The sequence below is a fragment of the Gavia stellata genome, chromosome 24 (genome assembly GCF_030936135.1).
Source record: "Gavia stellata isolate bGavSte3 chromosome 24, bGavSte3.hap2, whole genome shotgun sequence".
Lineage (NCBI taxonomy): Eukaryota > Metazoa > Chordata > Aves > Gaviiformes > Gaviidae > Gavia > Gavia stellata.
Window position 1 is genome coordinate 3,408,220 of NC_082617.1, and position 277,400 is coordinate 3,685,619.

Genomic DNA, 277,400 nt, shown 5'->3' on the forward strand with positions numbered 1-277,400 from the left:
TGCCTTCCACTGTGATGCTGTTGTGGCTGGTGCTAAGGAGCAGTTGGGTGGCACTGCTGGGAGGGTGACAGTCCGGCAGTGGTGTGAGGGCCTGGCAGGACCTGGGTGAGGTGAGATTTAACTCCTGTAGTGCCAAGAAGGGGGTGAAGTGGCCCAGACTCTGGGTAAGGAGAGCGGGGTTAAACGCAGAGGACCCGGACAGCTCTCACAGGAGAGTTGGGGTCCCTCGCTCACCCCAAAATGCCAGAGCAGGAGGCTGCTCTGTTCCCATCACCCTGTGGGAGGAGGGTCAGGTGCCCCGCTGGGGAAGGCAGCAGGCTGGGGGACAGCTTTGGGAGTAAAGCGCCCCAAAAAACACTTGCAGCAACTTTTATTTGGGGGGGGGGGGGTGAGTCTCCTTTACCTGTGGAGGCCAAACCAGCACGTGGGGGGTCAGTAACCCCTGCAGCACCCGGTTGAGGTACAAGCCTGTGTGTGTGTGTCTGTGTGTGACCCCGTGCAGCTCTGCACACGGCGGGGGGGATCCCCCCCAAGCCCTGCAGCGGCGGGGGGCGTTGGAAGTGCGTCTGATTTGGGGGGAGGCTGTGGGGGGGGGCATTAACCCCTGCACCACCGGGCCTGCGGGAGCACGGGTTAACCCTCGCAGAGCTGCCTGTGGGGAAGGGGGCGGAGGGAAGGGGGTGCCCCCCCCCCCCCCCCGCAGGGTGCGGGGGTCTCCGCAGCGCCGGGCGGGCCGGGGCGGAGCGGGGCGGGGGCGGGGGCGGCGGGGCCGTGCCTGCCCCGGCGGCGGGGCCGGGCCGGGATGCGGCGGGGCCGGGGCCGGGCGCACGATGCGCTGCGGGGCGCTGGCGCTGGCGCTGCTCTGCGTCCTGCCCCTCTGCCCGGCGGGGCCGGAGCCCCCCGAGCCGGGCTCCGGGCTGCTCGCAGGTAGGAGCGCAGCGCGGCGGCGGGACGGCACCCCCGCACCGGGGGGGGGGAGGCTGGGAGCGGCCCCGCGGGAGAAGGGGGGCCGGGGTGGCAGCGGGGCCGGGGTGCTCGGCGCGGCGGTCCCCGCTAGGATGCACTGTTAGCCCAGGGCTGCAGCCCCGCGCACGGCCGGGTGCCCGCCGGGGGGGGGGGAGCGCGGCTCGGGGCGCCTGCGGCCCCCGCCGGCAGCCGGGGCTCTGCGGGGCGCGGCGGGGGTCGGCGGGGTCGGGGGGTTCCCCCTGGTGTCCCGGCATCCCGGGGACACGCTTGCTTTGGGGGCTGAAAGGCTTCCCCCCCCCCCCCCCCCGCGAATGGCATCCCCCGTGGCACCGGGCGGGGGGGGTGGGGGGCTGGCGGGGAAGGTCTCTCTTTGGGGGGGTCTCAGCGTGGCATAAGGGTCTCGGTGGCAGGGCCACCGCTGGAGCGGGACGTGGTGTCCCTCTCCCTGCAGGAACAGAGCAGCCAGACTAGCTGGGATTTGTGCGTGGCTTCTCTGATGTATGATACACATGATGTATGATCTCCAGATGTGTGCCACAACTGGAGCGCTTCTCCTACCTGGGGCACTGCAGCATGCCCCCATGTCCCTCGTCTCTCCCCTCTGCAGCTGGTCACCGAGTGTCTGTCCTGAAACTTTTCACAAAACTTCTGGGAACGCTGAGTCCTGTCCCTCCCCGTGGCAGGAGCCCCTGGCCGGCTCCCACCTGGGACGGACACAGCAGGGTGCCCTATAAAACGGGGCGCAGGGTGCCCTATAAAACGGGGCAGGGTGCCCTATAAAACGGGGCGCAGGGCTGGGTTGCCTCATGAAAACTCCAAGCAATCCATTTCCACAGTTTGGTCCATGGGGCTGTGACTTTTCGCTGGGAAGTGATGGGCTATGCGGGGGATGCCGAATACTTTAATAAAGTGACGATAAAAAAGGATGTTTATTTTGAAGGAAGCGCTGACTGGTTCTAAGACACGCGTTGCTGCGTTTGCATTGTGCTAACACGTATGGGTCCCAGTCAGAGGCGGTGACCCCACGCTCCCGTTCACTGCGCAAACCCCTGCCCAAAAACATGCGTGTTTGAGTATGCCAGAGCCTTCAATACAGCCGCATCGGTGAGAACATGTTTCTGAGAGGGAAACTGTTGATTTATCTCAGTAGAGCTTAACTCCATTTGAACCTTGGCTCGGAAACAAGGCTGGAGCGATGCAGTTCATAGCCTGGGAAACTGAGCTGGGAATTGCATTCCAGGGGCTGGAACTGGAGCAAAATCCAAGTGGGGATAAGGTGCAGAAGATTGGGGAACCTGGGAGGTGATAACTCCAGTGAGGGTATTGGGCCGTGCGGGGAGGAAGGGAGACGGCAGAGAGGGGCGTCTGCAGCCCAATATTTCCCTGGGCACAGCAGGGAAGGGAAGAGGTGGAAGTGCGAGTTGGCTGTAGCAGCATTAGGAAGCTTGGTGGTCATTATATGTTTTTATTTCCTGTGGGTCACAGGGCAGCCCTGAGGAGGATTTGAGTGCTCATCATCCAGGTGGCTTTACCCTTTGATCACTGCTGCCTGGGCTGGTAAAGGTCACGAGCTCAGGCAGGTTTTCAAGTGTTATTATAGACCCCGCCAGTGAATGGGGCACAGTCCTCCAAATGTGTGGGTTTCTCAGGCGTAAAACAAGACAGGTCTTTGGGGTTGAGGCTCTTGTTCTTCAGCCAGTCCCTACTGATGGTGCAGTTCTGCTCCGAGGAAGGGCTGTGCAGCACAGCTGCAATAAATATCCTCAAGGAGAGGGATGGGGAGTTAGGAGCAGCCAGCTGCAGAGCTTGGCTGGCCTTCCCGACCTTGGAGCTGGGCTTGGCTTTGCGAGCTGGAGCAGTGACCCATGGCACTCCTGCGGCTGGCTGGGTGCTTCACGCACTGAGCCCGAGTCAAGCGGGGAATAATTGAAGCGAGGAGCGAGTGCCAGAGGGGAGGAGAGCAGCTAATGACTTCAGCCGGGAGTTGGTGTTCAAAGCTGGTGGGACCTTGTTGAGGTTGCGCGTTCCCTCTGCTCCGTGCAGTGGCAGGGGAGAGGGCATGGGCAGCATTTGTGGCACCTTAGGGCTGGAAGGAAGTCAGGATCAGTTTCTTAGATGGATCCATTGGGAAATTAGGATCCGTATCTTCTTTCCGCACTCCAGCTCAGTCAGGATGAGGTGATTTGTTGATGCCTCCTGGTTCTCTGCTTGGGTTGGGGTAGCAAGCAGTCTGTATTTCTGCAGTATCGCTGTCACAGGGGTGGCACCAGCTCCTCCCTCGTGTCAGGTTGGAAGAGTGGTTTGCATGGCTCATGCTTGGGAGAGGTCCGTTTCCAAGTTCACAAGCCCTGGGCTGTAAAAGCAGGAGGTGAATCCGTCTGGGAGGGAAACTGGGCTGTTGCCGTTTGTTGTGTTTGTAGCTGTTACCGAAAGGATGCTCGCTGATGATCTCAGGAGGGCCGAGGATGCCAGAAATAGGTGGGAATTGACTCCAGCGTGCTGGGAATGGGAATGCCTGGTGTCCTGTCCTCAGTGAGCACTGCTCCCTCGGAGCACACCCAGGCCCTTTAAGCAAACAGTGTTTGCACTGAACCAAATCCGAACCTTGAGCCCCAATCCACACATCACCCGGAGCAGCAAGCCAGCCTGGAAATGGTGGAGAGGCTGATTTTTAGGGGAGCATTATAAGGCAGCGGGTGGGAGCTGATCTCCCTGTGATCACTGCTGCTGCAGAGGTGTGTGTAAGCTGGCGTGCACGGCGCGTTGTGCGGGGTGGGCAAAGCCCCAGGTGCCTCCTTCCCAAGGCTGAGTTATTGAACTTGCACCTATTTTTCGCGGTTTGAGCGGTAACGATTCCTGAGTGAGACCCCTCGCAGTGCTGTGGGTCTGTGATGGTGGGGGAAAGGTGGCATTTCTCTGAATTTGGGGTGATGCCGGGTTGCACAAGCCCTGGCTGCCTCTGAACATCACCCCTCCATGTCCACGGTGCCCAGACGTCCCGGCACCAGTGAGCACAGCACGGGTGTTTCTGGGGCTGTGCTGAGCTCTCCTCACCCTTTAGGGAATGCTCTGGTTAAGAAGGAGGGGAAAGTGGGAAACCACCTTGGTGTAGTGGGAGTCCAGCAGCTCCAGGGCTCCTGGGAGCTGGTTTTTTCCCCTGTAAAGTGCAATAACTATAACTGCAAACACAAAATCCCCAAACCAACTCAGAAAAATCCCGTCTGGGGACGTGACCCAAAAATGAATGTGCACGAACAATTTGCCATTAATTAAAGCTCAGAGTCACCCAATTAAAATCTGCTTAATTAAGGGATGAGTGGCATCTGAAAGTGCAACGCTTGGCTCCTGCAGATGGTATTTCTTGCTCGAGGGTTGGTGAAAGTAGTCTTTCAGTAAATTATCCTCCTGGAGGTCTGGTACTCTGAACTGTCGAATACGGTGCTGTGCAGCAGGGCTCCTCAGATCTGGTGTCTTATGCTATCAGGTGCTTGTAATTAGGATGTGTACGTGGACTTTGTAAACTAAGCATTTAACCTAATGTATATGTGCAAAATCATACATAAATTGCGATGCGTTAGTACTGTTTGTGTATGTATGGTAGCATATGTTTTATATGATATAGATGACATTTGTGTGTGCGCGTGTGTATATATAAAGCTTACAAAGTGATGGCAATCTTAACTAGTTTGCAAGTCAAATTGCTTAAAAATCCAGAAATACCAGATTTGGACTCTTCGTGTCATCTCCATTTGACCCTCCAGTGCATCGATGTTACTATGGAGTCCTCAATTAGGCAATTATATGGTATTATTTTTTTTTTTTTCCCCTCACAAGACCCTAAATTGTGCATTTAAAGTGGCGTAAATACCGGGGTCACTGCCTCTGTCCCCATCACAGAGAGCATCTGTGCAGCCTTCCCCTGTGGCTGTTTGCCCCAGTGAAGGCAGAGAACGAACGATTAAAACTTCAGGGCTTGCAGGAGTTACGAGAGCCCCCAGCAAAGGGACAGAGCCCTCCAGTATATTTGTACAATGCAGCTTTTATCTCAGAAATCCTTCGTGTGCTCCTCTTAGCCGAGGTTTTCTGCACTGGCGGATGGAGGGCAGAGCCAGCCCGGGTTTGGTGTGCTGGGGGTCCATTTGAAGGTCCTCGAAGGATGGATGCGGCATTGCCGCAGGGCTGCGCTGCTGCCCAGGGTGGGTTTGATGGCCAGCCGGGGGTCAGGCTGCTCTGCTCCCCCACAAAAAAAAAGAACCAAAACCTGGAGATCTTGGCGCAGTGATTTCTGCACCAGGACCTGAAGGAACGCATTTGGTTTCCTACATGATGTAAAGATGTCCCGTCGTAGCGTGACGACTTGGAGCGATGGCGAAGTTGGCACGTTCCCGGGTGGGCTGCAGCGAGCGATTGCCCTCACAGATGAAAAACACCCCCCTCATAAGTCCAAGTTTGCTGAGTATCAGTTTTCAGCCGTTATCTGCTGGATGAAAGAGTCCTTTTCCATCCTAAAATGCTCTGGTTCCTTTGTCCGGGAATTGGGAGGAGGTGGGTAGAGGCAGGAGCCCGTGCTGCTTTCCCTTGGACAAATGCCGTCACTTGCACTTGATAACTTTTGGTTGCTTGGTTATGTCCCCACTTGCACCGAACTCAGAGCAGTGAGGTGCCTCCTTGCTTGGGTGCTTTGGGAACCCCAGCCTGGATGTGGCCCCAATTTCCTCTGACGCGTCTGGAGGAGAAGGCACTGACCCGGGACATGACACTGCATTTTGGGATGTGGCATGCACTGGATGTTTTCACACTGCCCCCCCAAAAATGCTGCCATCCCACCTGCCACCTCTTTCTTCCCGAGGTGATGGGAGACACATGATGCTTACGGCAAAGCCGTAAGGGACGGGGACACTGGGGTGCAGGGACGCTGGGGTGTGTGTGCACGCCCAGAGCTGGTACCGCTCCTGGGGCTGCCGTATCCAGACAGCTGCTGTGATGATGCTTTTTGCTGCGGTGTTTAACTTTGTCGAACTTGAGCTCTTTGGATTGAAAAGTCTTTCTGTTATACATCTGCCTCATGCTGAATTATTTGAAAAATTTCAGCCAAAACTGTCCAGCAGTTCCCAGGATCCCTGTCTTCAGCGTGTATTTGTATTCCTGTAAGCTGAAGCGCAGACTTGAAGTTTGGCAGCATCCCCATGAGAAATCCTGCCAGATTAGACCAAGTTATAAAATCTCAAACCTTTCCATGAGCCATGGGCCGTACAGAGCCTCGTTTCCTAAAAGCTCTCTCTCCCTGTTGATTTTTTTTTTAAGTGCCCACTCTCTCTGTGCCAGCAGGTCCGGATCCTGCCCTGGGCCGGCTCCGGCTGTCGGCAGCCACGTCCACACGCGTGCCACCGTGCAGAGCAAATAAGGACCGGGGTGCTCCTGCCTGCCCTGCAACCAGGGATGCTAGCGCTGCTTGCACCTCTATTTTTTTGCATGTAATAGGTGGAAATCATTATATTTAAATTCTAGAGTGCTGGGAAAGGGTTTCAAGGGTGGGTGAGTGCCTTTCCTTAGGGGAAGATTTTTCTAGAGGAGAAGCGTATTGGATAGCCTGCATGCTGCATGTTTACGTTCATATAAACTTACCAGGGAGTTGAGCTAGGTGATAGATGCATTGCGCCCGCGGAAAAATAAACGGTTTGAACTGGGCCGTGCACTGTTACACCTAAATGGGTGCCTGCCCTTCTTGAAACACTGAGAGAAGCCTCGCTGCTCTCCCAGGCACAGCCTGGTGCCGGCAAGCAGCTCCAGCTCCCGGCGCTCAAGCCCAAGCTAAGCCAGGCTGGTTTGAGGTTTGGCTCCAGTGAGGTGGAGGGGTCTCGGGGGGGGACACAGGGTTTGGTGTGAGAAGAAGCTCGGGGTGGCTGTCCTGTCCCCTCGCCTCAGGGCAGACTCCCAAAATTCTCCTAATTTCTTGGAGGGGCAGCCGCCATCTGCTTCTGGTTGAGGTCCCGGCTGCGCCGTGGGGGCTGACGTAATGTCGTTCCACCCCCGGGCGAGGAAGCCAGAGCTCTTTGTGTACATTCAGTATGTGCTATATATATACATAACATTAATCTTTGCTCTCGCAAGCCTTGTAGTCATTGCGGGGCCATGGGGCTGGTGTTAAGCCTGTGTGGGCAAGGGATGCTGGCTGTGGTACCACTGTCGGTAGCTGTGAATGGTTACAGCTCAACCTCCGAGGAGAGGAGCCCGCTCCCCGCATCGCTGCGGCGTAGGGGATCGTTTGTTCCTCTGGGGTTTTGTTTTGTTTGAGGCTTCTTTGGGAAGGAAAGCCCAGGAGCCCCTTTGGAGAGGTGGCAGATATCAGGTGGCTCATGGGGGCTCTTGGGTGCTGGGGGCTCGGTCCCCGTGGCCCCAGCTGGGTGCAGGCTCGGGGCTCAGCTCCGCGGGGCGCAGGGAAGGAGCCCTCCTCCGCGGGGATGCTCTGGCGTCTGGGAGGGGCTGCGCTGGTGCGGCAGCTCTTGCCCAGGCAGGCGGGGAAAGGGTCTCTCCCTGCTCCTGCTTGTCGACCCCAGCAGCGTTTTGGGGGACAGACATGAGCACAGAAACCTCATTTCTTTCAGCTAAAACAGAGAGCGGAAGGCTGTTCACCCCAACCTACCACTGCATGGCAAGATTACGATTTCTTTTTTGTGCTTTGCTCCCTATTGTTAAACAAACCAGGCTGGCAAGGCTGGGCCTGTCCCCTGCCTTCACATCGCAGAGTGAGCGTGGGAGAGCTCAGCGCGAGGCCGAGCATCCTCGGCTCTGCCGGCGGCACCGTGGGGTGTGGCGGCGCGGTGAGACCCGGTGCTGCCGTGGGCTCCGCTTCGCCAGGGGCAGACGGTGACGATGGCAGAGGGAAGTGCTTCCTGCTTGCCAGCTGGTGGCAAAGGGACTCCTTGTCCCCGTAGCCCCTTCATTGTGCAAAGGCTTCATTCAACTTGCAGCCCCTGTGACAGAGCAGTCAGCTGAGAAGCTTTGTTCTCTTGTGGCCATCAATTAAGAAAAAAACCTCGCTAAGACTTAAGCACCCTCCTCCCCTGCCTTTCCCACTCCAAGAACTCAAGAGAGCAACACAGTGACAAAAATCAGCTTCTGTTTCGGGCATGTCAACCTTGACAGTGTGTCTGTGTCCCACAATGATGGCAATTAGTGCAGCACTAATTACCCACGTGGAACTTTGCCTAGCTCTCCCATCCCTCCCGGCAGTGTAATTCCTGCGGGGTTAAAGGCCACCTCAGGTCACATCGCGCTGATCCCAGTGCCGCTGGGGACAAGGGTGCCCGGGCGCGCGGCCGGGTGCTGGCGGGGTAGATGGGAGGCAGGCAGCGGGACGGAGGGACGCAGCAGCCCCTCGCCCTGCGGCTGCGAGTCTCTTTGTCTCGTCGGATTTGCCGCAGTGGTTTCATAGACGAGTTGCAGTGGCTCTGCGGGAAGGAGCGCCAGGATTTGCTGTGATAAGGTGGATTTCTTTTCCCTGATTTCTTTTCCCTCTCCTCCCTGCCTGTGGCGCCTGCTGGGGGACAGCGTTTCTGGGAGGGGGCAAGGAGACCCGAGGTGACGTGATGGCTTTCCAGGAGCAAAGCTGCCTCCGGCACTTCCCCTTCCCTGCTCACTCCCAGCAGCCCCGATGCCCTCTGTGGGCAACCCTCTGGGATGCTGCAGGATGCAGATGCAGCATGGGCAGCGCTGCCCCTCCTCGGGTGGCTGCAGGGCATTGCCACACCAGGGTGCTCAGCAGCCTGACAACCCCCCCATCAAACCACAGAGTCATAGAACAACCCGGGTTGGAAGGGACCTCAAAAGATCATCTGGTCCAACCTTTTGTGGGTCAGGGAGCTTAGATGAGATTGTCTAGCACCCTGTCCAACTGCATCTTGAAAACCTCCAGTGATGGGGACTCCACCACATCCCTGGGGAGGTTGTTCCAGTGATTGATTGTTCTCACTGTAAAAAAAATTCTTTCTTGTATCAAGATGAAACCTGTCCTGGTGCAACTTGTACCTGTTGCCCCTTGTCTTCTCTGTGTGACTCCTCATGAAGAAAGAGCCTCCGTCCGCTTCGTAGCTGCCCTTTAAGTAGTGGAATACTGTGATAAGGTCCCCTCGAGCCGTCTCCAGGGAGGACAGATCTAACTCCTTCAGTCGTTCCTCACGGGGCAGGTTCTGCAGCCCTTTGATCATCTTCTGCCTCCCCTCCCATCCGCTGCTTGGTGGCCAGGGTGATGTCCCCCGCCACAGCCTGCTGAGGCCATCGCCTTGTTGCAAGCCCTAAAATTTGGCTCGGTTCCTCCTCCAAAGCTCATGGGAGCTGCAACGGGGAATTCTTGCTGTAGGATTTCTGGCTGGGAAAAGCAAATGGGGAGCTGCGTGTGGAGTCCCCCCTCCTGGCTTTCCACAGGGGTCCGCTCCCGGGAGGGGAGGGTAATGGGGTGGTTAATTGATGAGGTTTCAGCCGGGGCTGGGCTGCTCGGGGTTTTGGGAGGGTTTCCGAGGCTGTTCAGCCGAGCCGTGCAGAGCGCTGGGGGGGAGTAGTTGTTCTGGCTGGTTCCGAATTACCGTGGGCATCGTGTGAGCGGCGATGGCTGCGCCAAAATCATTCTTCACACAAGGGTCCTTTTCGATGCTTGCAGGCTGTCAAGTCTCTCTGTCAGTGTTGCCAGTCCAAAACGTTTGAAGAGTTTGTCAAGGGACCCAATATTTATTTCCTGAGTATCGAGACGCAGATACACACTTCTGTGCTTACTTCCACAGGAAGCAGGGTCATAAATCCTCTTTTTAGAGCAGAAGAGGAGTTTCTGCCTAATTCCCACTAGTCCCAGAACTGGGGCTCAGGGAAAGCTCCAGCTATTGTGCCAGCATTCACCGGGCAGTACACACCAGCTCGCTTGAGCTGCTGTAACTTTATGGAAGAACCAAGCGCGTTAAAGCCTTCACCAAGCAGTTAATCTGCAGAAGACTTTCTCAGAATCTTAACACTGGCATTAGCACAAATACCCCTCTGTTAACGTTGCATCATCCTTCCCTGAGCAGGTTCATCCTTGGACGCTTCTCCTCCAGGTCCCTCTCAGCATCCACGATGAGGAGCAGAAAGTGATTGCCCCTTTCCAGACACATATGGTTTTCTTTTTAGACTTACCAAGCTCCGTCTCCTTTTTTTTTTTTTTAATTAAGAAAGGGAAGGTGTTGGTGCAGACCGTGCAGCTTTGCGGCTCCCCAGGCAGAGGGAGGCAGCCGGGGTTTTCTAGAGGCACGATGCCCTTTGGGATGTGGGAGGTACCTGAAAATGGGAAAGATGCTTGCACTGGGCTGTATCTGAAAAGTGCCTGTGCTGATCCGAGTGTGCACGGCATCCCCATGGCAGCTCAGCCTGCGAGGGCATTGCTGCTCTTTTTTTTTTTTTTTTTTTTTTGACACAGTCAAGTTCTTCATAAATTAGTTAATTATTTGAAAGATGGGAGTGATTAGTAAACAAATTGGCAGAAAACAGAGATGTTTTGGAAAGGGAATCTAGCCCCAAACATCAGAGCTAGCTGGAAACATTTTCCCCCACGTCTTTCCAGTGTGTTTTCAACACGCAAATGCACTTTCTGCAGTTGAGATGCTGAGATTTTTCTACATAAATCTTTCCCTTAGAAAAATATGTAGCTTTTCCATTGAGAAAACAGAAGTAGAATATTTCACTGCAGGCCAGTTCAACCCCAGTAAACCCACTCCCAGCTTGCGGAGGTCACTGTACAGCCCAGGCGGTATCAAATCGCCTCTCCCGGGGGGTTGCCGTCCCCTGCTCTGCTTCTCCCTCGCTATCTGGGTTGAGCAGGGTGAGTGGGGAGAAGAGTGGGTCCATTGATCCTGGGAACTAACACAGCTCCACAAGGCGATGAAGGTCAATACTGAGCTCGCTCCAAATGAAATATGATGGTCCATTTCCACAGATCTCATTCAAATTGTTTCACTTGGGAAGACTGGCAGAATTTCTTCTTTTTGATCCAAAATGCCTCAGTGAACTGCCTGGCTATTTTAAAACATCCCGTTCATTTTTTGCCAGCAGGTTTTCTCTGCTCCGAGACAAGACAGACGGGGCAGGGGTATTTCAGTGTCTGATCGCAACAGGGCATCGAGGCAAGGGTGGAAATGCCGGTGTCTCCCCGAGGCTGGGATTTCTCATATTTGCTGCAGTTTGTTGAGCATCGGGGGCTCGTGCCAGGCTGGGGAGGGCTGAGCCTTCGCTGGCCGCAGCTGTCCCGAAGGGTGAGCTTTGAAATAGTGCTGCAGCCGCTTGTGTAAGGTGCTTCACGTCTTTCCCTGGCCAATCTCGCTACACCAGGGAGATGAGCTGGAGGAGGCAGCCGTGAGCATGAGCACCCAGAGAACAGAGGATGGCCGCAGGCGTTTGAGGCTGGGGGCGGCAGCGGCATTTTTGCGTCTGCTCCTTTTCTTATGGAAACACTTGTCCATAGGCCAAAACTTACCCCGAGAGCCATCGGGGCAGGGTAGCAAGGAGCGGATGAGCAGATCTGGTGCTGGCGATGAGTGGCAGCAACGCATCTGATGGAAACGAAGGGCCAAACCTCCTGTAGCTCGTGTAACTCTCACAGCTTCTGGCACCCCTTTGGGAAGTTAATGTGGGTGCTTTGTCCCAGGGTGGTGTGAATCTTTCCATGTGCACATGGCCTTTTTCCCCCTGCTTTTAGGAGCCCCGTAATCTGCGTTTACGTTCGCTTGAGAGCTCCGCTGTGTGGTGGGGACCCAGCACTGGGGATGGGACCTGCTGCTGCAACACCGGCGGTGCCTTGGTGTGTTTAATGGCTCCATGTGGGAGGTGTGCAGAGTTCATCCCCTCCTAAACCTGCTGCGGGGAAATCACAGGGGTTGGGCACAGGTCAAACAGGTTTAGCTCAGGGAAAACAGTTGATTTTTCTTGCTTTCACCAGAGTGCGAGTGAAGGTTAAATTTATCTTTTTTTTCTTTTTGGTCTCTTAAATACATTCAAATAGCAGTTTCTATTTTCTTAAAGGAAAAAAAAAAACATGCTTCAGAAAGGTAATTAACTTCTATTTGTTGAAAGCTGAGTGCCCTCACAACTAGTATTATGCAGAGATACGCTTCCCCGCTTGCAGAAGATGGATGTGTTCTAAGTTGATACATTTAGATGAAACATAAAATATTTCCATCGGGACTCGGAGAAATAGGAGAAGCAGGTAGGTAATATATTGCAGAGACATCTTAAAGCACTTCAGAGCCCCAAACTCATCCATGACAGATGCAGGGATAATCTCTCCTGCTGCTCCACGGCAGGCAGCTGCGGAGGAGGATGCAGCTGATGTTTATCGCAGCAGCCGGTCCCAACCGTTTCGAGCTGGCAATGAAAACCGGGAGAGCGTGGGGGGGCTGAGGGGAGGATGGTTTAGTGGCCGAGAAAGGCCCAGGATCTTTCACACCAGCTTGTCTGGGTGGTTTTGATGGGAGAGGCTAGTCCAGTATCCCTGCCTTTTTTTTTGGGTGGGAAAGGGCTGGTTGCGAGATGCCGACGTGGAGAGCACCTGGGAGCAGATGGCCGGGGCCGAGCTAAGGAGCGAGCGGATACCGAGCGCTCTCCCCATGCGAGAGCTCGCTGGTGGAGGGGCTCCGCGCACGAGCGCAATAACTGCCTTTATGATGGGTGATTCCCAGGAAATGAAACATCTGGAGCCCTTCAAAGCCGGACCTAACCGGGAAGCAGTGGGATGGGGTGGCCGTGACACAGAGCAGGGCTGGGGCTCCCTGATCTCTTGCTTTGCCGTGGCCCTGCGCTAGCTGCTGCTCCTCTGCCTGTGGTTTCCATCTGTAAAGCAGGGAGTGATGCTAGACAGATGCACGCTTTTACTCCTGTAATGGCTCTGAGCTGAGATCTCTTTGCAAGACAAAATGCAGCCAGGCAGCAGATTATGTTCCATTAGCTCCTCTCTCTCTCTCTTTTTTTTTAAACCTGCTAGACATGATGTTTTGAAGTAGTGCTGTTATTTTGCCAGCTTGCTGTGTCTTATGCTTACCCATTCCCTCTCCCTACCCCGTGAGTGCCAATGTTTATGCCATTGCAGTTTCAGCAGAGCGCTCTGGGTTATCACAGAGAGAAGCGGGAGTCGATGGGCTCGCTGGGAGCAGATCCCACCAGCTGGGAAAGAATGCCATGTTGCAGCACAGGAGCTGAGGACGACACGACTCGTCCCTGAAAGGTGTAAATCGGAAGAGATATTCGAAGTAACCCCAGGCACGAGGACCATAGAGGCGTAGGATGGGGAAGGGGGGGGAGGAGAATTTATTGGGGTATTCGCTATGTGTACAACACCACGCGGGACCCAGACCTGACGTGTTCTGGGGCATTTCTATGCCTCTGTACTAACAATTAAGTGTGTGTATACTTAAGACAGAGTATGGGTATATACTACAGGTTAAGTATGGCTGTTCAGAGTGAAAAAGGCAAATTTTATTATTATTTTTTCTGCTTTCCTGTTGCTGAGCCTTTGTTTCTAAGCCACATTTTCAACGGCAGCTTCCATTGGGCATGGGGAATGCTTGATTAAAGAGGCAGGTCAAACGAGTTGCCATCCAACGAAGGCATCTGCCGCAGAGGAGTGAAACCTTTAGTTTGACAGAGTTGCATTATTAATACTTTTCTGAAGTCCTTGAATGGATCAATTAAACAGCTGGGTTTTCCCTGTGGAAATGCTGGTCTTTGTTTTGGCAGGCGGGGATGTACCAGGGCTGAGTGAGATGTTCTGTAATGAGAGCTATTAAAAGGTCATTAGCGATGCAGAGGGGTTTTAAAGTTGGATCTCGCTTTCTGGCAGCGAGCTTTGCGTGAGCAGATTTTAAACAACTCCTGTGCTCTTTTTTTTTTTTTTTTCCTCTTACTGGCGCATTTTGAATGTTGTAATTTTGAGGGTGGCAAACTGAAAGATTTGGGTGAGGGAAGTGAGAGCAGACAGAGGACCCAGTCTCCATCGTGCCACGCGTTCCTCCTCGCCCTCGCCAGTGACTGGAGGACGCGGGGTGCGGCGTTGAAAGCGAGCTGCAAAGAAAGAGGGAGAAGGAGAGAAAAGCGGGGGATGCACACTCTGTATGTAGAGTTTGAGTGACTTAAAGGACAGCTTTTTGGCCGGCTGGCCTCACTGTCCTGCATCACTTGGAAACTCCTGCCTGTGCCTGCATCCAGCCAGCTCCTCGGTGCCTCTCTGATGTTTTCCCCACGGATTCTCTAACGGAGGTTTGACCACAGCTAGAGATGACCGTGGCACAGAGATTTCGCAGGAACTCAGTGGCTGCGATCAGCTGATTGCAGGGTCTCGCTTTCCTCCAGGGCAGGGCGGTTGGTGTAGGGACCTTCGTTCCCGTTCCCGGCAGCACGTGAAGAGGTTTGTTTTCATTTCACAAAGATTGTGTTTCTGCCTTGGGGCCTCAGAGCAAACCCGGGCAACCAAGCCCCAAGCTCCCTACCACAACCTAAATGAAAAACTGTGCAATTTGTTCCTGTTTCATGTCAATAACTGTGAAGTTTTGTACTCATGTGGGAGGAGAGAAGGGTCCGAGTTCCTCGCACAGGAGTGTTTGAGCAAGACTTCAGCCTGGGGCAGATTGCGGGTCCCATGCTGAGCGCTCCCATGCTCCATAGGCAGCAAAAAAAGGCAGCTGGAAATTACCCCCAGCCTTCCCGCTGATGTGCTCCATTGCAGGGACAAAAGCAACGCAGGTCACACCTGCCTCAGACCTGCTCCTGGGGCTGGTGCGGAGGAGGAAAGCGCTCTTTCCCACTTCCCCGTGGGAAATGCATGAGGGTGAGCGTGTATTTAATCCCCCAAAGCCACAGTTCATAGCCAGGTGCTTTCTAGTTGCCATACAGTTTGCACCAGCTCTTGGCATCAAATCCCTTGGGGCTGAAGTCAGCTTCGATGGCTGTAAATCGGATGCTGCCATTGCCAGGCGGGTCAGCGCTTGCCGCTGCTCCCTCCGGCTGGCTTGAACCTGGGCGAGAGGTGGGGGGTCCCGGGCTGGCTGCCCACCCCTCACCTGCTCCCAGCCCCCAGGGAGAGCCGCTTACCCCGGCTTGCTGAGGATGAACCAAAGCGGTGCCCGTCTCCCCGTGCTCCTGTGGCTCGTGGGAAGCAAAAGTCATTCTGCTCGGACTAGGCAGGTCTTGCAAAACCACGTACCGTGCTTTAATGGCAGAGCTCCATGATGTTTCTCTCCTTTGCAGGGTAAGCCTTTAAGCTGCTAAACTTGCCTTGAGCGAAAACTTCTTTTGGTGGGTCTGTCTAAGGAGGAGACTAGGCGCCTGCCCGGGGTAGGCAGTTTTCTGAATCCTTATTAATAGGTTCATTTTATAATGCTTTGCTCGTGGTTTTCCTCTCCAAATGAGTGGACTTTTGGGAATCCTATACCTTCTGCAGTAAAAGCGCTGTTAATTTTCCTCCACAGCTCTCCTGGTTTTAATTGTAACCTCCCACGTTCTCTCTAACAACCCATATGTTGATTGTATATGTTATTTAATTCACTGCTGGCCTACCTCAAGGTTGGGTTGTGGTAGAGTTTCAGTTGCTGGGAGGACTTTAAATCCAGATGAGATGTTTTTTCTAAAGGGAAAGATGTTTTTCCTTAATTAAGCTGGAGATCTCCTTTGGCATATTCTTTGTAGGACACCAGATCACAGTGAGGTTTTTTTTGCTGGCTTGAAAATGCATAAATAGGAGCAGATCCCATGTTCAGTGACGAGTCTCATATCATTTGATGGATGCTGGTTGAGCAAAAGTGACCCAAAATTAAATTAAAGCAGAAAAAAATGCTGTGCCTCACTGTTTATCTCAGGCACGCTTGCTTTAGAAGGTAGTGCTTAGAAGTCATATCTTTGGTTCTTGTGGTTTAATGATTTAGATTTTATATTTTTCTGTCTTAAATATAGAAGGCAGTCGTGGTTCTAGGTGGGCAGGGTGTGACTGTGCCCCAGAAGCACTACTGGTATTACCGGGGTAGCTGCTTGCTGCTCTCTGGAAGAGCTGGGCTGGTGAGAAATCAAGTTTTATGGCTGCTGAGATATTGCAAGTCTGTTTAACACCACATGCAGCGGCAGGAGGTGTATCGCCCACATGCAGGAGTGGGAGATTGTCATAGTGTAATCCACGTTGGGAGAGACTTCTGGAGATCATGGAGTGCAGCCCCTGCTCGAAGCAGGTCCATCTGGGTGGAGGCCATTGAAAGGGCCACCTGGAGGTGACTGCTGCTGGGTGACCGTTTTCCTGCAGAGGCATGAGTGGTATTTCCAAAACTGTTCCTTTGTGTCTGGGCTCTTATTTCTGATATGTGCAGTCTGGTTTAGTTTAACTTCGTCTTGAGCCTTGGAAAGAAGCGTCTGGGGTTACGTCAGAGAGTGCCGCTTTCTCCTTTCAAGTACAAGGAGCCAACTGACACTCAAATGGGCAAGGGGAAGGGGAGACAGGGCTGACACACTCCAGGAGGTCCCAGGGTATGGAGGGAGCTCCAAGCCTTGTCAATGTGCAAATTGCAACACCAAATGCAGTATTTCATTCCCACAAAGAAGGGAAGGAGGAGGGGGGAACATTGATGGCTGGAGGCTGATCCTAAATGGGGTGGTGGTAGCTCTCTCGGAGGTATTAAAGCAATGCAGGAAGGAGCATCCCCGGCTGTCCCGGCATGTTGTGCTGCTCTGTCTCCTCCCCAGCCCTTCCTTTCAGCTGAGGGACCCCCATGCCTTGCAGCTTCCTGCCTCTCCTGAGCCAAACATGTGCAAACGTGACCGTGAATCCCACCCTGGATGGTTTTTACACACACAGGCTGGTATTTCCTCCCAGCTCCCTCTCCCCCTTGCACGGCCCCTTCACAGAGAACGGAGGCAGGCATCGCTTGTGACCTTGACCTCTGAACCTCTCCTCCCCTCCTCCCAAAATGCGAAGCATCTGGCAGGCATGTGCTGCCTGGCTCCTTGGTGGGGCTGGTGGAGCCGCAGTGATGTTACACAGGCTGTGGCTTGTCTCCGGGCTCCCTTGCCCCGCTCACTCTTTTGGGATGTGTTTGCTCTGCAGCCCCGGCGTGGTGCCTGCTCCTGGTATGGTGGCTGGTGGTGGGGAGACCCTGCCTCTAAAAGTGATCCCCAAGAAGAGGGGTGGCCCATGCATCCCTCCTCCTTTCACGTTGCTCAGGAGAAGTTTCCTCCAGTGAAAGGGTTTGGTGGCTGCATTGGAAGTTATCAAGGAGTTACCATCACAGGGCAAGGAGTGATCCGGAATGACTCCAGCCTGTGAAGAGTGACCCAGATCTCCTGTTGGTTCCTGTGTACTCCTGGCTCCCAGCCAGGGAGCTCAACGGGAGCTCTTTTTAGGGGCCATTTCGAAGAGGGAACCAGCTAGTTCCCGTTAATCTCTTCCTGATGCCTCCAGCATCCATGATGTTATGTGGTCTGAGCTTCAGACCACCACAAAGATAGCCAGATGTCTTGTCCTCTGGCTGTGGTGTGGTCCTCTCCTGCCAACACGTGGGGCAGGGGAGAAAAGGTTTTCCCTCTTCCATGGGTGGTTCTGGGGTATTGGGGATGATTCATCCATCCACAGAGCCAGGAGGTCCTTGAGATGCTTCCCATGGCCAGTGCTGGCCGAGGGGCAGCTGGGAGCTGAGGCACCCCTACGCTCTGTAGCATGGAAGCGTTGAGGCAGTGGCGGTGCTTTGGGCAGAGAGAGGTCGGATTGGGATCTCAGCAGTTGCTGTGAGCTGGGGGGGTCTCCCCGGGGCTGTTCCTTGCCCACAACCACTCTCTGGAGGTGTCTCTGCAGGGGAAGGTGATGTGTTTCTCTCTAAGATGGTTCGCTGCAGACGTGAGTTCCCACATCTTGCATCCGTGGGGCCAGCCTGTGAGTGCCTTTGCTTCTGTCAAAGAGGAGGTCTTGGGGCTGGGCAGGAGTGAGCGGAGACCGGCACGGGCGCTGCTGCAGGCATGGCCAGACCAGCGTGGTCGTAGTATTGCAGGGAGAGGGAAGCTCTCATCAGGGCTGGGATGTGGTGGATGGACAACGGCTTCCTCCTGGACGTGGAGATGGGCTGGATGGTTTTCTGGATGAGATAATAAACTCCTGGCTTAAAAAAAATAAATAATGAAGTCTTAAAAGAATAAATAAAAATCACCCCAGAACCTTTCAGTTCAACTTTTGGTGCCTGAACCATTAGCAGTCAGGTTTTCCAAACTTTTCTGTACAGCTGTGAGGCTCAGGAAGGTTAATTAAAGAGAGACTCGGAGCTGTTCATGAGTCCAGCAGCTGGAGCACTAAGTCTTTGTCTGCGTCAACAAGTAGTCTGCTCTACCAAAAGCAGATCTGCAGAGCAGGTCCAAGGCCACTGTGCCCACTCTATACGGGCTCTGTGGGTTTCACCTTGGACTGGTCTTGGATTTTTAGCCCACGGGATACTCTCCAGGTTGGAGAACACTAAATGTCCTCCACAGCAGTTCTTCTGGCTTAGTGTCACCACTAAGTGTCACACTTAGTGTCACTCAGCTGCAGTGTAAGCTAAAGCACAAAGTGGGGACGGTTGGGGCGTTCACCCTGAAATGCCTCCCTGATCCTAATTAAAATAACTTGTGCGTTGTTTTTTTTTTTTATTTGCTACGTTTATTTTCCCCCTTCAGAAACAGTTTGCAGGAGCATGCTGTGAACACATCTCTGCAGCAGCTCGGTAGAGTATGGACTAACGTTGTCCCAAGGGAGCCCTTTTCAGCCTTCCTCTCTGAAGGAGACAGGAATTGTGGAGGTCCTCACTGCACACTCGTGTCTTTAAAGAGGTGCAAGGATGGTGGAGCTAATTTTCAAGCAACCTCTCGTAATCTGTATTAAGATTTGCTCCCAACTTGTGAATCGTAAATGACAGAGAGGCCCCTGGCCCTGGGCTCCTTCCCGCGTGTGACTGTGACTCACGGCGCGGTGGCAGACGTGCTCTGGCTTGTAGGCGTTCTCTGTGCTTGTGGAGTACACGTGCAGCACATGCACGTCTCCCTGAGCAGTGGAATAACTCCTTCGCTCAAACCTGGCTGCAGCATCGCGGTGCCCACCCGGCTGGTGCTGGCCGTGGGGAGCCCCATCCCCGGGCTGAGCCTCCCCGAGCGCTCCCCCAGGCTCTCTCCACCCAGCAAGATGCGAGAAAATGAACCCCGCTCCTTTTCACAGCGCACAGTTGATTTTCCCTGCTTTAACCTCCCTGAATGTGTTTTTTGTTTCATTTTTATATTTCTTTCAGGCTTTTACTGGAATTCCCACTGGGCCCAGGCTATGCGGGTAGGGGATGCTGATTGGAAACAGAATAGGACTGGAAGTAACTGAGATAAATGACCTGATAAAACAGCCAGAGCCTGGCTGATGTGCAGAACCAGCGTGGGACTGTCCTTGCCCCTTCCTCTCTGCTTGGAGAGGGCTTGAGCCAGCCAGGAACCAGCCCACTCCTATTAATTGTTCCTCTTTTTTTTTTTTTGTCGCTCTCTTTCTTAATACCAGTGTACAAACATTGCTGCGGAGCAGGGGTTAATGCAGTTCAAGCCCTGGCTCGTAAGCAGCCTGAAGAAGGCCACTCTATTTGTTGGGGTTGTGCATGGGTTGGCACGACGAGGTCTTGGTCCATTACTGCTGCTTTACACTCGTGCTTATAGAGGAGAGTTGACTGCCAAGAGGAAAGGGATGGGTATCAAGGTTTTCCACAGCATAAAGGGATGCACGTTGCTCTACTTGGATAAATGAGTAGATTTTTTCCTTCTTATCTCAAACCTGAAAGTGGGTTAAGTGCGTAGGAGAGCAGTTGTCTTTTTTTGAAGCCTGTAACATCAACAGTTGCCATATCAAAGACAGCGCAAGAACTGCTTGCTTAAAGCACGGTGCAATAATCAGGAGATTACTGACATCTCCGGGTGATGGTTGCTGTTGCATTGCCCTGGATTTGTCGCTTTTGTAGCTCCTTCTGCAGTTGAGCAGAGCAAAGCTTCATCTGTAGCTCCTCAAGGAAATCCACACCCCAACCAGGGTTTTTCTTTAGCTCAGTTGACAATTTGCTGCTGAACACCATGACACGGGGCTCCCTAGACCTCGACCAGGACTGGCGGTCGTGTCTCCTTCCCCGCGCCCTTCCTCTGTGGTTTTCTGTAGAAAAGGAACTGCCCGTTGCTCCATCTCCAGGAGGGATTAGCATCCACAGAGCTGCCCAGGCTGGCGGATCCCTTCTCCAGTGACAGCCCATCTCTTGTAGGTCCTGATTGCATTTCAGTATGCGGTCATGGCTGTATACAGTCCGTCTCACCATACCTTAAGGTGGTGATGACAGGAGGGTAGGGCCAGCTCTTGAAACGTGGGAATCAAATATTTTAGGGAGAAGAGGTATTTGAGCCTGGCTGTCCCACACTTTAAGGCAATGTCCTGGTCTCTGGGTCGGGGCAGGGAGGGAACGACTCCATTGACTTTGTAGGTCTGTGATTTGGCCCTCTGTTTTTCAGATTTTATGGTGAATGAATATAATTATGTATTTGGTGCTGAGCTGATTCCTTAAAGTATTTGTTTTGCTGGAGGTTTAGTGGGAAAGGTACAGCAGTTCAGTCCAATTCCACTTTTTTTTTTTGTTTGTTTCACTTCCAAACTAGAAAAAAAAGAAGGAAAGTCACTTCTTCATGTAGTCCTGCTGCTCACGGAGCACTGAAGTGTGCCGCAAAGGCTGGAAGCACTGCAGCGAGCCCAGCATGAGCGACTGCTGCAGCGATCTCTAGGACATTTAATCTGATGACTTGAAAACAAACTCACCACAGTTAGTTTGAAGGAGCCCTGGGAGAGTTGTGCTCACAGCAATCTGCACGTTGCTTGGTGAATAAATCTAGCAGGTATTGCTGGAGTTAGACAGGAAAGTAATGTTCTCTCTGCCCTTAGGAAATACAGGTGTGGAGAGCGAAAGCAACCGTCCTGCGGTGTCTGCAGCAGCACACCAGCCTCAGAGAAGTATTTGTTGTAGCTCTGTAGAGTTGCTCCTTATTAGGGATATTTTTGGGAGAGCCTAGAGGAGCAGAGCTGTGCTGTGGCAAGGGGTTGTCCATGTCTAAGGAGCTCACAAGTGAGATGTGGAGAGGATTTTTGGAAGTGTAGGGGATTTAGGTCCAGTGGGATCTCAGTTTCTTAAATCCTCTCCTCCCTTGGGACCATGCTCTCTGCAAAGGCACTGTTGCCAGATTGTTTGGCTGCTTGTACCTGGGCTGGACATCTGTTCTGGGGAGATTTGGGCTTCCTCAGCACATGCCTGCAAAGAAGAAGTGGTGGAGCCCAGGGTTAGGAGAGGGGGGGTTGCCTCTCCCAAGTCAGCTGCGGATGCTGGACACTGACCTGGCCCAGGAGCTGTGCAAAGGTGGGGGATTGCCTGTCCCACAGGGACGCTGTGCGGGTGCCGGAGGGTGTCCTGCCACCCCAGCTCCTCCACACAGTGCCTTGACAGCTCTGCCAGTGTAGATGGGTTCAGCAGACTGCCCTGACCAGCCCTGTTCCAGCAACAAACCTCTTCCCTCCCTATCTCCCTTCCTCACCCTGCTCCCAGTTTTCCCGCAAAGGCTGGTCCATATTGAGCTTCGCTGCTGCCAGCTCCAGCTTGCCGAGGATGGGCATCTCTTCAGCAGCTTGCAAAGCCCAGACCCTTTGGAGGGTCACTCCCAGGAACCATGTAAAACCCCCGGTCTGCAATTTGTTGTGGCTATCTTACTTGCTGGCAGTAAGATGCAAGACCAGGTGGCAAGGATTGCTTTTCACAAGCTGGGAATGTTTTAAAGTCTTGGAAAGAGAAACCTTGAAACCTTCCACCAGCAGGATTTCTTCCATTGTGATATTGGATACAGTATGTGGCTTAAAAAATAATTCCTGGCAATTTTGGAGCAGTATGTGATAGACTGTTGTAGTTTAGCAAGACCTTCTTTGTCAGTCTGGGAAGTCAGCTCGTGGGTCTAGCTTTTCTTCATCATTACACAGAGGTGGCAGGGCAGTAGTGTAAGGCACTGCTCACTTCAGTGACACTGGAGAGATACCAGGGTGGGTTGTGGGTGAGGCTCATACTAGAGGAGTTCTGGTGTCTTCCAACCTGTGTGTGTCTAGAAAGATGGCAATTTGAGTGGTCCTCCTCACCACTCCAGAGTACGTTGTCCTAAAGGTGATCTGCAAGCGAGGTGGAATAGAGATGCAGCAAAGTATTTGCCACACAGGTCCTCAGACACAGTGCTGAGGCACTAAAACAGAAGATACAACTACATAGAGGAAAAATATACTTGGCGATGTTCTTCAGGTTGGCTGCTTCAAGGTAATGGAACGGTGAAGTTGAGGGAGGGCGGGCTTGGGGATCTGCTTTGACGGACCACGATGGACTTGGTGGTGCCTGAAGCTGAGCTGGTAGTAGAGAGGTGTCTCGGTGACCTAGTGCATGTGGTGAGGAAGGGGGTGGACAGAGCCGGGCTTGGGAAACTGGGTCTAATCAGGTGAATGATTTCAATTTGGGAAGTGGGAGTGAAATTCAAAACCATTAAAACAGTTGCTTTTGCTGTGTTTTGCAAAGGAAGTTTTGTTTTGTTTTGGTTTGGTTTTGTTGGTTTTGTTTTGGTTTTTGTAAATGTCCTGACAGCTCAGGGTATTAAAAACAAAATTTCACTTTCAGTTTCAAAACAGCTGTCTGTGTGTGTTTCAGTTAACTAAAGTTAACTTGCACTGAATAAAAGAAAATAAGAAAGAGGTAACTCCTCCACAGACAGAGATGAAACCCTTCATTTCTAGGCTGACTCAAAATGACTCATTTTCCTTCTCTTTTTTTTTTTTTTACTCAAATATTGGGAAAGTTTTCTGTTTGACACTGATTTCTTTCCAGCAATTTTGTTTAACCCTGAGACCTCCCCCACATCCCAAATCTGGCATTTTCTCAGTGTCATCTGTTCAGAGAAGCGGAGCACCTCTAATGAATGTGTTTTCCCTCCTTCAAAGGCAGCGGGAGGAAGAAGAGCACTTTTTTTTGCAAGGCAGATACATCCTTGCTGTTAAAAGAAGACTTGTCAGCTCTGTATCTGGGGGCTCTCCCAAAATCTGCACTGTTATCTGAGATGGGCTGTGCAGAGGCAGCATACATGGGTGAGCGTGTGTGACCTTTGCCTTTCTCAGCTTTACTTGTGATGAATAATAAAGGCTTGAAACCTGTTTTTTGGTGGGAGAAGAGAGATGTTTCCTCTGGGTTCTTCTTCATAAGAAACTCTGGGTTTGCTCCCTGGGAAATTCTCTAGGTTACTAAAGAAACGGAGAGAAAGGAAAACTTAATTTGAGCTGGGAAGTGATTATTAGTGGGTAGGATGCTCCAATGCAGCCTTGGAAGTAGAAGATACAGGAGTGGGCACAAACCAGCCTTTGGGCACGGAGGAAGAGGATTTTGAACCCTGGGGACAAAACAGGGGTGGAGATCTCTACATCCAGCAATGGGCTTTCGCATAAAGGCTGACCATGGTAGAGCACGTGCCCATGTGCTGAGCGTGTCCTACTTGGGACATCCATAAATGATGTTACAGGAGGCTTCTTCAGTCCCAGCGGAGCATCTGTGCCCATCCTCACCCAAGCTTGCCGCCTGCAGAGCCTCCTCTGCCCAGGATCCGGCCACGGCGAGCCAGGGCTCAGCCTCGGACCGGGGGGGGCCGTGGTGGATGAAAGTCTGCCGAGGGAGCGCTGAGAGGGTCAGCCCCTCCCAGGGGGTGGTGAAGTGGTGCCTCCAGCACAGTTTGGGGTTTGACAGCTTCTCTCCATGGGAAGGAAATCCTGGTTTATGTTTATTTGCCCGGAGCTTTCTGAGCTGCGGTTCAAGCATTATGGGCTGAACCTGAACCCATGAGGCTTTGGTGAAATGAGACTTTACAAGAAGAGGACATCTTTTTGCTTGGGGGGTCTCAGGGTCCCTGTCCTCGATGCCTGGGAAAGCAGCAGCTCATGGCATCGAGCAGCTTGTTGTGAAACTTGAAGGCTCACAGGCACCAAAGACACTTGGAGTGTAAAAATACCTGTGGAGGGGGAGAGGTGGGAGGTGAGTAGCTCTGCGAAACACCAAGCGTAAAGAACTTGGAGGAGCATTCAGGAGTTGAGTGAAGGTTGAAACCGCAACAATTCAATAGTTTGTGCAGGAAAATTGGCAGCCACGAGCGTGGAATGAATCACAAATGTGCACATGTTTTGCCTAAGGTGAAAATCAGAGTGCTTTTTGGCTGTGAAATGTCAGCTTGTTAGTCTGGGAAACACTCATTTTTAATCTTTTCTTTATTCTTGTGAGCTGTGTTGAAGGGAGCATGAGGGGAAGGTCGGGACTGCTGCTCCTACCCCGCTCTGCCCCAGGCTGCGCTGTTGCCGGTGCATGAGCTCTTGTGCTTCTTCTCTCTCTCATTCCTGCTCCGTTTCTGCAGATCCCCCGGGACAGACGATGCGTGGTAGCTAGATACAACCTCCAGAACATTGTTCCCTATCAAATGAATATTAACGCCCGGTCAGAGCCTGAGCACTGGCCCTTGCAGCAGCATATCTAAAAGCGCAGGAAGGCGAAACAGATCCCTGCAAAGCGTTGTGCACTTCATTTGCCTGCAGTGGAAAACTTTCCCTTTAATTAAGTACACTGGTACTAATTTCGGTTTGGGCATTAGTCATACGCTGAGTAACAGGAACTGGTAGAGGCATTTCAAGGCGCAGTGGCAAAGATCAGCTCAGGCAGGTCCAGGTCCCACAGCCCGGGGCTGTGGCAGGCGTGGGCGCACGGGAGCAGCATCTGTCTGTCCCCTCTCCCTCGGCATGGAACCCTTGCTACTTTGCAGGGAATGCCAGTATCTCCAAAGCGATTAATTGCAGCACGAAGTGGCTGTATTTTAGCTAAGGTAAACCATGTGCTGACCCATAGCCATTCTTTTCCAGGGGAACATTGGCCGTGCTGAATGAAGGCATGGCTAGGAACGAGTTTCCCTGGGTTAGGATGGGTTTGGACAGAGGTAAGAGGTTTGCCACACACTTGTGCAATAGGAAGTCTCACGCATTAGACCCCAAGCTTTTGAGAAAAACAGACAGGAGTTGCCTTTCCCTGCCAGCAGTCGGGACTTCGAGTCTCCAACAAACTCCTGTGAAACATCCCCGCTCCCTTCGCTGCCAGGCGGGTGGCTGGTGGAGCCTGGCAGGCAGCAGACCGTGTCCGGGAGCCCGGACATGGCTGGGGCCCTGGCTCTCCGCCCGCCGTGCTTGGCACAGCCCGGGAGCATGTCCCTGGCAGCCTTGTGTCCGGCCCCGTGTCCCCTGCGTGTCCCCTGGCTTTTGCCCTCAAGCTGTCTTCCCCGAGTGCCAACTTCTCTCCAAAGCCAAGCCCGCGGATCGGGCAGCGCTGGTGTGCATCCAGCCTCGTGAATGTAACTGTCATGTTTGCCCTGTGCTTTCGGGACCATTGATTACTCCGGGGTGATGGTTTCAAGGTTTTCTCTGCAGACTGGCATGCTGGAAATACAGCTTTAAACATGAAAGCAGATGTCCTCCTCCTGCCCCATGAGGGGCTTCTGGCTGGGGCACGATCTATCATCACGAGCGCCGCAGCCTTTTGTTCACCACAAAGAAGTTTGTTGCAAAGTCTCTGCAGTTCGCAACCCTCGTCACCCCTGAATTTGTGAATGCGTACAAGTCAAAACGGATTTGAGTGTGAGTTTGCCAGCTGCGTGCGTGTGTACGCCTGTGATGGGGCTGGAGGGCCATCAGCAGCCAGCTGCCTGCGACTGCGCGGCACGAGGCCAAGGGCACGGCAAATTGCGGGTGGCATCTTTGCCCACCCTCCAGCTCCTCTTGCAGGGATGTGATAACAAGGTATTCCCTAGGCGGGTGAGGTGGGAGTGACCTGAGCCAGACCTCTACAGTTGCATTGTATGATTTCTCCCTGAGTGAAGTCATTGACTCTTATCAAGCTTGGAAAATTAACCTATCTGACTCCCTTGCCTTCCCCCAGCCAATTAGTCTTCTGGGCCACTGCAGGGAGGTTGATAAAACATGTTTGTCATGAATACGCTGAGACCCAGCAGAGGAAGAGGGTTGCTATTGCCAGGGCTTGATGTTAGGAGCAGAGCAGGCAGCTCTGCAAAAGCCCTGCGAGCACGCGGAAGGTGAAAGCTTTGGAAAGATGCTTTTGGGATATCTCTGGCTTGTGTGGAGGTTGCCCTTCTGCCAACACCTCTCTAGCTCTGCCGAAGACTCCTGCCCCTCAGGTCTGCCAGCAGCAGAGTTTGAGAGGTGCAAATCAGCCAGGTTAGGGAAAACTCACTCTTGACTTTTTTGGCTGCAATGAAGAAAATAGCAATCAGTTTGGTCAATGGAAGGACTGAATTGTAGGGCTGCTGGGGTAAAAAGCTGCAGCATTGATTGCTTTAGCTGGGGTGTAAGAGATTCCTGCTTGGCACACGAGGTCTTGAGGGAGCAGGGAGGATGGTCACAGGAGAAGACAGGCAAGAGTTTCCAGGGCAAGCTAATTCTCCGATCCTTCCCTTCAACTAGGATGTGTACAGCCTACTTACCTCAACACACGTATCCTCACGGTGCCTCCCAACATTAGCTCTGCTTCATTTCTCCACCTGTACAAAGGAAGATCAATTTACCCACGATCGTGTGGAAATGGAAATGAAAACCTGGGCAACACGCTGAATCATCAGGGCGAGCCACTACAGAGGTAGATCGCTTGAGCAGAGCAGGTTATGAAGCAGCATCTCTTTGGATGTATTGTGTTCAGTTGTCATTTTTCTTGGGGATCTCAGTCAGCAAGGACGCGTGTGTACAGGTGGGGACAGCACAAGCCCTGCTCCCGCATGGATGGTGTGCGGATGCTCATTGGCACAGGCTGCACGGGTTTAAGTTAACCTGAGACTCCTTTCTGTGCCAGCTGAGCAGATTTGCTGTTGCTCCCTCCAGTTGTGACCACTACCAGAAATGAAGGTGCGCTTGCGGGTGCCATTGTCTGACCCGACGGGGCAGCTCCCGTGCTTGAACTTAAGGTCCCCTGAGTCTGAAGACACAAAGGACCCTTCACTGCTTTACTGCTGCTACTTTCCCGCAGTTTTTTGGTACTTTGATTATAACTTGGAAAGCAGGAGTCGCAGAGATCCTGAGCCAACGTGAGCTTTTCCGCGGTGTGACAGATGGCTGCTGGCACACAATCAGACTCAGTTTCTGGTTGCTTTTCACCAGTGACTAACATCTGGGCGTATCGCCTTAGATCTGGCTTGCCTCACACATCACCAATGAGATCAGGTTTAAGCTTCAGTTTTTCAGCCTTGGATGACTTTATACATACAGTTTAAAACCACTGTTAGACTAAGCCAAATGAACCAATTCATCACTAATGGAAGGAGCAGGAGCAGGGGAGTTTGGAGGAAGGGTTTGGTTTTGGGGTGCACCAAGCCCTTATTTGCTGAAATGAGAGAAATTCCCAGGATGGGCTCCCTGGGCATATGTATTTTTATTTTGTCAGGCTGTAATCTCTCCCAGATGTGTATGTCTGCAGCAGAAGATAATACTAACCCGACCATTTCCCTTGTTACTCAAGACACTTTCAACATTGTTGAAATAATAGCTCGAGCTGAAGCTCTGCCAGACTTTAAAATAACTTGTCTAAGACAATGGGAGGTTAAGCTGGAGAAACATTCGTGAAGATCAACTTGTAATGGAGAAGGGGACCGAGATATTTCAAAAGTAGATATTTCCCATCAAACCGCTGCTTCATTCCCAAACTCTGAAATTGCATTTCCTTCTGTAAGAAATCTTTCTGCCTTACTCACCTCTATCTCTTCATTTCAGTTCTGTGGCTTCTGGTTTATATTTTGCTGATCACCCCACCGTTTGGTGAAGAAAGGGGAGTTAGGAGCTAAACCAAACCCTTCCACCTCCTTCCCTTCCTACCACTGCTTAGAGAGCATAGCCCGCAGAGGGGCTGCTTGTGTGCTGCCGTGCCACAGCTAGCTTTCCTACCCTACGATGTGTTGCTGAGATTTTAAAAATGCATCCCATTCTGCCCGAGGAGGAGTTTAAGACTTCACAAAACATCATGAAAGCTCAAAAGGGAGAGAAAGAAAGCAGTGTGTGCCCAGGGATCTCTTGGGCAGCCCCGCCAGCTGAGCAGAAGTATCCTCCGGTGCTCCCCAGGACAGGAGAGACTTGAGCTCAAGTCTTTGCCAAGGGCTGCTAACACGGACGCTGCCTTTGGCTCAGCAGATCCTTATGCTGCAGGGAGCTGGGAGGAAGCAGCGGGAAAGAGTCGCGCTCTTCCTGCCCTTTTCCTCTCCTCTCCTGCAAGCGTCTGCTCTCGGAGCCAGGGATGGGGGCTGGAGGGACCTCCTTGTAGTCCTGACCTTGAAGTCTGTCAAATCCAGACAAGCGTTGGCCATGGGAGCTTGGGGGGGGCGGGGTGGGGTTTGCACACCAACATGCGTGTTCTCTCCATCAGCAAGGGAGGGAGCTGAAAATCAGGGGTACAAACTCTGGCTGTGCCGTGGGCTGCCCCGCTTGGTGCTGGCCATCCCACCCAGAGGAGGTTTTCACAATCATCCCTTCATTACTTTTCTCTGGTGGCTTTGAGTGTATTTATGTGTGTGTCTTCCAACCCTATAAAACAAAACAACAGAGAGGGAGGCTCTTGGAAAGCTGGTGCTGGAAACAAGCCCCAGGAGCATGATAGTTTGCAGAATTTGCTATTAATTTACTTTGACAATGGAGCAACAAAGAGAAGCTTTTTTACTAGCAACAGTGAGGGCCAATGTGTTTGGGACTTGTCCCTACTCAGTGTCACACAAGTTTTACTAGTATGTTTTTTAGTTGTTTTTAAATTAATCCCACAGAATCCTCTGTATAGGCGTTGGAGACCAATTCCAATCTGGTTTATGCTGATTCACTGTATTTCAGTAATTAAATTTAATTGCTGTGAGGCAGACTTGAACAGAGTGAAGAGTGGCTGTGCGGGGATTTGCACAGGTTTAAATGAAATCCATTTAAAAATACCCCTCTAGCTAAACCTGTTAAGCCCTGAATATAGATAAAAAGTCAGTTTCACAGAGTTTTGGCTTGAGTAAAGTGAGGGTTTGAGCTCACCGCAATAGTGTTTGCTGTCAGCGCGGCAGGAGGGGACAGGACATGCAGAGAAAGGAGGAACTGGGGAGGGTACGTGGAGAACAGGGGATAGGAGACACACCAGGGTGTGCGTGTGGCCTGGGGGGTGAGGGGTGTGCAAGGCTGGGGGGAAGTGTAGCACCCCAGAGCATTTCCATAGAGACCAGGAGCTTTGGGTTGAGGTTAACTCTCTCAGTTGCTCAGGAAGGAGATGGTTGAGGAGCACTGCAGGATCTCTCAGTACATGTCTTGGGAAGGTTAGAAGTGGCTTCTTTTTTGTTTTCTTATAAAACAACCCAAAACCAAACCAACCTGAGTGAGGCCACCAGATCCTGCAGAGCAGCTAGCCGTTGTGAGCTTTCCTCCCAGCCCTTCTCAGTGCCTGCTTCAAAAGGACTGCCTGCTTCGGACTCTCGTTTCTCAGCTGTCAGGATATTGATTTGCTCCATGTTTGCAAAGCCTTTCCCTGTCCCCACGAGGGCAAGAAACATACTCTTTCAGTTAATGGGATGAGATTTTCATGCCGTCTCATGGCTTGGGGCAGTTGGGATTTGCAGAGAGAAGACCCAATGAGGATGGTGAAGCTGAGGGCTGAAATGCCTGCCAAGCCCACTTCCCCACTCCTGTGGCCACTCTGGTTTCATCATCCCCGTTGTGGGTTTAGCAGCTCTTAAACTCTTTGCTTTCCTGCTCCCATTGCTCTTCTCCCGAAAGCTCTTTCGCAGGCTCTCTTCTTTTTCTGCCACTTGGCCTACTTTTTCTTGTAGCCAGCGTATCCTTATTTGGGGTCATCCTTGACTTCCAGCAGCCCTTCCTCCTCCCCAGGCTTTGTCCCCAAAAGCCCCATCCCCATCCCGGCAGAGCCCCCCGTGCTGGGCCCGTACAAAGGAGCGGGAGCACGCCTGCAGATCTGCGTAATGAGCTTGAAAAGAAGCCTGTGCTCCAATTTTTCCTGTCTAAACAATGTGTACGGCTAGCTCTTTCTTCTGAAAAGGTTTCGCTTCCCTGAAATTTTCTGTCCTCTCTGTGGGTGGGTGGTTGCATTCACTTTTCCACTAATAGGTACAACGTTCTCCGTGAGAAATGTGCTTTTTCTTTTTCTTCCTGCTTTGGCTCTGTCCCCTTCAACTTGCAGCCACTGGGTCAAAACCAAATTATCTCTGCTCTCCAGAGCAGGGAGGTGAAGGTTGAATTGCTGTTGCATAACCCTTTGGATGCGGGTCCGTCACTGTGAGCTGTGTGCACTTCGGCTTAAACCTTGTCTTGTGTGGCTTATGGTGTTGCCCTTAAGAAGAAATTATTAGGTGACAAGGGAAATGGGAACCGTAGGAAACAAACGTGGCGCAGGAGGTGACACGGATGGCTGCCATGGATGTTATTTATGTTACAAGCAATGCTAGGATAGAAGGAGAAGCAGGAAGAGCTGCTGGAGGGTTGACGTTCTGCAAACACAACACTACCTAGGTGTCCTTGACCTCATCCACCCAATGTGCAGAGTCATCAGGCGGGTCCAAACAAATATGAAGCTGCCGTCTTGGGTTCTCTTGGTCCAGAGAAGGTCAGGCACAACCTCCAAGCCCGAGAACGTCTTTCAAGAGGCAAAGGGTGGAGGAGTGTGAGCCGTCAAAAGGGGAGTGGAGGAGCATCGGTGTTTTGGGAGGGCTGTCTTGTCTTGAATGCTTGGCTATGGACCATGCCTGTGCTAATGTGGTGGTGTCAGTGGTGTGAGGTGCCAGGAAACCCTTGCCCCAATATAAAGTCCTCTTTTTCCATCACTTAATGCAGAGAGCCTTTATTATTAAATTCTAGCTGTGATGTACAAGCCTCTCTGATTCAGAGTTTGAAGCGCATGGCCTGTGATCCTAAGCAGACTTCTGGCAGGACATTTTCATAGGCACTTGGAAATTAGAGGGAGAAAAGACTCGTTAGGTCATATGCTCCGTTCCCCAGCCAGAAAGCACCGAGGCTGTCCTCTGGGGTTGTCCCCAGGGCTTGTCCAGCCCAGTTACTTCAGGTCCCAACGAGTGGTGCCGCACCCAGGGGAAGTGACTCAGACTTATAGACCCTGTTATGAGCTCTCCCAGGGCTCCAGTTATGTTTTATGTTGTTTAATATCCTTCCCTTTTCCCTCATTTCCCTCCTTTGGGGAGAATGTAAAGCTGAGTATAAGCTTCACACGTGCACACAAGCCAGAGGAAAGCACAGATGGTCACTTTTCTGTATCTGCAACCTGGGGTGCCCCCCCAAGGAACACCTTCCTCTGGGATGCAGCCCCTGGGATGGGATGGGATGGGATGGGATGGGATGGGATGGGATGGGATGGGATGGGATGGGGTGGTGGAGGACCACTGCTGAACCCTATCTGGTCCCTGAGAGCACTAATGGGCCTTAACAGCCCTGACCAGCCTCACCTGGGACCTCCACCCACACCCTCACCCAGGAGCCCCATTTAAGCTCAGCCTTGTGCTCTTAGCTCTTTTTTGAGCTGTTGTGTAGGGTGCTTGCCTCCAGCTCTGCCTCTGGCTTTGCCTCCTGGATGGACCATGGACCTATGCTGGATGTAGCTAGTTTCCTGGTAGGACCCCTTGTATGTTTGTCTCCTGTCCCGTATTTGTCTTGGTCCCTTGGGTGGACTTTGCGCCCATGCTGTAGACTTGTTTCCAGACTGGCTTCTCCCTGTCCCTCCCTTTGCACTTGACTGTGCTCCGTGGGGGACTCCAGACCTGGTTCATGGCTAGCCTTGCCTGGGGCTGCCTGTGGACCCTGTTACCAGTGGTTGGCTCTGCCTGTTGTGTTTGCCACCCTTGGGACTGTGCCTGTTGGCGAGGCACTGCCTGCACTGGGGTCCCCCAGCTCCTGGCTTGCCAGCCCCTGGGGAGCAGCTGGCCCTTGGTTCTCCTGCCACCTTCCCTCTCCGCTGTTCAGGCTGGGCTGGTGGGTGCCTGTACACCAGGCGTGTTCCCAGTTGGCCTTGCAGGGTAACAAAAAACCCTCTCTGCAAGGTTCCCTGCCTGCCCACCCTCCTCCTTGGAGGATGGATTTACCTTTGGGGTTGTCCTCTGGGTCCCCATTCTGACCAGGGTATTGTCCGTGTTTCCTGTTTCCCCTCTCATTCCTTGGGAATTTTGGCCCCACACAGAGTTAAGGCTGACGAGGGCAGTAAAACCCTGTATTGAAAATATGGAGCTTATGGTCTGATGCAGGTACAAAGTCTCCAACACCAAAGAGTGCAGACCCCTCTGCCTTCATCTCTCCTTTATCCTAGAAATTCCCGTGCTTTTTGTGTGCTTAATATTTGAGCTGGAATTTGTTTATAACTTCTCAGAGTGGTGGGGGTAAAGTCTTTAATCCCTCTTTCTGTGTGTTTTTCTAAGCTGCTTCATTTTGAAAAAGGGATGCATAAATTTTTTTGGATTTCCTTTTTAATCTTTTTATAAAGGAAACAAATGAGAACTCATAGGTTTTTAAATAACCACCTTTTAAAGTGCACCAGTGTGCTCAGACCAAGGCAGTGGAGGCAATGATGGTCCAGGGCATGCTGCTGATAATCACAGAATGCATCTCCACTTGCTGAGCTTTGCAAGACTTTGCTGGTTTTCTCCTCCAGCCCGAGCTTAGGATTGCTGGGATATCTGTACTAAAGTGTATGGTCAGTCTGGCGGTTTCTGGGCTCCTGGAGGCAGAGACCTCCTGATACAACACCAAGCACTGCAATGGGTTCATGGCGTGTGATTCAACAGCTCCATGCTGTATCTCTAATGGCTTTTTATAGGTGTCCCCCTTTGCACTGACTGCTCTGCTCCCCATCCTTGGAAGCATTTCTCCCAAAACGTGCTTGGCACCCTGATGACCGCTGGTTAACTTCAGCTTGGGATGCTGCATTCTTGGCTCTGGCTCCACTGGCCAGTGCTTGTCCTTGCTGTGGTTGGCCCGTGCACAAGTCTCCCTGGCACTGGGCCGCCTGGGAAGATTCCTGCCCTGCTTTAGGAGCCCGGAGGCAAGCTGAATTTGGCAGCAGCTGTTGAACTCCAGGAATCTTCTTTCCAGCGTAGAAATAGCCCTTCTGCAGGCTTTTGGTTTGAGGTTGAATAGCAAAGATGTCGGTTTGGCATGCTGAATGTGCGCCGTGGGCAGTCTTGGCTGGCTTTTCTGCCAGGAAGAACACAAGTCCAGAGCTCTACGCCAACACAGCTGGGCTGTGAGCACAGCTTGGTGCGAGCCCTGCCTCTGGGTCCTGGGCAGCATTGCCTCCAGGGTGGAGATGGGAGCATGCTGGTGGTGAAGGTTGCTCAGTGGTGGTAGAATGAGTGTTTGTGAGCAGAGCTGCTCACTGATGGCCGCTGGAAGGAGATGGGGAAGCCTGGCTGTGAGGCACGGCAGTGGGGTGAATGCCTGTGGGAATAAGGCACCTGAGACCTAGGAAAGCCGAAAGCTCTTGAGGAAGCATGATTTTTTAAAAGGAAACCTAGAATTACTGTATCTGATGTATGGTCTGTCCTGTCCCTGACTCTGGCTGCTGCAGTGACTGCACTCACTGCATCCTCAGCACTCACCTGCCTGGGATTAATCTGCTCCCAGGAAGGCTGTGACCCTGATCTCTGATAGCTGGTGACTCAGACCCTGCAGCTGAGAGTTGCTTCCATGGGTAATCTGTGTCCTTGAAGTAGTGGGTCTGCTCCCAGAGGTTAAGGCAAAGAGAAAATCAACCTGCTTTGAAATTTAAAGTAAATCTGTGATGTTCTTGTAACAACCGGATACCCAGCAGTGTCAGGACGGGGAGTTGGCCCTTGATTAGTCCTGGGGAGAAGTTGCGTGCAAAAGCTTTGGTGTTGAGGCTGGTTGAGTGTTAAATGTGGTGTCATAAACAGCCTCACTGTGCATCAGCTTCTGCCCCACGATGAGAGAGCGGTGCCATGAGCCACAGCTACTGCAGCAAGATGCTCCTTAAAGTGTCTGTAGTAGATCGATCCCATCTGATGCTTTGCTGGCTCCTGCAGCATGGATTTCTGCTGCAAGCATTTCTGAGGAAAGCACCAACCACGTGCTTAACTTTAACCCTATGTGTGCATGGTGTCATGGACTATGATTTTAACTTGCAGCACATCCTCAAGTTGTGTGTTAAGGCCATACTCTGCCCAGGAAGACTTCATCTCAGCATGTTATTTCTAGTACTAAGTCCCCAGCTGCAGCTTGCGTAGGAAGGCCCTTCACCTGATAGCATCCACTGAATTCACACTTGTCTGCCTGTAATCACCAGCAAAGCTGATGGATGATGAGGGCTGCAGCCCCTGCAGATGGAGCACGGAGGTCTTGGCATGTCCATTGGTGTCGGCAGCTGGGAAATAGCCTCCCAAAACTGCTTGGGAATGAGAAGGGACAAACATCCCTGATATTTTTTCCCCTCTGACAGCTGTGTTTGGTCCCAGATTTATTCCCCATGCTGTGTGTGTGCATTACTTGTAACACGGATAAACTCTGCTGAATTGGCACTGTTTCAGGGTTTACAACCACTGAAGTCTCCGAGGGGCTCAGCCCTGCACCCTCTCTGCCTTGGTACCATTTTTGCAATGTTCCCGCTGGCAAAGGCTGTTGCACTCTCGTGTTGCTGAGCTGAGAGTTGCCTGGGAGCATGTCAATGCTGTGACCATGTGGGGAGCTGGAGAAACACCCGATGAAACCTCAAGTCACCACGAATGGCCACGTCTCCTGCAGGACCACATTGCCTCCCCTCCTCCCAGCACAGGGCTCTTTCCCTTACAAAATATTCTAAGGAGATGATGGCAGCACTGCTATGTTAATGTCTGAAGTGGATCAAAGCAGCTTTCTGCTCAATTGACTTGTTATTTTCCAGAGCAGTGGATCTATACGGTGCGTATATCTCCTGTCAGGCTGCAGCATGCCTGAGGCTGTTCATCTGCCCTCAAATAAATCTCGCACCTCAGCAACAATGGGAATTAGAGTGAATAGAGAGGCTGGATGCCTCCTGAGTGATGGCAGATGCTAGTGCAGATGGTACTGGCAGGATTCCGGTGGATAAGTCAAGTGGGATTGTCCAGGCCCTCTCAGTAAGGAGGCTGTGGGTCTGGAGTGATCCAGACCCCTCCTGCAAGGCTGGGGCCATGGGGTACTGCCCTGCGTCTGTCCCTTGTCCCCACTCCTTGCAGGTGGCAGGGTTATTGCCACACTGCCCAGGAGCAGGGATGAGAAGAAAGGAGGGACCTGGTTGTAGATACCTCAGAGGTAGAAAAAGTGCGTCTGGGTAGAGCCAGATGTCTGCAATTTTTTTTCCTAATGGAGGGGAATGAGAAACCTTGTGGTTTTAAATGAATTTTTGTTCGGGTATTTCTGTAGTTGAATGATTCTTTAGTTAACGAATGAATTTGGAAAGGGAATGTCTCTGTTCACCATGGGAGTTAAAAGCTCCTCATGAGACTGGAGTGATGGTGCTGCCAAATAGCCCACACCAGGGGCTCTCACCCAGTTCAAACTATCTTGCACGTTGACAGCATAGTTCTGAAAGTGGGCTTTTTACCTGCTGGGAAGGGATTATTGCATGATGCACGGCTCCCGATGGAGCTCCTGACCTTGTCATAGCGATGAACCCTGCTTTGGGCAGAGGGGAGTGCCGCTGTGGTCTGGTCAGGACACCTGCCTCAGTGAGGGACACAACTTCATCCTGCTCCTTGGTTCAAGAACGAAGGGAGCAGAGACCTGTAGTGAAGGTGTCTCAGCTACTGAGCATCTCTTTCTTCTCCCTCAATGCAGATGAAGTGAACTTGCTGGACAAAATTACTTCCCATGCGCAGGACCTCAGCAATATTTCCTTCGGCTATGATGAAGCCAACTGCAGCATCCTGGAGATCGGGCAGTACGCTACCCTCAACATCCCTACGAGGGAGGCGTTTGGGGACAGGTGGGCTGCCTGCAGGGGGTGGGGTTGGGGTGGTGGTGCTCAAAATCACCTCATGCATGCTTGTTGGTTTGAGGGGTTACTTTAAGACCCCATTCCCTAATGACAAGAAGATAACACATCCACTCTGTGCTCCTATGAGCTCAGTGCTTCTTTCCTTTCTTCCATCTCTTGGTCATGTGCAGGGAAAACGCATTGGCACAGTGCTTGACTGACCATTTCCAGGAATGTGTTTTCTTGGTGTTCCCACTGGGAAGACCTCTCTGCTCCAGCACAGAACTGGAGAGAGCAAGAGAGACAGCACAGCCATATCCATCAGCACTGCTTGATGCCAAGGCACTGGTCTGTGGAGGCATAGACCAGGTTGGACCTTTGCCATACTTGATACGGGGCTGTGGCTCACTGTGGACAAAGACACTGGACATGGTGAGAGAAGGCAGCACTGAAGAGCTGCTTGGAATGGGTTACCATCCAATCTCAGCAGTGGGCAGGGCAGGAGTCCCACGGAAAATCATGTGCTCATAAGCATGTGCTGAGATTACACCTGAGAGGTGCATTATGGTTATGTGGGCAATGCTAATTTTGGCCTGGCTGCTCCTTTCTGAGTACCTGACCTTACAAACTGAATGACTGTTTGCTTTTGGTTTTTTATTTTTTGTTCTCACTGAGTTCATTTGTACTGTGACTTGTTTTTTTTCCCCCTAAGAGGGCAGTTCATGGTGATTCAGCAGCTGCTGCAGGGTGCCATGAGTTGCTTCTTTCTGCTAGGTTTGCAGATGAGCTGAGTGTGCTGATGAAGCTCAGGTACTCGCTGAAGGAGGACACCAGCCTAGTGACCATCCTTAGCCATCGGAGCCACGTGCTCTTCCAGATCAGGATTAACCCATATGGCTTGGTCTTTGTCACCACAAGGAGGAGACACTATGAGTAAGTTCCAGCTCAGGTGCTCTTTTCTGCCTTTTCATGCTTCCTTTTCTACTCCCAAGGCCAGAGTTAAGGTTTCCCACTATGGGCTTTGAGCAGAGCTGCTCTGACCCCACCTCAGCTGAATCAAGATCATGTCCCCCCACCTGGGTGATGGTCCCTCAGACCTGGTGGTGTGACAGCACAGGTAGTCACTGCTTAACTCCACTCTCTCAAAATGATGCAGATCTGAAGAACAAAGCAAAGAACAAAAAGGTTCAAATACCTGGGGATAAATCAAGTGGGGAGAGACACAAGTACCAGTAATTGCCCAGATGCCTCAAGAGGTTGTAATGTGCCCAAATCCATTGGATAGAAATAGCATTCCCATGCTGGAAGGGAAGTGATGGTGCTTACTTGTGATGATAAGGTAGACTTGATTTCTCTTGTACTGTCCTTAGCATCTGCCCTAAGGATGGATACATGAGGGACCCTGGGAGCTGGTAAGGGTGAAGCCTAGTCCTGCGTAAGGTGTGGGACCTAAGTTTCATGTTGTGCCTCTTCCCTTCCCCCTCCGGGGCATGCAGGTTCCCAGTTTCCCTTCTTGGCGATGGGCACTGGCACCAAGTTGCTCTCAGCATCTCCTTGGAGAGGCTGGAGTTGCACGTGGACTGTCGGCTGGTGGACAGGGTGAGCTGGTCCAATTACTTTGGGATGGGAGTGAACACCGAAGGGCTGATCATCGTCGGAGGCCTGATCGAGTCCTTTGAGATCCCCTTTAAGGTGAGACCTGGGCAGACCTCGCAGGGCTGTGTTTGAGGACGTGGTCTGCTCTAGCTGCATGAAGTGAGGTTGCAACTCCCTCTGAAGGAATCCATTGCCTTCTTTTCCTAAAACACACCATTTATTTTCATGGTTGGGGAGGGTGACTTTGCAAAGGCTTTGAATTGTGCAAAGTGCTTTCTTTTGGGTCAGGGCAACACCAGTGCTAGCAGTCAGGTCAGCAGTAGAGACGTCTAGATTAGACTTACACTCATCTTCTCTTGTTGACCATGACTTCTACCATGTATAGAAGTCATCTGTGCGGTCGGCATGCAAAGCATTTGGTTGGGGAGCTGGTCCTACATGCGTGTTGAACATAAAGTCCCTGCTTTGAGGACTTCACAGGCAAAGGATTCCCAGTGGGTCAAAGTGAGGTGATGGTGGAGTTGCAAGCCTTTTGCTGCCTGCAGACACACAGAGGTCAGCCTGTCAAGGGGTCTCTTTTGGTACTGCCCCTGCACCAGGGGAGTGCTCGGGCCAGGCCAGGGACAGATGCTGTCTTGGGGATGAATAGCAAGGGCCTGATCCTGCAGTGTGCTTAGCACTTCTTGAATCCTCCCTGTTATTTAACTCAAGAACAGCTTGTGCATTGCTGGCTCTTATCCTTTGTTCCCAGGATCTTTGCAACCAGCTCTTGAAGGTGGGGAGTGAGTTTTGATTGCCTAAACTGTCCTGTAAAGAAGTCTCTGGCTGTGAGAGGCTGGAGATCCCCCAGACCTTTCCCTCTCCTCTTGAGGAAAAGCATGGGTAAACTGTGGTTTCTGTGTCTCTTCCTGCCCAGGGTGCTCTACAGCAACTGACCTTCGTGATGGGAGACCCGGCAGCCGCCGCCGAGCACTGCCGCAGCTACAACTCAACCTGCACACGCTCCTTCAACCTCAACCGCTTTGGTTCCCCGCGGGAGCTTTCACCAGCCCGGCCAGAGGTGTGGCTGAGGGCAGCTGACAAATTTTGAGGTTGCTGGCCCAAGCTCCTCTTTGGTGTAACACTATTCAAATGGAAGGAGGGAGTTAATGCAGCCTGGAAGTGCTTGGGTCTCCTGTTTGAGTTGAGATGCAAGGAGATGATGGTGGCCAGCACATGGGGCGGTGGTTCTTTCACCATCTAAACCCTCCCTTCAAGTTGTGTAAATGGGTTTAGTGCAAAGGGAGAATGAGTTAGAGGGAGAGTTTCTGAGCCAAAGAAAGCCTGGGTGTGTGTATGACTGTATGTGCTCATGTGTTTAACACAGGGAAGTTTTGAGTAGCTGTTGAGTAATGTTGCAGCTGGAGCTTTGCTTTTGGGAGCGGGTGAAAGCTGTACTTGGGAATCGTACATTAATTTGAAATTCTTGCTCACTCGTTCCCAGCAAGATTGCTGCATTTTGCACCCTTTGATGCATCATCCTTTCAAAGGTTGTCTTCTCTGTTTTGTCAGCATTGCTGCAAAATAGAAGTTTTGTGGGTTTTCCTTTTATTACAATGTTCAGCAATTTTTCAAGAAAGACATCTGTGCCAAAAAGCCCAGATCATGTAATAAATCCCCAGAGACATGAAGCACCCAGGCTTTCCCCAGGAGCTGGAGTTGGCCCAGGGAGACACCTCATCTCTCTAGGCCAAGTATCTAGAAGGGCTTTGTAGCTGCCTGGAGAAGGCTTGCTGAAGAGGCAAGTGCCTAATGTCAGCGCTTGGCACAAACCTCCCATGTGTAACAGCCTTTGCTGATCATCTAGTGAGGAGCTGGGAGAGATGCTGGGAAAGGGCAGTGTCAGAAGAGGGAACTGGGTTTGGGATGGGACATCTGCCCTGTCTGGGTCCTGCCCAATGTTTCCTTCCTGTGGGGTCCTGGTGCTAGCGTGCCCAGGCAGCGAAGAGGGAGCGGTGACACCCAGCTGGTGCTGCTGCCCCTGCCTCTCCCTGCTCCTGGAGCAGCCCTGCAGCAACTGCTCCATTCCCCAGGATGGGCTGCATCAGTTTCTGTATTTATTATTTTAAGAGGAGGATTTTAGGAAAAGCCCTGATCATAAGGGATTAACTAGGAGCTGGCTTTGCCAGGGAGTAAATGCGGAGAAGGCTGAGTGTGTAATGCAGAGCAGGTCACGCTGGTGGGCTGCCTGCTCTAAGGGAGATGGGTGTGCCTGAGTTCCAGCAGATGTAACCCGTGGTCATCCCCAAAATGATACCTGGCATTTCCCATGCTGACAGCCCTTTAGGTACTGGCTGTAGCTCCATGAAATAAGTTGGACTTACTCCCTAGAGCTAAGAAATAAGGGCAAATCTCTCATTTAAAAGCTGCAAGTTGTGTCCTCTGAGCCCGTAAGGTGATGGGCTCTTCTTAACCTGCTTTTAATATCTGTATTATCCTGTGCTCTGTAGGCCTGGAGCACTCACCTGAGTGGCTCCAGTGGCTTACCCAGCAGGGAGAAGGTTTTATATTAAGCATCAGCAAGTGGGAACCTATGGGATAATTCTGCCCTACATCACATGGGTTCCCATCCCTTGCTGGCCCTCCTTTGGGCTGATTAGCTTCAAAAACAAAACAAAAGAAACTGCAAAAACCACCCAAAGATGAGAGGTTTAATCAAAAGCTGTTCCCTCGTGTTGCTCTGAATGACTGGTTCCCAGTGTGCATTCCCTGGATGCTTCCCATGCTGTCGGAGGCAGTGCGCTCTTCAATCCCGGAGCCAACAATAACCACACGCTGAAGTCAGTGCAGGTCCTTGGGCAGTGATATTTTTCCTCTGTTTCTCTCCAACTGTCTAGGTGCCAGGAGGAACCAATGAAATCCGGGACTCATCTGCTCAGGTATGACTCTCCTGCGTTGCTGCAGGAGGTGCGTGCAGGGAATGTCCCTCCCTGTGTCCCTCTGGTATGTCTCACCACCTCAATGTCTCCTGCAGAAACCAGTCACTCTAGTGAGCAATCGGGTAAAAAGCCAAAATACCCAGGCAAGGCTACAAATTACGATTTTCTTTCTTGTGATGTCTCTCTTCAATGGTTCGGCTGTAACTTGACATGTGTCAGAGCTGGTGGAGGCCAAGATGAGCTTAGGTGACCTTCCTGAGCCGTTTGCCTTGAGCCCGAGAGGGGTGGCTTGATGAAGGTGGTGATGAGATGGGTCAGACCGCTGCATGCGCAGAGGTGTTTGTGGATCTGCCTGTGAGCCTGGCTGCAGCTGGATATCCCTGGAGGGAAGGAAGCGGTGAGGTTAGGGTTAGCAGGGCAGCAGGTCTCTGCATGGTACAGGAAGAAGCGGGAGGCTGGATGCTTCTGCCCACGCATGGGATGTGAACGTCTGCCTGGGAAAGACTTGCTGCTGCTTCTCGTTGAGGAGGTGGGAAGGGCTGAAGCTCTGCAGTGGAAGGAGGCAGTTGTGATTCAGGGGGTCGCAGGGTGTCGTGCTTCCTCGGCACGGCTCCCTGGGGAGCCTGGCTGTGGAAGAGGGGCTGCTGCTCCCGAGTCCCACGGGTGCTCGTGGTGCTGGGGCTGTGGGCTGCCTCGTCCCCATCGGGGCTGCTCTGTCCCAGAGGAGCTTGGAGCGCGTCGACAGCTCAGAGCTCTGAGTACGTCGGGGCAGGTGAGCAATCGCTCTGAGCAAGGCAGGCTGCAAGTCCTTTCTGTTTCTGCTTTATTTGGGATTTCTAGCCAAGGTTTGTTGTTTGAGTTCATGCAAACACACATCCTGAGGGGGAAACCTGCCAGCAAATGTAACTAGAGATTTGTGTGTGTGTGACTGAGCAGTACAGAGTCCTTTCTGATTTCCCCTCACCCTCCCAGGCATGGCCCTTAACCGTTTGGGGATGATCTCTGTTCCCCTGCCTGGCTTAAACTGTCCGGTTCCACCTTCCTAACTCCTTTGTGCAAACTATGCTTCCCGCATGGCCATGTGGCCTCTTGCAGCTGGGTTCATACTGTGTGCTCCAGGCTTCAATCACGGCTTACAGGTGAGCATACTGCTGGTTTGCTGATGAGGGTGCTCATGGGTTGGGTTTGTAAAGGTGGTAATGAACTGAGATGGCAAAATCACTCTTCCTGAGCATGTCTGAAAGGTGGTCTCTGCCTCCCTGCAATTAGTCCTCAAGTCCTGATGGATCCCGTTTAGGATGTGCCCCCCCCATCTGATGCTCCTTTGCCACTCGGCTTTGCTGGCAGCGGTTCTCCCAGAGGCTGGTGTGAATTGGTGCGATGTTGCCATAATAAGAAAAGTGGTGAAATTCATAGGTCTACAGGGGAAGACTAATGACATTCTGGATTTGGGACAAGTTTATTTTTCGAGCACTTAATCAGGACCAGAGACGCCTCGGGATCTTTGACGTTTGGATTTATTGAAAGAAAAAAATGCAGTACTAATGTGCTACAGTTTGCAAATAATGAAGAGCAGATCAGCTCTGCTGCAGGGATGATCCAAAGCTATACTTCGTAGTTACACTTTCTGGGCCTTTGTTCATTTAGAAGTAAATTAGTATATTGGTGAATTTCTTAATTGCTAATTAGAGCTAAATAATTATGGAGGGCTAGGGTGATGGTGGATGAAGGCAATAGATTAGATTATACCTGAATTGCAGTCTACTCCTTTTGTGATTATTTTTTTTGAGGGGTAGATTGTAATTTGAGTAGTCTTCGAGCGATGGATGGTATTGAGCTGCTTCTCCTACCTTTTGTTTTCTCTCTGTCTGCCTGTACTAAACATGAGCAAGAGGGCTGAGTTGATTACTAAACTGAATGGCTTTTTCCAAAGCAATTTAATTTGGGATCCTAAAGTCATTCAACCAGAAGTCAAATAAAGCTCAAATCCCACTGGTTTCCAAAGAGGCAAAATTTTGCAGGTTGAATTATCTGGGCAGTTCAAGCTACTTGTGAGATTTCTCCTTGATTTAAAAATGCTGTGAGAGCTCTATGAAAATGCTCGGTTTGTTCACGGCGTGTCTGTTCTTTCACGCTCAGATTTGTTATTGGACAAAACTGGTGTTGCAATCACTCATTCAGTCTCATTCAATCCTAAAACTGCTGGTAGCTCCTTAAATAGTAACAGCTCAGTAGTAGTCCGACGCGGTCACTGTGCGTACAAATACGGCATCTCAGCAGCAGGGACTGCTTGTTCCTTTTCCTCACCACTATCTTTCGTCTTCAAAAGTAAAAAAAACCCAAGGCAGGTCTCTTTATTACCATCTGAGCACTTCTGCAAGGACTTAAAACTTTCAGCCTGGACTCTGCTGTTAGAGCTTGGCGAGAGTCTTACTTTGCAGTGTTGCATCTTTCCAGTTAGCGGGTGGCCTGATTCCACGGTGATGGGCTGGGAGGAATGCCTGAGCAGGTTTTGGGCTGTCCTTCAGCCTGAAAGGAAAATCGTGGAGTGAGGCTTGTATCACTGGTTCTAGCTTTATGGTGTGTGTCAGCTGGCAGCCGGGGAGCTCCTTGCAAGTGATTTTTTCGGAAACACTTCCAGGGAGCAGGAGGCCAAATGAACCAGAGTGGCCTGGGCAAGTGCTCGTCTCTGCTCCTGATTTTGCACATGCATAAGCAGGAGGAGATGCTCCTGTGTGGCATGATTCATGCGTCTGTATTTCTGCTGGGTCAGGCAATGCTTGGTGGCAGCAGAGAATATGGAGCAAAATGAGCTTGGACATTACTATGACCTGGATGGCACAAAAGATATTTTTTGTGAGGTTTTGCTGTTTGTTACCAAGTCTGAGTCTTAACTAAAATTTGTTTTTTAGTTGAGGTTTTCAAATATTCAATACACAGAGTAAAAGATTTTACTTTACAGGACTTTCTTGCTAGTTTTCGATCATACCAAGAAACGTTGCAGTTGAACAAAGCAAATCACAATGTGGTGCTCTTGATGATTAAGAAGAAATTCAAATGGAGAGAAAAGGAAAAAAACCTTGGGTTTTTATGTCAAAAAAATGCTGACTCTACTTAAACTAGGAGGAAGGTTCATCTTAAAGATAATTTTTGAAAGCAGTTAATGGAGATTTAGTTGCTACTTTCTTGCTAGCACCTTTGATTGCTTAATGCCAAAGTACTACCAGAGCATCTTTCCTTTAAAATCAGAGCAGTCTGAAGCCTGTGTAAATCAGGAGACATACATGTTCTGGGTGTTGGTCTCTAAAATACCTGGCACAAACTTGGTCTGTCCTGCCTAATAGAGACAAGCTCTCATGGGGAAACTGCCAGTCCTCTACCCCACTGGTTCCCTTGGCCTTTCACGCTGCCGGCTCCTTGGATAACCTGGGCTAATACCAAATATCCCTGTGGATTTGTAGCGAAGGTTGATGGGGGAAGTCTAACAGCTTGAGCCTGGCAATATCTCCGCTGCTCTCAGGCATTATCTTGAGATGGTGGTTCTCGTTTCTGACAGCTCTAATATCTCAGCTGTCTGAAGACCTCTGAAACTGGTTTCTTGGGTAGGATAAGGTGTCTGGATTATTTATTGCACCTCAAATCTACTGTCTGATAAATGTAGTGAAAGGAGTATGTTGATCTGAACCGCAGTGTTTTTTAACCACCACCCCATGTCAAAGAAATAAAGTGCTATTCCATCTAACCAAGCCACGAGTCATCTTCTAGTGAGAGCTGCAGCTACTGTTCAACCTTTTATGACCTGACCTCCTGCCTGGGTTTGGTTTTTCTGCCCTTGCTGACTTTTATGGCTTGCCATATGCCAGCAGTATTGCAGCGAGGGCTTGGCTTGGTCGGCATCTTCTCTGCTCCTGCTTGAGCAACTTCACGGGGCATTGCACTTCCCACCAGTGTCTCGTGTCCTCACATGGACCTCCAAAACCAAATCATTTATCTTTAGTATTTAGGCTAACAACGTATTCACTTCCCAAATCCAGCACTGGGGTGCCATATATGAACCTAGTGAGCAAAAAATGCTGCCCTTAGTTGCCCAGAGCAGTGATGTGGGGGATCACTGGGCTGAGCTATTCCAGTTTTGATTGAGCAAATGTCTCCTGCACACAAGATCCTGCACTTCTGGCCCAAAGCACCCGGAGAAGGCCAGGGTGATGTCTCAGCTGAGGTCTGCTGCCCTGTGCACCTCTCCGAGGAAGCCAGGGCCAGTGCAGAGCGGAGGGAGGCTGTGCTGAGCACCAGAAGGGGTTTCTCTTCCCCAGAGTCCTGCTGTGGATGCTGCAGATCCGAAGGTATAATTATGTCTGACCTGATCTACTGCTGAACACAGCCTGTAGGATTTGCTGGCAATTATTCCTCCTCTAAATCAGTGCAGCTTGCCTAGCAAGGAGTCCAGTCTTCATTTTCAACTTTCCCATGACTGAGCCTCTTCCAGGGGCTTGATGCTAGAATGTGCTGGAAAAAATAGTTCAGAATTGCCTTTCTCTGATCTTGAGCTTGTAAATCATATTGTACCTTTATCTGTTGGCTAGAAGAGGCTTCTATTAACAAAAACGTGTTTCCTGAGAGAAGATGCTAAGCTTTGAAATACATTTTACCTAGCCTGACCTAGCTGAAAACTAGGGCAGCATGTTATGCTAGTTGTCTAGGCTCCCATAGACAGATGTATTCTGAGCTGGGTTTTAACCTGTTTGCCACTTAGGAAGTCAGATGAGTTTTTAGACCATGGTATCAAGCCCCGCTAACTGAAAAGCCCTACAGAAGTCTAGGATCATTAACATCAACACTGTTATCTTTGTCAACAAAACACTCTTAATCTCCTCAGGCAAGATACCAAGTTAGTTACGTGGCAACTCTTTCCAAAACCATGACATTAATTACATTATCTGTGGTTTCTTTATTAATGAGCCCCATATCAGTTGCTCTGTTATTTTGCTTGGGCTCAGCTTCGGGGAAGAGGTCTGTAATTACTCAAGGCCTCCTGTTTGCCTTTTTTTTGCATATTGGCACAACATAAAGCCTTTTCCCAGTCCCCTGGAGCTTCCCCAGCTTTCTGAGCCAAACTGAAAAATCGGTGCTCGTGTTTAGGAGAGCCTGCTATTTTAACGGGTTTTAGTTTGAATTATCAGGATGGGATTGAGAAACCCCCCTCCTCCTTGTTGCTTCTGGAATGGAAAGTATTTCGTTGTCATCTGGTTATGTCATCTGGCTGTGTCCAAACGTGGACAGAATTGTGGCTTCTCCGGCTCTGTCTTCCCATGCTGCTGCTGGCGGATCGGCCGCTTCCACGTGGCGGGGGGCCACGCTGGGAACCCCGTGCTGCAACGAGGGATGGCCGGGTCAGAGGTTTCTCCTGTCTTTATTTTCTTTGTCCAAGTCAATTTTCTACAAATCATAGACTCTGCATTGCTTATCACATGCCAATGCCTTTTTTCTTCTATCATCCCTAATGGCTGCTTTCAATTTGTGCTCATTCCCCACTTCCCATATCTAATTTCTGGGGGTTTTAAACCCGCATGCCTTCTGCCTCAACTCTCATGCTTTTGGACAACTCCAGAGCTGTTTAAAGCCGTTCCCAATTTGTCTTTCTCAGCTGGTTCTTTTTGAAATTTGTCCTATTTAAAGGAGCAAGCATGTATGCTATTGATTTTGGCTTTTTGTTCTGTTTACTCAGAACCAATATAATTCAGTTGTGATTACTTGTGCCTAAGAGACCAGTAACTTTCAGCTTAGAGACCCCTTTCCCCTGAGCTCACCAGATGAGAGTTTCCAGTATAGACCTTTCCCATGCTGGATGTTAAAGTTAAATTAAAAAAAAAGCTTGTCTGCAATGTGTAGGAATTCAATGCTGTGTTAGTGCAGGCTGCCAGGGCCGGACCCTGGCTTCCCGCTGGGACTTGGCATCCCATCTGGTGTGTGTCCTATGGATTTGTTCTGTACTGGCTTCACCTATTGAATACCTGAATGCTTCAGCTCCTGCCCCTGCAGTGCCTCACAGCTGTGGTTAATAAGATCTGGGCATCTGGTAAAAATAACATTTAAACCTGTTGTGTTAGAGAAGTGAGGACAGAGCTCAGGCTGTAAGCCCTGGCTTCCCACCATACTCTTCCTCACCTGATGCCATCTGCCAGTTGTGCCTAGATGTCTTATTCACAGGTGACCTGCCTTTGAAGAACGGGCTTTTAAATCTTGGGCTTTGCAGAGTTGTTTTCACAAGGCAGGGTCTCCCTTTGTTCTCTGCCTGTCAAATGATTTCTGGCTAATGATGCCCATGCGTTTCATGGGCTTTAACATCCAGCCCCCGCGATGCCCTGTGGAGCAGAGGGGTGCTGATATCTTTCATTAATTTCCCTCTTTAAGATGTACAGAGTGAGATCACTAAGGTCTCTTAAAAGCAGCTGTAGCTGAAACTTTTCAATACTGTGGTTTCATTTGTGGCAAAATGTGTTTTAAGGAAGTTAGCACTTGGATCAAAAGTGGCAAAATCTTTGGTTGAAGGGAGAAATAAAGGTCGTGCTGGAAAAGTGAAGTACTTTGATTTTTTTTTTTTTACCATTAAAGCTGTATTTCAAGACTGTTTTTAATCAGAGAACCCCCAAAGCAACAAGAATGTAACACCAAAACCACACTACTTTGCCATTTAATTTTTGGAAGAAAAAAATAACTTCTGATTTCAACTCATAAAGAAATGGCTGTAGTTTTTACCCCCCTTGTTTACCCCCCTTTACCTTGCTCCCCTTGAGGGAGCTGCTGTCCCATCTGGGTGACAGTCACCCAGGTGGTTATGTATCTCTGCTGATGTTTGTCCTGCTCTTAGGGGCTTCCTTGGGCTGTATAAATGAGGAACAGGGCTTTCAAAGCTCTCTCCAAAGGGGTTCCTCAGACTTTGCAGGAGACCTTGGCAGCAGGGCTTCCTCTGCGGTGTCGAGCACTGGTCACACCGCCACGGCTGGGCAGGGGTGACCTTGGTGGTGCTCATGTGCACCTGCATGGATGCAGGCTCCAAACCTCAAGCAAACCCTCCTTCCAGCTAGATGAGGCTGGGGTGGGGTGGAGGCCTGGCTTATAGGGTGGCAGGTGATGTCAAAGCAGGCTTGGTTGCATCAGGGACCCGATTTTATCATGCCTTCAGGCAAGCTTTTACAAGCACATGCCAGCATCTTGGGGGGAGAGCGTGAGGTTGTCTGCTACTGGTGGTGCGTAATGGGGTGAAGAGAGGCTGGGTATTAAGCAAAATTTCTTTACTGAGAGAGCGGTGAAGCATTGGAAGAGGCTGCCCAGGGAGGTGGTGGAGTCACCATCGCTGGAGGTGTTCAAGGAACGTGTGGATGTGGCACTGGGGGACATGGTTTAATGGGCATGGTGGGGTTGGGTTGATGGTTGGACTTGATGATCTTACAGGTCTTTTCCAACCTTAATGATTCTGTGAGGGTGTTTAGAAACCTCCCCTCTGGTTTCCTGAGTGGAGTGATGACTCCGCTGATTTATTCTAATGGATTTGATGGGACCGTTGCAGCCTTTTTGCCTGGGACTTCAAGGTGCATCTAGGCATCAGGTGGCTTCCCTTTTTTTTAGCAATTTAACAGCAAAATTAAAAAACTCCTGTTTGACAGCCCATTGAGTTTAAGAGCTTTCTTGCTACAGTCGTTCACGTGGCAGCCTGTGGAAACCTGAGCCCAGTCTCCATGGCAGCAGCCAGTGCTGCAGATGAGAAAATGTCCTGACAAACCTGCCAGCACCCCCTGGCCGGTGGGCCCTGGGGACCAGGGCGGGCCACTGCTCACCCCGGAGATGCTCTTTGTGCTGTGAACACCAGGATATTTTGCCTTGGTGTGCTTGTTTTAGAGATGGATGCACACGGCTTGCTCTGCACCTGACCTCTTCTGCATGCGAGCAGGGACGGTGAAGTCACCCAGCGAGGTTTTTCCTCTTGCTGTAGCGGCTTGCGTCTTGAACTTGTCTGTCCTTGTCCTTTGTGAAACCGGTGAATCCCTGCAGTGGGAAAGCCTTGAGCTGCTCCTGCCCTCTGCACCTTCCCCAGCTCCCTGGGCCAGCGCACACTTTTGATCTAGTGCCCAAATCCTCCCTTTTATGGCTCTCTTGGGAGCTTTTATTTCCTTGACTGACTGTTAATTATTAGCAAAGACCTTGGCTAGAAGGAAGCTCCAGGTGAGAGCGGGGCTGTTGTGAAGCCAATGGGTCTCCTGCAACCCTGGGTCTTGGTGGGCTCAGCTGGAGCTGCCTGCCCTGCTTGGGGGTTTGGGTTGGGACATGGCGATGATGTCCATGGTCTCCAGGATGGAGCTTGGAAGTGGAAGGCCCCTATTTTCCCCAAAAAGATGTCAATGCCTAATTAAATGAAGGGAGAAAAAGCCTGTTGTAGAGTTTCCTGCCTCTTTGGGTGGCTTGGGTGCTGTGAGCCTGCAGCAGATCCTGGTACCCGGGTCACAGCAGCCTGGGGCAGGGCTCAGCACCATGTTTTGTTCCATCTTGAATGAAATACTTTCACATCCAGATTGAAAAGCCCTTTCTTAACGTCCTGCTTTGCTGCAGGTCTTTTCATGGATGAAAAGTTGGGTTACAAAATAAAAAGCCAAGAAATTTTCTGTGGGGGTGGCTGAAGAGGTCCTCTGCACCCGGACTACGAAATAGGACTAGAAATAGCAAAGCCAAAGCTAACCAGGAATGAGTCAATTTTTAAAACTATTTTAATTGGAACTTACAAATAGGCCAAGTCCCTGCCCCCACCGGCTCTCATTTCTTGTTGGATTTACTATGTGCCAAATCCAAAATTGAATCACGCAGCTGGGATTGCAGAGGGTTTAATTACTGTGTGTGGCTGCAGGAAGAGGCTCGTGGAGGAGCATCTAATGTCTGGTCCTCACCTCTGAGCCTCCTTTGTGCCAGGAGGAGGATGGGGAGGTAAATGAGCACCCTCCGCCTCCCCCTGAGATGAGTTTTCAGCCCCTTTCATATTTCAGATGCTCTTCTCCAGCCTCCCAGCTGTTGGAGTTGGAGCCTTACAAAAAATGTTAAGAGTATTTGCTGGGCAGATATTGGAGTGGGTGGTATGGAGCTGCTACCAGTTTTGCCGTGGTTTGCTAACAAATTATGCAGCCTGTGGACTGCATTGTGCAGGGAGGAGAGTGAGCTCGTGGCTGCTAATTGGAGTGCATTAAGAGGAGCAATTAGCATCTTGGACTACCCAGAAACTCCTCCTGGACAAGCCATAGGAGCTGGGTGCTGGGAAGATGGACAGCGGTGGTATCTGCGGCCAAGCATGAGCTTTTGTGGGTCTGTGAGTAGAGCTGAGGGCACCTCGTCTGTGAGTCTGCAGAGTCTCCAGGTCTGCCCCGGGCCCGATGGTTCCCTTCCCGAAATGGCTGTAGGGCTCCTTGCTGGGGGGCGGCTGGGGTGGGCAGGGGATCAGCCCCACAGTTCTGTGCTGGGCTGAGGAGGGTGAACCAGCTGCTTGCAGGTCCCTCTGGTTCCCCTTTGGCTCCTCTCGCACCCTCTGTGGGAAGGTTACCTTGCAGGGAATGCGGTTGCTCATAATTAATGGCTGAACTGTTTTTAAGATGTACAAACGATGGAGTTGACTTTTAGCCAGAACACTTTTTCTGCAGCTCTCTATTTGATTTCTTGCCCGAACGGACTTTGTAAAATAAACTAGGGGTTTTTTTAATGGTATTAGTTTAAAAAAAAAAAAAAGTGCTCTTTTAAAGTCTGTGTGTTACAGCTCTTTACTGACCACCGCCAGCTCACAGTCATCCTGCTTAAACAGAAACAGGACCACAAACCAAGTTCGTTAAAGCTAATGGTAGGGGGGCTCTTAACTGGATTTGAAATCTGGCTTACATGTTACACTGAAGGAGCCTGCGAAGGGTTTTACCCTCGTGTAATTGAATCCATGGATTCTGATACATTTGAGAAGACTAATTTAATTCAGGGCGCTGATGAATATCGGCAGGCAGACATGGGATGGTCTCCGCGTCAGCTGGGCAACGTGTGGCTGTGTAGGGGCTAGCCTGGATGAATAGTGTCTGCTTTTAATACAAACTGTTGTTAATCCCTTGGGGCTCCCTCTCCCTGACGGTCGGTAGTGCTGTATGGCAAGGAAAAAGGCAAGAAATGCCCATGCTGTGTGCGAAGGGGTTATGACATGGAGATGCAGGGAGAAAGCCCGTTGTAGCGAGGGCAGGTTTCTGCCTTTCCTCAACTCTAGTTTCACAGCCCTGTTTTGCCTTGGACCCAAGTGTAAGGAGAGGGAAGGCATATACCTGATAAGGTGCATGGTGGGAAAGGACCGAAGGATCCTGCCTCGTCCTTCTGGGAGCTCGTACTGCTGTGGGGACTGCAAGTCCCACCTCGCAGTGGGTAGAGCTGATGCCTTGGCAGCTCTGTCCTTGCCCCCTCTGTGTGTTGCATGGCTTCAACCCCTATTCCAGCAGCTTTGAGGTTCAAAAAATGCCTGAACAGTTGATGAGCAGATCTCTCTGGTTTTCTTGAGATTTGGATCTTACCTCTATGAGAAAGGTTGTAGGGTTTGTGAGTTTGTGGTGGGGTTAGAGGAGAACGGGGCTGGCAGGGACTGTGCTGCTTTGTTCTCTGGGCTGCGTCGATGCTATTGCAAGGGAGGAATGCTCTTTCCTTGGTTATTTTCTAACATTTGTGGACAGCTTAAGCTAAAACACAGGACCTTCTGCTGGAAAGGTGCTATGTTCCAGGCGGAGTTTCTGATTAGCTGATGCTGATCTAAGGGCAGCAGGGAAAGGGCTCGTCCAGCCCCGAGGTCCTGTTCCCCACAGTCCCCCGCTCAGCACTGTGCTCTGTGAACCACAGGGCAGGTCAGTGCAGCTCCCTGATCTGCCTGAAAACTACTGTAGCACCACAAAAAAAATTCAGCGCAATTCTTCTAACGCGGCGCAAAGCGCGTCCACGGGGTGAGCTTTGCCCAGCTTGTGAGTGCTTCCTCGGACCCACCGCCACCAGCAGCTTCCCAGGCTCCCGTGTCGCTGAGCAGAGAGCACGGGCTGGCCCGGATGCTCGGGCGAGGGCAGGGACATGCCAGCTGGCCGTACTCAAGAGCTTGCCGTAATGCTCCAGGTCCAGCCTGCCTGTGCTGCAGATGAGCAGCGCTGGCTGCTTCCCTGCTCTCCTGGTTTGCAGCCTGATTTCCCTCCACCTCGAAGGCAGCAAAGCCGCTGTGATTTAATTGGCAGCATGCTTTCATTTTTTTTTTCCAAGCTCTGCAGGCTCGTTCATTGCACATAAGCGTTTCTCTCGATGAAAACAGCTTCATGGCAACCTGTCCCCTTCAGGTGCTTTGCTCTGATGACTTTGTGCAGGGCTTTTGCTGCTTACTTTCCTCAACCTCCTTGAATTTTACCCAGATGCTGGGTGCCGTTTAGGAAACACAGTCTTTATCTTCCTTTGCTCTTCAGGACTGCGATGGTAACGAGCTCGCCTGACGCTTGAACTGCGGGCTGGGTAGTGCCCAAGGGAAAATCTGAGAGCATCTAATTGCTAAAGCCAGCTAAAGGGAGTTGGCTGGAGATGAATTAGGGTTGTCTTTTCCTTTTCTAAATCACTTCTCCCTTCTTTCCTGTTTTATGTGTTTTACCCTTCAGTTGCATCCAGTGGTTTTTCCAGTCTGCAGGGCAGGACCACGGGTCCTCGTTAGAGGTCTCTGGGGAAAGAGGGGCTGGCTGGTCACCTCTGGTCTTTGCTTTCTCACTTGCCATCTCTTGTTTCCTTTTGCTTTTTGTCTTTTCTGCCTTATCCCAACCTCTCTCAACTTTTACTCCTTGGTGCCAGGTTGTCACTTGCCTGCTTAACACCTACGCTAGACATCATTCTTAAAAATATGGCTGGTGATGCCATTTGGGGCATAAAAATCCTGGTGATAAATGAATGCCGGTCCTTTGGCTTGGGACATAGCGCTGGCTGGAGGAGCAGAGTAACACCGACACATCAACATTGCCATTGCCTCTCCCTTTGGGGGGGTCAAGTCTCTGTCTGCAAGTGGGGTAACAAATTTGTGCAAAGGACTGAGGAAGTGGGAATATTCCTGTTTTTCCAAAAACCTCTATGCTCAGAGACTGTCTTGGCACAGAAAAATATTGTCTTTTGGGGTGAGTATTATGGCTTCAAGGGGAGTCAGGGGTGGTTGCCCCCAAGCCCCTCTCAGTTGCAGCTGCAGGGATTAGAGAGCACCAGGAGTCAGATAACGTGAGGCCTGGATGTGACCCAGGGTGGGTTCCTCTAGTACCTACACATAGTCTTACAGAATAACAGTATCATTAAGATTGGGAGAGACCTGTAAGATCATCAAGTCAAACCATCACCCCAACCCCACCATGCCCATTAAACCACGTCCCGCAGTGCCATGTCCACATGTTCCTTGAACCCCTCCATTGATGGTGACTCCACCACTTCCCTGGGCAGCCTGTTCCAATGCTTCACTGCTCTCTCAGTAAAGACTTTTTTCCTAATATCCAGCCTGAACCTCCCCTGGCGCAACTTGAGGCCATTTCCTCTTGTCCTATCACTTCTCACTTGGGAGAAGAGACCAGCACCCACGTCCCCACAACCCCCTTTCAGGTTATTGTAGAGAGCGATATGTCCCTTCTGTATTTATCTACTGCAATGTTAGAGGGACCAATGCACATGGGTGCGTTATGGGCCTGGCCGCCCCGCTCCTGCGGGCGTGCGGATGGAGATGCTCTGTGGAGGTGTCCAGAGGTTGTATCTGTGGCTGGTATCAGCAGTAGTTTTTGGCACTGCTAGTTTTCCAGGAGGATGCTGATTTTCCCTGGTTAGAACTTCTTGTGGGGAAAGTCGATTTGGGGTAGGTTTTGGAAGCAAAAAAAGGTTGTCAAAATACTTCATTTCTGATATTTAAGAAAAAACAGCAACACATTTTTTTATGATTTGAGATGGGGTTTAGCTTATAAAAACGCTTGTACATGAAATCTTGAAATCTAAATTAGAAGAAATTATATATAATAAACAAAGACAGGACCCCCCAAAAAAGGTTTTCACAGTTGAGAGCAAAGCATTCCAGCTGTTTTTAAAAGAAACTCTTCAAACTTGACATTTGAAAATTGAAAATGTTCACTTTTCCTCCCCACTTGGGATGGGAAGAGTTTGGAAATCTCCAATCTGATGGTGTGGCACCCAACAGCAGAGCAAAGGCTTCAGCAGCTCCTGCTGCCTTTGGAGCCCCTCTGCCTCCCAGGGCCCTCCAGAAGTGGGGCTTGGCCGGAGCTGGCTCCCCTGACCCACCCATACCATTGGGTCTGTACCTGCAGAATCACCAGTTCTGGCAGTGAAATTGTTGGTTTTTCTACTTGCTGTTGATGCAAATCCAACTTGGCGCTCCCAAGTGAGCATGTACCTGGGGTCCGTGGTGCAGAGCAGAATCAGAACCAAGAGATGGGTTCAATCAAAAGAAGATAGGATGGGAAAGACGATGGGAAGGGTGCTCCATATTTCTCTGCTCCCCTTCTGCAGCCCCGCAAGGCAAGCATGAGCCTGCATCTCCCTCTAGTGACTTCTCGCAGACTCTCTCTTCATCGGCTGCGTGGCACCAGCACCAAGGACCCACCAGCCAGGGCTGAGGTCCCACCAGCTCTTCTTGATGCTATGTGCCGCGTTGTCCGTGCCCCGTGGAGCTCAGCGGGAGCGCAGAGCAAGCTCTGGGCGGGGGGTGGTGGGCATGCGGGGCTGATGGAAATGTGGCCAGTTGTGCCAGGAGAGGCGAAGGTCCTTCACACCCACCTGCCAAGCCAACCCTGGGTCTTTGCGCGTGTGGCTCAGTGCGCAAGCCCAGTCTGAGACACTTGTACTGGTGCTGGATGTAAAACCAGTGTACGGTTTAGATACAGGTAAACTCTTTAAAGTTTAACTCTCACGTTCAGCGCTTTTGTCTTGAGCGTAGATATTTCTATCAGGATTGCTGTTTTCCTCCATCCATGTTTGGTGCCCGGGCTCCGCTGGTGGTTGTAGAGCTGAAGGAGCCGTTGCGACCTGCACTGTCCTGCAGGAACCATTTAGCGTGGCAGCTGAAGACAGAGCAAGTCCCTGGCAAGCCATTGCCTTAAATTAATTTGCCACAAGCGTCCAGGAGGCTCCACCTGGGCTTGTGTCTGTCTTCCCTTCCCAACCCTTGGAGGTTTGCCAGGAGTGCTACTGCTGCTTGGCTGGGGAGAGATGTGTGGTGGGGGCTGCAAGCTCCTGTACCATTCCCCCAAGACCACCAGGAGCCTCGAAATATGCAGAAGCAGCAAAATTAAAGGCTGAAGGGGCAGACTGATCCCTGGTGTAACTCTATGCATTTGCTTTAATTGTTTCAGTAATTGCTCTCAAGCTTGGATTTCTACCATTAAGTTATGGGTGCCCCTCCAGCAGAGAAAATTGGCGGGGGGGATCATTGCAGTGGGACTGCGAGAAGGAGGTTTGTGTTAGTGTGGTCCACGCCGAGAACTGGCCTGTGTCCCTTGTGGAGGGTGCGTTGTGTTTTGTAGGTGGCTGAACTGACCTGCCCATCACCGATGAGCTTCCCCAGAGCTCGGGGGCTCCTGCCTGGAGCTCGCAAGCCCTGGGCTACCTTGTGTCCCCCGGCAGCATTCATGTCTGTGGGAAATTAAGAAGCACAAAGTGTGGTGATCAGGGAGAGGGGGGGAAAGTGAAAATGTCAAATTTCATTTTTTTTCCTTCTTTCTTTTCAGGACTCCAGACCCACTGATTCAGATTTGACCTTGGGGCCACCTTGGACATGGGAGGACGCCCAGGAGACCCTCAACCCCCAGCCTGATGGGAACGCCCTGACTTCACTCTCTGCTACTGAGATGCAGTCAGCTGAGGAGGAGGAGGGCAGCCTTTCCATTGAGGATGAAGGCTTTGAGCTGTTGAACTCCACCTATAACAAAATCACTGGCCCTGGCAGGCCAGGGCTCAGCAGGAGCAGCCCGTCAGTCGCTGGTAGCTCTGGTGAGTGCATAGTCGTGGTTTCTTCCATCTCTCCTGTGCACTGTCACGGTGCCCGGGTACCTGATGGTGCTTTTATCTGCCCAGGACCCTCCACCAAAACGCACAGAGCAGCCAAGAAGGAGCGTGCCTCTGACCCTCGGGAGGAGAACGTCACTACAGAGAAGCTGACGGGCGATGTGGGTACGCGGCGACGGCTCTTGCCCGGCAAACCCGGCGATGCCATCACTGACCTGGACGTGCCTGCTACCTTTGCCAAGGTCTCCCCATCGGCACGTCAGGCAGCTGCCCCCAAAGGAAGCGTGCCCAAAAGTCCCCTGGGGACGGGGACAGCGGCGAGTGTCCCGGAGCATCCTCCGGTAGCAGCCAGCCCTGCTGTCCCACGGCTCGGGGACAGAACTGCCCACCCGAGACGCCCCATCTCGCCGTGGGCACATGGGCAGCAGGGTAACATGAAGCCGGGACCACCGGGGCTGCCGGGACCACCGGGGCTGCCGGTAAGTGGGCAGGGGTGATGGCTGCTGGAGGGGAGGGATGAGTAGTGGAGCATCTTCCCCTCCAGAGTGGGTGGTGGGCACAGGCTGCTGAGCTGTGGTGCCAGCACCTGGCTGTGGGAAACGGGGCAGGGAAACCTCTTCCACGCAGGCAGCATGGGGCTGTGCACCAGCCTGGCCCTGTGAGAAGGTTTTTTGATGTCCCTGAAGAAACTTCACTGGCAACTAGAGAGGAGAAGATGATTCCCTTATCCCCCCTGCCCTGGAGATGGTCTCAAGTCATTTAACCACCTTGTCGATTTTGATTTCACCCTGGTCCTGCCCAGAGGCAGGCTGAGGCGCTCAGCCTGGGGCCAAGCCTTCTCCTCCAGCCCCTGTCCCTGCAGCAAACCCCAGGCGTCAGCCCGCAGCCCCCACTGGCATCACTGTCCTTTGCTTATCTACCACTGCGACACCCCAAAAGTGGTGGTGGTGGTTCAAAGCAGAGCATTGAATTTGTCTTGACGTAAGTTTTGATTTTTTTTTCACGTTATTTCTCTATTGTAGTAGGCAAAAAAGGGAAATTTTAAAAAATTGGTAAACTTAGAATAGGTAAATCCTTAGAGAAGTTATCAGTCTTAGTTGAGAAGTAGCTGAAAAAAATATTTTTACATATTTTCCCACACTTATTTCTTCTTCCAGAATGATTTCCCTAATTTGCTTAGATTTTCTTAATGATTCCTCCAGAAAATTGCATTTCATTTACCTAGTGCCACTGCCAGAAGTGACCATGGGCACCTTCTCCTCCCCCCTGGGCAGGCACCCATGTGAAAGCCGTCCAGGATGCCCTGAGCTCGGGGCTGCCCTTGGGGTTCATCTGGATGCTGCAGGGCAAGTCTCCACGCATGGCTGGTTTTACGGCTGTGTTTGAGGGACCTGGCACTAAACTCGTCATCGATGAGCTAGGCTTCATAGGATAACGGTTAAATTTAGGACTGCTAGCTTCCCCTTTCGGGCCATCTCCTTGCTGCTGCAGCTATTGCCTGCAAAAATAGAAGAAAATAGCAAAAGGAACAGATGCTGAAGGATGAAAAAAATCCCGGGAGTGGAGGCATTTGACAGCCGTGTTGTCAGCCGGCAGGAGGGGAGGCAGCGCGGGGAGGGGACCCAGCCAGGAGGGAATTGCTTTTTCCTTCTGTAGAAAGCATTGAGATGGGTTTGTTCTTGGTCGTGAGCATCCTGGGTGGAAACACAGGTACAAGCAGCTCCATCCTGGCACTAGGAGTTTGGGTTTGAGATGCTGGCGCAAGCAGATGTAGGCTTGAAGCCCTGCAGCGGCACGTACCGTGCATGGTTAGAGCTGTTATTTTAGCTGACATTATGTGCCGAGCCTGGCAGCCTTTCCTGATATTTTGTTACTGCTCCCCAGGGCTGAGGGCAGGCGGGCTCTGGTCTTGCTGCTGGTCCCCAAAGGTCCTCCTGCCTCCTTGGGTCTCTGTCCCACCAAGCCCCTTTGGCCATCCTGAGCCATGGGGATTCTGGGCACGTAGAGCCTGTTTTGGGGCTGCTGCCCAGCCCAGGCACCCTGAATTCATACCCACACGCCTTGCTGCTGCCATGCCCCGTGCTCGTGGTGATGCCAGCAAAGGTGTGATGGATGTTTTGGGTGTCTAAATGTGTCCTGTGGAAGGGAAATCAAAGAATCGGTGCCTTTGCCTTGGAAAACTTCATTAAAAGGAATTTGGGGATTTTCCTTTGGGGATGGGACTTTGCTTTACCTCTGGTTTTGGTGGTGATGATATGCACTGGGCTTGCGGCTCATCCTCTTACTGCATCACCCCCCTTTGCAGCCAGGACCTGGGCACAAGGCAGGGTGGGTGTCTGAAGGTGACATCTCTTGTTATCCTTAGAGAAAAGGTTTGGAAATAATGGGAGTTTATTATCAACCTTTTCACTTGTGGGGTTTCTCCTCCTCCTTTTCCACTGGCGGTGTCTATCAGGGAAATCAGTGGGGCACAGACCTCCAGCCCTGCCCCACCACACGATGGGTCTTCTCCCTCGGTGCAGATTCGTGTACGTCTGGTTTGCCACCCACAGAGATTTGTATGCCTTTGCAAAAACACTTTGAGTAGCTGTTCCAGTCGGGAGGTGTGGATGGAGGTTTATTTATCATCCTGCCAAGTCCTGATTGTGCCCTAATGCTGTTCAGGGCATTTATGGACTGTAGACTCTGGAGACCGCATGCCCTTAGCTCCCATCCCAGTCATCATCCACTGTAAAGGCATTGGAGATCGGTGGGGAAAAAAACCAACATGTTGTGAGAAGTGGAAAGTGTTTCTTACTTTAGAAGCTGCTGATTTTTGTGATCTTGCTAATCCTTGCAGGGATTTCGTTGTGTTGCCAGTATTCAAAAGCTCCTTGGCTTTCACAGACAGTGTTTCATGGGGTTCCCAGCTGTCGGTAGGTCCCCATAGGCTTTTCTTTTTCTGTTTTGGTTTCTGTTACTCAAACTCGGCACTGGCTGGTTAGGAGCAGAGATGTGGTTTCTATTCGTAGGCTTAAACTGAATCCTGCTGGAGGCATCTGGTGTCAGGGATGGCATGAACTCAGGCAACAGGCAGAGGCAAAGCCTTCTCCGTGCTTTCCTCCCAGGAGCCACCCGCTGTTCCGCAGCACCCAGGGCTGCAGCCGTCGCGGGAGGAGGGCTGGTGCTGCGGAGCGGTGCTGGGTGCAGTTTGCAGGGCAAAACACTTGCTGTCTTCTGGATGAGATCCCTTGGATTGATTTTCATTTTTCTCTCCCAAAATGTTACAGCCGTTGAGTTCGTTGTTCCTGGTGCTCTGAATTGTTCTTTTTGTTTTGCACAAAATGGCATCAGATTGGGAGCTGCTTAAGGGAGAGAAATAGATGCCATCAAATTTCAGGTGGTGCTGTCATGCCCGTGGCTCGGTTCTGTCCCTCCACCGTGCACTAGGACTGCACGTGTTGGCTTTGCAACGTTGGCATTTATGCTGGGGGTGGTTGTGGCCAGCACCTGGGGAGGAGCAAGAGGAGGAACGGCTCTTTGGCCATCTCAGAGAGGGTCCTGATACATTTAAGTGTCCTCGGTGGAGCACCGTGACCCACCGATGACCGTGTTGGAGGAAGGGTTCATTGGGCGCCCCATCGGCTGCTGGCGTAGCTCAGCTGTGGACCTACGGCAGCGGGCGTCCACGCAGGGGATAAGCTAGAGGCTGCACCCAGAAGAAGTGACTCAACCCTATAGCTCTTTTGAGGGGGATCAGCGGCAGGCAGGACTTATTGAAGGACCTAATTTATATCTGCGCCCAGGGCGGAGAGGATGAGCCTGTCCCCAGGCACCTTGCAACAGGCATGTGGTGCTCAACAGTAAAATCCTGGTGACTCCAAACGGGGTACCTTCCTGCAGAAGTGGTCTCTCAGCAGCATGCATCCAGCTCCTTAAAGGAAGGGTGCTGGGTGGATAAATAGAGGGGCTGCCTGGCACTGGGAAGGGTCCCTGCCCATTCTGGTGCATGTTTTAATATTGGGTACAATGGGCAGGAATTGCTTTATTTTACCCCCTTCAGCAATGGGGGATGTGGCAGTGTTAGGTTTACGCTTTAGAGTCTCTTAAGGTCTTTTCCATCCTAAATGAGTCTATGATTCTAATACCCAAGGTTTGAAAATCAGACCAGAGTTGCCAGCGTCACTGCCGCTGCGTGTGCCATTTGGCACGAACATGTTCCGTACATGAACCGAGATCAGGGGGCACGGCCCCCAGCCCCCGGGGAGGGGGAACTGAGCCACGGAGCCCCATGGGCTTCAGATCTGGGCACTTTAAGCGATCAAAGTCCCTTTGATGAAGCATCCCTCAGTGCCAAAGCTGTTTCTGGACATGCAGTTTGGCCTTTTTACCCATCCCCTCGGCACAAGGCAGCGAAGTCGGGGCTGCCTCAGTGGTTGCAGGGATGCAGCCGTGTCTGCGCTGGGGTGGTGTTAATTCAGTGTGGATACCCAGGCTTGCTACCGGGCTCGGACAAGGCTGTTTGCAAGCTCAGAACAAAAAGCAGCTGTAATTGAAGCCATCGGAGCTGCAGCTCTGCAGCAGACACGCACGTAGGCACTGTGCTGCAGCCCGGCGTGTTATCAGTCTCTGATGACATCTTCCAGGTAGATTTCTTTCATCAAGAAAAGCCGGATCTCCCATCTGACTCTGTTTCTGTCCGGACAGATGCTTCGGTAAGCCCTGAAGTGGGGTCACCGCTTGACCAAAACGTGCACTTTTGACTAGAGATGGGCTAGATCAGATCTCCCACAAGTTAGAAGCCACAGATCACTGAATCACTAAGGTTGGAAAAGACCTGTAAGATCATCAAGTCCAACCGTCACCCCAACCCCACCATGCCCACTAAACCGTGTCCCGCAGTGCCACGTCCACATGTTTCTTGAACACCTCCAGGGATGGTGACTCCACCACCTCCCTGGGCAGCCTGTTCCAATGCTTCACCACTCTCTCAGGAAAGAAATTTTTCCTAATATCCAGCCTAAACCTCCCCTGGAGCAACTTAAGGCCGTTTCCTCTTGTCCTATCACTTGTCACTTGGGAGAAGAGACCAGCACCCACGTCCCCACAACCCCCTTTCAGGCAGTTGTAGAGAGCAATGAGGTCTCCCCTCAGCCTCCTCTTCTCCAGACTGAACAACCCCAGCTCCCTCAGCTGCTCCTCATCAGACTTGTGCTCCAGACCCCTCACCAGCTCCGTCGCCCTTCTCTGGACACGCTCCAGCACCTCAATGTCCTTCTTGGAGTGAGGGGCCCAAAACTGAACACAGCATTCGAGGTGCAGCCTCACCAGTGCCAAGTACAACGTTCACATCCTCATGCCAACTACTGTTTGAGTGTGTGGCTGTGATCCAGCTGTATGGGACTTTTTTCTAACACGCTGCCTTTCCTCACCAGGTATCAGTAAATGCGCTCCTGCTCCCCGGCCATATGGTCTGCGGCGTTTCTGCGATGGATGCCGCAGGATTACGCCGCTCAGCTGGCCGAGCAGAGCTGGTTTCTGATGCCAGGGCAGGCGAGTGGGAAGGGAGCAGCATAAAATAGGGTGCACTTTCCACCCCACCGGTCTTTGGGGTGTTTCTCTGAGACTTGGTGCTGCTGGTTTGCTCTGAATCAGCCGTTTCTGTTCCTGCATCCCTGGGGCCAGGATGGCCCTGGCCGTGGCACTGGTCACCCAGCCACCGTACAACATCCCCTGGTTGTGGGAGGTCCCCCTTTGGGGTGACACAGCTCTCCTCCTTTGCCTTTCAGGGCTGTCCTGGGAGACGTGGACTGGTGGGACCCAAAGGAGATAAAGTGAGTATCCATGTAAACACGGGAAGGTATGGGATGGGGTGTAGGGTCCGGGGCAAATACTACAGATGGTTTGGGTTGGTTTGAGTGTTTTTCATCAAGAGGGCAGTGTGAGCTTCTGAAGCTGCAGTCTGGTGGCTGGAAGAGGAAAGAACTATTTTTACAGGGTATTTTAAGCCCAGGCTGAGGACTGAGCTGACTGTCTGGACAAACTGCTGTCTTTCCTCTGGGCCACTTAATGGCTCTGCAGAGGTGGCCGAGCAGGGAGATGAAGCAGCTTTAGCTCAGGTCACCCGGAGGAGGGATGCTGGTGTGTCCCAAAGTCCAACCCCATGCTATATCCACCAACCCACCTCGGAGGGGCATCCGTCCTCCAGCACCGCGTTGGTCAGACCCACGGCTGCCTTTCCCACCCCAGGAACCCAGTGCATGGCACAGCTCAGTCTCCTGCTGCACACAGCATTGCCTAGTGCACTGACGGATGCTTGGAGATGCTCTGGATTAAGGGTGGTGCCTCAGTTTCCCCATCCGTAAAACAGCGAGAGTGCTTCTAACCACCTTTGCGCAGCAGTTTCCACCTTTCCCAAGCTGTAAAGGGGCAAACTCGTTGCCCCACGAGTCATGCCACTTCTGTGTACATTAGCTTCAATACCTGTGGCATTTAGATGGGTCTGGGCGCATGCACATGCACACGAAGCTCATTCCTTTTGCTTTCCCTGTTGTCAGGGTTATTTAGATCTTAAGAGCTGGTTTGAACCCAGGAATTATTAATGTGCCTAGACACAGACTCTGCTCAGAGGCTGACTTGAGTCAGAGTCTGGTGTCCAGCCTGTGTTGACTGTTAAACCCCTGACTGGTTTTAAGGAGCTGCCCTTGTCTTCCTAGGGGTACCCTGGAGCCATGGGGCGGACAGGTCCCCCGGGGGACCCGGGTCCTGTGGGCATCCCTGGTGTCCCCACCATCGTCCTCTGGAGGAACTCCAGGGAGGACTGGCAGATGTTCACAGTGAGTTATGGCCGTGGTGGGCGAGCGCTCGGGGAGCTCCACGTACACCTCCCCATCAGCTCCCATGCAGGCGCCTCTCCGCTCTGCTGCGATGAGAGCTGGGAGGAAGGGTTCGCAATGGTTTGAGATTCCTAATCTGTTGGGTGGGAGGACAGAGGTGGGGTAGGCAGACGGGGCAGAGGGAGGATGCCAAGGAAGGAGGTGCTCGCAAGACCCATCACAGGCACACGGTGCGAGACCAGACTAAATAGGGATAGGAGAGAGCAAGCTGGAAGCGTTGGCTGGAAGAAGCCTGCAGTGCCAGAGCGCATCTCCATGCCTGTGCCAAGGCAATCGCCTTCCTCCCGGGGTGTTTAGGGTAGACGTCTGCATAATCAATTCCTGTTGTCAGGGCATAGTTACAGCACTTCGCAGTGCTGCTGACGCTCTTTGCTCTGCACACTCAGTCAGAATTGCATTATTTTTTTCCTGCCTGTATTTGGAAAGGGACTTCAGGCTTTGTTATTCTGCAAGCAAAACCATCTATGCCTATGGATGTTGCCGTAGACTGTGATTTCTTTGGTGTACCACCACCTTTGGTGCTTAAGTGTTGGGAATGCTGGAGGGAGCAGACGGTTTCGTCTGCATTTGGGAAGCCGAAGCTGGAGGGCTGCCGGGCCCCTGGCCGCAGGCTCCCGGGGGTTTTGCGTGCTGGCGCTTGGCCCGGTGCTTTTGGCAAAGTGCCGATCTCGAGGGGAAGGCAGTGTCTGGCAAGGATGACGTGGGGCAGCCGAAAGCCTTGCTGGGCTATTGTGTCTGTGGCCGTATGACCCTGGCAGTGCTGGCAGCAGCGTTTTGCTCGGCAGCAGGAAACGGGAGTGCAAAGCCATGGTCTGGTTTTTGCTAATCTTTGTTGAGATAGCTCAGGGGTGAAAAGCTGAGTGCTGGCTGCTGTGAGGATGGGGGGGGCTGTCTGCTTCTGCAGAACTTACTGGGGGGCTGGAGAAATGCTGTGGCTTGGGACAGTGCTGCTCTTGTGAGCTGAGTGCTTGTGATTTGGGGGCTGCAGGGGGGGCGTCCTGGCTGCTGGGGCTTGTTGTTGGCTCAGCCTTTGGAAACACAAGTCAGAGGAGCCAGCTCTCAGGCCGGGGGATGTAAGTCAGTATGATGGACTGGGAAGGCAAGGGACATCGGTGACTGTCCCCGAGCAGTTATGGCTGTTGGGTTGCTCAATAGCTTCTCCCACTCCTTCCCGGTGAAACAAGCCTTTGCTGTTCATGGGAATTGAGCAAAACCAGCTTAAGGCCACTGCAATTCTGCCCAAGCTCCTGTCCTGTGTTTTTGTTCACGACACACTGACAGACATTGGGTTTGCCAAGAAGTTGTCTCAGTGTAACTCGAGGGGCAGGAACTGTTGCTGTCTTGTTCTGGCAGTGTTGACTTTGGTACTGGTGGTGTCCCAGAAGCCGGGGAAGGAGAACTGGAGCTCCCGCAGTTATTAGGCAGCTTAATCTGCAGCACTACAGTCTTTTGGTTTTATCTCTCCCAATACCTTTAAAAGCAAGAGGTCAGGTTGGGAAATGAGGGCTGGTAACCTTAGAGCAAAAGAAAATAGTGCTCCATGCAAAAAGGAGGCAACCTTTAGAGATTTCCTACTACTGAAAGGTCAGCGGCTGGCGCAGCTCTGTGACTGCATGGCTTTGTGGTGGTGGGGTGGGGTGGGGAGGGCGGCCAAGACCGTGCTGCAGGGCATGGCCTGCTCCCTGCAGAGCTGTCAGAAGGGTTTTCTCTGCCCTGCGCTCAGGTGGAGTTTTACAGGAGGACAGATCCATACGGCGATCACTCCCCATCCTCCATCCTCTCCGTTTCCTTACGATCCCCGTACCCGTCACGCTGCTCCCCGCTGACCAGAGCTGCAGCGAGCAAAGCGCCTATTTCCTGCTGAAATTGCAGAAGGCAATTAATTTCTCTCCCCTCTGCTTGGCATCTGGTGCTCCGAAATACGAGTTCACATCTCCTGTGGGATTTTTTTTTCCCCCTTTTTAAAAGGTTGGATTTTTTTTTTGAAGCCTAATGAAATAATATCCTGTCCCGAGTGAATCTGAGTTCACCGATTCCCAAGACAAGGCAAAAGCATTGGCCATGCTCCAACCCCACCCACCCCCCCAAAGTTTTTGTGAGCAGCTTTTGAGGGAAATGAGAACTGTCTGGACAAGAGGACCATGGCCTGGCCCTGGCAGGCTGGCAAGGACTGCACTGGTTCCCTCGTGGTAATCAGTTTGGGATCAACTTGAAAGGAACCGGGATTCCTGGTGCAGCGTTAGAGCTAGTTAAACGCATCCATCCATCATCTGCCCCTGAGAGCCCCGCTCATTATTAGAAATATTTCCATATGTTGAAAGGTCTGTGTTTATTTTCGTTAATGAGTTCCTTGGCTTATTCCCTTCTCTCTCCTCTGGCATTGGAGGATGAATCTTCGGAGAGGGGGACAGGAGGGGGTTTCCTGGTGCCCCCAAGGCTGAAGCTGGGGAGCACGTGGGAGTCCTGCCCCTCCAGCTGCTTGGGATTGGGGTGATGAACAAGGGGGGATTTTCTTAGCCTTTGATGCAAGCCAGGAGTTGGAGGAGCTGCCTGGACCGTACGTCTGGGCTCACCATGGGAACAAGGAGGGAGGAGGAGGAGGAAAGGTGGGTTTTGCCTCCTGAGTGTCTGTGCTTTGTGCTGCTGGGAGGGCAGGAAGATGGCTGGTAGCTGGAGACAGACATCGTTTTGTTTCTTGGCCATCTCCCAAAACTTGAGGAAACCTGGCTTTGAAGTGTGTGGAGAGGAAGCTGCGCCGTGAGTTTTTAGGACCTTTACGCTGGCTTTGAAATACAGTGGGATTAGCTGTAGCTACGATGGGAATAGCCCACCCGGTGGCTTTTGGATGTTTTTTTTTCCCCTTTTGTGGTCATCTGGTCATCTAAAAAATTGGAGGTGTGTGTGAAAGAAAGATTTGGCTGCTAGGAGCAGTGAGGAGAAAGCCTGCCATCCACAACTGCTGGAGGATCTCCTCATCTGGGGCTTTGGATGGGGCTGGTCGGGGTGAGGTTTCCCACCTGGGGCAAACTGCAGTGTCCAAACAGGTGGGTTTAGTCCAACCGGGGCTAAATATGATGGTACCTGTGCTCACCAACATGTTTCTGACCTCTCCACACGCAAAACATTTCTGGTGTCCCAAGGCTGCTAGGACATCCATGGGGGAGCTGAATTTCAGCAGATTTCAGAAGTGGGGTCTCTGCCTTCGTTTGCTGATGAGGACAGCAGTTCCTTATCTCCTGCACGTTGGCCTCAGATTAAGGCTTGCCCTGTGACTTGCATACACATAGTATATAAAAAAAATATTTGATTAGAGGACAGGTTCATTGCTGCGTCTTCCCAAGCAACAGAAAAAAGACTTTGAAGCCAGCAAAAGGGTATTTCGATTGTTTTTTTTTTAAATTTTGTTCCCCCCCTTCTCCTTTCAGCAATCATCATTTTACCAGCTTCTACATGCAGGCTGGCCGGTGAGTATCACTGTTAAGCAACTTTCTGTGGTTCGGGTTTTCCTCTCTCCAAGCACTTCGTCAGTGAGATTTGTTTTACCGACATTGCTCTTTTTAATCCAGAGAAAACCCGGAGCCCCCGGGCCCCCAGGACATCCGGGGAAAACGGGAGCACCTGTAAGTAAGAAAAGCCCCGGTGTCCCCTCCGCGGCTGGGTGCTGCTTGTCCCCGCTGCCGCCCCGGCTGGCCTGGGGCAGCTCGCAGAGTCCGTGTCCCCAGTCACTTGCACAATCCTGGGCTGCCCCGAAAAGTATCTGCTGCCCGGTGGCTTCTGGCATGCTGTAATTAAGGGCCTTGGGATTGGGTTTCAAAGAAGCCTAATGGTTTGCTTGTCTGCTTCCCACCAAAACCCGGGGCGTGGTTGTTATCTAACTCTCTGGGTTTCGTTGGCAGACGCAGCCCCTGCCCCTCTGTCTCTGCCAGCTGAACAGTGCTGGCTTAACTTCCCCAGGGCATCGGGTTCCTGCCCCCGTGTTTGGATAGGGACCATGCGGATCTCTCCCAGAGACACAAAAACAAGCCAGAGAATGGCTTGCAGGACTCGTGTGGGGCCAGCCCCACGCTGGTGGGTCTGCAGCCCCATGCCCACGCAGCCCCCGGGATCGCTGGGTGATGCTTCCTCCCCTGGCTGGCCTCTGCAAAGAGGGCAGTGCCATGAGGCAAAAGAAACGAGGGCAAAACTCCCCATCCTGACCTCCCGTAGGGCACCAAAGCAACAGGGAACCAGATCTGTCGCTGCCTCCAAACCTGCCCTGGCCACAGACCCCCGCAAAGGGTGGCGGGTGTGCCGGGGGATGCGAATCCTCCCGCTCTGCCCTTCCCGAGGCTGCCTCTGTGCAGTGCTCCTTGTCCTCCCCACGACAGCCTCCGCAGGGCTCTGGCTGCTCTCAGCACGGGGCAGGATGAGGGGACACGCTTGACTCCATCCCTGTTTGTGCGCAGGGACCCTGCGGAGATCCGGGGAGGCCGGGCGAGAAAGGCCAGCGGGGGTACACGGTGAGTGGGGGTGCTGGCTGCGGGGGGGTGGGGGGCTTGGCTGCGCGGAGAGCCCAGTTTGGAGAGGTTGAGTGTGCCCTCGGGGCTGTCCTGGGGACCCTCGGAGACCCTGCCGCTCTCGGGTCAAACCCTGGAGCGCTGGGTGAGGGAGAACTGTAACAGTCGGGTTTGCTGCCGGTTTGGGACCCGTGCAAGGAAATGTGTGCCTGGTTTGAAGGGTCACGCGAGGCAATGCCCCGGTCCTCTCTCTGGGGACCTTGCTGTGGCTGGCAGGGGTGGCTCTCCACAGCAGGCTCGTTCCCCTGACCGAGTCCATGCTGCAGCTCCTCTTGCCCTGTGTTTGCAGCACCCCGCTCGGGCAGCTGCACGGGCTCAATGACTGCTCAGCACAGTCCCTTCAGGTGCTGGAGTCTGCTGTGTGTCACCCCATGTCCTCCCAGGCAGGTGGGCACAATTTGGTACAGTTGTTCCAAAAGCATTCTGTCCTTTTGTCACCTTCTGGAAACCACCCACCTCCTTCCCCGCGGCTCTGGCCGAAGGGGTGTGCGAGCTCTGCCTGTGCTCCATGACGGGAGCTGCTGTGCAGTGTGCCCTCGGGGGACCCAGCCACCTCCTCCAGACCGAGCGAGCACAGCTGCCTGTGGGGCTTGGATGCCCCATGGGTAAAAGGAAAGGAGAACAGATGTCCCCATCTCCCAGCATCGCTGGAGCTTTCCACCCACTTTCCCACCCGTGCTTGCTGGTACCCAGCCCTCATGGGAAGTGTTGGTGCATCCTGAATCTTGTCCCTCTCAACAGAGCTGATGCACAGGTGTCCCCCAGCACCCCCCTGCCTCTTGCTTATTTGTTCTGGTTGCTGCTGGGGTGCTCCAAAGGGACAGCAGCACCCACCCCTGTTCCTCGTCTCCCTGCTCACCCATCTGCTGGAGCCCTCCAGTGTTTCCTATCCTGCAGAGCATCTCCCCACTGACCTTAACCACAGCACCGTGGTCCCCTTGGCTCCCTCTCAGCAATGACTGTCCGTTCCTCCTGCCATCTTCTTTGTCATCGTGTCTTCCTCTCCAAAAATGGGGTGGCTTTTCTTCTGGATTGAGGAGAGAAGCCAAGGACAGGCTAGGCTTACAAGGATCGGTGCTGAAGGAGGATTTGGACGGGCTGGCAAGCAGGACACAGGCTGGTTCCTGGCAGCTGTGTTGAACCTTTAAGTCCCAAAAGCTCACGGCAAAAGTTAAAGTCAGTATCTGGGGCAAGAAACACAGCTTATGCCATCAGGCGCTGTGTGTCTGCTTTCTATCACACATCCTGCTGCCAGGTGCCCTGTCACCCCCAGCCCTGCTCCCGTGCAGCAGGGACGCACCCCGGGGATAGTGTTTTACCAGATGCCAACATCTGGAAGGCGTCACTGACTGCGTTAAGCCGGTTGAGTGTAAACACTGGAGTCTGTCTGCGGAGCTTAATCAAAAGGTGCCAAAGTTATTCTCCGTCTTCACATAAACAGGATCTGAAAGGGGAGGCAGCAGTTCGGGGGGGGATTAGCACAGAAATGGAAAGGAGCAAATTTTTTCCACCCATCACAGCCCATCTGCAAGCCTGTGTCATGGCCACAGCCCTGGCCCTGGCCCCCTGCTCTCCTGCTCCTGCTTTGGCATCTGCCGAAGGCTTTGTGTGGCAGGTTTCCATCAGGGAAACTCAACTCAGCTTTAGGACTCAGCTTTTGACTGGTCTGGGATGATTTTTAAGGTTCACATTTCTACTAGACCATGGCCCAAGAGGTCTTTGCCCATTCAGGTTCCAGCAGGTCTCCACTCCCTGCTCTCACTTCCCCAGGGAGGCTGCTCAGATGACAGCAGGGGCGAGGAAGAGGAGGAGGGATTTCACCCACCTGCATCAACCCCTGAGCACACGGTTGGGTTGGGTTTGCCCATGGTCTGTTTTGCATTTGGCCCATCTGCTGAGGCTCACCTGCCACAGAGCACAGCCAGAGGTGTGTCACAGCCCAGGTCTCTTCCTTGCAAAATTGTGAATAACAATAAATACTCCCCAAAGCTGGGGCTGGAAGTGGAATGGGGCAAAAATGCTGGCTTTTGGGCTGGGTGCCCCAAGCATACACGGCCACTACTGAGCATGGGGGATGTGCGTGGCTGGCTGCGTGATGCCGAAGCCCTTGGGGGAGGGAGATGGAAAAGCAAACCTCCCCAAAACAAGCTTTTTATATTTTCGCAACCAGATTCTTCACTTGAGAAGTAATGGCGGCAGCTGTGTCTTTCTGCCCTTCCTTCAAACTCTGACTTTACAAACTGAAACAAAGTCCAGTTTTTGGACTTGACCAAATGTTCAAAAATTTTTGAGAAATCTAAACAATTGAAGTGATTTGAAGGGAAGTGTCTTCTCTTTGTTCCAGACTGCTCTTTATCCTGCCTTAATGCAGAATTACCAGTGAGCTAAGGGGTAAAAATAGCTGCCCCTAAGCTTTAGCTGGTGATGCCCAGTCCAGATGATCTGCTCAGGCTCTTGCATGTGGGAAAGCATCAGAAACAGCTTTGAGCGTAAGCCCCAGAGCCGAGAAGCAGATGCAGAGGGCTTTCGCTTGATCTTCTCAACGCATTGCTTCTTCCCTGCCTTCCACTTTGTTTCTTGCTGCACAGCTGCTGGTTGTGGGTCTCCCACGGTTTCAGTCGGAGAGCCTGAGCAGATCCACATGCCCAATGCTTGCAGGACCTGGATGCACAAAGCCTCTCCCCCTGCCAGCCCTCCCCATCTCCTTGTGAGGTACTTGGTGTTTAGCAGGCGTTGCTGCAAAAGCACGAGGCAGGCAGAGCTCAGCGTTCAATTTATTGGTTTCATAATGATGTGGATTTTTTCATTTTCCATGCTTGGCTTTTTTCTCCCCAGGGTGAACCCGGGCTCCAGGGCTTGCCAGGACGTGTGGGTTACCCCGGCTCGGATGGTTTCCCTGGCCTGGATGGCAAACCTGGGCCGTGGGGGCTGCCGGGAGAGCAGGTGAGCCGCGGGCAGGCAGGGCCATGGCATGGCCAAGGTTGGGGTGGGGAAGCTGCACCCCCAAGCCCCGACCAGGAGACAAAGGGCTCCTCACGCTGCTGCTCTTTATATTCGCTTGCTTCCTTTAACTAAAATATTCTTCCTAAGCCTACAAACCCAGGCAGTCCTGGATTAGTGCCTCGAGGTTCATGTTTCCCCAAAAAAAGGGCTGTAGAACATCACACGTGTACATTAAGGTGCAGCTGAGGTCACCTGAGCGCTGCAGAGCCTGCGTTGTGGTGGGCTGAGCACGAGTGCTGGGCTGCGCTTCTGCCTCTGAACCTCCTGGTTGCTTTTACAGGAGAGAATAACTGGGGAGGGGAAGAAAGAAATGAGAGCAGTTATGGACTGCCTGGATAGCGTTCAAGCTATGAAGCCGGTCACTTGGCGCTGTGACAGTCCCTGCCCTTTTCCAGACCCCTGGTAGCAATCCCTGGGGAATACGAGCTATGTACCTGGGCTTGGAAGCTCAGGGGGGTTTTGGAGATTGGTGACAGGGACTGGACCACGCTGAGAGGTTTGGGGCTCTCAGCAGCCCCCCGGGAGTCTGCACCGTGGTGGCCGTGGGCAGGAGGCAGCAGCGCAGTGGGGAGGGGGGAGCGGGGCTGGAGCTGGATGTGGGTGGGAGGCACTGGGCAGCCCCTCAGCACCCACTCTGTTCCTTCCTCCCTCTCCCCAGGGACTGCAGGGCTTCCAGGGTGACCGGGGGCTGGCTGGCGAGAAGGGAGAAGAGGTAAGCTGGCTCTCGCTTGCTCAGCCACGCAGTGCTGTGGGCACAGCTCGGTGCCAGCCCCAGTCCCGACATGTTGGAGTGGGAGACGGACCCGGAGTAACGATGGAATCTCAATATGAGTACAGTCGTTCTCCCCTTTATTCAAGCTTACAGAGTATATATAGACAGATGCCAAGAACACGCGTCCGCAACAGTTGTATAATTGGCTTACGGTCTCTGTTCACGTGCCGAGGTGGCGAGTGTGATTGGTACTCTTGTGCACGTACAGGAGCACTTCTCTTCGTGGATGTAGCTCCTTCTTCTTGTTTACCATTCCACTGTCTCTTATCACAACAGGCTTTCAAGGACAGTTAACGGTTTCCTCTGAGCCTTCCCTCTCATCAGAGACTGGGTTGCTCATGGGAATCAGATCGTGTCCCTTGTTACTAAGCCATTCCTCCACACCGGCACGTACACTTAATGCAGTAAGAGCTTTTCATCACTGGTTTCACCGGCAGCGCCTGCTACCCACGTTCCCCCCCCCAGCCTGCGGGTACATGTGTGCCAGCCTGATGTTGCCTTACGGTGTGGGACGCCCTATTGCCGCCCTCCAGCCGTGCGGGATCCGGCTGGCAGCCGCCCTCGCCGCTGTGTCCGCTCAGTCTCCGGCCGTGCGAGTGCCCTCTGCTCTGAGCTGCCCAACCCAGGGGCGGCGGGGGCTCCTAGCCCACGTCACTGCCGTTCTTCTCCAGGGATTTGTCAGCCAGGATATAAAACATAAATGTCTGTGAAACAGTGAATGCTAGTGGTTTGTCACCCTTTTTTTTTTTTCTTTTCCCCTTACCCAGTCTTTTTAAGCCAAGTGTTAGCTAAAATTTTTAGAGCTGCCCAGGAGATTTTGGGCTCCTCTGAGGTCTGATCATACTGGGGTGTTTGAAACCCAATTTATTCTTTTTGAAACAGCAGTCCCCCAGGGTTTATCATATATCTTTTCTGGCCCGTACTTTGTACCCTCTTGCCTGTGAGCATCATTCCAGCATCCAGATGGAGAATCTCTTGCCCTTGTGCTCAATCTCTCTGCGCTTGAGCACTCAGCAGCTGCGGACACGTGAAGCTCAAGGCACCATGGTATCCTCCAAGGCACAGGCGATGGGCATGGCCCTGCCACCCGGTGCAGCGCTGCCATGGAGAGCCCCGTCCCAGCCCTGCGGGCACTGGGACACCTCCGTGTCACTGCTGCGCGTGGCCTGGTGCAACACTAGTTTGGGACATGGGAGCGGAGTAGCCGCAATGGGGTGGCACTGTGCTGGGGACAAGCAGCCAGGCTTTTCTTCTGGGGCTGCCTTATTTAGCATAAGCTTTTGAGGGTCCCCATCTGCCTGCACCACACTGACAATCCTTTGGGGCACAGCGGCCACGTTTTAGCTCCTGATGGTCTAGCTGGGGCTCATATGTCCTTGTTGTTCCCGTTTCAGGGTTTCTTGGGTGACCCTGGACCAGCTGGGGAGAAAGGAGAGAAGGGAGCGAAGGTGAGGGTGTCTGTCCTTACTCTTCACAGCCCTGCCCGGCTCGGGCAGGGGGTTGCTCCTTCCCTGCCATGGCCCCCCAGCCCCAGGTCATGCTCTGCTCCACCGCTCAGGATGCTCTTGGCTTTTCCAGGGGGTGAAGGGAGAAAATGGCCTGCCAGGTCCTGCTGGGCTTCATGTGAGTTAACGGGCAAGCCGGGGGTGTCTCACGCCTGCCGTGCCGGGATTGATCCTTCCCTCCATCCCCTTTCCTGGGCTGACCCCTTTGCTTCTCTGCGATGGCCCCAAGCTCCATCCCTGGCTCCAGCCCACGTTCTCCTGGCTTTGGGCAAAGCCCTCATGGTCTCTGGGTTTTCCCTGACCCTCCTACAAGGGATGGGACAAAGGCAGCTGCCACCTCGGGGTGGGCACCTTGCTAATGCCCTGCTCCCGGCTTCTCTCCCAGGGGATGTCGGGTCTGAAGGGTGTGATGGGCTTCCAAGGCCCCATGGGGCCGGAGGTGAGTGGTTTTCCTTTCTCTGTGTCACCAGCCCTCCCCAAAGAGGTGCAGGAGCCTGCTGCTCCCCATTGGAAAGATGGGTCCAAGGAGGGAGGACTTGGGCTTTGCAGGTCACTGACACTGCTTTGTGGTTCACTCTTACAAAATCCTTGTTCATTTTTTTTTTTTCCAAGAGCTGGACCTAAACCTCATCTGTATCTTTGTCCTGGAAGTGGCTCTTATTAATGGGGATGTTGCCCCAGAGCAACCAGGCACATTGTCCCTCTGCATGTTGGGGGCAGGAGCCTCCCCTCGCCTCCAACATCTCCTGCATGGATGTTGCATCCCAGCTCATTCTCCTGGCTGGCGATGAAGAGAAATGAGCTTTTGCAGAGCACATTGCATTGCCGTTTATTTTAGGTGACCACCTTCAGCTGAGATGAATCCCAGGCTGACAGCACCTGGGTTTTTCCACACTGTGCTCAGCACACTGACAGCTTAACTGCTGCCACATCTTTGGGAGGCATCCCAGCCAGGGAAGGGTTTGCAGGGAGTTTAAAAGGAAAAATTGAAGTGGTTTGGCAGTGGCGAATGGAAGCACCTTCCAACACAAAGGGAGTGGGGGAGCCAGGGTCTGGCCAGGTAGCTGTTCGAAGGGACATCAAGTAGCTGATGCTTGATGGGAAGAAAAGGGGAAATTTGGGATGTGAAGACTACAAGGAGAGAATCAAAGCAAAACAGGCTAGAAAAATAGCATTCTTTCTCTCCTGCTCCAGGGAGAAGGTGGTTCCGTGGGTCCCCCGGGCCCTGCCGGCCCCATGGTAAGTCACAGCTTTTCGGTTCAAACCGCCTCTGAAGCGCAGGCGGTGGCTGGGCTGGCGGAGCTGCTGCCGTCTGGCTCACAGCAAGAGCAGGGCAGGACCACCATGGGCAGGCTGGGACCTGCCACGATGTCCTGCCCGGTTTCATCCCTTGTGCTCGTTTATACCTGAAAAGAATGTGTCTGCTTAAAATGTGGCCTCCTGGTATTGGGGGGAAAAAAATTGCAAAAGGTCAAATGACGATAAAACTCACGCAAACCAGTAAAGACCCCCCAGCATCCCCACTAGCCCAGGGCTGCCTCTGCTGCCATGGGAGATGCCCAGGGGGGCCCCGTCCCATCTCCTCCTGCATGGTGCACGTGGCCGCAGGGCTGAGCACGCTCTCGCGTTGCAGGGAGAGCCAGGCCAGCCGGGATCCGTCGGATGCCGAGGCGTCAACGGCTCTCAGGTGGGTCTGCCCTGCTTGCCCTCCTTTGCTATTTGGGATTTTCTGGCTACTGTGCTCACACTGTCCCTCCCCTGCTCTCTCCCCAGGGAGAAATGGGACCTCCTGGCTTGCCTGGCCCCCGGGGCCCCAAGGTACATTCGTACGCACCTGCGCCCAGGAATGAGCAAACCTCGTGGTGATGGGGTGTCCGGAGAGCTGGTGGGGGTGCCAGGATGGGAGGGCATCCCGAGGGTCACCCAGCCTGGAGGGGTCCCCTCCAGCTGGGCTGTGATCTCAACCCACCCCAAAATCTGCAAAGAGGCTGAGACGGGGGTGGGAATCCTTTCTGTACCCCTTGCAGTGGGGGGGTCCCCTCGCACCGGCCGGCTGGGAGCCCTGGAGCTCCTACAGCAGCACAGTATTTCCCAGGGGGGGTTTTGCACCGCGGGCTTTGCACAATGTGTGCAGGGATTTGATTCTAACAGCAGCTCCTCATCCCCCGCTGCTTTGCAGGGACCACAGGGCTTGCAGGGGAGACGTGGCCCCCCCGGCCCCAGGGGCATGCAGGTAAGTGGGTGCTGTCCTAGCTCAGAGCCCACCGTGTCTCCGAGGTGTGGGTCCCCCTGCCATGCGCTTGCTGCGCGAGGAAGGAGCCGCTGGGACTTGTCCCCCACGTGCTTTGCAAGTGAAGTCTTTGACCCTACGGGTCTTTATGGCCACCCCGGAGCGGGTGGGAGCGGGTGGGTGGGAAGGGCCGTGTCCCGTGGGCAGGCTGCTGGCTCTGGGCGGGATGTGCAGGCAGGGGGGATGAAGGGAAGGGTGAGCTGATGGGGACATGGTCCCTGGGGTGGGACATGCAGCTCCTGGGGGGCCGGGCAGGGTTCCTATGGGCTGGGGTCTCATCTGCAGAGCCGGACAGTGAGCAGCATCTATCTTCTCCCAAACCTCGCACCGCCTTTACTTTTCCCCAGGGTCCAGCCGGGATGGAGGGATCCGTGGGTCCCAAAGGACACGCCGTAAGAGCTTCTAGCTGGTTTGCTTTGACTTTGGTGGGGATGAAGCCTGGGCTGGAGGGCTTTCCCTGGAGGGACCTGAGAGGTGGGGTGAAGCATCCCTGCCCCTGCTTTTGGAGGGGACGGGGGGGCAGCGCTTGCAGCAGACTTCACAAATGAAGCCTGGAGGTCCCTGGCAGCCCCGGGGAGGGGACGCGGTGGGGTCGGGCGCTTTCTGCCCGGCACAGTGTGAACTGATGCCAGCACTCCTCTTGCAGGGCACAGACGGTGCCCCCGGGCTGAGGGGACAGCCGGGACAGGAGGGCCCTGGGGTAAGTCCACAGGAGCGGGTGGCTGGGTGCGGGGTGCTCTCATCCCCCCCCTCGCAGCACCCCAAAGCATAGTGGGGGAATGCCCTGCGCCCCCCACCACCCCCAGCTCCCCGCGGTCTTTGTGGCACAAGGGCTGGTGGGGATGATGGCCACGTCCCTATGGCCACGCTCCTCATCTCCAAACTCCAACGCTCCTCCAACTCCGCTGCTTGCGGGGACCTTGATTATTTTTTTTAATTTTTTTTCCGCCTATGGATTTATCCACAGAGATGCCCCAGCCCTGCCTATCCCTTCCCTGGTGTGCAATTAGGTGCACCCCTTTTCCCAAGGGGTCTGGGTGCTGAGCTGCCCTTTCCAGAGGGTAAGGAGGCCGGGGCAGCCTGGCCTTCCGTCTGCCCGACCGCGGTGCCCCAGCTGAGCACGGCCCTTGGTGCGTTTGCTTCTCCTGTGCTGAAACCCCGACACGCAGAGCTGAAAACTGGTGCTTGCAAAAGGGATGAGGGATGCAGGGTGGGATGTGGGTGGTGCATTTTGGAGGCTAACAAGGACCTCGTCCTCGTGCTGGGGGCTGCTGTGTGGGTGGGGGCAGCCTTGGGAGGGCTCATGCATCCCCTGGTCCCTGCTGGGGAGCAAATCCCACCGTGGTATCAGCAGCAGCAATTCTGCAGAGCTGAACTGGTGTCTCCCATTTATCGGCATCTTCCCATCCCAGTAGCATGGGAGGGTTGTCAGCCTCCACGAGTGCATGTGATATTTTCCTTCGTGTGTTTTTTTTTTTTTTTTTTTTTACTTGCACTTTGTGTTTCTCTCTGAAGGGGTTTATTGGCCTGCCAGGATCCAAGGGCACCCAAGGAGAGCGGGTGAGTGATGGCACCCATGCCATCCCTGCTTGGGATGTAGGAGAGCCGTGTTAGAGCTGCCCAAAGCATCAGCTTCATGTTTTCTGCCTGTGTTTGGACTTGACGTTTGAATAGATGACAACTGCAGTTGTTCGGGCAGGTAGAGCTGTGCTTGTGCTCACCTTGCTGTAATAAGAGGAGCTTTCAGACACGACAGTGTGTCCTAAGATATCGTCTGCTTCGGGGAGGCACAAGGGAAGTGGGAGTGCTTTAGCCTGGGTTAAGAAACACAGTAATGAGGACAAGGTGCTCGTTATCGTTGTACTGATGTCAGGACAGTGCAGCTGGGATGCCAGCACCGGCTGCCGCAGGCATCCTACCTGCCAGGGAGCTGGGGGTGGGATCGGCACAGGGTGCTGGGGGCACTAACGGTTTGGTGGTGAACAAACCCAGAAGCTCTGGAGCCCCCCTGCCATGAGGAGCAGATCCAGCATGTACCTGCTCCCAGCTCCGAAAGGCTCATTGAGAGGAAAGCCCTCATCTAAATTGAGCAAAACTAACTTTGATGCCAAAATCAGATCACAGCATGCTTTGGTTGTAAGGAGTGGCATAACGTGATTTTCTGAGTGTACCCTCCACCTCTGCTGCTCTTGCAGGGCTGTCGAGGTCCGAGTGGAGCCAAGGGAGACCTGGGAGCCAAAGGAGGCAAGGTACCACGTACCCACGCTTGCAGGGGGATTCCTCGAGCTGCTTCCTCTTTCGTTGTTCAAACGTGCTATTTTTCAGCCAGTGGATGGGTTGGTGTGGATGTCCAGGGACCCAGGGGCATTTGCTTTTAGGGACCGTGAGAGCCGGGAAGCTCAGGCTCCGCTTGATCCCACCATGCTGCTAACCCTGAGCCATCCTTCCCTGCTCCATCTTGCTTTGGCTGTTTAAAAATGTTATCTCGCCCCATTGTTGGTGCCTCAGGGATGCTCTCAGAGGAGGGTCGTGGGGATTTCACCCAGAGTGGCCCCATGCCAAAGGCTGGGTTGTGCAGAAACTCGGGGCAGCAAGCGATGGGCTCTCCGGGGGGTTCCTGCCCGCAGGTCGGGGAGACCCAGGTACTGGCTGTCCCTCCTGATGCAAGCCCTGCTGTGACATGCTGTGTCTTACTCCTCCAAGGGTCCACGCGGAGCACCAGGAACAAAAGGGCCCCCAGGGACTCGGGGCCAGGTGGGCTTGCAGGGCTTTCCTGGCCCCCGAGGAGACGCAGGGCCCCGGGGACCAGATGTAAGTGCCGCGGCTGGTCCGGGATGTCGTGTGGTGGGATACGTGTGTGCTCGGTGTTATGCCGTGAGCTGGGTGGTGTGGGAAGGGGACAGCCCTGAGGGATGCAGGCAGCGTGGGCAGCGCTGCCTTGCCCTAACCCTGCCCGGGGTGAGCGCTCCTGCCTGCTCCTGAGCCCGGGTGATGGGTGGCATGCCTTGGTGCCTGCCCAAGAGCCACGCATTGCAGTGCCACTGGCGCAGGCACCGTGGGTTTGCAGGATCCCTCTCTCCCACTGCCTAATCCCAGCTCTCCTCCAGCATCCCAGGCATCTCTGCCACTCTGCGCTGCCTCTTCCTCCTCTTGTGGGCTGAAGGCACTGGGCTGTCCCCAGCCAAAAGCCCAGCTGACAGCAGTACTGGTATTTCCTCACTCGTTGGGGCGGTGGGAGCTGGTGCGGGCTAAGAGAGCCCTCTAATGGCATCTCCCTCCATGCTGCTCGGGCACCACTGGCCCCTGCTCGGTCGCGGGGAGCTTTGCTCAAAGCCCCCATCCTCGGGGTCGCAGGTGCCCCCAGCACCGCAGCGCTTGGCACCCACAGAGCTTTGACCCGGCTGCTCCAGACCCCTCCAGCTGTGCCACCGTCAAGGACCCGAAATTAGCTGTTGGGTTCGGCGATGTGAGGAGAGGGCAGCTTTAGGCAGGGGATTTCCAGCAGGTCCGAGGGCAGCCCTCCCCAGCTGCCTCTGCCCCAGCGTCTTTGCAGGGTTCCTGCCGAGTCCCTGCTCCAGGTCAGCACCCTTCTTAAGTGCTCGGAGAGCGCAGGGCTCACAGATCGCTCTCTTGAACTGATGCTCATCTCCAACTCTTGCCGGGCTCTCTGCCTGTGCTGGCAGCTCCGGAGGGCTGCCCAGCTTCTCACCGGCTACACTGCCCAGCTCCCGAGAGCCGAGCACAGCAGCGCTCAAGGAGCCATAGCAAGACACAATTTTCAAAGTGCTTTTTGCTGCAGTGTGTGCTCCGAGTGAGCTGTCAGGATGGGTGAAGCGAGCTGCAGATCAATATTTCTACCTGGGAACTGAAGCCAGGCTGGCTGCTTATCTCTAGTGGTTTCCAGCTTCTCAGGAGAAGGGAGGATTATATTTTCCCACCCACCTTTCTGGTCTGCAGTGTGATGCCCTCCCCCTCGGAGGGCTTTTGGGATGCCTGCCTGGATCTGCTCTCACATTTGCTCTTCAGGATGAGAAACGAATCCTCCCACCTCTCCAAGCGATGGAGATGCAGCACGACTCCTCTGGCTGCCAGGCAGTGCCTTTTCCACCCGGCCCAGCAGCCCTGCCATCACACAGCATCGGTCTGGAGCCGAGGTCTGGGCTGTGCCTGCCCCGCTGGGGCTGTAACCGAGCAGGCAGGAGCCTTGGCACATCAGTCCTTTTAATTGTCTTTAATTTGATCAGCAGGAAACAAAAATATTCCACTGTACTGGTTTGGACCAACACTGACCCAGCGGAGCTTTTTTTTTTTTTCTGGCCAGTTTTATAATCCTGGGGAAAGTCCCCCTCCCCACCGTGGGCTGGTGCCCCAGGTCACATTGCCATTTAATTAACGTCTCCTCCGGCCGTGCTCCCTGCATTTCTCCCCTACAAGAGGCAGGGGGATGGCAGGGGGAGCAGGCAGAGGATCAGGAGCTGCATTTGCTCTGGCTGACTCCTCTCCTCTCTCCTGACAGGGAGAAGAAGGCCAGATCGGCCCCGTGGGGCTGAACAGCAGCGAGGGACCCAAGGTCAGCGCCGGCGTTCACCGCCATGTCCCCTGGTTTCCCATGGGCTGCCCTCATCCTCACGTGGAGAGCAGGGATGCGGCCACCCTGCCCACGAGCTCCAGTGTGGGTCCCAGCACCCAGGGGACAGCATCACGATGCTCCCCTGGGGAGGGTCTGCGGGCTCTTGGCCCCCCACCCCATGCATGGCATCCCCGCACCCACTACAGCCATGCACTGACCTGCCAACGTGGCAGCGGCTGGATGCGTCCCCTCGGTGCTCAGCAGGCTGGAGGGGCTGGGGGAGACCTGCAGGGTTGCCTACAATGACCGTATTTCCCTTTGTGTGAACTTTAGGGAGGCCGAGGACCTGATGGCCCGAAGGGAACCCCCGGACCGCGGGGAGCCCGGGTAACTAATGGGGTGCTGGTACTTGTAGCTGAATCCTGGAGCATCTTTGGCTGTGGGAGATTGAAACAACCCTGGAGACCCCTCGCTGGTTGGCTTGGGATGTGCTGGGGCTGAGCCACGGCATCTTCAGGCATCAGCTTTGCCTCCAAATCTGCAGCTTTATTCCTGGCAGAAGGATGCTTTTCTTAATGCTTGCTGTTTTCCAGGGCCGCGTGGGTCAACGTGGGCTAGTCGGAGTCCCTGGGCTGCCCGTAAGTAGCAGATGACCCATGTCCCTGTGCTGGCGCGTGATCCCGTCAGCGCTGGGACGGGGAAGCCAGCTCTCAGGCAGCTGCATCCCGGGACGCAGCCGGATCGGAGGGTCAGGCTCTGCTTGGGAATTTGCACAGGATAAGCTGGGGACGAGCAGCTCAGGCTTTTGCATGTTGCATGAAGTGTTTTGAGAAACCACCTGCCCAACATCACAACTTCCCTCTTAACTGTGAGCATAGAAAATTCAGGAAATAACAACTTTTTAAGAGAACTCTGTTACTCAGAGTTTGGTGAAGGAGCCAGGAGTAAATAGCTGGGGCAAGAGGGGAAAAAAACATGGTTGAGGTGTTCACGCTGGAAACGGGTTTCCACCCACACTAGTGTTATTTCCCAGCGATCGCATCCGAAGGTGGGATGGAGCAGGGAGGAGCCGCAGGAGCTGTGCGGGGATGAGGCGCGCACTAACGAACCCATGGCTCAATACAGAGCAGACGAGCACCCCGGGGACCATGCCACCGCTGATTTGTCACCTTTCAATACTGGAGGGAGTCTCTGGGGCTGGATGAGCCCTTGATGGGGGCACCCTGCCACCGGGCTCTGCTTTCCTGAGACGAGACTCTCCTTCCAGGGCTCGCGGGGCATCCCGGGAGCAGAAGGCGCAGAAGGAAAGCCTGGTACACAGGTTCCCATCCTACGCTCTGTACTTGACTGCGGGCAAGGGCTGGGGCGGTGGGTTGTATCAAGAGGGGGAGCTGAGCCCGACGGGGGGGACTCCCCAACCCCACCATCCCCATGGCCATGCAGGTCAGGACCTTGACACCATGTTGGACCTTGCCACGATGCGCATCAGCGGGCTCTGGGCTGGCATGGTGGGACCGGGAGAGGCTGCCTCTGCCTCCCCATCCTCATCATCACCTGCCTTGTCTTGCAGGGTTCCCCAGGGACGGTGGGCAGCCCGGGCAGGAGGGGACCACCGGTGAGTAGAGCTGTATGGCTGTCTGATTTCTGTCCTTCCTCCCCTCTGCTCCGCTCTCTCCCCTTGGGGATGTGCCTCAAAAGCCTGTCCGTGGGGTGGGGTGCAGGTGGTGGGTGGCCCTGATGAAGTGAGACCAGGCAGAGGGTGCTCCTCTGGGTGCAACCGCAGGCAGGGACCTGCTGAGAATCATGCTGAAGGGTGAAGGAGAGGGAATGAGGCAGTGCATTTAAGAACTGGCAGTTGCAAAATGATTTCTCATCCCTGGCGCTGCTATCCAAAACAGGTTCAGCAGCAAGACCTGGGCTGGTGGCAAGTTTTCCCTTCTGCAGGATTTCTAATGTTTGTTTATCTTTGCTCTGAAATGCAAACGGAAAAAAAATCTGGCACTTCCCTCCAAACAAAACATGAAAAATGTTCTGCTCTGGGTCAGAGAGACACGCTTCCGAGTTGCTGTTAGCATTGCACAGAGCTGTCTAGATGCACGTGTGGGCATTGCGTGCGTGTACACACGCAGCCGCGGTGCTTCAACAACGAGAAAGCGAAGAGCTGGGTTGAAGTGGAAAGCACCAGCGCTGCCTTCAACAGGCTGAGCCCTTCGCCTGCGCCTGGCCCCGGGCACTGCGCTCTGGTCTGGGTTGGTCTCAGACCATGCGCTGCCATGGGGATCCTCTCCGTCCCTCCTGCTTCTGCCTTCCCTCCATCGCTCATCTTCTGCCCTTTCCTCCAGGGTTTTGCTGGCTTGCAGGGGGGCCGCGGGCACGCAGGACCTCCTGGATCAATAGTAAGGAAAAGAAATGTTCTTTCTGCATGAACTCTGCGTTTTCTTAAGTGGGAAGTCAGCAGGGCTGGTGCCATTTGTGGGAGATATGGGACTTTCCCACCATGGGAACCGGCAGGGGATCAGGGCATCTGTAGGACCTGATCTGAACTTCTTGTTAAAAGACAGAAAAAAGCCTCAGTGACAGAAATAGCTGGGGCTAGGGAAGAGCAGAATAATTTCTCCGGGGAATCAGCCTGCCCAAGGAACTTTGCAGCTTCCCCAAGCCTAGCAGGGTCTCTGTGGAAACCCTTCACGCCCAGGTGGCTGAATAGCAGCGTGGTCCTGGGAGGGGATCAAAGCGTTTCCTCCATCCCAGGTGGAAATGAGTGGTACAGGTTCAGGGAGGACAGTCCCATGTCCTTGCCCATGGGGATGGAGACCCAGAGCAGCTCCTGCAGCTGGAAGAGCTCCTCCCTGAGAGCCTGCTCTCAGCTGGGCTTGGTGATGATGCTGACAGCGAGTATCGTCACCTTCCCCGGTGACAACCCTGCCAGAGAGCCGGCCATGGGGGGCTGGTGTGCAGGAGCCACCAGGATGGGCCACGGCGGCAGAGTTTGTCCCCGGCAACCTGGTTTGGCTCAGGTGATGCCTCTCCGTGAGCACAGAGGCAGCAGCTCAGTGGGACTTGTCTCACCTCAGCCGTTTGACTGACACCTCCTCCCCAAATATTTCCAAAGGGCTCTCTGGGAAAACCTGGACCTGACGGAGACCCGGGTTCCCTGGGCCCAAAGGTGAGAGCTGGGGCCTGGGGGGCCCATGAGCATGCCAGGGGGGCTGGTTGGAGCAGTGATGGTGGTGAACAGCCCTGAGAGGCTGTTGGCTGCCATGGGGAGACCTGGGGACATCCCGTGGGTGCAGATGTGGACAAGGACGGGAAGATGCCTACCTGCATCCTGGCAATGGAGGTTTGTTAATGCCCTCGTCTTGCCTGGCAGGGGCTGCCTGGGAAGCCTGGCTCGGAGGGGCCGCAAGGACCTGTCGGCACCTACGTAAGTGATAGACATGCCTGCGGAAGGGGGTTCGGTCCTGCCTGTCCGCAGGCAGCGGCTGGGATGGGATGACACTCGCTGGAGCAGCGCTGCCTCCAGCCAGGCACTGGCCGTCCTGCCAGGGCTCCTGCGGTGCCCGGGGTCCTGCCTTTCCCCCCGCGAGAGCTCAGCCTCCGCAGCCACCCTCCTCCCAAAACGCCGGAGAGGCTGGGCAGCCCCAGCTGCCTCCTAATGCCATGCTTTCCCCAGGGCTACCCGGGACCTGCCGGTGACCGTGGGAAGCCAGGGCGCAGGGGAGACAAGGTAAGGCTGAGAAATCCAGCACAGCAGCGAGGGGATGCGCTGGGGCGGGAGTCCGGGCTTCGGAAACATTTTTGGGTTGGGCTGTTGAACCCAATGGATGGGTTTGGGTGGTGTCTGCGAACGGTCTCCATCATCTGTGCCAGGGAGGTTGCAGGGGTGGCAGGAGGAGGATGGCTGGAGCTGGCTGGGCGAACTGGTGGTGCTCCAGCACTGACCTGCCCAAACTCCTGTGGCTTGTTAAAAGATGCCAGGCAGGTGGTTTTGGAGGGTTTTTTGTTTTTTTTCCTTAAGAGGTTACTGCATTAAAACATATGGAGGAAAGAAAATCTTTCTTGCCTCCTAACAGGGAGAAACAGGAGCCCAAGGCCCACCGGGATTTCCAGGAAAAACTGGTCCCAAGGTGAGTGCTGTTTGCTGCCACCCTGAGCAGCTCCAGCCCGCCCGGAGAAGCACTGAGCAAGTCACCTTTGCTGGGCTGGGTATGGAAAAATGGGAAATCTTTGCCACCGGCACCAAGGGGCTAAACTGGGGAGCAGTCAGGGCTGGGGCGTGGGGCTCTGATGGTGCTCTCCTCCCCCAGGCCCTGCCAGGTCCCCCCGGTCCACGAGGCGCTCCCGGCTCCCAGGTAGGGCTTGCCGTGCTCCCCATGTGCCTGGCTTGCTCCGCTCCATCCGCTGCAGTCCCCTGTGGTTGTGCAATATTGTATACCATGTGCTGCCTATAGCAATAGCAGCATGGATCCCAGACGGCTTCGCGGGAGCAGGCAGGACCCTGGCCCCGCTTGGTGCTGGCTGGGTTTTGTCCTGATGCTGCACGGACACCACTGAGGTGGCCTGAGCACACGGGGACTGTCAGAGCGAAGCCTCACCCTGCTCGGGGTCCCCTGTGCCTCCTGGCCATGACCACGCTGCTGAGCATCCTTCTTGTTTCAGGGCAGAACCGGAGACCCGGGTCCTCGAGGGCTTCCAGGGCTGCCTGTAAGTGGGAGAGCTGTGGCTTGCAGAGGTGCTCTGTAGGCTGAAGTCGGGTGATACTTGATGGGATGAAAGAGAGGTGCCTGCTCTGGAGGCATCTTCGTCCCCAGGCTGGTTGTGCAGCAGAGAATGACCCAAACCCTGCATGGGTAGCTGGGTGCTGACAAGTTGGGTACAGGGACAGCAGTGCCCTCCTGCACCTGCAGTGATGAGGCAAATACTGCAAAGTGGCAAATAAGAAAAATAAAAAGCAACTTTTTTTTTTTGGCAACTTTAAAAAATGGTAAAGAACAATGTGGCATTGGTCCCTAAATCTAGAAAAAGATGTTTGGGCACAACATTGAAAGTCAGAATGGATTTGTTTTCAAGAATTCATAACATCTTGAAAAAAAAGGCTGTAAAAGTCGCACTTATTCTTTTTGACTTGTTTGACACAGTCACATAAATTCATTAAAACATCAGGGAAAAAAAAAAATCTTTCACTAAAATGCTTGGCTTTTAATCATCGGCTCTCGTTGACGTGAATTTAGGTACCCACCACGTGCAGGTGGTACCTTGCAGATCCCAGGGTGGCCCAAGTGCTTCAGGCATGGGGCTCCCACTGGCATTGCCCTCCCTGGAGCTGCACCCTGCGCTGTGTTTCGGGGTGCCTAAGTGGCCTTTTGGCCTTGCAGGGTGTTCCTGGCATGCGGGGGCTGGACGGCGTCCCTGGGAAGCCTGGCTCAGCAGGAGAAACAGGGGCTCCTGGAGCGGCGGGTGCTACTGGTCCATCTGGATACCCGGTGAGTGCAGATGGTGCTCCTTTGATTGATGCCCAGCACAATCTCCTGCCTCAGCTGGTAGGACAGGGTGCAAGCATTTTGCTGGTGCAACACTTTTGGGGAGCTCCCTAAAGCACCTGCAGGAAGGGAAGGAAAAGGGAAGCTGGTGCGTAGCTTCTCTGCCCGTGGGGACGTGGCGTGCTGGGGCATCCCAGACCCCTGCTCGGGAGCTGCAAAGGCTTCCTGAGTTAAGGCAAAACCTTGTTGCTGATACAGGTTGTTTCTTTTCAGGGCCAGGAAGGTCCAAAGGGACCTGAAGGGCCTTCGGGGACGAGAGGAGAGAAGGTAAGGACAGAGAAGGTGGTTGGTTCCCCTTGCTGGCCCCGTGAGTCAGGAGCTGCCCAGGCAGGCAAAGCCTTGGGCTCGCTCTGCTTGCCCAAAGCAGGGTTTCCTCCCCAGGGCTGTAGGGGCAAGCACTCCTCCCAGTTTGGCCACTGGCTTTGCCTAGTGGGATGGGGATTTACGTGTCTGGTACAAGGTGGGAGAAGAGCCTTGCAAGCCCTCCCGCAAACGCCGGGCAGCGGGGTCCGCAGGGGACCTGCGTGGAGGACCGCCACGACTGCCTGTCCTAATGTCTGTGTCCTCTGGCAGGGTGATGTGGGAGATCCCGGGGAAGCCGGCGTCAGCGGGCTGGATGGCGAGCAGGTATGTCAGCTGGGGAACCCTGCCCTTCCCTCGGCTGGGGCTGCTCCAGCCTGCCTCTCCCCACGTGCCTTCTCCAGGGATGGGAAGCAAAGGGAGGAGGTTGCTGATCCTCAGCTAAACCAGAAGGTTAAAGCTGTGTCTGCATTAACTGAGCCAAAGGCTTTGTGCAATGTGGGGTAAACGAGCTGTGCGAGGGCCGGGCTGTGTGTTTCCTCCCCAGGGACCACCAGGACCGCCGGGAGCGGAGGGTCAGCCGGGGCCCAAAGGCGAGCAGGTCGGTTCCCACCGGGAGCTGGGGGTGATACCGCTGGCAGCGCTGGGCTCGCCTGGCCCCGCTGCTGCAGGGGCAGGCAGGCACCTAAACCCACGTAGGGCTGTTTGAAATCCACCCGCAGTATGCTCATATGTGGGGATTTATGTTGCTGGGCACAGTAGGGGGGTTCCCTCAAAGCTTGGGTACCTGGTACAAGGAAAACTGGGGTGGCTGTATGGTGAGAAATGATGGAGGGCAGAGCCAGGGTCAGCTGGAAAAGACAGCCAAGAATAATCCTGGTCATCTTCATCCTGTCCAGGGAGAGGCAGGAACCTGCGGAGCTCTGGGCATCAGAGGGGGCCCCGGGGAGCCAGGGGACGATGGGCCAGAGGGGCTGCCGGGGAGGCCCGGGGAGCAAGGAAAGGAGGTACGTGTGCTGACCGACACCGCGGTGGTCACTGCTGCCCGCCGGCGTCCTCTGCCAGGGGATGGTGGTGGGATGGGGACGGGAAAGGTGTGCCACCCGGTGCACTGCCTCTGGATAACTGCCCGTGCTACGGCTTTGCTGCAGGCAGGCTGAGGTGCCCCCGTGAAAGGAGGGGGATGATGCTTTGGGGTGCCCTTGCTGGGCAAGGGGCTGCTTGGCTGTGCTCAGCATTTTGTCCTCGCTCGCTGTTGGGCTAGCATGGGTCACAGTTGGGGGTGACCTGGTGCAGGCAAAGCTGCGGGACCATCTCTTACCCAGCACCACAATCCTGGCCAGAGGAGGGTGGAGAAGCCCATTCAAGTCAGAGCTCAGCTTTTAACCCACCCTGGGATGGGGCTGGGGAGCAGCGGCTGCATCTGATGCTGATATTTCCCCTCCGGGCAGGGTGATGCTGGTGATGCTGGAGACCCGGGCGAGCCAGGACCGCAGGGACAGAAGGTGAGGAGTCCCTCCTTGCAGCACCTCGGGGACACCCGTAGCCTGCTTAGCCCCCACTGCTCCATTTGCCGTGGTGGGCCCAGAAGGAGGACAGGGGGGTGTTTCCATGGCTGAAGACCACTGGAGATGCAGGGCTCAGACCTGGTATCAGCACCTCTCCTGAGCACCCTAGGGTGAACTTCTGTCTGCGGCACCCAGTGAGAGGGTGAAACACGTCATCTCCATGCAGAAGCTCATTTAATTGCTATTTCTTTTTCTTCTGTCTCCATCCCTGAGCAGGGTGACGCTGGCCCCAGGGGCCTTCCTGGAGCGCCTGGCCTGGGAGCCACTACGGGGGAAATCGGAGAAAAAGGCCATAAAGGAGAGAAGGGCCAAGAGGGTTTGCTGGCAAGTACAGAGAGGGGCTGCCTCAGCCCACCGGGCTCCCAGCATCCCCACAGGCTGGCGGTTGGGTGCTGGGTGCCAAGGAGGGGGGCTCACCCTCGTCGGGAAACCTTGGGCTCCAGGAGCTGCAGAAAATACTAGGAATTGGCAAATCTCTATAATTAGGGAGTTCGTGTCTCATGGGCACAACTCCAAAATTGGGTCTTGTTGGCATAATAGGGCAGTTTGGACTTACTGGGTGGTTGGGGTTAATGCTGCCTCCAGCCAAACTCCAGCCTCCTGCCCCCCAGCCGGGCTGGGACCCTGCTGAGCATGTCTCCCTCTGTGTCCCAGGGCCAGGTCGGTGTCACTGGAGCTGCGGGACCTTCTGGAGCCAGAGGGCGGTTTGTAAGTCAGATCATGTCCCTCCTCCCTTTTTGCCTGATCATATACTTGGTGGGGGGATGTGTGTGTGACTGGAAGCACTGGGCAGGGTTGAATCAATGGGGCTCCTTTGCTTGTGCCCTGAACAGGGTGGGACGGGTCTCCAAGGTCCTCCTGGGCTTGACGGTCCCGAGGGAGTGAAGGTACGGTGGGGTGAGGGCTCCAACCCTTCATCTCTGGGTGAAAAGCCCTTTTCTGCTCTGGTCCCAAGCTCTGCTTTCTGCCTCTGGCTGATGGGGGACGTGGTGGGGCTGGCTGTGGTGGAGGAGCTGGGTCAGACCTGGGCAGGCTGGTGACCTGGGGGACCTGCCATGGGGCCCTCCCTGCCTTGTTGCCTGAGATCCAAAGTCAACAAGGCAAGGAAGGAGTTTTCCAGGGACAGAGCTGTTTCCCCTTCTTCCCCAGGGAGATCCAGGGCCACGAGGCATGGACGGACCCGCTGGTGCTGCAGGATTAGAGGTACTGATGCCTGGGATCTTGTAGAGCCGGGAGCTGCCCGGCTTCCCCAGTGCTTCACCATTTCCAATACAAACCAAAGCCAAAGGGTTTATTGCCCCTTAACTGCCCAGGCCAGGAGGCTCAGGAGTGAGGAGGGGTTTTAAATGCCTCGTGGCTTGGCACTGACTCCCAGGAGGTACTCACATGCCTCCACCCCAAAAATCAGACCATTTCAGTCTGGGACCAGGGATGCCTTGTGGAAGACCTGTTCCTGCTATCAAATCATGTTCACTCCCACGAGGTGCCCAGGTGCTGCCTGGGCATGTGCCTTGGCCACCTGAACGTGGTACGAGGGAGAGGATGCTTAGAATACCTGCCGAGGGCCTGAGTGCGAAGCACATGGTGGTGACGGGTTTATTCTCAATGCCCAACATGACCGCAGGGACTCGCTGGAGATGACGGAGCCAAGGGAGATGGCGGCAAGCCCGGTCCAGTGGTGAGTACCAGCCCTGCCCCTGCAGAACTTCCCTGGGAGCGAGGTTTGGTGGCATCTTGTGATGGAGCAGCAGAGCCTGGAGCTGGGGCTGTGTGTCACCCGCGGGGTGGCCTCAAAGCGAGCTCTGCCAGCCCAAGTGCCAGGCTGTGACTCCCGGGTCCTGCCCTGCAATGGCTTTGTAACTGAGTCATCGTTTCCTTGGTTTCCCTCGAGCCAAAGCTCCATAAAGGCGTTTTAATACAGCTATTAAAAACTGTGCAAAAGTGCTGCGGTTGTTGTGCAATTAACGCTCGGCTGTCAGAGTCTGCCTGAGGCAGATCCAGGGCATTTGGCTTCCCCCTCCTCTGCTTTCACAGATGCAGGTGTCCGTAAGGTCAGAGGGCTCCAAGAACCGCCCCGTGCTCAGGACCACTTGCGCTGCCCTGAGATGCATTTTATGGTCGTGGTCGTGACACGCACAGAGCCACAGATGTGCTATTGATGCCCTGTGCACGGCTGCAGGATAAAACCCATTTGCATCCCAGTTTTCCCATGTTGCAGTGCCGCTCTGCCCAGGCAAGACACGTCCTTTACTTGGGCGGTTGCCTTTGCTGGGAGAGGTCAGGATGCAGAATAAACTCTGGGAGGATTTGCAAAGCAGTCAGCGAGAGCCGTCGCTCTGTGTAGATGAAGCCTCTCGAGGGGCGGCTGCTCGGACCCTGCTCCCGATGGGGTGGGCTGGGGTGTAACCGATGCCCCTGTCTGTGTGCACTGCAGGGCGCAGCGGGTGCCCGGGGGCCAGCGGGTGCCCCCGGGCTCCGGGGCTACACGGGGCATGAAGGAGCCAGAGGAGCAGTGGGTGCCAAGGGAGAGCCGGGCCGGCAGGTAACTCCTCTCTCTGCCGTGGGGACGGGCAGGGGGACATCCCCGCAGGGTGGCCCTCCCCGGCACAGCTCCGGCACCAGAGGACCCTGGGGGGAACAACCCCAGTCTAGACCCCAGCGCAAGGCAGGCGGCTTTGGGCTCACCCTCCTGCCTTCCCCCAAATAACCCGGAGCTGATGCTGATGCCGATGCCAGCCTTGTGTTTTGTCCCCAAATGAACTCAGGGTCCTCTCGGGCCACCGGGTGAAGCTGGAGCCACGGGGCTGAGCGGCAGCGAGGTGAGTGGGCTCTTCTGCTGCCCCATTTCTTTGCCTCCAGCTTTTCTCACAGCCCAGGTCTGTGCTACTCTGACAGCCTGCCTGGGATTTGGGTGAATAACCCTGGAGCTTATTTTTCAGAGCTGGGTTGATTTTTTGTTTTCCTCCCTAGGGCCTGGCGGGTGCGAAAGGAGAGCTGGGCAAGCCGGGAAAACCGGGGCAAACGGTGAGGAGTGGGATGGAGCCATACTGGTTCTCCCTGGCACAGGCAGTGGGGTGCTGGGATCTCCCAGCTGCGGTAAGGTCCCACATGGGCAGCATCTCCTGCTCCTGAAACACCCCCATGGCCCCGCTCTGCCCAGCCTGCTCCAGAGAGGGGCAAAAATCAGAAATGGAGACTTCAGCTTAGAGCATCCTCCTGTGCACGCCGTGGCAAAAGCGGGGAGGGAGGCTGGGCGGGGACATCCCTGGCACCACATCCTTATGGAGGGGTTTCCTTCTCCTTTGGGATTTTAGGGGTCTCCGGGACAAGCCGGTCCTAAAGGGCGGAAAGGTCGCAAAGGAGAAAAGGTACCTCCGAAATCCTCCTCTGTGGATGGCACCCGAGGGGGACCGGCCACCGGCTGTGGGGTGGCTGAGCCTGAGCTGGTCAAGCCTCTTGTGGTCCATGGAGAGAAACCAGGGGGAATCGCCCTGGGGGTCTCCCCGCTGTAAAGGCAACCGTGCATCAGTGCCTGGCAAGCACAGAGCCCTTAGACGCTCTTGGGTTGCCTTGGCTGGTTTTTGGGTGAGGGGCTGGCAGGTCTCCCCAGCTCAGCCCCCTCCAGCCCCACAGGGCTGCCTCCATCCTGGGTCAGGTGCCCTTGAGGGGGGACAGGGGACCTCCCCTTCCCTGGCCAGCTCTGCACCATGCCCTTGGTGTCCATCTCCCCAGTCCCACAGCACCTGGTGAGCTCTGTCCCTGTCTCCACGCAGGCAGCAGCCCCTTTTCCCCAGTCCCAGTCTGGGATGTTGCTGGGCTACTGGTGACCTATGTCTCCCATCTCTTCTTCCCCCAGGGCAATGCAGGGAGTGAAGGGGAAGAAGGGGTCCCCGGAGAAACTGGCAGACGGGTAAATGGCACCGTTGTCCCAATGGGGGGTGGCGGGAAGCATGGGGCTGATGCTTGGAGCCCACGGAGGCCTTGCAGAGGGGCCCCGGTTCGCTGGGGGCTCAGCATCCCCGGGCGGGCAGCGAGGGGGATGTGGGGTGGCCGGCTTAGCGCCTTTTACAGGCTTGGATTGCTCGTGAGTCTTTAATCTGTTGTGCCCAGGGCAAGCGAGGCAAGGCGGGCCACCGGCCCCCGAGAGGCCCCCGGGGACCCAAGGTAGGTCGGCTTTGCCCCCCTGGGGCGAGGGCTGCGTTGGCACCCTGGCAGTTGGGGGGGGCTCCCACCTGCCCGAGCCCCTGGCTTAGAAAAGGATAAGCCACTACAGGGGCATCACATAGCTGGAGGGCTCTGTGTCCCCTGTCCCAACCAGCCCAAGGAGGGGGTCTCCCGCACCCCCAGCCCCCATGGGTTTCTCTCCCTGCAAGAGGCACCGGGGCATCGCTCCTGCCTTGCTCTCATGCTGCACCGCTGCGCCCACCAGCCAGGGCCTCTCGCTTTTGCATTTCAGGGCTCCCCAGGCGACGAGGGGCTGCAAGGACCCCAGGGCCCCCAAGGACCCCACGTGAGTACGAGCTTGGAGGTTTTGGGGTGCTGGCTGCGGGTACCACTGTGCAGCCCAGCTCTGCGGGACCCATTTAAAGACCCATTTAAAACAAGTGAAGTTGCTCGGTGTTTCACCCATCTCATCTTGCCTTCTCCTCCCAAATTAGCATCCCCGCAGTGTGTGCACAGTCAGGCAAATCCCATAATTTCCAATATGTTGTTCTAGGGGCCAAAATACTTCCTTTCCAGTTAAGCATCTGATGCCTGGCAGTGCTGAGCGCTTGTAGAGGACTGTGCCCACGTTCCCAGAGAGCTGCCATGGCCGGAGGGACCGGCTGCACTGCAGCAGCCAGCATTGGCCAAAAAAAACCTACTCAAATATTATTTTTAATTACTGGAAATTGTTTTTTCTCTATTTAAAATAAAAACCCTGGCTTTGAAAACTTCACAAAAGAAAGCCAGGATGTTTTGCGACCAGCCAAGGGACGCAAACTGCGTTTTTAACAGGGTTTGCTGAGGGATCCTTCCGAAAGCAAAAATCAAAGATACGATGAGAAAATGCCTCAAAGTTTCTAAAACTGCCTGAAGTTCTCGGAATCCTGGCAGCAACCTAGGTTGTGGGGAGGTCCCTCCTTGCCAGGGAGCGGGCGGGAGGAGCCCAGCCACAGGGTGATGCGGTGCCGCATCGTTTCTCTCTTAGGGCATCCCAGGGCTGAAGGGCATGAAAGGAGACCCTGGACCGAAAGGACACAAGGTGGGTGGCATGCACCGGGCACAGTGGGGACTCTGGGCACAGGCTAGCATTTAATTTGCTGGATGCCATCACTTGTTCCCCTCTTCTTGAACCCTGATAGCTGCAGCATCCTTCGTTAGGGGTTGACTACTACATCCCCAGGTGCCAGGAGATGGGACCTTTAGACTTTCTCCAAAACCAGGTCCTTTTCCTCTCCATCCTCCCGGAGTCTCAAGCAGCAGCGTGTACAGTCTTTTAATCCCCTGCTCTCAGCACTGCTGTTGACGCAGCATGGGCACGTACCTCCTCTGTGTCATTGCTGATGGATCCAACCTTGGCCCGAGGAGCCGAGTGTATCCTCACGGTCCCATCCGTCAGCCGCAAGGCTGTAAATAAGACTGACAGGCAGTCCCTGGCGGAGGGTAGTTGCTTGCATCCTTCAGGAAGATGAAACCCCGGTAATAAATACAGCTTTAAATTTATTGCGAGCTAAATGAGCAATGGCAGAAGCTAAAGTCCAGGGCATTCAGCGAGGCCAGAGCAGGCGGAGGGGAGGCTGCGGGCAGCCGCTGTGCTGGGGTTTCTTCCCCTGCTTCACCGGATTTCAGCACACAAGAAATTGTCTTTATTTTCTCAAAGTGTTTCCTGGGAACTTCCGAGGTTTTCCTGAATGTTATTTTAGTCTGGAATGATAAAATACTTTGTTTGGCCTTTGCAGCTGAGCAGGGGAGGCAGACGCTCCATCACGCCTCCTCCTTCCCCAGCAATGACGCTGCAGTAATTCTACCAAATCGAAAGGGTGTTTTTCAGAAATTTTGCAGCCAGCCATAACTGGGAATTTCCCATTTCCAGCTGCTTGCTGGAGGCCAGGAGATGTTTGGCCTTAGGAAATGTCCCCAAGCAGGTATCTGCTGCCAGGGTCAGGCAGCGAGCAAAACCTCTGTTGCCTACCTGATTAAATACCATTGATGGAGTAACTACAGCAGGGTTCCTGACACCCACCTTCTGGGGCAGAGCTGGCATGGTTGGGTGTCCCAGGGGAGTATCTATTCTCCTCTGTGCCACCAAAGCTCTCCCTGACTGTCTCCTAGGGCGAGAAGGGCAGCATGGGTGACCTGGGCCAGCAAGGGGACGATGGCTTCAAGGTGCGTGAAGGGTTTTGCTCTCTTCCTCCATCCCCTTGGTCCCTTGTCACTCTGTGTGATGCCCTGCCACGTCTCCTAGGGCAAACCGGGACCCCATGGCATCCCCGGGAGGCCGGGACCCAAGGGACAGCAGGTAAGGGCAGGGTGGAGGGAAATAGGAGGAACAGAGATGAGTATTTGGGGTGAATTCCTCATCTTTCTGTACAAAATCCACCTGGGGAAGGGGCTGGGTTGTAGAAGGATGTAGGGCTGGGGGATTCCCCGTGCAGCACCCTGACCTCCTCCGGTGTCTTTGCAGGGTGACACTGGCCCCCCCGGCCCACGGGGACACCCCGGCTTCCCCGGGACGCCGGTGAGTCCTTCGCCCTCCTGGCAGGTTTGGGGTTTGCTCCTGGTCCCGCAGGAGTTATGCTGGGATGGGGCTTCGATCCCGCCTGCTTCCCTCTTAGCCGGGTCTTGTCCTTCTCTTCCAGGGCTTGTCCGGACCCAAAGTAAGTAGAGGGGAGCGCCTGGAGCTGGGCTGACTGCAGGGCATCCTCCCCTCTCTCCCTGGGGTGCAGGGTGGCCCCATGGGGCACCCCAGGGTGCCGCTCAGCATGGCAGCATCTCGCCACCTTACTTTTCTTCCCTGCTTCGGCAGGGGCTGAAAGGCTTCCCAGGGCTGCCGGGACCCAGGGGCACGCCGGGACTGCCGGTAAGCAGAGCTGCTAACGTCCCTCGTGCCAAAATTTGGGTCCCTTGCTCCCCCAAATTTGGCAGCAAGGTCCCGCCATGCCATGCCATGGGGATAGCGGGCTGCTGGCGGCGGAGCCATGAGTGTGGTGGGGGGCTCGTGGGCAGCAGCCAGCATTGTCATTGTCACCCAGGGTCTCGCCGGCCCCCCTGGTCCCAGCGGACCCCCGCTCGCGCTGTCCAGGGAGGAGCTGCGGGTGAGTGCGTTGGAGAGGCGATGCTGCATGGGGGAGAGGGGGGGAAGGGGCTGACAGCGATGCTGTCCCATGTCCCACTGCTCCTGAGGTCCTCTGTGCACAAGGACCAAGGTCCTTGCACAAAGAGCAAGCAGATACTTTTAATCCCTCTCCCAACACGCCTGTCCTTGTCCCCTGCATGTCCCATCCCCTCCCTGAGCACATGGTGATGGTCCTGGCCAAAATAAGAGGGGATGCTAATGCCAGCTTGGTTATATCCCCCACTTTTTCTTTCAGCACCTAATTTATTCCTCCAACCACCTGAATTACACCGCGGTCTGGGCTCTGCTGCACACCCTGAGCCAGGAGCTGCAAGCCCTCGTTGAGCATCCCAACGGCACCAAAACCAAACCGGCAGCCACCTGCAAGGAGCTGCTGCTGGCTCACCCCAGCCTGCCTGACGGTACTGGGGTGCACATGGTGTCCCCCCACGTTGGACCCGGATCCGGTCAGCCCTCCCCGCGCCGGGACGGCGCGGGAAGGGCTGACCGGATCCGGGTCCAACGTGGGGGGGACAGGCAGCTCTTTGCAATTAAGAAGGGATGAGGATTTGGGGAATGAGCTCAGCTGGGTTTCATGGGCATCCCTGGAGCAACAGGATGGCAGCCAGGCTGCATCCCAGGAGGATGGAGGTTGCAGCCAGGGATGTGCCACAAGCTGAGATAGAATGGCATCGTGTGACATCCTCCCCATGCCAAAAACCGGGTGCCAGGAGCTCCCCTCTGCCTCCTTCCAGGGCAATACTACATTGACCCCAACCAGGGCAGTCCCCAGGATGCACTGGTGGCCTTCTGCAACTTCACGGCGGGGGGCGAGACCTGCATAGCCCCCGTCCACAACCAGGTATGGGGTGGCTTTCATGGAGGACCTCCAGCCCCGTGTTACTGCTCAGGGTGGGCGAGGATGGGGGGCTGGTGTGGCTGGTGAGGGACAGTGTGGCCGGTCCCTTGCCGTGGTGACTGCTGCCATCACAGGGAGCTGTTGGAGCAGTTTAGGGTGAGGATCCTGGTCGCAGTGTGTGAGCAGGCTGCAGGGACAAGTCACACGCATGAGCTGGTATAGCTGGATCCTTGTCCTGGTGGTGCCACCATCCCCCACTGGGACAGCGTGACATGGTCCCCCCCCTCTCCTTGCAGGTCCCCATCAAGGCTTGGCTGAGCACCTACGCCTCCGAGGACACCTTCGAGTGGTTCAGTGCCCTGCCCGGGGGCTTCTTGGTGAGTGCCCAGCTAGGACAGCTGAGGGGACACAAAGCTCCTCATGGGGTCAGGAGTCTCCTAGTGCCTGTCCCGCTGCAGTGGGGCGATGCCTGGGCACAGGGTCCCGCTGGCTCTGCACAGTGGGACACGACACCGCTACCCGGTTTTCTCTCTCCTTGTCCCTGCAGCTGGAGTACGTGGGGGCCAGCCCGGTGCAGCTCCGCTTCCTCCGCCTGCACAGCCGCCTGGCCACCCAGAAGGTCTCCTACTCCTGCAGACCGGCCCCGGAGCAGGGCCAGCCCCAGCCGGAGAAGGAAATCCGCTTCCTGGCCGACTCCCGGGAGCAGAGCTATGCAGCCAGCCTACAAGGCTGCGTGGTAAGCTTGGCTGTGGCTGGACCCTTTTCCCTGCCTGGAAGAGCCCCCCGACATTTGCAGAGCCCCTCGGCATGTGTTTGCAGCCCCAGGGTTTGGGATAGACCGAAGGTGTCGCACAGTGGGATGGGGATGGAGAGCATCCTCTCCCCGGGCCCAAGGAGCTGCCCCGGTCTTGGGGAGCGGGCTGGGATGTGGCAGGGGACAGGGTGCGCTCCGGGGGATACTGGGGAGGCCACCTCGCTGGAGAAGCTGTGTAGGGCTGGGGGCCTGGCTCCCGTGGGGTTTTGGGGTGAATTAAGGAGCAACTGGAGCAGCAAAGGGGACAGTGGGTGCTTCAAGAGGGTTTCGGTGCTGCTCAGCTGCCCCCGGTGCTCGTTTCAGCTGGACAACGAGTCCTCCATCACCGACACCATCTTCCAGTTCACCACGGAGGAGCTCTCCCTGCTGCCCCTGCGGGACCTGGCCGTCTTTCACAATGGTGACGCCTCGCACCAGTTTGGTTTCACAGTCGGACCGGTTTGCTTCAGCTGAAACCGGTGACACCCAAACCCAGCCAGCCGGTTCCCTCCCCACCCAAGAACTGTCCTGCTGGGGACACGTGCAGAGGCGGAGGGTGGCACGGGGCTCCCACCCGCTCCCCGGAGCTGCTGGTCCTCTTTTTGAGATACGTGTTTGTAGCTGCATTATGCCACGGACTACACTTCCTTCTGAAGTAGAAGAATATTGTTTACAAAAGTCATTTCTCTATAAATTATATATATATTATATATGTATATATGAGAAGGTGCTAATTTAATGACTGATTGGGGGAGGCTTGTGTAATTACAGCCACTGGGAACTGTCTGCTAAAGAAAAAAAAAAACAAAAGGCAAAAATACTGCCGACTTGGGCAAAGGGGAAGGCAAGGGGCTTTTCTTTCCCTCGGTCAAGTGCACAAACACTTGGAGCCTCGTCCCCCCCGGGACGGGCTGGGAAGCAGCGCAGGAGAGCCCTGGCAGCCCCCGCGGGCAGGTCCGTGCCGTGCTGCCTGCTCTCCGCAGGGCAAAGCCACCGCAGGCCACTGGCCTCAGTGGCTACCAGCCACCATGCCTCCAGCCCAGCCAGGCATCAGGGGCTGAAAAGGGGTGAAGAAAGCAACCCCCCCCCCCTCAAGTCCTGGCTCTGTTTTGGGTCTGCAACTCATGCGGGGGTCAGAGGGGTGTAGAGCTGGGTGCTATAGCAAGACCGTGCTACAAGGCAGCATCGCCCGAGTTGGGCAGGAGTTTAAGCCGTTCAGCTCCCATGCTGAAGCACTGTTGCTTATCACTTTATTTCTGTTGTTGCCAGCAGCATTTCCTTCGCCTCTAACCGTCCCGCTATCACTGGGCTGCATAGCTGCATGCAGGTACGCGTGAGTCCCGAGGGCAGAGGGCTTTACATGTGGCACCTGAGCCAGAGCTGTATTACCAGCACACCCCTTTCTCTGGTGCACAGCCCAAAAACCCCCAAATCTCAGCTGGCTTTATGCTGCACCCCTGGTTTGCTCAGCACCCTTCATTGTTCAGGCTCTCAGGTGCCGCTTGCTGCCCTTGCCCTGCAGCACGTGCGCCCAGGCTGCCCGCAGTGTGTCCACGTGAGGTTGGGCATCGATGCCAATGCCAGCGGAGCAGTGTGGCAGCTGGACCAGACCCTGCACTGGGGGACAAGGAGAGGCGCAGCCTTTCCGGGGCGCACAGTCCCTAGGGAGCGGTTTAAGCAATGTCACATCGCGCTGTGTACAAGCTGCCTTGGCGTAGCAGCTTTTTGTGGGGTGGAGTGGCTGTCCCTGCTGTGCTCGGTGTGTCACCAGCTGTGCTGGCCAAGGGGGACACGGGGCAGCGCCCAGCCACCACCCACTTCCAGGCAGGGGCTGAGCACCTTGAACAGGTTTTTTTTACTCTGGCATTAAATTTTTTGGTTATCGTGTGGGGCACCCCTCTGTAAAAACCACTCCCGGCTTGTCCCTGCAAGGGTGTGATGCCAGCCCTGACCCTGCCTGCCGGACTTTCCTCCCCCCAGAGCTGCCCCCACCCCTGCCAGAACCCCCCGGCCGAAATCCCAATCCCTGCCCTGCAGAGACTTCCCTTCCTCGCAGGGCGGTGAGAGGGGAAGAGGAGCCCTTTGCGGCCGGGCTGGCTGGGGAGCAGGCGGCTCCTGCTCGCTGCACGGCTGCCTGCGGCGCAGGCAGAGGGGTCAGGCAGCGCCGAGGGTCTGGCACATCCCCTGGGTGCTGGTGAGGGAGATCCTATTGCTGAGCAGAACTTAAATCCTAGCTCAAGGCTGGATCCTGGGCAGAGAAGCAGAGCAGACTGTTAAGTGGTAACAAACAAACGTTTCTTCGGGGCCGAATTTTTTATTTTTCTTCTTTTTTTTGCACAAATTGCTCATTTTACCAGTGCTTTCCGCTGTGTTTTTGCAGAGGAGGAAAGTGGCACGCACAGTCCACACCTCACCCGCTGGCCACAACCCAGAGGAACTTCAGCTGCCAAAAAATGTGTGTGTCCATTTTTGAAGGAAGCTTTTGAGGAAAGATTTTAAAGACAAGTAGCACGTTGGTGGGTTTATCCAATATTTTTTCTTAATTCAAGCAGCAAACACACCCTGAATAACTCCAATTCCATCTCTCTGGTCATAAGGAAAAATACACTCACTACCACAAGCGTTTTTTCGCCTGCGCTCCCGTGTTTCCTTCCCAAGCGGGGAGTTAGACGTAAATCCGCGGGCAGGCGCTGGGTGCCTTCGTGGGCATTGGCACCTGTTGGCACTTGGGGAAACTGAGGCAGAGACACCCCCGGCGCTGCCTGCCTCTGCTCCCCGGTGTAACAGGGACGGGCAGAGCGTGCTGGGAAGTATCATTCCCCTTTGGTCTGTCCGGTCTCTCTCCGGGAAAGGCTGGGGGGGGGGGGGAACCCCCCCCTCCATATTTTGCAGCTGCAGAGCAACTGGGGTTGCAAACGCTCGGTGATACCCCGCTCCCCACGGGAAAAACCAGCAGAAACACTCGTGGAGACTTTGGGGGGCCTTGTGCTAGTGGTGGGAGCGGGACCGGGGGGGAGGGAGTGCGGGATGGAGGGAGGGAGTGCGGGATGGAGCGAGGGGCGAAGGGAGAGCGAAGCCCCGGGGGGGCTCAGGGCCCCTCTTGCCCCGGGGGTGCGGAGCCCCCTCCCCGCCCGGCGCCGGGGCTGACCCGGGGAGGCGGACGGACGGGCGGACGGACGGACGGACGGGACACGTGCACCGCCCCGCCCCGCCGCACTACAACTCCCGGGGAGCCCCGCGCCGCGCGTCAGCCGCCCGCGACGGGATGGAGCGGACGGGACGGGCTGAGCCGGGCCCAGCCCCGCCGAGCCGAGCCGAGCTGCACCGGGACGGGCTCCGCACCGCCACCATGCAGGTGAGCCCAGCCCAGCCCAGCCGGGGGGGGCCCGGAGGGGGGGCCCCGGGGCCGGGTGTGCGCCCCGGGCCCGGCCCCGCAGCCTCTCCGGTGTGGGGCAGGGCGCAGCCCGGCTGCTCCCGTAAATCACCCCCGAAACCCCGCACCTCCCTGCGGACAGGCGCTGTTTCAGGGCCGCGGCACCGCCGCTCACCCCCCGGCACCGCGTCCTCCTGCCAGAGCTTCGCCCCGGTTCCCCGTTCTCCCCGGTTCCCCGTTCGCCCCGGTTCCCCGTTCTCCCCGGTTCCCCGTTCGCCCCGGTTCCCCGTTCGCCCCGGTTCCCCGTTCGCCCCCTGCTCCCCCCGGGCCTCAGCCGGGGCTGTGGCGGGGTCTGCCAGCAGCGGTGGCTCCGGCGAGCTGTGCACAGGCTGGGCTGTCTGTCTGTCTGCTCCTTGCACCCCTGTGCTGCTGCGTCCGCACCCCAAAGGCTCTCCCGTCGCCCGCTCTCCCGTCGCCCGCTCTCCCGTCGCCCACGAAGGGGCTGTCGCGGGTGCGGGCGTACGCCAGGCGCTGGCAGCGGGAGCTGAAGTCACGCACAGGCCATAAGCCGTCACCCTGAAGCAGGTTTGCTTCGCGCTCTGAGCTCGGACGTGATGTTCGAGGCTGTCCCCCCCCGATTTGCTGGCAGCAGCACCCCTGCGAGGTGCAGAGCGTGGCTCACACCGGCTCTGAGGAGCATCCCAGTGTGGGGACACCTCCCCGGGCCACCGTGTCCCCAGCGTGGGGCTGCAGCTTGGGCTGGCTGGGACGGCGTCCTGCTTGTCGCGCTTTTGTGGAAATCAGGGGTTGGTGTGATGCAGAACAGCAGGCTCGTCCCGATGTGCGGGGCCGGGTGTCCCAGTCGGACCAGAGCAGCAGGTCAGGATGTGCTGGGCAGCCTGACGCTGCTCCGTGCATGCACCTCTGCTTCTCCACTTGATAGCAAAGAGTAACCCAAAACCGTGGCAGATTAAGTCACTGAACGCGTGTGCTGTGCACATGAGCAGACACAGCACAGGATATTTCTCAGCAGCTTTGTTTGCGTGTGCAAACACCCGCAAGGTGCAGAGGAGGAGCTGGGCACAGCCATACCCCGGCGCCTGCTGAATCGCTCCTGCGTGGGCAGGGGTTGAGGACAGGACCGTGTCCCTCCGACCAATATCTCTGGGCCTGTCGCATCGCCCCAGCAGTGTAATTCCCCTCTTGAAAAAAGCGCGGAGATTTTTAGGACTTGCCCTTCACACACCGCATCTCACCCAGCGGGATGCTGTCTCCGGAGAAATCACGCTATAGCATCGCTATAGGAGAGGAGCGAGAGGCCGCTGGCCCCAGGAGCATTGTTTTGGCCTCATGGTCACACTGGGTACCCGAAGACATGTGGCTTCACCCCAGGCTGGGAGCCCCGGTGCGGCGAGGGGATCGTCTGCTGCTCACTTCTCTTCCCTAAAATAGTTCACTAAAATAGTTACCTCGTCCTTACACCACACTGCAGACTTGTGGGTGAAGCCTGCAAAGGAGAAATAGCTTCATTTAAAGGCTAATTATCATTAATCTGTTGTTAAAGGAACCTTAGAAGTGTGAGCCAATTACATGTGCTAATGTGCTTTGGGTAACGAGCGGCCGAAGGGTGTAATGAGAGCCCGTCTGCGGCTTGGACACCCGCTTATTGGATGGTATTTCTGGCCGAGGCCGGTCCCGTCGGCTGCATCTGCCCGTGTCAGTAACGGCGGGTACGCGCGGCCAAAGCCGGGTCGGTGCAGTGGAGGCGAGGGTGTGAGCCCCACGAACGCTACTTGGAGAGAAGAAAAAACCACCAAAATTCTGTTTTTTGTGCTAAAACGAGCAAAATTTGGCAGCTGTGGTGGTAGCTCCGTAGGTGGGTTCGTTACACGAGAGCAATACTTGCTCCTCCTATTTCAGTGTGATAACGAAGGGGGTTTGATGCCTTTGTAGGTCCTGGCAGCCCCACGTCAGACAGACGGACAGTGCTTGGACCGATCCCCTCTGCCAGGGAGGCATCCCTGGACCAGGCACCCTGGCACCCATCATCAGGCGGTCGCGTGTGTGGCTGTGGGTGCTTTGGCCTGTCCCGGCCATGCGAGAGAAGCCCCTGGGAGGCAGAGGAAAGGGGAGGGTGGTTTCGCTTTGGGCTGCGGATGGTGTCCCCCAGCCTCTGTCTGTCTCCCACGGACCTTCCCTTCTCAAATCCGGGCTAATGAAGTCCTGGGCTCACCTCTCTTTACCGCAGGGATAAATTCCAGCTTTTTCGCACCAGGCCAGGCACACACAGGAGCTGCTGCTAGAGGTGAAAATTGTCCTGCTAGAAGTCACGGGAAGAGTTAAGGCCGGTCAGCGTGACTGATTCTCAGTGCAAGTTCCTCTTCCCGTTTCAGGAATCGGGGCAAACAATTGCAGCATTTGGTAAAACCCCGGCAGAGCATCGGGGCTCAGCCCTTCGGGGCGGTGGGTGCACGGACCCGCTGAAGACGCGGGCGCCCCAGCCCCTGTCCGCCCCATCGCCCCGAGGGGGTTCCTAGCGCTGCCCTCTCCTTGGCCTCTCTTCCAGATGTCCTTCTACTTCTCGGACACGGCAGTGCTGCTCTTTGACTTCTGGAGTGTCCACACCCCCACAGGTAGGCTGCCAGACCTGGCCCGGCCCCGAGACACCCGTCTGTCCGTCCATCCGTCCGTCCATCCACCACCAGCTGTGCTCTCCGTCCCAGGGAAGAGGATGTGGGGCAGAGAAATGAGGAGTGGCTTTGCGTGTCTGGCAGGAGCAGTGGTAGTGATGGGCTGGGAGCGGGGAGAGCAGGGCCCCTGCCCAGAGTGAACGCTGGGGCACTTACTGCATGGGGGGGTCGGGGCAGACCCCTGATGGGCTCCGCACACCGCTCGCCCCAGAGCTCGGAGGGCAGTGCCTGGTTTTGGCCAACCCTCTCTTACCCTGGTGAGCAGCGCCGTGTTCTGGTAGTGCCCTGGGCAGGGGTCGATCCTCCCAAGCAGAGAGCAGCAGGCAGGGAGGTGCAGGAAGCATCCAGCCCCAGGCCTGCCAACCCCCCCCTCCCCAGTCACTCACTGATTGCTCAGCTTCCCATTTTCTTTTACACTCTTTTTTTTTTTTTAATTATTGTCCCAGCATCATATTTTAACCCCCACATTTCTGTGGAGTCCATGCAAAGATGCTTATTTTTTTTCAGAGCAACCCCCTCCAAAAAGTACTCCGTAGGAATTTAGAGGGGGGATTAGGCTAAATACACCGTTTCCCAACGCTTCACAAACCTGCCTGTCACTCTAGTCCAACCCCAATCCCAGGAGCCCTCCATTCCCTCCACCTTATCCCATGGATATGCCCAAGCTGGGACCAGCCGCCCCCCTCCTCTTGCCCCCACGCCCCCTCTCCCACCGGTGTGGGGCGAGGGGCAGCGGCGGGGTGTTTCTCGTGCAGGGATTGTGCTCTCGGTGCTGGTGATCCTGCTGCTGTCGATGCTTTATGAAGCCGTCAAGATGGGCAAGGCCGTGCTGCTGCGGCGGGCGCTGCTGGCTCTGCCCCACAGCCTCAGTCGGGAGTCGCTGGTGGAGCCAGAGGAGGGGGGCACCAGCCCCACGCAGGGCAGGTACCACAGGGCCCCGCTTGCACCCAGCCGGCGGGGCCGCGGTGGGGCTCGGGGACGGGTGTATGGCCCCTGGGCCAGTGCAGGAGGGGAGAAAGGCTGTAAAGAGGCAGCCGTGGAGTAATAGGCTCCCAGGAAAGGGGTATGTGTACAGCCTGGGGAGGTGGCCCTGGGGGCATCCCGGCCCCTCCAGGTACTTTGGGAGATGTCCAGGTATTTTTTTTAGCTGTCTTAAATGCGCCCATTCACCCAGGAGCCACCGTGGGTGCAGGAGGGTCCTCATGGTTCAGGGATGGGCACAAGCAGCGGCTCAAGCACCCCAGCAAGGCTGGCCCGGGCGTTTCCTTCCCAGCACAAGCCGCTTGAGCCAAGCCCTGGGTTTTTCCTGTTGTTTTCAATCCCAGACCACGCCTGAGGCTGCTCTGACTGCCAAACTTTTAATAACATCCTCCCAGTTCCTTTGGAGGGGGATTTCCCCCTGCGCTGCTGTTTGCAGCCCCCATCCCTCTCCCTGCTCCCCAAACCCATCTCTGGCTGCTCCGGGGTGCGGGCGGCGGGGCAGGAGATGCCGGCTGCCCCAGCTCCTTGCTGATGGGGTTTCCCATCCTCTTCCACAGGTGGTTTCGGTACCACGTTGGCCAGACGCTGTTCCACGTGGTGCAGGTGGTGCTGGGCTACATGGTGATGCTGGCCGTCATGTCCTACAACGCCTGGATCTTCCTCGGGGCCATCGCGGGCTCCACACTGGGCTATTTCGTGGTGTACCCCCTGCTCGGTCGGGGCTAGCCACCCCCCCGGGATGGTGGGCGATGTGCTTCACACCTCCTGCTACTTTGTCTGGAATAGCTGCTGTCACTTCTGCCGGGTCTGTCCTTGTCCCCGTGCTGTGCGGGACCCCAGGGACTTGCTGCGGGAACCCTCGGCGCTGGCCTGACTCAGGTGGGGAGGCGCTGGGGAAGGGGAGCCCCATGGCCAGCACGCTGCCACTGCCACCGTCCTACCGTCCTCGGCTGGTGGCTGTCCCCTGGCTCTCAGGGAGCTTTGGCCGGGTGATGATGGCAGGGGGGTGCTGGGCATTTCGTTCTTCCCCCCCGACTTTTTTTTTGGGGGGGGGGACAGAATTCATCCTGGCTGGAACGGGAATGGTCCAGTGACCTGCTGGGGAAGGGGACATGCTGGGGACAGGCACTCCTGCCCTCCTGCCCAGAGCTGCCCTGCACTGAGCCCCTCTTCACACAGTGCCTTCTGGGGATAACGGGGGTCCTGCTGGCCCCCCATCCCACCCCCTCCTCCCCCCACCCAGTGCTTCAGGGATGGGGTCGGAGCAGCCCCCGAGCCCTTGGTGTGGCCGTGCCGAGGGGAAGCTGCTGCTGCGGGTGCCTCTTGCTGCTTCCTCGGGACACCCCTTTGAATAAAACCATCTCAGTTGTTTGGCTCCTGGCTTGTGTCTCTGCTGGGTGGTCTCAGGATGTGACACCCCCCGGTCACAGTGGGAGTGGGGATCCCCAGCCCGACCCCTGCGGCACAGCCCCGGGGGGGCGGTTCAGGAATAAGGACAGTCTCCTCTGGCTTTAAATAAAGCTTTTCCATTTTATTAATTATTATAAGCATATTTTTAAACATTTGTATAACTTTCTTAATAAAATATCCTGGAAGAGACAGGTTTTAAGTTCCCAAAGCAAGGCACTCTGGGGGGCCTCCCCGAGTGGGTGAGGCTGGGCACCCCCCTTCAGAGGCAGAAACAGCGGCACCTAAAATACAGGCAAGTGTCGGGGTGCTGGTCCCGGCTCTCTGCACGCACACACGTGTCTCACGCTCACGAGTCCGGCCGACCCCCACCAGCTCAGGGGCTTTTAGCATCTCTGTGTGGGGGCTGCGCCAGTCCCGTCCCCCTCCCCAAGGCAGGCAGGGCTGCTGGGGGTGCCAGCAAACCGCTGTTAAGGCTCCAGCTCTTTGCTCGCCCAGCACCCCAGGTGCTAAAACCTGCAAAGCCCGAGAGTCGGAGAAATCATCCGTGTGTGGTGCTAGGGAGCTCCGGAGAGCAAGAGCTGGGATCCCTCCACTGCTGAGCCCATACCTGGGTGCCATGAGCCCATGCCTGGGTGCCGTGAGCCCACCCCACCCCAGCTCTCACCCCATCGGCAGCGGTTCGAGCCACCCGGTAGTCCTGTATCCCCACAGCTGCTGTGTTTTTCCATCATCCCCTGTGCCCCCTGCTCCCACCGGCTCTCCCGGAGCCAGCCGGGTGGGATGGCAATGGGCAGGCTCCCAGGAGATCCACCCCCCGGGCTGGGGCACGGGAGGACCCCCGGGGCAGCCGGGAGCATTCCGCGCACCCATCCACTGCGGGGCTCGTGTCAGCCCCCCCCAGCACCCCAGGCAGTTGTGGGGGGGGGGCACAGATAAAGCATCTCTTCAGTAGAAAAGAAGACAATAAGGCAGAAGAAGGACAGAGCAGAGCACAGGGGGTGCCCCGTGCCGAGCCAGGGCCTCCCCCAGTCCGACCCAGTAGGACCACTTAGCTGTGGCCAGCCCCGTGCAGCAGTGGGGACCCCCCTGGCCAGGCAATAAGGTATCGGTGTTCCCCATCCCCTCCCTCGCCCACGGCACCACTCTCTATCCCTGGCAGCGCAGCGGGTCCTATCCCCCTACCCCAACCGCCGGTGTCACCAGGGCCAGTCCATGGCGGGGGACTGCTTGGGGCTAGAACTCAGTCTGCACCCCCTCGCCGCTCTCCGTCGTGCCCGCGGGCTGCGGGGGGCTGCACTCACCGCCCCGCAGGGCCACCTCCTCACCCGTCTCCTTGTCACTGGGCTGGTGGCAAGCCATCCCGGCAGACGGTGGGGTCTCAGCTCTGGGTGCGGGTGATGCTGGTGCGGCAAGGGCCACCCTGGCCTCTGATGGCACATCAGCTCCGGGCATGGGTGATGCCTGTGCGGCTTGAGGCATCCCAGCCCCTGATGGGACATCAGCTCTGGGTTTGGGTGATGCGGGTGCGGTATGTTGCACGCTGGCCCCTGATGGGATGTCAGCTCCGGGCACGGGTGATGCCGGTGCAGTGTGGGGCACCCTGGCCCCTGATGGGACATCGGCTCTGGGTGCAGGTGGTGCTGGTGTGGCGTGGGACATACCAGCCCCTGATGGGACATCAGCTCTGGGCGTGGGTGATGCCGGCGTGGCGTGGTGCACACCAGCCTTTGATGGTACCTCGGCTCCGGGTGCAGGTGATGCCGGTGCAGTGCAGCGTACTCCGTCCCCCTCGCTGGCCGGACGCTCGGGGGGTACTTCACCTGGGACCGACCCCGCCGCCGCCACCACCACCACCTCCTCAGTGGCACCGCTCTCCCGCGTGGCATCGGTACCGTTTGTCAGCCGGTCCTCTGCTTCAACACCATCCCCGAGGCTCTCCTTCGCCAGCACCTCCCGGATCTCCTCCACCCCATCCGGGGAGCTCGGCGGCGCCCCAGGGTCCGGCTCCTGTGGCTCCGGGGAGCCAGGCTGCAGCAGCGCCTCGGCACCCACCTCGTAGGGCAGGACCCCCTCGTCGTCCTGGATCACCGACACCACTTGCTTGGCCCTGCGGCGCTTGTCAGCGGCCGGCTCGGCCTCGGGCTGCCCACCGTACTCCTCACCCCAGTCGATGGGGATGCCTTCGCCCAGGAGGTGCAGGTTGGGATCGCTGTTGTGCATCACCATGCTGTCGCGGTACAGGTTGTGCTTCCGCTGCACGGCCGCCTCCTTCACAGCTGGGGCACCGAGAGAGCTGTCAGATGGGCTGCGGGCACGGGGCAGCGCCCGCCGGGCTCGGGCACCTCTCCCAGCCCCCACCTTGGGTGTAGGGTGCAGGGAGAGGTGTCTGGAGCCAGGCGGGGGGGGGGGGGTGGGGGGTGTGGGGGTGGGGAGGGTTGTCAGCATCCCACCCACTGCTCAGCCCTGCCAGTGGGAAGGCCAGGTGGGAAAGCTGCTCCTGGTACAGCCCCCTGGTACAGCCCCCAGCACCCCGTGCGGGGTCACCCCTTCCTCCTACAGCCCCCAGCACCCTGCACAGGGTCACCCCCTCCCCAAACAGCCCCCAGCACCCTGCACAGGGTCACCCCCTCCTCGTACAGCCCCCAGCACCCTGCGCGGGGTCACCCCCTCCCCGTACAGCCCCCAGCACCCTGCACAGGGTCACCCCCTCCTCGTACAGCCCCCAGCACCCCGTGCGGGGTCACCCCCTCCCCGTACAGCCCCCAGCACCCTGCACAGGGTCACCCCCTCCTACAGCCCCAGCACCCTGCGCAGGGTCACCCCCCTCCTACAGCCCCAGCACCCCGTGCGGGGTCACCCTCTCCTCCTACAGCCCTCAGCACCCACCACGGGCCCTCCAGGTGCTGCTGAGCCCAGGCTTGCCCTACACTGGCTCCACTCAGCCCCCCCACCCCCCCACCCCAGGGTGCTGGTGGCCCCCGGGGCTCAGAGCTGAGCGGGTCCAGGCTCCCCGGCGCTGCGGGACCCTTACCTTGCATGATGTCTTTCATCACCGACTGCAGCACGACCTCCTCGTAAGTGTTCTCCACCAGGATGAAGCTGGCGAAGTCCTCAAAGATCAGCTCCTGAAACTTGGCTAATTCCTGCCGTGGGGAGAGGCCGCTCAACCCCGGGGGACGGGAGGGAGGGACGCTCCAGCCCCTCAGCGGGGGGGTGGTCCTTCCCCCCCACACCCCACAAACTTCACCCTCTTACCCCCTTGCAGGTTGGCGCCAGCTTTTTCAGCAGGAAGGGGATGGTGATCTGCAGCAGGGCCTCCCTGAAGAACTTCTTCCGCACGGTGCTGCTGTCGTAGTCGTATTTCTGCAGGGCGAGCGAGCGGGCAGCCCCGGGTCGATGAGGGCTGCGGGCTGGCAGCTCCCCGGCCCCCCCCAGGCACAAGCCCTGCGGTTTGCTCCCCCCAACCCATCTGCACGGGCATGAGCAGGTTCCTCTGCCCCTCGCAGCCTTCTCTCCAGCTGGTTCCCGGGGTGCCTGAGCCCGGGTGGGAGCCAGCTCCTCCACCGCTGTCTGCAGAAGGATTTTTGGGCCAGTCTGAACCCGGGGTGGCTTTCACAGTGATGCCCGTGGTCAGAGGGGGCCTGGCTCCTCCAGTGATTGCCCACTCGCCTGCCCCACACCCCAGCAGAATGCATGAAAATCTCAATATAAAGAAATATGTCCCCAGAAGACTTTTGTTAAAATTGGTAAGGTCACTCCCGACCTCTTCCCCGGGCCACTGGCCCTTGGCACAAGGCCACTGAAGGCCCTAACCCACCACCCCTCACCTTGAGCACCCTCTCGAGGATGCGCTGGATGGACTTGCACAAGTCGTCTTTGCCTTGCAGCTTCCCCACCTCCTGATGGAGCAGCGTCTCGAACGTGTACACGGCGTCGTCCATTTGCTGTGAGCAGGGACAGACGGTCAGCACTGGGGTGGGGGGCACCCGAAGGGACCCACCATGGGGGTGGGCAGGGGGCTTTTTTTGGGGCACTGCCATGCTGAGGTGAGCCTTCACACTGGCAAGGTCGCCAGCATGCCAGCATGGCATCCACGGGCTCCACCCCGAGGACTGAGGGTGCTGGGGGAGGAGGGTGCCAAAGCTGGTTTGCACTGCCCCACCTTCTACACCCCACTCCAGGTTTGGTGGGATCAGACCCCAAAATTGGGCTACTGGTTTTGCTGGTGCCATTGGGCTTGGTGGGCAGCTCTGCCATGATGCCCAAGCCTGGGTGCTGAGTTGGAAGGGTGCCCCACACTGCTGCCCACCCGTGGGCTCCCTCCCTGCTTGGGCTCCAGACCAAAAAGGGGATGGCCAGACCCATCACACACCCTTAGCTGGGTGCCAACGACACGAAGGTCCCCGAGACAGGACAGGCATCCCGGCCAAATCCCTGCCAGGGTTGGACCAGCCTGGGTTCCCCACTCTGCCTCCGCTCCCCAGCCCTCTGCGCTCAGCCCAAGGGGACACAGGAGGACCCCAGTCCCCCTCCTACCTGTCTCATGTGGATCTGGGCCCTCTGCTTGAAGACGGACGTGCTGGAGACATCGAACCGCTGCTGAAGACCCTCCAGTTTCAGCTGGTCCATCTTCTCATAGCACGACTGCATCTTGACGGGGTGGAAGGCCAGGTGGGAAAGCTTCTCCATGTACTGGGGATAAAGCCAAGCTCAGCAGGGCAGGGCAGGCTCTCCACGCACTCGGGGCTGGGACATGCCACCCCACACGGGCTTCATTCCCATGTATTTTCTCAGCCTGGGGTCCCCCAGCGCCGTCCACACTGAGGATGGCAGCAAGACTGGCCCTGCCACCCCCGAGCCCACCGGCCAGCAAGGAGCATTGCCAGGTCTCACCTCCACCAGCTTCTCCAGGCCACCTTCATTGACGATGTTCATGTTCATGTCCGTCACCTCCTTGAAGAACACCTCCCGCACCTCAGCAAAGCCCTGGCTCGTGGGGGTCATCAGGGCCTCCAGGATGGAGGAGATGTAGGGCTGGACGTGGTTACGGACACAGATCTCCGCTTTGGGGAGGACGAACGCTGGGCAGAGAATGGGGGTAAGCATAGTGAGGCTCCTCCTCTGCCCTTCCAGCTCTGCAAATTAGGTCCTAAACCCACCCTAGGGAGGGGGACCTGCCCCTCTCCTCAAGCTCCTCCAGGAGAGGTCTCCGAGACTTACAGGACAACGCAAACGGTTCTTGCAGGGGGCCCTCTCTCTGTATTGAACCCATTCCTGCCCCACTGCCTTGCTTGGTCACTGCCCACCTTGTCCCCCACCTCCTGGGACAATGCCAGTGAAGACGTGCACCCTCGCCACTGCAGCTGCTGGTATCTCCCCAAGGGTTCCAGGCCGTGCTGGCAGGAGCCATGCTGCACCCCAGGAACAGCCCCGTCTTGGTGAACAGTGGTGATGCCATGCCAGGAGCCCGTCACAGACACAGCTACACACATCCATGTCCCCGTGCCTCCCCGCAGGGCTGTACCTCGGATCTTGCTGGCCAAATGCTCCTTCGAAGTGATGATCTGGTCCATGTCCGTGCGGATGGTGCTCTCCATCTGGGGCCGCTCCTGTTCGCACTTGGCCATCGCTGCATCATACTGGGCCTTGGTCTGCTCATAGACCATCCTATAGACGGCATCTGAGATCTGGCGAGAAATGGGGTGGTCAGCTCCCCCCACACCTCCTGCCGCCCCCACTAACCATCACCTCCAGCACCAGATGCCTGCAGGACCTGCCAAGCCTTCACCCATGCTCTGACCGGACCCCTACTCGCAGCCTGGCAGTAGGTTTTCCACACCAGGGACCCCCCCAGCTGGGTGAGATGAAGCTCCCACGGTACAGAAGCTGCTTCGAAGCGGTGCCTGAGGGGCACAGAGCTGAGCCATCAGCCTCCATCAGCCAACCTGCCCCAGGCAGGTCTGGGGATGCTGCATGTCCAGGGATGCTGGTGGTCCAGGGATGCTGGTGCTCTGGGGAGGAGAGCCCCTGACCCCATTTAAAAGCTGTGCCCTGCCCCGCTCAGCCTGCCTGGGGTCTCAGAAGCCAACCCCGTAAGTGGGATGGGGCCGCTTGCTGAGGCTTCACGCTCATTTTTTAGCCAAATGCTGCGATTCTGGGGCTGGTGGGAGGCAGAGCCGTGCCCGCCCCCCCCTCGGGCTTCCCAGCTTCGCAGCTAAGACCGCAGCTACTGAAAAAGCAGTGTTTGTGCATGCATTTTTAGGCTGCTCCAGTGGCACATTATGAGCCTGGTGGTAATTATCTATCAGCTTTTAAGGTTTTAACAGGCAGTTTTGAAGAGCCCTCGGTCTTTCGCAAGGGTTCGGGCTGGATTTAGCCTGTGCTGCTCTAAAAATGGCTCGCTAAATATAGCCAGGACGGGCTTCGCTCCGGGGCTGGGCTTCCTCCTGTTTGCTTCCCTCGCCCCAGGGACGCGGCAGCGCAGGCAGGGATGGGCAGGGCTGCTCGCAGGGGCACAACAAGGAGCTTTATAAAGCCACAGTGGCAAATAAGGACGGCTTCTTTGGCGCAGGCTGGAGAGGGGGGTGACATGGGGGGACAGCGCTGGCTGCAACAGGCGGGAAAGGCGGTGGGCACCGAGCCCGGCCGGGAAGGGAGGTGGCACGCAGCCCCCAAAGCAGAGGCAGTGCAGGTGACGATGACCACCCCACCCCCCCACCCCCACCCCCCCCCCGGCAGCCCCAGCCCCACACCTGAATCCAGGTCCGCTGGCGCTCCTGAGCCTTGCCCTTCAGCCGGGGGCCGATGGTGGTCCTCAGCTCGGGGAGCAGCTCCTCCATCACCAGGTTGCTCAGGACCTGTGAAGGCAGGAAACTTTGGGGACCCTACTCAGCCCATACCCCCCCACCCCAGCTGGGGGGGACGACAGGTCCTTACCTGGGTCTCGTTGCCACACAGCATGTCCCAGGTGCCATACTGTTCCTTCGACTGGCGGTACATGCGGACGGCATCCGTGAAGGCTGGAGCCTCCACTTTGGAGTCCTCGGAGATCCCTGGGGAGGGGATGGAGGCGGGGGGGAACAAGTGAGCGGCCTGGCATGGGGAGCGAGGGTCAGCCCAGCTGCTTGCAGCACCCCAGCCCACCTTGGCAGGGGGTGCCTGGCATCCCCCACACCCTCGGACCCACGCAAGGGGCCCAGGGCTGTCACCAGCACTGGGGGATCCCACCCTGAGCCCCTGTCTCTAACAGGGCAGGGGACCAGCAGTCTCCCTCCCAGACACACCAGTGACTGGGGGGGGCTCCCACTCTGTCCACAGACTGACCCCTCCAAAGCCGGACCAAGACACCCAGGAGCAGGGGCTCAGCAGGATGGGGGGGCTCAGTGACCCCCGATGGTGCATGGGGACCCCGGGACTCAGCGAGCCCCGATGGCACAGCAGGAGCAGGGGGGCAGCAAGCCCCAACGGTGCATGGGGACTCAGGGGCTCAGTGAGACCCAACGGCACGGCAGGACCAGGGGCTCAGGAGGATGGGGGGGGCTCAGCAAGCCCTGATGGCACAGCAGGGGCTCTGCAGGATGTGGGGGGCTCAATGAACCCCAATGGTTCAGTGGCACTCAGGGTCACCAGCAAGAGGGGGGCTTGGACATCACCCCCACCCTCCCACAGCACCCATCAGGAGGAGGGGCAGGGTGATGGTAGCCCATGGCCACAACCCACGGGGAGAAGGAGGAGGAGATGGGGGCAGCAGACAGGCAGGACAGCCCCGGAACCTGCTGGCACATGTCCCACTCATGTCCCTGCCTCGTCCCAGCCTCTCCAGGGTCTGGCTGCGGAGGTGCCGGCCAGCCGGAGAGACACATTCCTGGGCGCGAACTACCCCAGCACCCCGACTCCCCTCCCCACGCCCGGACCCCTTGCAGGAGGGAGGTGGGATGGGACCAAGCCAGCATGGCTGGTGGTGGCTGTGCCCCGTGGCAAAGCGCTCCCTGGCAGAGCCACCCTGCTGCGAACATCATCCCCGCAGCGATGGCAGCGGAGGGTCACGGTGTGTCCCTGGACCGCCCAGCAAGCTGGTGTCCTGGGGAGACGCAGCCAGGGGTGGTTTCTCCCTTCCCAGGAGGGACAGCCCAGGGCAGTGAGCGGATCTTTTCCAACACACGCAGATTTTTCTAAGATGATTACATTTAACTCCAAGCCTAAGCAGCTTTTCCTAAGGGGCAGCTTAATACACAGGGAAAAAAAATGCTGAGAAAGTCAAGTCTGACCCTTTCTCAGTGCTCGGTGGGAGCAGGAGCCAGAGCAGGGCTGAGCTTTCAGGGGCCGATGCTTCTCCATCCACGGCTCCCTGCGGCTCAGCGTCACCTCCCGGGTGGGACAGCCTGGTACGGGCTGCAGTCCCCCGACAGAGCCGCTACAGCCAACCTCATCCTCCACACCATGCAGAGAGCAGGGCAGGATTCGCCCCCCGAGAAGCCACCTGGCTGTGCCCCACCAGGGACCCTCATCCCTGGCTGAGCCCGGGGCGGGCAGTGGGCTCCGGCTGTGGGGACCCGTCCCCAGCCATGCGCCCTGCCCAGGGACAAGCAGACAGGGCTGGTTGCAAGAAGCCACCGTGCCACTTCACAGGGCAAATTTAATGAGTTTCCTTCATTAATGTGTGGCTAATTAAGCACTGATCTTAGCTCGCCTTGTCGGGGATGGGAAGCAACCACCCAAGCCTGGACCCCATCCTGGAAAGGCTCCGGGGTTGATGGTGCACCGCGGGATGGGAGTACCCGACACCAGAGAGCGACGCTACACCTTAACTCTTTCAAAGTCCACCTGCTCACAGCACAGGATAATCTCCGGGGGAATGGTGCTGAAGAAGAAACGTGAGTTCGAAGCCGCTTTTTTGCCCAAAACACAGCTGAACGGGGCAGCTTGCCCACAACAAGGGGCAAAAGCCAGTGGGGTGGGCACTGCTCCAGCCCTGCATGCCACCATACAGGGCAAGGGACATTCTCGGAGCAGCCAAGGGCACCCAGGCTCCGGGGAAACCAGGCTGGACACCTCCTGCGTGAAGAATGATGTTGCACGTCCCCGGTCCTTACAGAAGAGCTGGTGTTACAAAAATAGGGTCTTGAAAAGGGAGGTGAAAATTCCCACACTAATCACAACCGGAGGCAGAAACAGAGCCTCTACTTTAGGGGAGAAAAAAAAAAAAGTTGCTCGAGAACAACAAAAGAGCTTTCATGGGATTTGAAACAGTATCTCGGACCTTGCAGGAGCAGTGAGGGGCAGAAATGGAGCTGAGGAGGGAAAAACCATCTCACAAAGAAAGCCAGGCTGCAGAAATTAAGAAACCCACCAGCGCTGAGCCTTCCCTGGGCCATGGCCCACCCCTGTGAGCTTTCTTCATCACATGCTGAGGAGGGGGAGAGGGAGGAGAGGATTTAATGGCACAACCCTGGCTGGCAGCGGGGACGGCGGAGGGGCTCACACCTCGCCTCTCGCCCGTGGCAGTGCCCAGAAGCCGAGGGGGGAAATTAAAGATAAATAAATTAATAAATTGGCTCTTTGTTAGTACGAGAGGTTGATTCCTCTTTTATTAGGAGCTGGTTTTGCTCACAGTGCCCCGGCTTTGTGGGTCCAGCAAGCACAGGGAGTGCTGGGGTGCTGAACTGCGTGCAGCAATGATGCTCCAGCAGCATCCCGGGAGGATGAGCGGCTGGGGGGGGGTCACTGCACCCAGCCCCCCGCAAAGGAGCCCAGGTCCCGGGTGGGCTGTGGGGACACGGTCATCCCAGTGAGCTTGGATGGCCCCAGCTCACCAACAGCGCATGGATATGTTTTGCAGCAAGTTTTTGCACCGAAAGGAAGGGAAAGAGCAAAGCTTTCAGAAGTTTTAATCTAACATGGGAAGATGGAAACCGCCACTGAAGCTCAGGCTCCGGATCCAACCCCACTACTCGGCTCCCTAAACAGCAGCTCCGGCAAAACTGGAGCTACGTGGGGCTCCCAGGAGTGAAAGCAGCACTTAAAGAACAGGCAGCATCGCTCTTTGCCCACTAAAAGACCTGATTTTGAGCAGGTTTCAGCACTGGCAACTCCTTCCCCAGGAAAATTCTCCCCATCCAAGGCACCACCGAGACCTGGGTCTCAGCCCAGGAGCACACAGGCCATAGCCAAGCAGGAAAATCGTGTTTTCCTGCCAGAGTATCGCTGACGTGGGAGGCAGGTCCTGCCTTCTCCCCAGCCCCCCGCACCCCTTCTGCCCGCAGCCCCGGCTGCCCTCGCTCGCCGGAGCCCGGGCAGTGCCGGTGGGGTGGGGAGCAGGACAGTGGGGCTGGGAGTTTTGATGACTTTAATTAGCAAGTATTTTTCTGCCTCAGGGTGGAAAATAGGCATCAAGGGCGTCTCTTGAGCCAGGCTCTGTGCTGGCTCCTGCAAGTGCTGCCTGCCCTGGTGCAGCCATCGTATTCCTTATGGGCGGTGGGATGATGCCGGGCACAGGGATGCACCGGGCGGCCAGATCCCTCCCGTTCCCCACCCTTACTCGGGGAGAGGATGAGGTGCTCAATGATGCTCAACAACTCCCAGCCAATTCCTCCTCTTGACTCCCAAATCATCCCCTTTGGCCCAAACCCCAACCCAACCACCGCAGGGTGCCCAACACCCTCTCCGGAGCAGGAGGACGATGCTCTCCCCATCCCGGAGCCCCCATGTCCTGTGTCCCCCCCCCCCAAAATCACTCACCGTTGTTGCAGTGCCGTATGCAGTCCTGGAAAACCGCCCGCCACTTCTCCTGCTCTTTGCCCGTCATCACGCAGAAGTAATAGTGCCGGGCATAGGGGTGCCAGAGGATGAGGGGGAAATCGGTGGGGCACTTCAGGATGGGGGACTGCCCCGATTTGGGTGTCACGCCTGCAGGGAGGGAAGGATGCTTTCAGAAGGGGATGGGGCAGGACAGGGATGGGGATGCTGCAGGGTCGGGGGTATCCATCTCCCCCAGCAATTGGGGCTAGGGGTGCAGCAGGGTCTCACAAGACCCCTCGGTTCCTTCCCAGTGCCTTTGCTGTGAGTTCTACCAGAAACACAAGGCAAAAAAAGTGCAAAGAGCCTCATTCTTCCAAAAAGGAAATCAGAAGTGAAAATGGAATAAAAAAAGTAAAAAAAAATAAATCATTATTTCCAGCACGAAACCCTCCCCAGAGCTGCCAGCCTGACCTCGCTGCCGTCGTGCCTGTGCCCTGAACCAGCAAAGGGCTCGCTGCCCTATGCGAGCTGTTTCAGCAGCTCCTGCCCCACTCCCTGGGGGCTGCCCTGGCCTTTAGGGACCCAGGGCAGGAGGATGGCGAGTGGGGTGGTGGCCGGTCCTCCTGGGAGTCTGGAGGGAGGAGCTGCTGCCTTCGCCCAGCGCTCCCTGGGAAAGGGAGGCAGGAGCAGCTCAGGGCAGCTCTCATGGAGACATAGACACATTTTCCTTCCTTTCCCGGCGGCTGTGGCAGGATCCGAGCAGTAGACACATCACACTGCACCCTACACCCCACAGGGGGAATGGGGCCATTCTCCTTCCCTACAGCCCCACACCCCAAAACCCACCCCTTCCCAAAGGTCCCTAGGGATGCCTACACCCCAAAACCACCCCTTCCAGAAGGTCCTCAGGGATGCTACTCCCCAAAACCACCCTTTCCAGAAGGTCCACAGGGATGCTACTCCCCAAAACCACCCTTTCCAGAAGGTCCTCAGGGATGCTACTCCCCAAAACCACCCTTTCCAGAAGGTCCACAGGGATGCCCACATCCCAAAATCACCCCTTCCTAAAGGTCCCCAAGGGATGCCCAGCAGCATGGGGGTGCAGGGGACCCCGAGCATCCCTCCGCAGCCACCAGGACCACTCACCAGGCAGGCTGCTGTTCACCAGCTCCAGGTACTGGTCCACAGTGGTGAGGATCTTGTAGCCAGCGCTGTTGACCAGTACACGGGGCGGCAGGTCCCGCTCGTAGGCCTGAGCAGAAAAAGATGGTCATGGATGACGGGGAGCACAGCCACGCCTCCGCAGCAATGGGGTGTCCCCCTTTGAAGTTGTGCCCACCAGAGATGGGGGACAGGGTGATGCCTCTCACCAGTTTGTTCTCGTAGAGGACCAAGCCGTAGTTGTGCGGGACCACACAGAAGCGGTTCCTCCACTTCTTGTTCTCCTCGATGTACTGGAAGAGGTTGCCCGAGTAGATGACGTGGTCTTCCAGTGGGACCTACATGGAGGAGACACACGTTGGGTGGCGCTGAGGGGGGCAGGGAGGGGGCAGCTGGGTACCTCTCCATCCCGTGGCCACAGCCTGGCTCAGGGAGCTCAGCAAGGTCCGTGCGTGGTGGTTTCGGTGGGGTTTTCTGCACTAGAGCTATGCTGAGGGTCTCCAATTTCCCCCCCTGGGTTATCTCCTATAGCACTGCCAATTTTGGTGCCTGAAGGGGTGCATCTGGGTGACAACCTGGGGCTTTCCACATGCACAGCCCTGGAAAACCTCAGAAGGACTGTTCACATGGCAGCGAAGTGGCACGTGGTGGTGTTCACTGTGGTGGTCTCACCTCTGTCCCTGGCATCTCCTTCCCGGGAGATACACCAAGCTCAGCTGAGCGACCTAAGCTCTCCTGGCCGAGCAGCAGGTTGGAGCAGAGCCCTCCAGCAGCTCTTCCCAACCCCAGCTACTGCCATTTCCCTGGCTTGGGGCCCACGGGAGCATGCGTGGTACTGCTCGGTAGTGGCCATCAACCAGAAGGTCCTGCCAGGGTGGGGTCAGAGGCAAGCTGCAGATGACGGGAACCAGGACCTGCCCCAGCATGGTCTCCAGATGGGACATGGAAGAGGAAAAGCAAGAAGCCGCCTTGTACAGCCCAGCACCAGACGATGCTTACATGCTCTGGACTTCATGGAGGAGCAGTGACAGGAACAGGCTGAGGCCATCCCGCGCTCCCGACCCCCCCGGCTGAGCAGCCCCACACCGGCTCTCCAGCCACTTTTGGCCAGCACACCAGCAGCATTTACGCCATCCCAAACACAGGCTGGCTGAATGAGCCAAGAATTTGTCCCAAGAATTTTTATGATCCCAGGAACATAAACAAGAGCCGAGAGCTCTCGTGAGGGAGCGAGTGTGCGGCGGCTGCCTCTCCTGCCATGGCCACCCACCATCCACCACGGTGGCCGTCAGGAGGGACCAGCCAGGGCTTGGGTCCCATCACGCACCCAGCACCAGGACCTTTCCCTCTCCTCTCCCTGCTCTCTCCATCTCCTGGTTCACAGGCACCCCATTGCCTTCCCCAAGCCCCCCACCGCTCCCCAACCCCACATCCACCAGCGGGGATGGGGACAGAAAGGTGGTGCCAGCTCCGGGAGTCCCCATCAGCATCTCACTGGGGTGGCTCATCCAAGGAGAATCAGCCCATATAAACCAGCTTCAAAACCGCTGCCCAAGGCAGATGAAGCCGCACAGACCGGCTGCTAATGAAATAAAACCCGGACCAAGCCCTGATGTGGGTCCAGGGGACCCTCGGATGGGGAACGGCTGCCCACGGCCACCAGCATCCTGGGAGCCCCGGCCCCATGGCGCAGCCGTCCTCTCCTCGCACCCTCCTCACCCCGAGGAGGCACCCAGGCGGCACCACCCAACCCCGGCAAATATTTGGGACAGGCAGGTATGCGCCAAATTGCTAGGCTGGGCAGGGAGGGTGCCGGGGAGCGTGCGGGCGGAGGGCCCTGCGCTGCCTGTATCCCTGCCGTGGGGACGGGGAGTGATGGGGAGCGAGACCTGTGTCTGGATGCGTCAGCTTTGGGGCTCGGCCGGGAGAGGCAGGAGGGGCTGTTATGAGAAGAGAGGATGCTCAGGGACTGGTTTTCAGGGGCACCTGAGGATGTCGGACCAAGGCCACGACACATGCTGTCCCCACCGCTGACTGGGGATGCCTGGGCTGCTGGAGAGACCAAAGGCAGAAACATTGATTCTTTGTTCTCATCGCTGCTGCTTCTTGCTGGCATTTCAGGTGACCGAGCCATGCTTTGGACCCCAGCCCAGCTGTCCCCCTCCGCCCAGGAGGGCCACCAGCCCCCAGTATCACTCTGAGCACCGCATCCCCACAGAGATGGCAAAAAAAAAAAGGTACAAAATCAGTAAAATTAAAACCAACCAAACACCAGATCCCAGCTAGACCTGCCCAAGGACAGGGAGAACACTACCTTGCATCTTCTTGACTTTTTGGGTGTATTTGGGGAGCGCAAAGCCCAGCTGGAGGAGATGCTCTCCCCACCTCCTTGCAGAGCCACCCCAGACGCGCAGGTCCCTGCGGGGTTTGGAGCCCCGGTACATCCCGGCGGCACTGCCGGGACCCCGGCAGAGGACGGGCAGCAGACGGGACATCGCGCAAGAGGAATGTGCTATTTATACACTGGTGTTTTAAAAGACTTGCGCGGTGTCCCTGACCTCCCTGCCTCGCCGTCCTTCCTCAGACATTCCTGGGCTGCTTGCTGGAGCATTTTAATGAAGCAACCAACCTTGGGAGGGAGGTACCCCCCGGGGGGGCTGATGGCATCTACCAAATTGCGAGGGAACCAAGGGACGCCTTGCCGAGGACGCCTGGGCGCCCAGCTCCTGCCCAGGAACCTCCACACCTTTATTTTGCTCAACACACCCAGCACCCAGGCAGCTTTCAGAGGAAATGGGGCACATCCAGGTGTCTGGGCAAGGTGTCACCTTCATGGGTTGGCCAGAAGGACAGCCACTGTGAGCACCCAGGGCTCAAGTCTGATCTCATGAGTGCAATCTCTAGATTTCTAAAAAACCACCACTTTAAGCCCCAGACAAAAGCAGAAGCCTGTCTCCACGTGCAATCACATCTCCTCCTGCTTTCAAGGAGCACCCACAGGACGGCGGCTCCACCGACCCGGCCAGGGAGGAACCCCAAACCCTGTCTGCCGGCAAGAAGCTCTGGCTGGCATGCATCTGCCTCTGGAGGTGGGAGGGGAGGGCAGGATCCGTCCCCGGTGCTGGAGCCGCAAGCAGCAAGTGGGGAATGCTTGGAGACCTTTTGCCAGGCAGGAGAAAGGCGGCTGCTGGTGATCAGACTCGGAGCCACCTCCTCTTCTCCCGCGGGGTCAGGGATGTCTTCCAGGGGTTTTCTAGCCCTCTCTGGGCTTTTGCCTGAGCTGGAGCATGGCTTGCACCCAGGAGCAGGAGGAGGACAGCCCAGCACACCCCGCTCGGGGCCTCCCTGGGCACAAGGGTCCTGGTTGCTCCTGCCAGCCCTGGGATCAAGCATACTCATCCACGGGGCTGCAGCCAAAAGCCAGCCTTGCCCCTGCTTGCTGGGTGTGCTCGTTGCATGGGACGGGAAAGAAAACCTTCGGAGTAGCCCCACGTGCTGCACGGACAGTGCATGACGCCACGGGGATGGGCTGGACCAGTGGCACAAGGGCTACATGCCTTCCCAGCAGGGCTGAATGGGGAAAAGGAACATGCTTGGGCTTTGGGGAGGACGTCGGTCCGCACCCGCTGGGCATGGGATGGAGCTCCCCGCCAGCTCCAGACTCAGCGTCCAGCCACAGCGACTTGTCATGCAGAGCCGGGCTCTTACCTTGCGGTGGAGCAGCTGGGCCTGCGGCCCTCCATTGCCTTCGATCTCATAGCGGACGCTGTTGAAGAGCGCTACACCGTACTGCTCCTTGTAGTACCGGCAAAACTCCCCCAGCACCTTCCCTGTCTTCTCTGCAAGGAGAGAGCAGAGCAGTGTTAGGCAGGGGCTGGTTTTGGGGGGTGTCCTTGCTGCAAACCCCCCCAGCACCCCACTCAGACACCTTCCCCCTGCCCTCCCCACCCACCCAACACCTCCCGTCACCCTCCTGCCCACTGGAGTGGGCTTCGGTGCAGGGCCACAGCCGAGCCCGCTGCCCTCTGCCCTCCCCATCCAGCCCAGGGACCAATTTGGGGTCAGCACCATCTTTTTTTGGCCTTTCATGTTAATGCCATGGATTCCTCTCCCCGGCAGGAAATTCCTGACATTAAGCTGATTCCGGCGATGCTGACGGCTTCCCGTGCCTTGTGCAGCTCCCCGGCCCCCCTCCGACTGCCTTGGCCGGCTGAGACTGCGGGGCAACCCCCCATTCCCCAGCCCCAAGCATCACCCACACCCCCCTGACCCCACTGTGCCCCCATAAGGGCCATCTTACAGAGGGGCTGGGCAGCTCCAGGCTCTGCAGCCAGCGATGCTGGAGGCCATGCAGGGAGATTCGAAGGGGAAAGGACAGCCTGGCCCCCACCATGTTCCCCATGTCACATCCCCCCCGTGAGAGGCAGGGACCCCCACCAGGACCCCCACCTCCAGACCAGGGTGAGCCCGAGGCGCTGGGACAGCTTGAGCTGCCGGGTGCCCCCCTGCACCCCACAACGGAGGAGATCCCCTCCATCCCGCGGGCAGTCCCGAGGCAGCCCCCTTCCCTGGCAGCCCCCTGCCCCTCGATGCACTGGGGGGGGACAACACTGCAAACCCACCCCCCCAGCAGCAGGGACGGTGCTTTCCCAGCCCTGGGGTGACAGCCATGGGAACCCCTTGTTCCTGCTGGGACATCAGTCACAGTGGGGGAGCAGCACTGTGACCCCAACCTTTGCCAGCACCCCTGCCCCTTGTGCACCCTGCGCTGTGCCCTAAACCCTGCCCGATGCAGCACCCTGCCCCACACAGCACCCTGCCCCATGCAGCACCCTGACCCACATGCATCCTGAGCGCCCTGCCCCACTTGACACCGTGCCCCACACAGCACCCTGACCCATGCAGCACCCTGACCCACATGCATCCTGCCCCACGCAGCACCCTGCCCATGCAGCAAACCTGCCCCATGCAGCACGCTGCCTTCTGCGCTCCCCACCCCAGCTCCAGACCCCACGTGGGGCTCCTACACCAAAAACACCATCACAAAGCATCACAGGTCCGGGGAGGCAACTTCCCGGAGCTGCCTTTGGCACACGGGGCCTCTACTTTGAATTTTGCTCTCAACTTTGCCCCAGAGCCTGTGAAAAGGAAAGAATTTGAGTCGCCTCCAACTATTTCCGACGGCTCAGCCTCTGCCAGAGCGCTGGCGATGGGCGCGGGGAGGAACGATGCTGGCTATGCATCCCCAGTGCAGGAGCCAGCACGATGCTGGGGGCATGAACCCAGACAAAACAGACCCTCGCGCCGGCCCCGGCACAGCTCTGCGGGAGCCAAAATCTGCAGCAGCAGCCGCCCCGGAGCCGCGCTCGCAGCCAAGCCGGTGCAAAGGAGCAGCTTGCTGCAGGGTGCTGCAAACTCCCATGGGATGAGCAGCTCCAGAGGAAAATGCCACCCGAGGATGGTGGCTGGGGGCAGATAAACTCAAGCCCGAGGAGATGCTGGCACTGCCAGCACTGTGACGGGAGCAAACACCATGGGCCAGCATCTTGCCACGCCAGGGCTGAAAATCCCTTTACATTTAAGCAACGTTTTTTCACAGTAAAGAACGAGACGCCTGCTCGTCCCAGCAGAGAAATTCCTCACCCCCGATTTTGGCATTTTCTCCTGAAAAAGAAAGCGCTCACAGTCACGCCGCGCTTGCATCTGCGCCGCACCTCTGTTGCAACTCCCGTCTACACAACTGTATGATTTTGGCTGGGGCTCTGGGGCGATGCTGACAGCTGAGATTTAAAAGGACATTTTGAGGTTTCATTTCCTTTCAGTTCATGGGAAAAAAAGAGCCCCCGGTCCCCGGGCAGGCGAGACGGCTTAGTCACTCATTCTTCCCTGATTAACGATGGGGCCAATTAGGAGGTCTTAAGTAAATGGAAAAGCAAAAGTCGATTACTTGCAGACATTGAAACAAAAGATTTGCCGTCAAATAGCCAAGGTGACTAAATCTTTCCCAGCCCAGCAAGGCCCTCCAGGGTGCAAAGGGGTGCTGAGGGCCACCGATGCTCCCTGCCCAGTGCCCCTGGCTGCCCCACCAGCCACCACGCTCAGCCCCGGGGAGGTGAGAGGAGGCTGGCAGGCACCCACGGGGGGTCAGGAGGAGGTGGCCGGCAGTGTGGCAAGGAGGTGACACAAGGTGACACTAGATTTGGCAAGACCTGGACCACTCGCGGTGGTACGGCTGGGCTTTGCTTGAGAGCAAAGGATGGAAAGCTCACGCTGATATTGCTGGTGGGTGCCCCGACCCTCCCACACCCTGTGTGGGGCTCACGTGTCCCACATGGGAACCGGCCAAGCCACCCACTGGCTCCTTCACCAGGCTGAACAAAACCTCCCGGCAGCGCTGGGGGCTACCGAGAGCATTCCACCCCCTTCCCCGGGTGTACAACCGAGGCCACCCATGAGCGGCCATCCCTCCATGAGCCACTTCAGCTGCACGCCCAGCCAAGAGCTGGAGAGGTCTGGGGACCCGGCCCCTTGCCAGTGCTCCCCACCAGCCGTGGCAGGGCGAGGGAGGGATGGGGCTCAGCTGGCTCCCACCCAGCCACCGCCCCATCCTGGGTGCGGGCTCAGACACCCACAGCAATGCGCTTCGGCAAGCTGGCTGCACACGCAGGGACCTCACAGGGCGGTGCTGGGTGTCCCCAGCCACCTACAGACAGCGCTTTCCCACTGCTCCGGGTGCCACCACCCCGGTCCCCGTCACACCGAGCCCCGCACGCTGCAAACGGCACCGTGCAGAGGTGCCGGTCCCCGAGGAGCTGGGGTTGCCGGGCCAGTGCGGGCTCCGGCACTTCCCTCTGGTTCCTGGCAAGGCAGGGCAGGGGGAAGCCACCAGCTTTGTGGTCGCAGAGGGGTGCCAACAGCACCCACCAATGCCCGGCTCAGCAGGATCCCCAGCGCCAGCACCTCTGATCGCAGACTTCATCTGTTCCTCGGCCTCCGGGTTCCCCTCCTTCCCTCCCCAGCCGTCCCCATGACTAATCCACACGTGGCGGCTGCAGGAGGAGATAAAGGGGCTCTGCAGTAGCCGGCTTTGCACGGGGAGGACAGAGAAAGGGCTCTGGGCATCCCAGCCACCGGGCAAACCCCCGAGGCCAGGCTGGACACGGGGCTGGGTGAGATGCTGGGAGCAAGGAGTAGGGACCAGCTATGCCACATCAGTTCCGCACCCCCAGCCACGCTCCAGCCCTCCCTGCCTGGCTGCCAGGGACCCACAGCCCCCGCCATCACCCACCCAGCCAGCACGGGCACGGCAGGGCAAGCAGCTCCTGTGGGGACACCCTGGCAGAGGGACGAAACAGGCAACACAGGTTTGCCCTTGTCCCAGATGACGCCCAAGGACCGTGGAGCCCGAGGCTCGTCTGGGTGAAACCGGCCGGGAGAGGCGGCTCCGGCTCCTGCCCACCCCCCCAACCAGTCGTGCCACTGCAGCCGTCACCGAGCCCAAAGCAGCGCCAGCACAACGGCACGGGCTGGATGGGAAGGTAACAGCCCCGGAGCAGCCGGTGCCACCGGCGATGCAGGTTGCACCCCCAAAGGCACGTGCAGCCCTCGCATATTGAGAGGTCACGGCCCGGCCAGAGCAGCCCTGGTCCAGTTTTACTCCCTTTGACCCAGGGCAGGAGGTGGATTTCACCCTCAGAAGGATCCCAAAAGCCTCAGCAAGCTGCCCAAGCTGTCCAGCAGCCTGGCTGCCTCCTGCCCTTGGAAGCATCTCCAGCACCAGCAGTAGCCCCACACATGCACAGATCAAGGCAGAAGCCAGCTCTTATCCTGACCTCCTGTATGACCAGGGCCAGCCCCAGCTCCAGCACCTCTTAGAGTAAAGCCAAGGGGAAAAAATGAGCCATGAGCTCCAGGTCTAGCCCAGAGACCTTATCGCCTGGAGAACAGTATGGACAGCTTGACTGTATCCTTCCCTCCAGCTGCCTGTATTTGCTGCCTGCAGTTTGTTTCATCGCGATGGGGAGACCGGGGCTCCAGAAACACCAGCCTGGCAGCCCCTGGCTTGCAGAGAGCCCTGCCGGCACGAGTGTGTGGCCGGAGCTCATTTTCCTCATTACGCTCGAAATCATGTGAAAATGAGAGTGATGCTTTAAATAGCCCAGGCTGTGGCCGGCAGAGTCAGCAGATCTGGCAGCAGGGAGGTCAGATCCTGCACAGGTTTTGCTGCACAGTTTGCTTGGCCATCACCCAACAGCAGTGCCCTTCTTGCTCACCGTCCTCTCGCCGCAGCCATGACCTATGGAGGTATCTGCAGGATCAGAGCTGCCGCAGCATCACAGCATGTCCCAGGTGGGACAGAGCCCGGCAGGGACAGGGACATGGCTCAGCCCAGGTGGCTCCCTGGGGCCGGGGACCAGCTCGGCCTCCCCCAGCACTGGGCTGAGCTGCATGCAGCCGGGCAGGCTCCACTGGGGATACTTGGCAAAGCTGCTCTTCCGATGAGCATCCCTCCGTACCCCTTCAAAGATACCCATTAAGCTGAGGTTGGGGATGTCCTTTCCCCTTTCCTGACTTGCCAGGATCTTGGGTGGGCAGAGGGTGCACTGCTCCTCTGCACCCAAAGCAGCCTTCACCCCTCCGCGCCTACCAATAGCCAGGCCAAGGTCCTGGCAGCCGTGCCTTTGGGGACGCAGAGCTGCCTCCCGCTCCCCGGCTCCCCCCGCGCTGGCCTGGCTGACCCCTGGGGCATGGCCACCATGCTCGTGGCCACCATGCCCATGGGGACAGGGAGCGTGTCCCCAGGGTGGCATCGTTGCAAGCATGCATGGGCAGGGGGGAGCACCCCAGCTGCGCCCCGGGGATGGGGCTCTCCCAAATGCACCCCACAGGGTGGGGTGGGGACAGCAGGCACTGGGTGCTCTGTGGCTGAGCTGCTCATGCCCAAAGCAGCACATGTATCCACAAACCCATCCACAAACATGCACACTCATGCACACACACACGTGCATGCGTGAACATGCAACATACCCATGCACACTGCCATGCACACCCAGGTGCACACACACGCCCACACACGTACCCATACACACACACAGATGCAGATCCATGCACACACACTCATGAACACGCACACACATGCCCATGCACACCCATGCATACTCATGCACACACATGCCACGCGCACCCACACGCACCCATGCACACCCATGCACACACACGCACGCACCCCCAGGGAGGCTGGAGGCCAGAGTCTGACAAATCCGAGCAGGAACAGTCATCTGCAACCTTCCTTCAGCCCACATCCCGTTTTGCAAGCCCACAGCCCCACGTCTCTCGTGCCAGACACACCCTCCAAAGAGTCATCCCTCTGCTGAGAGGGGGTGAGGGGGCCTTTGAAATCCCAACCTTCCCCAGGAGCCCCCCTGGGAGCCCCCCTGGGTTTATGTAGCTGAGATGAGTGGGAGCAGGAGCAGCAGCTGGGAGCCGGCTGCCCAAGCCCTTGTGGGATGCCGCAGGGATGCCTCACCAGAGGCAGGGAATTTTCCCCCTGGTCCAGAAAAAAAAAAAGAAAAAAAAAAAAAAACAACGGACAAAAAAGCTCATTGAAGCAGAGCCCCTGGGCTGTGGCCCCCGCACTCGGGACGAAACCTCGCCTGGCTCATTTTCCCCGGCCCCCGCGGGACAGCCTGACTCAGCGGGGCTGCAGGAAAGCCCCAGCTCCCCCCCGACTCCACGCAGGCGTGCCTGTGTCCCCTCGCTGTCCCCTCGCTGCCGCCAGCTCAGCAAGGGGATGATGGCATGGGGTTGCGTTTGCAGAGCAACGGAGGAGCAGACACCCGGGGGGGGCCATGCCATCACGTCCCTTTGCCGGGTGTCCCTACCCCGGTGAAGGTCACTCGGTGCTGTGGTGCTGATGGCTCGTGCCATGGTGGCGATGGCCCGTGCCATGGTGGCGATGGCCTGTAGGCCATCCCGCTGGCAGGGAACCCATGAGTAGCATGTGCTGGCCCGGCCAGACTTGCCAAGGCTGCCGGGGAAGGAGTTAATCACTAATTTAGCCAGTAAATGATTAGCGAGCGGGGGCGGGTTGCTGGGGGGAGCGCAGGCTCCCAGCAGCCCCAGAACCGGTAGCACTGACAGGGACATCCACGGGCTGGCACACGGTGCCACCAGCCCGGCCAGCCCACACCCCGGGGAGGCAAGAACGGACAAAAGCCAATTTCCACCCAGATAAAGGCAGCAAAACCAAAAGGGCTGCTCCTCGCCCGGCCACCGGCTCCTGGGCATAGGCAGGGGTGCCGGTGCAGGCGGTGGGGCACTGCTCACCAGGACAGCCCTGCGGCATCCCCGGCTGTCTCCAGCGTGCCGGGGAGCGGCTGCCTGGCCAGCGGTTCCCATGCCCGGCATCCAAGGCGGGTAGTGGAACCGCCGGCACCCTGCCAGCCGGCGGGAGAGGAGCCGGGGAGGACGGGCAGCACTGCAGTGCGCATGCTGCCCGGAAAGTCACCCAAGCACCGACTTTCCGACGCCAACCCCCTGCCTCAGCCCTGCCACTCGTGTCCCATTCCCAGGCTGCTCTGGTTCTTCCCGGAGACCCGGGAGGACAATGAGGGTGGCTCTTCCAGCCAGGGAAACCAGGGACAAGGCCACCGCAGGGAGGTTGGTGCCACCGGCTGTGCGAAGGGTGCCCGGGTCATGCCGTGCAGCGGAGCTGCTCCAGCAATCCCGCACCGCTGCCTGGTCTAAATGCGCCTGAGGGGTTTGCTCGCTGCCCCTTGGCTGCCCTCGCGTGCCCCAAATCCTGGCATCACGCAGACAGTGTGTCTGGGCATCCCGCACCGAGGGTGCACAGCACGCTGGGGAGGGGGTGCACAGCATGGCAGGAACGGGGTGCACAGCATGGCGAGGACAGGAGGAACCGGTTCAGGGTGCACACATGGATGGGGTGCACAGCACGCTGGGGATGGGGTGCACAGCATGCCGTGGAAGGGATGCACAGCATGCCACGGATGGGGTACACAACACAGCAGGGAGAAGATGCGCAGCATGGCAGGGATAGGGTGCCGAGTCGGATCTCAAACCAGCAGCACCCTACGAGCCCTGAGCACCACCCGCAGCTGCTGAGCTGGGAATGGCCCATGGACACAGGCTGTCCCCGCCGGCACGGAGCCCCACTGCTGTGCCACCCGCCCTGCCCACAGGCTCGCCCCGCCGCAGTGATGCACCCGGCTCAGCGCAGGCTCGTCCCTACGAGATCTTAGGAAAGGCAGTGTGACAGGACACACGATGGCTCTGGGCAGGCTGAGCATCAGCAATGCAGTGACAACCAGCAGAAGGGATGGTGCAAGAGGTGCTGCTGGCAGCACCGAGAAGAGCCGAGAGCCACTGCATCTCCCTGCAGGGAGCCGGGCAAGCATTCCGCAGCACCCATGGGTGCACCCGAAGGGTTAAGCCCCAGCCGGCAGTTTAGGGTTTAGGGAATTTGAATCTGAGTTCATTTCCACCCAGAAAACACAAACTCCTTCACATGGGCCTGACTCAGCCCGGCAGAGCATCCCCTGAGCATCCCCCGGGAGGGGGGTTCCAGCACGGGCTCCCAGGGCAAGACCAGGGCTGGGGGGGGTCGGGCACTGTCTCCCCACCCAGGGGGGGACACAGTGGCAGAAAAGGGGCTGAAGGAGGGTTTGTTCTTTGTAAAAGCAAAACCCGGGGGCTGACTCGGTAGTGCTTCATGTTTTCCCCTCTCATACGGACCAAGAGAGACTAAAACAGGGAAAAACAAACTGGGGGGGGGGGAAGCAAAGTCTGGGGGACAGTTTCGCCCTTACCTCCCTGCACCCAAATGAGCCCTTCACACAAACCCACCCAAAATCAGCCCGGGGCGTTTCTGCTCCAGGGCGCTATTGGGATTTAGGTTCTTTACAAGGATTTATCTGCTCCAGGTGCCTGCCCCTGCTCTTTGTACACTCCACTGCCGCCTGCACCCGGGGCACAGCTCAGCACCGGGGGTCCCGGCAGGACAGGGACCACCGCCTGGCTCCAGCACTACTCCAAAATCCATCAGGAATATTTTCAGCTACAAATCAGCTCAGAAGCACAGTCCGGGTGGAAAGGGGACGCATCCTGCCACCCCCTCGGCAGCAGCCTCGTGCGGCTCCGCGGCCGGCAGTGCCGGGGATGAGACGGCGGCCGGCTGCCCTCTGACTCAGGCCATTGAGGGGAAGGGTGGGCAGGACGGGGGCTGAGCAGCAGGAAGGGATGAGGCAGCGGAGCCTTGGAGGAGAAACCAGATGGGCCCAGGCCTGAACCGGTTCATCCTCTCTCGCCCTGCCTTTGCCGCGCACGGCTCTGCCCCCGGATGAGTCAGAAGCGCCCGTAGTGCCAGCTCAGGGCTGGGGCACCCGTCGGGGACACGGCTCTCTGCTTCGCCGCCTGCAAGGTGCACCCTTCACCAGCACTCAGCACCCTGCGGCATCCCCCATCCCGACTGCTGGCAGCACCCCGTATCCCCGGGGATGTCCTGGGGATGCTCCCGCGGGGTCTGTCCCCACCATGGCAGCACTCACCCCGTCTCCCAGCACCGCGCCCAGCCGCGGTGGTTGCACAACGCCGCTCCCCTCCCAGCCCAGAGCAAACAAACCTGCCGAAGCAGAGCCATGCCCGGCACGGCTGCAGGAGGATCTAAAGCAGACCACGAAATCCACAGGGCCAAAAATGAAGCAGCACATTCAGCAGCGGCTCCTCAACCTAGGAACAGCCGAAAAACCCTGACGGCACTCTTGACCGCCCTTTGGACACTGCTTCCCAATCCCAACCACAAAGCCGGACTCAGCCCCCTGCATCAGCCCCACTCCCGCAGCTTGGGGCCACATCCAGCCCAGCAGGCGAGGGATTAGCGTCCGGCTACGTGCTGGCGGGTGTTTTCCCGTGGCGTGGATGCCGGTCTCCCGCTGCTCCCCGGGAACAAGGCTGCTGCGGGGCTGCGTGCAAGGAATGTGCATGTGAATAACAAACAGCGTTCGGGGCCTTTGAATCTCTCCCGAGAAGCCGCTCAAGGGCTGGACTGAGCCCAGGCAAGATGTCTGCCCTGAACCTCCCTGCCCAAACAGCTTCTGAGGGATGGGGGCAGGAGGAGATGCCCCCCTGCCCACCCAGCCCTGCCTGATCCAGGCAAGACCCTCCTGCCCCATCCCTTCCCCTTTGAGCAGCCTTGCCTTCAGGGGTGATGCTCCAAAGCCACGGGGCGCAGGTGCCCACGCGGGCACCCCAGCTGGGCTAAACTCACCCCCGCCCAAAGTGCCACCTGCCCGGTGGACACAGGGACCAGGTTCAAGCACACCAGAAGAGGTGATTGCACTTGCAGGACAGTCAGGATACATCCCACAGGCGGGGAGGTGGCTGCAGAGAGATGAAGCAGCTCTGTGGAGCAGCTCAGCTTAAGCTGGGTACTGTTCCCAAAACCCTGCGCTGAACCAGTACCCACTGCCCTCATCCTGGCTGCAGTCACATCACCCCACATGTCCCTTGCCCCCCAGAGTCCTGCCAGTCCCTGGCCAGGCTGGAAAAGAGCTGCCAACCCTTTGGTGCTCAACCTATGGCGGGTGCTGCCCCGCAGCAGGGTGGGACCCAGCATCACCCTTCCCCAGATAAGGGCCTGCTCATCCACCAGCACCGGCCCGGCAGCATTGCATCCGCTCCGGCGTGGCGCAACCCCGACCGCGGCTGAGTCAACGCCGGGGCGCAGGCAGTGCCGCTGTGGGGTGATGCACCAGCAGCAGAGTCCTTTGGGCACCCACGTGGGGCCCCGCGGCACCTGGGAGCTGTGGGACCAGGGGGGTCCCCAAGGCAAAGGGGACAGATAAACTTGGGTGTCTCTGGGTCTCTGATGCTCTGGGTGCTGGGGACAGCAGGGGGTCCTTGCTCTGGGATGTCCCAGCAAATGCTTCTGTGCTCAGCAGGGACCAAGCAGCCGCCCCCCCCCCCCCCCCCCCCCGTGCCCAGCCCCAGGGAGAGGAGCTGAACCTGGCACACTTTCCCTCCGCTGAGCTGGTCGGTGCCAGCGGGAAACCCAATCCAGCACCATGGGAGGAGACCAAACAAAGACTTTTATGTACATCAAAAAAAAAAAAAAACCCAAACCCCAAACCTAAAACCCAAGAGGTATTTGAACAAAACAGCCCTGAGCCTGTCCTGGGCTCTGCCACAGGCTGTGCTGCTGGGGGGGGTCCTGTGCCCGGCTCCTCCGCAAGGCCAGAGCAGGACAGAGGGTCTCCACCTGCCCCACAGTGCCCGTCCCGCACCATGCCCTCCGCGCCTGCTCCCTCCTCCCCATGGAGGGTGATGCCCCGGCCGGGGGTGGCCACGGGCTCAGCGTCTCCCACGGCCAAGGATGCTCCAGAAGCACCACGGTCCCTGGTGAACCATGGACACCCCGGGCTGATGGGCACCTGCCCCGTGGGGCTGGCAGCCAGCGCCCGGTGGCATGGAGCATCACCGGTGCCTTCCTTGCTGCGGGAGGGTGGGCAGCAGCCAGCAGAGCAAAGTGGCTCCTAGGCAGAGGCAAGGCAGGGATGTTCCCAAAGCAGGGATGTTCCCAATGTGGGGATGTTCCTAAGGCAAGGCTTTGTCCTGGTCTCAGCTGATGCCCTGCATGTGTTGGGATCAGAGGAACAGGCTCAGGATGCTTCCCATGGCTGAGCCACCACTGCTTTGGATGTCTGGGAGCTGGCAGCCCTGCTCTGCTGCCCCCCGCACAGGCACTGAGGTCACCCCAACTTTGGGGCACATCCCTTCATGCAGAGAAACTCTCCAAGGGGCATCGCACCTAGCGCTGAGCACAGCTGGCAGAGGGAAGGAGCCAGGACAAGCGTCCTGTGCCCCAGGAGCCACCAACACAGGAGGGGAGGGAGGTCCTGCCCCAGGTCCCCTGCCAGCTCCAGGGCAGAGCATCCCACCCTGGGGACTCCCATAGCAGAGGTGTCTGAGCCCCCCAGAGCAGTGCTGGGAGCCCAGCTGCAGGCAGGGACAGATCCCTGCCAGGGAAGGGTAGGAGGGCACAGAGAAGGGCACTGGGCTCTACCAGCCGGAGCCGGGACCTGCGCTCAACGCTGCTGCCCTTTCCCTTTGAAAAGGGGGAAAAGGTGGAGTTTTACTCCTTCCTCCTCCTCCGGTCCGGGCAGGCTGGGAGGAAGTCTGCTTGCCATGAGCAGCTCAGCTCTGCCTCCTCCTCCCCTCCCGGCCCCCCGGCATTGGGGTCTCCATGGGGCAGCGGAGCTGGTGCGGGCACATCCAGGCACGGGGCAAGGCTCAGGGGCCAGCCAGGGGCTGGGGAGGGGGCACAGCTGCTGCTTGGGGACCTCACGGCCGGGCACCTGCTGGGCTCCGGGGGCTGCAGTGCGAGGGTGCAGTGACGCCTTCTGCAAAGCGGGTGGTCGGACCAGACTTGGGTCCTGCAGGGGCAAAGTGGGTGCTCAGCCTCGTGCTGGAGAGCTGGTGCTCACCTGCCTCCAAACCTCACCCTGGCAAGCTCCCGTGGATAAGCAACCCTGGATCCCTCCAGCCCTTCTGCCTGCTGAAAAGCTCCGAGACGCGGAGTCCAGGGTCCTGGCGGTGTGGAAGGCGAGAGCCCTGTGCTGGGAGCAGACAGCTTTCCAGCTTCCCCCCATCTCCCCACTCGTTGGGAGCAGGGGCAGGGCAGCTGTAAGAGGGGTGGAAATGGGACGGGTGGATCTGACGCTGCTCCTTCTCCACGGGCTGGGACCAGGCTCCTGCCCACGAGGCCAGCTGCAGCGTCTGTCCATGGGACCCACCACCCATTGCACCCCCATGGGCCAAGGCTGTCTGCACACCTAACCCTGGGCTCTTTTGGTGGCTGTTTTGGTGACTGTCCCCATGCCCATGTGGCACCTCTGCGGTTCCCAGCATGGGGCCGGACCGGCAGCGCCATGGCCACGGCAGAGCCATGGGTGGGAGCCAGCACCTTGTTGCAACCTGCTGCAGGGCTCAGGCAGAGGGACGGGAGCCCATCAGTCCCCGGGAGGGTGGGACAGAGCTGACAGGGGGTGTGCCGAGAGGCGCCGAGCCTCCCTGGGCTCAGAGCCAGCCTCTGCAGTGATTTGGGGACGGGAGGGAGGCAAAGGCTTGGGAAATCCCAGCTCTTGGCTGTGCTTCCCTTGCTGGGTCCCTGCAATGGGTTTAGGGGTGTCTGATACTGCAGTGAAGAGGGGTCCTGGCCTGCGGGGTGCTTTTCTCTCCCTGGGCTGACCGGAGGGCCCAAGGAGAGCTCTCAGCTGCGATGCCAGCTCTGCTCCTCCTGCTCCAGCTCTCCTGCTCCCAGGCAGAGCAGGGATGCCCTCCTTGCGTGCCCCAGCTTGCTCAAGGCAAGGCCTTTGGATAAGCCCTTGCTGGGGGAGGCAGGGAAAGCCCCCGCAGGAGGGAAGGCAGGCTCTGCCCCAGGGCTAAGCACAGGCAGGGCCAGGAGGGCTCCCACCTCCTGCCCACGTGGGATGGCCACCAGCACAAGAGGCCCCCGCAGCCAACGATGTCCCCTGCCCCAACACGCTGGCTCCGAGCGAGCCCCGTGCCCCGACACGACGGCTGCAGGTAAGCCCCGGCTTGCCAGAACCAGCCCTTCCCCGCTGGCAGGGAGCCCTGACATGCCAGGGGAGTTATTTATTTAACGATGAAAGAAGACACACACTTCGTTATGAGAAACCACTCTACATCTCCAGCACATTGCAGCGCCGATCCCTCAGAGCCTCCCTGCATTGCTCCCCGCCCAGGGCAGGGTGAGGGTTTCAGCCTCGAGACCAACCCCAGAGCCCATCACCAGCAGCCACCGCCTCCCACGCTGGCTTGAGCTGATCTGTGGCCGAGGCTAGGAAATGAGTGTCGCGCTTAAGGAAGCCACGACAAACCTCTTCCAGCTGCTGGCAACCTCACCCGCCGCGGCACACTGCAGCCAGGCGCCTTTCGGTGTTTGCCGGGCACCTCCGGAGGCAACCCCGCAGCCCATCCTCGCGGCACCCAGCCTCCCAGCAGCAGAAGGATGCTCCTTGGCGGCATCAGGGATACGCAGCCACCGATGCCCGACAAGGCTCGTTGGAGCGGAAAGGCTGTGGGTCCGGCACCAAGGGTGAGGCTCAGTGTCACCTCTGCCACCGTTGCGTGGGCTGGTGTCTGTAGAAGTCCCACCCCAAATTAACAGCTGGTTTACTCAGCAATTAACGGGCTGGCGACTCCCTGGAGATGCCAGAACAAGGTGTGAGCTCCCAGGGACCCTCCCTGCGCTGCCACCCACCTCCCCATCCCTCTGGCCACGGAGGCACCCAGCAGCTCGGGACCACCAGCCCCGCGGGGCAGAGCCACCCAGCTCCTGCCAGCCCTCACCCCCCTGGAGAAGGGGTCTGTGGGGCTGGGACGCATGAGGAAAGGAGTTATTCCAGCAGGAGGGAAGAGCTTCATCCAGCCCCTTGCTGAGGGCACCTATTGCCCTGGACAGGAGGGGACACTGCACAAAAACCCAAGGCACCCAGTGACATCTCGGCTCTCCCAGGAACCCTGGCAGGACACCCCATGCCTGCCACCCTCGCGTGCCCAGGCGATGGTGCCTGTGCTGGGCATCCTTGCACAAGGAGAGGAAGCTAGTCCCTGCTCCAGCCCGCGGAGCAGGTCGGGAGCAACTCCCAACCCACGTTTAGGAGGAAGAGGAGGAGGAGGGCAGCCGAAGGGTGTTGACAAACAAGCTGGATGACTCAAGCCAGGACCATCTTGGAAGCAGGGTGGCAGAAGGAAGTGCTTACTGGCTGCCCCATCACCACAGCTCCCCAGGCCATAGAGACCCCGAAGAAAGGGATGCAGGAGCTGCAGGCAGCACTGCCCAAAAACCACCCCGGCGCAGATCACACCCCCTGAGCTGCCCTGTCGGCCCCAGCGCAGTGGGGCATCGCCGGTGCTGGCAGAGATGCTGCCTGCACGCCTGCTCAGGCAGCAGGAGAGCGGTCCAGCCCCACCAGCATCAGCAGTGGGGGGAAAGACCCTGGTCGTGAGCCACCAACACACAAGTCACGGGCGTGTGGCTCATGACCTCCAGGAGATGTTGGCATCAGCCTCACCGCAGCCACCGCCACGTGGGCTGGGACACAACATGGGACCTTTGCAGCACGGCTTTGATGGCAGAGGTCCCGATGCAGGTGGGACCACGCCGTGCATGGAACGGGAAGGCTTTTCGCCACCTCCCTCCTGCCTTTAACCCACCTGCAGCGCTCACAGCTCTGCTCCCAGCAGGGGGAAAGGATCTGGCCCAGGCTCTCACCATCTCCCCACAGCTCCAGGGCTTGCTGCGTGCCCAGCCGGCACAGTTCTGCTGGTGTAAGGGGGCTGCAGCCACGGGGAACATTGCCAAGCCCAGAGAGCTCCCATCCCTGTTGCAGTTAGGGGTCACATCAGCCTGGGCAGCTCCTCCAAACTCCCCAAAGTTGGGAGGATAACTGAGAAAAGTTGCTTGGAGAGGGAATGGATCCCTCCCCGGGCGCCAGCAGGAGCAGCGGCAGCGGAGAACAGGCCGAGCTAGGCAGGAAAACCCGGAGTTTTCCCCACCGCGTTGCTTTGCATGCCTGACAGCATGTCGTGCCTTGCCTGTCGGGTTACGGCCCCTCCCAGCTCTGGGGGCTTTTCACCCAGCCAGGAGCCCGGGCGGAAAGCAGAGAGGTGCTTAGTGAACCCAGTGGGCTCCAGTCTCTCCCAGGGAGGTGTCCCAGCACAGCTTTGGGGCCACTCTACTCACCCCAAACCTTCAGAGCTGCAGCACAGTACAGGACATGTACCAGCCCAATCTCCACAACCCTATTTCACAGGAATCCTATTTTCCCCTTGAAAACTCATCTGCAGCCCCCAGTCCCCCCAAGCATGGTCTGAAACCCCTCAGTGTAATAGCTCGGTCTCTGCCAGGGTGCAACCATCCACCCTGGCCTTGCAAACACCGAATTTCTGGCCCAGCAGAGACAGATTCCTGCATAGGAAACCCAGCCGGGCTTTTCCTTGTTATTCTTCCCAGGCTCTTCAGGATTAAGATCACAGGGCTGGGACAGGGAGCGGTCTCTGTACAGAGAACCAGTAAGTTAAAGAGAGATTCGGGATGTGCTTTGGACCAGAACATGCTGCGGAGAGCAAGACTCGACACCGTGTTGTGCTCAGACCCAAGCCGGCGCAACTTCACGGATCAGCCGCGCTGAGGTTTAACCGTGCAACACGAAAACCCCACAGCGTGTTGCGAGCTCTCCTTCAAAGCTCGCAAACCTGCTGGCGTCCTGCTGAGCCGCATACCACGTAAGCATTCCTGCCAGGACGGCGGGGCCTGGCACGGCGGATGGGCTCCGCCGTACGCCGCGAGACATCGAATCCGTGTGCCGGTACCGTGGCAGCTGTACCATGCTGCTCCATCAGTGCCGGACCCGCAGCAGCTTTTTCCCCAAACCCTCGGGGAAAAAAAAAAAGGACTTCAGAGCCGCTCCCGGGGCTTTATGGCGGAGATGGAGGGAAGATACGGCAGGGCCACCGCCAAACCCCTGGTGCTCCCTGAGCCCTTGAGCTCTCCGCAAGGCGCACAAGGTCCAGCACGAAGCCACACTCCTCCGTGTCACCCGACTAGGTGCGGCTTCGCGGGGGGGTTGCTTTACCCGGCAAAGAGGAGGGTTTTTCAGCCTGGGGAGCTGAAACCAAAGCCGGAGCACGAAAGGGCTCAGAGGTCAGGTCCTGCCTGCTCGGGAGCCCCGGGGAGCGAAGCGCTCGCATCACAAGTGACGCAAGGCGGCTCGGCGGGGGCACAGCACCCCGACGGAGGGGTGACCCCACTTACAGGGGTCAAGCAAGTCACTGCAGGCGCCAATTAGCAGCCCTGCCCGCCCGCCGCCACCCTCCCAGCCATCGCTTCGCACAAAACCGTGCCTGTACAGAAGCCGTAATCCCACGTCCAGCGATTCCCAGGCGGCACCGAGCAGACGTCCCGCGGCGGGGGCAGAGGCGATGCCGGGCAGTCACCCCGGGACAGCCAAGCTCTCAATAACCACATTGTCACCCTTCCCCGTCCCACAGCGGTGGTGGGGGAACTGTTGCCTCCTGCCTGTGCCGGGGCAGGCCCAGGGGTACCCCAGGGGTGCAGCCAGTCCTTCCCCCCACCCCAGAGCCCCTGGGGGGGCTCCCCCAGCCCTGCTAAGGGGGAGAAAGTTCATCTGCCGGCCCAGCCCCAGCAAACCCCGTGTTGACAGCGGTTTCCCTGAACAGGACCCGGTTTGCCAGCACCTCTCCGGAGCCCAGCTCTCCCCCTTCCCTCCCCGCAGCCCGGGGAAGCTCAGCGCATGAACACGCTCCCCGGTCCCCGGAGCCAACACAAACACCCCCGGCACAACCCAGCCTTTCATTTGGGAGGCAGACAAGCACCTCGGGTGCCCCCCCGCCCCGCCCGGGCTGTGCCCAGCCAAGGGGACAGGCAAAAACACCGGGAAACTGCAACGTGGTGGAAAGAGAAAAAAAAAAAAAAGTAGTTTAAAGTCCGGGAGAGAGGGGGAGAGCAGGCGGGGGGCTCCCGGGAGCACGGAGGGGGGGATCTCTTCAACACCCGGGTTGAAGAGAGGGATGGGGAGAGCCCGGCTGGGATAAGGGGAGCGGGGGAAGCGCGCCCGGAGCTCACCCGCGATGTGCTGGCGGCGACCCTCGTCCAGGTGCGTGGAGACCACATCTCCCATGGCGAGCGGAGCCGGGCCGGGGCGGGCGGCGGCGGCAGGAGGAGGAGGAGGAGAAGGAGGAGGAGGAGGCGGAGGAAGGCAGCGCCCGGGGCGGTCAGGCAGCGCGGCGCCCCATGGCAGCCCCGGCCCCGCCGGCCTCCCCCGGCCACTCCCCCCGCGCCGCCCCGCTGCAGCCGCGCCAGCGCCCCGGGGCAGAGCAGCGCCCGCCGCCCCCGGCCCCGGCGTGAGTGAGTGAGTGTGTGTGGGGGGGTGTCCCCTCCCTGTAATTACCGCTCTCATTTGCTCGCTGGGGGATGGGGGAGGCTCAAGGAGAGCGGTTGTGCCCCCCCACCGGGCTGCCCCCCCCCCCGCCCGCGGGGTGCGCTGGGTGCTGGGAAGCGCCTCAGCCCCGCACGGCATCGCTGTGCCCCCCCCCGCCGCACACGCTGCGGGGACCCACGCCAGCTCCCGCGGCTGCTGGCGCCGGGCGAGCCAGCTCCGTCTGGGCAGCGGCCTCCGGGGCTCCTGACACCCGCAACACCCGCGCCCCCCGCCCCGCCTGCGCACCCGCGCCCGGCTCCTCCGCAGCCTCAGCCCGGGGCTCCTCGCAGGGCCGGGGCGGAGGGCGGCCGTGGGGCTGAGTGGGAGGCAGGCGAGGGGCCCCTCTCCCTCCCCCTCCCCGGCCTCCGGGCAGCCCTCATCGTGCAGGAGAATGGGATGGGAAAACTCAAGTTGCCTTAAAACACTCTCCGGCTATGGATTTTGGACCAGGAGCTGTTTGGCCCCACTCTCCCCGGGGTGGGGGGGAAGGCAGGAGGGGGCTGGCATCTCCCAGATCAACCAGCATCACTGGGGAGCTGGAGGGGACACGCAAAGTGGGATACTGGAACCAGTAACGCCCCACCAATCCGGCAAAATCCCCTCGCACACACTCTGCCGGGGCTGTAAACTGCCTGGCCGGACCCACGGGGTGCTGCTGGGCGGAGGGTGAGCTCCCAGGCCCGGGGCTGCTCGGCCAGGGAGGGAAGCAACCCGGGGCTGGGGAGCTGGAGGAAGCAGTGGAAAAGCTCCTCCTTCCTCTGCTGCTGCTGCAACTCCTCTCCCGAGAGCAACAGGCGGAAACAGCCTTCGCAGGATCCTCCACACGCTGCCTGGGCAGGATCCGGCTGGAGGAAAGGCCTCGCCTGCATCATTCCCAGACCCCTGAGCACAGGGAGCAGCCGGGGTGTGACCAAGGGAGGAAGAGGAGGAGGAAGGCAGAGGCCATGGCGGCGTGGCCAGAAAGTTCAGGCTGTTCCCAGCTGCAGGGCGGCTCCAGGGAGTCGCTGCCGAGGTGGATCCATGCCTTGGGATCGCTCCTGTCCCTGGGTGCTTCCAGACCGCTGGACTGGGCTGGGCAAAGCTCTGCTCAACCGCGGCCAGGTTGCTTGGCTAAGTCCAGGCCAGCCGCGTGGAAACGGCTCTGAGGTTGTTCCACGAGTCTTTTCCTGGGCTGGACTGTTTACCCGGAGGGAGGAGTGGAGGTGGCCAGTCCTGGAGCGAGGCATCCTGTTTATCCTGCCTGAAATAGCTCTTCTCCACCGGCCGCAGGCTGCCGGGCTGGGGAGGGGGACAGGAGGCTGCTCACACCTCTCCCTGCCCACTGCCACCAGCCCTGCCCCGAAACGGTGCCCACCGCCCGCTTGGCACTAACACCCATGGAGGGGGGACCAGGGGCTCCTTTCCCCGCACCGTGCCAGGGTGCTGTCACCCTGGGGCCAAGCATCCCCCTGGGCGGGGAGGGATGTGGGTGCTCCCATGCCAGGCCCAGCTCTGCTAAAGCCAAACACTCGACAGGAGGCCAAAGAACATCAGGACATCAGCTGGCATCCAGATGCCATCCTGCATCTGCCCTGGCACCCGCGGGAGCGAGGGCGGCCGGGTCTGCACTGCAGCTGGGGGCTGCTGGGGCTGGGGTATCCCCTGGGCTGGGCTCACCCCCCGAGGATGCCCCCCATGCATCAGCCCATTTCTATCTGGACAAGTTTCATACCCCTGCATGTCATTTCAAAGGGAAAATAATTTCAAAGCTGAAATATTTATCCTTTTCTCTTTGCAATGCCCTGTAAGAAGGCTTTACCCTTAGCAGTGGACTTGTCTGCAGTTTGTTTGCCTGGCCAAAACACTGTTGAAATCAAGGGATTCTCATGGGAAATTTAGCTACAGTGAAATCTTATTTCCAATAGAGAATCGTTCCACTGGAGGCTTTTAAATACTTTCCCCAGCACTGATCCCCGAGGAGTCTGGCTCTGAATTCATTTGAAAGTCTACCTTAGTGGGGTGATGGCATTTAAAATGTGGGGAAAATGCATCCCCCTCCCTCAAATTGAAAAAAAATGTGAATATCTATCCATGGTAATAACTTCATTATTAGAAACCAAGCTTCATTCCTTTAAAAGAAGCAATGTGTGGAGAATGATTGAGGCAGTGCAGAGTCCTGCTAAATAGACCAAGCAAGCAGTATAAGCCCCTTATTTTTGAAAAATCAATCCACATAAGCACTGGAGCACTACATACTGAGCCATTACCTGTCTTTTTTGCCCGCTGATGTTATTTCTTAAATAGAAGAAAAAAAAAAACCTAATGAAAAGGTAAAAAATAGAGAGCATTGATATTGTTGATTTGCAAACAGGAAGGTTATATTTGTGGCATGCAGAAATAGTGTGTCAACAGAGACTGGAGGCTGTAACGCAGACACAGAGGCTGTTTCTGGGGCTCGAAAAACCTCCTGAAGATGAGCACAACATCCCGGCACCATTAGTCAGCGCCGTGCGGTGATGCCGCGCCGAGCTTCTGCCGCAGGCTGGCTGGTGGCAGAGACAGGCTCAGCTGCTAAAGCTTGGGAGGGGGAAAGTAAAGGAGTTCTATGAAGGGTTTTGTCATAAGAGGAGGCGTTTGGAGGCTCAAAGCTCAGCACTGGCATTGCGTTGAGCACTTCTCAATGTATTGCCACGTGGCTACGTGCAGAGGAGATTGTCCCCAACGCAGTCCTGCTCAGGGTTTCCTCCATCCCCACCACCCCGCTGGGTCCCCGAGGAGGATGGGGACAGGGAGATGGGGAGGGTTTGTCCTTCCTCTCCTGCTGCTGTTTTCTGGGAGCAGCGCGGCACAAAGCCCAGCCCGGCCCAGCTCAACCGCTGAGCCCCATCTCGCCGTGGCCAGGCAAGGGGTGCAGACACAGCCCCCCACACTCTCCTGCCTGCCCTCCCAACTCCATCCTCCCCAAGGATATCTTTAAATTCAGCGCCCTTTGCATTGCCCATGTGCAAGGGTGGCTCACTCCTTTTGCACAGACACAGGCAAGCAGCTCCTGCCCACCGGCTCAGGCATCGCCCGTGCTCTCCTTCCCCACATCCCTCTGCAAAGGCACCGGCTCTGGGTGACGCCGCTGCCGAGGCTGGAGCTGAGCCCCGCTGGGTTCAGGAGCCCTCGGCAGCCCTGAGCAGAGGGAAAGCAAACGCAGCAGCTCCTGCGCCACACGTGATGCTCAAATAGGTTTAGCAAGCCCGGCCCCACGTCTGCCCCACGTGTTGGGGCTGCGAGTGGACGCAGCACAGACGTCCCTCCCGTTAGAGACTGTGTGGTTACAGAGTTTTAAAAAATTCCACCGTGATAAAGTCTAATCTTCCCAGCTAATTACATCTCACTACACAGATGGAAATGACTCTTATCTGCCTGGAGCTGGCTGAATTATCCTAGCTTCGAAATGAAGGATTTCCCTCTGAATACAGCCCAGGAAAATAAACGCTTTCACGCTTTCAGGCAGCTGCCTGGGACCACGGTGACGGCAGCAGCGATCTGAGACAGTCCCCGAATCGGCAAAGCCCTCAAAGTGCGTGTGACGCCTGAGGCTGGTGCAGAAATCCACCATGATGAGCAAAGTACTCCAGACCTCTCCTTCACCCCTCCGGCGACCCAGCACGTCTCCTGGACGATCCTGATGCCCCAGTCTACGTCTGTGAGGGAGCATTTAAAAAAGAAAGTTGATTACTTGGGATATTTTTATGCTCACAGCAGTCAAACCAAACCTGCCAGGGGCTGTGTGCTCAGCTCCCTGCCCCTCCTGCTCCTTCAGCTGCTCCGCCTGGATTCGGTACCCACGGGGAGGATCACCCCTGCCTTGCTCCCCTAGGATTTTCCATGCAGTCATTACCATGGTGTAAAATCTGACCTCTCGGCAGCAAGGGTGGTTGATGCACCTGCGGAGCGCCCAGAACAGGCTGTTCTCCATCCCTTACTGCCTCCAGGACCTGCTGAGTTCCTGCAACCACTAAACACAGGAGTATGTCACAGGATAAAGCTTTCAGCCCAGTAAATATTTATTTCTCTTTCTCTGACATAAGGAGCAATCAGCAGAGTTTTCCTTTCACTCTCAGTGACCCTGGGACGAGGATCTGTTGCCACCTCAGCCAGATCACTGGGAAACCCCATCGCTTTGGGGGAAGAGCCTGGGGGTGCTTGCGGGCAGGGGGTGCAGCTCCGGGGGTTTCGGGGTGTCCCTTGCAAATAGAGCCGCATGCATTTCTCCGGAGGCTCTGACAGCCAGTGCAGCCGGGCTCAGGTCCCCATCCATGGGGGGACGGCCACATGCAAACCCACCCGGTGTCACCTCCAAGGCCTCGGAGGTGAAGAAGACATGTCCTTGTTAAGGGACTCGGCCGCGGCGTGGGGGCTGAGAGAGCCAAGGCTGGGCAGGAGGGAAAAGCACCCGGCAAACACGGGTGTGAGCGTGGCCTCCTGCTCGTGCGCGAGGGGCTGCCCGCCTTCACGGGAACCGGCCTTGGCGCAATTAAGAGCTATATAACTGCAGCAGTAAAACTTCCCTCCGCTGATAAAGCCGAGGGCAGCTCTGCCCGGCCCCGGGGAGCAGCAGTGCCCTGCCCCGGGCTCTGGGGATGGGCCCCGCGCGTTGTTGCACCCTCAGTCCCACTGACTCCAGCGGGATTTGCTGTGCCGGAGCAGCGCTCCGAGATAACAAGGTGATTAAGCAGTGCTGAATCAGGCCTGCCGTGACCCCGGCTTTTGCTGAATCAGGGCGGGAGCCGGGGCAGGAGCAATAACCTCCAGCCCAGCTCCGGGCTGGGCACCGAGCCTCCGCGCAGAGGGATGGAGAGGATCAGCCCCAAGCCTGGCCTGGGCTGGGGAAGCAACTTGGGACCCTGCAAAAACCCACAAGCCAGTCCCACGGGGCTGTGGCAGGCAGCACAGGGGTCGGGCTGTGCCCGGGAGGGTCACCCGCACCCACACCCCCCCGTGAGTGAGCACCCACCCCGCCTGCGAGCGCCCCGCTGCAGGGAGGGGACCAGCCGGGCCGGGGGACAGCAGCCCCCCCGGGCTCGCAGAGGGCACGGGTGGAGGAGGGTGGCTCATGTGGATCACCATTCCCCTCTGCTGGTCGGGACTGGGATAACTGGTGGCCGCCAGCCAGGCCTTGGCAGGGAGCCGGGGCCGGCCCGGTGCAGCCTGAGCGGGGTGCGACAGCCTGCCTGCCCCGGCACGGGCACGGGCACCGGCGTGGCGTGGGGCGTGGGAACGGGCACGGGCATGGGCACCGGGATGGCGTGGGGCATGGGAATGGGCACGGGCACAGGCACGGGCACAGGCATGCCGTGGGGTGCGGGAACGGGCACGGGCATAGGCATGGGCATGGGCACAGGCATGGCACGGGGTGTGGGAACGGGCACGGGCATGGGCACCGGCGTGGCGTGGAGCATGGGAATGGGCACGGGCACAGGCACGGGCACCGGCATGCCGTGGGGGGTGGGAACGGCACGGGCATGGGCATGGGCACAGGCATGGCGTGGAGCATGGGCATGGGCACGGGCATGGACACTGGGATGGCGTGGGGCATGGGAATGGGCACGGGCACAGGCACGGGCACCGGCATGCCGTGGGGTGCGGGAACAGGCACAGGCATAGGCATGGGCATGGGCACAGGCATGGCACAGGGTGTGGGAATGGGCATGGGCACAGGCACTGGCATGGTGTGGGGCATGGGAATGGGCACGGGCACCGGCATGGTGTGGGGCATGGGAATGGGCACGGGCACAGGCACGGGCACCGGCATGCCGTGGGGTGCGGGAACGGGCACGGGCATAGGCATGGGCATGGGCACAGGCATGGCACGGGGTGTGGGAACGGGCACGGGCATGGGCACCGGCGTGGCATGGGGCGTGGGAATGGGCACGGCTGTGGGCACGGGCACCGGCATGGCATGGGGCATGGGAACAGGCATGGGCACGGGCACCGGCATGCCGTGGGGTGCGGGAACGGGCATGGGCATGGATATGGGCACAGGCATGGCACGGGGTGTGGGAACGGGCACGGGCATGGGCACCAGCTGGTGTGGGGTGTGGGAATGGGCACAGGTATGGGCACAGGCATGGCATGGGCATGGCAGACAGCTTATCTGCGTCGGGCGGCGGCACCGACATGGGCAGGGCGTGAGGGAATGGGCACTGGCACCAGCATGGGCATAGGCATGGGCACAGGAACCAGCACCAGCATGGGCATGGGGTATTGGCACCGGCATGGGCACCGGGATGAGCACAGGGTACGGGCATGGTCATCAGCATGGCATGGGACATGGCAACAGGCACTGGCATGCGGCATGTTTGTGGGTAGAAGGCATGGGCACAGGACACAGGCATGGGGCATGGGGCATGCGGATGGGAATGGGGCATGGGCACCGTCACGGGCATGGGGCATGGCATGGGCACGGGGCATGGGCAATGCCTCCCCAGCCCCTCCAGCTGCTTGCAGGCTGCTGCGGGGACCCAGGAGGGACTGGGGGCTCTGCCAGCCGCCCAGCTTTCCCAAGGAGCCCACGCTGACGGGCACTGGACACCAGTAAACATGGGAACGCTGGTCTCGGCCCCTTTGGCTCCGGTGGCTATTCCTGGCATGGACCAGGCCAGGATGCGGCCCTGGCTCTGCCCCTTGCTGTGGGATACTGTGAAGAGGGGTTTTGTGACCTGTGGGTTCTGCCTTACTTCCATACCCTGGGCAGGGACGGGGCATCGCATCGTGCAAGGCCTGGTTCTGGGTCACCGCAGCCACCGCTCTGGCATTCGCACAAGGGAAAGGAAAAAACCATATGTTTGAGAAATGAAGAACAGCTGGAAACAGCGGGAAAACCCGAAGTACAAAGCCTGGGCCCCTTGCTGAGCAAGTATCTCTGCTCAGCCATCACCCCTCACTGCCTCCAGTGAAAACACTGGACACTTGGAGATTAACCCGGAGCAGCTTCACCCAGGCAGCTCACGGGGACGAAAGCAATGGGTGACGCTGTGACCTCCCTGTCCCGGCAGCCACCTTCCCTTGGGACACGTTCCCAACCCTGGGGTGAGCTATTTGGCTTCATCGTCACCAGTTTGCCTCTGCCTGCACTGAGGGTGGGGTTGAAGCGGCCTCCCTGTTTGACGGCCCCTGACAATGGATGCATCCCCCAGCGGGATGAAGCCGGGGGGGTTTCCCCCTCCCTGGGGCTCTGGAGGGGGGGACAGCCCCAGGGCTCACAAAGTTTTGCAGACACTCACCCTGCCTGCGAGCCAGCAGCCCCAGGGGAATCAGAAGGGGCCCGGGGATACGCTCACACCCTCCCACCGCTGCCCCGTGGGTTCCCTGAGCTCCCAAATGCACCCGGAGAGTGCCGGGTCCCCAGGGAAGGTGGGCAGGAGGTCAGCAGGAGCTGCTGGTGTTTCCCCCCAAGCCCCAGCACTCAGGAGATTGCAGGACATCTCCATTTCTCCCAGTTAAACACATTTCCAGCATCTCGACAGTTTTCAACTGAACTTTTGGGGTTGAAAAAGACCAGGGTGAGGCCTCCCAGCCCAGAGGCCTGAGGAGAGGACCAGCAAGGAAGGATCAGGATGTGGCCCCAGGGCTGCTCGGGAAAGCATCTCCCACATCAACTCCCCCTCCGTGCCACAGACAGCCTCAAACTTGTCTTTCAGGAAAACCAGCTTCAGCCAGCTCCCTCCCATTCCTTGACCCCGAGACCGGTCCCTCGCCTTGCCTCCCAGCTCCCGCCGTTATTTAGGCAGGGTTAAGTCCCATGCCAATGCTCAGACCCGGCCACCCCGATTCACATCATTTGCACAGCACAGGATGGAGCGAGGGGAGCAGCCACCACCTCTCCCCATCCACCCTGATGTTCCTTCTCAGCCTTACGGTGGAAAGCGGGGTGAGGAAATGCTGCTCCCCTTCCCTTACCTGTGCGTGGTATCTCGGCTGCATAGGGACTGCACCCGCTGTGGCTCGGCTGTGCTGGGGGCGTTCCGAGCTGGGTGGCACCGGCTCCTCACCCAGAATCACAAAATCCCAGAATCACAGAATCCCTAAGGTTGGAAAAGATCTGTAAGATCATCGAGTCCAACCATCAACCAGCAAACCCCACCATGCCCACTAAACCATGTCCCACAATGCCTCATCCACACGTTCCTTGAACACCTCCAGTGATGGTGACTCCACCACTTCCCTGGGCACTTTATTTCAGTGTTTCACCACTCTCTCAGTAAAGAACTTTTTCCTAATATCCAGCCTGAACCTCCCCTGGCGCAACTTGAGGCCATTTCCTCTTGTCCTGTCACTTGTCACTTGGGAGAAGAGACCATCACCCACCTCACCACAACCCTCTTTCAGGCAGTTGTAGAGAGCAATGAGGTCTCCCCCTCAGCCTCCTCTTCTCCAGACTGAACAACCCCAGCTCCCTCAGCCGCTCCTCATCAGACTTGTGCTCCAGACCCCTCACCAGCTCCGTCGCCCTTCTCTGGACACGCTCCAGCACCTCAGTGTCCTTCTTGTAGCGAGGGGTCTCTCTTGTAGAGACCTGGAGGCCCTTGCAGAGGAGGGAAAGGCTCCTGCTGGTCTCCAAGGGTCTAAGGCCTGTGGCCAACAGCCCACGGTCCCTGCTGGGAGGACCCGCCATCCCGGGGCATTTTGCACCCCAGCAAACGCCTTCGAGTGGGAACTAGCCTCCAGCCCCGAAGCCAGCAGGCTCCCGGGCGTCAGGACGTGGGCTCCCCACGTTAGGTGGGGCCGAGCCCCTGCCCTCAGGAAGGCAATGCCGAAGCACCCTTCCCACAGCAGCCCTCTCTCCACCCCACCGTTTGCAGGTCATTTCTCTCCCTGCCCTCCCAGCACCCACCTCCAAGGCTTCCGTGCCCAGCCTGGCACCCTGCCGTTGCCCCCGCAGCCTGCGGGTCGGGACTGTCCGGCTTTGGTTGCTGATTTTTTCGAATGAAGCAAGTGTCACTCTTTATTTATTTTTTCCTGTCAGATGTGATGGATGGAAGAGAACCACCCGGCTGCCGGCGAGATGAGTGTCCCTGAGGGCAGGGAGGGGGGCCACCGCGGGGACCCCCAGCAGACGGGTCCCGGCTCACCTCCGGCTCCGTACACGTGCTGCGTTTTAGCCTACAGAGAAGCGATGCTCGGCCTCACCGGGGAGATTGACAGGGAGATGGGAAAGGAGTATAAATACCTCGCTCTTAAATAGCCTGCTGGTATTTATAGCCTGTGGTTGGCAGAGAGTCCGGTGGCTCTGACAAACTCAACTCCAGCTTATTTTTAAGGACGCATTGAAGAGAAGAGGTTTTCAAGTAAAGGATCGAGACGCACGTCCGCCTGACCTGGGGCTGCTGGGAGCCCACGCAGCCGGGTCGGAGCACGGGCCTCCGTCACCCCGCCGTCCCTCCAGGCTCTCCTTTGCTGGGCGGTGTCCCCAGGCACCCCCTGTCCTGCCTCGCCTCTGAGCCCCAGGGTGGATGTATATATGGCCATACATACATATATATCTCTCCATACCTGCGGGCACAGCCTGTCCCTGGAGCGCTCTGCCGTTCGCCCAGGCTCTGTGCTAGCCATCGCCCCGTTTCCCACCGCCTTTCCCATTTTTCCTTCCTCACCCCATCACACCCTGCCCAGGCGTGGAAGGGGGAGCACAGAAAAACACTCAACCCCCCCGCTGGCACGGCCCTGGGAGGGCAGTTCGGGGCCAACCGCAGCGGCTGGCAGCCCCGGCACCCACCCCGCACCCCAGCGCGGAGGAAGAGCCACCCTCCCGTGGTGGCACCCGGGTGCGAGGAGCTGCCGGGCCAGGAGCCTTTGCCCCCAGATTTACAGCCCCCCCCGTGCCCGTCATGTGTGGGTGGCCGCGGGGTGTCTGCATCCCCTGCGGGGGGGGGGGGGGGGGAGATTTTGCTGGGCCAAGGGTGAGACACCATAGGGACCCCTCCCCACTGCCCCCTCCGCTGTCCCGGGGAGGGCCTCTCCCCACAAGCAGATGCTGCAGCCCTGGGGGGGGGCAGGTTTCCCCCAGCCCCATGGAGGGGGGGGGCAGCGCTTTGCTTCGGCGCTGGCAAAATGAGCCCGGAGGTGCAGAGCTGAGCCCTGGGGGGTGCGGGAAGGGGGGGGGGGGATGCTGGATGCGGGGTGGGGATGCTGGGTGCGGGGGGGGGGGGTGCTGGGTGCCGGGGGGGATGCTGGGTGCGGGGGGGGGGGTGCTGGGTGCCGGGGGGGGTGCTGGGTGCTGGGGGGTGCTGGGTGCGGGGGGGTGCTGAGTGCCGGGGGGGGTGCTGCGTGCGGGGGGGTGCTGGGTTCGGGGGGGGGGGGTGCTGGGTGCGGGGGGGTGCTGGGTGCCGGGGGGGGGTGCTGGGTGCCGGGGGGGGATGCTGGGTTCGGGGGGGGTGCTGAGTGCCCGGGGGGGTGCTGGGTGCGGGGGGGTGCTGGGTGCCAGGGGGCGCTCCGCGGCGGCGGGCGGGCGCTGCGCTGCGCTGCGCTGCGGCGCGGGGCGGGGCGGAGTGACGCGCGTCCCGCCCCCCCCGGCCCTCCCCTCCGCGCAGTCAGCTGAGCCCCGCCGCGGCCGCCGGAGCCCGCCGCCCCCCGCCCCCCGCCCGTTCTCCCCCCCCTTCCCTCCCTCCGCATCCTTGCGCCGCCCGGCGCTGCGCCCGCCGCCCGCAGCCTCGCCCGGCTGGGTGTGCGTGTGTGCGCCCCCCCCATACCCTTCCCCAGCCGCTGCGGACCCCCCCCCGCCCCCCCCCCGGAGACATGGCCCCCATCGGACTCAAGGCTGTGGTGGGAGAAAGTAAGATCCGCGTCCGGCCGCGCTACTTGCGCACCCCGCGGGGGGGGGGGCTGAAACTGCCCGGGGGGGTGTGAAACAACCCAGGCTCCGGCTCCCCTTTTCTGGGGGGGGGGGGCGCGCTGCGGATGCGAAATACGGACCCTCGGGGCGGCATCAGCGCCCGGCGGGGCGGGGGGGGGGCGGGACACCCCCGTGGGGCAGCGGCAGGACGGGGGGACAAGCCGGCCCGGGGGGCTGGGGGGGGGGGATCGGGGCTTGCTGTCTCCCTCCGGGGTTTATTTATTTATTTTTTTTGGGGGGGGTGTTGGGGCTGTTGGGATTTTTCTGCAGTGCTGAGGGGAGGGGAGGAGAAGGGGGGGCGGTGGAAAAAGGAGGGGGGGTAAAGAGGGAAGCGCTCGTGTCTTTCCCCCCCCCCGCCTCTGGCTCCTAAACGACCGGGGGAAAGCCCGATCGCCCCCCCCCCCCCGCCCATATCGGGGGGGTCTGAGCCCGGGGAGGGGGCCCGGGGGGGCCCGGGGATGACCGGCTGTGCAGAAACCCGCCCCCCCCGCGGTGCCAGGCCGGGCGCCTCTCGGCTTTGTCCGCAGCAAACCCCGCTGGAACGGGGAGGGGTGGGGGGGGGTTTAGCGTTGTGATTATCATTTTCCCGGAGGTGACTTCGCTCCCCTGCTCCCGGGGCGGCCGGGTGGACCCCCCCAAACCCCCCCCCCGGGCATTTCTGCGCCCCGCCGGGCTATTTCTGGCCGCCGGGCTGCGGGGCGGGCGGGGGCAGGGAGCAGCCCCGCTTCGCTTCCTCCTCCCCGGCTGTTGCGAGATGATATTGTCAACGGCTTCATGGCGGGGGGGGGGGGTATTCTCCAAAATGCCCGGGGCTGGAGCGGGGCGGGGGGGCGGCTCCCTTCCCCCTAGCAAAATTAAAGCGAAAACCTCCGCATTAAAAAAAAAATAATTAAAAAAAAAAATAACTAAACCGGGAGGAATGACGGCAGGAACCGGCGGAAACTTCCCCCGGGCTCCCCGCAGCCATGAAAAGCCTTTCTCCTCCCTCCCCGCTCCTCCTGCGCGATTTATTTCCGTGGCATCGTGGCAGCCGCGTCTCTTTTTTTTTTTTTTTTTTCTTTTTTTTTTTTTTTTTTTTCGGGAGGGAGCGGTTAGTGTGTAATCTGGGGTGGGGGGGCCGTGTGTGTGCGTGTCCGTGGGTGAAATCCCCGCGGGTGGGGTGGCTCCGGCGGCCGCCGCGTTGTGCGGTGAAACCCTCCCGCACAGGCTGCAGATGGTGCGGCCGGGGCTGGTGGTGTGATCGGGTGGGTGGTGATGTGAAGGGGGGGGGGATACCCCCCCGGATTGATGTCCCTGCTTTGTTCCCAGTCGTCACCTGCCCCGGAGATGGGGGGGCTGCGCCATCCCTTCACCCCCCCAACCCTTACTGGGCACCCTGGGGTGCTGCATTGGGGGTTAGAGCCCAGCCAGCTGCAAAATGAAAGGGTGAAGGCAGGGAAATGCCCCGGTGTTTCTCTGCTGCAGCATCAGCTTTGGGGAAGGGGGAGGCTGGCTCTTGTGTTTTCCTTGGTTTTCTTTTTGGGGGGGTGGCTGCTCGCCTCCGGGGTGGGGAGAGGGGCTGCACCCAGCCCAGCCGGGCAGGGTGCAGGGGGGAAGCTGGACCAGCCACCCACCCACCCCCAGGCAGGGCCCCATCCAGCTCATCCAGTGCCTTCGCTAAAGAGGGGACAGAGACCAGCGCCACTGCGTGTCCCTTATTTTCATTCATTGTTTCTGCGCTGAAATAGGCTGGGAGAGAGCGCGCGCACACACACACACACACACACACACAGAGGTTCAAGGCAGCATCATGGAAATCTGGCTCAATCCTTCCCTTCAGGGTTTAATAACAAACCGCTCTGTTCTTCCCTGAAAAATATCATTCCAGGCTGAAGATGATAACTGGTAGCTGGGCATCAGTGCCGTAGCGGGGCTACCGGGGACGCGTGGGTGTCTGGAAGGAGAGCGCAGGGTTTGTGCAGGCAAAATGCTGCATAGGAGCGGGGACGGGGCCCTCGGAGGAGCACCCTGCGGGGTCCAGCCCTCCCCTCCCACCGGGGCTCAAGGTGCTCCTCAGACAGCCGTGGGAAGCTCCTGGTCTTGGTGGATCAGCTCCTGCCTTCAGGTGCTGTTTTCAGCCGGAGCTGCTCCCCCAGAGCTCGGACCAGTCTGCGGGGTACCCAGACCTCCCCCTTTCCTGGGCACCAATGCGGCTAGCACAAGATTTCCCTGGCTCGCCCTCACTGCGCCAGCCTGCTCTCGGGTGGGGATTCCCCTGAGGTTTATCTGCAGGAGAAGATGTTTGCTCATAAGGAGCAAGAGGTCGGAGCCTGGGGCTGGCCCTGGGGCAGGCTGTCTCTGCTGGGCTCCCTCCCGAGGAGGGAAGGATGCTGCCGCGTTGCCATGGCTCGCTCCGCCAGGCCCCCCCTCTCCGGAGCTGCATTCTGCCCTGGCTTCCCTCCAGACCCGGATTATTCTCCTGACCAGCTGGTGCCATAACAAGACAGGTTTTGGAGGTCCCTGGCGAGGTGGGACGAGGTGGGCAGGGGGACGGGGTGGGTGAGCGTTGCAGGAGGTGGGCAGAACCGGATTGTCACCCCCCCAGAGCCATGGGGTGCATGCTGGGGGGGGCTGTCCCTGCGCCTCCCTGCAGTATCCAGCACCGATGGCTGCGTCCCTCCAGGACTCGCTTTCATCTGACCGGGATGGGAGCCGAGCGCACTCGGCCCTGGAGGTGATGCCCGAGGACCAGGTCCTCCTGGTCTGTCTTCTGCTCCCTCTGTGGCCACCTCCCAGGGAACCCCACTGGAGAACCAGTCGCTTTGCTGTGGTGCTGGTTAGAAAAATCTCACCCAAGCGTGGGAGCTGGTCCCACCTCTGAGGACACCCATCCCCAAATCTTCATCTAACCCCCCACGACATGGACATTCCTCCCATCTTCTCTTGCCCAAGGGCCTCCTTGGATCTTCTCAGGGCATTCTGCCCGGAGCTTCCCCTGCCCAGCCCGGTCCCTGCTCTCCTGCAGCACCCTGCAGTGGAGAGGAGGAGGAGGAGGAGGCTGGGTTTACTTCATTGAACCATCACCAGCGAGGCAGGACCCGCCACGCTGCAGGGGTGACACCTGTGCAGTGCCTGCCACCACGGTGGGCCGGTGCAAGACATGTAGCTGGAGCATACGGAGGCGATACCCATGTGGGGTCTGAAACCCCCTGGACCCCTTCACCTGCAAGAGAAGAGAAACCTCCCCAAGGGCTTCCTTTTGCCCATGTCACTGTCGCAGACAGATGGGAGAAGCGGAGCAGCCCCGGGATAAGGGAGCGTCCTGCTCCCTTCCAGAGACAGCAAGAAGAACACCTTTCCCGCTGGACACCAGCTGATCCTCCCACGGAGCATCCCTGCCTATACAGCCTCCCGCAGAGCTGACCTGTGCCCGGGTGCCTGCCTGCCAGGGCCACACCGGGGAGCCCCACGCTTAAATCCCGCCTGGACGAGGTCGGACGGGCCCTCAGCGCCCATGTACAGCAGTCACTGCTGTACCGTGTCACTCAGTGTCCCCCTCTGTACCCCTCGAGGGTCCACCCCTGCCTGGCCCGCGCCGGGACATGGTGACTCAGTGACCCAGGCTCATGCTGAGCTGCAGGTGCTGTGCTGCACCTCCAGGACAGGGAGGAGGCACAGGCAGGGCTGCCGGCCCGCTGCCAGCCTCGGGGCACAGCCAGGGGCCCCGGGGACCTGCTGCCAGGTTGCGGGTGCATGACTCACCCCAGCGGCTTGGGGCACCTCACTGCTCCCACCAGCCCTTTGCTGAGGGCACAGGGAGACCTTGAGGGCTGGATGCTGCTCGTTGAGGATGCTCCGAGCCCATCTCAGGACCCGGGGTACGAGGCTTGTGTGCTGCCCCACAGTCAGGTCCGGCAAGGTCTCTGCCAAGCAGAGGAAGAGGAGGCAGCGAAGGGCGCAGGGCTGGCTGGTCCTGGTGGGACCGTTGCAGGGATGCACATTGCATCCTCCTGCCTTCACGGGGGCAGAGCCTCCAGCCCTGCCATGATCTCAGCGTGCCGGTGAAGTGGATGGGTGAGGAGGAGAGGGTCTCTGTGTCCTGTCCCCCATGGGTGGGAGCAGACCCTGAAGCCAGTCGCTTCCTGGGCAGCCCGCCCTCCCCATCCCCAATGCCGGGGAGTCCTGAGGGCGGTCTGGTGCCGCCTGCCCGATGTGTGGGTATAGGAATGGGCGCTTGGCAAAGCCTCTGCTGGGGCCTTTAGCCCTGTCACCAGGGTGTTTCACCTCCAATGTCAGCTCTGAGTTGGAAAAGATTGAAAAAATATATGCAGAATTCAGGGCTCTTTTTCCCACACAGTGCAGAGCAATTTCAGTCTCCAAACCACGGTCTACACCAGGGGCTGAGAAATACTTGCCTGTATGTGACTGTGGAAGGTTACCAAGAATGACAAACCTCACTTTGGCAGCTCTACATCCACCCACCGGTGTCTGCATGTGCGAGAAGGTTGAAAAAGCCACTGACGTAGAGGACTTGGACTCTTTCCCTCTTAAAAAAAAAAAGAAGAAAAGTAAGGTCTGGGTCGAATTTCCCCTGCACCTCTCAGGAAAAATGTCCCAGGAGAGACTCCCTCCCTCTTCCCACAAAATCAACGCATTTAAAAAGAGAATCATCATCACATGGCTTTTAGTTGCACGCTGAGAAGCAGATGCTGCGTCCACCAACTCACGGTGCGGGAAGGAACTTGGCTCTTGTGTTTTGGAGAGTGCAAAAATAGATCAGGCTGAAGGTGCATTAATTTGTGGGCTTCCACATTGCCCATATACACACACAAACACATGAATGTGTACACACACACGTTGACACGTGTGCTATAGGGTCATTCATGGAGCCCACCAGATGGTTTGACCTTGTGCCCCTAAGGGAGCAGCAAAGACCACTCAGAGTTGGACCAGTTCAGCTGCACGTCAGCTGCCCTCCATCCCATCCCCACCATCTGCGTGCGCACGGGGGACCAGCCCAGCCTGGATTCCCACCGAGCCGAGCCTGAAGAGCCCCAATTTGTTGGTGTTTTGCTCCCTCTTGGTTCAAGGCAGAGAAGAACCAGCTCAGAAAGTCATGGCCACACGTGGAGGAGAGAGCGACTTACCCCTGGGAGAGGGTCACCTCCCCTCCGGGATGCTGTGACACCCCATGCATGCTGTCCTGCTGCGGGAAAGCTCTTGGCTCCTCTTGACACCAAAGCACTGCCGACGTTGGCTACACCAACAGCACCTGCAGCCACCGACAGCCAGGTACAGCGTCTCTGCTGGGGATGGAAACACCTGGTGGAAGAGGACAAGCGTTAGTGAAGGGTGATGCCTTCAACAGGGACCTGACGTGGTCTGTGGCCCATTGACTCTGCTCAGATGAAGAAGCTCTGCTCAATTCCCAGATCCTTGTGCAGACCCGAGGAAACTGTGCCAGGAGTGATCCCACAGTGAAAATCTGTGTGAATTTTACCCCATTTCTCCAGTGTAGTCAATGAGAGCGACTCGTGGGCGTGATCATGCATTTCATTTCCCTTATTTCTTTTTGGGTGTGTTACAAAATTTCTAAGGAGTTCAAGATCTCCGGGTCTCTGTCCTCCTTCTCTCTAGGCTGTGCAGGTTTCCCATGGTTTTGGCTGGCAGGTATAAATACGTACATCCTTCCCGAGAGCAGTGCAAATAGGAAAAAGAGGAATTAATCACAGGTTACTATGATTACCGTGACTAATCCTCGAAGCTAGAGCCCCAGCAGCAATGCAGCGCTGCGTGGCTCCCCAGAGTAGCACAAATACTGCTCGGTGTGGCTTCGACACGTGGCGTGTTTCACCAGCGGCCATGAGGGAGACGTGCGGTGCTGCTCTGTATGTGAAAATATCAAAGTTCACCTCATCCGGGGTGGGGGGGAAAGGATGAAGCTGAGCCTGGGCAATTCTGCCCATGCAGGACTTAGTGCAGCTGGACGGCACCTGGGTTGCACCGATAGCAGGTTCCTACGTGAGGACCGTGTCCTCCAGAAAGGCTGAGGTCTTCCAGGTGGGCACCAGAAATAATCCAGTGAGAAAAATAGGTGTTCAAGACACAGACTCCTGGAGGGGAGATGGTTTGAGATTTGCTTGGTTTATGGACACAGTGGTGTTCAGACTCAAAGCATCCCTGAGGTGGCTCTTAGCCGCGCGGAAGGGCATCATCAGCTGGGCTTTGCCTCCTGTAGATGAAGTTGTTCTCTATGTCCTGAATGGGGTTGATGGCCTCCCTGCTGTCCTCTGGTCCGTGAAGCCTATTTTATTGGGGACTGCTTGGGGATGGTACGCTGGCACCTAGAGATCCCCGACTGAGGATGTTCAGAGGTAGATACTGCTCCGCTACATTCGAACGTGGTTTTATCTATGTAACATTCACACTGTCTTAGGCAATTAGTTAATGAACCAGCAAAAAAGCAGTTGCCAAGCCAACCCAAAGCCAAACATCTTCGTCTCGGAGATGCAGTGTGACAGCTTTTTAAGAGAAGTGGGTCTCGAGCAAACCTCACTATGGATTTTTGTGATCCGGCTCTCCGGAGCTGCTCTGGGATTTTGGATCCCAAAACAGAGGACGTGTGAGGAGAGTGAAAGGACTGAGCCCTGCCTGGGACAGGGAAAAGCCTCTGGTTAGGCCCACCCATCTCCTGTAGGATCTTGGGCAATCCCTACAGCCTGTTGCCCATCCATAAAGCAACTCCATCTTCCCTTACCACATCAGGCCAAGGTGTGCAGCTCATGAAGTCCTGGGACGTGGCAGCACAGGAGCATTTCTGAGCAGCAGGAGTTTGGCTTCCTGCATTGCTCCAGGAGCGAAGGGCTTGGCCATCGCTGCTGGCACAGGCCAGGCTCAGGTCAGCACTAGAGCAGAAATATCCCCCGGCTGCAGCATCCCTCGCCTGTCCTGGTGCTCCAGGCTGGGCTGGTGGCCAGGACAAGGTTTTACCGCTTCCACTCACCGGTGGAGGTCAGGGCTGCTCGTTAGGTTTCAGGCTCTTTCTGAAGCAGGATAACGGGCTTGGGGCATCCCAAGACGAGTTTGTCTCAGCGCAGGCAGCACTCGGTCACAGCTTTGTTAGTGCGGGCACAAGCGATGGCAGGGTTGGTCCCTCTTCCCCCAGAACCAGTTGGAGACATGGGGCTGGTTGCTTTTGCCATGAGCAAGCGAGGCAAGGCAGGCTTGGAGAAAGGCTGCCTGGCCAGCTCGGTATAAATCATGCGGGCTAAGCCTCTTGGAGTGACGTATGGGCTTGAGTCCTACTAGGCCACCGTGTCACCAGCTTCTGGCCCTGCTTGAAGACAATGCAGTGGGTCATTTTCATGCCATGTGTCACCCCGAGAACAAGCCTAACTGCAGCTGCTGGGCTGGTGGTGGTTGCTCTCAAGCATGTCATCTGCATGAGTGCACTTTTAGGACCGTATTAGTCAAGAGTGCTGGAGGTCCTCCGTTCGTAGGTGAGATGTGCTTCCTTGTCCGTAGGTGCTGATGTTGTCTCTACGTTGGAGGATAAATCCAGAGCTGTCTGTATTGTCTGTTCTCGGTAGAAATTGTAATTAAAATTCTTCCAGCCTGAAGGAAACAGATGCAACGTGGTAGGTCCAGACAAGCCAAGTGTTGAAGGCGCTGGATGAGACATGCGTACGCATTTTTCCCCTGAAACCTGGTTTATCTCCAAGATGAAAAGCTTGACTGTGAGCGTCACCAACTGACGTTAGAGCCCAAAAGCTCTGGCTGGCCAGACCATTTGGGGACACAGGCTGATACATCCGACCCGCCAATGCAGGGACATGAGAGCACCGCTTCCCGGGAGGCATCCAGGCTTGACTTGAGGACCTCGGGGAATGGAGGAGCTACCGTTTCCCCGGGGAGTATCTTGCTGATCCTGTAACACTCCCTGAGTGCAGAATTGGCTCAAGGATGCCTTACCTGGCATTACTCATCCTGGATAGCTTGTATGCGCTGGCATCCCGTCTCCTGGTTAGACGTGCCCTTGCCAGAGATGCTGCTTAGAAATTGCCCTGCTCTGAGGACGGGTCTGGGCACCTTCTCAGCTCTGGCCCTGGCCAAGCCCTCGGTACTTTGTTCGTCCCCGTGCCCTCACCTCCCACCTGGCAGCCCCAGCGCTGCAACGGGTAGTGCCCCGGGAGCCCCTCTGCTGCTGGGATGCCGGTTGGGAAGGGCAGTGTATTGGGCTAACAGGGATCGCCTGGCGTCACCAGACCCACCAAGAGGTGACATGCTGCTGGTGCCCAGCAGTAAACACAAGGTCCTCTTTCAGCAATGCCTGGGGACCTCCCTGCTCCTTGACAGGGTGCGGGCAGTACCCACCTTCTGCCCAGCTTCCCAGACACAGCAACACAGAGAGCATCACAGCCCCAGCTCCTCTGCTAGCAGCCACGTCAGCCAGAACAGCCCCAGGGAGCAGCTGTACCCTGTTGGACTGTAGCTTTTGACCTCAAAATCCCCTTTCCGTGCCAGCCCTGGCCACCCACAGCATTTAGTGTTGCCCTCTTGGTCCACCCAAGTACTAACAGACCTCTTTTCCCTAACCTGAGGGGTGCAAGGACAGCAACGGTTTCTGCAGGGACACCTGGGAGGTGCAGGTCATGGCCACGTCTCCTCCAAACAGGACACTGTAATCTCAAGCTTTTGCTCGGGTTTGTGTCTCATGCCCTCCCGTGCTTTGCCAGGGCTGCGGAGCATCTTTGGAGGATGCTCTGTGGTTCTGCCTCTTTCCCCACCTTGCCTGGGCTGTGAGCTGGCTCTGGCAGCCGGTGGCAGAGCAGACCTGGAGGCTACTTAACTTTGCAGACAGATCTGACCCATGGTGAAGGCAGGAGAGGACATGGGTTTAGGGAAGGGCTGTGCCTGGCTGCAGCCCAGGCACAGGGCAGCTCTGCAGCAGGCTGGGAGCAGGGCTGGCCCCCGGTGCCGATGGGGGCCCGTCTCTGATCGGGAGATGGACGCCTTAAAACCACAAAGCTCAGAGCAGTCACCTTCCGAGGTGCCCAGTTTCTGCTCTGGGATGCCCATCTCGGTGCCGGGATCAGGCCAGGGGACACGACGGCACATTTGGCACTGGGAGGTGCACGGCGGGGCAGACGCTCCCCCCCTCGCACGCATCCAGCTGAACCCACACGTATGCAGAACAGAGTCCCCACAAAGCCAGGCTCTGAGGACAAAATGTCCCCTGCAGCGGCTGCCCTGGTGAGGAGCAGGTTGGGGCTGGCCGAGGCAGCTCCTCAGGGAGCTTTTTTCGGGCTCCCCTGCCCCGGATCCCCGTCCCCCACTTGCCGCAGCAAACAGAGGGTGCCGGGAGCACCGCGCCAGCCAAGCCGCAGGAGCCTTTGCACCGACGGCACCGTCCCCTGGGCCCCAGGACGCTCGTTCCCAGCCTCCTTCCTTCCCCTCCCGGCCCCGGAGCAAAGTGGTATTTTCATCACAGGGGCAGGATTTCTTTCCGGCTGCTCACAGCCAGACCCTGACGCCTTCCCGGCCGGTATCGCCGCCCGGCACGTGGTGCACCGCCACGGCCCCCCGTGCTTTACTCCCCGTCGTTAGCAATGGAGGTTGTGGGTGTGGGATGGAGGGCGTGTGCGTGCTGCCTTGTAAACAGCACTGTTGTTCCTGGATCCTTGCTCCGGGGAAGGAGCCAAACGTGAGTAATGAAAGGAGGAGGAGGGATACGCTGGCATCCCGCCTTCCCAGCCCCTCTCCCGCACCAGCGAAGGACCAGGGAGCAGAACCCGGGGACACTGCCCGCAGTGGAGGACAATTCCCGGTTCACATTTTTGCCGTGTGGGTGACCTGGATTTGGGCGGGCAGTGCACATGGGTGCAAGCAGCAGCCTTTCCCCACCGGCAGCGCCCAGCTCAGGCACTGACAGGGTACAGACCCGACCCCAGCTGTACCCAGTCACCCTCCATCCCCTCCCCATGGCCCAGAGATGCCCCGCACCCCCTTTACCGATGGAGAGGCTGGGGGATGTGACCAAGGGCAGGCAGGACCTCGAGTTCATGGCCAGCATCTTTCTGGGGCTCTCCTGAGGTAGAGATGTCTCTGGGAAAGAGGTGGATGTGCAGCTGTAGGAACTGCTGCCTCCAAGTTTCACAGCAGGACACACAGACCAGCAGTGCCCACAGGCTCCCAGTTTATTCCTGCTGGCACCAGTCCCCACCCCAGTGCCATGGCTCTGAGCCCCGCGGGCAGCCCAGGGGGTGTTACAGCCTCACTCAGCCTGTGAAATCCCCGCGGGGTGTTTGGATGGTAGCATGGTGAATGAGCCCAGCAGCGTGGGGAAACCACAGGGAACATCACCCTGGGGGGCCGGGGCTGAGCCGAGCCTGGCAGGGCCCCTCCGCTCTCCCGGCGAGGATGCTCCATGCGGCACAGGGTGGCTGTGAGGCCCCGGCCAGCCCCGAGCTGCTCGTACCCGTGCAAATCCCCAGCGGGTGGGAGAGCTGGGAATATTGGGTGGTTTGCCTGAATTCAGCATCACCCAAAAGCAGGAGTTTCTAGGGCTGGGTGCTCCCAGGGCAGTCCCCTCTGCATACCTTCCTCAAGCCTTGTTCTAAAAAAGGGACAAATTTGGGCCCCAAACTGCCCCACAGAAACCCAAATTGAGCTTTACCTGGGGGACCAGCACCCTTGGGGTCACTCCAGCAGGGGAAGGGTCCCCAGGCTGAGGCTGGCAGGGTGACAACCTCGACAACGGGCTCCCCTCACCTCGCGTGTTTTCCGATTTAGAAACATTTCTTAATTGGGTTTTAATTGGGCATTTCCATCCCTGTCCCTGGGACCAGAGGGTCAGAGCAAAACCCTCCAGGGGAGAAAGCCACGGAGAAGCACTGTGCAGAGGACAGGGCGCAGCCGCTCACGGACGCAGACTCTTTCCCTTGGGCTCAGCCGGACAGTTCCCCGGCATGTCCCGGCTCTGCGAGGGGCCATACACCAGGGTAAAAAGGGGACCTTCAGGGTCTTGGGGGCACCTCATGTCCCTCAACACTCATGTTTAGACAGCACGTGTGTCTGGCAGGAGGGCAAGTCCCTGTTCTGGTGAGGCTCAAAACCACCCTCCTGCAACCCAGCCTGAAAAGGTGACGTCCCCGTCCCGCTGCTGCGGCCACCTCCTCACACGGCCTTAACCTCCACCCCACGGGGAGCAGCCCGCAGGCTGGACCGGGGCAGAAGTGGGGTGTCTGTGCCTGGCAATATGGGTGCAGGGTGGCCCCAGCCCCGAGGGGTCCCTGGGGTGCAGGGGGACCCGCGGGTGCTGCCATCCCAGCCGGTTGTGTAAGCCCAGCAGCCGCGGGAGGCGAAAGGGGATTGCGGGGGATTACAAGGAACAGGCTCAGGCTGCTTGATTCTTGTTTCTAAAAGGAGCTCTTAAGCTGCTGTTGTTTTCCCGGCGCTTTGGATTAGGGCCGAGACGTGTGGGGTGGCTCCCAGGCTCCCCAGAGGGACCCCCCGACCCTCCGCCAGCTCACAGCTCCCCACCAGCGTGGACTCCATCTGTTAGTGCCAAGCACGAGAGAAAAACAGGGCTGGGGGGTGACCGCCCCTTCCTGGGTACCCCAAAACCACCCCCCATCTCCTCCCCACATCCCCGGGAAAGGCACGGGGGGAGCGGGGCTCGCTGTGGCCCCACACACGGGTGGGGGGTTCGGTGCCCCCGGCGCAGAGTCTGCTGCTGCCGACAGGCCCCGGGGTGCTACGGGGGGGACTTGGGGTGCTCATCCCCGCCCGCACTCCCTCTTTTGCAGAGATTATGCATGATGTGATCCGGAAAGTGAAGAAGAAGGGCGAATGGAAGGTGAGCGCCAAACCCCGGGGGGGCCAGGGGAGGAGGAGGGTGGGGAGGAGGAAGCAGGGAAGGGGGTAGGTGTAGGCAGGGAGCACCCAAGGGTGGGGAAGGGCAGTTCCCTGGCTGCCCACCGTGCCCCCAGCTCACAGCCCCTCTCCCCAGGTGCTGGTGGTGGACCAGCTCAGCATGCGCATGCTCTCCTCCTGCTGCAAGATGACCGACATCATGACGGAGGGTATAACGAGTGAGTACCGGGTCCCAGCCGTCTCCCGCAAACCTCACTGTAGGAAGGGCAAAACCTCCCTCTGTACCAGGGGACCTGCAACGGCATCCCCGGGCTGGCACAAACCAGTCGAGGCGGCGGCACGGCCCCCACCCAGCCCCATCCCACTTGGGATGGAGACACGCTACCTCCCGTTGCTCATGGACAACAGTCTGGGTGCCAGGCTGATGTTTCACAGCCTCCCTCCTTGCCTGCTGGGGCTGGAGGAGCCCGAACGCCTTTTCTCCTGACAGTATCTCAGTCCGAGGAAGAGACCAGGTGTTATTTTATGTCAGTCCTATAAATAGCTCCCTACAGCGCTCCGAAAAGAGAAGGAAACCCCAGGCCATGCGTCGCGAGGTGTTCGGGGCGGCGGGGGTTTGCCCCAGCCCGGGTACCACCAGAGCATCGCCCCCGGGCAGTCCCCTCCAGCGGAGGGACGTGAGAATAAACCAATGCAACAGCAGCACAGGAGCAGACAAAGCCACCGCCCCCCCTCCCTGGACCTTGCCAGGCACCCACGCACCCGCAGCGGGGCACCGTGGGGCTGGGATGGGGTGGGGACAGCCCCTGCCCCAGCTCCCGGGTGGGCAGGGGATGTTTTGGACACAGAGGGGTTGGCAGGGCTGGTCCTGTGCTGCCGTGGGGTATCCAACAACCCCGCGTAGCCGAGTGCCCGTGCCCGTCCCTGCCACAGCCCCTGTTTTTCCCCCCAGTCGTGGAAGACATCAACAAGCGCCGGGAGCCGCTGCCCAGCCTGGAGGCCGTCTATCTCATCACCCCCTCCGAGAAGGTGAGTACATGGGGCGCGGGGGCATGGCCTTTGGCTGGGGGGAGGCAGAGGGATGCCCACCCTGGGGTGGCATCTTGGCTCCAGCGAGGCCAGCGGTGCCGCCGGGGCGGTGGCCCAGAGGTGCAGAGCTTCCCCCATGCCAGGAGGGAGGACCCTGGGTGACCCTGCCGAGATGCCCGCGGTGCCACCCTGCCCAACCCAGCTGGTCCCTTATCTCTTGCAGTCCATCCACTCCCTCATCAACGACTTCAAGGATCCCCCCACCTCCAAGTACAGAGCTGCCCACGTCTTCTTCACTGACTGTGAGTACCTGGGGGTCACGGCTCCCACCCCATTGCCTGGGCACCCCAGACCCCCAGCTCCCCACTGACACCTCCCAGGCAGGAGAGAAGGAGAAAGAGCAAACCGTGGGGTGACAGCCCCCTCCTGCCCATGGCACTGGGCGGCTGCAGGCGCAAGCGGGTGGGTTGCATCACCTGCTCCCAAAGGGACAGCCGCATCCCTGCACCCCAGGGCAGGCACTGCAGGCAGCCAGCCCTCCTCCGAGAAAGCAGCGGCGGAGAGGGAAAGTCCCGGTCACTAAAACCCATGCAAGCAAGGGGGGATGGAGAGATGCTGGGATGCTGAGCGCTACCCTCCTCCTCCTCCTCCTCTTGTAGCCTGCCCCGATGCCCTCTTCAACGAGCTGGTGAAATCCCGCGCTGCCAAGGTCATCAAAACCCTGACGGAGATCAACATTGCCTTCCTCCCCTCTGAGTCCCAGGTGAGGCCGGGCTGGGGACTGTCCCAGCTGGGGTGGTCCAGGGGATGGGGCAGCCGTGGGATGCTCCGGGTCCTTCTCCAGCCCATCAGGGTTTGTGTAGGAGCCCCCGAAGCCACCACGCACCCCTCTCCTCCAGCCGGCTCCTTGCCTCCTGCTCCACTTTTCCTCCCTGTCTCCTTCGATTACTTCTCGGGGCTGAGCCGCCGCGGGGGATTTAGCGGGTGCCGTGCCTTGGCCCCATGCCGGCAGCCGCATTGGCTGGCTCTGAGCCCCCCCGGCACGGCCCCCAGCCAAGGGCACTGGGGAGCCAGCCCTGTGCCATCCACCCCTGCCAGGGACATGGGGACAAGGGGAACAGAGGGGTACAGATGGCATGGGACCCGCTTGGTGCCATTAACCCTTCAAGCTGCAGCATTTCTGGGGAGAAAAAACAGGTGGAAGACGAACTGTTGGCATCCCCACATGCAGCCAAGTTGGCTTCTGGTCTTTACTGGTGGCACGGCCAGGGAACAGTGTGTCCCCACTCATCCCCAGGTCTCTGGTTCCCTGCCTAGGAGCAGGTGACTGCTGCGGGCAGGGGGTCTTCTGCCTCCTCTGCTCACCCTGGGGGGGCTACATGTGGGTAGGGACCGGGCCATGGAGCTGGGGAAGGCATCAAGGTCCAGAGCTGGCAGCCAAAAGCCCAAGAGATGCCCCGAGCATCACTGAGCTCTGGCTGCCCGGTCCCAGGCTTGGCTGGGGACCTTCGTCTGGGGTTGCACCTGGTTTCCAGACCCACCGGGGTGTCCTGCGGGGCTGCTCTCCTCCGGACATCTCCTGCAGCGCATCCCCTCTAACCTCCCTCCTGCTGCACCTCCCAGGTTTACTCCCTGGATTCAGCCGACTCCTTCCAAAGCTTTTACAGCCCCCACAAGGCCCAGATGAAGAACCCGATCCTGGAGCGCCTGGCAGAGCAGATCGCCACGCTGTGTGCCACGCTGAAGGAGTACCCGGCCGTGCGGTACAGGGGGTAAGGGCAGCGCAGTCGGCACCCCCCCCCCAGGGACCTGCCCTCTGCCCCCGCAGCGCAGCGGAGCTGGGGCCATGCCGAGCACGGGGCGTGGATGAGGCCATGCTGTGTCTGGTGCTGGTGAGGGCGTGGGGATGGAGGAGATGGTGGGACAGACAGACATCCATGCTCAGTGTAAAAACAGGCTCAGACTTGAAGATGCTCTGGGGAGCGGCAGGGGTTGGGACCCTAAATTCCAAGTGGCACCAAAGCAAAGCAGAGCACCCCAAGGAGAGATGGAAATGGGCAACAAAACCTGCTCAGGTCCCCGCTCTCCCATGAGCCAAGGACACTGCACAGGGAAACCAGCAGCTCCTCCCCATCCCATGCTGGCGAGAGCCAGCCGCCCCGGGGAGCTGACCTCTCCTCCTGCCTTCTCCAGGGATTACAAGGACAATGCCATGCTGGCGCAGCTCATCCAGGACAAGCTGGATGCCTACAAAGCTGACGACCCCACCATGGGTGAGGTGAGCAGTGACGGTGCCGGCAGCCCTGGGGGAGGACGCTCGCGTGATGCTTCACTCCTAAAGTCCCGCTCGAGCTCTGCCACGCGGCAGTCGCAGACCCTGAGCGGGGACCCTGAAACAGCCCCGGCTTCTCCCGACTGCCTGCGGGGCTGGAGGAGCCTCCGGCCCCGCTGCTGACTGCTCCCCCCGGCTCTGCAGGGTCCGGACAAGGCTCGCTCCCAGCTCCTCATTCTGGACCGCGGCTTTGACCCTGCTTCCCCCGTGCTGCACGAGCTGACCTTCCAGGCGATGAGCTACGACCTCCTGCCCATCGAGAACGATGTCTACAAGTGAGTGCGGCACTGCTGTCCCCGCGACCCCCATGGCCCCCACGAGCCCAGCCCTTGAGCAGGAGTTGGAAGCTCAGCTGTGAAGTCTGAGCCTCAGCATCCTTCCATCCGTCACACGTCATCGGTTGGGAGAAACCGTTCCTGCCTGCAGCCTGGCAGGCGTCATGGGCAGGATTGATGCAAAAGGGGCTTTTCTAGCCTTCAACCCTTGGCCCCTTCCCAAGATTTAGCAGTTGAAGGGGCACAAGAAGGTGAGACGTGAAACAGAGTTGAAATAACTTCACCCTGCTGCTGGCAGAGCCAAGAAGAGGCCCCGTGTCCCCCCATCTCCCTAGAGCCCAGGCAGCGAGGGGACCACGTGCCTGCCCAGCCCCATCCCCACCATGACGCCCCCCCCCCCCGTCCTCTTCCCAGGTACGAGACGAGCGGCATCGGGGAAGCCCGGATTAAGGAAGTTCTCCTGGACGAGGATGATGACCTGTGGGTCACATTGCGCCACAAACACATCGCCGAGGTGTCCCAGTGAGTGTTCCTGCGGGCGGTTTGCCAGCTGGGTGGGACATGGGCTCAGCATTGCCACCCACTCCGCTGCTAGGGTCCCCTCCCCGCTGACGGCTGTGCCCTCCTCCTCTCCCCAGGGAGGTGACCCGGTCCCTGAAGGAGTTTTCTTCGAGCAAGAGGATGAACACAGGCGATAAGGTGACCTGACTGCGCCCCCCGAGCTGGGGACGGGCACCTGGGGGGCTTGGCCACAGGCTGGCACATGGTGGAGCGTCCTTGGGACGCCCCACGGGGATCTCTGCAAAGGGCCAAGGGTGCTCTAGTCCCTGACCGGGGGAGATGGCTGTGGCATGCCAGCCCTACACCCAGCGCTGGGGAAACAGGGTGCCTTGGGAGGGCACCGCACAACGCGGGTCAGTTTGCCCCTGGCACAAGGTCCGTGCACCTCCCGCAGCGGCTGCCTCCGACCCTGGGCAGTTCCCTTGCGGAGACCCTGAGTCGATGGCAGTGAAGGGACCCCAGTGGGAATAGGATGTAAAAGTGGTCAGAAGCTGAAAGCACCATCTCAGCCTCAGCCAAGCACGCGGGTGTCCCAGAGGAAGGTCCTGGGGGGATTTCTCCCCTTGACACTCCAGTTTGCAGAGCTGCAGACCCCCTCCCTGCCCCTCGACCACAGCAGAGGAGACCCGGCAGTGCCCAGGCAGGCATCACCAAACCCCGCAAGGGGCTCGCATGGGGACAGAAGTCCTTGGCAGGGTCATCCCCTCCCTGCTCACGGTCCCTAAGTCGCCAAGGGTGAGTGACCGTGTCCCCTTCCCTCGCAGACCACCATGAGAGACCTGTCCCAGATGCTGAAGAAGATGCCACAGTACCAGAAGGAGCTCAGCAAGGTACGAGGGAGGGGGGGAACGTCTGTGCAGAGTGGCTGGTGCTGAGCCCACCCAGGAGGCGGGTGATGGCAGCTCTCCTCAGAGGGTCCCTGTCCGCGGGCGGGGGCTGAGGCTGGGGTGGTGGCACGGGGACCTTCGGCTGCTGCCAGCACTGCAAGGGTGACTGCGCCGCTCTTGTCCCCCCAGTACTCGACCCACCTGCACCTGGCTGAGGACTGCATGAAGCACTACCAGGGCACGGTGGATAAGCTCTGCAGAGTCGAACAGGTACCGGCTCCCCCAGCCCCACATCCCCCCCCCTCTTGCCCCATCCCTGTGGGGACAGCTGGGGCTGGCAGCTCTTGCCCCACAGCTCAGCACTGAGCCATGGGTTGAGAGGTGATAAGCACGTGCGTTTCCGCAGGACCTGGCTATGGGCACCGATGCTGAAGGCGAGAAGATCAAGGACCCCATGAGGGCCATCGTCCCCATCCTGCTGGATGGGAACGTCAGCACCTATGACAAGATCCGCATCATCTTGCTCTACATCTTCCTGAAGAACGGTGAGGAGGACACCTGGGCAGGGGTGGGCAAGACATGCAGGCGGGTCCGGGTGGCAAACAGCTCAGGGGTTGGCCAAGATAAGCCGGATGGAAAAGCTCAGCCCTGTCTTCCTGACCACCACCAGGCCAGGTGTCCTGTGGTGACAATGGAGGGGCCGTGTTCCCACTGGGAGTCATTTCTCAGGAGGACACCATCTCCCTGTTGCATTTCCAGGTATCACTGAGGAGAACCTGAACAAGCTGATCCAGCACGCTCAGATCCCGGCAGAGGACAGCGAGATCATCACCAACATGGCCCACCTCGGGGTGCCCATCATCACAGATGTGAGTGCCCACCTCCCGCTCCCCACAGCCCCCCTTGCCCCTCGGAGGGACCATGGCACCCGCTCTGCTACGGCAACCATGTACCCCCCCCCGGGATGCCCCCAGCACCCCTCCGGGGTGGCCCCGGTCCCACCGCCGGAGCCCCCGTGTCTCAGGGTGTCCCTGTGCTCTTTCTGCCCAGTCCACCCTGCGCCGCCGGAGCAAGCCAGAGCGGAAGGAGCGGATCAGCGAGCAGACCTACCAGCTCTCCCGATGGACCCCTGTAATTAAGGACATCATGGAGGTGAGCCAGCAAGGGCAGGGACAGGAGATGGAGCAAGGACCTCAGCACTGCCAGGGAAGGGACCTGCAGAGAGCTGGCTGCTTCCAGCCCAAACGCTGGCACCTCTCCCTGACACGTGCCCTCCAGGCTGCTCACTGCCTGCAGTTGCAACAAGTTTGGGATGTTCTGGGAGGCTTTCCTGGCTCCCATGTGCACGCTGGCCCCAGGTGGGATGCACGGCATCCCTGCGGTACAAAATGCAATAACAAACTGGTTGCTCCTCGTGCCGCACCGTGTGCCACGACGGGCATGGCTGGGTAGCCTCATCACAGCGTTGCCCGCACCCCAGCTGAGCCGGGGGACGGGCACAGTGCCATTCATCCCCGCCCGCAGGCACAGCCGGGTCTGTACCCATGGGAGCTACCCCATGAGCTCTGCGCTTGGATAGCACCAGGCAGAGCCAAAAAGTGATTTTCTCCAGGCACTGCCTTCCTCCCTCCCCACCACCCCTCGAATCGGAGCAGCCTCCTGGGGTTTGCCCAGAGCCAGGGAATCACAGGCACCAATGCTGCTCCCCAACACAGACGTTCCCCACCTGCTCAGACAGTTCCCCACCTGCTCAGACAGACCGACCGACCCTGGAGCCACATTTTGGGGAGGGAGAGATCGATCGCTGCAGTTCAATGCCACCTCTGCTCCCAGACACCGATGACAGGCAGAGCCCAACCTCCCTCCATTTCCAGAAGCACACAGCTTTTGCCTTCCCCTATCACAGCCCATGCAAACCCTCCCAGGACAAGCGGGTTCACACCCAGGGAACCCCCAAACCCCATCCCAGGACCCGAGGGGACTGCACAATGGCATTAACCCTCCACCACTGATGAAAGCAAAAGCAGGTCCCTTACCCCCAGGGCAGATCACAGCCGTGAAGCCTCTGGCTCAGCTCCTATCCCTGAGTGTCCCAGCAAAATGGTTGTGCTTCCCCCTCCCTTACCCTACCTCCACAGACACCCCCAAGCTCAGGGCGAGCCTCACCCCATACCCCGTGCTGCAGGCCCCCCTGCTCTGCCCCTGCCCCACAGCAGCCAAGCACCACCCTCCTCCCCCCAAGTGCACCCTATTACAAGAAGATAGCCAAATTGTTCCAAAAAGTAAGGCTATGCAAATATATGCAAATGAATCCTGACCCAGTTGGGCCAACCCTCCTGGGCACAGCCCTGCAGAGGGGCTCTCAGGCCAGGGGCAGTGCCTGGCTCTTCGCTGACTCCCTCCCCCCCGCCCCGGGGCTCTCTGCCCGCAGGACGCCATCGATGACAAGCTGGACACCAAGCACTACCCGTACATCTCCACCCGCTCCTCCGCCTCCTTCAGCACCACTGCCGTCAGGTGGGTCCCCCCCCGCCCTCCCCCTATACAGAGCACGTATATCACCATCAGCATCCATCCCTCACCTGCCCGGAGGGGCCGTATCCATCAGCAGGTCTGTGAGCTGCTCTGCCGGCATTCAGGCATCCCGTGCCTCAGTTTCCCTACCTGTAACAGTGAGCAGCGCTCGTGGCTGGGAAGCTGGACTTTACCTGCTCTAACAGCAATTTGGAAGCTAATTAACATGTGATTTAGTTAAGATGTGAACCCAGTGCACAGTTTGTTGCCGAGCATCCTCCTACCCATCCTTCATCCCTCTCCTCTTCCTCTCTCTAGTGCCCGCTACGGCCACTGGCACAAGAACAAGGCCCCCGGCGAGTACCGAAGCGGCCCCCGCCTCATCATCTTCATCCTGGGCGGCGTCAGCATGAACGAGATGCGCTGCGCCTACGAGGTGACGCAAGCCAGCGGCAAGTGGGAAGTGCTAATAGGTGAGTGGGAGCCGGGGCTGGACCCTGCGCCCCGTCGCGCTGGCTGCTCATCCCACGCTCCCTCCGCCACCCCGCAAATTCCCGGCTCCAGATGACTGCAGGAGCTGGAACTCTGCAGAAAGGTCTTCTCCTGGTGTCACCCCTGTGTCCCCCCTCCCCAGGGACGGGGTATGTCCCTCCACCCATCCCCATTTTTGCTCTCATTTTTCCTCTCCCTGACTGGTTTTGTTCAGGCAGCTCTCGGGGAAAGGGAAGGGGGTTTTGCAGCTTGAATTGCTCCTGTTGCCCCCATGTTGCACGCTCGTCCTCAGGGTCGTCACAGGGAGAAAAATGAAATAAAGAGGCGTGCAACGCGGCACGCCAACCACGATGTGCACAGTGTATGCAGCAGGAGACGCATTTTGCTCTTCAACATGTGCTGCGTGTCCTGTTGCACATGCAATGCAGCAGGAGATGTGTTTTCCTGCTGCACATGTGCTGCGTGTCCTGTTGCACATGCAATGCAGCAGGAGATGTGTTTTCCTGCTGCACATGTGCTGCGTGTCCTGTTGCACATGCAATGCAGCAGGAGATGTGTTTTACTCTTCCACACATGCCGCATGTCCTGTTGCACATGCAATGCAGCAGGATATGCGTTTTCCTGCTGCACACATGCTGCGTGTGCTGTTGCACATGCAATGGAGCAGATGTGCTTTCCTCTTGCACATGTGCTGCGTGTCCTGTTGCACATGCAATGCAGCAGGAGATGTGCTTTCCTCTTGCACACGTGCTGCGTGTCCTGTTGCACATGCAATGCAGCAGGAGACGTGTTTTCCTCTTCCACACATGCCGCGTGTCCTGTTGCACATGCAATGCAGCAAGCAATATGTTTTTCTCTTGCACACGTGCTGCGTGTCCTGTTGCATGTGCAATGCAGCAGGAGATGCATTTTCCTGTCGCACGTGTGCAACAGGACATGCATTGCGTGCTCAGTCTCAGCACCCCGGCTGTGCTCCTGGAGGAGCCATGGGTCAGGCGTGGAGGACATGATGGAAACCCTGCCAGATGTTAGCAAGGAGCTTTTAGGTCCCCTAAAATTCCCCCCGGGGAAGCACAGCTGGATCCACACCTTGTAAGGCAGGGGCAGGAGCCCCTCACTGTCTCATCTGGTCCCTGGATTCTCACCTGGGGCGCCTGGTAGAGCCTCTCGCCAGCATCTCATCTGCTCCTTGTAGTCCCCTGGGAGCAGCAGCCCCCTCTCCATCACCTCCCGCAGCCCCTGGCCGTGTGCCCCCCTCACCGGACCCACCACCACCGCCCAGCTCCATCCCGCCTCTCGCCCATCTCATCCCGCGTCTCTCCGGGGACCATCCCCCTGCATGCGCCTACGATGCTCCGGGTAGCAACCGCGTCCTTCCTCACCCCAAAAAATGGTGGGGTGGGGGGTCTTGGCGCAGCCGTCAGCCCCGCTCTGTTCTCCCGCAGGTTCTACTCACATTCTCACTCCCACCAAATTTCTCATGGACCTGAGGCACCCCGACTTCAGGGACTCTACTAGGGTATCATTTGAGGATCAGGCTCCAGCAATGGAGTGAGCCAAAGAAACCAAGTAAAGGCAGCTTACTAACGAAAAAGAAACTCTTCCTCCCCGAAGGGTTTTCTTTGATTGTTCTGTTCCTCCTTTCTTTAATTATTATTTTGGGTTTCGTTTCCGTTTGGTTCTCCGATAAGAAAATGCTTGCAGTTCCTCCTACCAGGTGGAAAAGCATCCAGCGCCGCCTCATCATCCCTCTGCCATGTCTCTTGGCCGGACCTGGCCGGCTCCTTCATGCCATGAGTTCCCCCTCGCCGGGGCCGGAGGGGCCAGGGGCGGCGGGTCGGGGGTGTCTGCCTGCCCGGCGGAGGCATCCCGGGGCCGGGCAGGGGGACGGAGCACCCCGGGATGCTGCCCACGGCGGGTGGCCGGAGCGGGGCCGGGGGTTCGGTGCCCGGGGGAGAGCGGGCACACGGTGCAGATGCCAGCGCTTGTCCCGGCTCTGGCTCCTCTCGTTCCCTGGGGTGAAGGCTGGGTGCTGCCGCGACCCCCCCCAGCTCCGGGGTACGACGGGGCTGAAATCCCAAGTCGATGGGAAAGCGCAGGTTTGCTCTCGCGGCGCTTGGTGCCCTTGGCTGGGCAGGAGCCCCCCCGATGTTGCGGACCCCCAAACCCCACGTCGGGGTTTAGCTACCAGCGGTTTTGCCGGCGAGACCCATCGTGGCATCGCCCTGTGCCACTGCCGCCGCGTGTCGGTCCGCGCAGAGCCAGGGAGGCTGCAGGGGTGGCCGGTGGTGTAGAGGGCAGGGACCGGGCTGCGGGCAGCGTGGCTGGGAGCTGCCGCTGGCATCGTGCCGGGGAGCCAGCGAGGAAGGGGCGGCAGAAGGCGAGCGCCCTTTTCCTCCTCCCCTCCCACCCGTCCCCCCCCCGAGCACCCCTTTGACCCGGCCGCGCTCGGTGCAGGCAGGGGAAGAGCCGGGGCACCTGCGGAAGGTCCCTCCGTGCCCGGCTGCTGCCTGCCCGCGCCTCCCGCCCCGGGCACCCCGGTGGCTTTTTGGCCAGTGCCTCCTGCGTCCCCAACAGGTCCAGGAGCCGCGGCACCGGCCACGACACCGCTGCACGGGCACCTCCCGGCCCTCCCATCCCGCCCAGCTCCATACATCTCCTTCATTTCTCCTTTTCTGATCCTTTCCCGTTATCCGTACCCCCCCACAACCTCCGCCCCCATAGACGTACATTTTCTCGCAAGCATTTCCACTGGCGCGCGGGGCCGTCGCCGCCAGGTAAGGCCTCGCCGGGGGGGACCGGGGACAGCGGGGCCGGCGGCCGGGGCGCAATGGGGGCATCCCGAAGCCATCACTGATGCCCCCCCCCCCTTTCCTCTGCCTCCGCAGGGTCCACGCACATCCTCACCCCACAGAAACTGCTGGACACGCTGAAGAAACTCAATAAAACAGAGGAAGAAAGCAGCAGTTAAAAGGAAACGCCGCCACCGACTCGATGCCGAATTCACCTTCCCCGCCGGGCACCCGGCCCGGGGTGCGATCCTGCACCCAGCCCCGCCCGGCCCAGCTTTCTCTCTTGTTCTTGTGTTGACCCCCCCCTCCCCTCTCTCTGCCTTCCCCATCTCATTTTATCCATAGGGAGGGGACAACAGCCGAAAAAGAATATATTAAGAAAAGCGATGCATTGTGTTTAAAAGAGGAAACGAAAAAAAAATCTATATATTTGTAGCTGCAGCTATCCGAACACCCAGGAGCTCATTGCTGAGTAACCCATCTGCCCATTGCTAGCGAATGATGACAACAAAAAAATTAACAGAAAAAACCCTTTTTCTAAAAGCGTCGCTCCTCGTTGGGGTCCCGTGCGGATGGACGGACGGACGGACAGACAGACGCACCACCATCGCTCCAGCCCCTGCCCAGGCAGGCGCCGCGGGCTGGGCTCAGCTCTCGCGTCGCTGCTCGCCCTCGGCTGGGGGGTCCCCGCCGGCGTCCCCTCTCCCTTGTCTTTTTGGGGTGGTGGGTGCTCCTACCAGATGCGCACCCCAACATCTGGCATGGGGTTTGGGGTGGTAGGGGGTACACCCGGGATGCTTCACGCTGCGACAATTCCCGTGTGAAAAGGGACCAAAATGGTCAAAACCTGGAGACGGGGCCCGTTGGCTCGCATGGCCGCCCCCCTGCCCTGCTGCAGCCCGGCCTCCCCCTTCCCCGGGTATTCCTTAAAATGCATATATATATATATAAAATAAAAATTTAATTTTTATATATATATATCTCTCTCCCCACCCATCCCCATGGCAGCTCGGTGCCCCCGCGCCCGGCTCCGCTCGTGTCGTCCCGTGGTGAAGCGTTTCTGAGCGTGCCGTTGCCCCGAGGCCTCCCCCGCTCCGGGCCCCCCCTCCGGACTCTGTGTATATTAATGACTGTGTCTCGTGACGTTCTTACAAGCTTGGTGTATAGTGATTTAACTAAACCTCTTGATTTCAGTTGGTTTTTTTTTTATTTTTACACCCAAGGATTGCCCCCGCCCTCCCCTGCCATTAGATGCACTGCAATATTTTGGGGTCCATCGTTTTGTTCTCTCCCCCTGAAGGCTGTGACCCCCTTTTCCTTCCCCAAAATCTCTTTCTTGCCTCGTTGGTGGTTAGCCCCCCCCTTCCCTCCCCGTCTGTTCCTTGCCCATAAAGTTAAATATATATTTTTAGGGCAAAGGCTGTATCATTGCACTGATATTTGTTGGTTCCTCCTTGGTCCTCCCACCCCGTTTGAGTTCCTTCTCGGTTTAGCAATGCAAATGCTTCAGGATCTTGTATGTTGGACATTATTTTTTTTTTCTGTTACAGTTATTTATATAAAAAATAATTTATCAAAAAGGAAAACTTAAAAAAAAAAATAATCTAGTCTGTCTTGGAACTTGTTTACCTTGAAATTACTGGAATCTAAATGTTTGAAAGTGTTGAAGCACAAACATGTATCATCTCTGTATATCTGTTCTTCTGTACTAAAGCACTCGAGTGACTAAATAAAAGCGATCTCCATCCCTAGTGCAACCGGGGCTGTGCCGTGCCGCTTGCTCGGGGGCCGGGCAGGCGAGGGAAAGGCTAGGGGAAATATTCTCACCAAAGCCCGAAGGCCTCCGAAGGAGAGATCCTGGTGTGGTGACACCAAAACTCACCCAAGGAACGGCTTCGAAAAGGAGGAAAAACCCACGAGCCAACCAACCGCGTTTATTTCGTTCAAAAATAGGCGATTATCTTAGTACAAAATACCGTCCGAATGGCTCTGCTGGTCATTACAAAATAGGAGATACGGAAAAAAAAAGTCATCCTTGCTCCTGGCTATTCCTTTTGGGATAGTTAAATACACCTGCGCGCTCCCTGTACGCTCCGGCTGGGCTGGGGGGGGTCGCAGCTTCCAGTGCGGCCGCGACCTGGCCCGTCGGCTCGCTTGGGACACAGGTACGAGCAGACGCAACCAGAGACAGAGATCTTCTTTAAAATCCCCTCCGCCTGCCCCCAACCCACCCCTCTCCCCCCAAAGGGCAGAGCAGCCCTGTTCCCAGCCCCTCCCCTGTCCCCCCCCCCCGGGCTGGTTGCAGGATCTGGGCTCAGTGGCTTTGCAAGCGCTTGGGGAGGCTCTAGACCTGAGTAACTCGCCGGGGGGTGTTAGCGATTCCCCCCCCAAGCGTGGGTCTTTGTACAACAACAAAATAGTTCAAAAAAATAAATACGTTTGACACGGGCACTTCAGGTAGGTCCTACCCATAAACACAGCCGGAGCACCGCAGGGAGAGATGCTCCGGGGATGGAGCGGGGGGGTTGGCCGGGGGCACGGGGTGCAGGTTCCACGTGGGTGCTGGTGGGTGCAGCTGGAGGGTCCCCCCCCCGGGGTTTGTGGGCTGCTGAGCACCCACCTCCGAGGTGCCTTGCCCTCTCCAAGGGCTGCTCCGACCACATCCATGTCGCTAAAACCCCAGGCATTATCTCCTTACACAACCAGCCTGGAGGTACAGGGGCTCTGCAGACCCCCCCAGGGCCGGATCCTGCCCCTGCCTTGGTCTCACGGGGCGATTCTTCCTCTGGCAGCCCAGATCGCCCGGGAATCCCAAGGAAAACCCCAAAGCTGCCTTTATTTCTGCCTGGATGACACCGTGGATGGCCACATCCAGGGATGGACCAAAAAAAGAAACCCACCCCTCAAATGCCCTAAGGATTATGCTGGAAATTAAAAACAGAACATATATATGTATCTGTATATAGATACATATATATACATACACACACACATATTATATATCCTCCATCAACCCTCAAAGAGTGATTTAGCTGCTTGCTAGCTACCTCGGAGAAAAAAAATTCACATAAAACCACCAAAAGAAGAGCTTTCCTAGGGAGGACCCGGCTCGGTTCAAGTCCAAGGGCAGAGCAGGGGGGGGGCACGCGGGTCGAGCCCCGGGCATCGAGCCCCCGGAGGGTGCCCAAAGGCTGGGAAAGGGGTGGAAGAGGGAATCGCGGGTATTTCTGCCCACGCAGGCACGGAGGTAAACACAGCTGCCAAGGGGGGCTCGACCTGTGTTGTGGTAGGACCTACACAAAGTCAGAGCATCCCCAGAAGTGCTCAGCTCGGGGTGGCGTCTGCCTCGGGGGGCACAGGGGCCACCCCGTTGGTCCCAGGGGACAGTGCCCTCCTGCCAGGGCTGTGCTCGCAGCCCGGGGTGCCGCAGGATGGTGCAGGTCTCGGGAGGCCTCTGCCCACGTCTTGCCCCCCCCTCCTGCGGCTTGGGTGGTCCTGAAAATGGACAGACAGATGGACAAGCGCTGCAGGAGGTCTAGGGCAAGCGGCATGGGGATGGGAGCCGGTGCAGGACCCTGTGGAGATGCCTCCAGCCCTGGTGTCCCCAGAACTGGCAGGGAGCATCCAGTACGGGAATGCTGATGGGGGGACCATCCTCTTCCTCCTCCTGCCCCCTGCGAGGGCAGGGAGGGTTTGGCAGGAGCCGGCGGGACCCTCAGAAGAGGCAGGAGCCCCGCAGGTCCCGCGCTCGGCTCAGCTCGGTGGCCAGCGCCCGGCTCATGCGGGTGGTGGTGAGCCTCACGCTCTGCGCAGCCTCCACGGCTTGGCTCAGCGACCGGTTCAGCTCCTCCAACTCATCCAGGTCCAGGGTCAGGCAGCGGCGGTGGGCAGCGGCGTACGGCCGGGGAGGACGCTCTGCCCACCGGTGCCCCACGGCGTGTTGGAGGGGGACCCCGGCCATGGCTGGGGCTGAGGTAGGTACCGCTGGGGAGCAGTAGCTGGGAAGAAGAAGGGGGCATGGGCTTGGCTTTGCTCCGTGGGCTGTGCCCCCCGGGGCTCTGTGCCTCCACTCCTCTTTGTTTTTCATCCCTCTCCGCCATCTCATCCACCTCCAACCCCCAGCACCCACCTCCCTACGCTCACCCCCATGCAGAGCCCCCCCAAAGGCGCTGGGGGCTGTGTGACCCCGCTCCCAGCTGGCTGCCAGCCGGGTGCCAGGCTCCGTGGGCAAACCAGCAGGTCCCTGGGGTGGGCACGGCCCCTCCCGGGTTCACCCTCCTCCCCTGGGAGATGCCAACCTCCCCCCATGGCCCCCCCCCCCCCCCCCCCCGCCACAGAGCATCCTTACAGCACAGAGGGCGCGTAAGGCACGAGGGGGACGTGTGCAAGGCAGCCGATGGCAGCGGTGGCACCAGGGCTGGCTGCCAAGTACCAAAGTCCGGGCTGCTCCGGCTTCTCGGCTCGGGGACCAACGCGGGGGCCTGGGGGGGACGTGCCACCGGGGCCACGCTCTGCTGCGGGGAGGAAGGGGATTAGATGTCCCCAGGGGTGTTAGATGTCCCCGGGGGGTGCAGCGAGTGGCAGCCCCAGGTGAGCCCCCCTGTGCCACACTGGGCTGCCACTGCCAGGTGGGAACAGCCATGCCCATGGGTAGCGGGTGGTGGCAGCGCTGGCTGTCACTTCTGTCCCCAAGCAGTGTGCCAGCGCTGTGACAAGGGTCTGAGGGCTGTTCCCTGTCCCCTCACCCCTGCCCCTGCTAGGAGACGAGCCGTGCCAAGCACATGCCACCCCATCACCCACCATGTGCAGCTCCGTCCCTGCCGCTGGGTGCTGCAGCACCCATGGGTGCCCGGCATGCGGGGCAACGCGTCCTCCTTGGGGTGCTGTGCCGGGGCTGCCTCGTGGCATCGCCCGCCCGGGAGCCGGCTACGGAGAGAGGAGCGAGTGTGTCCAGGAATGTCCTTGCGCAGAGCAAGCAAGGGCGGTTTGGAAGGAGCACGGGGGAGGCTGGGACAGGAGGCGGAAGCCTTTCCCTGCAAGGGGGCTGCAAAGGGGGGGCTGCAAAGGTGGGGCTGCAAAGGGGGGGGTCTGAAAAGGGGGGTCTGAAAAGGGGGGGTCTGCAAAAGGGGGCGTTTGCAAAAAGGTGGGGGGATCTGCAAAAGGGGGAGGGAGTCTGCAAAAAGGTGGGGGGATCTGCAAAAGGGGGAGGGAGTCTGCAAAGGGGGGGGCTTTTCAAAACAGGGGGGGTGTCTGCAAAATGGGGGGGTCTGCAAAGCACTCTGCATGCATTCAGCTGGGTTCCAGGCAGCCACGGGACAGAGCAGAGCCTGTTCCCCGGGAAGGGGCTGCGTTAACCTTCAGCTAAAGGACAGGGCTGGGGACAGGTGCCCACTGCCTCTGGGGACACCAGCCAGCAGCACGGAGCGGGGCGGGTGCCCCAGGGCAGGGGGGTCCGGCCGAGGGGCAGCGGGGAGAGCCCCAGGCGGTGGGGAGCGGGCTCGTATCTCCCCCTTCCCCGAGCCTCTAGTTAACGGATTAAAGTCATCAGCAGCTCCGTTGGCGGGCGATAGGGAAGGGCAGAAGGGGCTGGGGGCTGCTCCCGGGGCCACTCACCCGATGGCGTTCCGCTCCCGCAGCACCGGGGGCACCCCGGGGTGCCCGGCTCTTCTCGGGGTGCCGGGACGGCACGCGGTGTCACCGCCTGGTACCGCGTCCCTGCCAAAACCCAGCGTGAGTGTGGCCGGGGACCCCAACGCGGGGATGACCGCCCTCGGCCCCCAGCACCGCCCGCCCCGGCACCCACCTGTGTACTGTCCCCGAAATGTCACCACACCTGGGTGACTCCCAGGGCTCTTCCGTGGGGATGGGGTGGCCCGGGGCCCCACGGGCGAGGGCTCTGACTCTGAGGCTGCGGCAGAGGAGAGGGAAGCGGGGTGGGATCTGGTGGGTCCGGGCCCCAGATCTGCAGGATCTGGCCCTGGGCTGAGTGCTGCTGGGTCCCATGGGGCCACCGGGACCTGCTCAGTCCTCGTGGCCCCGCGGCCCCACCAGCACCCGGCTGCATTTGGGGAAGGGGAAGCAGCGTGCAGAGAGGAGCGTGTCCCCACTGTCCCCTCTGTCCCCACCCTGGGGGGTGTCCCACTTACTGAGGTCCCGCTCTGTCCTGTCCCGTGGCAGCGATGCTGACCTCCCCCTCCTGGTGGGTGCGACCCCAGGGGCCACCCTGCCCCGCGCTGGGGGGTTCAGCTCCCTGCGGAGGGGACGGAGCCGCTGTCACCACCCAGACCCCTCAGTGTCCCCTCAGGCATCCCCCGACCCACTGCCCCGGTGCAGCCAGGCTGCCGGTCCCCCTCCCCGAGCCCAACCTCCCCCCAGTCACAGCAGAAATGGGACAGGTTGGGGCTCAGGGTGTCCCCACACCCATGGGACATGGTGCTGTCCCAAACCGGGGGTGGCTGCTGCCACCCCCCCGCCCAAGGTCCCTCCTGCCACCTACCCCGAGGGTGCTGTGTCCTTGGGGGACGATGGTCCACTGGCCACCATCTGCCTCCTGGCTGGGGTGGCACGCGGGGCGGCTTTTCCCTCAGGATAGCTGCGGGAGCGGCGCAGGCTCTCCTCCAGCCTCCGCCGCAGCTGCCACACCTCGTCCCGCAGCGCCCGGATGGCCTGGCTGCCGCAGGACAGATGCCACGGTGAGGGGCTCCTGCAGCCAGCCAGGCTCCCCAGTGCTGGCTGCCGCTGGGTGCCCTGGGCGGGAGCAGCCCCGTCCCCCCCAGACCCCGCGCCTGCCCCTTCCCCACCAGCCAGGGCCCAGTAGCTCATGCTGTGCTGTTCCCCAAAACCAAGCCCGGGGCTTTGTCTGGGCTGGGGTCCGGTCTCAGCCAGCCCACACATGTCATGAGTGTGGAGGACTCAGCCCCAGCTAGGTCCTGGCTCTCCAAGAAGGGAAAACCTGCTGCTGCCCAGCGGAAGACGCTGGTGCCTTTGGGGACTTTGCCTGGGGGGGTCCCTGTGTCACTCACAGGGAGTTCGGCCCGGTTTGGGGGGGTACATAGACACTCACTCACGCTCCAGCCGGGAGCCCAGCAGGTCGCAGCGAGCCGGGTCGAGGGCCGGCAGGTCGGGGGACAGCGGGGTGGGGGACGGTGTTTCGGGGGATGGCGGGGGACTGGCTGGGCCCCTGGCCATGATGGGGGGGCAGCCGCCGGTGCTAGCACAACTCCTGCCTTCTGCCTCCGAGTCCGTGTGCGCTGGGGAGGAGGGGGGGCACGGTGAGCTGAGGTCGGCAACGTGGGGGTGTCCCCCCGCCCAGGAGAGACCCGGGAGAGCAGAGTCAGCAGGCGGGAGGCACCCCCAGGCCAGCACCCCGAGGGGGTTGGGGGAACACCATGAACCAGAGCCTCTTCCACCCGCAGAGCCAGGGCCCCCCCAAATCTCTCTCCCCGGGGACACGTGCCTCCCCGAAACGCTGCCTACTCACTGCCGTCACCGTCGGGTCCTGCCTCGCTGCCCACGCTCTCAGCCCAGCGCGGGGGGGAGCTGCTCTGCGAGGGGGTGCTGGGGGGCAGGCGGGCCCCCCCCGTGCCGCCCTGCCCGCCCGCGGGGTAGATGCCCATCAGTGCTGTCTCGGAGGGAAGCGGGGTCGCCTCTCTCTTCCGCGGAGGGCAGAGGGTCGCGGGGATGGGGATGGAGGGTCCCAGCGAGCCGGGGGTCCTGGGGATGGGGTGGGTCATGCAGGCAGCCCCCACGGCTTGTCCCCCAGCCATGGGCCACCCTGCACATCTCCAACTCCCCCCAGCACCCCCTCCCCGCTCCCCACGTCCTCACTGTCTCTCCCCCATCCCTGCTCCCCTTGGATGCCCCAAATCCCCCGACAGAGCTGACAGCCCATGTCCCCAAATCCCCCCCTCCCCAGGCGCAGGCAGGGACCCTGAGCCGTACCCGGTGCCGGGGGGCTGGTGCTCGGGGGTGCGCACGGGGGGTGACACCCTGCTGGCCTCTGAGCCCACGAAGCCGCTATCGGTCTCCGGCGACACAATGCGCTGCTCCTGCAGATGCATTGCGGGGAGGGGGGAGCAGGATTGGTGCCAAGCACCCCCAGGAACCCCAGCAGGGTCTGGGGGTGCTGGCATTTGGGGACCTGCAGTCCCAGGGGACTCACCTTGCAGGGCCGGTGCTGGGCAGCAGCACTGCCCGCCCTGTTGCTGTGGTGGGACAGGGACACTCGCGGTGGCTCGGGAAGCCCCAGGCGGGGCTTGGCTGTGGCCGGTGGCTCCTCAGCAGTGGCAGGGGACTGATGGCCCCGTGTGCCCCCTGGCCATGGGGGCTCCCCGGGGGGCAGCGGCGCTGCTCTCCTCTCTGGGGGGTGCCTGCGGGGAGAGGCCAAAGTGCAAGCGATGGGGCAGAGCAACCCCAAACGTGGGGAAAGGCCCTGGTACAGCCAGCTCTCCTGAGGAGGCTGTTAACTCTGAAGCCTATCAATGACAGTGATGTAAAACCTGACATAAAACCTCCCACTCGCCCTGCCTGGGGGACTTATGCTCCCACAACACTTACAAGGGCAAGGTCTCGAGGTTGGCTCCATCCTCTAGCGACCGTGTCCTGCAGCGGACCTTGCTGGGACTGTTACTGACACTGTCCCCTGCCGCAGGGCCATCTGCCTCCTCCCGGGACCCACTCCCTGCCAGGCTCAGCTGCTCCAGGCTCAGTGACTCCGGCAAGGACTTGAATTGCTTGTACCTGTGGGGGACCCGCAGGCAAGAGTTGGTGGTTTTGGGGAGCCGCTCCCTGCCCGCATCCCCCCCCCGCCCCGCCGCGAGGGCACTCACTGCGCCAGCAGGTCACCAAAATCCTCCTCCACTCGGAGCTGCTTGTGCCAGAGGGGCCGGGGCAGCCCCCCCACCGCCTCGCTGTCCCCCGCTGTCCCCCGGGGACCCTGCATCAGCGCGGGGCTCTGTAGGCACAGCCGAAGTGGGTCGGCGAAGCACGACCCCCACCCCAGCCGCAGCAGGGTGCTCCCACCCCAGCATCTTAGCACCCCCCAGCCCCATCCGCCCCCTTGCAGCCTTGCTTGGCTCACCTCAGGGTGCGGGGAGCTGGCGGCCGGTGGCACGGAAGGGGCTGGAGGGGAGTGGGGCTGGGCAGGGTGCTGTGGGGGGAGCTGCCGCCCGGCCCCGGGCTCCAGCCGCTCCTTCAGCTCCTCCAGGCGCAGCCCCAGGCGGAAAATCTCCCCTTCCACCGCGCTGCAAGAGAGTGACCATCAGTGCCGGGGAGACCCCGAACCCCACGGCCCCCATCAGTGCCGGGGAGACCCCGAACCCCACAGCCCCCATCAGTGCCGGGGAGACCCCAAACCTCATGGCCCCCATCAGTGCCGGGGAGACACGGAACCCCACGGCCCCCATCAGTGCCGGGGAGACCCCGAACCCCACGGCGTGGGGGCCGGTGGCAGTGGGCTCTGGGGCTTTGCCAGCGGGGAGGGGGCGGTGGGGGTCAAGCACCTACCGGTCAGGATCGAAGTCCCCCGAGGCCCCCGGGTGCTGCTGCCGGGCTCCCAGGTACGCCCGCTCCAGCGCATCCTGCGCATCCTTCAGCTTCCTAAACCTCTGCGGCACAAGGGCGACGTCCGAGCCTGCCAGCTTGGCCCCGGGTCCCCGCCACCCCCCCGGGCCCACCGCGCATCCCCGGGGTGGGGTGCCGGGAAGGGGCTGACGCACCTGGAGCTGCTCCGGGGGCGCGGGGCTCCCCGTCCGGATCCAGCCTTCGAAGGACTCCACCTGGGCGGGAGAGAAAGGGCTGAGGCCAGTCCTGCTGCAGCCCCCACCACTGCAGCCCCCCACCCCGGTGCAGCCCCCCCACCCCGCGTCCCCCCCCGGGGCTTGCCTGTGCCTGCAGCTTGTGGGTCTGTCCCACCAGTGTCCGTGTCAGCTGGGTCCCCGGGCAGCAGCAGGGCCCCAGGCAGATGGGGCAGCCCCCCCTGGGTGGTGGGGGGGACAGAGGCCGGGGTGACCCCCCCCGGTCCGATGGTCCTGGTGCTGGGGCTGCAAGAAAACACGAGGACAAGGTGATGCTGAGAAACCCCCGCAGCACCAGTGCCCCCCCACCCTGGGGAAGCCGTGGGTACGGGGTCTTGGCTCAACATCCCCCCCAAAAACCGGAGCAGGAGGGCGATGAGCCGGATGGGGAAACACGGTTCAACCCACCTCCACCCCGCGAGGACAGCGGGGCCGGGGCCATGCTGAACGCCGCCGTCCTGGCCTGCGGGATGCTGAGAGCTGTCACCCGGCAGCCGGTGCCCACGGTGCCCACGGCGAAGCTGCGGCTGGGCCGTGGCGGGTCGGAGTACAGGCTCACCTGGGGGCAGGGAGAGGGGATTCGGGGCACCCACCCTGCACCCTAATCCCATTGCTGCCCACCCCGAAGCACCCATCCCCATGGGGAGAGCAGGCAGGTGGGGGCGAAGGCGGGGGGCACAGCCCAGGCGGGGGGCACAGCCGAACACCGGCCCTGCCTCAGTTTCCCCACCCACGCAGTGGTGCAGGGCGGGAGGTGGCAGGGTGACACGGGGACGTGCTTCCGCCCGCTGTCCTGCCATTTCGGTGACGTGCCCTGCAGCCGCCCCCGCCATTTCGGGGCCGTTTCGGCACAGCCACCTCCCTGGCGTGGAGGGGAGCCCGCTGCACGGGGGGGCACGGCGGCCCCCCGCTTTGCTGCGGGTGTTACAGCAGCCTTACCCCCCCCTTCCCTGGGCTGGGCTTGCTCAACCGCAGCTCCCCGGGAGGAGGAAGAGAGGGGCCAGGGGAGGAAGACACCCCGAATAGCCCTGGGGAGGGGGGAGCAGAGCGGGGAGCCCCCCCCCCCCCGCAGCCGTCCCCACCCCAGCACCCACCCTGGCACCCAGGCGCAGCTGGTCGATGGTGTTCTCCGCCTCGGCGTACTTCGTCAGCAGCTTGTGGTAGTCGTCCTGCGGGGAGGGGACACGCAGTGGGTGACCAGCGCGGGGACGGGGGCTCGGAGGATGCCCGAGGGGTGGGAGGCAAAGGGGGATGCGGCATGGAGGGAGGCATCCCTGCACGGGGAACCGTGGGGCTGGGTGGGGGTCCCATAGGTGGGGGGCACCCTGGGGTACAGAAACCCACCGCCCAAAGCACCCAGCCCATCTGGTGCAGATGTGGCCCCCGTTTCCCTGCATGGGGGAGACCCCCTCCTTCCAGGGGGACAGGAGGGCATCCCGGGGGGGGGAAGAGCATCGGGGGGGTGTACAAGCATCCCGGGGGGGACAGGAGTATCCTGAGCATCCCTGCCTCCAGCCCTGAGCGCTGCCAGCATCCCTGCCGGGTCCTTCCCTCCTTGCCAGCCCCTGCACAGGATTGGGAAGGGGTGACCAGCCCCATACCCCCCCACGGGTGACACAGGGCTGACTCATGGGACTGGTGACCTCTCCATTTCGCCTGCACCCCCTGGTCCCCCCCACCCCGGAGACCCTCCCAGTAAGGCCTCTCCGGCTGAACTGGGGGAGCTGGGTGTTACCTGGAGCTGCTGCACCAGCTCGGTGGCTTGCCTGGGGGACCTGAACTCCTGCGGCAGTCCAGCGGTGGTGGGGGGCTGCGGGGGGACCCCCTCCCCACTGCTCAGCAGCACCTCCCGGACGATTTCAGCCGGGGACTTGAAGCCGATGGGGCCGCCCGGGGCCCTGGGGTGGGTGGGCAGCGCTCGGCCCCGCGGCGGCCGGTAGCTCTGGTCGAACTTCACCCGCGCCTCCACCTTGGAGAGGTCGGGCAGGGGGTGGTTGAGCCGCCCTCGGCCGTACTGGGTGCCGTCGGCCATGCCGGGGCCCGTTCCCGAGGGATCCCTCGCCTCCTTGCCGCCCGTGTGCCGCTGCCGGGGGCTCAGGGACCACGACTGCCGGCTGGGCTTGGGGAGCAGCACCCCAGGCGCCACTTTCTTGGGCTCCCGGGGCCTGTCACGTAGCTGGGGTGCAGGGGGGGTCCCAGCGCCCCAGGGCTCCCCGGTGGGTGCCAAGCCAGCGGTACCAGGGGCTGGCAGCTCCGTCCCAGCCGGCTGGGGCTCGGTGCTGGTGGCATCATGGAGGTCATCGGTGGAGAAGCGCATCAGGAGGCTCTGGCTTGGGGACCAGCCCTGCCTGTGCCCCCCACCGGCATCCCCGGCTGTGCCCCAGCTGCGGTGCTGGCGGGACGGGGTGGCGGGGCCAGGGCTGGTGTCCGACAGCCCTGAGGTGTCACCGCAGTCCGTGCTGCAGCCGCGGGGCTGGCAGAGAGCCGGGCCGTCCCGCAACGCCTCGGGACTGCCGCTAGACCCTGAGCCCCACTGGCCCTCGTAGGAGAGCTCGGGGTAGGGCTCCCCGTCGCTCTCTGCCCCCCAGGGCCCCTCGTTCCCCCTGGAGCTGCCCTGCTCCTCCTCCTCCTCCTCCGGGTCCCGCAGCGGGTGCCAGCGACCCTCTGGGGACCCCACCTCCAGGTCCTCGCCGTCGCCTGCAAAACACCAGCGCCACGGGGCTGCTGCCAGCCAGCCGGTGCCCCCCGGCCCCCTCAACAGCCCCCCCCGGCTCCAGCAGCTCCTGGGACACCCAGGACCCCCCCACGAGGGTCTCTGGGCAGTGGGGAGGGGATGACTCACCCCACGGTGGGCTCCTGGCATCCTCCCCGAGAGCGATGACCCCATCCTCATCCATCTGCCTTTCAAAGTCGTCTTCCTCCTCCTCCTCCTCTCCCTCCCAGCGCGTCAGCTCTGTTTGTGTCCAGCGCAGCCATGGTGCCGGGCTGGCCATGGCCCGCGGGCACAGCGTCCCCGTCACTTGCGCCGCTTCATGGCCCGGCGACGGTGGCGGCGTGGGGCTGGGGACCTCCTTGCCACGAATGTAGGTCACATCATCGCCGCTGCGTCCTGGTGGGGCCGAGGGAGAGGGAGGGATGTTCAGCGGGACTCAGTGGACTCGGTTTGAAGTTCCCCCCCACTGCCGAGGCTTCCCCTGTCCCCCAGGCCCTGGGGACAAAAGCAACCCCCCATGACAGGGGGGTGACACCCCCGGGCAGCCCCCCACCCTGCACCCACCACAAAGCCAGAGCTGCCGCATCTCCCATGGCCATGATGGTCCCCAGAGGTCCCCGTGGGGAAGGAGCCCCCCAGGACCACCCCAAAAGGCTTTTCCCCCCCCCAGGGTGGGCACCCGGGGACACCCAGCCCTTGCTGGCACCCTCTGGACATCACCCCCGCCAGGCAGCCACAGCCTGGGGACCGTCAGCAGTGCCATCATGGCACAGGACGGTGCCGGGGGAGGCAGGAGCACCCCGAGGCCCCTCCGGCTCTGGGGGGGGTGCTGACAGCAGGAGCGATCGCGGCAGAGGCCCGGCACACTCACTCCACTGATGACCTAAAAGCAGGAGCTCACCATTGCTCCGCTCCTCGGTGAGCCGGGGTTCCCAGAGCCGCAGCGGTGGCTCAAGAGACGCCGGATGCCGAAAACCCAACCGCAGGGCGGGTAGCAAGAAAGGCCACGGGGTTTTCCCGGCAACGTCCACTTGGCTGGATTTGAGGACCCCCCGCAACCCAAATTTAGCCGTGGGGTGCTGGTACCGAGCACCGCACCGGCATCATCGGCAGCCACCCCGCATCATCCCCAACCAAACGCCGGAGCAACCAGCCCCAGGAGGGATGTGCTCACCCCGTACCAGCATCCTCGCAACATCCCCATCACCACGACGCCATTGGGGGTCCCCAAGGCAGCACCCCTCCGAGCACCCCAAAACCTTCCTGCACCTGTGGGGTAAGCGGGCTTTTGCAGAAGTAGGAAACGATGCTCGGGTGCTTCCTGCAAGTTTGCAGGCGGCCGCAAATTTTTTAACCCCATCGGGCCCTGCGCGCTGGGGGCCGAACTCTCCTCCCACGTTGCTTTTTATTAAAATCTTTATTTTTTAACCCAATTTGGAGCAAAACGCCAAAGTGAAATGGGGGGGGGGGGGAATCCCTGGGACCATCAGTAGCTGCAGCCTCCAAAAGACATCGGGATGAGGGTCTTCCAGGAGGCCAAGCAGCCCCAAAATTCAGCCATACAGCCCCAAAATTCATCCAGGCGGACCCCCCCCTTGGAAATCCGGGATATGGGCTTTGCCCATATCCCGGATTTCCAAGGGGGGGTTCCGCCTGGCCCCCACCCCAAGATGCTGCTCGCAGCCCCAGGGACGCAGCAGCCGTAACCAGGCACCCCCGGTGCGTCCTGGTATTATTCGCAGGCAGGCAATTAATCCAGCTCGTTACTGTGTAATTAGTGGCAGGCGGAGCAGAGCTTGCGTAAACTCCCGGCTGCTAATGAAACCACAGCACTGTCCCTGAGGTGGCTGCATTTAGCTGGAGGGTGCTGCGGTGATTTCGGGGTGCTGCTGGCTCAGGGGTGGTGGTGATGAGCAGCAAAGTCACGGCACCCACATTCTCCAGGAAAAGTCCTCTAACCCACTCCGAAACCTCAGGTCTGCAAATCCCCCGGCTTAAATCCCGCTGTTAGTGGGGGTTTTGGGGTTATTTTCCAGTGCCACCCAGCATCAAGCTCCTTGGGCATCATCCATGCACCGGCCGCAGCGTGCTCCCAGCCCTGCCTGCATCCTTGGAGCTTTCCAGGCAGGGAGCAAACCCGCAGCAAACCCCAAAGCATCCCTTAGGGGCTTGCAAACCTCCCCGGGGAGTTTGCAGGAGATTTTTCCCTGTACACTGGCCAGGCAAATCCACTTTCTCCACCTGGAGATGCTCCACAGCTTCTCCTACCCCCGGGTTGCTGCCACCAGGGAGGACGGGGCTGCCCGTGGGATGCTTCAGGCTCTGTGGCTGCTTAATGCAGCGATTTTGGCTTTAGCCCCTCTCTGAGCTGGGATGTTTCCAGCCCCGAGCCCTTGCCTGCATCCCGGCCTGGAGAAGCAGCACACCAAAGTGCCCCCCGACCCGCCTCGAACCCCGCAGCATCCCTGAGAGACGAGGAGCCCCAAACGTCAACCCCGGGGGGGGGACCCAGCGGGTGGGTGGTGGGTGAAAGGAACCTGCGGGTCCTGTTGTCTCAGGGTGAAGAGGGTTAAAATGTTTCCAAGCCGGTTTTGGCAGGCCAGTGCCCAAATCATGCCTAACTCACACGCCATCGGCCGTCACCCCGTTTCTGAGCAGCGTCCCCCCGGGCTGCGCTGCCCGCAGCAGCCGCAGTCTGCAGGGTCTGCTTGCGAATCCAGCCACAGTTGTGGCTTTCCCAGAAAGTCCCTCCACCGATGGTCAGAAATCGTGGATATTTCCCCCCTTTTAAGTGAGTTGCTCGCTGTTATGGTAGCACAGAAAAGCTTGAAAAATGATGTGGCTACGTACTCGGGAACCACAAAGCAAAGGCAAACAATCCTGAGTGTCTCTGTGTGTGTATATATACATATATATAATTTTTTTTTAATCTTGCTCTTTGAAAGCCGGGATTTTGCAACATGGCAATACAAAGAGCTGAAAAGAAATTTAAAAGCCTCAGCTAGAAAATGTCTTTTACCCTTGAACTCTGCTCTGCCTGAGACCCTCAGCCCCTCCCCTTCCTCTGCCTCTCTTGGGCAGTCCCAAATTGTGCCTTGGGGGTGGAGGTGCTGGGATGAGGGAGGGGATGCTCAGGGCAGTGATGAGTGCTGCCAGGTCTCTGCCTGGCCAGGAGGCAGGAGGGGTTGCCTCTGCCTGTCCCTGCCCTCAGCTCCTAATATCTGATCCCCTTTGCAGACAGCTTCACCCTCCGTCACAGCGACCCTGTCCTTGTCCTGCTCCCTGCCCTGCAAAGTGCTACGGGACAGGGAGGTGCAGGGCTGAGACCGCCCAACTCATTGCACGTGTGAGGCAGAGGAACAGCAGCGCGTTCGAGGCCGAGGCCCCATCGCCGCTCCTGGGTTTATCGGTGGTGACAGCGGAGGAGATGCTGCGTCGCCCGCCCCGGGGCTCGCTCGGTGACATGGCAGGGGGTGTGGAGGGGAGACAGGGCCGCTGTCACTCTGCCTTGGCTGCCTCATCAACCCTGGGCAGAGCAGGCGGGTTGGGGGGGGCAGCTCTGAGCCCCCCACCTCCACCCCCCTGTCGCAAAGGCGACGTCCCCTGAGTGATGGGGAATAACCCTCCCTGTGCCCCAAAATAAAATGACCGTCCCTCGCCCGGGAGGGGGGTTAAAGCCCCCCCTGCGTCCCGGCCGGGACGCAGGGGGGGCTTTAACCCCCCTCCCGGGCGAGGGACGGTCATTTTATTTTCCTAACCCACCAGCTTCAAACCCAAACTCGGCCCCAGAGAGCACCCGCTCTCCCAGAGGTGCCAGGCACCCACATCCCCGCAGGGATCTGCGCCCCAGCACCCCGAGAGGGCAAACAGGCAGGGTCCTGCCTGGAGCCGGGGTGGGGGGGCTCCGACCGCAGGATTTTGGCCCAAAAAGCTCTGCAGCCCGGAGCTCTGCGGGGGGGGTGCTGCCCATGCGTGCACTGCATAAAAATAGACATTTTTCAGCTCGAGTGTTTAAAACGAGAGGTTAAAAGCAAGCAGGGGTTGATGTCTGGGCCTGGCAAGCTGCAGGGGAGGGCTGGGGAGGGCTGTTTTTTGGGAGCGTGGGTCTCTCGCAGCCTCCCCGCGCTCCCCTTCCCCGCCTCAGCTCCCCTTCTTGTCCGAGCCCCAAGCAGGAGCGGCACCGCTGCCACCCAAAGCATCGCTTTCAGGGGGGCTTGAAGGAGGCCAGAACGGCCTCGGGCTGGAACTTGGCAAGGGGCGTCTGCACTCCGGGAGGGAGGAATTCCTGGTTTATAAATTCTTTTAGTTTTAAGCCCACAGAGTCCCGTTTTACGAGCATGAAAGAGGGCAGAGAAGCGGAAACGCCACTTTCTTAGTTTGCGCTATTTCCCAGTAAAACAAGGCAGAAACCATCATAGCGAGGAAGAGCCTGACAAACCCCGCTCGCCCGCTGAAAGCACACGCGCCTGTTACTACGCCATCGCTCTAAAGCCCACGCATCCCCCCAGTTCCTCTGCCCGGAGGGGTCCTGCCCCCCCCAGCTCCCCCACGCCGGCACATCCCCACGGAGAGGCACCGAAACCAGGCGGAAACGGCATCTCTCCATCACTTGCACCGAAGCGAAGCCCCATGGCGGGACAGGGAGCTGCTCCCGCGGCCGCTTTCCTGCCTCCTCCCCGGCACACAAACCCTCCTGTCCCCAGCGCAGGGCCCTGTCCTCCCTGGGGACAGTGTCGTCCCCAGGGCCTGCCCTGGAAAGCTGCGGGTGTACACCCCAGGGCCGAACCCCAACGTAGCTGTGGGAGCTGGGGTGAGCCCGGGCGCTGCTGACGGCCGTAACGCCGGCCAAGGGCGGCCTTAATCCCCGTCTGGAGAGAGCCGCCACCGCGGCGGAGCGGGTGGCACAGAGATCCCTTATTAGCAGAGGACGGGGGAGGCGGTGAGGGACGCGGGAGGGCAGCGGGCCCGAGCAGCCGCCAGCAATGGGAACGCGTGGTGGGGTTAACCAGCAACGGGCTGGATCTGGGCGAACCGTGCCTCGACCGCTACGCTCTCCGGGGAGTCCTTACAACACCCCTGCCCGGGCCGTTTCCAAAGGGTGCTGCGGAGCAAGGGAAACCCGTGACACCCGGCTGGCACCCGCTGACTTTAAGGAACCGGGTGCGCTCACAACTGCCCTTTAAATAAAACAAGGAACTGAAGTTGAAGGCAGCCCTCGCAACTTCCTCGGAGGAGCCGCAGGCAGCGGCTCGGCCTCGTGTCCCGCCAGCCCCGGGCCTGGCTGCGTGCCGCCAGCCGGATGAAGCCCTCCCCAAACCGCCCGGGCGGCAGATTCAGCCCCGGGCGGGGAGGAACCGCCGGAATAAGAAAAGTTATGACAAGTTTCCCCGGGGCCACGGAGGCGCTGGCAGCGTGGGGCGGCGAGAAGCAGCGTGTCCCGCACCCTCCCGGCGCATCTCCTCGGCTGCGGGGACGCCGGCGGGGCTGGGGGCTCCCCCCCCTCCTCCCGGGGACCCCAGCTGGCTCCCAGCTGCGAGCCAGCCCTGCCAAAGCCGGGCTCAGCAGAGCCGGGCGGTGCTGGATGCGGCCCCCGGGACGGGGCCGGCCCCGCGGGCCGCCGGCCGTGCATCCAGCTGTGCCTCCAGCGGTGCGCCCGGGGCCCTCTCCTTCCCCCCGGCTGCAGCAGGCGGCTTGCAGGGACCCGCCGCCCCGCGCCGGCCCCGCCCCGCCCCGCCGGCACAGCTGGGGGCACATCTGGCCCGAGGGCACCGCTGGAGGGGCGCCCCCCGCCCCGCGCGTGCAACAGCTGCCCCGCGAGCGCCCCGCGGCTGCCCACCTGCAGCGAGGGCCCGGCCGGCCCCTCCTCGCCCGGCTGCTGGGCGGCTCCGCGCGGCGGCCCCGGCCCGGCCCCGGCCCCGGCCCCGGCCCAGCCCCGGCCGCCGCCGCCGCCTCCTCCCGGCCCGGCCCCGCCGGACAATAGCGCGGCCCGCCGGCGGCGGGGGGCGGGGCCTGCGCCCTCATTAGCATCCCCGCTGCTTCCCGCCAATCCGCGCGCGCCGCCGAGAGGGGAACGGGAAGTCGTTAGCATAAACCCAGCCCTCTCCCGTGTTTGCATAGCCCGCGGCGGGCGGCCAATCAGAGCCGAGGCGGCTGGCGGGCATTGGCATAATTTATGCAAGCGCGGGCACCGCCTCCCTGGGGGGCGCAGCTCGGGCGGAGTGGGGCGAGGGCTGCCCGGATGGGGATGGGGATGGGGATGGGGATAGGGATGGGGATGGGGATGGGGAAGGTGATCGGGATGGGGAAGGGGATAGGGATGGGGGATAGGGATGGGGAATAGGGATGGGGATAGGGATGGAGATGGGGATGGGGAATAGGGATAGGGATGGGGAATAGGGATGGGGATAGGGAAGGGGATGGGGAAGTGGACAGGGATGGGGAATAGGGATGGGGATAGGGATGGAGATGGGGATGGGGAATAGGGATAGGGATGGGGAATAGGGATGGGGATAGGGAAGGGGATGGGGAAGTGGACAGGGATGGGGAATAGGGATGGGGATAGGGATGGAGACGGGGGATAGGGATGGGGAATAGCGATAGGGATTGGGAAACGGGGATAGGGATGAGGAAGGGGATAGGGATGGGGAATAGGGACAGGGATGGGGATAGGGACGAGGAATAGGGACAGGGATGTGGATGGGGGATAGGGATGCGGAAAGGGATGGGGAATAAGGACAGGAATGGAGATATGGATGGGGAATAGGGACAGGGATGGGGATGGGAATGGGGATGGCCCTGGCAGGGGATGGGGATGGGGCAGGGGCATCCCCTCCCTGGGAATGGGGCACTTTTGCCCAGCTGTGATGCCCATCGCCACTGCCCCCCCACCTGCCCTGCCAGTGCTGGGGTGTCCCGTAGTCATCCCTGCCCCTCCCCTCCCTATCCCCCCCGTCCCAGCCCCGAAGAAACCCCCACAGCACCGGCCTTTTTCTAACCTGGTAGATTTATTGAAAAATTAAAAGCACAAGCTCTGTACGTATAAATATGACGACGTTGCCAGCAATTTACAAGGCCTCCGGTTGCTCTCTCTGCATCCCCACCCATGGCCTGTGCCACCCGCCTGGGCACGGGGGCGAGCACCCAAGGGAGCAGCGACCGCCCGAAAACCCCTCCAGCCTGAGCCACGGGCCCACCTCGCTCTGCGTGTGGCACTCAAATGACAGCGGGGACACCCAGACATCCCGCCGTCCTCCTGGCCCACTCCCCAGCCTGGCCGAGGGGGAGAGGGTGTCCCCGAAGGGCAGGCCCCCCCCCACCCCAGAGAGGACAAGGATGAGGACTTTCAGGGATGTGCACTGATTTCTGCCCGTTCTCAGCCTGCCCTGCCCAGGCAGCCAGAGTCTGCGGTGGGTGAGGGGACTTTTGGGGATGAGATGGGGGTGTCTGTACGTGCGGGGTGACACAGCAGGCGAGGTCTCTGCGTGGTGGGACGCTGCTTTCACACCTCTCATCCCCGTTCGGGTGCTTCCCATCCCAAGCCACTCTCCCCAAACCCATTTGGGTTCCTAAAGTGCGACGTTGAATTCTGTGACCAAGAAATCAATGTAGTCCTTCTCCTTCAGCTTAAAGGCTTCAGCAATGATACGGGCGGCTTCCCGATGCTCTTTGCCTCGTAGCCCCGTGCCGTTCACCTCCAAAATGACGTGGCCCACCTTCAGCTTCCCGCAGTTGTGCGCCGAACCCCCGCGCTGAGGGAGAGAGGTGATCAGCTCCTGCTCCCACCACCCCCCCAGGCTCAACCCAGGGATGACATACAGGCGGTTTTGGGAAAATGGGAAATATTTCATTTCCATCATGTTCACCCTGACCTGGCGTTCGCCGGGTCAGGGTGAACATGATGGAGATGAAACATTTCACATTTCAAAAAGAGAGGATGAATTTGGCTTCCCTCCTGCTTGCTCCTGGAGCGCAGCGCCAGCTGGGGTGGCCAAGAATAACCAAGGCGCAGTCAGCTCTGCTTTTCTTTTCCTGTAAATAACTTGAATTTTGCCCCAAGTAAACAGCAGAGGAAACAGTGCAAGGAAACAGCTCCCGAGGGCTCAGTTTCCCAGCTATCATCCTCCATTCCCCCTCCCCAATCCTCTATCTGAGCAGAAGAAGGGAGTTTCCAGACATCTGGAGACACCAGCCAAGGTTTCAGGGCTGCCCAGACCCCCTCCGAGATGTCTGCAGCAAATCCTTGGCTCCCAGGAGGTACTTTATGGTATGGGATCATCCACGGGACATGGATGCAATCCTCAGCGAACCCCCCCCCACCACAGAATGATGCCTCTGAAGCCTGGGGAGATGCAGGGCTCTAGGAGGGGGGAAGCACACCTCCAAAATCCCCCCTGGGGCAGGGCTGCCGCTGCATTCTGGCCAGGGCTGAAGGGCTTTCCCGAGCCTGCCTAGGGAGGAGAGGGATGGGATGTGCATTGAGTTCTTCCCATTCTCAGCCTGCCCTACCTGGATGGTGACGATGCGAGGCAGCGGCTGCCGCGTGTTTGCTCCACCCTCGATGGCGATCCCCAAGGTTGGTGCGCTCTTGGACACTCGGATCAGACATGACGTGGGCTCCAGGAGCCCTGGCTGCAGGGAGAGATGGCAGCGCTGCCGAGGGAGACTGGGCACCGTCTGCCTGCCGTGCTCCCTCGGCCGGGGCCCCACGGCAGCCAAGTTCACCCACGGCAGGCTTCCACAGGAGAGGGACAGACACGCTGCCTGCAGTTGCTCTCTGACTCCTGACATCCAAGATCCCAACCGTGTGCAGGTCTGGCCGGGCTTGGGGAGGAGCAGAGCAGCTCTCCGACTGCCTGCCCATGCCCCTCAACCTTGCCACCATCAGAAACCCTCCAATTTACTTCTGAAGCCTAATGCCACCTTCCCTTCTGGGCAACAGGTGACTTCACTCATGGGACACTGTGCCCTGCGGATGTCCCCTCAGAGCCAGGAACTCTGCCATGTCTCAAGTATCTGTTTGCTGGAGTTGGGAGGGACCGGATTTACCCAGGATGGAGTGCATCAGCCCTACAGTACCCCTCTCAGCTGCTCCTGGCTCCCTTCCCCACAGCTCAGCCCACCAGTGAGCTGACTCAGCTCATGAAACAAGGATAAATAACTCATCAAAGCACAAAAGAGGGGTTGCTGCCTGCAGGCAGAGGGAGCAGAACCAGCAGACAAGGGAGCAGCACTGCTGCTTGGCAGCCCTGGGTGCCCACCTCCCACAAACGGCAGTACCCCGAGGCCCCTGGGCACCCAGCCTCACCGGCTTGGAGGCCCCTTCTGCTGCCCCCTCGCTCCTCGCGGCCTCCTTGAGGCTTCGGCTTTTCCCAGGGACCGGCTGCCGGCTCTTGTCCTTGCCGCTCATCTCGACCTCCCCGATGTCCACCCCACTGTCCTCGCTGAGGGTCTGCCCGCTGTCCGACAGCTGGGAGAGCGTGGAGGCTGGGGAGAGACGAGGGCTGTTAGAGGTCGGGCAGCGCGGCTCTGCGTCCAGCTGAGCACCCACAGGGCCACGTACCGGAGGGAGGACATCTCACCCGCTCCCAGGGCTGGGCAGGTTCCCTGGGATTTAGACCTGGACTTAGAGCAGGGTTCCCCAACGAACCCCTCCTGAAGAGTGGAGCGCACACACGGAGCACCAAGGAACAAGTGGCCTCAAACCCAGGTCCAGGATCCAACCCAGATCCTGAACTGGGATGGAGGGAGAGGACGATGAGCTCGGGGATCCTGCTGGAGGACAGCTTGAGCCAGCCCATGCTCAGCACCGGGGTCTGGGAGGAGACGGGGACAGACCAGAGCACAGAGGAGCTGCCAGGCGGGAGCTTTCTCCCCTTCAAGGATGAAGACTCTGGGTGCAGATCAAGACTCTGCCTCTGGAAATGAGCATCAGGAACAATGACAGAACCCGCAGAGAGGGCCGACGGTCTGGGAAATCACCTCTGGGACTCGGAGGAGTTGGGGATCACCCTGCTGACACCCCTCGGGCAGGATGCGGCCTCTGTCCAGTGTGAGAGGCAGGCACCCCAGCCCCCCATCCCTCACCCTGAGCTTAAAGAACTAACTGCAGTGGGAGGACGGTGCCACGGGAGGGCGACAAGGCCCCTCGCAGCGGCCCCGCCGAGCCTGGCCCCAAACAGGGCATTTCCAGGGGGGCTCCCGGGGTACCCACAGCATCCCCCAGCCCCAACGGGTCTCAGCCGAAAGCAGAGCCCACCCTCCTGGGCATCTTCAGGGCTCCAGGGTGACCCTTCCCATTTGCAGAGGGACCTGTGGAGCCCAGCATGCTCCTCCCACACTTCCACTTCTTTTTCCCAGCATATGCTCAGGATAAATCTGACTCCCAAGCTCTGTGTGGGCACACTCAGACTTTTTTTCCCAAAATCTGGAGCTAATGGGAAAAATCCCAGAACTGCTTCTTTTTTTCTTTTAAAACTCCACTGGAAGCAGGCTTTATGAACTAACGCAGCAAAGTCCACACAAGAGAGAAGTTGCAATCAGCTGCCTAAGAGAGCTTGGTCTTTAAGCAAAGGTCAGCCTGAATTGCACTGGAAACCCAGGGAGGTTTTGAAGAGCGTGCTGAATGCTGATGGGAAACTGGCTGCCCTGGCCCTGTGCCTCGCAGGTTTGCCAGCGTTGCCAAAACCCAGGGCTTGAGGGCTTTGTCTCAGATTAACACCACTACGGCTGCTAACGCTGTGGAGGGTTTTATGTGTTTCCTGGATTTTCACTTTTTTTGCCATCGTGCTGTCAAGCTGTTTTCTGCAATTGAAAATTCATCTCAGAAAAAAAGCAAACCACCACAGAGCTACTAAACGGTGCCACACGGATCCAGGCTCTGTGGCTTTTACTCTAACCTACTGACCTGGAGTTTGAACAGAAATCATGACGTTTGCCCTCCCTGGCAGGCGCTGCCAGCCCACATCCCCGCTGGGAAGGGTGAAGCCCTGCAACCAAGCCTGCTGCTCAGGCAGGGACCTGCAGCCTGATGCAGGTCTCCCTCTTCCAACTCCCCCAGTTCCTGCCCTTGAGATCTGTCTCTTCTGTTTCTCTCTTGAGGAACACCCCAGAGAGGGTTTTTTCACCCCATGGCTGGCAACGTGACACCCACCTCTGGCCTGGGGCAAGGGCCTCACTTCATTGACGTCAGGCTCGCTGTTGGGTTGGTGCACCTCCACCATGATGAAATGCTGGTTGGCCGCGGCCTGCGGACTGCCCTTGTCCGGTGGAGGGGGTGCTGGGTGGGGCGGCGGAGGAGGAGGGGACGGTGAAGGGGGGCTCTGAAGCCCACCGGCTGCGGGGCCCTCGGGGGATGGGCTCTTCAACCTTGTTGGGGACTGGACCCTGGGGAAGGGACCGATGGGGTGCTGGCTGACCAAGGAGAGCTGGGCATCCATTTGCCTCCTGGAGCTGTGCAGGGCCGGGGAAATGGTAGCATAGATAGCGTTTGGGGCAGACTCCTCGGTAGATGTGGTAGCAGTGGAGGTCATGCTGACTGTGTCCTTCTCGGGGTGGCTAGGAGGGGGCGTGGGGTTTCGGGGGGCCATGAAGAAAAGGCCTGACTGAGAGGACTCAGAGGAAGGGCGCTTGGGCTTGTCTTTCCCTGGGTTCCTGTGCTGAGCAGCAGAGGGGTCCAGCATCTGAGGGGCTGAAGGAGGAGGCGGAGGCTTGAAGTTGGGTGGTTCATCTGGGAAGGAGGAGAGATCATCCTGCCAAACCAAGAAAAGAAGTTTTTAGGACACCATGCCCAGCTGTGAGAGCTTCCCCAGGCCCACAGTCACCTGCATCTGTCTTCTCATGGTGATGATGGCAAAATGAGCTGATTTTCATCGAAACACCTTTCTAACCTTATTGGCAGTAAGAATACCACTCACAAATGAGGACGATTAAGAGGACCAACTACCCAACTTTTGCTTCGGTTCGCACAGGTGCTACTCTTACTCCGCCAGCCAGAATCCTTCTTCCTAATCGGTCTGATTAATTCGCTTCAGTGACTGCAGTGACATCCATGGGCAGGTGATGTAGCAAAGAGCTACAGAAGCTGAGGCAAAACTCAGTATCATCACCTTGCCTCCAGCTCCCATCCGAGGCGCAGCAGCACAGTACAGTGTCTTACCAGGGAGATGTCCGGCAGGGTGTTGATGCTACTTTGGTGGCCGTCTCCAGCTCCCTCCAATTCTGATGTGTTCTGACAGGGTAAAGAAGGAAGAGAAAACCAGGTCACAGCAGCAAGGAGCAACCACCACAGTGCCAGCATGATAGCCAACATGCAGAGTGATGCAGGCCATTGCCCACCCCCCCCACGCAAGGCCAGTCTTCCACCCAGAGGTTTTGGTTTCCTGGGAAGTTCCCTAAAGACTCATGTATGAACAAGGCAACTTGGTTGGGAAACCAACTCTCCAAAGCTAAGACGCATGCTCAAAGCATGCTCTGAACCTGACCTACCAGGGCAATTTCCTCTGTAGCAGAGGAGTGTGCTCCTCTTAACCCAAATCTCAGCTCCTCTGTTTAACTTGGAAGGAGGGGAAGAACCAGCTCTGAGGGCCTCAGGTTCAATACCTGGATCTTTCCCAGGAGAAGGGCAATGAAAAAGCTTAAAAATTCCCTCCCTTGTAAACCAGAGCAGTCGGTCTTAGATGCAATTAGAAGCCGCTGCCACTGCCTTCCCTTTACGAGTCAAAACATCATTAGAAAATGTCACAACACAGCTCTGAACACATCACAGCTCCAGAAATCAAGGGCTATGGGAATCTGTCAGTCTGTCTGTGCAGGGGCAGCTGTCAATCAGGACGGACCCAAGCAGAGGACGTTGGATACAGTCAAGCAGAGCAAACAGGCACCCTGGCTAAGTAACAGCAGGGATGGCAGAACTGGGGGTTTGCAGTGGAGGCTGGGTACACAGCTCTGCCCTGGCGAGCCATGCCTGGCCTGGCCCTGAACGGGGCTGAACCCAGCTGACCCTGAGTCTAGCCCAGAGCCACGGCTCTGCTGCTGGCTTTGCCCCAGGCTGGCAGCAGATACAGTCCTGGGGAATGCTCCGCCGGAGGTGCACAGCCCCAGCTCAGCCTGCTTCCCCTGCAAGGCCCTGTAAGAGCAAACCCAGACTCGGCACCCCCCTCCCACAGGACCTCCTGATCCAGAGAGGTGTCTGCTGCTGCTCTGAAAGGGTGTACTTCATTTCCGTCATGTTCACAGGGATGTTTGTGCTGGAATGGGCAGGGTACAGTTTGTGTTTAACTGTGTGTTATTTACTGCAGGGTAAACAACTGATTAGTTGAAATGCTGGTGCATCTGCATTTCCCCCATCTGCTGGAGGCTGCTGCTGTGCCTGTAAGATGTTAGCGTCCCAAAATAGACACGGCAGACAATTAAGAGCATTAGAGAAGCAGCAAAAACATTGATGGAAAGTGCTTTTATCTCTGTAGTTTCAGAAGGAACCCTAGAGAATGAGAACTAGAAGAAATGGCTTGTTCAGAGAGTGACAGCGAAAGTATTAGCTTGAGAAACCACTCCTTCCTCTGACAAGGGCTGATTTCATCATCAATTAATCCATCGTAAAGACAGGTGGCTTTTGAAAGAGAAACATCCCCTACCCCTTCTTGGATTACTGACCGTGCGGCCAAGACAGGGCAGAAGACTGATTCGGCTGACACAGATGGCAGCAGTAACAGAAAAAACAGGCTTCAGCTAGACCTGAGGTGCCACAGGACTGCAAATCCAAGCACTGGCCTCAAGGACGGGGCGATACCATACGTCTGAGGCTGGAGGAAGAGGCAGACAGGGCTATTTCAAAAGTGACCTGCCTTCTTATTGATTAAAATAATCACGAACTGCTCTAGGCTGTGCACGCATGAGCAATAGGACTTCAGATTTGATTGAAGTGGCAATGAGTTTAAAAAGCTCAAGTGCTATCATGTCCCTATGTGACGCCAAGGAGCAGAGATGCTCAGCTGGACAAAACGCAGCGCTGGCTAAACTGCACCAAACTGCACCAGTGTGCTCACTGCAGAGCTCCCTCCTTTTGCCATCGTTGCCTCTAACGAGAAAGCTGGTCTGTAGAAAGCTGCCCAAGTATCACCCTCCCCCTGCACCAGCCCACCTCCACATGCTGCCCAGAGCCTTTAACCCAGCCAAATGGCTGCGTGCACAAGGAAAGGAGCCAAAGCAGAGATGGTGGCATTTCAGCACCAGCCTGGCCATGTTTGGGAGGACCTCAGCTGTGTCCCTAACTTTTCCCTTTCCAGCCCTGCCTCTGCCAGCCTCAACCTGCCTCCAGGAGTTCACTGATCTCTTGGCAAATGCGTGAGGACCAGACCCCTGCGATATGACTGGGAGCAGCCTGCTGTCAAATAGTTATAGTTACATTGCTACTAAAAAGAGAAGAGTCTGCCCAATGGCCCCCTAAAATCTGCCAGCGCAATCTCCCCCAGTCCTGCCACCAACCTCTGTGCCCATCACCACGACATCAAGCCCATCCCAGAACACCGTGTCCCAGCCCCAGCCTCGTAGCTAGGACCAGTCTGTACCGAGACTTGAATCCTCCTGGCAAATGGAGAGTGGGCACGGCCAGCTGCACCCCGCACCCTCCCTGCCAGCCCAGCGAGACGGCCCTAATCCCGCTGCCACGGCTCTGCTCGCCCTGAACAGCCAGGGACACTAATACCACCCATCTTCTTCAGGGCACTTTCTTCTGCTGAAGTGTGCAAGTAGGAGATTTGCCTTTCCCCAAGCTTAGTACTTTGGGGGCAAAAGCAATTAAACAGAAATTGCTCTGGGCTATAAAATGTAATGGCTTTTAAGCTGAGCACATTTGCTTTCAGGAATTGGCTATTTTAAGACTGTGCTTTCCTGGATTTCCCTTGAAAAACCCTTCGAAGCCACGTGCCACTGCTCTGAAAAATGAGTTTTTATTGAGAAGGCTGCTCCCTCCTACGGACTCTCTGCTCCTTTACCCCATCTATTTTCTAGTTACTCATAGAAACTGGAGGCCAGACAAGGCCCTTCCAGCCTCTCTGCACAGTGCAACTGGAAAACTGTCGTCCTTCCTATCTTGCACAGAGTCCAGGGCAGGAGAGATGGAGCTGGAGAGCATCTTTCAGACAGGCAGCCAATTTCCATTTGCAGATTAAGTGGTGGAGAAACTGCCACCTCCCTGGGGAATACAACCCAACCTTTAATTAACCTCACAGCTCCAAATGAGTCCCTTATTTTCCAGTTACTGCTAACAAGAGCTTTGCAGAGATACTCGGCCTGACTCCCGCAGGGTTTAGAGTTTGAACAACTGCACCAGTCTGAGAATAAGCCCAGCTTTCCTCCTCTCCCTGCTTCCCTCTCCCACCCCAGCATGCATCCACAGGGCTGGAGTAGCCCCGGAGCCCCTGGCCCTGCCCCAGCCTGAGCACAGACCTCTCCGACTTCAGGGGCTCTGAGGGTGACGCAACGACACCCACGCCGTGGCTTCACTCTGTCTCTATCCTCATCACCTGTGAGAACCGTGCCAAGCACATGGGAACCCTCCACATGGGATGTCTGTGCCTGTCCCGGAGGGGGTCAGAGGACAGCTAGAGCAGCCCTGTAATGGGGGACACAGGTGAGGAAGACGTCCCCCGTTTCTCTGCTCTCATTCTGCTCTCCCTCTGGGACACAGATCATTTGTCAGCTGCCAAAGAGGCTGTGGGCTCATGTGCTTGAGATTCACTTTACAGAGAGAGGAACAGCTCAGTGCCATCCTCTCAAACTTCTTGTGAAACGGAGACCAAAGACAGACAGGGGCGAGCAACCTAACTGGGTTACCACACTGGGCCCAATCCTGCAGCTTCAGGGAGCTGGGAGCAAGTCAGCACCTGTGGAATCATGCCATGGGAGGAGAAGGCACCTTTGTATGGCAGCGTCTTTGCTAGGAGGCAGTGGAGAAGGAAAGCTAAATCAACAGGGATTTCAATTCCTTAATCCTAACAATGAGGGCTGGGGCAGGAGGCAGGGACAGAGGAAATGCTAGACTGCCTTGCTTGTAAGCAATTAGAAATTCATACTGCTCTGATCAGACAAGTTGCATCCAATTATTGCAGTCTACAATTAACCTCTGCTTTGCAGGACTCATCTTGAGATCCATGATTTACAAGAGGTGATGGTGACAGGCAGACACACATCATCTGTGTGTGGCACCATCAAACACGGCTTTGTCTCATCCTTCAAGCACCCCATAATAGAATCACTTTTGCATGGCAGGTCCTGATCAGCCTCATACTGGTTATTTTTGGCATAAGTTCACCCATCGACCCATGGAGAGCTGAGGGGACAGGGGGCCTGTCACTGCCTTTCGTCATGAAGCCAAAGAAATCTGTGTCCCATGGTTCAGGGTGCCCGCAATAAACTCAATCTGGGAACACTACAGCTATCCTCTTCTAGATAAGTGCCATTCCCAGAGGGATGTGGCTTTTGGGCCAGGTTCACAGCTACCAGAGGTCCTCTCTCCCAAAGCAGTTCTAGCAGCTTTCAGCTCCACCACTTGTGTGTGCTCAAGCCACTGGCCCCTGTGATTTCCACCCAGACAAGGAGGGAATGCACTCTGCACCACGGAGCTGGACTGCAGGGCACAGGCCTACAGCTCTTCTCAGCCTCCTCCCAACCAAGAGCTCTGTTATGACAGGGATTTCTGAGATTCTCCCCACATCCATGTCTAGCCTCTCTAAAGTCCGTGTGAAGATTTCTCCAAGGCTAAACATGCACAACGCGAGTACACCGACCCCTCCTGCACTGCAGCACAGATTTTTGCAGACCCAAGGCCTCTAAAGAAAATTCTCCCCCATCCCTGTGGATGCGTGACGGGATGTGACCAGCCTACTGGTATTTAGCCAGGGTGCCCATACAGCAAGACAGCACAGCAGCCGGTAGAGCAGGCAACAAGGCAGGAAGGGCAGTCGGGGGTCCATCAGGCATCAGTGCTGCTGGTCCTCCTGAAACCCCAGCCCTGAGCTGTCAGTGGCACTCAGGGCTTTAGTGCAAGCAGGACAGTGGTAGCAGCTGGGTTTGGTTCAAGGCTGAGTGTTGTCTGCACTGCAGCAGCAAGGCCTGCAGCCATGCTGCTGAGCTGGGGAAAGGGACTCTGGAATGGCTCGGCAAAGGCACAGGGAGAAAAGGCAGAAATGGGTGAAACAAGGTGGCTGTTCACGTGGCTGAGTCGCATGCTGGCCCCTGGACAGCCTGTACCCTGCCTCCTGCCCGACGCACATTCGCAGGCACTCTCAACCCATCTACTATGGCAACCGCAGTACTCGAGCTCGCCGTCTCGCTGACAGCCCCTACCTCCATCAGGTCTATTAGCCACAAGAGCCGCTCCTGGGGACGTGCGAGGGGAAAAGCAGATTAAAACAAGCATAAAAGCGAAAACATAACATCAGGGAGGATGCAGAACAAATGAGCGAGACAAGCAAATCCCGCAACAATGCATCCCTCCTCCCCCAAAACCCACCCTGCAGAATCAACATCCAGTTGCATCCAGTGCAGAATGTGAAAGCTGAAATGAGCCCCTCCTGTGAGAGGTGCTGGGGAGGCCAACAGCAGCGGGGGGCTAGGGCAGAACAGGGCAGAGACAACAGTTTGGGAGCTCTGCCCCTCTCCTCTCTCTCCTGCTAGCTGAGATAAGCACCCATCCACCCCGAGCTGCTGCTCTTTGCTTGGTAGTTGTTTTTGCAAGCAGTGGTGGTAAACATCTCAAGTGTCAGCGTTCCCACCACCCGAGGTGGAGCTCAAAGGGGTGTATGTTCTCACGCCCATGGAAAGGGATGCCACACTGCCAGGGACGACCTGCAGTGTGACCAAGGGACACATGCTCTTGAAGGAAGCTCTTAAAACAGGGCCCACCAGATGGTGCCCACTCTCTTCTCTATGCCCAAACAGCACCCCGGTCTCCCTCCCCGACCCCTGGGCCCGTGTGCCAGGTGGGGCTGGGCCACCGCTCACACAGCAGGCCAAGCAGCCACACTTGGCACGTGGTGTCACAGAGCAGGAGGGAGAGCACCGTGCACCCAAAGCAAGTGGTACAGCCCCAGGCACGGGGGTGGTATGGGAACAGGGTGTCACGCTCAGCGCGCGAGTCCTGGCTGACCTGTGTTAGCCCTCTGATACTTCGGAAAGATTTTCCCAGCAGGCCTTCGGAGATCAGAGCAAAACTCACTCTGTTTATCCTGATCCAGAAAGGATCTCACTGTAATCCATCCTGAACAGAGCAGATGGCTTTCCTACGGGTATTTGTGAAGTCAATGGGACAAAAGCACAGCTCTGATACTCTGGAACTCTCTGAGGCTTCTTGGGAGGCTGGACCAAACTGCGTAGGCAGGCACAGCCCCAGGAAACACAGCCTCTCTCCCTTGCCGGCTGTGTTGCCTGGGCCCTCCGCAGCACAATCCCACCCGCCCCGGCTGTGGGCTGGTTTGCTTGCTGTCGAACTAGCAGAAAGCCATTGTCATCCATTCTTTTCATGAAGGTTTTAATTTCCAAGGTTGCTAATGCATTTATAATGAAAGGCATTTTATGGCCAGGAAATTAATTTCAGGGCTGTGTGCCTGCACACTCTGAGGTGATTACGATAACTTAATTAGACGGTGCGTGCAATGAACGCCTGGCAGAGGGACGTGGGAGCGCTGCTGCTTAATGCTGGAGAGTGGGCAGGGGCTGGGACAGGATGAAGCTGGCCTGGCCACTGCGGTCCCCGCTGGGATGGGGAGCAGGCAGCCAGTGTCTTTAAGGAGGTGATTTAAAAGCGACAGCCAGAGCTGGTGAATAGCAGCAGGCATGGTGTGACAGCGACAAGTTGCTGAGACTTCTGTGTGGATGCAGCTCACATTGCACAGTAGAGGTCCTGGAAGGAAAGCAGACTTTGTCCCTTGATGGGGACAAAGTGACACTTAGCACCAGGCCCAGCCCCACGCAGAGGAGAGTAGCATCTCAGTCTCAGGGGCACAGAGATACCAAGCATATGTCACAGCACCACTTTATTGCACCTACAAGTCACGCTACTGCACCCAGTCCAAGAGGCAAACAGCTTTGGGGGAATCCATTGGGGAAGCAAACTGAACAGGGTTTCCTGTGGAGTGAAATGCCTTTATAGCACTGCAGGGAAGTGCACTTGTTGTAGGGCTGCCAGGAGCAGGTGTTGAAAGAAAAAGGAACAGCCAGGAGGGACTTACCCGAGCTGAGCTGACAGTTGTGGCAGTGAAGTGGCTGCTGGAGGAAGAGACGGTGTCGCTGTAGGACATCATAGAGTAGGAGTCAGTGCCGATGCTGGGCCCCGAAGGCTGTCGAGCCTTCATGGACTCGATCTCTCTCTTCAGCACCAGGTTGTCGAAGCGGTCGAGGTCTTGCGGGGAGATCACACCCCGCACTTCTGAAAGCAGTGAGAACTGGGCCAGGCAGACAGACAACCAAAGAGAGGTTGGAGCACAACCATATTCTTGGGTGAAGACCCATCCTCCCACACTGTTCAACAGTGGTAATGAGATGTACTGGCAGGTAATGCACGAGGAGGTTTGGTCCTAAACTTTACCAGAAGCTCCTCTGCCACTGAACACCAGCCTGTATCCCCAACAATGTCCTACATCTAGATTTTGCTTTCATAACCTCACCCTTGACCCTGAGCAGATAACCTTCGAGGCACTGAGCCACACTGTGACAATGGCTCTGCTCAGTCCACTGGGTGGAAGAAACTGCCCCTGACCTTAGCGTGGGCCTCACCTTAGCATGTGTGTTGAGTAGCTCGAAGAGCGCCATAACCAGAGCATCCACGGAGATGTTGCCTTCCTTGTACTCATCAAGGTAGTACCCCATGGTCGCCCGCTCCTGTTCATTCAGCAGGTGCCGTGCCTGTTCCTCCAGCATGACTCGGGTCTGGTTCACCATGCTGCTCAGCGTTACCTGGGAGCCAGCCAGGCCCCGGTAAAACACAGGCTGCAGAAGAAGACAGGAGATAGGATGCCAAGGAATCAGCTGCTGAAAGGAGAGCAGCTGTGTCTCTTCTGAGACAGCTGGGCAGCACAGGCAGGACCAAGAACTGGCCCCTTGCTCTGGGCTCTGCCTACCAGCCCAAGCTGCCTGCATTTCAGACCACTGCTCTCACCCAGCCACCTGTGGCGAAGCTGGAAAATGGGACTGGAAGGGAGATGCGGAGAATGACTGGAGGCAGTTACCCCCGAGGATTCACCAGCACGGCCGCTCACTTAGTGTCGCTACTTGTCTGGGTAACTCCACAGCCATGAGTGTATGCAGCACCAGTTGAAAAAACAAAAGAGCTTCCCAGCTCTGTTCAGCAAGCATGGATGCTGTCCCTTGACCAGCTATTGATTTAATAGCAGGCGGTATTCCTTTCTGGCAGAGCTGGGGGAATTGGGGCCTACAAGAGAGAGGTAAGCTTCCCATCTTGTGTAAAAGGCACATTTGTCCCCACTGCAAGCTCGAAGCAGACCCTGGTGAAGAAAGAGCCACTGGCAACCAAAGGAGTCCCAGGGAGAGACATGTCTGGCTGCAGATAAAAGGCTTTTTTCTTTGAGAGGAATTTCTAAGAGGAGGTCCTTGCTGTTCCCCTCCCTGGCAGCGTTGGCACAGTTAGCGTAGGGATACGGAGCCAGCCAAGACCCTGACTATCCTGGGGTCACTGAAAGGAGTTGAGACTAGGGAGTATGTTTTGCCAGCAAGCAGTGCAAAGCCGTTATCACTGAGAGCCACCTGTGAAACCTTGCTGCTTCATTTCCATTTAAAAGAAGTGCGCTTTGCAAAGAGGTGTTCAGAGAAGATGCAGTCACAGCACTGTGTAAGCCCCTGTCGCTGCTGCAGCCCTGCCACCGGCTGGTGTGCTGGAAAGGGCTGCCTCAGCTCTGCTTCAGGGTGGGAAAGATGCCAGGAGCTGTCAGGGCCCAGAGACAGCCACTGTGTGGAAGGCATCACGGTCACCTTTGCAGGGTGGAGGGGGTCCCCACAGTGTGATCATCGCCCCTTGTCCACTAATGTGATCATTGCCAGGCTAGGAGGCACCAGATGTGCTGCAGAACTGACCGACCAAGGGCACTATTTGTAGAAACACAGCTGGCAAAGTGAGATGGACAGGAGAAAGGCTACAGCCAGTTAAAACCCACCAGTCCTCATAAAACTAACGTCCCTTTTATAATCAGGAGCACAAATCCCTCCCTCCCATGGAAAACAGAAGACAACAATGTCCGTTTTTTTCACAAAGCATCAGGAAGGCCTGATATCTCTTACCCTGGCTGTTGCCTCCGCAGCATGGTCACCCACTGCCCTGCGAGGAGGGAGAAGATCAGTTAGCACTGAGTGCCATGTGCCCGTCACTCATCACCTGAGGCCTGGCACAAGATCTGTTATGTACTCTCCTCTCTGTGCCTGTAAGCTAAAAGCTTCTGGCCTGGGAGAACAGGGAAGGGGCAGCAGCATGTTATCCAGACCTGACCCACCTTACAGGCCAGAGATGCTGTCTTCTAAGCACCCGGTATGGGGGCCGCACACCTAAGCACTGTGGGTGCTCCCACAAACAGGTTACCGATGCACATCGCAGTGCATCAGGCTGCCACCATTTCACATGCTGCCAACTCCACACCCACCCTGGGTGACCGTATGTACCCTACGGGAGCTCAGGGTTGGCAGCCCTACACAGCGAGCTTGCACAGGGCGTACCAAGCACATACCCTGCTGAGCTGACGAGGGTCTCTCCGATCTGGGAGCTTGCTATCCACCTGGTCTCATCCACAGTGGTGCGGGCGTGGGGCAGCCTCCCGATGTCTTTCACCGTCATGATAAGGTGGCGGGAAGACTTGAGCAGCTTCACTGCCTCGTCATGGGGGATGCTGAGGAAGCTCCTGCCGTTCACCTCCAGGATCTGGTCTCCTACCTGCAGAGTCAGGATGGGGTGAGCCTGGCAGGCCCTGGGGGTTTTCCTGTTGGGAGTATGCCCTCCTCTTCCACCAGGGAGGAGCTACTCAATCTACCCCACCACCAAACTAGGACCACAGCAATTGGAGGCAGCAAGAAAGATGAGAGAGAGGGGCCAAGTGCTGGCGGCTGGAGACCAAGCACTCAAGCCAACAGTCAACAGCGGACCAGGATATGAAGGCTGGAGGAGCCTGTTTAGGAACCCAAGTCAGACCAATCTGCTCAGTCCCCTCCATTAACTAGATCTGCAGACCCACTTAGTTAGAAACAACCCGCAAAGAACATCAAGACCTCCAGCCCCAATCCCTCCTGCTGATCTGGGAGACAGGAACCATCTGCGGAAGCCCCAAACCTCAGATCTGTGTGTGCAGCAGGGAGGATTCTACTCAAGTGTCTCACCACAGTCTCCAATGCTCTGTAAACTGTAGGATCTGAGACAGCTGGATTTCATCTCTCCTCTCCTCTTATTTCCTCCCCAGCTGCTCCTGAGAGCTTTCATTTTCTGGCCAGGGCCTTTGCTGTAATCAGGAGCTTCCCTGACAGCCTGGCCATGTTCAAGACATAGAACTCATCTGGTATTTCCCCCTTCATCCCAGGTCCTCTTTCTCTTTGCTTCTAGGGCATTCAGTGCCACTCCTCCTCACTCCCGTATCACAATTCACTCCGTTTCTGATAAGCCACCTCTTTGAAACTGCTCTTTCATATCTTTGCTTAACCATAGGCTTCTGTTCAGCTGTCAAAACACAGTCTTATGTTCTTTATGCTGCAATGCAAGCAGAATAAGACATTCCTTTAAAAACTCTCCTCCATCTTGGAGGAGAAGAGGAGAAAAGAGGGAGCAGGAAGAATTTCTAAGGCTAAAAAAATAACATGGAGATTTAATATGATCCTTTCAGCTCAAGTCTATCTCATTCTGCTGCTGGGTCAAGGAAGTCTCAGAGGACTGGGATTAATTCTCCAGATTCTTAAAATCATTAACTCCAGTGAGAAGCCTGGATTAACCACTGCCACGTCTATGCAGTGGGCTGTGACTCTGCTGTCACCCAAGTTTCCACCAGTGCTACCCTGAACTTTGCTGGGGTGAAACAGTGGACATCGGGACTATCACCAGCAAAGCTCAGCTCAGCACGAGAGATCCAGTGACTGCTCTGGCAGGGAGGGGAAGCCAGTTGCTGGTGTGAGGAGGCAGCAGCTAATCCAGAAACCGCAGCACAGCCCCTGCACTTGGACATTGCCTCTGTTTTATGCTACAGCCATGCTGAAGCTCACAAGAGCATAGGGCCAGGGCTTGCATCAGTTACTCTCCAGGCACAGCCTTGCCAGCTGAGACGGAAGAAGGCCAGGGGCTGTAGCAGTACGACTGATACGCATACGGGCAACCTGCATACTTGCGCAAACACTCCGGCTCGATTTCTGCTAGCCTGTGCTGCTGTGCTTGTGGCATCCAGATGGTTGATCCAACAACCATCGAGGCTTCAAATTTAACAGGATCCCCTGTCAAGGCATTCACTGCTCTCGCTTTGCCTTCCTGCAACGTTTCCCTTCCACCAGTGCATCCAGCGAAGGGCGGGTGGGAACTGAGGGCAGGGTGGCCATGCCACGGTGTCAGAAACAGTGCTGATAAAACCTGACCGTGGCTTCTCCAGGCATCCCCATGAGGACATCCTCAGCAGAGAGAGCACAAGAATAGGGAAGAAAAGGCAGAGAGAAATCCTGCTGCTTGGGCCAGAAGAGACCCCTGATCACAACCCTAGCTGTCTTGAGGTCTGTGGTGTGACAGACAACATTCAGACCACCTGAGAGGTGATCTTTATGAGAAATCAAATAGAGAGAAGGAGAAGAGCAATCTGGTGGAGAGCCCCTGGGTGGCAGGATTGAACACGATTTAGCAGGGCTCTGTCACACGTGATAGGGGCAGCAGGACCCTGGCTCGGTGCTTATCTCATGGGCCAATGACCCACCTCGGGCTGTCTGAAACTGATGCAAAGCCCAGTCCCCAGAGTCCCGCTGGGGTGAGGGTGTTTGGTGAGCAGGCTCTCACCCTGCCAGCATTCAGGGACAGTTACCCAGTGGCTGGAGGCTGGCCCAGCTGTAACCAGCCAAGGGTGCAGGGCACAAGCAGGAGCATAAGCCAGAGTCTCAACAGCAGCATGACTGACCATTTCAGATAGAGGGTTTTAGTCTGGGAGCTGCCATCAAAGCAGAGGCCATGGTCCAGCCCCATGTGCCCCTCTCGTACTCTTCAGTGCCGTGGTCTCAGCCTTCCATTTCTGCCAGATTTTCTGTATTCCTGTGGCACCAGGGCACCTCTTGGACAGACTGCTGTAGAACAAAGTTGGCTCAATAGCAAAGAAAAACACCATTACCTTGAATTACGCTCCTCCCAGCAGCCCTCAAGGGGAGACTGCAGCAGTTTAATTGTTATTACATTTTGTTTTGTTTTGAAATGAGTCAAAGAAAATTCCAGGTGCCTTTTACAGGGGCCCTGGGCCTGCTCTCCCAAGCGGTGCCAGGCAGCAGCCACGCCGGCCCCACTGCAAAACCAAGCCAAGATGCAGGAGCCTGGAGAAACTCTCAGACCCATGATCCACACAAAGAGGCTGCAGAGCACTAGGGACTCCCCTTCATGCAGCTGAAGACTGTCAAAGTGTTAGCTGATCAACACAAGGCTGTTTCCAAGGTCAGTCTGGCTCTTCCCATCCAGCTCAGTGCCCACAAGCACCCCGCCCTTCACTTGCCCCATAGCAGTGATCTGGCTCAGTTAACAGATCCAACTGAAACTCAGGGCTGCTTCTTGCAGGGATGGATTTCAGCTGGTTCAGCTCTCTCATCTGACTCCCCGCATGGCTATGGGATCAGGCAGCTGCTGTGGGGTGGCAGGAAGCTCCAGGACTGTCCTGGCCTAGTGGGTGGCCACCATGACAGCAGAGAGGTGGCACAGCCTCAGAGCAGCGCAAAGCTCCAGGAGCACTTCACTCACTCCAGCCTGCTTTCCAGGGGAGGACAGAAGAAATCCTCCAAATCCACTGTACGGCACTTGTGCAAATAGGTATTGCTCATGTTATTTAAGGGATTACAGAGGCAGAGTTTCTGCATACCAAGGAGGCACTGCAGGGCCATGGAGGGTTATATATGGAGACCTTTGCGCTCCTCTGGCCTTGCAAAAACAGATGCAAAGGGAGAGATGGCACAGGATCTCCCTGAGAAGCAATAAAGAGATTCAAAGGAATGGGAGAACTTGAGGCTTATTGAACATCCAGAAGGTGGGGAAGAAAATCCTAAGACACCTTCAGCAGCAGTGTGAGAGTAAGCCCAGGAGAGAGTCAAGATTTAGACTGGTTATTAGGAAAAGGTTTAGAATGGATATTAGGAAAAAATTCTTCACTGAAAGGGTTGTCAAGCACTGGAACAGGCTGCCCAGGGAGGTGGTTGAGTCATCATCCCTGGAGGTATCTAAAAAGATGTGTGGATGAGGCGCTTAGGGACAGGGTTCAGTGGCGGTCTTGGCAATGTTAAGTTTACTGTTGGACTTGATGATCTTAAAGGTCTTTTCCAACATAAATGATTCCATGATTTTATAAGACCTACCAGCAACAGTCAACTATTTGAGTTAGTTCAGACTAGAGGTGTCAGAAGGGGATAGTAAAGGTCTTTGAAGAACCAGGCAGGACTTTGCAACTGTCCGAGATGTGACTGATGCCTCTTGAACGAACAGAGCAGACACAGGCAAAAGACTATAACCAACAGCTCATGGACCACTTTGCTCAGTGTGCAGCTGTGATTTGAGAATGATCAAGTAAGCCTGCAACAAAAACACATGATAGGAAATCATGGTAAGAAACGTATCAAGAATAGCTCAAACTAGTGTAATGCCAATACCCAGGTGAACGTGTGACCTTGCTGGGTGCATTCCCTGGGTACATCTCTGCCTGTCCAGCAAGGAGACGCAGAGAGAAAAGTTCTAGAGAAGGGAAACAGAAATGATTTAGTGGCAGATGAAGTTGCCTGTGAAAGGACAGATCAAAAAGATTAGACCTGTTAAATTTAGGGAAGAGAGAATGTGTAGGGAGCTTGATGGAGCTATACAAAATAATGCTGGCAATAATGAGAAGCCAGAGAAGGACTCCTGTTTACCCTTCCCTCTGATGAAAGGACAGAGGATGCTCAGTGAGGCTGGAAGGATGCTCTGGGTGGCATCAATAGGAGAAAAAGAGCTGGAACAAAAGCACCATTCGCAGCTCGGATGCAGCAGAGCTCAGTTCTGTGTTCAGCTCCGTCCAGTGACCTCAAGCAGATTTGCATCATTCTGGGGACAGTTCCTTCCTCTGTGACACACAGAGGCTGGTGGATAGCAAGGGCTGTGGCAGCACAGGAGAGCCCAGTCCGTCCCCCCACCCCGCCCTGTCAGGGCCCCTGGGTTTTGTCCTCACGTGGATCAGCTCATGGCCTCTGCTTGCTGTCTTCATAACCGCTGTTAACGGGGCAGCTGCACAGCTAATATGGCAAAAGAGATGATGTAGGTAAGAGATAAACCCACAGTCCTACAGCCAGCTAAGAAGGGAGCCAATGCCTGCAAGCCTGTGGCTCGAAGGGCAGAAGGAGCACATGACAGATGCATTGCAACAACCGCTGCAAGGCCCTAGGGTTGGCACAGGCCAGGTCCTGCTGCACCATCTTTTGCTTTGACTCCAGTAAGATGCTCAAAGCAGCAGGGCCTGCAAACAGGCTCTTGGCTGGCCTTCCCCTTCTCTGACTTTGCCTGTGGAAGGATGAGACACAGCACTGGGCACGGGTTGGACTTGGCAGGTCATGACCAGGAGGATGGTGGCCCTTTGCACCGGCTGGCTGGAGGGGAGAGAGCACAGAGCAGAGCTGTGTCAGGGTGGGATACTCACATTGACGCCAGCAGACTGCAGAGCACGGATCGGTTGCCAAAATCATATGCTAGGGATGTGAAACTTCCCTGGTTTGAAAGAAAGACAGCCTGGAGCCAACCTCACCACTGTGAACCCACTGCAGAGAACCAGAGGCAGCCACCTGAGCTGATCTACAGAGACTAAGAAACGGAAAGGAAGGGAAGGAAGGAGCCCAAGGGAAGGCAAATGACTCAAATGACCACATTCCTGACCATCAGACTCCACAAATATCTCAGGTTCCCTTCGAGCTCTGTCAGCTTTAAACCAACGATCAGAAAATTGCTGACCACCAACATAACAGGGAGGGAAAATTATGCAAGTGCCTAAACTGCCAAGAGAAACACACATTCAGGTGTAATGAGTATCATCTCTCAGGTCTTTCTAATTCACTGGGCAATCCACTGGAGTAGATTTTGCTGCTAATATAAGGAGCACCAGGCTCACTGCAGCACTGAAACAATGATAATCCAAATTCGATTACATAGTTTTATTGCAATTATGAATCTTTAATAGTTTTCCATATCAGGGATTAAACTTTCATGATTTTTTGTTCAAGACAGTTATACAGATTTAATAACCTTTCTTTAGTTTCTCTTTTCAAGAGTGGACCAAAAGGAACCTGGTAAGCCCTTGCTGTATCAGGGAGACCAGAGGGACCCTGGACAAGCTACTTCATCTGTCAGTGTGTGTCTTTCATCGCTGCCTCAACATTTATTCAAAGTCCTTCACAGCTCTCTGGTCTCTTGTGCTCTGTTAGCATAGTGCCCAGCACAAAACCACCTCTATCTGGTGCTGCCAGAATATTATCACCAGGTGAGAACAACCAGCCACAAAATACTTGGATAAGTTTGAGCACCTCGTGCAGGGGGGGAAAAAAGACCTTGCAAAAATAATTGCTGGTGAAGGGCAGATAAGGGAATAGTTGGACAGCCCAAATGCCTGCACGTCAGCCTATCTTAATGATAGGCTCCTATTAGAGCTGGAAAGGATTTTTTCTAATTAACATAGATGATAATTATTTTTTTCCCCCCCAAAGTGAAGGACAACTGGGAAGGTAACAAAAGACTGCAGGGATGCAAAGGAACCATCTATCAAAACAAACATTGACCCTGGCAAATTACTTGCTGTATGCACAGCTCCAAACCAGCACAGAATAAAAGAAGTAATAATAAGACACAAAAAAGTTGTAACAAAACACAGAAAAATTACTGCCCTGGATATTTCAGGAGCAAGTTTTCAGTTGTGCTCAGCTGATGGTGGGTAGACACAATAGGACCCGCTGAGTGCCTGACCACTTCTGAAAAAGGGATTATTCTCATTTTCTGGGGAAAAAAAATCTACCCTGAAATGCAGGGACTGAACATGACATACAAACTCGTGACAGACCACAGACAAGCAGCAGACTTCAAAAATAACACACCTCGATGACAGGCTTGGTTCCTCCTCTTTCTGGAGACAGAGAGAATAACATGGGAAAGGGAGGTGCAGTCAAGAGAAACTTAATGGGCTTAAGACAAGGGTTCTGAGCACCTAAAGTCTCTTAAAAATAATCAAAATTGGCTCTGGGAGAAGTTCAGTCACACAGACAGAAAAATAGGTGAGAGATTTTAAACATGAGTTAATGTTAAATGACACCAAATTGAGCTGGGAATAACAGGGCTAATAGGATGCCAAATGGTTTGGCACTAGCACTGGTCTTATTTAATGCCACTAATGTGCTAGAAGAGAGGTTAAATTACACCTGCGGATACCACTAAAGTAGAAGGAGTCTCTCTCTAGCACAAATAATTACCAAAAGCAGACCTTAAGAAATTAAAAATATGGGCAGGAAAAAGTATGAATCGATTTGGAAATGACCAAATTAAGCCTCGCAGAAAAATAAGGAGGTACTCAGTTTCCCCAGGAGGGAAACAGGTTGGAGCAGATGATCCATGTCCAACGAGACCAACACAGCCTGTTGGAAGGATCACAGACAGATTTGGGAGCGAGGCAAGGGAATAGCAGGTGCCAAGTGCTGTCAGAAAACATGTTCTTTTCCCCAAACACCTTGCAATACAAATATGAGGAACAAAGCAGATACAGAGTGGAAATGAAAGCATACAAGGAGAGGAGATTGTCTCTTGGGGTAGGTGGTGGTTTCGGCACTGCTGCGGGGAGGTTTTTGGAGGCCTCCCAGAAGAGGAGCAATTTAAGCAATGTCTGTCCCCATAAAGGTGGCATCCTTTGAAGGACCACTCCATGCTGCCTCCAGTGGAAAGGTTACATCTTGCCTACCACAACCATGCGCCTCCTCTTTGAATTTCGCACTATACAGCTTATTCCCCAGACTCCGAGGCAGCCACGAGGCTCTTTTTTTATCTTCTCTTTTTCAGTATCTTTGTCTATGTGCAGACCTCGAAATACAAGCTAGTTTTCAAGAGGCAGCTTCACGACTGCCACTGATGATGTAAAATTATTCACCTCTTCCTTTTTACAGTCTCTCTTTTTCTCTCCTTTTCTTGTATATGGATATACATGGATTGCGGTAGCCTCTTTTCACCCCAGCCTTTGTGCTGGGAACTCAATATTGAGTTGTTTGTTCAAAGAAAGCTACCTGAAATCTGCTATTTCTGACGTAAAGGTCAAGGAGAGAAGAAAAAATTGGCTTAAAAAAAATCCTGACAAAATGCACCACCAGAAGAAACGAACAAGGAAGAAATTGGGATAAGGAGAGCCACGAACACCAGCAGAATAAGCTCAGCTCCTGTACGGCATCGCTGCGAACGTCACGAAGGAGGCAGGAAGGACAGAAGCCAAAAGTAAACAGGACTGACTCACGTTCCTCCTTTGCAGTCCTCCGCTAACCTGTGCTTTTTCAGTCTGAGAACTTACATCGAGGCAGCATATTTTAAAACATGCCCAAAGAACACATTGTCAGAAGTTTCATGAATGCATAAACATAAAGAAGGCCGAGGCCAAGAGTATGAATATTTAATTATTGACTGACTGCAGCGATCCAGCCTGCTTTCTGCCGGCACCTGCAGAGCGCTCTGCCTCCTGGCCATGAAGCCGAGGGAGCAGAGCAGCAGTACCCAAACTGGCATCAGCCAGGCCAGATCTCCTCCGGGACCCACTTCTCAGGACCACGGCCGCCGTTTGCATAGCTGAGAAAAGCCAGCTTAGCTTTTGGGCTTAAGTGAAACATCCTTGGTTTTGACTGGCTTTCAATACCACGTTGTTCACCCTTTAATCAAAATTTAAGGGAAATGTAAAACATGTTATTAAAACATTCAAAAATCCTGATTTGGGGCCGTAGATGCAAGAAGGTCTTCCCTAAAATGAAAAGTCTGGCAGAATCAACTCAAACAATTCTGGTAGCAAATTCTGTGGAAGCAGCAAAACCCATAGAAGTATTCACTGCCTGGGAAGTCAGCAGGAACCTTCCCATTGACCCAGCAAGGCTGGGTTGAGCCCACATTGAACAAACCCACAATTTTTCTATTTTAGAGAGCAACAGATTATCTGGAAATCACTTTTACCTATCAATTCTTCCCTCCTTGTGGTATCACATCCCTTCTGCCACCCCTGTAGCAGTGCAGGGAGCGTGTGGATGCAGTCTACACCCAACCGTGTCTAACAGCAGAACATAAAAGGCCTTTCTTTATCTCCAAACCTCCAAGCAGTTCCAAATTTACGGCCTGCAGCATACACAAATCAGGGTGGGGAGAGTCTGTGCATATCTGAAATCACATAAAACCTGACATTCAGAAAAGCATTGGCCTGCTGGCACACACAAATCAGTTACTAGAAAACAGAACAGCAAGGACAGAGATATAAAGAATCAATAAGCAGATGCTCTGGTGTGCAAAACAATTGCCACGGTGTGGGGACCTTGCTTGGCAGGGACAGAGGGAAGTAGCACACAATGCTCCATATGCTTCGACTACAGCGTGTGCGTGATTATTTTCTTGCCTTCCTGGCCGGCATGAAATGAGAGGTGGAGGGATAAAGCCGTGTGTTACACTGCTGTGACTTTTCCTGCATGTGCGAGTTTACAGCATGACATTAGCTGTGCTGAGCTCACTCGCAGGTGGACTGAACCAAGAAAAGCAGCAATTTTCTCTGTGCAGCAAAGAGAGGTATTTGGAGCAGTATGGAAGCACTAAACATGAAAGAAACAGAAAGAACCTCAGGAAAACAATGCAACTTCTTTTTCTTTTCCTGCCTGTCATCTTTCAGGCTTCTGGTGTTTATGAGATGGAGTCTGACACCCTGGCACAGGGTCAGCAGGCGCTGGGGACAAACAGGCTTGCTTCAGATGGCTGGTCCTCTTAGCAAAGTCTCCCGTGTGATGCCCGGGGCAGCTCAAGCCAGTCCCTCTTCTTTTCCAGCTCTTTTAGGAAGAAACAAATTGTCTCATGCCTCTTATCATCTCTGTCTTGAAATCCTCACGTCCCAGAGCACTGTCCCTGCTGCTTCTCACCACAACCTTGCGCTAATGAACAAGCATGCACTGACGTCCCTGGGAGACGGCTGTGTACCCTGGTCAGCCAGGCAGGCAGAGCAGCTGCGAGGTGGCCAGCCCGGAGGAGTAACGTACACTCTGGGAGAGAAGGATGGTCTGCAGGGAGTGTCCAGCAGCAGCTCTCACTTCTTGCTGCCCTGAGAAACACTCAGCCATCTCCCTAGGATGCTCCCACAGCTCCTCATCCCCAGTGCCCAAGTGACCCTCTCATATGGCAGGGTCCAAAACCCCATTTTACTCCTAAGGACCTGAGAGAGAGAGGTTAAGGCTTGGATTGATCCAAACCTCAAAGTTTAGCATTTTCATTCTGTGTCAAAAAGAGTCAGCAGAGATAAACAGGAACCTGCAGCGGACAATTAAGTTCAGAAGTGGTTGCATTACCCTCACAAATGTCTCCTTGTCTATAAAGGGAACCGTGGCGACCTCAGTGCCCAGTTAGATGCAACGTTTTGTACCACAGCAACTTGAGGGACAGGATTGTATCTGCCGCAGCCCAGATCACAGCCCTCTCCACCAGACTGTCCACCTACTTCATGCTACCAGCCTTTACAGATTTAAGTGACTTTACAGGGCCACTGGAGCAAAGCTCAAGGCGTAGCCCTAAACTCTCTGGGGTTGATCAAGGGAGAAACATATCACTTCACAATACAGAGAAGGGATCAGAGCAGATTATCACTTGATCCTCAGCAGTCCAGCACCATTTCAGGGGATTGAGAGAACGCTCGGGAGTTTAACATCCATCAATTCTTGACTGACACAAGGAGCAGGGAAAGAACTGTCTCTCAGACCCTGTGGGATTGCACTGGAGGAAGCAAAAAGGGCATGATGTGATTGCAGGGAGTTGGGTCATTTAGAGGGGGAAGAAACCACCAAAAAAGAAACCCTGAGTGATGAAGTAAAATGCTCCAGCCTGGGAAGTTTGAGTCTCAAACATGCCCCATCCATCAGCAGCACAGAGATGCTGCACCCAAAGTCCAATAGCTCCCTTTTCAACTTATTTTACTGGTGAACGTCCTAGAACATACAAAATTTTAACCCCAAATGCCCCTTCCAGGAATAGCTTAAGTCCCAGGGTGTCCCATCCTGTTCTGAGACCTGGTACCACAAAAAGGATGGAGGAGCTCGGAGGTGATGCGTGTACATGGTGGGATGAAAGAGATGTAGGGTCTTGCTTTACAAGAGGTCCACAGCAAAACTGTAGGACTCTGGACCAGTCCAGCCTCAGAAGGCCCCAGCCAACCCACAGACCATCCTTTAGAAACCCATTTGACTATGGAGGGAGCCTGACGTAGCTGGAGGTCACACCAAGTTAGTCTGCTGATAGATTAGCTCTGCTCTAGCCCCGAGGGTGATCCTGCTGTTTCTGCTTGTTAAGACATGATCCTCGCAAATGTCAATGCCGCAGGAGGAAACTAGCACGCACCTGCTCCCACTGCAGCAAGCCTGGCCTCCTCTCGCCGCGGCAGCTAAACACATTCTCTGCAGGCAAGCTAAGAGCACCTTTTGCAAAACACTAGCTCTGAACATAATGGGTTTGGATGCGAGATGCAGAAAGAGGGCACAGGACCAGAAGCTTTAATGGAAAACTCTTCCCTGCCAGCTCAGAAAGGTGAGAGTGACTTTCTTCACCTGCCAGGTCTGGGCTGCACTCACACCACAAACATCCCCAGGCTATCGCAAGGGTGAAAAAAATCAGGTGTGGGGGTGTGCTAAGGCAGAAGGCAAGTACAACCTACTCCAGAAGTTGTAAGGCTGCACCTCTTCCTGCACAATCACCTTGCTCCCTCTAGGCTTAGTATCCAAAACATCCAAAGAACCTGCCCTGAAAAGCTGTCTCCAGAAATGCAGCACTCACCTCTCCATTGAGAGCCCTGCTCGGCGGGGGGCAGAGGGATAGGAACAGAAGCAGCTACGTGCCAACACGGCCCTGCAGCCACAGCGTGTGAAGCTCTACCTCCCGCCCCAGCCCACTCTGGGTCACTCTTACCTTTAAGCCAGTGCTCTCTGCTTCGGAGCCTTTATCCACACCGGTGATGTAGATGCCCAGGGAATATTCTGCCCCTCCTCGGATCATGAGGCCCAGAGATTTCCCCTCATTCAGGACCAGATTCACCTGCAGAGGAGGAGGAACAGTCCTTTACGTGGTGTCTGAGTGCTACACAAAAGCAGTGTTGGCTCCATGCTTCTGACAACAGCCACGTCCCCCCTGCTGCCACCAGCTCTCCCACTGGTTCCCTAAGGAGCAGCACACACCCTGGGACAGAGCCCCTTCTGTAGATGCCTCCAGACAACCGCAGCCCCAGATGGAGCTCTAAGCCAGCGATATCCCTTCCCTGCTGCGGCTGGCTCCGGTAGCAATGCAGAGGAGGGAGGAGAGCAGGTCTAGCTGCTCCTGTGGCTCCCTAGGCTTGTCCGTCTCCCTGTGCCTGGGCAAACGGTCAGGGCTGGCTGTGGCTCGAAGGATGCTTTAGAAGTACATGGCCTGCGGTGTGGGCAATGCCCCGTGCATCCCCAGAGAGCAGCATGGCTAACCACAGGCATGGGGGGACAGACAGGGCGATTCTACCATGGGAGGCATTTTCCAGTGAAGTGTGGAGAACATGCAACGTCCATGATTTGGGTTTGTTTTGTCTTCTCCTCTTTTTCAATAATTTAGAGGCTGAAGTGAAGTGAGAGGGCAGATCACATTGAGACGGTGTGGAAGTCTGGCTCTTTGAAAGGAAAACTTGTAAGAAGAGAGAAAGATGGAATGACATCCAGGACCCAGGTGACAAATCCAGAAGTAAAGCACTGGCATGGAAGGAGGTTAATGCCTCAAATAGAGCAAGTAATGTTATTTCAGGGGAGGTCTGGGCCTCAGGAAAGGAGACACAGCTTAGGCAAGGGCTGAGAGACCATTCTGCAGGCTGAAGTCCAGCTAAGGTATCAACCAGAGAAGGGATTGCCGGAGCTCTGCTGGACACCGCCATTCTCCTCCTGTCTGTTCTACAGAAACCTAGCTTCCAGTATTAGCAACTAAAAACATCAACTGAAAAAGCAAGCTACAGGTTTAACTTCAGTTTATGGCAAACACCCTCAGGGTCCAGACAAGAGCTGCTGTTAAGCTCTTTGGCTGAAGACCAGGCTGCTCAGGCCCACTGCACCTCCCTTATGACACCGGGGGCTGCTGTCAGGACACAGGATGACAAAGCAGCGACAAAGGAGCCCTTCTGTTCCTGTTCTGCAGTCCTCAGAAACAGGAGGAGGGAACTGTGCAGGCAAAGGGAGACGTAGGCTACATGGCCAGCTGGAACACAGGATAGCTGTGCCCCTGCCGTGCCCCTTGGCCGGACAGGGCAGCTCCTGTGGGACAGGGGAGGCAGTGGGGAATACGAGAAGGAAATGCCTGCTCTGGAGGACTGGGAGGGTTCAGCTACTTCAGGGGCAGCACATGTGGCCTGGGAGAATTACAACCGTAAACCAGAGGAAAAGTTGATCTTTGGCTGCTCTCTCCTTTTACAGGTGCATCTCTGGGGTAGATACTCAGCTGAGAGAAATCCCCAAAGCACCACGGACACTGATGGAGCGGTGCCAGTCAGCACTGGCTGCGCATTTCCCCTCTGCCTGCCCGTGCCCTGTGCAAACATGGGATTACACAGCAAATACCCACATCCATCCAGACTGGGACAGAGCCCCACTCCATTTCTCTGCCCTCTTTTACACAGCGGTGACTGCGAGGGGCCACTCCAGGCACTCTCCCATCAGGAGAGGGTACAGAGAACAAGCAACAGGACAAACCACACCGAGGCACAGGCTGCAGTGGGGAAAGACCCCGACACAGCCCAGGCTGGCCCTCGCACACCTCCACCAGCCCAACCATCGCCCCTGCAGCAGTCACTGGTCTGTGCAGGGCGCAGCTTTGCGGGACACCCCACCCAGGCACCCTGCCTGTCCGAGGCACAGAAGGCACTCAGGACTCCTCCATGTCCCTTATTATCTCTAACTAATAATGCTAGGACAGATTTTCCATCTATCCTGCCCAGAACAGCCTGCACATACTGCAACCGATGTTTATTTTCCACAAACCTCTGACAGGCTGAAGTACCACGCAGCACCTGGACAGCTGTTTTCCCCACCAAATGCTGGCCACAGGGCTGATTTTGCAAGGTATGCCAAAGCTATTAGCCAGCTTCCCATCTGCCTTCTTCCAAACTCTCCTGCTCAGAGGGCCTGATGATGTATGAAAGTTCAGGTGAGAATTTAGAGTGAATGAGCAAGCCTGTGTTTAGCCCCCTTGAGTGCTCTCAATTTAAAATAGCCTTTGTTCACTCGCTGCAAGACATTTTCTAAATGAGTAACTCCAGGTTTTTTTTTTTTGCTTTTGTCCCAAGTTTTAACTCAATTCTGGAGAAAAGCAGACAGCAGGAATAAAAACAAATGAGAAAAGCCCAAATGTGTTTCACACTGATAGAAACAAGCAGAAACAGACTGTTTGTGAATGGCTTTTATATTTAAAACTCTTCATCACAGTCAAATCAAAAGCTTGCACATTTACCTGGATGGGAAAGTAATTTCCAGCTTCAAGTCACTAATTAACCTGCCTTTCTGGAGGACACAATATCATGCAGGGAATTTAGCCCAGCCTTAGAGAGGCTGGTATAGAAAATGGGTTTTCAATCTTGGTCGTGGTGCAGCAGCAAGACAGAAATCAGCAACAGGACATTAATCTACCTAAGGAAAATATACTGCAAAATTTTGTACTTTAAGAAACGGATGCCAAAACAGCTCCTACTTTTCTATACTGGTATTACAGCTGGCATTAATGCCTCATCAGCTACATGCGTTTTATGGATCTGTAAGCTAAAGTTGGGGTGATCCCACCAACACACTACCAACGCAGGCAGGCTCTCAGCACGGCGCCGCTGCCCTCTGCTCCCCATGCTCTGGAAACGGCCGTACCGTGGAAAGCCGGAGAGCGAGAACTGCAAGACATTAACTACCTGTATCAGCATCCTTGTCTAGGGATGCACAAAAACTGACATTCCCTGGGTTAGTCCCTCTCCTGCTTTAAAGGGCACAAAGTGCTGGAAACAAGTTTAGCATTGAAGCATTATACACGAACCATAAAGAGATCTTCACGCTTCAGGCTGGAGAGGAGAGCTGGGCATTGTACCCACTCAACAGAGCGTTAACTTGCCCTTGATTTTGACAGGCAAACTTTCTCTTTACATGAAAACATGGCTCTGGACATAGAACAATTACTTTTTAGAACATTTCACTGGGTTTTATTAAAACCAGAAAAATATTAAACTTTGGAAAAGTCCTTCTCTTTTCTTCCTATTTGTCTAATGACACGCAGGGTTTCCCTTCTACTGTAACTGCTTCACCACACCGTGGCCATACCTATCAAAAATTTCCCAACTTCAGAAAAAATAAAGTAGCAGAAATGCAGCAAAGTACATGCAATCACAGGTCAGGGTCAAAATAGACTGGTAATGGCACACGCCCTCTCTATGAGTCCCTGAACAACAAACATACATGCCAGCACTTCACTGGAGTTAGCAACGTGAGGGGTAGCTCCGTATCAAGACATTTATGTTTCCCTTTAACACTATCCCGACGGGCTGGTAAGCCGAGAAGCTGCTCTCCCCACCCTGATATCATCAGATCGAGTAAGAGATACTCCCGCTCTGCTATAAACCTGATGTGCTGCTGTATGTGGTTTGTTTACGCACGTACCTGACAAACCCAGTCTTCAAGAAGCAGAAAGCAATGAATACAGACCCGAGCAATAAAGGTCAGAAAGACCTTCCCAAGCTGCGTGAAAAAATCTAAGCACTAAAAAATATGTCGCTGCTGGCAATCCCAGAAAGTTGGGCTGTTGAGGGCTTAACTGCATTTCTTAATCAATTAATACCTACGACTCTCTGAATAAACCCTGCAGAAATCGCAACAGAAACTCAGGCTGCCGGGAAAAGTGCGGCAGCAGCAGGGGCCAGAGAAATAACCACTCTCGGAGCATTCGGGTTATTGACAAACTGCAGATTTAGGGAATAGCTGAGAAATAAAGAGAGTGCTCGCAGGCAGGGGGCTCATTTTGCTCAGACTGGGGAGCGATGAGGGAGGCAGGGAGGAGGAGTGGAGAGAAAGCGTTAGGAGCCAAAGCGAGGGATAAGCTGATTGCCAGGATGAAGCAAAGGCTGAGTCACTCTGTGTTAAGGGCTTGGGGATAAGAGGGAAGACTATTTTGCACACTATTTCTCAAGGGCCTCCCGCCTCTGAGATGCTGTCTCCAGCAATGGGGCACACCGCAGAGATGGTGTTAGGTGGGGTTGGCCCCAAGCACAGCACTGTCCGCACCCGCTGCCATCCTATTGATGGCACTTCTCCCACACTCCAGACACGGCTGTGGGCTGGGAGGGAGACTGTGGGGTGACAACAAAGCTCAAGCCAAGCTATGCTGTCCAAGGAGGAAGCTAAACATGTCCACTGTGACCAGGCTGTTGTTTCCAGTGGTTCCCACCACTGTGGCTTGATCCTGCAAGGATGGAAAGGGCTGATCCTGGGCCCCACTGGGAACAGGCCCCCAACACACAGCTTCCTGGACCAGGCCCTTCTACTTGGGCTTTTCCACTCAGGTAAGCAGGTTTGTACACATATGATTAACACTTCTGTGCAAGTCTCGTCCCAGAAGAGGGCATTTTGGTCACATTTCCACTTTATGTTTCCTCCCTCCTCAACTCTCCCCCTGTTCTGCTGCCAGGCTGAAGCTCAGAGTGAGAATCACAGAATCATTAAGGTTGGAAAAGACCTGTAAGATCATCAAGTCCAACCATCAACCCAACCCCACCAAGCCCACTAAACCATGTCCCACAGTGCCATGTCTACACATTTTTTGAACACCTCCAGAGATGGTGACTCCACCACCTCCCTGGGCAGCTTATTCCAGTGTCTCACCACTCTCTCAGTAAAGAAATTTTTCCTAATATCCAGCCTGAACCTCCCCTGGCGCAACTCGAGGCCATTTCCTCTTGTCCTGTCACTCGTCACTTGGGAGAAGAGACCAACACCCACCTCACCACAACCCCCTTTCAGGGAGTTGTAGAGAGCGATGAGGTCTCCCCTCAGCCTCCTCTTCTCCAGACTGAACAACCCCAGCTCCCTCAGCCACTCATCATCAGACTTGTGCTCCAGACCCCTCACCAGCTCCGTCGCCCTTCTCTGGACACGCTCCAGCACCTCAATGTCCTTCTTGTAGTGAGGGGCCCAAAACTGAACACGGGATTTGAGGTGCGGCCTCACCAGTGCCGAGTACAGGGGCACGATCACCTCCCCACTCCCGCTGGCCACACTATTTCTGATACAGGCCAGGATGCTGTTGGCCTGTAAGATACCTCAGGGGCTACTATCAGGGAGAGCTGGGATCACTCCAAGCTGCTAAAAGCACAGCTGTGCTTACACCACCCTAAAACAGAGGCAGCAAGCAAGGCTGTGCAGAAGGGCAGCTATTCTGTGGGGGGAAACTGAGGACATCCAGGCAAGGTAACCCTGTGGCACCTTGCTGAGAAGGGCCAGGTATTCCCAGGCTCATGGTAGCACAGACACCGCGCAGTCCCCACCTCCTCTCCTATGCCGTAGCAAGGCTGTGTCCAGCCCCAGGCTACTCCTGCGTGTAACAACGCAGAAGCATTTGGAAGATCAAGGTCACAATTTTAATTTCAATTTCAATGCTGAAACATCTGCTGCCTCCTGTAGCGGGAAATGAAGGAAAAAAATGCCATGCTCGGTAAGGCATTCGCTCAGAGTTGATTCTTGCATGGGATTTCTTTTCTCCGGGTTTATGAAATCACCTGTTGACAGATTCAATTTTACCATTAGAAATCGCACTTTCAGACATGAATTACTCTGCATCAGTACGATTCAGCACACAGCTGCGTGAGCGGCTGAGAAGGTTTCACCCATGCCAACATCTATTTCCATGCCATTACTGCTACCATACAACAAAAACAACACTTAAGGAGGCTCGAAGGGCTCATCCTCCTCCTGCTTACCAAGGAAACCCCACCGGCTTATGTCTAGACATCCTGCAAACATGCGAGCACAGCTCACAGGAACGCAGAGCCAGCTCACGACCCATTAACGGAGGTATCGGAAGCAGCAGAGTCACAGCTGCCTGGGGTGCCAGATCCATCAGTGCTGCCTCAACATCAACCCCCCTTCCAGGGCAGGCTTTGTAAGGCCATGCCGGGGACTTTGCTGTCACAGCTGCACCGGTAGCCACCTCCCAGTGTGTTTAATATGAGCACAGCTACAGTGCTGCTGCCTCTGGCTACACAACAGGCACACGCGGGGCACTGATTTGCGAACAGGTTTTGTAGGAGGTGTGTGCCGGGGCACAGCTGAGAGGTGACACTTGGAGCAGAGGAACAGGCAAGCAACAACAGAAGCAGCGCAGGACAGTCTCTAAACCAAGTCCTCTGCCACAGGGCCCGATCCCAAGTCTCAGCCCAGCAGTGCTGCCCAGCTCTCGGCCACGCTGCTGTTGAGCCCAACGGCTGCCTCCCCACTGGGCAGTGCTCAACTCACGCAGCACACTTACCACTTTTGGGTGCTTTTTCTGCTTAAAGTGCCTCAAATAACAAAGAGTGGCACTGCTGCCCACTAGCATGAGGTGAGGTGAGCTAAGGCCTGACCCAAGGGACATTTTAGGGTCAGTCTGCTAGGACACTGCTACAGACTACCCAAGGCAGAAGGATACCTTTAATCCCCAGGGAACTGGGGAACCGGTGGCTCACATCACATACTCCAGTAACCACAGGGAACTAACCACATATCCCTGAGTAGCCTGGATATGCTTCTAGCTGTAAACCAAAGCAAACCCCAGCAAGGTCAGAGTGAGCAAACAGTGAGAGACACGGGGAGCTGTATCACTTCACACTGAAAATGTCATTACAATCTAATAGAAAGAAATCCTTATCTCTCCTGCATCTCTTATCCTTCATGCTCAAGTAGTCACCATTAGCGTCCCAAACATTCAAGCCACGCAATGTTACCACAGATACATTCTAAAAAAAAAAAGAAGAAAAAATAATTATAGCTACTTTTGAATACAGAACTGCCTGAAGGCAAGGAGACTTTCACACTCTCTTCTTTACATAAATTTTCTTTCTTCTGCTGCACCAAAAGCTTAAACGAATAAGCAGCTCCCCTGGCAATAAGCACATTAAAGGAACGATTCAGCTGATGAAATGGCGTTTCTCAGGGAATTAGCAGTCCGACACTTGCAGAGCATTTTGCGCAGTTCATCTTCCTCCCAGCTCAGCAGCACCTAAGAGTTTTTGCTGGCTGATGGTTTCCAAAGTGCTTTTAATGAAATAAGCTGTTGATCCCAGAAGTACATCAATGACAATTCACAGCACAAATGGTCCTTGCTGCTATGAAAAATCCAGAGGACTTAAGCCTGGACAGAGCATAAAAATCAAACTGCTCTGAAGCACAAGGTGACCACTGGAAGCAGGTCCCATCTTTCCAGCAAGGAGGCTACATCCTCTGTTGGGACGGCGCTGGGGGACTGTGACCTGCTGCTGTGCCTGTCCTGGAGTCAGGTAGCTCCAACAACGTTTCACCAGAGCTTTCCACTAGTGCAAGCCCTTCGTTTCACGCTTGCTACTGACCACCATCACTGGCTACGTCACCTATGGGGAAGATGGGCACAAGGCTCTGATGAAACACTGGATCCACCGACTATGACTACAGGGGGAAGGGTGCCCTTGCTGCAGGAAACTAGTAATAGCAAAACTTGGGAAATACGGCCATCTCTTCAACCTGCCACAGACAACACAGACATGGAAAACGTAAAGCTTTGAAGTAACTTGCACAACCACAAGCGCATACGGGCCAGCACATCTTTCATCCCTCCACTCCCTTTAATTCTTGCACCGCTTCTTGTGCCTTCTCATGAGATATCATTCATCTTAGGTCAGATCTACACTGAATAACTGGCCCAGATCTTAGCATTCACCCCCTGCTCATCCACACAGAATAGCCTGAACCAAGCTTGGTGCAAGCTGGATTTTGGCTCAGAACCACTGACTGGAACAGGATGGTGAAAGCAAAGCCGGTGGACAGCTGACAGTCCACCAGTAATTTTCCAAATGGCTTCTTCCACAGCTGACAGCGAGGGAATCCCAGTAGCCACACAAAAATGCAATGTAAGGCCACAGGCAAGGAATGTGCCAGCCCTGGGCCAGCAACACTGGCTGCCTTCTGCACTGAACCTGTGCTACAAAGCTACCCGAGGAGGTCAGACTGAGCCATCAGCTGAAAGCCCAACCACCCTGGCTGCACACCAGTCCAGCCCATCTGCTCCACACCTCCATCCCACCATCCGGGTGCCCGCTCTGTGAAGGTACGCAGCCATGCACCAGATCTCCTCTCCGCCAGACGGATCGGTTACGCTATCACGCACATGCCAACAGCAGCGGTTTCCATTTCAAGCCTTTTGATAATGAATGCTTCTGCCTACAGATAAGCAAACTTGTTAAACTATGCTACAAAACTCATCCTTTCAGGCATACAGAACAGATGCGCTGGAGGGAAAGGTAGCCAGACAGGGATATCTCTATTGCTTGATGAATGTAGGATGCCTCCACCAACCTTGAATTTAACCTTGCAAAAGCTGAAAATATCACCTTAACTCCAGTAGCATTGCAGGCTTACTGAACTGTAGGAATGCATTAACAAACTTGCTGGTTTACATTGCTTCAGCCTCCTGCTGTAGGGTTGAAGTCTTATCTCTGCTGTACTTTCCCAAAAGGTGCCTGTTTGAAAGCTTTTGCATATGTATTCCAGGACATTCAGATCGATTAGAAATTGGGGGGTGGGGTGGGGAGGGGGTGGGGTGTGCGGAATAACCCACTAATCCCCAGCCCTTCCCTCAGAATGTAAAACCATCCAGAAATCAAATAGCCCTCGGCAGTACCTATCAATTCCGGTTGACTGGGCTGAATTAGCTAGGAGTATGTTGCATTTATTTGCATGATATTTGTGAACAGAATAACCCCACTTTCAACAGTTAAATCTCTCTCTCTCTCTCCACATACAAACAAAAAGAGAAAAAACTAGAGGCAGGCTGTTCCCATGTTCTGGGACACGTTTTCATCTCTCGATGGTGCACAGTAAGTCAGGACAAAGCAACTCATCTAATTCATGCCCTGAAGCATGCGTTCAGACAAATGACACAGGCAGTCACACTAAATAACCCCTCTTAAATCTACCGGCCAGGTCAGGCTCTCCTCACTGCCTGCCAGCCTTTGATCATGGTGGGGCTTTCTTTCACCGTCAGCTGGCAAAGCAAAGCACCTCTGGATACAGAAGTGTCTGGGCAGTTGTAGCATCCAGTAATTTTCATTTGCCGGTCTTACAGATGGGAATTCAGGAGTGGAGGTTATTGCAACGTGCATACCAAGCCTTGCACATTGACACCAGTGAGCAGGACTGTGAGGAGGCGCTGGGTTTGGAGGCAGGGTCAAGGCAGTGCAAGGAGTGGAGGGGCACCCCACCCAAGGCTGGCAAATTTTCCCAGTGCTCTTCAAGTGCAGTGCTGCCGCAAAGAGGCATCACAGCAATGGCACCAGAGAAGCACAGCTCATAACAAGGGCAGCCACTTTTGAGAGCCAAGGTCCCGCAGCCTGGCTCAGCTAGCATGGTGCCACAGTGGGCGACCTGGAGCTGGGGCCCTCCCCTCACACCTTGGGAGTGAGTGTATCCAACAGCAGCCAAGCCCAGCAGGGATGCTCTTCAAAGTTTAATCTGGCCTTCGTTCAACTTGGCTTCATTCCTTTCCAAAGCAGACTAAGCTATGGTAATTAAAGCTCTTAACTTGCAAAGTTCAGTTGGATTCATTTTTCTGCACACCCCATGGGAGCCAGCATTGAGGAGATTGGGACCAGCAGATGAGGAGCAGCACAGAGGAGGGTGCTTTAGTCTGATGACCGGCCCATGCAGCAGCCGAGCTACCCAGGGACAGCTAAGGCACCTGTAATCACATCTCCCTAGGGACTGACAGGAGGGGGCTGTCTGGGGTCACGCCAGGCTCAGGCTCCGGGCAGGGATACACACAGCTGCAGGCTTCTAAGCATCTCATCAGTACACAGCAAGGACTAAAGGAACGATGTGCAGAGAAACACCTCCTACCTACAGCTTCAAAGAGTCACTGCCTGCGCTATCAAGGTGACACTGAGTGGGAGGGGGTGGGGGACACCAGCAAGCCAGCAGTGGCTGCTTTTCTCTTCTCCTTAAAGTAAAAATAATGGTCCCTTCTCCCTTGTGGCCCACATGAATATTTCATCAGCAAACTGCCTCATCCTGTATTAGATTTTTTCCCCTCTCTGGCTGAGATGGGAGGCTCCAGCCTACAGATCCCTCCACAGCCTTTCCAGGAGGAGCCGAGATTGTTTTGGGCATACAATCAAAGTACTGGGGACAGCCACAGTGATCTCAGGATAACAGGATGAAGGCTCCAAGCAACTCTGTGCCTTTGGGAACAAGCACCCTGCTCACTTGTATGACAGTACTGGGATAGCCCCATGAATACTGGGTGAGGCAACACCACGGCCTGCTTGTACAGGATGAACAGGCTCCCTATCCATCACTGCCGAGAAAGCAAGCAGAGTCTGCCCCTCTGGCCTATGCCTCACTGCAAGGGCACCTGAGCACTGTTCCTCTGCATCTACAAGTCTCTAGGTCTGTTTGGGCACGGGAAGCATGAGGGAGAAGAAACACAAAATCCTCGAGATTAGATATTGCAGCTTGAACATATCCTCTGCTGGCTTCGCTTATAATAAGGCCTATTTCAAAGGAGAGCAGGCTCACAGTAAGAGAAGAGGAGCAGGAATTAGATGTGCTGATATGCTTTCCTTTCTGTCAAAGGCCCGAGACGCAGGCCCTGCTGGAGTGGCCAGCCCTGACCAGACACCACCAGCTCCCCGGATACCATTATGAAAGCTATTCCCCTCCCCGTCCTTTTTCATCTGACAGGGCTTTTTACACAGGCACTGCTCAGACCCTTCCTGTCTCAGCCTGCCTCTCCCCAAATGGAAAAGGAAAATCATCTGTTTTATTTTATATCATTTTTGGAAGAGAAAAATCGTTGTGGGTGGGGTTTTTTTTGTTTTGTTTTTTTTTTTTTTTTTAACTTAGACAAATTTGCCAAGAGACCCAAGAAAGCCTCACAGAGACACCTGAGGAAAGATCTGAAACGCAGGAAGAAGGGCAGTAATGGACTCCGAGATCTAGTCCTCCAAATCCACGAGCCCTCCTGAACATAACATTTATGTCAGCCTCTCAATGATCACGCTGGCAGCGGGCCTCCAGCCAAAACAACAACCTTTTTGGGAAAAAGCCTTAAAAGCAATTTCTGGTTTGACCGCTGCTCCTAGCAGGACCCTTACTGCCAGACAAGTCTGCATCTGGATAATGCCTTGTCTCCAGCTCGGGTTCTACTTGTGTCAAATGGGAAAAAAGCCAATCCATCCTGTCCTACAGGACTTCTTGGGGGAGATGGGGGGAAAGCTACAGACCAAGGGAGAAAATCAGGAGCCAGTGTATCCTAAAAGAGAGACAGATTATCCCAATGGAGGCCAGAATCACACAAATGAAAAGCACAAGGGGAACGAAGAGGGTTGGCACCTATGTGGTAACAGGTAACCGCAGACAGGCACCCAGGGCTGTGGCTGATCCCCCTTGCTCACCTTTTTCTCATCTCCCTCTTGCAGGAGCTGGAGGTGGCTCCTCTTCTCGCTGTCCTTGCGGAGGGAGCTGTTCTGGTGGTGTGGCAGGCCCATTGGCGGGGACACGCTCCGGCCCTGCGGGTCCACCCAGGTGTAGATGTGGTTGGTGACATAGCCCCCGGGGATGCGTCCCACCGAATGTACAGACAGGTTCAGCTTCTTGCAGCCTTTCAGTACCTGGAAGACAAGGCAAGGAGGGGAGGGGGTTAATGCCTATGGAAGGGGAAGGACAATCTGCCTTAGGACTCTGGGGTGACATGGCTAAGCTCTTCTCTGAGGTTGAAAGATCTCAAGCTACACTGCAACCACCAACTAAATGACTGAGCTACATAAAAAGCTAGTGAAAAAGCCAGGATTTTTCTATTCTCTCCTGAACTGTAACAGTATTAAGGCAAAGCCGCTGCTGCTGACAGAGAAACTACGCTCTCCCTATCAGCCAGGGAAAGAGCTGAACGAAGCAGAGTATGGGAGGCAAGGTGGGCAGTGACAGGCCAGGAGGAACTCCAGTATGGGCTGAACCTGAGACTGAGCAGTTTCTGCAGCTTTGGAGAAGAGTCAGAGCAGGACAGGGATCAATGCTGGAGGAGAGCATTACTGCTGGTCCCCACAGCTCGGCCCCAAACCCTGCCATTGGAAAGCTCCTGATGGCTTCAGGGGACATTGACAACGCTCCCAGAAATTCAGCCTCTGTTGCCATTTCATTACCAGCTGCCTTCCCCAGCACAAGCAGTCAATTAATGAGTACAATAATACATATATTTAAAACACCATGCACAGAGATGACCTTGGGACCCAGATAAGGTGATTTGCAATTGCTCCTCTGCTCCTCCAGCTTCCACTGTGAGAAGGTGACATAGGCTTTATGGTAGACTTAAATTAACATACAGCTGTCCCCAGGGAGAACTCCTGTAAGTGCTGATCCTTTCTGAGGCCTCAGGAACATCAACACTCTGGATCTGCTCTCAGAAAGGAGGTGCTTTGGGTTTTTTTTCCATATATACGTCCTTTTGATGAGCTGCTCCTGCAAGGTCTCCTCTCCCCACTGAGCAGAGAAGCTGCCGAGCAAAGCTCATGACAGGGAAGAACTAATACCAGCAGCTCTTCGGTAAAGAGTAATATCGTCAGTAATACTGGACTGGCTCGATCCCAGCTCTGACCTGGCAACACTCCTGTCCCTCCCGGCCAGAGCTAGAGAGAATCCAGCTCGCCAATTCCCAGTTCAGCATCTCCATCACACACAGCAATTTGGCTGCAAATTTGTCACATGCTCCCAAGGTCATCACGTGCCTGGAGAGCTTAAGCAAGGTTTGCGAAACCAAGAGCTCCATCAGAACAACTGCAGAGCATTTCAACATCCTGGGCTGCTCACTAACTCCTGCCCCTGTCCCCTTAGCTCCCCCAGTCCCTCAAACACATCGCCTGCCATGATCTCTTCTCTCCCTACAAGCACATGGAGCCCAGCCTGGCTGGCAGACAGGCAGAGGTGCTCACCACACTCCAGCCTTGCTGGCATCAGCCCAAGTCCCTCTGGGACGATGGAGTTATTTCTGAGCCCGCTGTCCACCCCAGGGTGCCACTCTCAAACAGGCACCATGGCGTTGGGGCCCATCCATGCTTCACAGCACAGTTCACCTTCCCGACCCAAAGCTTCTTCATAAGCTGCCATGCAGACAGGCTCAGGATGATCTGAACTCCACAGCAATGAGTTGGGGGTGGCAGGGAGGCTTCTCACCTACCCTAGAGCTACCAGTGCTGAGTGACCCCTATGAGACGGGGTAGAGCCCCGCACAGAAACATTCTCCATTCATTCAACCTACAGCCATCTCTGAAAACCTCTTTTAAGCCTGCATAACGTTCTTTACTTACCTAAGTACCGAGACAGCAAACAGCACTGACAGTCCCATGAGCAAAGTCTCATCTCTGAATGAGGCTGCATCTCCTCATCAAGCACAAGCAAATGATGAGGATAATCTGTGATGTGTCCAACTGTACAGAGTTACAGTCCTCCTTCTGCCACAGAAATGCCATGTGATCCTAACTGATGCTTGCACACCAACCCATTTTCCCCTCTCAATGAAAGAGCAGGCTCTCTGTTTGCACTGATCCTGGGCATTACTCACCTGTATACGTTCATACAATGCCTCAAAGCCAGCAGTTAAATGTCACTGTAATTTAAGGAGGGAGCAAAGAAAAAAACCTCAGAGCTGAGGCCGGGTCAGGAGCACACACAGGGCCCTCCCTGAGCTGTTCTCTCCCCCTTCTCCCCACATTCACTGCCACCCCATTCCCATGCAGGTCTCTTTGGGAACTGATGCAGGGATCCTGTTTCCTCCCTTCCTCAGAGCACCCATCCTCGCAGGGGAAGGGGGACCAAAGATAACCCTCCGGGATTTCTACCACACAGGGGAGGCACCAGGCACAGGAGAAGTGACCATGTGCAGGCAGGGCCCCTGGATCTGCACTGAGCACCGGGGAGCGTTCACAGCCTGCCCCGAGGACAGGGCAGCGATGGTCACTGAAGGCTGGCAGCAGGCAGAGTGCTGGCTGCTCCCATCCTGCCTCAGTTAAATGTCATCCCCTGAACGGCAGGAACAGCGGCAGAGCTGCTCTCTGGATGCAGAGTAATGTTTCCAGGGATGAGAGGCCAGAGATTTACAAGGGACTTTTTATGTCCCCCTGCAGCTCCCTTGACAAGGCCACCAGGAGGTGGGATCTCAGTCAACAGGGAGATGTTTTATGCATGAAGGTGACAGCAGAGAGCCGGGAGGCGAGGAGAGCAGCCATCTGGCTGGAGGCACCAGGCTGGGCCAGGGCTCCCCAGCAGCCTCAGCACTAGAAGAGGGAGTGAACAGAAGCTGGCGGTGCCCATCAGGACGTTGCTGGTGACAGTCTCTCCCAGCAGAAGGCAGAGCTGCAGCAGGGCAGGCTGGTGACACTCTGTGTAGTCCTTTATACATTTACTGAGGCCTCGCAAGGACTCACTGAGTGACACAGTTTCCTGCCCAGCACAGTGTTTCTCCCCCAATACATCCCCACTGCTAATGCCTATTGAAGAGCTCATGCAGGACTGTAACGGTACCCCATCAGAGGCCTTCCCTACACTTTGGAGCCCTTCAGGACACAGCTCTGCTGGCCTTCTAGCCACCTGCACTGGCAGGTGACCCACACCACGAGACACAGACTGCACCTTTTGGGTGATCACAGGTGGGGGAGGACAGTGGTACCCACAAAGGACTTACTGCTGTGAGGCAGAGTGGGACCATCCATGCAGCTCAACAGTGGTAAGCCACCGACATCGACCTCAGTGGGTGGGGACTCCCGTTACCTGCCCTTGTTCTAGGTGCTGAACATACTCAGAGGGATGGTGCTTGCCTCAAGAAACACAAGTGAGAAGGAGCAAGGAGAAAGAAAGGGGAGAAGCAAGGCAGGAAACACCCTGTCCCAGGTGACCCCACAAACCCGAGAAAGCTGGTGAGAGCCCCTCTCTCTTGGCATGGTGTCACATCCACTCAGTGACACTGCCCCTGCGTGAGGCTGAGTCTCCATGCCTCCCACTGCAAGTCTGACTTGCTTTCTAGCGCTGCCTGTTACAAGTCAGGCTACACCGCAAGGCCCGTCTGCTCCCACCCTGCCCCACAGCCGGCAGCAGACAGCCCCTGCCATCACATGCAGCTTCCATACAGCTGCCGTCCTCTCCAGTTAAACTCATTCTTCCTCAGCTTTATAACCCGTACACAACAAAGGGCCATGACCCGAGCAAACCCTTCACCCAACTACAAGCTGGTAGAAGAGCTATAGACCATTGGGCATCCGCAAACCACACAGAACACGCATGTATATACTGGCATGCAGATGTATACACTGTACGCAGATGTGTAACACACCATTGCAGGTGTGAGACACACACACGCAGGTAAAAAGCAGAAGCTGTTTAACAGGACACAGCAACACTACGGGACCATTCAAGAGAGTTCAACAGCTGATTTTTTTCCTAGAAGACGGTCTCCCACAGCCCTGATTCAACATGGCCTTCAGGCATGTGCTTAAATGAGCAAGCAGTTAAGCCTCTGCCTAGAACATGCTTAAGCATAGGTCTGAAATTCAGCCAGTGAAACCCATTTGTAAGCTGAATCTATTTGTAATCTGAGTCTATTTATAAGAATAGATTTTTGACTTGTGAGCTTGCATCAATTTGAATAGATTCTTTATTAATTTTAGGATAAGCCTAGGTTTGTATCAGCTCAGGGGTAAATCCTTCAACTGCAAGCACAAATAGCCTGAGGAATCCCTGCTTTTAACCTCCACTAGAAGCACATCTGCTCCAGTAAGCCCAAGTACAGCTCCTGTCTGAGGAAGAGGCCTAGCGTGAGAGCAGGAGGTTTGAGGAGCACAAGGCTTGCTCAGCACCACCCGTGTCCTCTCTCTGGCCACCACAGTCTTGTCAAAAATCACAGGATGGTCAGCGCAAACCACTTCCCCAACCCAGTGACCACTAAAGTTGGTTTTGTTCAAACATTTGAGCTCCCAGGAAGCTTTTTGTTCATTAGGTGGCCACCAGCTACTTAAACTAAAGCTGCCGTGGCTATGAGAGGAGATGAGAAGGGAAGCAGTGTTTTCCCTTGGTTAACAGCACCGCACACACTTCATAATGAAGCACAGCAGGCACGGGAACAAGATCTGGCACAGGCCTGTAAAACCTTAGTACATCCACACACTGAACTAGACTTTAACAAAGCACTTGGCATGCAGAGCTGCAAAGCAATGAGGCATCAGGTGAGCCAAATGGGAGAAGCTTCCATCATACATCCAAACAGAGACAGAAATCACTATCAGCTGCTTTGGTGAGCTCCAAGTGAACAGAGCTACTATCCATCTCCCTGCACAGGAAGAAACGCTGTGCTTCCCCCTCTGGTTTTTTTCTGGCTTTACCAAGGCTGGGGCATCTGTTCATCTTCTGGTTTATAGAAGTGCCCCTCCTGGCATCTGGGGAGATGAAGTCTGTTACCCTTGCGGGAAAGAGAGGAAAAACGATGTTCCCAGTGGCATTACAAGAGATATCTGGAACAGGACCTGCTGGGAGAAGGCCGTTTCCCTGGAATTGGTGCAGTGGTCTTGTGGGGATACGCTGGGTCAGCAGCCCATGGAAAGGGACCATCTCTGCATTGCACAGCCCGTGATTCACCTGTTCCATTGAGTCTGTTCCCATCAGACATCCAAAACAAACCCCACACTGACCCATGGGGCTTAACACATCCCTACCCAGCTCCCAGAAGCCCACAAGTCAGCTACTGGGATCCCCAGCACAGCTGCCATGCCAGCATAGCCAACAGCCTCCATGGGCTTTTTCTATTTACCACCCCTTGTGCTTTGACAGGGTGCAGCCTTTAGAGTGGGAGACAAAAATCCTCCAGCCTTTACAGATCCTGCCACTGACTCCTACCTTAATAAGCAGCTTCCAATTTTTCACTGCCTCAGTTTCCCTGTATTGAGCCTGACAAATCATCCGCTTTTGGAAAGAATGTGGAGGCAACCTCAACAGCCAGCCCTCTCCAAGCTGGATTTTCCCCCCAGCACAGAAGACTGACCCAGGAAGGCTTTCTCACCAAGCTTGGGGCACATGAGAGACAGGTGCCCTCAGCTGCTCCTCCCCTGCTCCACCCCATTTCATCCCTTCAGTTCTGCTAATACACATTTCCATCAGGCTCTCAGCAGCTTTCAGAGTCTGGAGTAAACAAGGTTGATTTGACACCCTAAAGAAGTTCGCAGGTAATTTTCTCATCCACTGAGCATGATTATCCAGCACCTTTGGGAAGTTAGCAGCACACAATAATGACTCTCTCCTGCCAGCTGTTCTTCAGGTCATTATGAAGTGCTTCGGGAGAAGCCTCCCTCTAAAGCACGCTCCAGCCCCAACACTGGCTCCTGTGAGGAATCCAAGTAACCGCCATAGTGGAGCATTCGCCATGAATTGCTTAATTCCATCTTGGTCCTGACAATTTTTATTGCTACATCACCGGGCTATAGGGTAGATTTAATGGGGCCATTTATGCCTGCTACTCAGGTAATGAGGTGCAGCCTACTGCTGCACTACCACTGGGCCAGGATCTTACTGCCCGCTGGCTAGGCTAGGCCTGGGTAAGCCAGAGGGCTGCAGAGTGCTTTACACCACACCACTCCTCTCCAGTTCAGTACGCAGCTGTAGCTGGGTGCTAGAGTACCCAAGGAAACAACTGCAGAATGAGAATTGAGGTGGAAGTCTTGCCTCTAATAAAAGAAAGTGCTTTGGGTGTAGAGGTGCTACAGAAATGGAAATCATTAATAGCCATCCAAGGAGGCAAGAGCAAAGGCTAATGGGCTGAGCTGGAGAGGCAATGGGAGTCTGCAAGCCCCTGGGGACACACCAGTGCTAGGGGATGATGGCAACTGCATTACAAATAGGCGACTCAGCAGCTCAGGCAGGATGGAAGGTTTTCAAGCCAAGGATGCGGCACCAAAGCCATTCATCACAGGGAGAGGAGATGGCCAATGTCAGGACATCAGAGAGCACATCAGCAGCCACTGCTGCTCACCAGAGCCAGCTCCACTCGCCTTAGCCCCCTCCTCAGCAAGAGCATGGAGCCTTGTTCTCCAAGGACACGGTGTGGAGAGGAGTCCTGGCTTCCCCTGGGAGCAGCCAGCAGCCTGGGCAAACTTTGTGCTGAGGGACAGAGCCCAGATACAGGCTCTGGCTGGAGCTCTGCACCACCAGGACCATTGCCATGGCCTTTACTCCCCCCTCCCATGAGGGGCAGCTGGTGCTGGCTCTGCCAAGCCAGCCGGGAACACCAGGACATGGGTGAAGCCAGTCCTGGATGGGCAGATTCAGACCAGTATCAAAGGGCAGATCCAGCCATAAGACTCCTCACCTTTGTCCAGCTTTCCCAGCAAGCAGGATTATTCTCTCCTCTGTTACATTTAATTTCTCAGGGCTGGTGAGAAGGGGCTAACTGACAATCTGGGGATCAGAGGTGCTACTTACTGACAGACCAGGGACCACACAGGCAGCTTCTTCAACACATCTTTCCCTGCCATCGCACAGGCATTTTGGCCCGCAGGGACCATGTCTATGGCAAAAGGCAGGACCCATTTTCTAGCTGATATCCCTGAACATCAAGCAATCAGCAGGAATTATCTTCCAGTCCTATCACATCGGCTTCTCCCACACTGCATCCACCCTGGCCTCCTGGAATGTGTTTGCAGAGCATCCCAACACCCACCTGAGCACGGGATTTTGGCCAGTTGCATTGGCCCCTTGGTGGAGGGGGCATTTATGACAGGTTTCCACCACTGTACCCTCCTGCCTTGAAAGCCTTCAGGCTGCTGGTCCCTGTGCCCAGCAGCCCAGCTACTGCTCGAACATTTAGCACTTTGCCCTTGCCCGCTCCCAGTGAGGTGCCACAGTGCCAGCAAGCTGGCACGAGCCCACTGACCTCGATTTTGCTGTCAGCCCTACTTAGAAGGCAACAACAGCAAGCAAGGGGGCCAGCACCTGCCCACACGAATAATACACTTCCCGTGAAGCAGATCACCCCAACTCCCTGCGACAAAAGGAAGAGCTTTTCAGGCCAGAGTCTTCATCTAACACAAAACGTGTGGGGCCCATGGAGAAAAAGGATATGCTCTGGATGGGAATACTACAAGGGAGGACTTCTTCCTCACAAACACAAGTTGCTTGTGTCCAGTGACTGCAGAGATACCACAAAAGCGACAGCATAAATCATCCTGCAAGCTCTTTGGGAAAGCATGTTATTTGACAGGCATACTGTACCTAACCCATTTGCAGTGGACCATTAAATAAAATAATTCCACCTCCTTAATACCCTCTGCAGAATCAGGCAGTGCAGACTGCGTGTCCATTTGCTTTCTCAAGCCATTTCAGGGACTTACTACATGTTGTTCAGTGCTGCTGTGTTTCACTCCAGACTCAGATAAAATTTGGCTTTGCCCCATCTATAACGTGTTTGAAGACTGTGGTATGAAAGGTTTAACACTGGCACCACAGTGTGCAGGCACACCTGCTAGAAGACAAGCTTAAGAAAATAATGTATTTGAATTCGGGGATCAGTGCCAAAACATTTAGCAGGGAAACAGTCACCAATCACCTAGAAATATTATTGGAAGAAGCAAGTGCCAGAGAGAAGGGCAGATTGATTCCATAAGGCCACCGATCCCCTGACAACACACAATTTAATTATCTATGAAGTCCTTTGAGAGTGAAGTAGACTGCTTAAAATAACCAAAAAAGGAAATGCGCATCTCACGTACCCACAGCTATTGCCTTTAAAAAAACCAAAACCAACACACAATGCAGCATGTTCTTTGCTAAGATCAAGATTGGCAGCTGCCACCCTTCCTGAAACCCACCTGTGCCAGGCTATTCTTGTCCAGCACATCTCACATTTCTGAAGGCAAGAGAGGAAAGCCTTCAGTATTTTCCCCTTGATCTTTCCACTTCTAGAGGGTGCCAAAAGGTTGAAGTCTGTGTAAAAGCATCTTCCAGGCCTTCAAAAATTCCCCCAGTAGGAACACAGATGTCAGAAATCAATGGCAATTAATCACCAGTATTCTTCTGGCAGCCTGAATAAAATATGCGTCTCGTACGGATACAGCCCACTCACTTACCTTCGCTGATAATGAAATGAGCAATCTATGCCAATTCATTCCGTTAGTGGGTAGATCACAGTTTGATACAAGAAGCATTAACTATGAGCCATCCTCCCCCTTGCTACAGACGCAAGCTGCTTTCTTCCGGCAATAATAGCCTTGCCAGAGCAGTTTGGCTTCTTGGGCTGCTCAGATAACGGGCATCCAAGCACTTGCTCCATTTGCAAGCTGCAAAGGTCAGTGCGGAGGTTATCAATCATTGAAGTACCATGCAATTTTGCACCAAGTTCGCAAAAAGTAAGGCACAGACTTGAAAAAAAAGCTGTGAAGGGAAAAGAAACACGGAGATACCACAGGAGGGAGGCAGAGGCAGCTTTTACAGCATACTCCAGCACCATGGAGGGAACAATTTGCAGAAGTTTGTCTAACCACTATTTCCTGCCCTGTCCTGGGGTGTTTCTGCTGGACCCAGGTGGACTCGGGTAGTTTTAAGCTTGTGGGCTCAGCTAGAATGAGCAAAGCCATCTCAGTGTCAGTGGGAATGATAAGGCTCCCTGTATCTGCTATGGAGGAAGGGGGCTGCAGGGGCAGGACTGCCAGACTGTTTATGGGGAGATTGAGGTGTACCAGCTAAACGGTTCCTCTGCCAGCGGAAAGGACAGAGCCAGAAGACAGCAGGCAGAGGCACTACCTGCCCACCTGCCCCCAAAGGCTTGCTCCAGGGATCCTCTGCAGGCAGGACAAATAAAAGACTATTACAGCTCCCACTACACACCTTGGTTAAGGCCAAGTTTGCCTGGTGACGTACAAATGCATAGGGAGAGATTGTCCCCCGCCCCAGAGTGCAGTCTGCAGCGGTAAATAAGATGCTTTGGATGAAGTGTATCCCCTCCCCATCCTGCCTGACCGACCAGGGAACTGCTTCTGTGCAGAGGAACCGGGAGACTCGTCTGCACTGACGTACGCAAACAGCTCGTCCCTGTGCAGGGAGGACGTGCGGCTGGGGCAGGCAGGAACGAAGAGAACTGGTACAATAAAAAGGTGACGCAGAGGCAGGTGGAGAGAGAGAGACAGAAGGAGGGATGAAGGGAAGCGGAGGCACTCCAGATGGAGCGCTGGGTGAGAGGAACCAGAGAGAAAGCAGCGGGTAACACAGCGTAGGGGACGGAGGGTGCGAAATGGCCTCCCTGCCAGTAAGACAAATGGGAATTGCAGGAGGCACAGTCCAACCTCTCCCCCTCTCCCGAGGCAAAGGTGACAGCAGTTTGGTTTTCAAGTAGTGGCACTTATGCAAATAAATGCAAATTGATGCATAAATATGGTGATTGCACACATTTAGCCCCAGGGCATCAGGAAGCCCACGTCCCTTTCACCTGGAAATGTCAAATGAAATCTTAGCTCCAGCACATTCTCCCTAACCCCTCCAAGGGCTGACATCCCCCCATGCCCGCTTCAAGACAACAGCTCTGTCACCTCCCACCCCCTCAAAGCTGGTCACTGCCCAGTGCATCCCTCAGGCAAGTCCAGGACAATTTTAAAAACAGCAGAAAAGTCCACAAAGCTTTATTTCAATGCAAGCCTGGAAAGCTGTTTAGGTGCTTTCTGTGGTGGTGGGGTGCATGAGGGGAATCTAGATCAAAGCACTCCGCCCCCCCCCCCCCCCCCCTCCTTGTCTTCTCTTTCCACTCCACACCAAACAATGGTGAAAAATATGAGAACCACCAACAAACCCATATTGTCTAGATATGGTTAGCTACTTAGTGGAAAAACTAACTTTGAAAGAATCAATGGGGGAAGATGAGCTGGACACTTGACCAAGCACCAAGGATACCCACTCAGTGCCTGCACAACACAGAGGCCCTTCCAGCCTTCCCTGCCAGCACATCCCACCCCGAGAGGCTCAGATGCAGTTTCTGAGTCCAGCAACAAGAAGCTGGCAGGAGCAGAGTTCCTCCAGGCTGCCCAGGTCCCTGCTTCACCTCTGTTTACTAAGTACTTGGTGGTCCGTGACAGGGAGAATTCACAGAGCACCCAGTCAAAAGAAACTAAGCCAAATCATTTTAGCAGATGTGTTGTCAGTTTAGGCGAGGGGATTTAGAGCTGAATAATTCTCCGAGCAGTCGTGGCATTGAGGAACGTGTCAAGAAAATCCATCATCTTCCCTGAGGACAGAGGAACTGAGTAAAAGATGTTTTAACTCACCAGCTATGCTGCACACTAATGCTTTTGTTTTCTTCTAATGGACACTGGAAGGAAAGACAGGCTTTTATCCTTTGGGTTATCTTACCAATTTCTCTACTGAGGCAAAACCGTTTATTTACAAGGAGCCCACTAAATAACATTTATGCTCCAAGAACTCAAGGATGCCCTAACAATACTAATCCTGACGAACAAGCCAATACCTGTGCCGAGTACTATCATCCTTGCATTATGAGGAGAGGAGAGATTAAGGACTTCATTCTAATCTTTTGCATCGGTATAATGTCATTTGATTTCATTAGGGCTGATTGTGGTTTGCTGGTGTAACGAAGGGAAACAGATGACTAAGTAACTTGCCCACCGAGGGAAATCAGTGCCAGAGCAGCAAATATGACCTACTCCTAACTCCAGCGCAGCAGCTAAACCCACATTCCCACAGATGCTCTCTGTGCATGCAAGTTCACCCCTCTCCAAGTTACACCTGGTATTAATTTGATCAGCTCAGATTAGCTCACAGTGACAAAGGAGCATTGCCTCTCAGCCCGCAGTCGGCCCCTCAGTACCAGGTGAGGTCCAGCGCTCCAGCCTGCTGCACCGCGCACCATCAGATCTGCCTGTGAAACCAAGAACATCACTTGCCAGATCTAGGCTCTGTCACTGCCATGAGCCCTTCCCTTTAAGGAGCATTAAAGCTAATTTAAAATGCAGATGCCTCCAAGTCCAAGAGTGACCTCTCTCCCTCCCCCTTTTCCCTAGGGAGAGATCCTGGTGACATTAGACTTCCCACCCTCTCCCTCTGAGCTCAACTGGCTACAGAAGTTAAAATAGAAACTGTTTGCAGGACAGAAAAGCAGAGCACAAGCCTGTGGCATTACACAGCACCTGCGTTTTAAGCTGTAGGTGCTTTTTTGTGCGCAGTTCTTGGTGGGGGTTTTTTTTTGTTTGTTTCTAAGCAGACCCAGAGACCAAGGAATAGTTTACCGCTCTAACTGTTGAGGTAGATGCTAGTCACATCCTTCTTTTCCATGCTTCAGCTACCTGAGACCCCTTGGGAAGGGGAAAAGCTTCTAGCCTCTGGATCAGTCAGTGACTTCTAAAAATACAGAGACCGAGATAAGCAAGCAGGCATTTAAAGGAACAAGCCTGATATCTTTACAGAATCAGGGGATCGATGTATTGCTTTCACTCCCCATTCATCCCAACCATGACTTGCCTGTGATAGTCCACAACTCCAAGTACTTGGGAGGGTTAAAACCAACCAAAGAAACCAAGCTGCATTCATTCCTACTAGCTGTTACAATGCCTGTACAGTACAGTGGTGATTACTGACTACAGCAAATAAGCAGTCTCAGATAATAATAATCAATTAATTGGGCATCACAAGAAACAATGAAATGAGATTTGCTTTCTTGTAAGCTGCCTGGAAGGTAAAATTGCTCTAAATATGCTTCCAAGGCTCAGGGCTGCACATCTCTGTCATTTCTCAGCCGTCTTTCAGCAATACCACAAGCGCCCAGAGCACAAGCAGCTGGAGCCCTTTGTACCTTGTACGAAATACTACGGTCTCTGAAGAGATCACCTTGTTTGCCATCATGAAAGTCCAAATGAACAGACTAGGACATAAAAAGAATTTTAATCTCCTTTTAATTATTTTTAAATGCCCACTTGACGCTACCGGAGCGGGAGACAGAAAGGCTGGTTTGGAAGGAGTGAAAACCTTTGCCTGAGCAGAGAGCCCGCGGCAGCTGGCGACGCGATCCCCCTCCTTCGCAGGCGAGCCTTCCCAGGCAGGGCCGCAGCAGAGAGCACCCCGCCAGCGGGAGGGAGAGCCGGCAGGCTGGCAGAGCTGTGTTCTGGAGACCTTGGCCTTGCCTGTAACAGATCTGCCTCATCACAAGCCTTCCCCCGGCCCCACCACGCCTGCAGCAAAACCCGCAGCTTCTCTCCAAGTCACTCTGAAGAATCCAAGACAGTGGACTTAACCACCCCAGTTCCTTCAGAATAAACCCGATGCGAGCCCATTGACTTTGGCAGAGCTATCACAGATTTACACCAAGATGAACGAATTGCGCTCCCCAAGACTGACGCATACAAATTAGTCTAATTTTGGTGATTTTGATCAAGCTCATCCGGATTTGCCCAGCTGCCAGCATGAACAGAAAGACACAGCAGAGCAAATGGTGGAACCAGTGCCGCTCTTTTGAGGGCGATGTAGCTTATTAAGCCAAATCCTCAATCAGGAATGATCCATCAGAGTCATGATACTTTACACTTTCTCCTCTCCCCTTCCTTCCTCCCTAAATGATTTAAAGGGCATAAAAACCCTCTGTAAAACAACAGAAGTAAGGGGTGGGGGAGAAAGGGAGTGCGAGTTTAATACAAACCCCAGAGTAGAGGAGAAATACCTCCCTGTGTAACATTTTGATGGTCTAAAGCCACAAGCAGCTCAATTTTAACTACCCTGGACAAAATATTACAGCTTATCAATACAAACTTGCAGCACGACTGCTACAATATCAACCGTGTACTATATAGCAAGGCTGGTGAAAGCCAAGAGAGCTCTAAAAATATGACACACAATACAAACTTCTCCACTTACACCATAATTCAAATTACAGTGATCTTTTGCTGAAGTGCACTCTCGAATGCTGGAATGATAGAGCTATAATTGTAATGGAGTCATTTAATTTTGATTTGGATGAAACAGAGAGCACGAAGCAGACAAGGCATAAAACTCCACTACTCACATAAAGGTTAAGAAGCTGGTCATTAAGTTAATTGATTTGGAGTGCTTAGGTAATCCTGTCATTTAAGGCAGAATTCCACTTTTTATCCAATTTACACTGAAATATCTACAAACCCCACTGCACTGGTCACAGCCCACCAGCCAGTTTTCAGCTGGGACAGCATGCAGCTCATTATTTTTGTTGTCTTTTGCCCAGTGTCATGGCAGTTTTCTTTTGGTGCCATGATTCCACTTTTGGTACATCGTGGGTAGAGCGATGCCTGAAAAATACAAGGCAGGAGCCAGAAATTGCTCCTACCCCACAGACAGTGCCTCTCTCCTCCTAGAGAGGAGTGCTGGAAACGCTGGGGTACTCCTGCATGGCCAAACATGCACGAGAAGAAGGCAACCGAGCTATCATGACGTGTAAAATGAATGCAATAACTACTGTGTGAATGCTCTTAGGAGACTGCACAAAGAAGTTAAGACTACGTATTTATTCACTGCTGCATCTGAACAGCTGCCTCGCTGCCTGTATTCACAGCTGGGCGTCGCTGAGCACCCCGACAGCCAGAAAGTTGATTTCTGGTTCAGTAAGTAGGTTTGTCTTGCTCACCCCGGAGAGGGCGATGTGCCTGGGAGCAGGCCAGGCGTGGAAGAGTCTTCCTGATCTCTGCAGTCGTCTTATGCCCTGAAGAACAAGCTTTGACAACTTCTCTCACAACAACACGTTCTGCATATTAGGAATAACAACTCTGTCCTAGACAGACAGTTTCTTGCTGCAGGACAGTCAAGATGGAAGTGCAGCATGGGAACACGCTCTGTCTCAGACAGATGGAGAGCCAGACCATCACTGCACACACAGAAACGGGAGCTGTGCTTTAATCAGACAGCTTCTGATGGAGAGAGAGTTCACCACATCTACTTGTCTAAAGCAGACAGACAGCATTTGGGAGATCGAGCTCCACAGCTGTGGTTTTGTATTAAGAAAGCCTCTCTCTGCTCACCTTTTTCCCCCTCTCTGTATTTGATGTATGTACAATGTATGCATAAATTCCAGGACCAAACCCAGCTCTGGCACAAGCCTGTTTATCCGGCGTTTCTCTCTCCACTGATCCACTACAGAGCAGACCAACAGGCATCAGTGAGGACGTCAGGACCCAGCGAGGTTTGCTCTGCTCGAGGAGACCAGACCACAGCCAGAAGCCTTTATAGAGCTGTTAACACGTCAAGATGGAGCCCGAGATCCCGAGTTTCAAGGGGAAGCAGAGAACTTGAGGTCAAGCCACTCTGTACATCACCACCTCTTGTCACTGCAGCTCTGACACCCTGCACCATGTCCAAAACATTAGGCTGAGTTGTTCATATCTTAACCCCAGGGAAATCCTCCAAAGACTGCCCTTTAGCATTGCTGAATGCGATCTACTCTTCATTTCCCCCCCTCCCAAATGCAGCATGCAAGGACAAATTAGCACTTACTTAATTTTAAAATCGCCAGAGGAACTATTACAGCTGTACTGTAAATCACTCTGCGACTCTTCCCAAGGAAAGTGTTTCTAACACCACTACGTGGGTCATAAACCCTTCCCAGATGTAACATGGGAGCAGGAGCTCTAAAAGATGCCAGCACTGCTGAGTGCGTGATGAAACTGTTGTTTAAAGAAGTTCAGCTCACAAGCAGACAATTTCTAAGCTCCTCTTTCCTATCAGGATCACATTAACAAAACACAGCTCTTGTCACAGAACAACCCCTTGGCAAACTGCATCCTACAGGAATTATTTCTGTACAGGAAGCACTTAGTTTCACTCAATATTAATAGTGCCTAAAAGACATCACGTACATTGTATTAGAGAACAGAAAGTGATGTGAATTACCCAGCAGAGTGGGTTGAATTAGAGATGAAGCCACTGAATAGACCAGAGAATTCCTGACACCTGGTTTCTATCCATCCTAATGCTGTAGCTAAAATACGGTTTTTGCGATCTTCAGGGCACAAAATTGCAGAGTAACTTCTGAAAGCTTACGCCATTGTTGTCGTATCAGTAAGAACAACAACAAAAATTAATTCCTACAAATCTTTTCTCTGGTCTCAAGATTACTGAGGACTCATTCCCAGCCTGGAAGACATGCCCTTGCCTGGGGCACAGATTTGAAGATGGGGCAGGGAGCACGCAGGTTGGCTGTGAAGATGCTGTTCAAAGCCATGCAAGATTAATGCACTGTCGGAGGAACGCACCGCATGAAGCGGGCTGTGAACAGAAGTGCTTTAGCTTACTGTGGAAGAATTAAAGCACAAACAGCTGCAAAACAGTCTTGTCACCCCAGATCCCTGCTCTCTACACACTGCCTACAAATTGCTGCCCTAAAAGTCGATTCTCCAGCTCAATAGGTTTGTGCCTGGCACTGCTGTGCCACAGGAACGCTCCGAGCTGAGCTCACCAGCCACAAGATCATCTCCGTGAATGATTTGGGTCACTCAAACATAGACTTTGCCTCAAAACAGTGAGCTTCAGGTGAAAATCCCACAGTTTGTGGAGCTCCCCCACCTTTACATGAAAGCTTTTATCGACAGCACCCCTGCTGTTATGTACTACAACAGGTCTCCGGAACATACGGAAACGTGCTGTGCTGCGGGAAGAGCCGGGGACACTTCGGTTGTGTAACTGTTCTCCTTCTCCCCTGGCACAGTCAGAAGGGGATCCGGGACCTGCTCCTGCTTTGGGCACTATGCAGTCCTGGGGGGGAGCGGGGGGGTGTTCTGCTTCTCCGTGCCTCAGTTTCTCCACCTTTGGGAGGAGAAAACATGGTCTAGCGGCTAGAGTACACGCCTTAGAACCCGACTCAAGCAGATTCCCAACTTCCACAGGCTGCCCAGACTGTAAGGAAGACGCAAGCAGCACCGCTACGTTTCAGAGATGTTGTGATAAAAGAAGTACCGCTTGGCCCTGAGGGGACGAACCCGCCGTGCCAAGAGCTGCAGAGGATGCCAGGCTGACCCCCGGCAGCTAGTTACCGCCCGTGCCATCAGCGGGCACCGTTATTTTCACCGTAAACTTTCCGGCTCGGCTTCACACGCGGCCGGTGCCCGTACGCCGGCGGGACGAGCTCGATCTCTCCGGCACGATGCAAACCCGGAGCTGCTCCGCGACGGGGCTGCCGGTTTCCACCGCCGCGCCCCGGAGGGGAGGGGGGGGACACCCAGGGGCTCCTGTCCCACCGGCTGAAAGGAGGGAGCGGCGACCAACGCCGGAGGGGGCGAAGCAGGACGGGGCGCACGGCGACAACACCCGGGGGAGGTGGCGGGGGGAGAGGGAGGTGGCGGGGGGAGACGCACAGCCGCCGGCTCCGGAGCGGCAAAGCGGGACGGGGCGCGCCGCGGCCGAACCGCGGGGCGGGGATGAAGCGGAGCCCGGGACGGGGCGGAGGCGGCGGCGGCGGGACGGGGCGCGCGGCGGCCAAACGCCGGGCCGGGCCGGGACGCAGAGCAGCCGGAGCGCGGTCCGGAGCCGGCTTACCTTGACAGCCTCGGCGTGGGTCACCCTGTCCAAGGACTTGCCGTTGACACCCAGGATCTGGTCGCCGACGCGCAGCCCCTCCCGCTCGGCCAGGGAGCCCGGCTCCACCAGGGAGACGTAGATACCGACGCCGTGCTCGGCCCCGCCGCGGATGCTGAAGCCCAGGCCCTCGTGGGCCTTGCTCCGCCGCAGGGTCACCTGCCGCAGCTCGCCGGGGACCACCGGCGGCGGGGCGGGGGCCGGCGGCAGGTAGGGCCCCTCGGCCGTGTACTGGTCGAAGAGGAGCTGGTCGGAGCGCGGCAGGACGAGGCGGAGCAGCGGCAGGAGCTGCCGGCGGCGGGGCCCGTCGAGGAGGGCGCGGAGGGAGCGCACCAGGTCGCAGACGTTGCGGCGGCCGTGGTAGGCGTTGAGGCAGAGGATGAAGCGCTCCCGCTCCGCCTCGCTCAGCAGCGCCGTCAGCGCCTGGTGCAGCCGCCGCACGTTGGCCGACAGCGGCCGCGGCGCCGGCCCCGCCGCCGAGCCCAGGGAGCCCGACGAGGAGGAGGAGGAGTGCACCGACACGCCGTCCAGCTCCGCGCTCATGGCGCCGCGCGGGGCAGGACCGGCCCCGACCGGCCCGAACCGGACCCCGCCGCCCCGGCCGGCGCCGCACGCGCCACTCCACCTGGCCGCGCGCTCGCCGGCGCCTCGCGGCGGCTCCCCAGGAAGTGACGTGCCCGCCGTTGCCGGGAGACGGGTTATACAGAGCTGCCCCGGCGGCGGGACCGCGCCCCCCCCCCCGCCCCGCCCCGGCGCCCCGCCCCCGCGGGAGCGGCAATTAGCGCGGCCGCCCGTCACCGCGCCTCACGGCCGGGGCGGGCACCGGCTGGACGGGGCGGCCTCAGCCCGGCCCCGGGGCCGCATAGGCTGAGGCCTGCGTGCAGCTCATCGCAGCGGTGAGCCGCGCGGTACCAGCGGCCGCCTCGGTCAGGGAGCCGGGCCCGGGGTGAGGCGGCGCAGGCGGGAGCGGCCTGGCTGGAGGAACGGCAGGTCAGGGCGGCCAGCGGCGACATAAAGGCCTTCCACTCTTCCTCGGGCCCGGCCTCCCACCCGCAGAGCGGGGGAAGATGGCTTTTCCCGGGCCCGTCCCTCCCGCAGGAGGGCTTCCACGGCCACGCAGGACCCCACACGGCGCCCAGCGCCTCAGCACGGCGCGTGGGAAGGGGACGCGCAGGAAAGCCACGCTGGCGAGCGAGCGGGAGGAATGGGCCTACGGCCCGGGAGAGCAGCCCAGCCGGGGCACAGGGCGCCCGTTACTTGACCCGCAGGGCTGTTTCTCCATTGCCCAGTGTGCCCAACAGCGGATTGTCGTTCAGTTATAGCACGGGTAATTATAACTGGCAAGTTACAATTCTGGTAACTCATCCATTCAGCCATGATTCAGCAGAGAACTTCAGCACTGGCTCCATTTTAACCACAAGTCAATAGGATTTAGGCACAGGCATTACTGGCAGGGAGTTGAAGCAATTGATGATGTCAGGCTTGAAGTCAAACCCAAACTTGCTGCAAGCAACACCCCCTTCATTTAGCAAATGCTGGCCAAGTCAGGTGCCCCAGAGAAGCCCTTCCTGTGACGGATCCTGGAGATCTAGATCCAGCGATCAACGAGCTGGCAGGGCCGGAGGCAGCCGGAATTGCAAACCGCAGCATGGATAGGTGGGATTCAGGGGAGCACGTCCTTGCCTGGGACACTGCCAGACGCCTAGCCACCCTCTTCTCTGCTTCCACACCCCCGACTTGTGACTACAGAGCCAGAAGTGAAGTGTCAAGATTAGAAGTCAGCGCAGAAATCCAGGGACTGCTCTGCCAGTTGCTGGATGAATTACTTCTTACTACAGGAGGTTTTAGTTTCTTTTACATCTCTCCAGCACTGAGCAAAGACCATTTTCCATCTCAGTTGTTCGCAATCTTTCTGTCTTCGCTGAAGCACCTTCTATCCACTGCAGTAGAGGAGTATTAAACCTAATTTATCAGATGCATCTTGATAGCAATAGAATTCATTTTGTTCATGGATATGATGGAAGAGCTTTAACAGCTGCATTACAAGTAGTTTTATGTATTAAAGCTTCATTGGAGCTTTCAATGCCTTGTTTAAAACAAAACTAAACAAAGCAGATTGCTAATTGAAATTCGGGTTCTAACTGTGGGTGATAAATAAGCAGATGGAACAGTCAACATTACTGGAAAAAAGGGACAATATAGGACAGAAAAGTGAGTAAAAACAAAAATACGCCTACATGAGCCAAACAAAACAAGAGAAGGGCAAAAAAGGTATTGCATGTCTTTGAATTGCACTCAAACACGATTTTAATGCTTAGTATCCCACTGAAAGACTCCTCTATTTAAAGTACTGCTATTCCCACAAGTGCAGTATCTGAGCATCTCCAACCTTTTTTTACCCTACGAGAAGACACCAAGCCTGTTAACACAAGCAGATGCAGAAAGAGCTGCCCCTGCACTAGCCCCAGACTAGAGTAGCACATCCAGTTCTTCCCACTTCGGCAGAGCACGGCAATGCCCAAACCAGAGCCGCCGCGGGCATTCAACGACCAAAGCTGCCCAGCGGTGGCATTTGGTCCCTGGTATTGTGACCACTACTCCAGAAACTATCACAAAACCAGTTTCCCAAGCCTACAACAAGTTCAATCCAATGCCACCCGTCAGAAACGTGCACAATGTCCACACGAGTAGCTGCATTTGGAAATAATTCTGTTTTCTTGCTGCTGTGACAGCCCTGCCCCATCCAGCTGCTACTTGCTGTAGGACAGCTCCAAGGCACCCCTTTAGAGCAGGGCTGGATGTGATGCCAGTTCTAGTGTCTGCTCACAGAACGCATACAAAGTTTTAATCCCCAGTTGTTTTAGAGATTTAGATTATTCACACATTGTGCGAGTTAGATCATCATCATATACTGTCCAGCCAGGGACCCCCACTGCTTTTCCTTTGGAGAAGAAAGGGATTGAGATCTTCTCGTAGAACCTCAGCTTTGAAGCGAAGCTGATTAATTTCTAGGGGCTTTATCCTTTCCACTGCTTTAAGCACCTCAGCCACGCAGTCGAGAGAGCGCAGTACGTGGCCTTGGGCCAGAGGGGAAAGAGGGGGTTCATCCAGCTCTTGGGCACAGGAGCGTTCCCACACCTGAGTAAAACCTCTCAAAGCTTTCTCAGCACAAGTAACACCGCTGATCTAATGCCTCACAGCAGCTTGCAATACCCGTGTAGGACTGCGTAGCTCAATGGGCCAGATTCTCACTACTGTAAATCAAAATAGTCCTTTCAGAAAGGGAGCTCTGCCAGCTGGGGAGTTGGCAGCAAGGGCTCAGAATGGAAAGCCAATGCCAGGTACAAATGGCATTACTCTGCAAACATCCAGGGAAGCAGTCTGTTGGAGCTGAGATCAGTGAACGCTGAGAGTCCACATGCATTCCTAGGGCAACTCCTGGCTGAGCTGGACCTTTGTTAACTGGAGGGGCTACGCAGACGCCAGCAGTGAAGCCTCAGCACCCTCATGCACAGCTGGGAGCCGTTGGAGCAGCTGGACACTGCGTGGGCTCAACTCTCAAACAGCATCTCAGATCCAACACCTAGCTTGCGCAGCAGAGCGCCTTAAGGCTAGCAAGAGCCAAAAAGGCGTTATTAATTTTCTTTTTTAAATCATCCTTGCAGCACAAAATAATCCGATGCATTTGCTAAGTGCCAGATGAATAAATGGCCTAACCTTTCTGCTTTAATCCATTGTAATCACTTTCCAGAGCACTCCTTGAAAAGAGAGCTCCATGTTTCCAGAGCAGCTGTGCTTCTAATTAAAAGGCACTGTAGCAAGAAGACAACGAAACATAATTCTGGTTGGAAATGCCTTGCTGCAGAGTTGGAGGACTGAGCTGAACTGCGAGGAGGGCCAGGGAGGAGCCGCAGCTGCCGGTGCTGCTAGGCTCCTTAAGAGAGTATTAGGAGATGGCTGGCACTTGGGGCTGCCTCTTGGCTAAATCCCTCTTTAGCAGATTGGCTCCCAATCCTCTCTCCCTGGCTGGCTGGACTGGTTTGTGTGGCTTGAACATGCGCTTTCCTCAGCATGGGCAAGAATCAGCTGAGCGCTGCAGTTAAGCAGTCCACAGAAATAGCCAATGCAGGGGAAAAAGCATCTTGAGGGTTTTCTAACAGAAGTCCTGCATACGGCGGGTTCCAGCACCACCTCACCATTTGTCTTGCGGTAACACTAAACCCGGCACAATTCAGATAAGTTCCCCACTGTGATGGGAGCTGCAGAAACAGCGGAGACTTGTGCTCCACCTCTTCAGCTGCACGTATAACAGGCAGAAGTCGGATTTAAAGAAAAGCCCTAGGAGCAGTGAGAAATCGTCATTTCAAGGGGGATTTTCTAAGCTCTGAGTTATGAGCATAAATGTAATCCACTCACAACAGGAATGTTTCCAATTTATGGGCGCTGCCACGCTTAATCAGACCAAGTTCAATTTGACACGTCCCAGCCAACAGGCAGGGGTAGATGCTTCAGAGCATGGTTCAGGCAGGCAGAGGAGGTAGGGAACTCAGACACTTCTTATATCCTTCTGTATCTGCATATCTACAAATCTTCACGCTCACATTGCTCAGTGCCACACTGAGATTGTTACTGAGCAAAGCCAGCCTGAAACAGGTTCAACTGGGTGGGAATTTGTTGTTTTCCATTGTGCAAGAGAAGTCCAAAGATGAGAATTTTAGCTCCAGACCACTGAGACATACTGTTTTCCATAGGGTGGACACCACAGGGTTACAGTTTATCAGTCATTTAGATACTGCCTGGATTAAAAAGTTAATCAGATCAGAGGGCAATAGTTTCACCTATATTACCAGAAATATTTTGTTTTAATGCCACTGGAATGCTTTGGCACTTATTAAAACCCAAAGTCAAAGCAAATTAAAACAAAACCACATTTTGGGAAAGCATTTGCTTTAGATAAAGCTACATTTTCTGGTGAAAAAACCCTTCCAACTAAAAGAAGTTTCACCCAGATTTGCCTGCAGTCATCTCTGTACTGTGCCAACACCACTGAGTGTAACCCTGCATCACAGTGCCAGGCGATTTAAAAACTGCAATCCTCCTCCCCTCCCCGGCAGTTCCTTGCACTTACGCTCTCTCTATTCCTTTTTGAAATGCCTGAAAGAAAAAGCCGCTTGCGTCACTGGCTTTTTTGGCTTTTAATGCCCAGCACAAATCACCTGTAAGTCACAATGTAGGCCTGGATGTTACGGATGGGTGAAACAGAGACTTGCTGAGGATCAGTCTTTGTCATTGCCTGGTCTCTCATTTGGGCACCTTGGCTGTTAAACTTCTCGGTGTATAAAGGACATGGATCCTGCCCACGAGGGTTGACTGTCCTTGGGTGTGAGAGGCAAAGTCTCCAGACCAGTGGCGTAGGCAACACATGCCGAAGGAGCCAGCCTCAGGGGTGCAAATAACTCGCTCCATGGGACTGGGCTTATTTATATTAACTGTGGAAATCATCAAGCAAATTCAATATTCTCACATAGATGAGCTGGGTGGCAGAGGGGGACTAGCGGGATTTGCCTGTGAAGTTGCAGGATGCTTTGACAGAGGGGAGAGCACAGACTCTTTACCCTCAGTGCTGCCTTTATGCATGATCTGGGGTCTACCTCGCACACGGGGGATGCCATGGAACAAATTTATGCCTCCAACCCTGAATTCTCCTCCTGCTGGGTACATCACCTCCCCAGCCCAGTGGCCTAATTCATCCCCACCCGTCAGGCAAGGGCTGCCTCACACTGGGTGTCTGTACACCAGAGCCTTGACTTCTCTAGGAGCTACAGTTGAGGCACCCAAGGCAGTGCAGCACATCACACATGAGCTGTGATGCTTCTGACAGCAGTCACTGCAGCTGGGGAGTACTGAATGCATTTGAGGGAAGTACAGTCCCTTTCTGAAGGGCTCTCTTAATACATCCGACAATTTCAGAACAGGCCTGAGCTTTGCAGAGCTCATTTGCCTGGGTTCAGCCTCCCAGCAGGTGGGAAATTCAGGGGCTTCAATTAGATTAGCTCTGTGTGAGTGAAGCTATTTACCTAATTTGAAGACATTTATCTAATTCAAATAAATTTATCTAAGTCTACTACTTGTGGAAGCCTGTCAGTCTGGCAGGATTTACAGGCCAACCTGCCCACATTTTCTGCAGCGGTGGAAACCCAGCTGCCTGACTGCACTGGTACACACTATCTCTGTAGGTCTGCCTCAGGAGCACACCTCAGCCCAGCAAGCAGTATAACTCAGCTTCAAGGTCTAATGGCACAGATGTGGGGGAACACACACATCTGGGGAAAGAGGGAGATTACTCCCTACAGCTCCTCACTCAGGCGCTCTGCTTTTCTGTGCATCTATCACAATAGACTGTCCCGTGTCCTAGGGGCAAGTGCACACAAAAAAGTCACCGGGAAGCGGCTCACTCCTGCTGTGACAAGCCTGAAATACTGCCAGAGCACCAGGTGGTTCTCTCTTCCTCAGGCATATTCACCACACCAGAGGTTTTGCACTGCTCAGAGTTCTGCTCCCTATTCAACCGTTGCCACAGAGTCAGTGGGTGACGTGCTTATGCCATGGGAGCCTAGGGGAGAGTGAACCTTCCCATGAGCATCCCTTTCCTAGTGGGGATGATTTACATCAAGTTTCCTCCACTCACTCAGAGCAGTAATAGGGCTGCAGGGTCACACTCTTTATCAAAAGCATCAGCGCTCATCTTCTCCAGCCTGCAAACCCATCCCTGCCAGGCTGGAGAGGGATGCTATGTGCTCTGTTATTACAACACTGCAAGAAGACAATCAAAAGAAAAGAAGAGGTTGATGAGGTACTAATCACTATTGATTTTTAGTATATAATACAATAAATACCTGCTGCCATCGATTAAATGTATCAGGGCAAAGACATCCAATCAATCACATCAGCCATTTGATTTTCTTTTTCAAAATTAATTTCATACCATCAGGGCAATGCTGAGAGATGCCAGAGGACCGGTATCTAGCCCGAGGAGCACGGCTGGCTGAGCCGCGACAGCCTCAATTCCCTCCCTGCCGTGCCAAACTTCGCTCATGGGGCTCCATGAGGTTTCATTGAAAAGGCCACAGTGGGGAAGGAGGAGCATGGAGGGGTAGGAAGAAAAGCCAGGACAAACTTGAATCCTGGATCCTTTCTCTGCAGGCTTTTACTTCTTTGCCTCCAGCCCAAAACTCATTTTCTTGTAGAAATTAAGCATTCAGTGGGACAAATATTGGTTTTAGTAAAAACATTGTTCTGAATGCTGATTGTCCTCCTAAAGTGAGAAAAGTCCAATAGGAAACAAAAAGTTTCAGAGTTGTCATAACATTTCTGAAACTCCCCAGAAGAGAAGGAAAAGTGCTCAGATTTTCTTAGGGAGACGAAGATGAAAGAAACCCCCTACAACCAGGTGTAGGTCCAGCCTCAAGAGGTGATGGACGGCAGCACAGTGCTATGCTGAAGCCTGCATAACTCCAGAGCATTGCAGGGCGTTTCTGACTGCGCCAGACAGGCAAGTGGCTGGGCTGCCAGTCGAGGATGAGACTAATTAAGGCTGTGATCCCCTAACTCACACACACTAATGCCCGTGGATAGATCTCTAATGCTCTCAATTTATGCTCATTAGCACAGGCAGCAAAGACAAGACAAGCATGTTATGTCATCGTTTAAATCCTGTCACATTTCCCCAGTGACTCTGATTACATTTAGAAATATTTATTCCCTTCCCCCGAGGCAGGATTGGCTTGCCCTGGAAGCTCTGAACCCAGCAGATTTGCTCCAAGCAAAGCTCCCACACATGGCAGTGGTGAACTGATCCCCAGCCCTCTCCTTCCCTGTGCCCTAAGGAAAGTGGAATTCTCCTGGTACAAGTTTTGAAGGCATCAGCTCATCCTTCCGTGATTTTCAACATGACTTTACATCTCAGACTAGAATTAAACTGAATATTTCCTAGTCACCTTTGCATGAGGAGGGAGAACCATACCAGTAGACATGTGAGTATGTGGCTGTGCATCAACAGTCATACTTCAGTTAAATAAGCATAAAACACTTTTGCAGGCAGAAGCAGCCAATTTTTCTTGTAAGTCAACAAGCAGGAGTGACAAGAATAAATATTTATGGACCCATCCTTCACTCATCAGTACCAGCTGTATTTATACCAACCCTCCTTATCCCCAGAGGGTGGTTTCAGCCTTCTGCCCTCCTGAGTCTCTCCTGCCTTCACTGCCTAGTGACCTGATGGTGACAGGGTGGTTGGAGGAGTTTAACTCCCCAGGGACTCTGGCCAGCCAGTACTCGCCGGGTACTCAGCAGCAGTGTCCTCAGAGAGAAGCAGGGGAGGGGGGGAAGTGACATAAGTCTTTATGGGGCAGAGCACTGCATTACAGCACTGGTCACAAGCACACCTGCTCCTATCCGAGGGGAAGGAATGTCTCCCACTGAGTTCAATGCAGGCTGGATCAGGCCCATTCGCTCTTCCTAGGAGCCAGCTATTTCCATGATCATTTTGCAGAAGCTCCAGAGGAAGAAGACCTGACCAGGAGCACAAGGGACAGCCCAGAGCACCCTCGCTACCCCCCAGCCACAGATGCAGCCCCACAGCACATCCATCCCATCCCACTTCTGCTTTGTTTCCCCAGCTGGGCTGTAGAATAGATGATGATGTAGGTCTGAGACCTCTGCACCTCTGCTGTCCTCCCTTTAGCACTGCAGACAGCACCAGCAGGCACTTGGTGAGGCTTTTATTGCAGGATCTCCCAGGGGAAGGGCTTAATTACTTTTGTTACAGCAATTGTGGATTTTAGACCTTGCATATCAAAGCGGGGAAAGGAAGAAGTAACAGAAACCTGGATGGAGTCACATCTGAATTAAGAGAATGGGTTTATACTAGATGGCACCTGATCTTGCCATTTTAGATGCAAAGAGTAAAGCCACCAGGTTTATTATACCTAATGACGTTATTCTTTTACTCGGAGCTGGCTTTGTGGCCCTCCCTCAGCTCCCAGCAGCAGTAATGCACAAAGTGCAGCAAGCCCAGCAGCCAGTGTGCTGCTGTGAATGTTAAACACTCTTTGCATAACCCCAGTCCGAATCTCTTTGGAGATGCTCAAGTACCCAGGTTTGCTCAGCCCAAGCCGCTTTCCAACAGCCACTTTCAAAGGCCCAGTCTTTTTTCAGCAACTTGCCAGCCAGGCTTCGTGTAACCTGAAGAACCTCCTCACTCTGTAGAAGCAAAGGGAGTTAGAAGGGCTCTGTCCCTCACCGATTTAACTTGGTGTTAACAGGCAGCAAAGCTGCTACAGGGCCATAATGTGGTTAATCCAGCTGATACAAACCACCCACCCTGAACACAGCACTACTGCAACAGCCACTCAGGCATGCGAGGACATTCCGGCTCCGCTGCAGAGCCTAAGATGTGGCACAGATATGCCAAACCCAACCGCAAGCTCAAGGCCCTTATCCCAGCTGCTTCCTGGGAGGACATGGACAGCACTGTGATAAGAGCTGAAGACACAAGAAAGCGGCCATGGTCTTTGCAGCAGTGATGCACGAGCAGCCCGAGGACCTGCCCACAGAGGCATATGTGGATGGAGGGCTTACAGGAATCACTGCTCCACACTGCACATGGAATGATTCAATGTCTTGCTCTGAGACAAGAGGGAAATGCCACCGTCTGGGAAGGGGAGAAAAGGAGACTCAGCCTCAGGTTTGCTCCTAATACAGCATCCTCTCTCCCTCTGCCATCGAGGGCCAAACACACTGAAGGTGGAAGCTGGCCTCAGCCAGCTTCCATTTCCTGAATTACCAGCCTGAACCTGAGCTAGAGCTGCCCACCCCATCCAGCCTCTGCCCCTAAATGCTATTAATGAGATTTCCATCTAAATAAAAGCTGGTAAGAGCTAAATAAAACTAAGTGGGTGAGTGAGGAAATGATCCCTCCACAGATCGGTGGCAGAGCCAGAAACAGGTCTCAGCCCAGCATCCCAGTCCCTCACCTGGACTATTCTGCCTCTTGGAGTCTACCCTGGACTGGGGAAGAGATTTCTGCTCCTGGTAGGTATGCAGCACCTTCGCAACAAGTCTCAGAGCAAGGTCACTATCATGCTGCTCTGAAAACAGTCGTAGGGAAATTACTCTGTCTCTCCCAAGCACAGATAGGCATTGCTTCAGCAGGAGGCAGCAGCTAGATTACATGAGATAATTTAGTAGATGACATTAAACCATCTCATTTAGTCTGGAATAAAAATATCTTCATTCAGCCTAAGCTATATTAACATACCTGAATTCATAGTAAGTTTCGAATAGCTGCTCACCTGGGCAGTGGAATGAAGATTGCCTCCTCCAAGCCAACATCTCCCTGTCATCATGTCCTTGCTGGAAATCAGGAATGACAGCAGGGACTACTGGAGTAAATGGATTCTCACGTGGCCTAAATCTTCCTCTTTGGTACAACAGATTTAATTTTCCAGCTTTCCTATATGAATTGCTTTTCACCTTCTTCCTGGTGTGGGCCCATGGCTTCCAGCTAATAGAAAGCAGAGATGAATTCTGCTGCATCTCAAGCAGCTGTTGCTCTATTTTGACTTAATGCTGTGCTGTAAGCAGAGCTACGACTAAAGCGATTGAGTTAATAGTATCCTGAATGAGACAAGCAACAGGGAGAAGAGATGTAATGGGATGCAGTGAGGAGGGATCTTTTAAGCAGTGGTTTATCTGACAAATTCTGCAGTTATACATCCTGTGCTCTGATTTCCACTGCAGCCCATCAGCAGACAGAGGAAAACAATTTTTACATGGCATAAGCAGAAGAGAAGCAATCAAATCCTTGCTCCCAGTGCAAGACTCAAGGGCCCTGAGGGGCCCCCCCCATAAGAGGGCCCTCCCCTCTTATAACCTCCAGTCTGCCTTTCCCAGGTGCTCTCCTACTAATAAACACTCATCAGGGTTTGAAGGCTTCCACCACCTGAGCCCCTTCTTGCTTCCCCTCCTAGGATTTCCGTGGGAGAGGTGCTGTGTCTTGAGGGCTGTCGACTCCTTGAACAAAATATTTCCTGTAAATGAGCCACCGGTGCAGCTGGATGGCCACTGCTCCATTGCTGCGTGGCCTGTGCTAGATGTGGAAGTGGCTCGTGTTCCCTTTGCTCGTTCAGCTCAGAAGAAGCTCTCAGAGCTGCAGAGGCGTGTCGGACAGGGTGGTCCCCATCTGCAGCTTGCAAGTCTCTTTCTGTGCTATAAGGGACACAAGCGTAGAGTGCCCAATGCCACCTTGGCTTCCCACCCTTCCTGCTTGCTTCTTGTAGTGTCCGTAGCTTTGCTGGCTCAGGACGTGCCCTTCCTTCCCCGGGGAAGGGAGTGTCTATGCTTCCCTGCACTAGTTTTAAACAAGCTTCCCAGTGACAGAAAGTTTGCTGAGTTTTGGCACAAGTAGTTACCATTTAAATTAATTTGTCTTTGAGAGCCATCAGTGCTGTAGCTGAGGCCGCAGCTTTGGTAGCACCATGCAGGCTGGGTAACGCAGCACCCAGGAGCTGCACTCCCTGCAGAATGAGCCCCGTTCCACAGCATTTTAGCAGTCTGTGTTAGGAGATATTTCCTCATGTTTGAGCTAGGCAGCATTTTTTCTTCCTGGTTCAAACCAGAGCATTTAAGTGGTAAATGAGATGCATTTGGGATATGTATAAAAATGGAGACAGATAGGCCAGGAGGCTGTTCGCATTGCTAACCTTGGAAGTTCTGAACTACTGTTTATTTTGCTGCAGACAGGGGACTTTGCAAGGATTGTAACAAGAAATGCTAGCAACAGAAAGGCAAAAAGAAATCTTTCACACTATCAGAGTTGTCTGTGTCTTGTTCTAACATGGATGACTCTGCCCTTCCAAGCCAGCAGCAAGTTGTAGAAGACTATTTTTGTCAAAACCATCATTGCAAACACCGTTGAACTTCCTTTGACCTTCCAAGAACCAAATAATTTCCCTGATTTGGGTCATATGGATCAGGGACACATCCTCCAAAATAAGGATTGTCTGTAGTGTCACACACTTAACTATCAACCTCCTGCACCATAGATCTTCTGTTTTCCCCAAGCACCAGACTCTTTATTACTTCTTTCTCCTGAAGGCACAGATAGGAAGCCCAATAGGCTGAGTGCTTGCTATTGCTATAAGCAGCCATCCACAGCAGACAGGAGCTCACCTCTAAGTTGTCACTTCAGGACAGTGCAAGAGGAAATCCCTAGCACTATGGTATTGTGGCACAAGAACAGCAAAGAGGACCTTTTATTTGATATGTAGCATACAATGCTTTAGAACAAATTTGAGAAAGAAAACACTTAAAGCCCAGATTTAAGTGGAAAATAGCGTAAAAGTCAACATGGCTAATGATCTGACAAGGAACATGCAAGGCTAATTTACTGCTTCTGTAAGTAGGATGTTTGATTGAATAGGCACCAGAAAGGCATTAAATCCTGTAGGTGCTCTTTGGTAACAGCATCTGTAATGAGGCTGTGGTGGGAAATTTTTAGTGAAGTTGAAGAAAACAGAGACAAGGAGAAAAACAGAGAGAGGACCTGGTGGAAGAAGAGATGGCAATGGTCACTGACAAGGGGTCCTGACTGCAAGGAGCACAGGGATGGATTTCCTTTAAGGACCGGTTTTGCTTAATAACTCTTTACTCACTCTGGCAAGAGGGTAGGACTGTGCAAATGAAGAGTGCTCCTTCGCTTTGGTACTCTTCCCCCCTGTGCTCCACCTGGCTCTGATTGCCCTGAGCAGCCCCATCTGGGGTCTCCACCCACCAGCTTTCACCGCTTGGCTCAGGAGAGGTACTTAAGCTCAGCCCTTACTCAAGTTGGGCTGTATGTATGATGTGTATGGTTTTGTGCCTTGACCATTTGCCTGGGGACTTGTCTGGAGATCAATGGCTTGCTAGCCAACCTAGAGCTCCTCTCTTCTTGCACAGGTACTGTGGCACTGCACCCTCCTCGGTGAGGACCCTGTCCTTTGCTCCCTGTTCCCCTTCCTTTGCACACCAGCCCTCTTTTGCTGTTCCCTGGCAGTTCCTACCAAAGCTATAGCAGCAACTTTGCCCTCTGAGGAGCTGTGATGCTGTTGCCAATTTCTATGATTGTAGATGCAACAGGATATGGCAAAAGAAGGTAATGGTGTAATGTGGCAGGCTCTGGAGGCTGGACAGAGTAACAGTAGTAGTTCTTAGACAAGAAGAGCCAAGCTAAAAGTGCATTAAAAATGAAGTGGTGTTCCATAAAATTCCTTCTTATCCTAATCCTGAATGTACAGCTCCCTTATGTAAAGGCCATGTTCTCAGTGTTTGCCTGCAGCCACTTCCTCAGCCAGGTTCATTTTTAAAGAAGAAACTCTGTGCCTTTGCTGTTGGATGAAATGCTACTCAGCAACCTGTTAGCCAAGGTTGCTGCTTCGTTGTGCGTCTATACAGGCACAAGAAGAAGACAGATGCTGTCTCCCCTCTGGTTTCTAGCAGCAAGGTGTTTTGTTCAGTTTTGCTGACCTCCTTCTTTCCCAGAAGAGGTCAGAAGCTAGCACTGTCTGGTGGCTAATGCCTGGAGCAGCACATGGGCTCTCCACCACTCATGGAATGGTGACAAAGTCCTTCCACAGCAGCAGTTGCACTTGTTTTATTTCATTTAGGCAGTATGGGATGCTCCTTTTGAATAGCTAATGGATGATGAATAACCTTGTGTTTTCACATGTAATTACAGTCTTCATAGTCTCAATCAATAAATACAATGAGCTTGAACAGTCCATTCCTGCAAGTTCTTTAAAATCATATTCTCTATTAGAGGCAACAATCAATAGTACTTATTCCAGTTTAACAGTGATTATATGCTAGTTACTGCAGAAAGTCACTAGCAACCCAGAAGGGGGGACTTTTGGTGTATAGCACATCTGCCTTGCTCTGTAAGTATTAGTTTTTAATTAAGGCGGATAAAATGCTTTAGAAAATGTTATGTGCTTGTTTAAATACCAGTCGGCATTCATGGGGAAGGGATTTAAAGAGGAAAGTCTGAGCATTTTGTAATGAAATACATAGCTGACTGCATAGGTATCTCACTTAGCTAGATGGAATTCATTCAGAGTGTCAGCCCAAAATTACATGTGGCCCTTAAATTAGAGGGAGAGGAGGAAAGCTGTGTAGCTGTATATATACATTCTGTATATATGTATGAAATGTTTGGGTTTGATAACAAACATCTTTACTAAAAATGGTGGAAATCACACAGAAAACAAATGGAAGGGGCATTAGCTCCCAATTTTGTGCTAGCACATTGCCTGAAATGAGGACCACCAGGGAGTTTAAGTTGTCCATCACTAAACAAAATGCCTGGTGTGGATGTAGCAGATAAGTGCATACCTGTCACTTTGAATCTTCTGTGCTGGAGCACGGTAGACAGACAAACAGCATTCTTCTTGAGCAAAATCCCAGGATTTAGGCCTCCTATACCAATAAACTTGGGCCCAAACTGAAGGGGTAGTTTTACCCATCACAAATGTATTTTTCACTACCAATAACAGTAGGAAGACCAGGTTTCCTAGAGCTATGGACAGGGTAGGAACAAGCAAAACTTTGATCTAATCCCCCTTGCTGGGCTGGCTGAAATGGAGCCGAAGTTTGGACTCTGCCAGAGTCCTACCCAGGAGTGGAATAAGATGGCAAAGAGAAACTTCACGTGTTTGTTTTTTCTTTTCCTTTTTATTGCAAATTCACTTTATTGTATTTCATGTTTGGCAGAACAACAAACCTAGCAAGTAGCATAGCAGGAGCTGTGCTGCTGGTGCTGGGTAGGCTTGGTATATATTGCTCCAAAGGGATTACTTCAGGCTATAGCAAGAGTTGGGTCACAAAATCAGTGTGATTTGGGTACAAAGAGACAGAGGCTGTACAGCACAGGATATTGATGGGCTCTGCCTCTGTTTATCACTAGGAAGGCATTCAAGGCTCCTACACCACTCAACGCTCACTTAGACCTCGGTCTGGGGTATGGCTCTGCAGTGAAGAACTGGCAGTGCAGACCTAACTTACTGCCCAGGCTGAATCACGAAGTGTGTGACCTGAGAAAGCAGGGGTTTGTCCACTGCTGTCTAATGTCTGCTGCTCCCCAGAAATGTGGGGAGTGTGAGGGTTGAAGGATGGTGGCTGTGTAGATCAGCTGAACGTTTAGTGCACTGCAGGAATCGGAAGGGAAGCTGTGTGTGCGATTTGCACGGAGTTAGACCGAGAAGGATGTCAATTCTAGCAGTGCTAGATGCTAATGAGCATTTTCCTATGCAAAAATGGATCCACAGAAGTCTTATGAGAATTGATATGTAGAAGTTGCAGCCAAGTACAAGAAGTAAAGTACTTTGCCTGTTAAAACTGCTGCAGCACCCAAAGGTCCTAGTGGGGGATCAGTCTTTATTTAGTGCTTTGTTTAGGCTATGGAGATGTGAAAAATCTGGGAAGAATTTTTATTTTTATGTATGTTTGACCTCCACTTGATTGTGCTATTTTGCTACATAAATCAACCAGAAGCTCCCCCTAAAACAGATGTCAATAACTCAACCATCCATACTTGCCTTGACAGTCTTACCATGCTGAGACCTCTGTCTTGTCACGCTGGCGACTCACCAGTATTGTGTCTGGGCCATGAAGGTTACCGAGCACGGAAGTAAAAGCCTGCAAAGGCTGATTTTTAGCAAGGTAGAAAGTGTAGGTGTTTCAGGCTCTGCTTGTATACAGATGTCACTCAGACTATGGATTAACATGTAGCAAACTAAGCTGTCGCTATTTCAAAATGCTGCAGATACGTGGGCAGGTGTAGCATAAGGCGAAAAATGATGGATCTATACACCAGGAGTGGCAAATTTATCCCTGCATGAATCAACTGCACTTGCCTTATCTTTTTTTTCTAATGCCTGCCTCTGGGTGCCCAGGCACCACCTCCTTATTCGTAGGCAGCTGCTGAGCTGCACATTGCTCCCGTTCTGCACCTTGGGGTTCATGTGTCCATCACCTGAGGCTTGTTCTGATGGTTTAGTGAGGCTGATATAAGGTACTGTTCTTGAGTGAATGCAGTTTCACTTGTACAAAGATGCCTCTGCCATTAGTGATTGCCTTATCCGTGGCAGTAGCTAGAGCAGAATGAGAAATCTCAGCTGTATTTGTACTGTAAGAGTGGGTATTGGTTTAGGCGTGGTTAAGTCTACACAGCTCTGGTGCATGGGTGAGGCCTAAGGGGTTTAGGCTCTCACCTCTTTGTATGTGATTAGGAGTTAGAACTTTATTCTGAGACTCCCAGGAGTGGGATTCTCACGAAGCAGCACTTAATGTCATCTGTAGATGTACAAATGGTTTTAAAAGTCTGGTCTTGCCTCGTCTGACTATTTCAGCATCTATTTGTGAAGATAATGGGGGATTATCAAAGGCATCTAATACTATTGAATCCCTTTGGCTAAGTGGGAGGTCCTCTTAAAGCCACTGAAAGTCACACTAGTGCAAACCCCTGGGGTCTGTTCGTTCCCAAAAGGGGGTGTATACAAACCAAGCAGCAGCACTCCAGCACTGTCGTCACAGTTAGCCACTGAACTCCATAGCTAGCTTCTTTCTAAGCCTAGATGTATTGATTGCAAAGGAGTGAAAAGATCAATCCAACAGAAAGCCTTAAATAGGGAAAGAGCAAGCTCATGCATACCAGCAAAACCCAAGTGATGCTTTTAAAGTCCTAAATAAACACAGAAGTCTTTATAGGAGCATTGTTCTGCCTCAGGCATTAGGATTGCCACGAAACACCCCTGAAATCAATAGGTTTTGTTGATCCATGCTGTTGGGGCTTGGATCATGTTGAGGGTGAATACAGAGCTACATCACAGCTGCAAGGATTCCGCTTGTCGTGCCAATGGCCCAGTGTTGCTCTAACAGATTGCATCCTTCCCTAAGTAATTGCCTATGTTCGTATAGCATGTTATTACCTGCAAGATGAATTTGTAATGTCTCTCTTGGGATCCTGTGTCTCATCACTGGCAGACTAAAATAACGGATCACTCTTCCCTCTGCCTCCATCCTCAGTTCCCTGCAGCAAAGTGAGGCTGCAGGGAGCCCTGTCTGTTGGGAAGGCCTCCCAGGACAGGGCTGGGGAAACCGGATCCAAGGCTATGGCCTTGACATCACAGATGTCCAAGAAACAGCAAGGCATTCTGTCCATTTAACCTGCGAGTTCCTCCATGGCAGAAGTGCTGCAGTGACTCAGTGGCTCTGGGGATGGCAGCAGAGCTGAATTATTAAGGACCTGGAAGCTATTCTGCTAGAAGATGCTGTGGGAAGGAGTGATTGGTCCTTCTTCCAGAGGTGAGCCTCACCTCTCTGGAACATTGCTGCCAAGGCTGGAAGAGGATAAGTTGTCCCACCTGCCATCTCAGTCTTTCCATGTCCTGACTCCACCACTGCAATGTGCAACAGGTTGGATATACCCAATTTTTTCTGGATTCCTCCTGGCCCAGAAATGTGTCTATAAAAGTCTCCTCCTGGGAAGAAGGAGGTAGTGAACAGGGTGCAGGGGAGTCTTGCTGCAGTTCCCAGTGTGTCTCAAAGCCCAAAGAGGTCACAGGCTGTCTTTCCTCTGATGCCAGTATCAATACAGGTCAACAGACAGCACGGTACCAACTCACCCTGGCTCAGTCCTGGATGTCTTAGTGATCTCCTTGTCTTGGATCTAATTTTTGTCACCAGCTGTAAGTTATTCTCAAATTAAAGCAGTGAGCTGTGGCCCAGCAATCTGAATTGGATGGCCGGACTTGCTTTGACTTATTAACAGCAGCGGTTGGCAGTTCTTGTCTCATCTGTCTATATGAAGACTCCTGCTCAATTCTTAGCCTCGGTACCAGGAGCACAGAGCAGCCGCATAACTCCGTATGCACCAGAAAGCCTGCCAGGGCAGAAGGGCTACGAAGGCGTCTGTTATCTGCTGTTTTCCAGTGCAGATCAGAGTTGATGGAAGGGACACAGACAGGGGTGTTCTGAGCTACAGCAACACCTAAGCACCCTCCTACAGAGGTGCTACAGTTGAAGTACGCTTGAGAGCACCCAGGAGATACCTGGAAGTGAGAAATAAGCCCTGGTCTGCCCTGGGACTGGTGTAATGTAAGCCCTGCTGATGCCTCCCTGCATGCGGATGGTGACAGGGTGTAGCAGAGGTCTCTGGGTGCTAACCGCAAGCCAGATGACTATTTCTCTGCTGCTGTTTCTGTGCCTGTGGATAGCACTTGCAAATTATGACCTGAAATGTTCCTTGATGTTATAAATAGCCTGCATCAGAGGCTGAGAGGCACATACTTGTTCCCTCTTAGCCACCCTGATCTCTGGCTCCTTGGATGTGGATATGTGCATTGCAATGCAACAGCAGATGGTTAATGAACCTCTCCGGACGAAAGGTGCAATCACCAAGGCAAGATAATAACTCACCCTCCCTGTGTGTAAGCAGGGCCCTTCTTGGTGCTCACTCAGTGTTTCCTTTCTGGATCAGGAGATGTGAGCAGATGACTTATATTCCACGTGCAGGAATTATTCACTTGTGCCTCAAAGGAAATGAGAGTTCAGTTTCCAGCTGTGGCTTACCCAAATCTCCCTCAATGTACCTGATGCTTTAAGGTTCTTCAAACATTGCAGCACAGGGAGCCTTGTTGGACCCGTTACTGCTGGTGGGAAGGCAGCTGGATCCAGCTGGGTTGAGCCTTTAGGAATGGCCCAGAGTCTGCATTCAAAGGGTTGTGTAAGGAGAATGGCACAAGCAAATCCAGGGAGCTCAGGGCTCTGGGGTGTAGGGGGGCCCAGCCCATCACTCAGCAGCTCGGTGTATCTTGCAGGCTCTGGATTGCTTGATGTCAGAGTTGCCACACTCCTCCCCATGTCCTTCATACCCAGAGCAGCCACCTCTTGTCCTGGCTCCAGGTGCTGTAAAGTCAATCCCAAAGCCTTCTGAAAAGGACTGGCCAGTAGACAGGGGTGGGGAGCATGTAGGAAATTAGGATGAAAGCTCTCACATTACTTGTGTCCAAATCTTAAAGATTAAAAGCCAGCCGCCTTCTCCTTCTTGGTCTTCTGCATTCCCAAAATAGTTTAATCAAGTTTGGCCTTTTTCTGGGTATTGCTCTGTGCTGGAGGTTGTTATGGTTCTGTAGACAAACTCATGGCTTTCCAATGCAAAAAAAACCCCAGGCTACCTGTATGTGTAAGAAGATGATTTATTGTTCTTGATAATCAATTTGTTACCGTGGCTGTTTCAGGTTAATCACACTATTAATGTCCTGAAACCTACTGAACTGCAATTTCATTACACAGAGCCCAAACTCGGCTCCCATGCTGTCAACAGGCAGATGATTGCAGCCTCTGCGCTAGCAGCTCTGTTATACAGGAACCCAAATGGCCTTGGGCTTGTTTGGTGGTGGCCAGCTGTTGGAGGACTCATCTTGGCAGCAGAAGGCTTGATGCTGGGCGAAGCATGAAGCTGATGGATGAGGTGGTGGAAAAATAGATCGATTTTATTTTTCCCTGCAGCAAAGAGCTGTCTGGAAAATCACAATGGAAACAGTGGGATGGAGTAGAGTTTTGATCTGGGGAGGGAAGAGCAGTAAGAGAACAAGGGGGTAATTCAGGTAAAATGGGCAGACTTGATTCTGCAATGAACTGTGTCTTTGATAATTAAGAGTCAAAAATGGGTATACAGCATTGCCAAAGCAGACCAGCAGCTTTTGGGTCTTGTTTGGCAGAAACATCAGGACCACGGGAGGGTCGTGCTAGCTGTCAGTTTATTTCTGGCCTTTTCCCATAGCCCCACACCAGTGGGTGGGATCAGTAAGCACAGGGATATAAATCTCAGATTCTCAAAGGCATTTAGACTAAATATAGAAATTGGTTATTGAGATTTTTCCATGAATGTTGTAAACAAATTAGTTCCACTAGGTAGCTATCTGCCTGCGTAGGTGCTTATACACCTCTGAAAAACCTTACTTGAGGAGCTATTTGTTGTCTGACTTCAGACTCCAAACTCTGCTGAGCTGGGAGTAAGGCAAGTTCCCCTTCCTGGGGCAATTCAGAGCATTTGGTTGAACCTCTGCAGTGAAGGGTCTGTTGCTCCACTGATTCTTTATGGAGAAGATTTGCTTCATTTAGCAGGCAGGAGTCCTGTAGCTGACTGATGTGAGCAGTCCCACGAGGAACCTGCACATCAGCAACTCTTATTATACATCTCACTGAGCCCCAGAGGCAAGCAGGATATTCGCTAGAGCCCCAGATGCTGTCGCTTGGACGCTTTCCAGCATCGCTTTTGTTTGAACAAGTGTTTGAGAAGGATCCCCCAGCACCCATGTCTTCTTCCCTCGTGGCTAAGAAATACACCAGCTCTCCACCACTGCTTGAAGCCGGTTGGCATCATTGGTGCGGTGTTTTGTTATTGTCACATTTTTCCATTTCTCCAGAGCCTATGATAAGCATGCAAATTAAACTGAGGCCTCAAACACTTTTGACATTTCCAAGCAATATTGATAATGAGTCTTAGACTATGGTGTGTCATTTATTCAAACATCTCTCAAAGCACCAAACAATCTACATATGCAGGGATTATTTCATCCATCACTGAAATTCAGCCACCCAAAAGCAGTGGCTGTACCGTGGTACACAATGACATTACTCAGTGGTTTGGGGTGGAGAAGGCTGAACTGAAAAGTCAAGAGATCTTTTTACGGTAGGGAAAACAATACTGGACTGTGTGTTTCTTCCCAGTGGAGCAGAAGTAATGCTGCTCTTGCAGCAGCTGATGAAGGACTGGTAGTTGCCTTTAGCAGTCAACACTTTGGTGCTAGCCATTACAGGAGAAGCTGCTTATTAGTGTATAACAGGACCTGCTTTGTTTTGCTGTCACATCTAAAAATCCTGGTCTGGACAGCCTTACGCTGTATGGATGTGGCTGAGTCCATGACAGCCAACACAGCTGTGCTCCTTAATGCTGGGACCCCCAATGGCTTCCCAGACTTTGGACACACCAGCAGCTGGTAACTCAGAGGCAACAGCTCCATGGGGAGCATTCAGTCACTCATCAAACAACGCATTAAACTTTCCAGTTGCATCCCTTGCAGAGGACACTTGACCTCTGATTAAGAATGGACACTAGCAGATGTCAAGGAAATATGGAGATTTCTTTTGGTACACAAGGAATTAATAAGGTCTACTGACATTTCATCACAGCCAAAGAATACATAAACAGAGTTGCTAGCTGCCATGACTCTTATGAAAAGATCCCGATTTATACAAAACTGAGACCTCAGTTTGTTGCTGTAGGTGGGGAGGCAAGGGTGGGTCTGTGACAGGTACCGGGGATGGAGCCCCACGGGAGGAGGTGCCTTGCAGCCGGGCTGTGCTGCGGCTCTGTGGTGCTGCTGCGACTTGTCCTTGGTACCGTGCTCCAAAAGCAGCTGGCTAGTGCTGGGGGATCATGTTCCTCAGCTGGGTCGCTATGGGGGAGCCCAGCAGAAGGGGCTGCAGCACATTGCTTGGTGCAATGGAGATGTGACCAGGGGAGAGAGTAACCCGGGGGAGTCCCCTGCTCGGTGGGTGAAGCTTGGGGAGCCCTCGGGCTGCCTGGCAAACTGTTGAAACAAGCTTAGCAGCCCCCCAAAGCAGCACGCTTTTCCCAAAGAAAGATAATAACAGTTGACACCAGAAGTATGGCTTCTTGAACTGCTTTTAAAAAAATCAATTCTTACAATATAAACATAAGTCCATTCTTCTGATGTATTTCCATCACTGCAATCAGGTTACTGCAGGCTTGAAACTGTCCTTGATCACAAAAAAACTCCACATGAAAAATGAAAGATTCTTATTTTGGGATAATTGGACCAAATTCTTGGTGTAGGTCAGGTACAGTCAAGCGGTTCTGACGTGTGCACTTGAAGGTTTTGTTGATTTTTTTTCTCTGTAAATTTTAGTGCTCTGTCGTGCTTAGATTTCTAACACTCAGTTTATAAATTTAAAATATCCCTCCAAACTATGAATTCTAATTAATAATTATTCATTGCTAGTCTTTTAAAGATCAACCAATGATCATTTATCATCAACCAACAGCTGCATCATCTCAATGCCTTGAAGAGATTTGTGTTAATGAATTAAACCTCAGAAGAGAGAAACCAGTTTGGTTCCCAGGCGTTCAACACAAAACCTTTTTAAAAGAGTAGACAATTGCACAGCATAACAGGTTAAGTCGGGGAATGGAGAATAATAATGTATCCAATTGAAAGTGCAGGGGAATTTAGAGAGGAAAAATGTAATTACCTGATCTGGAAAGAAGCCAGACACAATATTTAAAGTCTCATTCTTACAAAATGTGTCTTGGAATCCTTAATGACTGCAGGATCATTAAGACATGGCACATGTTTTCTGTGCTTGGAAACTAAAAGAAAAACAAAGACAAAGGAAATATGTATTTATTTTTTTTCCTTCCTTATTCTAGAAACATCTTCTGATGTTTCAGAAACCCACATAATGCATGCATGGGGTTATGACCCAGTGTAGAACAAAAGCAGAAGGATGAAAGACACCACTTCAAAATGAAAATCAGTCTTCAATGCTTGCAAGGAAAAAAAAACTTTTGGGGAACAAAAAGAAAATTAAGACATGTGTTTAATTTCACTGTCATTAATGTGATCTGTGGAAACAGCCAAAGAAAAATGAAATGCTTTTGTCTCCTTCAAGCTCTTACAGGAGGGTCGTCCCTTTCTGGCAAGAGCCGGCACGTGAGCCCTGAGCTGCCCCCCTGGCCCAGCGCTCCTCCTTGCTCCTTGGGCATCGGGATGTTTCAGATCCCGACAGACTCCAGATACGGAGATGATAGTTCTAAAATACTAAATTTTTCATGTTCCTTAAATATCTTAATGTATAGCCAGAGAGACGGGAGTCTCAGCAGGGCAAGCGGGGAGGGGGAAGGCAGAGAGCGGGCAGGATTCACGTGCTTTGAGTATCCGCCAGCCCAGCCCAGACAGAGCAGCCCAAGGGGAAGTCCTCCTGTGCCAGAAGGATTTTAGCAATTTATTTTCTCACGGCAGAGAGCAGGACTAGCGTTAGCCTTCTAGAAGCGTTCTTCCTCCAGTCTTCGTTGAATGTGAGGTACATGAAATTTAGGGTTAGTCAAGTTTACGGTATTAAGAAGTCGGTGCTGGACAAATGACGGGGTGCTAGTACCAGTTTCAGCAACAGCCGCTTTCTCCGTAATAGCGAGTGACAAGCTCGTGTACAATGAATCCGGGGGGAATAAAAACCAAGTTCAGAAGTACTCATGATGTTAATTAATTATAAATCCATTGCCGATGGAATTAAAGTTGTACAAGTGACTCTTATTCATGCAAATGCAAGTTGGAGAATCAGAAACACATTTTTTTTGCAACAAGTGAGAAGCAATTTTGCAAAACTTTGAGTGAATTGAAAAGTTGATCAAACGGCTTTTAGATTCACATGCGTTTCATGTGACGCACGCCATGAGGTTTCAATTAGCTTCTGAGCAATCTTAAACTAAAAAGCAACGCAACCAGACAAAAGGTTGTTTTAAATACAAACTATTATTGCCTCATTTGTTAACCATCAAAATGAAATCGCTGAAAACTCATCAGATGTTTTTGTTCAACCCAAACCTGTACTTTGGGAGGATTTTTGACTGAAAACTTAGTGAGATCATAGCCAGGATATTTCTGGGGCAGAAAAGGGCATAATGATCATCGTTATCTTAGAGACAGAAGCAGCGAGTCTGCAAATCGCAATCACCCAGGAGGAAAATAACACCCTGGTGCCCGCTATGACTTCAGGGGAGAGCCGGGCCCGTTTCGGCCCCTTTGCCGCAAACCCTGCTCGATGCGTTGCATCGCCTTCAGAGCATCCTGCTGCGGGGGTAATTTGTGGGTTCAGCTCAAGTGCTTTAATTAGCAGCAGATGAACATCCCTGAAAAAATGGCAGCAGCTAATGAGGATGGCAAGTTTCGAGTTGGGAATGGGATGGAGGCATCACCCCAGGGCTGCGGGAGTCAGTGGGAAAGCTTAATTTGGTGGCTTTTGCAGAGGTCTGTGGTGAAAGGAGGGCAGAGGGCTCCTCAGATTTGGAGCCAGATGAGACGACTTCCATTTTTGGGTCATTTCTCTTGTAAAACATCTCGGATCTGGCCCAACTGAACCCCACCACCTCTCAAGGTGCTGTGGCGTCTTTTGAATTGGCCCTGCGTGTTCTGTCCCTTCTTTTCTGCGCTCACCGATAACCAGCGCCTGAGCCCCAGCCTCTCGGCCGCGCCTGCCCCGTTTGTGACGTGACTTAGGACCAGATTTGCTGGGTTTCCCTTCTGCCAGCAAAGCCCTGCGCCTGACCGGAGCAGCCGGTGCCGTGGCGGACGCCTGCTCGCCCCTTTGCACCCAGCGTCGGCTGCTGCTCCCGGTGCCCAAACCACCCCTTCCCAGGCTTGCTTCAAACCCCGGGTTTGCTATTGCTGGCTCTTCTCCCCCTCTTCCCTTTTATCTTTCTTTTACTGAAGCAAATCTAACACTCGATGGACGGGCCCGCTGAGCCCATTTAGTTAATTGCTGGGCCCAGATGAAGGTCACCCTGCCAAACACTCATAATTCCTATTCGGCACTATAAATACGCCTTTGATTCATTGTCTCCTGTCCCTTCCCTCCCGGGGGATGGAAGAGGCGTACCAGCAGCCCCCCCGTTCTTCCCCGCAGTGATGTGAGTCACTGTCACGGCTCTGACGCTTTGTCTGTGGCAATAATTGTAATTTATGCTCCGAAAGTGTCGGGGGAGCCACATTCTGAGTTTTAAATCATCCCTGGGATGTGGTGGCCGACGGTTGGGCTGGAGTGGGGTTTGGGGTGAAGGGGGTGTGTTTGTTGGGAGCAGACGGGCCTGGCTCCCGGGAGCCCCTACGGAAGACGGTCCTGGATGATTATCAATCCCCCCCCCGTGCATCAGTGTCTCTGTGCTCGGGGGTGAGAGCCCACTTCCCCCCCAGCCTGGAGGAGATGCTGCTGCCCGGAGGGGATCAGCGCTTCCCATGCGGGGGGCCCAGTGCATTCAGCATGCAGTGTGCATTCTGGGCTGCCGCAAGGCCAACGGTTAAAAAACATGAAATAAATACAAATAAATACCACCCGTGTCCTTCCTGAAGGGTTTTAAGGGAGGTTCCCCTCAGATTTTCAACCGGTTTCCAGGCCCGGGGCAAATAAAGCGCTCGGAAACCTCTGCGAGGGAAGGCGGGCGTCGCCTCGGGGTTCCACCCGCTACCAGTAAAACCCCGCACGAGGCGGGCGCCGCCGCCCCCGCCCCGCACGAACCCCCTCGGCCGGAACCCGCCCGGCGGCGAGCCCCGCCCCCGGCGGGGGCGGGGCCCGGTCGGTGCAGGCGGGGTTAGGGCGGGGGCCGGGTGGTGGAGGCGGGGTTAGGGCGGGGTCGGGCATTTGGGGGCGGGGTCCGGGCTGTAGAGGCGGGGCCGGGGCGGGGCCTGGCCTGACGTAGTGACGTTAGCGGCGGCGGCGAGGTGAAGGGAGGGCGCCGTCATGGCGAGCCAGTCGCAGGGCATCCAGCAGCTGCTGCAGGCCGAGAAACGCGCGGCTGAGAAGGTGGCCGAGGCCCGCAAGCGTGAGTACGGCCCGGCCCGGTCCTGCCCTGCCCTGCCGCCGGGGGTGCGCGGCTGGCGGGCTGCCGCGGCGGCCTGAGGCGGCGGAGGGGCCTGGGCTGGCCTAGCCCGGCCCGGCTGCCTCAGGCCTCTCAGGCCCGGCCGCCTCAGGGGAGGGCGAGGAGCTGCTGGTGCGGCCCCGCCGAACACGGAGGCGCCGCCGGGGTGCGGGAGAAGGCCGAAGGCCCGCCCGGCCGTGTTGCCGCCGAGGGCCGCTCGGCAGCGCAGGGGGCGGAGGGAGCGGTGTCTGCGGGCCGCTGTGCCGGCGGGGATACCCGTGCCCCTGGGGAGGGGATGCAGGGCCCGCCTTGCTCAGGGTCTGCGAGCGGCGCCGGCAGCGCTGTGGGCCTCGCCGGTGAGAGCAGGGCCCAAGGGCAGAGCGGGGCAGTGGTGAGTGCAGTTGGGCTCCAGCGTTGGTCTGTGCCTCCGGAAACCTGTCTCCTGGGTGAAGGTATGGGAAGTGAAGTCGGGTGCACCCTGGCAGCAGTGGGGAACCTTGGTTCCGGTAGCTGGAGGTGCCTGCACAGGTCTCAGAGGAGCTCAGTGACTCCTGGCCCAGCGGGACTGCTCCCTAGGAGGAGACCACCATCAAAACCCTGTCCTTCATGGCAGCAGGGTCTTCAGTTGGGGGATGCTTGTGCTTATCTGCATCTTACCTACTTCTAATTTTTTTTTCTTCTTGATGAGAACAGTGTATTTCCATGTTAGTGATTAGACATTTTGTAGAGCTGAGACAGCTACTCCTTGGGGAGCCAATTTAGCTTTTCCTGTTAGGTGAGAGAAATTTTGGTTACAAACATCCCCACCTTTACAAATTTTTCCTGCTTCAAGCATTTTTTTTTTTAAATGAGGCCACACTGTATTGCAGTTCTACCCCCTGACAGTTTTGTGAGAAGTAGACTGCTGTAGCTCACTCTAATGATGATAACCTTGGACGGGAGGGTGTGGTGGAAAGTTCAAGAGGGGAAGTTGATGCAGTAGCCAGTTTTTCTATTGCTTGCACAATTGGTCTGAGACAAAACTAAGACTTAATGTTCTTTCTGCTGTGCTCTTTGGGATCATTCAGGGATGTTGCATACTTGCGTGAGCGAGGCCAGACCTGCACGTTGTCTAATGCATCCATTGGCTCAGAGAACCTCTCCAGTTCTCGCTGGTGGAAGCTCATTGTGTGCTGAGCTTGGCAATGGTTCAGTGGCACACGGGGCGACTTCGTGCTCCGGAGGTCAGCTAACACAGCACAGCTGGAGGGGCTGCGAGGGCCTGCGGTGCCCTGCTGATGCCTCCTACAGAAGCAACTGCTGCAATAGCAAATGCTGCGGTGATTGTTGTGCATCGGGTAGCTGGAGAGGTGTGGAGAAATACGCTCTCAATCCTTTCTTTTCTTTATTTCATTTGGTGTGTTCTTTGGAAACAGGGAAGAATCGGAGGCTGAAGCAGGCAAAAGAAGAAGCCCAGGCAGAGATTGAGCAGTACCGTCTGCAGAGGGAGAAGGAGTTCAAAGCCAAGGAAGCAGCGGTTTGTTTTCTAGATCATTCACTGTTACCTACTCAGCCCCTTAGCCTTGTGTTTGGGGTTACTTGCCCCGAGAGCAGCCCTTGGGGTGGAACGTGTTGGCGGAGGAGTACTTCCCTAACTGCCTTCCTCTGATGCACAGCCACGTGTCACGGAAAAACCAGTGGAAGTGAATCAGAACATGGTGTATTGCATCTCAACAGCCAGAACTATTGACTGGCAATGGATTAGCTTAATAATCTCATGTACTGGCTGGTGCCTTGAGGGGTGGCAGCCTCCCAAAACCAGCTGTATGTAGCAGTGTCAAAAAAGACCAAGCTCATTTCCCCCATGATAAGCTGGTTTCTACGATGCTCGCGTGGTAGAAGCTGGTTGCCTAGTGGATGCTGCTCTGTTGTTGAAGTAGTTGTAAGGCTTGTGTTCTGCTTAGCAGTGTTGCCTGCTGTGTCCCAAGGGGTGTGTTTTCCTTTCCTTCTGAGCAACAGGAGGTATTGCCAAAAGGCAGAACTGGGGCCCTTCACCAGCCGAGGGCTGTAGCACAGTTAGGATGTTTCCACTGCCTGTGTGCCTCTGTCAGTTCTGAAACTGTCAGAAAATGACCTGGCAACCCTCTCCTTTGTCCATCGTCTGGTTAGCACAATACCACCTCCTCTGTTCTCCTGCATAATAGCCTTCATGTCAGTAGGTCAAGATTAATTTTTTACAGTCAGTTGTTAGCTTGGTTCACTAGGCATATGGTACCTGGCAATTCCAGGCTAATAAAGTGGACTTCACTGGCTGTCAGCTGGTTCTGTTTTATTTATTCTTCTCCAGAGAGAGAAGCTCTCTGAATTTGAGTCCCAGAGTGCTAGTCTCCTTCAGCATACTTTTGCTGTGCCTTTTCCCCCCACTTATCATGGGAATTTGGTCTCTCTGCCCCTGCTTATGGGGCAAGAAGGGTCTTGTAAGCTGTGAGAAATTCCTTGCTGTGTGTATCACATGGCCCACAGTCCTGTTAGGAAGGCAGAGATTTTTATAAAGATTCTCAAAGGTTAGATGCAATGGGATGATGTGAAGACTGTGTTTAAACTAAATCATGGGTGTTACGTTTCTTACGTTATCTAGTACAGTAGTGCCCAGGGGTTCCCAGTTCCAGTCGCCAGTACATCAGGACCTTTATTTCAGGCACTCTTTAGAAGCCCATGCTCTAAACTGATGGATAATAAGTAAGAGAGGATGAAATAAAAACTTGGGCAAGTTTAGTGGGAAATCTGAGCAGAGAATCCAATGGTACTTTTTTTTTAGTGCAGTTCTTCCCTCAGCAAAGATTAATGGTTGAGATGCAGTGAGACAGTCCAGAATAACAAAATCCAGAGGCAGGCATAGCGATTTCTTTCTCAAGCTACTTGCATGTGAGCTTTCTCTTTCCTTTGCTATTTGTAGGCACTTGGATCTCATGGCAGCTGCACCACTGAAGTTGAGAAAGAGACCCAGGAAAAGATGAGCGTGATCCAGCAGAACTTCCAGAAGAACCGCGAGGTGGTCCTCTCCCAGCTGTTGTCGCTAGTGTGTGACATCAAACCTGAAATCCATGTGAATTACCGCATCAACGGGTAGTAGTGGGAGAAGGAATGAGCATACTGGAAATGCTGGTAGTAACGTCTGAGCTTCAGGTGGAATGTACAGCTCTTAGCCATACCTTAACTGTTCTTCTTGTAAATGTGTTAAATTATTTCAGTGAGTTGTAGGCCATCAATATCTTGTTGGAGTTCTGTTAGTTTCTCTCTTGACACGGATTCAGAGCTTATTCAAACATTAAATGGCCATGCCTCAAATCTGTGCTAAGTTATTAAATATATATTCAAGTTGGCACATTAATGCTCCCTTTTTATCTGGATAGTATTCAGTGAGAGGCTTTCCTCCAAGAAGTAGAAAGGGAAGAGAGATGCTGGCTGGGTTTAAATGGAGAGCTTGTGTCAGTAGTTGTTAGACCTGTGTAACTGTATTCTTGATGACCAAAATGCATTTTTCGGTGTTTTGTTAACCTTTGTACAGGGGTTAAACCTTGTAAGAAAGAATCCTCTGGCTGTACAGTGCTGGCTGATAATTTTAATGTGCTTCAGTTTCTCTGTATTGAATATCCTCTGTATATTCTGCTGTTAGCTTGAGTTACAAGTCTGGCCCTATGACACTTGAAAGTAAAACCAGTTATTTAACTCCAAAGTCTCTAGTCAGTCTTGTTCCTGCTAACTTGATCTGAGAGTACTGACAGGTCTCGCTGTGTTGCATGGGAGTCTGGACTCTGAAGAATGAATATCAAGTATTGATAAAAGAAAGAGTAAGATAGAGCAAATGTCTGAAGGTCGCATCAGGTAAGTTAAAAACCCATTACAGGGCTCCTCCTCTTGGCTCCAGTCTGATGCTTTACCTGCCAGATCATTCCGAAAACCTTCAGGAACAAATGTTCTTGTGACCATTAGGGGAAATAAAATGTTGCCAGTTCACTAGAATAGTTTGATAGCGAGGCACTGTGCAGTAATTATCCTTCCTTTAGTCAAGTACTGGTCGCTGCTTGTTTAGACCAAGGTCATACTGTATCCTGCAGCATGCTGCTGGACCTGGGAACAGTGTGAAATAAGTGCGTTGGGGTTGTCTGTGCATCGCTTTCTAGCTCTCTAATCAAAAGTACACATGAATGCATCAAGAGGTTTCATGTTTCAGAGGTTTCTTCCTCTCCCTCCCTCACCAGCAGAATATTAAAAGTAGCTTTGCTTTTTTGTTGAGTTCAGTTTAAGGCTTTTTGCAGAAAAGAGACGTCTGCGAGCATGTACCTGATCAGACCCAAGAGTCACACAGTTGGGGATCTAAACAAGAAACCTTATTGGTGATGTTCCTCAGACAGAACATCCTGTATTTCCCCACGCCCTCAGCGTAGCGTTGAAAAGCTGCTCAGACCTCTAGAGTTTGATTGTGATTGGGAGGGAGGAAAGCAGGATGGATGAAAGTCATAACAAAGGAATGAATGTCTTGCCTGCAGCCACACGAGGCAATGAAAGAGGCTGCTATGGTGTCTCCTGTTGTAATATTTTATGGTAGTGCACTGTAGTTCTGAAAGGATCTCTTTAAGGATCTCTTCAGGAGTTCAAGCTATTAAACGGGTTGTAAAATTGAAACAAAAGCCTCCTGCAAAGTCAAATGTGCAAGGCTGGGGACAAAGCCAGGTCAGTACAAGGAGAACAGGATCAAAGCAGTTTTAATCAGTGTGGTCTAATGACTGGAGAGGTGCTACAGCCTCTTGAAAGGTTGCAGCCATGCTAATGCTAGTCTGTCCTTTGGAGATGAAACATTTCTGTCTTGAACAGGTGCTCAGACTCCAGCATGATACTCCTAATAGAAGTCCTACTAGCTCCAGGCTGTAATTAGCAATTTCATCCTGTTTATCAGTAAAAGACTGCTGCTCTGTCCAGAAAAAATAGAGTGCGTGCCCCACTTTCTCATGTTGGTTCTTAAGTTTCCCTTTGTTAATGAGGACTTTCTGTCCTTGCTCTCTAGAATAGTAAGAAGCAGGAGAAAAGGAAAAACTCTTCCCTGATTATTTCCTCTTGGCAAAAGGTGGTGTGAAGATGTTCCCTTTAGAACATTGTGTTGCAAGAATATCAATTTCCTGTAGTATTTCCCTGAAACTTAACTGCTGAGAATTACCAGACTCTGCAACTTTGCATAGATGTGAGTATTTCCAATTACTGCGCTCCAGGAAGGCTGGCTTTGTTTGCAGTGTAGATATTTTGTTTTAAATAGAGATTCTCTCGTCTTACACTGTGATGCTCTGGGAGGGGGAGACCTACTGCTGTCTCCATGCCTAAGCCAGGCTGTGCCAGAAAAATGCTTTGCAGGGAACAGTTTTCTACTGACAGAGGTATGGAGTAAGACACACGACTTCTTGCCTCTGAAATCTTATTTTCTAGACTTTCTGCAGCAAGTTTGATTAGTGAGAGTAAATCCCACCCCAGCTGCTAGTACAAATCTGTCTCCAAATTCTCCCTGCTGCTGGTCTGCCTCCATTATCGCTTGCAGATGTGGTTCTGTGTATATGAGCCATAGCTTGCTCTGGTACCACACAAGGGGCCAGAAGCTGCTTTGGGCACATATGCCACTGTCTGATTCCCTTAATTTGAGCTCTTATCCCTGGAAATACCAGCTGACTGCCACGAGGGTCAGAGTCCTGGTGCTGTGTGGAGTTAGGAAGCGGTCAGCACTCGTGTCTTGTTTTGTTCGTGCTATGTCAAGTGAGTGGCTACCGCTGTTCATTTCTCCCAGTTAAAACTGCAGATGAGCACTGTCCTGGGATCAGCGCAGGCGTGTTAGGATGTACGCAGTGCCATTTGGCTCCAGGCACATCCATGTTCATCAACAACGGTTTGGAGTTACTTTTTGTGGAATTTCTTTTCGGACATTGTATTTATAGAGTTAATACTTTTTGCTTTTAAAATACCATTGAGGAGGCGTGTCATCTGTATGAGCAGCAGATGGACAAATGGCTTATTAACACCAGAATATGACTGTCATCTGGATGGCTTAACGTGCAGTACAAGGTACAATTAGGACACGCATTTGTGCTGCTTGATGCCAGAGTTCAATTTTTAAAGCATGTCTGTGTTGACAGAGCTTGCTCCCTGCTTGGCTTGTGCTGTTTGTTCTGAAGGTCAGCCTCTCCTTCTCGCTGCTGCCTGTTTAAGCAAGGAGTTAAGAGCAGTTAAAGAGCTCGGCATCCCTCTGGGAGGGGAGGCAGAGGGGAAATCAAAGCCCCTGATCCCACTCAGCTCCGCCACTGCTCTGTCTAATGATGCTTCG

The 277,400-nt window shown here is 55.9% G+C and overlaps 7 protein-coding genes across 10 annotated transcripts; 4 read left to right on the top strand and 3 right to left on the bottom strand.

Annotated features, from left to right (window-relative positions):
- The first annotated feature begins 830 nt into the window (after positions 1-830).
- Positions 831-96,059, top strand: LOC132319117 (collagen alpha-1(I) chain-like). The gene is made up of 68 exons (XM_059829029.1): positions 831-927; positions 35,924-36,071; positions 36,837-36,995; positions 37,559-37,754; positions 38,575-38,718; positions 55,360-55,625; positions 55,728-56,115; positions 61,405-61,449; positions 62,332-62,451; positions 65,937-65,975; positions 66,078-66,131; positions 66,957-67,010; positions 69,903-70,010; positions 70,729-70,782; positions 72,237-72,290; positions 72,421-72,465; positions 72,733-72,786; positions 73,542-73,586; positions 73,981-74,034; positions 74,121-74,165; positions 74,527-74,580; positions 74,985-75,029; positions 75,284-75,337; positions 76,153-76,197; positions 76,833-76,886; positions 77,341-77,448; positions 79,154-79,207; positions 79,541-79,594; positions 79,801-79,845; positions 80,475-80,528; positions 80,778-80,822; positions 81,550-81,603; positions 82,320-82,373; positions 82,578-82,631; positions 82,881-82,934; positions 83,281-83,334; positions 83,515-83,559; positions 83,867-83,911; positions 84,583-84,690; positions 84,961-85,014; positions 85,321-85,374; positions 85,595-85,648; positions 85,947-86,054; positions 86,499-86,552; positions 86,829-86,939; positions 87,270-87,323; positions 87,449-87,502; positions 87,765-87,818; positions 88,240-88,293; positions 89,050-89,157; positions 89,381-89,434; positions 89,586-89,639; positions 89,930-89,983; positions 90,472-90,525; positions 90,726-90,779; positions 91,072-91,125; positions 91,807-91,860; positions 92,931-92,984; positions 93,064-93,117; positions 93,283-93,336; positions 93,458-93,475; positions 93,625-93,678; positions 93,851-93,913; positions 94,190-94,355; positions 94,689-94,795; positions 95,089-95,169; positions 95,340-95,528; positions 95,910-96,059. The coding sequence occupies exons 1-68, from the start codon at positions 831-833 to the stop codon at positions 96,057-96,059; spliced, it is 5,376 nt and encodes a 1,791-aa protein (XP_059685012.1).
- A 4,930-nt stretch (positions 96,060-100,989) lies between these two features.
- SLC31A2 (solute carrier family 31 member 2) lies at positions 100,990-103,857 on the top strand. Of its 2 annotated transcripts, none has more exons than XM_059828828.1 (3): positions 100,990-101,591; positions 102,404-102,572; positions 103,187-103,857. In XM_059828828.1, exons 1-3 carry the CDS (start codon positions 101,525-101,527, stop codon positions 103,353-103,355), a joined length of 405 nt encoding a protein of 134 aa, XP_059684811.1. In that variant the 5' UTR covers positions 100,990-101,524; the 3' UTR covers positions 103,356-103,857. The 2 variants fall into 2 exon arrangements, with proteins under 2 accessions (XP_059684811.1, XP_059684810.1); XM_059828827.1 differs by having other exon boundaries at positions 102,404-102,550; positions 103,135-103,857.
- Positions 103,858-104,139: 282 nt separating this feature from the next.
- Positions 104,140-136,678, bottom strand: NIBAN2 (niban apoptosis regulator 2). The gene is made up of 14 exons (XM_059829030.1): positions 136,624-136,678; positions 119,646-119,776; positions 116,147-116,275; positions 115,923-116,028; positions 114,777-114,944; positions 110,976-111,091; positions 110,792-110,896; positions 109,564-109,726; positions 108,933-109,120; positions 108,576-108,731; positions 107,867-107,983; positions 107,295-107,402; positions 107,071-107,182; positions 104,140-106,315 (listed from the first exon to the last, which is right to left on the bottom strand). The coding sequence occupies exons 1-14, from the start codon at positions 136,676-136,678 to the stop codon at positions 105,273-105,275; spliced, it is 2,697 nt and encodes an 898-aa protein (XP_059685013.1). The 3' UTR covers positions 104,140-105,272.
- An 11,077-nt stretch (positions 136,679-147,755) lies between these two features.
- STXBP1 (syntaxin binding protein 1) lies at positions 147,756-170,950 on the top strand. The gene is made up of 19 exons (XM_059828960.1): positions 147,756-147,782; positions 159,629-159,678; positions 159,832-159,913; positions 160,648-160,724; positions 160,948-161,026; positions 161,384-161,487; positions 162,348-162,496; positions 162,918-163,002; positions 163,201-163,331; positions 163,746-163,853; positions 163,970-164,030; positions 164,657-164,722; positions 164,909-164,989; positions 165,126-165,264; positions 165,479-165,588; positions 165,770-165,871; positions 167,151-167,236; positions 167,552-167,706; positions 170,614-170,950. The coding sequence occupies exons 2-19, from the start codon at positions 159,634-159,636 to the stop codon at positions 170,694-170,696; spliced, it is 1,743 nt and encodes a 580-aa protein (XP_059684943.1). The 5' UTR covers positions 147,756-147,782; positions 159,629-159,633; the 3' UTR covers positions 170,697-170,950.
- Positions 170,951-177,009: 6,059 nt separating this feature from the next.
- AKNA (AT-hook transcription factor) lies at positions 177,010-183,304 on the bottom strand. Its single transcript, XM_059829032.1, has 16 exons — positions 183,154-183,304; positions 182,834-183,008; positions 182,047-182,770; positions 181,406-181,480; positions 180,720-180,870; positions 180,400-180,557; positions 180,234-180,293; positions 180,022-180,122; positions 179,690-179,759; positions 179,346-179,470; positions 179,074-179,256; positions 178,679-178,886; positions 178,459-178,565; positions 177,998-178,230; positions 177,581-177,767; positions 177,010-177,187 (listed from the first exon to the last, which is right to left on the bottom strand). Exons 1-16 carry the CDS (start codon positions 183,302-183,304, stop codon positions 177,010-177,012), a joined length of 2,886 nt encoding a protein of 961 aa, XP_059685015.1.
- A 7,285-nt stretch (positions 183,305-190,589) lies between these two features.
- On the bottom strand, positions 190,590-245,850 carry WHRN (whirlin). Of its 2 annotated transcripts, none has more exons than XM_059828898.1 (12): positions 245,269-245,850; positions 228,147-228,362; positions 216,404-216,529; positions 204,753-204,955; positions 204,313-204,349; positions 202,795-203,007; positions 202,251-202,463; positions 195,179-195,250; positions 194,174-194,771; positions 192,329-192,507; positions 191,530-191,652; positions 190,590-190,772 (listed from the first exon to the last, which is right to left on the bottom strand). In XM_059828898.1, the coding sequence occupies exons 1-12, from the start codon at positions 245,848-245,850 to the stop codon at positions 190,590-190,592; spliced, it is 2,745 nt and encodes a 914-aa protein (XP_059684881.1). The 2 variants fall into 2 exon arrangements, with proteins under 2 accessions (XP_059684881.1, XP_059684880.1); XM_059828897.1 differs by having other exon boundaries at positions 204,313-204,344; positions 204,733-204,955.
- Positions 245,851-270,926: 25,076 nt separating this feature from the next.
- Positions 270,927-274,766, top strand: ATP6V1G1 (ATPase H+ transporting V1 subunit G1). 2 transcript variants are annotated; one of them, XM_059828869.1, is made up of 3 exons: positions 270,927-271,025; positions 272,541-272,551; positions 274,027-274,766. In XM_059828869.1, exons 1-3 carry the CDS (start codon positions 270,940-270,942, stop codon positions 274,164-274,166), a joined length of 237 nt encoding a protein of 78 aa, XP_059684852.1. In that variant the 5' UTR covers positions 270,927-270,939; the 3' UTR covers positions 274,167-274,766. The 2 variants fall into 2 exon arrangements, with proteins under 2 accessions (XP_059684852.1, XP_059684851.1); XM_059828868.1 differs by having other exon boundaries at positions 270,927-271,021; positions 272,473-272,573; positions 273,993-274,766.
- Positions 274,767-277,400: the final 2,634 nt, after the last annotated feature.

Coding starts and splice junctions, on each gene's coding strand:
- WHRN (XM_059828897.1), bottom strand. CDS start 245,850: ATGAGCGCGGAGCTGGACGGCGTGTCGGTGCACTCCTCCTCCTCCTCG. Junction 203,008..204,312: donor CTGCGGAGGCAACAGCCAGG/GTAAGAGATATC, acceptor CTTCTTCTGCAG/CCTGTGTTTTACCGGGGCCT. Junction 202,464..202,794: donor TACTCAACACACATGCTAAG/GTGAGGCCCACG, acceptor TGCCTGGCCCAG/TTCTCACTGCTTTCAGAAGT.
- ATP6V1G1 (XM_059828868.1), top strand. CDS start 270,940: ATGGCGAGCCAGTCGCAGGGCATCCAGCAGCTGCTGCAGGCCGAGAAA. Junction 271,022..272,472: donor GGTGGCCGAGGCCCGCAAGC/GTGAGTACGGCC, acceptor CTTTGGAAACAG/GGAAGAATCGGAGGCTGAAG. Junction 272,574..273,992: donor TCAAAGCCAAGGAAGCAGCG/GTTTGTTTTCTA, acceptor TGCTATTTGTAG/GCACTTGGATCTCATGGCAG.
- SLC31A2 (XM_059828827.1), top strand. CDS start 101,525: ATGTCCTTCTACTTCTCGGACACGGCAGTGCTGCTCTTTGACTTCTGG. Junction 101,592..102,403: donor GAGTGTCCACACCCCCACAG/GTAGGCTGCCAG, acceptor TTTCTCGTGCAG/GGATTGTGCTCTCGGTGCTG. Junction 102,551..103,134: donor GGTGGAGCCAGAGGAGGGGG/GCACCAGCCCCA, acceptor GCGGGGCAGGAG/ATGCCGGCTGCCCCAGCTCC.
- AKNA (XM_059829032.1), bottom strand. CDS start 183,304: ATGGCCAGCCCGGCACCATGGCTGCGCTGGACACAAACAGAGCTGACG. Junction 182,771..182,833: donor GAGGGCCAGTGGGGCTCAGG/GTCTAGCGGCAG, acceptor CCGCGGCTGCAG/CACGGACTGCGGTGACACCT. Junction 179,760..180,021: donor GGGGACTTCGATCCTGACCG/GTAGGTGCTTGA, acceptor ACTCTCTTGCAG/CGCGGTGGAAGGGGAGATTT.
- STXBP1 (XM_059828960.1), top strand. CDS start 159,634: ATGCATGATGTGATCCGGAAAGTGAAGAAGAAGGGCGAATGGAAG. Junction 163,854..163,969: donor CACATCGCCGAGGTGTCCCA/GTGAGTGTTCCT, acceptor TCCTCTCCCCAG/GGAGGTGACCCGGTCCCTGA. Junction 165,589..165,769: donor GGGTGCCCATCATCACAGAT/GTGAGTGCCCAC, acceptor CTTTCTGCCCAG/TCCACCCTGCGCCGCCGGAG.
- NIBAN2 (XM_059829030.1), bottom strand. CDS start 136,678: ATGGGAGATGTGGTCTCCACGCACCTGGACGAGGGTCGCCGCCAGCAC. Junction 114,945..115,922: donor GGTGAACAGCAGCCTGCCTG/GTGAGTGGTCCT, acceptor CCCTCCCTGCAG/GCGTGACACCCAAATCGGGG. Junction 106,316..107,070: donor GATGAAAGACATCATGCAAG/GTAAGGGTCCCG, acceptor TCGGTGCCCCAG/CTGTGAAGGAGGCGGCCGTG.
- LOC132319117 (XM_059829029.1), top strand. CDS start 831: ATGCGCTGCGGGGCGCTGGCGCTGGCGCTGCTCTGCGTCCTGCCCCTC. Junction 65,976..66,077: donor TTCTACATGCAGGCTGGCCG/GTGAGTATCACT, acceptor TTTTTAATCCAG/AGAAAACCCGGAGCCCCCGG. Junction 93,679..93,850: donor GGGGCACGCCGGGACTGCCG/GTAAGCAGAGCT, acceptor ATTGTCACCCAG/GGTCTCGCCGGCCCCCCTGG.